The sequence below is a fragment of the Papilio polytes genome, unplaced genomic scaffold, assembly GCF_000836215.1.
Source record: "Papilio polytes unplaced genomic scaffold, Ppol_1.0 DF823177.1, whole genome shotgun sequence".
Taxonomy (NCBI): Eukaryota; Metazoa; Arthropoda; class Insecta; order Lepidoptera; family Papilionidae; genus Papilio; species Papilio polytes.
Genome location: NW_013526027.1, coordinates 1,075,565 through 1,362,618, shown reverse-complemented (window position 1 = coordinate 1,362,618; position 287,054 = coordinate 1,075,565). Strand labels below are relative to the sequence as shown.

The 287,054-nt window shown below is 32.9% G+C and overlaps 5 protein-coding genes across 6 annotated transcripts in view; 4 read left to right on the top strand and 1 right to left on the bottom strand.

Moving 5' to 3' along the window:
• Positions 1-30,780, bottom strand: part of LOC106105212 (MOXD1 homolog 1-like) — a 52,155-nt gene extending 21,375 nt beyond the window's left edge. Inside the window, exons 1-2 of one of the 2 annotated variants that reach the window (XM_013285484.1) lie at positions 30,536-30,780; positions 3,464-3,943 (exon numbers count right to left, since the gene is read on the bottom strand). In XM_013285484.1, the coding sequence (XP_013140938.1) occupies positions 3,464-3,901 (438 nt within the window). In that variant the 5' untranslated portion in view covers positions 3,902-3,943; positions 30,536-30,780. The remainder of the gene's footprint in view (positions 1-3,463; positions 3,944-30,535) is intronic. The other variant, XM_013285485.1, reaches the window with a different exon arrangement.
• A 14,649-nt stretch (positions 30,781-45,429) lies between these two features.
• On the top strand, positions 45,430-139,257 carry LOC106105067. The gene is made up of 39 exons (XM_013285291.1): positions 45,430-45,460; positions 118,182-118,219; positions 120,815-120,931; positions 121,686-121,816; positions 123,697-123,786; positions 124,074-124,238; positions 125,917-126,021; positions 126,296-126,361; positions 126,601-126,730; positions 127,076-127,259; positions 127,358-127,470; positions 127,604-127,743; positions 127,834-128,472; positions 128,545-128,739; positions 128,988-129,125; positions 129,252-129,419; positions 129,549-129,632; positions 129,707-129,857; positions 129,936-130,464; positions 130,545-130,846; positions 130,923-131,147; positions 131,216-131,306; positions 131,385-132,072; positions 132,154-132,371; positions 132,596-132,807; positions 132,961-133,146; positions 133,224-133,347; positions 133,520-133,657; positions 133,822-133,968; positions 134,246-134,250; positions 134,758-134,914; positions 134,988-135,113; positions 135,930-136,082; positions 136,304-136,380; positions 136,505-136,693; positions 136,780-136,965; positions 137,287-137,473; positions 138,749-138,884; positions 139,107-139,257. Exons 1-39 carry the CDS (start codon positions 45,439-45,441, stop codon positions 139,156-139,158), a joined length of 6,804 nt encoding a protein of 2,267 aa, XP_013140745.1. The 5' UTR covers positions 45,430-45,438; the 3' UTR covers positions 139,159-139,257.
• A 2,762-nt stretch (positions 139,258-142,019) lies between these two features.
• Positions 142,020-171,608, top strand: LOC106105174 (ras-responsive element-binding protein 1). The gene is made up of 3 exons (XM_013285425.1): positions 142,020-142,458; positions 148,974-149,871; positions 169,572-171,608. Exons 2-3 carry the CDS (start codon positions 148,991-148,993, stop codon positions 170,860-170,862), a joined length of 2,172 nt encoding a protein of 723 aa, XP_013140879.1. The 5' UTR covers positions 142,020-142,458; positions 148,974-148,990; the 3' UTR covers positions 170,863-171,608.
• Positions 171,609-215,505: 43,897 nt separating this feature from the next.
• On the top strand, positions 215,506-218,292 carry LOC106105176 (protein odd-skipped). Its single transcript, XM_013285428.1, has 3 exons — positions 215,506-215,868; positions 216,089-216,659; positions 217,281-218,292. The coding sequence occupies exons 1-3, from the start codon at positions 215,763-215,765 to the stop codon at positions 217,678-217,680; spliced, it is 1,077 nt and encodes a 358-aa protein (XP_013140882.1). The 5' UTR covers positions 215,506-215,762; the 3' UTR covers positions 217,681-218,292.
• Positions 218,293-267,996: 49,704 nt separating this feature from the next.
• On the top strand, positions 267,997-272,602 carry LOC106105175 (protein sister of odd and bowel). Its single transcript, XM_013285426.1, has 2 exons — positions 267,997-269,184; positions 271,692-272,602. The coding sequence occupies exons 1-2, from the start codon at positions 268,139-268,141 to the stop codon at positions 272,065-272,067; spliced, it is 1,422 nt and encodes a 473-aa protein (XP_013140880.1). The 5' UTR covers positions 267,997-268,138; the 3' UTR covers positions 272,068-272,602.
• The last annotated feature ends 14,452 nt before the right edge of the window (positions 272,603-287,054 follow it).

Genomic DNA, 287,054 nt, shown 5'->3' with positions numbered 1-287,054 from the left:
CACGCCTGTTTTCTGTGTGGTCGTGGTATTGCACCGGGCGAGCCGGCCCATTCGTGCGAAGATGTTAAAGCGGGCTCTACCACTGTTAAAACTTTAGGGTAGGCTCCGAGCCCCTCGGTAGGGGAAGTATAGTGAACTGGTGATGTTGATGATGATGAGCTTATGTGTTCTTCCAGACTATACTCTACATCTATGCCAAATTTCGTCTATATCTGTTAGCCGCTTTGGCTACAAACTCTAACAAACATCCATCCATCCATCTAAACTTTCGCATTTATAATATTAGTCAGAAGAAAGAAGTAAATTACCACAAACCGTTCGTATATGATATAGTACTATACAAATAACTAGATTAAACTGAGGACAAAGTTAGCGGCTATCAACACGAAAGACTAGCGCATAAATTGTTGTAACAGATCAGTATGCAAGAGGCGTTTTAGTAGTTTAGGAAACGAGATGCATTCAATAAACACCTACATCGCATATTCACACGATAAGGCCACTTGACGCCTGTCATATAACACTATAGGACTAAGGAAATTACCTAAGCAGTAGCCAGAAATACAGCCTTTGTAATACATTTATGTTCTACATTGTAATGTGTCTCTACACTTAGAAAAACATTCCACTTGTGCGTATCATGGAATTTGTAAACTAACGTTCAATTAAATTTATTTGCCCCTTTAATAAATTTAAACAAGTTATCTGAAGGCTTATAATCTTATTTAATAATTTCTTTACTTCATTATTGGGTTGATAAAACTTTTTATATCAAAAAGGTTTTCGAGATAAGATTAAGTAAATGACATATGATATTGATAGCATGAAGTAAAAACTTCAACCATTTATTACTTTAATATTTAAAAAAAAAATTGTCTAGAAAATATTGTATAATTTTAGCAGTAAGTACTTAGAAGTGACTTATTTTATATTCCTTTAATAGTGCTTTGTATTTCGTAGAAATTAAAATTTCCTAGAAGTTCAAGTGCACTCAAGAAAAAGACACGACATTGAGTAGTACCTTTGTGAGCTAAAAGTGCTAGCGCTAGGCTACACTCTACTTTTAGTTTACACTCAAAAACTGCAAAAAAAAATGTTAGAATTCAAACTTGTAACCCTTTTCTTGGTAGTGTATCTGTAGAGATACATTTTTTTTTCTAAACACTTTGGGTCACCAAGGTTAAGTGCTATGAATATTATATCGATATTCATATTAATAAAATTCTGCCAAGTTAAGGGGTAAACAAAAAAATACTTGGTTATTACACATTGAAGTGTATTTAATTGGGCTGATGGTGAATATATCTTTTTGTCGTTATCAAGTTGAGAATACTATCAGTAAATATATACAATTTAATATCGTTACATAAAAATCGCATTACCGATTGGAGAAATATATCGAGGAATGAAAATTTGGAGCGTATTCCGATATCTCGTTTAGATATCCCAAATAGAGTTTTCAAATTGGAAGCTAATCTCAATAATGTAATGTGGAATTTGTTATATACTTTATTATCCTTTCAATCGTATTACCAGCTACCAATTATAAGCTATGAAGTTTTTTTTACCAATATCGACGTAAGTAAATAATAAATGAGGTAAACATAGAATATTTTTTTTTTAATACAGAGCCTGAGCTAAGTAATTTTCCATGTGTAATTAATTATTTACGATGTGCGGTCTCACGACTCTAGTCAATGTTCCAAATAATCTTGATTTATCGGTAAGGATAAATGATAGATTTTGTACCAATTACTTAGACAATCATATGAAAAGGTATTATTATTTACGCTTATCGAGTTTGAATTGGTTCAAAAATGAAACAGATATCTGGACAAAAAGCTCTACCAATCTTACGGTTTAATTTAAAAGAAAAAACATTTTTAAAATGTTATAAAAGAAAATAATGCTTTGTCTACAACAAAAACACCTGAATAAAAACACGAACAGTTTTTTATCCTTTTAAGCGACAAAATGAGTAGGACATTCACCTCATGGTAAGTGCTCGTCCGCACTGTCCTATTTGACAATTTGAAATGCAAAATATCGTATAGCACTTAACGTATACCTTTGTTAACTGGTGTCTAAGTAACAATTTACGTACACTATTTTTAACACAATCTTTTTGTTCTATACCTTTCGATGTCAGTCAGGTTACGTTGTTATAGTATATTAAACTTGCATATTTTTCATATGGAATAGGGAGACAATGAGACAGCGGATCCCATGGAGCCCATGACATCTACAACAAAAGCTGCAGGTGCGTTGCCGAGCTTTTAAGAAGTACTACACTTTTATCCTGAAGTTTGAACTTAGGAAAGTTGTAAATGTAATGTATGCATTACAGTCATCAAAATCGATATTTTGTGCCTATTAACTCAAAATGTTCAAGTCCTTCCAACTTATCTTTTCATGTCACCCTATTTCAGGTCTTCAAACCGGTTGATAGCAAAAAGAACAACATTTATTCGCAAGCGCATTTTTTTAGAAAAATCCTATGTTTACAAAAAACGAGAATCTCTGCAACGAAGAAGCTGTTAGCGGCGGTCACGGTTCGATGCCTGGGACGTTGACATGCCCGTCGAAAACCGCAAGCCTATTGTTTATGGTGAAAACGTTTTTGCTTACAACATAGACGTTAACCTCCTACATATAGGTACTATATTCGTGTATCCTAAATTGAAAGAAGAATTGCAAGTGAATCGCAAATAGAGACCTTACGTAACAGTTGTTTGTACATAGCTACATGTATCATATTACACATGTTAGAATAACAGCGACATAATTTGATACTTTTTTTAAGTAATTAGGTTAAAAATATTGCAACATAATTCTTAAATGCCTTGTAACATATTAAAGCGTAGCGTTTTAAATTTTATTGATATGAAGCAAAAACGTTGAAAGCAATTAAATTCAAAAATATTATTTAATGAATTATCTCATTTATATACTAAGGACTAGCTAAATTATTTCATGACGAATAATTGAGGACGAAGTATATTCATATTGTATTAAATATTACATTTTTAATACAATATTCTCTTAACAAGAACTATTGATACAATAAATAAAAACTTGTAAAAGAATACAACCAAGACGACATAAATACGTTAAAGAAAGATAAAACAATGAACGGAATAATAAAGAAAATGAGTTGGCTGGGAATGGCTGGAAAAACAGCAATTTGAATTCCCAACAAGTGCAGAAAATTTAAATGCATTTTACGAAGGAGCTTGTGAATCTATTCTGAAGCAGAATTTACATCAAATATTTTTAAAGTATAAAACAGATATCACTATAAAATAAATTGATACCACCAATCGAAATCCATATAGAGTGAATGAATTTTAATGAAGTAAAATTGTGCGTATTAACAGACTATATTTTTGTTTACATAAAATGTCCTTGCAAACTGCGCCACATTAAACCGTGCGAAAAAACAGCAGGTGCCATAAAAACTCACCAAAATTTGAGCGTTGCCATTCCTGTCGTCCACCCAGGCGACCACCAAATCCGCCCCTCTCATATTACGCCCCTTGTTAAAGCCTAAGCCGACATAACCACGGGTTCTCGCTTCTAGACGGAACGTGATACTCGAATCTGAATTCACCCATCGTAGTACTGCGTCTCCGTTTTCATCGAGTCTCTCCGAATGCGCCCACGTCAAACTCGATTCGTACGATTTTGAATCGAAAACTTCTCGTCGTTGTCGCACTTTGTATTGATCTGTTATACGTCTCGTTTTCGCATTTTTTGTATCAAATTGCAGCAATTTTAGCGCTTGTGTGTTCTGCGTTGGGTTTGGCGGTAGCTCGTTGGATGGAATGATCTGCTTTAATCCGGCCAGTTTAGCGTCGCACAGTAAAAAAGCGCTTAACGCTAATAGGAGTCGGAGTTTCATTTTATGAAGCTCTGTCGTTTGTGATCATCACTTTAAAAATATCTGAAAGTAAAAAAATATTGTTTAATAAAATATAGATTGCTGTATTTTTATATTGGACTGTAAATTTTGAAATTAACACGAAAAAATGGTTGCTTAGGCTCCATAAAAGTTTTTGACATCTTAATGTATAAAAACCATTTTTGAGAAAAATGTTCAGGTTTTGATTTTTAAACCACCATTCACGTAACATTGATATTGGATCTCAGTCATAAGAAATTAAAATAAAATGCATATCATATTAGATATTGAGAATGCGACTCCTAAAAAAAAGTATAAATTAAAAACATTCTCATTTGTAAAAAGGTTAAAATTTTTAAATAACGTAAACAATCTTATTATTTTTTTATTAAACAAAAAGCGAGTATAAAATGTGCAAAATACATTTTTACATTCGGCTTAACATTAATAAAAAGGCAATGTCAACAAGTCGATTCAGAAAACATCGAAATATCAGGCGACAAAAAAAAGATAGAACTCTGAATATAAAATAATATAGCCCGTGGGACATCAAAGTGATGCCGTTTCCGGCCATAAAACCTGTAATATCCTCATAAAAAGGCGCTCAAGTTAATGCATAACGTTTAATAACCCTAGTTAATATAAAATCAACAATAATAGCAATCACTGTATTTGTCAACAACAACTCAAACTTAACAACTCGACTGACAATCGGGCAGAGAATTCGAATCGATTGATACCTCACTCATCAAAATTGGACTAGTTTGTACTTTTTACGCATGAAAAAATTTATCTCTGTTCTCAAAAAATAAAAAACCAAACCTCTAAGGTCGGGTAATACAAGCTACATATTAAATAACACAATTATTATTAAAACAAGCGTATGTAGCTGTAATAAGACGACCAGATTTATTCTATAGCAACGCTGATATCATAGTTATTTTGCATTTTAATGTCTTGTTGTTGTAATAAATTATCTGAGAATTTTGCATTTAATATTAGCGAGTGGCGCCTAGGCGACGAATGCCATTTGTTAAAAAAAAGATGAGATGCATGAGTAAGCGTAGATTATAAGGAAGTATACTTTTCAAATATCTCAGCAGCTCAAGGTCAACTGCGTGCTGCAGTGCCCTCTCCCCGCATCTTTTTACGACTGTTACACCAAAAATTACATTATGCGCAAGGACTTGTATGATGTTCTGAGCTACCATGATATTTGACAACTACTATACCAAAAAAGATGTCACAATATTGGGAAATCGATATGACAATTTCTACCCACTCTTTTGTGAATGGGTTTGTGTTTTTGTTTAACTTTTAGTCGCGTATTGTTTCCCACTCGCTAGTATAAAAAAGCAAATCATCAATAAAGTATGAAATTGAAGTACATTTTTATTTATTAGATCCACTCGATATTCAAATCATTCAGGAGTATCTTTGAAATGTAAACGTGAGAAACATCTTCATAAGCAAAAAGTTGAGAAACGCCATCTGTTCCCGCGGGCACTTCGTACTGGCGAAAATTTACGACTTGCTTTTGCGAATAAATCACTCGTAACGGACTTTACTAATGCAAGACTCTAAAATAATACCGGGATTATACGTAATAGAGTCGAATAAGCTTGAAGCTCAAATATGATGTGTGGATCGACCATGAAATCATGGATTTAAAAAGTAAATATTAAAGAACTTACTTTCCCATAAATTCGATCAATACATTTACTAGCATATCTTTTCTCTTTGTGTTATTAACAGACTTTCAAAATTAAAAATGTTATAGAAAATTCATAGGTATTTATTTTCTTCTGCCTTTGTTTTTTAACGTAAGATAAGTTACATTTTATTCTCTCTTCTGAACTGCTGACAAATAAGACGATAAGAAAATATCTAAATTAAAAATGTCAAACATTGTCGGTATCTGACAAACATAACATTAAAGTAAACAAATTACAAGCTAAACTAGAATTACCAAAACTTTATTATCACGTCATAAAAAAAGTAATATAAAAGTCGAGCATTTTATGTTTTTACGTACGGATATATTACAGAACCTCTTTGCGCGAGTAACATGTAATTTTCTCGGTTGCATTACGTTAAGTTACGTTAACTTGGAACGTGACTTACGACTACCTACATGTTACTATGTAGCAGCTTTTCAAGCGCTGCGGGGACTAAGTTATTTAGTACCTACTCGCAAGTTACGGAGTTACTCTTTCCTTAATTACATTGCTTTACTTTTTATGCTCTCATTAAGCAGTAATATTATTATAAAGGTTCGTTTTCACTTCGATCTTAGAATCTCCGTCATTTTATGAAATGAACCTTAGACCAAAACCTTTCTTAAAATATCTTTACCTACAGCTTTCACAAAATTCGTAGAAATTAATTTCGATTTTAGTAATCTACATTTTACTGTGGGATTGGAATAGTTACTTCTATTTCATTTTTAATTTCTGAGTCACATAAATTTTTCACCTTTTCAAATGGAATCTTAATGTGTCCAAGTCTGCTTTGAATTATAGCTTCCGCTTTTAACAAATTCAATCGGGTCATTGCACTATCGAAGGAATACGTTTTAAGGAATGTCTATTCGCCAGGACTTATAGAACAAAAAAGCGGCAAATTGCATTCTCACTGAGCAAAACAAGATGGTCAGCTCATTATCCACTTATTGGGAGGAAGTCGAAACCACTCCGTCCGGTCTCGTTATAAACAAACCAAAGAAATGTTTTCGACGTGTCAGCATCGCGTTCTTGTCTACTTATTGGGGAAAAATAAGCTGACAAGACAGCGCAAAAGCTACCAGCTTAATATTTTCTCTTTTCTTCAGGTTATTGGATTACTAGTAAATATTTAGAGATTAAAAATATGAATGTGTAATGTACACCGGGAGAGGTAGACTTAGAAAGAGATGGATGGATTGCGTGAAAGGTGACATGATCAAGAAGGGAGTAATAACTGAGATGCCGGATGACAGTTATTAGGAAGACGAAACCCCAGTGCGCAGACACTACGAGAGTAGGATAAGCTATGCAGAAGATGATGGTGAATAATTTTGTACTGAAAACGCACGTAATATTTTCGGATTTGAAATCTACCATCATAGAATAAAAACACATAAAATCTAATTTCGACGTGTGATTTTTTTTAAAACCGAAAAAAGGCGGAAACCTATGAGGTCTAATTCGACCACAAGACCGTTACATCGTAAGGCCAACGCCCTGTCGTTAAGCTATCACCGCTTCCGGAAACAATAACCACAGATAAGTGATTACTAATACGAGAAACCTGATTTGTCATTTATTTGTGCGGTTATGTTGAAAAAAATAATTCATTTTTTGCAACATAAGTTTTTAGTCATAGATGTTCCATCAGTTTCTTATTTTTATTCTAAAGAATGCAAAGATTTTATAAAACTTGTGATACAGTTTTAAGTGATTTTGTAGAGACAAAGGATAGCATTTCTGCCAAAATGACAGGCAAAGATTAAAATCATTTTGTCTAGATCCAAGATATGGAAGAATATGGATGATTGTGTCCAAGAAACCCTTAATTACACAGAAAATTAATTAAATCTGCCTGTGTAATCAGTTATGTTTGTTATTCGTAGCCCAACCCAATGCACACTTCCTTACAGATAAACAAAACACAAATTGGTGTGAAATTTGCATTCATTTGTCGTTAACACTCGAGTGCGTATCGTCTCGATCGCTTATTGATAGTGCAACGGAACCGGATATAACTACGTCTATATACGTCATGGAATCAATTTTGATGTTGCAGTAAATCAGTAACAATGTAACAAAATGATGCGATTTTCGGACTCCAGTGATAAGGTTTTTTTTTTAATATACAAATTGCCTTGACGTTACCAAATCGTCATAAATAACGATGGCAATAAAGATTATTTAAGGAACAATTTATGTTTAAAAACTGGAACATAACTTTTCCGTAGACCAGTTACGATTTAAAATATATTTAAGCAGTGTATTTTGCGAGCATATAATTAAGAAACCCAAATGTGAATAATTCGTGAGAGTTTTTAAATTGTTTTATATTATGCATGTAAATTCGAATTATTTAATTAACTGGAAGACGTTCTATGAGCGCAGCAAGTTTTTCAATAAACACGTAGCCACTGCGAGCGTTGGTGAAACTTCAAATCATGTTTTTACCGAGCCATCCAAAGCACTCGCCTCAAAACTAAATGAACGGTTGATGGACTTTACTGCGGAAATGTTTTTGCGCGTTTCCAAGTTTGCATTTAATTTAAATAACTACCTTATATATTTTAAACATCGAATTAAAAATATCTTAAAAAATAATATCTAATGTCCATGCAATGAAATCAACGATGCTAACATTTACAAAGAAAACATAAACAATATAGAAGTCCATATTTATACAGCAATATAACAGATAGCACAATATTTGAGTTGTCTGTAAAAATAAACAAGGAAGCTGAAACAATATTTATAAAAGCCTGGAAGGCATTTATGATATCCAAAAAGATCGTTGATTTAATGGATCGGCTATCCAGGGTCACAATTGAGTTTGGATCAGAAAAGATTTAGCGGGTTAAGGCCTACGAAGGGATAAATGCTTTATAGCTGAAACGACCCCACAGTTTCCTTAAACTTATTATTATAAACGGTTTTTTTTAAATATATAAAAAATGAATACTTCATATCAGTTAACAGCAAGTCCTGTTAGTGGTTTTCTTCATTTATATTTACCTTATATCTTCATCCCATCTAACATCTTAATAATATTATAAACTTAGTGGAAATTTAGTTAGCTTAGTTTTTAAAACTCTCACGTGAACGAAGTCGCAGGCAAAAGCTTTTATTAAATAAAAATAATGCCACCTATCAAACTTTTAATAGCGTCTCATAATGTATTCATGTTTAAAAGCAATCATTAAAGATACAAACGAAAGAATATTCTCACGGGGGCACGAATACGAGACTAAAATTTAATTGCTCCTGCAGATTTGATAATAGCCGATTGTAAATTCGTAACGGCGTTATAAATATCCATAACTAAATAAGGATGTAGCGAACGATTATTGACCGAAACGAATATTAAATATTAAAGAAGAAGCGTTGTTTTATCTCTATTTTCGTATATATACTGATTTAGTTTGATTAACACATTTTTTATTTAATTTATAACAAAACAGCTTTTTCACGTAAATATTCAAATAAATAAATAATCACAACTTGCAATAGGAGCGAAACAGTAACTATCACTATATCTCAGTGGCTTTTAGTAATTGAGCGCTAACCCTTACTTTTAGTGTAGGTTTTCAGGGGAACACTTGGCAACTCTTCTGTCGGGCAGTTCGAACATCACTTGTTTTATTCATAAATCTGTTGAATATTATCTAACTATTGAAATATTTATTAGGATCTAAGTTATTTTTCATTGTAAATTTTGGCGCCGAGGCAATAAAATATATTAATTTATGACTCAATTCGTTTTAATTTGAGATTTGTTAGAGAGCTTGAATTTGTTGAAAAACTGGAAGAGTGGCGCTTTAAAAAGCGTCTATTCACTAATTCTAATTTTATTATCACTACTTCATATAAATATATAAATATAATGTATCTTTATATGAACTAGTTCTAAATCAAAATAATACGATAGATTGTATAAATATAATTTAATTCTATCTAACTCAAACGGCGCATCACTTTTCAAATGTCTCAAGTCTAATAGCGGGTCACACCTATGACTAAACTATCGCACAACAGTTGTGCGATTGTCGATTGTTTTGCAGCCAATTCAACTGTTTAGTTGGACAACTAAAAATCAAGTAGTGCGCATACCCCCATATAAGTTCATCGGAGAGAAAGCGCGACTAAACAATTGTGCGACAGTTTAGTCAAAGGTGTCCACGCGCACTAAAAGTTAAGGAGTTCTAAATGTAACGGACACTATATTCACTGGGTAAGATTTAAATCTAACCGTGCTGTTCCCCGGATGAAATAATATACTGGTCATCCATCTATATCTGCTTTGAAAAGACTGAGAATAACACTTATTTTAGCCCACCTGATGTCACAATACATCGTGGTTTGATTTAACTTACTAAGGATCTCTAAAGTATCCAATAAACAGCAACCTTTGCGTTCGTTGGAAATTGCAGCTGCATTGCAATATTACAAACGAATGTGCCTCGATTCTAGGAAAATGTATAAATTCACTTTACTGTTAAGATTTTTCTTTTAAGTCGGCAAGTTTTAAATTGCTCCGGTTTCAAAACGATTAAGATTTCTACTGATTCTAGCGCTAACTTTAAACTTTTCGGAACAAAATATCCTTGAATAAGTTTCCCACGTTAATAAAAAAGTACATTAGACCAATTAATAAATATCGAGCAAGCAGTTCTACGCCTAATTGGAGATAATTTGATAAACAAGCGTACAGATGAACATAAGAATCGTGATCCATTCGTTTCCAAGTTCGACTCAAAAGAATTAGCGGCTGCAAGAGAAACTATTTCTAACACCAACACCTGCCGATGGTAAGGCAGATGTTCAACTAGTTCGTGGAATATTTATTCCAAGGACCATCGGTAATTAATTAAAAACAAAACAAGACATTACATTTACAACCGTAAGTAAAGAAAGAGAAAAATACTACATTTGAAAATTATTTAGCTATACTTAGTCAAATATGCGAAAGTTTGGATGAATGGATAGATGTTAGGTGTCTCTAGAACAGCTTAACGAATCCCGATGAATTTTCCACAAATGGAGAACATAAAGAACACATTCCACGGGAACAGAGTTGCGGGCAAAAGCTAGTAGGGAATAGTGACCATAACTAGTAAATATGAATTGAAATTTCCATGATGAAGTAAATACAGCTGGCTAAATGATTTAAATACTTCTTGTAAACTCGGTGCTTTTTACGTGTATGTTTACGCAAGATTACCGTGAGAAATCTCCGCAAACAATCAAAGGACAATAAACAATGAGTATGAAATTAATAAAGCTGACAACGTCTTGAGACAAAGGCGACCATTATCTGCCCACGCGGAAATAGATGACCCACATCGATCGCTTCCTAACAATGCTAGGCGTTTTTATCTCCTAAGAGCTGGCGATATTTATATCAAGGATGCTTCTTCTTTCAAAGCGATAACGTAATCCAACTAAACTTAAACCATTGTTCCAGTAGTGACATCGACAATACTTGAACGTTAAATAATATGTATTAATATTATTATTCTGAGAAATGTTATAATCCAATCATCTCCAAATAGCAAATCTTTTTTTTGTTGAAATTCGAAACGACTTCTTACATTTTTCGGCCTTCGTAGCATTGTAACGTCAGTTCTTAACTACGTTCATCATCATCATCTTTCTTATCCTAGTCCCGTAGGGTCGACACAATAGGTTTTTGTCCTCCAAATAACCCTATCATACGTCATCTCAGTCATCACTCCCTTTTTATCAATTCTTAATTACATTAAAGAACAAAATTCTAGTATATAGGGTTAACTATAGTAATAAAAACATGACTTCATCTAATAATCATTGTAAAATTCCGCAATCTGCAATATTCGCAGATGAAATTTTCTGAGTCACGGATAACGACCTATTCAAGATTATTTCGTAAGCAAGCGACGGGCGCGGTACTAACAGCCAGAAATGCCTAACATCTAAGTATAGGTAATAGCGCAAATATCATTATTTCTTCCTTGCAGAATAAAACTTAAAGACACACAAACAAAGACAAAATTATACAATAATAAATAATACTACATCCTCGTAAAATAACAACACTAAGATGGATGCTAAAATAAGCTTATGAAGACGAGACTTCTAATTTTGTTTTATCTTTTAATCTCCCTAAAATCAAAATTCGCAATATCTCATTTCAATTACGAGTTTTTTTATGGTATACACTTATAAGATAACCTCTAGTAGGAGAAGCCATCACAACCATAAAGCACCAAATTCTGCATGAATCAATCTATAATTAACGAAAATCAACAAAGACTCACATTTTTCGATATTTAATCCAACATCAATTTTAGTTGCTTAAACGAGGTCAAGCGATCTGGAAAATTAGAACTCGTTCAGAAACAGAATAAAAACAAAACTGAAACGCCGCAAAGCCGTTTCGGAACGTCAATTACTTAGCGGAAAAAAAATGTAAACGCATCCAACTTGGAACAGCACGTGCTTTCACGTGAATCATAGCGTTGTTGCTTTTTATCTTAATTTGTTGAAGGAATTTAAAAAACAGTTATCTCGGTACAACTCGATAAAGTTGGAAAGAAGATAACTCGATCGAACCAAGATTAATAATGAAAATCTCCGCTGTTTGAAAGCACCTGCTGCAATTGATTAAGGAATTCATGGTGGAAATATTTATGTTTCGACTAATAGAAACCGAAGAAAATAGATACTGAAGCATGAAAGGGAAACACTGTTACCATGTAATAATGGATGTTTGTTAGAGTTTGTAGCCTAAACGGCTCAACGGATTTCGATGAAATTTGGTACAGATGTAGAGGATAGTCTAGAAGAACTATTAGGCTAATCATCTTAATTTTTTTAATTACACGCGGACGGAGTCGCTTTCGAAAGCTAGTAATTTAATAATTTTAATAAGACTATGTATGTTGTGGGTAATATGTTAGTAATATATCTATAAAATCAATTATTTGTACTTTATATCTTTTGCTGTGTGCTTAACGTGTCAGCTTGTTGGCGGGATCAATGTCCTGCCACCTGCGCCGACGTCACATTCCAAATGCTTCTTGCAAATTCGTTATTTTGATCCATGAAATGGATCATTCATGGCTCTTTTTTGCTGTTTCAGAATTCCTATGGTGTTTATTCTTAAGGTATAGTTTCCATTAAATTTATAATTGGTTAAATAAAGCTTTCCATGCATTAAAATATTTGGTAGTACGGATCTAATACTTAACATGTATTTCAAATATTAATGAAAATAGAATAACCCTTTTTTTTATTATTCGCTAGGCATTCGCGTAACAAGTTCACAAGGTTGTCCCATGAATTATAAATTTCTAAAACAAACATTATAAAGTCAAGACACGTTTATTTATAAATCACTTTTGGAAATTGCTTTCACGCTTTGTGTTTGAAAATGAAAGGAAATATCATCTTGTGACAACCCTAAGCTTAAGGGAACGTGCGGTTGAACTCTCGAAGTAAAATTTGTATGTTTTAAAGGGTAATACGTCAAGTCGTTAATATACACTGGAAAATCTACGATAGCACAGTGCTTAATTCTGTACCTTAGATATTTAATCAGAATCCTAGTAATTGAAGACCCTTTATCATAAAAGTCCTCGCAATAGTCCTCAAAAAAGCCACGGTTTATGATTTAAGCTCTGATATTAAAAACGTGAGCACATGTGAAATTATACTTATTAATTTTAATGAGTTTCTAATATCAAAATTATAAAATTTTGAACAATGACTAATCATCGATTCAATATTAATGTTATTAACATAATGAATATAGCTGATTCATAGGTAATTAATTTAGGACGTCTTGTACCTTTCATTCGCTCACAAACAGCGTGCATTTGCATGAACTCCATTATGAAGCAATCATGTCTCAATTGTTGTAATTTGCCTGTGGATTTCTGCCGTGTCATTGCCTTTGTTCACTAATACATCTGTATTTGATTCTTTATCATTTTATAATAAACATGTATCGTTTAGTAACGATTACTAGCATATGTGAACCTACAATTAGGGTTTATTTGTAAATTTGTAATCAAAAGCTACTTAACAAAATAAAATCAGAGTTAATAAATTTGTTTTACGTTAGCTGACAAAGAAAACATACAATAACTATAGAATTACTGATGAAAAAAAAAATTACTAGAGAAGGTAAAACCAAAAACGTATATTTCTCAATTTTCTTACTAATTATGCTTCATCTGTGTATATTTACGAGTATAATAGACGAAAACAAAAGCAAGATAATAAATTTTAACAGCGACACAAAACTATTAAGGTGAGTCCACACAAAAACATTCGCAATAGCACGCTCAAGAGGAGTGTTACGAAAGGCTCCGCGGACCGTAAACATTCCACCGGCCGCTGAGCATGAGCCACGGCACGGGCAACACAAAAACGTCAACAAAACGTCAACGTAAAACTTCCCCGGCACAGATAATACAGTACTCTTCAAACTCCGCACAACCTTATAACTTTTTTATTAAAAAATAGCGAGAGCGCGCAAAGTTTCGTTACGTTCAACACTTCCAAGGACTATTTCCCTGAGGCATCTTTAATTTAATATATGCAAAATTATATCTTCAAAATTTATTGTATGTTTAGTTCTTAAATCTGATATCATATTAGTGTTGTTTTATTACTACTAACACAGCAGTCAGACTTCGACAAATTAGTGTCTTAAACACATATTAAAGAAAATTACTGTATTTTATACAACCCTTTGTTTTAAATTTCATTTAACATAAAATGGGGTAAATTCATAAACATACGACTTAAATAATAATGAACATTGGAAAGTTAATAAGTAAACACAAGGGAAATCGAAGTATAGTGTATCTTGTAGTGATTTAAGTTAGTTCCTACGTTTAGAGAATAGACAACTTGAACGGATATGAAACCTTGATTGCCATTATCGCAGTACCGGCGTTTGTCAGCCTTCTGGAAGACATTTATCAATTACCGTTGCAGTTTCCATACGTGTAGGCTGGTTTAGTTTTTATTTTGAAGTTGTTTTAAATAAGTACAAGTTGCATTGCTTGATATTAACGTGAAAAGGGAATTTTCTAGAAGTGGAATTACTAAGAATTGAAGTTATTAATTTCTTAATAAGATAAAATAAGCCATGGTAACCGCCAAAATAAAATAAATCAGTGCGTAGATTCAAGCACAATATGTTATCAAACCAACCGTATGGATAACTACAAAGCAACGGACAATAAAGATTTTGGTATAGAATAGAACTCTTAACTAAGAGCGGGCGCACACCTGTGACTAAACTATCGCATAACAGTTGCGCGATTGTCGATTGTTTCACAGCCAATTCAACTGTTTAGTTGCACAATCAAAATTCGAAAAGTTCCGCTCCTCCATATAAAGTCAGGAATCAAAGCACGACTAAACAGTTGTGCGATAGTTTAGTGTGTTCGCGCTCTAAACAACAAATCTATAACTGTACCCAACTGCACAAACGACAGCTGTTATGACTGACAGATGTTCGGTCGCATGCCACCACTTCCATTCTTCACGGAGAGCTAATGGCAACAGTCAGCCGTCCACAATTACAACGCAGTCACTTGTTTCCGATTCGGTGTGCTCGCTATCGTAAATCGTTTATCACCGAGGCAAATAATTCAAAGGGTTAACGCACCGCAGATAGACGTACGCCAGATTCCTTGGAATACTTTCGAAGTTCGATGACTGAATATCGATTCGTGCGTTATTTCAAAACGAAGAATAAAAATAGAGTTCGTATGTTTTACGCAGACGTTACCTTATTCACATCTAGTTACTTTAACAGAATCTCAGTCTGTAGCAGTAGGAAAAATACTAAAATGACTTCAATTTCTGCGACTAATAACTAAAAAAAATAGATTGTGTGAAAGTGGATATGCTGAAGAAGGGAGTGAATTCAGACATATGCTGACAGAGATAAATGAAACCATTGAAAATCCGTAAAGTCTACCTACCCATTATATGCAATTACTTTCGTATTATACTGGTAAAAATATAGTTCTATTTAAACAAAATAAATAACACAAAAGCACTCGGATAATAAATAAAGCTAAGAAATATTTCAAGGAAAGTAATTTATAACGAAATACTTTCCAACACCCAGCGGAAAAAGAAATCTTTTTAAAGAGCTAATTTGTGAATGTACGAAAATTATTTATTTTCTCTCGTTGAAAGTCGGATCGACTGTACTAAGAAGGGAAACGTTTTGGAATGTGAATATCTAACGAGATTTACAAAATTGACATGAATTTTTATTTTAGTCCTGGTTGAAAATAAACATTTTTTATTCCATTTTTTAAAAAGATAAATGGCAATATATTAGCATACAATGCAATATAATTTTTAAAAATTGCAATTGAACTATTAATTTCAATACAACGAGTTCTTGGCTAGGACCCTTAGAAACCAAACGGATGATAAAACAGAGAAACCAAAAACATGTCAGAATATGGAACAAAGTTTGTTAAAAGAATATAGTAGTGCTATAAAATTGACTCAGACTAAACAAAAATTAGAAGATAAAACAAAACTAAATTAACCAAACAAGTTAAACCCAGACAGACAGCAATAAACTCGACCCCGCCGCAAACATGAGTAATGTTACGCGCAAAAACCAGCTAAAATATTTCACAAGCAATGCATCATACTAAATCACAGTATCGAATATGTTTCATATATGATCCGATGCTCTGTGGTTTATTTTTATAAATCGACGACTAGTTTTTGTTCGACTCACGCGGTTCGATGTGGCCAGTGAGGTTTCACATCCTCTCTTTTTTGCTACACGCCGATCATTCGCTCCACATTATAAATGGATTCGTACATGAGATCTGAAGAATATGCTACTTCCTCTTTATATCATAAAGATAAAAGATATATTGCCAATTAAATTTTTATACTTTGTGGGTACAAGAACGCAAAGGAAAATATATCTGATGATCAAAGACTACAGTTAACTTTTAATAAACGGAAAGCTACAACTACGAGATGTTGTTGGCTTAAAAGACTATTAAATAATTCGCAAATATAGATATTTTCAGTATCACGGTGGATTTTTACTGGAAAAAATATTCATTTGTTATAGAGAATAATATTTCTGGTATTAATTTGTACATAATTCTGTTGAAAAACAAAGTACCCAATCTAAGTCAGAGAAAAAATTACAATTTATGTTAGATTTAAAATCTTCTTCTGTTTAATGAGTACAATTTATATCCGCATATTATTCAGAGCGTAGAAACTTCCCAAATTATTTTAATGATTATTTGCACGCAATATAAGAATTGATTAAGAGAAAAAACCGGACTGTCAGCTTTCTTAGCGGCCTCTGAGGACTGCATTCTATCAGGTAAGACGTTCACTTCTTTAATAAAATGCAACATAAAAAGCGATTTATTTCTTAGAAGAAATGTCGGTTCGAACATCGATCTGTGTAGCTTCGAAAGTAAAGGAAATGACTTTCGTTTATTTGTACATTTAGATAATTGGTTTTATAGAATTTATACGACTACGGGCTGTTGCCCGCGACTTCATCCGCGTGGTATTAGAAAACATACGAACTATATAAATAACAAAAAGCTACGTATCCTTTGGGAACCGGAAATTTCTCGGGGATGAAGCTTATCCCATGTATACTCCAGACTTTGTTTTACATCTGTGCCAAATTCAAATAAGATATGTTGAACCGTTGCAGAATGATCGAGCAAACATTAAAAAACTAAATTAATGAATCCCACGGGAACCGTAACTTATCCCGGGATAAAAAGTAGCCTATGTGTTCTTCCAGACTATGCTCTAAACTTGTGTCAAATTTAACGGAGATCCGTTCAGCCGTTTAGGCTACAAACGCTAACAAACATCCATCCATCCATCCATCTAAACTTTTGCATTTATAATATTAGTAAGAGTAAGATTAGTAAGAAGTAAGATAAGATTACGAGTATATTGTAAGTATGAATCGAGTATTTCGAATGACAAAATTAAATTGTAGAGCTACAAACGATGTTTTTGGTGCATGATATTGTATACTTCAAGTCTCTATAACTAGATAAGAAAATTACAAACTTATAACTAACCTCGAACTTTCAAAGTTGTTCCTTTGGGAGCTCAACCATATTACCTCGGTTACATTTTAGTTGATAGTCATAATACAGATTTATGCTTAAATTCTAAAAAAATCGCGAGGATACGTGCCTTGGTATTCTGGATCAAATTAAAAAGCTAGCGCTTGCTACAGGCTTGAATTGCAACATCAGGCAGAAGAGAAAAGTACTCTTATACCTAAAGTGACTTCTAAAATGCGTTTTACTAAATCTCAGTAAACAGAAGCAATTCAGTTTGACCTTCAAACAAGGTTTTCTCAGATTAGATCAAAATAATTTCTTAAGCCTAAGGTGCGAATTTGCAAGACCGAAACAAGCCCGTAATAATGACCAGCTCACTAATCAATTAACAAAAGGCACTTTTACGATGAAAACGTGAGAAGAATTCAACATCGACTAAGATATAATTGAAGCGTGTGAAGCGTAGAAATTGATTGTAAGACCTTCACAAGTATATACTAAGAATGTGTTTGTTCCGAAGATATCTAGGTGTAGTAGCGACTGATAGTTTCTTTGTCGCATTGATTTCTAAAGCGATAATAATGAGTCAATCTTTATGAGACATCTAGAAAACTCCTTTCATTGTACCTATGTTTAGTATTGTGAATAAAGTAACGTGAAATATTTAGTACAATTGCTACTAATTTTTTTCACAAGACAAGTGATAAATGTCTAATGATCTCTGTAGCTTCACAGTAGGTATAAATATTGTCGTATGTAAATTTTTAAGATTCACAGTAAATAAAGAGTTAATCGTAATTCAATTTTATCGAATTCGATTTGCAAATCTTTAGAGACTTGATAGGCGTGTATTAAATACATTTCCAAGGTTCTCACAAAAGCAGTATACGATTTTGTGTCCCAAAATAAATGAAAACCAACTTAACACAATTAAAGTGGATACGCGATTTAGCGATAAGTAAACTAACATCAAACTTACGCAATGGTATTAAAGATTATTATTTATTGTCCGTAGTCTTAAACCGTTGTAACATATCGTAAGGGAAATGCTCCATTCATTGTTAGTGCTCCCGTGATATTTATATTTCGTGTTATGCAAGATTCTATCTTATGTGTAGAGTGGAAGATTGAAAATGAAGAATTGTAAATTTCGGCAGTTAAGGTTATTAGCAGCTCGAAACGGGAACGGACGTTACAAAAAAGGGGCAAGACGGGAACACACCTGTCAGTAGTGTTGCCAGTTTTTGAAGAGGACGGGTGAATGGAGGTCGGGACAATGCCTTGTTTGAATTATGAATTTCGTATTTTTATTACGTTCCTTTTCGTAAATAAGAATGTTACCATCACCCAAGTTTAAATCAACTTTGTAAAAACGGCAATACTTGATATCATTACGTGTGATCACATATTAAGCTAGATTCTTTTTTACAACTTAAAAATCTACAACATTAAATTAATTAAATCACTGCAAAAAATTCCGTCTACTTTTTCTACACTTCTTTCTATCGCACCCATGAAACACCAAAAAAGGTAATCCACACACCCACTTAAGTGTATCGAAAAATAAACGATAACAAATGAAAGATAATAATAATATAGATCGTAAACTAGATTAGCGTCATCACATCATACCTCGTATATCGTTTGTGTATAAAATCAGCTCGTTACGTTACATCATAACCAGTCGAGGCGGATCAGTCAACAAACTGCGCCATTCATGCGCCCACGGCGTCGCACGCGCATTCCGTACAAACACGGGACTTTGTCGTACACTTCCATGAATTTGGATTTTGAGTTCGACAAGATTCGAAACCACGAGTGTATTCCTCGTGGTACACTTAGATTGATGAATCAATATCTTTTATTACAGTGTTTTGTTTCTGTTTAATTTCACATTGATGTCAGAATTAAAAAAAAGTTCCGTTTGTCGGATAAATACACAAGTTTGCGTGCATATTCATGATTAGGAATAAATCAAGAGAATTTATACTAATACAAATAATAATGTTATAAAATTATAAATGCGAAAGTTTAGATGGATGGATGGATGGATAGATGGATTTTTGTTAGAGTTTGTAGCCTAAACGGCTGAACGGATTTCGATGAAATTTGGTATAGATGTAGAAGATAGTCTGGAAGAATACATAGGCTATTTACTTTTTTTTAATACCACGCGGACGGAGTGGCAAGCGAAAACTAGTAATGTTATAAAAAATATTAAAAAAACTCAAAAACTAATGGATCGAATTCTTGCACCATTGCAAAAGCCATGTTATAAATAAGCTTACAAATGTAAAATCAGTAATCTATTTTAGCACAGCATTAAGATTCAAACGGCAATAAGCAGTCATAAAATTGGAGTGGCAGTGTACCTTTATTTCAAACGAAACACTATCCCAATCTTAATATTCACACAGACCTCTAAACCGATGCTACTCTATTTCGTATTCGTATGCTACGTAGGATTTGCATAAAGCTTACCTCAGTTGATGATGAGAGAATTCGTAATAAGTCCGCCCTCTGTTGCTAATATCGAGACTTGTATGGTAATGATAGAATAATCCAGACAGAGAATTAAATTCCCTTACCAGTTAGTATCAAATATCATATCCCATATTGTACGAATCTAAATAGGTACAAAATAAATGTCCTCTGTCTTAGAATTATTTAGACGTCTTCAGCTTAGTCATGCGGTCCTTTTTGAGTTCATCTTTTGCTATGTAGGTGGGAATTTCATATGAAAAACTTTTTGTTGCCAGCCAAACTGTGTTTTAACTATAGTGAATATTGCCAGTATGCAGAAAATATGAGAAACGCACTTATAAGCAATTAAAAACTTTTTCTGTTCGTTCTAGAATATTTAATAAAATTACTATAAAACAAAATCATCAAATATTTAACAAACAACCTGAATTAATTCTTTATGTTTCGTATCATATTTCGCAAGTTGAAAAATTTTGCCTAACCTAGTATTGACTTGTTATGTATGTGTTTTTGTTAAATTTTTATTTGGACGTTAGACGTTCTTTTTCCTTTAGAATAATACACAATAATCCTTTAATTTACGTACCTATTAAATACAGCTTTTGTCCTCTTCGTCCGTGCGGTTTTAAGGTTAAAGTGCTCTGGTACCAAATTTCGCATCTTTGGAAGCTTGGCACAGGATTTCTACAAAGATTTGATTCGTGATATTTTAGTATGTGTAACTTCAGTCTTTTAACTAAAATCTGGCGGAACAGAAACACGATTGAACAAACTTTTCAGGATAGATTTTAAAATTTGAAAATGTGCCTAATTATGTAAAAATGTTTTAGAGATACGTTGTAGCGCGCGTTCATTCATGAATCCCATTTAAAGCATTGGTTAGCACAACTTATAACTATAATATGATAAAATCAAAAACAAATTGTATCCAACTAAAGAACACTGCGCTTCGTTTTACCATTTCAATAAGAGACAAATGAAACAAAACTTAAACCCGTGGAGCCGTCCCGTCAGAAGTAGCGGAGGCTGTCATTAGACGAAATCCCAGCAATCACTTATCATCAAGATATGAGAAGCGCTTACAACGCCTTAGAGCACATCGCTCACTAGTTAAAAAGAATATTGAATATGCCAAAACCATTGGATCTGTTTAAATACAGATATTATTTATATTAAGTTGTTGTATAAAGGAAAAAAAAAACTTTGTGAACATAGTTAGAACAACATTTCTTTAATATATGACAGAATAGCTTTACCGCGACTCTAAACGGTATTTAAAAAACTTAATAAGGTATAGTGATCTGTCACTTCAGATTTGTTAAATTTCGTCAATATCCGTTGAACCGTTCTGGATATACCTACCTTCTAATAAACAGCAATCTAACTAAATTTTCGCATTAAGAATATTCTATAGTATTTTTTATTTGAAATAAAATATACAAATAACACCAATTCAAAATCATTTATTTTATTAGATTCGTAAACATAGAATCCTATAGAGTTATATAAAGCAGCTATCACGAAAGATCGACTAAATCCTTAATCCACACAACAAAATCTTTTACCTTCAGTTATTAAAGCTTATACAGTATGTTATAAATATTTCGTAAACCATTCCCTCAGTAATACGAATAATCGACACGCGAATACATTTCGGCAAAGCGGTGAACGGTAGCGTTTTGACAAAAAAATGTTCTTTTTATATTTGCTCCAAAACATATGTGAAGGATATCCGCTCTTGAGCCACAAGGGGTCATTATGTGAGAGCGAACCATGCTACACGGCAATGAAGAACCCTATTATAAAAATTACGGCAACAAATAATAATTTATTACGAAAAAAACCTATGCAAAATGTTACTGCTTTGCAATTTATGGATAAGATAGGAAAGGGTAATCCTTTTCTATAAAAATGCAATCATTGGTATCATCATCACCGGCTCTATACGTCCCCACTAAGGTGCTTGGAGTCTATGCTAAGTAAGGGGTGACTAGGCCAAGGGTAACATCGAATTGTACAAATAGATCATCCTAGTCTTTCCCAACTTGGGTCATTATAATGTAGATATTTTCAACAATAAACTCTACATAGTATAATGCTAACAACAAATAAAATTATCATAACAAAATACAAAATTAGTTCCACTTAAACATTTATTTGAATCGGTAGCCAGTCATAGAATTACGGCCGACCTGTTAATAAGATACTTCCTCCGAAAAAGATTAAAACCCGCACGAGAGAATGAATCGCTCGGATAATTTGAAACTGGATACACAATGGAACAAGTTCCGACGCTCGTAAACTTAATGCTTTCGGACTTATATTAACTTTTTAAAACGAAAAGAAATTACGCTCCTAACCAGAATTCGGTCGGATGCCGAATTATGTTACGATAGCTCTTTTTAATCTTCTTTCTCGACGGCTAACTATTAAATTATCCAGGAGTCTTTAAACTTTCTGTCTCAAGGACAATAGTTTTTCGGCCTTACCAAAAATATTGTAATATTTCTCGAGCATTTTCATACACAACCAACTAAACTTTTAGCAAATGAGAAAACTTAGACTGCGTTAGTATCTGTCTTAAACAACTTTTTAATTGTCATATTACTTTTTCTATACACAGTAATTACATGGCTAACCTTTGCACCGCCGGTGACGGTCTAATCGTCCCCTAGCAACCTTTTTCACCACTCATTAAACTTTTATTAAAATACTTGACGATTATAAACGAAGAAAACCGTTATTCAATAACAACACTGTCAGTGGTCTTTCGTCAACGGGTAATGTAACTAATTAAACAATCCATATGGCTTAATTGACGGGACAACCGACAAACAAACGATATGGGATCAGTCAAGTTCACGACACGTATGAACCAGTCACGACATGTCTCCTTTTGAAATCAGATGTTAATACACATGAATCATGCACATGTTCTCTTAAACGCATTTAATTGTAAGGATAGGGTTGACAAAAAAAAGTACTGGGAACCGTAAAACATTTTCGTGTGGCAGCCCTAGTGGCAATATACGTTCTAATCAACACATATTTATACCTCGATATTAATGTCGAAACAAAAAACAAATGTCGACTCCAACCGAGCGTAGTAGTCAAGCTTCAAAGGTTTCAGACAGCGTAGTTTTTAGGTTTCCCTCCTTCCGTTGGACTTTATGTATTTATGATTTACAATTGTATGTAATTTAATAAATACAAAATTAAGAAAAATCAACCAACTAATCTGTTTAATAATTTTATGCACTAAAGTATATTATGTATAGATTGTGTAAAAGAAGCAACGCTTAAGAAGGGAGTAAATTCAGATATGACGGCTGATAGAGATGTAGGGAAGAGTAATACCGTGCCGACCCTCAGGGAATAGGGCAGGTTGAAGATGATGACCAAATCTATTCTTTTAAAAAATTCGCTTTAAATATAACAACACACAGATACCCTTTGTTGTTATAAAACTTTTATATAACTCCGCTTGGATAAGACGCTATATTAAAACGAAGTTAATTTATTCCGGGTAGTTAATTCAGCAAAACAAATCTCCACAATGTTCTCGAACTCGGCAACGTTCCTTTTGTTAAGATTGCTTTATAAAATAAAATTAGCGGTCCAATTTTGTACCGTCGGTTGCGGAAATGTTACAAATTCTGTTATCTCATGTTGGATCGCGTACGATTTGAAAAGGCGGATGGTAACACTTCGAGACATTCATTACCCTATACGGATGCAAATATACCGCAAACGTTTTAATTTCGTGAGAAACACGGCGAAAAAATCATGAATAAATTACATTCCGACTTTTAATGGTCGACATACATACATATAAAGTCTCTTAACTTGTATTACTATGCGGCTTTACGTGAATTTAACACTAAATAAGTGTATTTTGACAATAACAGTATCTTACTATTTACAAATTGAGTGCTAAGTAATACAACTAAGTTTACGTAATAATATATAATTATTCCTAGACAAATAAATTTAAATCATAATTTGATATTACAGAAATAATATTCATATACAAATAATAACAAAAATTACAAGTAAATTCCCTAGAAACATAGAGCTGTAGAAATAAAAGTTGGCCGCCATTTTGCGAAACAATTCCCCTAAGAATTCTAAAGTCCCAGCCACTCATAAACAATGCAGAGACCTAGTTAAACTCTCGTTCTGATTCCTTTTAAACCGTCATATCCTTGTTACTTAGCACCTCGGCCTCTCCCACGGCGTTTATAAATATTCTCCCAACTAGGAGAGGAGCTATTTGAGCCTTTTTGTTTGAATGGCTTAAAAATGAAGCAATTAAAGTACAATGACCTTATTAAAATCTCCAGTCTCTAAACAACTCAAATCATACTAATATTATAAATGCATAAGTTTAGATGGATGGATGTTGCAGTTTGTAGCCTAAACTGCTGAACAGATTTCGATGAAATTTGGTACATATGTAGAGGATAGTCTGGAAGAAGACATAGGCATACTCACTTTTGTTTTTTTAATTTTACGCGGTCGGAGTTGCGGGCGAAAGCTAGTTTTATTCAATAAGTTTAACTTTTAACACAACCGGTTTATGAAATCAACTTCAAAGGACAACAAAATAAATCTTTTCTGCTAACTGCATTTCTTTTTTCTTGTAACAGGATACTAATTCATAAAACGTCTGATTCTAATGTACAAGATAAAATGACAGACGATGCAATTAAGTTCTTTTGATCATCGGAAGCTCGAGCCTTTGTATGCAATCGAGATTCATAACCGTCCACTTCTCATTGCGATTATTTATAATTAAGGCCGTTCGAACAAAGGCATGTAAAATAATAAATAAAACAGCAAATAACAGATTTATATTTAAACTTTGAAGAGAGCCACGTTTTACAACACCCACGAAAGTTTTAACAATCCAATCTGTCTTCAATTAGATTTGTTTTTGAATGATATTGTAGACTTTTATCTTATAAATTTTGGCATAGTTAATCTACTTACCAATCTGTACCTAAAATTATTATCAAAGGCAAATTATACGTATCATATAACCGGACAATTCAATTTCAAAGCTGAAAGCTAATTAAATTATTACTAATCTCATACAAGGTATATCGTGCCCCGTGTAAATCATAACCAACAAAGCAATTGCTGTGATTGATATAACCCGAGCGAGCGGGGTCGGTCAGCTCTTGAACCCGTCTCGTCCAACACGTCATCAGTCTGCATATGACGTAGTACTGGAATACTTTGACTGCTGACATAATGACCTAATTCTCAATTGTTTACCAGTAACTCAACGGTTTTTAAACAAACCGCGAAAGGTTTTTTTATAATATAAGGTGGCAAACGAGCAAGCGGCCACCTGAATTCACCGAAATGGAAATCGACCGCTGCCCAAAAACATCCGCAGTTGCAGATGCGTTGCCTACCCTTAATTGACGGAGGAGACGCACATAAAGAGGACATTTCCCCTTCCCATGCGTCTCCTCCACCGTCAAATTTACTTTTCCTTCCCATCCTTTCCTCTTAAGAAAGGGTGGATAGAGAAAGGGACTAAAATTAGGCCTCCGGCACCACACTCGTCTTATGAATATTCAGCTTACTTGTTAATTGACTATTTTTATATACCAATGTTTCTTTGGTAAAATAACTTTATAAAATCGCCATTATAATCGCTAGGTAGAAAAAGCAATTGTATATTTGAAGAAAATGTTTGGAGATTCTTTTGAGACGAGTCAATAAACCTTCAATATCTTCAGACAAAACGCTTCAATCTCAAGAGCACTTTTATGTGAGTAGTCTTTCTTCGATTTTTTTTTTCAAATAAAATATCGATTATGCAATGTCAAAAAACATATTATTAAATGTAAATTTATGGTAACAGTATATTTGTTGAATTTTCTTTTCTTTCATTGAAATAACTTGCACACTTATAAGTGTATTTATTGATTTGAACGAAATACCAAATTCAATAAAGTCAAAGTCGATCATAATGTGTGATTTTTACTCTCTTCGAATGACAAAATACATATTATTTAGAGCGTGCGCACACGGTTGATTCCTATTGATTATATGATGCGCGCACTACTCGATTTTTAGTTCTGCGACTAAACACAGGCTGCGAAACAGTCGACAATCGCACAATGCGATGATTTAGTCAAAGTTGTGCGCCCGCTCTTAGTGAGAGTACTCTATGCGCTTTTAAATTAAAAATAACAACAGAAAGTTGAACTAATCTCCGCACGGTAAAAGGAGGGTAATGTTTATCGCGTGTCTGTGAATCAATGAATTTGTTTCACTCTACATACTGAGTTACTTTATATTTAACGACGTAAAGTAAAACGAAAAATTAATGACAATGTCTATAGTAGATTAAGTTGATATACTATCCTATATTCAAGAATTTATTTCGCCAATTCTCGTACACTATAGGGCCTCTCGAACACTGCGTAAATTCATCAGATGCTATCTACTGCTAGTAACCATAAAACAAAATTGAATTGAGACAACACTATTCGTAATTCGTTCCGATCTGTTCTACAAACTTTATTTGTCACAATTGAGTACAACATAAGTAATCAATCAATAGTTGATAACGATTAAAATACCGAACTTTTTTCTCATTTATCAAATTTTGTCATATAAAAGTTGGCTGGACGCCAGTATAAGCTTATCTCATAATTTAGATGACGAACTACAACAATATTTCAATTAACGCACGTTCTTTAAGATTAAGAATGTGGATATTGTTAGTATGTGTCAGCAAAATCTAATTTAAATTACTTCATAAGTAATCAATAACCCTGTTAATGAATTACTATATAAAACAGTATTGAAATACACGCCATTTGACCCGGAAACATTTAAAGAATTCTCTACTGAGCGTACCATGTGTATTCTCGTAAATAGAAGAAACTAGCTGTTCCCAAGCGACTTCGTTTGCATAAAATTATGTAAATTTTGTTTTATTGTTTACATATGTCAAAATATCAATTGAAAATGTCAAAATGACATGACGATGGCAACCTTGCTGCTTTGATGTTGGCAGCAACTTATTGTGTCTTTCCCACATTAGGGTTTTTATCCAAAACATTTACCGACTCAGTTTATTGGCCTGAAAATATATAGCCTAAAGCGTGACGTATGTGTAGGGCTTTTCATTAAAAAATGAGTATTTCAAAAATATGCCCTAATTGCTGACATCTTAGGCAACAAAGAAGTGTGTGTTTACGCTTTATTATAATAGTATAGATTACTCACTTCGTAATTCTTGTTTCGACAATCGTAAATTTCACAGAACTCACAACTGTATGAGTGTATAACTAGGCATCTGAGTCACTCGCTCTGCTATTTAGGTATGCGATGAAAACTAAAAATACAGCGTTTAGATCGACGGGGGTCGAGGCCGAGCCCGCAATGACGGAGTCAACGGCACTGCTGTTAGTGTGGCCATGCCTTTATACATCGTCTTTCATTTGCATAACTATCAAATTTCCCGAATTAAGCTTTACCTATTTTAAGGAGATTTGTTCAAGTGAAAGGCAAAAGAAGGCGAATTCGCTGCAAAAGTTAGCTGTAAATAAATTACGTCAGACGTTAGACGCTTGAATGAAACTCATCTTTTCCATTATTTTCGACTTATAAAATTGTAACAAAAAAGATAAAAGAATTTGTCACGGCAACGACCAGGTACTTGAAGTTCGCAGGTAGCCGAATTTTATGAATGAAATATTCTTTTACGTTTCTTTTCATGCATATTCTAGAGACAATAATTTATGAACTTTTGGAGAGTACTGTTTTACAATGTTATTTATCTCATTGTAAATACATACTTGAGTAAAGCAATGTGGTTTTTGTAATCACGTGCTCTTCGGTCGTTGTCCGATCGCTACTTATTTTTAGACAAATTCTATTTCATTCAAAAATGTTTGGCCCATCACAAAATCTTATCCGAACAGATACAAAAAACTTAAGACTTAATAATGAATTACCTTTATTTGATTGATTTGTTTTTTGCAAAAGTGATATTAATTTCTTTAAACTTTCGTGAGACATTATTATAACTAACTAGCTGTTGCCCACGACTTCGCTCGCGTGAAGTTTAATAGTTCAAAACTTACGTTCGCCCCTTTTTTCAACCTATTATCTAAAGTATTAAGTTAGTAGTAATATACGTTATATTAGAAATCTACTGCGGAAAAATAGCAGTTAAACGAGTTATAAAAATGATATTTCTAAAAAAAAAATCTATTCTTTAAAAACAATAGTCTTTATATTTTCCGCAATGCGATAAAATTATTTATCTCGCAAAGTATAAATGTTTTGCCGGGTTCATAATTTGCTTTCAGACTGTTTTTTCCTTGATAGTAAGATATATTCACTTCAAGCATCTAACAACTGACAAGCTCGTTAACTTGTGATAATAGAATCACGTAAGGTTTTTGCACACTTCTATGACTCATATATTAATAATTGTATATAGGCATTTTAAGGTGGCGGCAGGCCAGTACCTCCCGCCAGAATGGCACGCTATTCCAATACTTCTAAATGACATTGACAGATGTCAAATAGGAACGGGAATATGCCAATAATCTAGTGTTGCGCCAATCCTCCAACGCAGTACTGATTTTTTTTCTTGAATTAGGTATGAACTGTATCCCGGAAAGAATGCAACAAGGTGTGGCCTTAAGTTACTGTAGTAGAGGTGAGTTCTGAGTTCTAAGCCTAATGCGTAGTCCTGGTGCAGAGATCCAGGACTCTTTATTCGCAGTTTAGGATGGCCAACGAAGTTGTTCTAGTAAGTTAAGTCTCATAGGGCCCTGTCTATTCCCCAGAAGGCAAGATATTTTATGAAGATCTCTCACCACCATACAAAAAATGGCTATGAAATAAGAAATGTAGAAATAAGCCACGTACGAACATCGAGTGTTTAACACATATCAACCCATCCAACGACAAAAGTTACATATCTTAATAGGTCCTTTCATAGGATTTCTATACAAACTCATGGTCACCATAGTCAGCAGGAAGTCAGTATTTAGCTTATCTGGAGGGCGCGACAAGTATCCGAGGCTTGTTTACCTGCTTATAACACTTTTGTTCGAACATAACCGCTATTATTTTCGACCTTCACACCATTGAGAATTGCACAAAACTTTTTGCATGTTTTTAAAGATATCTTCCTTAAACAAATAAACAGTTTGCCTTTTTGTCTGAGTTTTATACGTATTCCCATTTCATTATATCTTTACATTATTCTTTATTCTACTATTTTAAGTGGCAACACTTCTGTTAGTAACGAAGTGTTGACGAGTTTTAACGACGATGTTGATCTCAAAAAGCAGTTTGCTAGATTGCATGTTTCCCTTATTAAAAAAAAAAAAAACAAAAAGATTAACGTTAGTGCAGAGTTGAGATCAAATAATTTAAAATAACGTTTGCTATAAATAACCCTTTACTTAAATCTCAAGTATACAATAGCGTATTCACATAGCGTTTAAGATGCATCTATTCGTTTTAACTAGCTGATACTGTTACTTTAATTATGCGACCGAATGAAAAACACAGGTGCTGTTAGATTCGCAGGCGTAGCCGGCTGAATAATTATTGGTGCTTGTGAGAGCTCTATAGTCCAATTAAAGTGCATTCGACCATAATCTTCCGTAATAAAAAGTCGATATTGAATTCATAATTAAATAAGAGTAGGTAATTATTAATTAATGTGGAATATTTCCTACAATTAGATGAAGTTGGGTATCAACTGATTAGCAAATTTAAAGATTTAATCCATTCATCATTCATCTCTAATCTCTACCGTGAAGACTCACAGATTATATACGTAAAAAGTGTTGCCATTTTAATGATTAGCCTCAATCTGCGTTTTGTTTAGTAAAAAAATCTATTGTATTCTAAAATTACCCAATAGTATATTGTTAATTATTACGAACAATCAAATTAAAATTTCAATAAAAATGCACCATGTTAGTTTTTTTTATAAACGTATAAAACAAAAAATTCTGCTTTAAATCCACTTTTACTAAATAGATCTACTTTAACAGAAACTCAATATATGTCATATTCCAATGCAGACATTTTTTAAAACCTCTTATTTTATACATAACCTAAATAACAGTTGCAAAAGCACAAAATAATTCGTGCAATGTTTCCTTGTTTTTGGTTAATTTAACAAATTACTGAATAAAACACATTACAATTCAATGCGGGTATGGTATAAAATGAACATTTCTACATTATTACGAAGGTTTTGCAATTAGATGTTCAAAAAATAAATCAAAGCCAAAGTCTGGCCGGTGTACGAAAAAAAAAACAAACGAAATACTCACTCACAATCGCGAATTCCTTGCACAAGTTTTTTTCACTGAAATGTCACCATTCCTTGGGAATATTCATGAAATGTGTAATACAAAAATATAAAACGCTAACTTGTAATTATTGCACTAAACAATTTAATTCACTTGTTTATTTACGTGCGTAAATATGACAGTTCATTTAAGGTTATGTCGCACAGCGCATGCGCGTAAACACAATCACTTCTATGGCGGCCAGCGCTCAACTGAACTGACTCGCATAGACGGTGAACGAGTTTCGTAAGCCGGCGGTGAACGATTTTGAATACGGGGAAGGTAGGGGAAGGGATCGAATGGAGGAAACCATGGGTTGCATGTGTTTATAAGGACGGAATGTAATTGTTATTATACCAATGGGGGTAGATAATTATTTAAAATTTAATTATGATAATGGTATATTTTGTTACAATGACCTCTTCATTTGAAGTATGACATGCTTATTAGATTTGACTATAGTTTTTATCGACTTCTAGACTTCGAAACAAAACAGAAGGTTTCGGCCTAATCCATATTAGTACCTACGTAGTTTGGATTATGTGTTTTTAGTTGATCTAGATTATTTTTTTAGTCTTGATTAGATTTTGTTCTTTGAGCTTAAAATCATAGAGTAAAAACAAATTTAAAATAACTCGGCCCAATTCTATAAAATAAATATTCTCTTCCAGAGAAATAATGAAATTAACAACCCGTTTTACGTTTTACCGAGCAGACATCGCTTTATAAACGTTCCCCTAAAACCGAACACACAAAATTAAACTTACTCTATTCATGTTAAAGTTGTAAACCGCTTGTATTACAAGTTCGTGTCACTGGAAAGGTGTAGGGGTTGTCTTTTATTTTCAAACAGGATATCCTGGGCAGCAGGGCGCGCCGGTTTCCGAATGTACGCTTCATTACAGTGTCGGTGCTATAAAAAACTCAGCACGTGTGCAAGGCAAGTGGGGATGAAAAAACACCCAAAAGCTGATTCATCGCTAACAAGGCAATGAACATTGTAAGGTTTCTGTATCAATCACTTGAAAAAAGTTATACGAAGTGCTTAGACAGTCAGCTGTTTCCGAACAGCTGATGGTTTTTGTAATACATATGCTGACATTTAACAACGCCCTAAGGCTATTTCTCATACAAATCTACACTAAGTGGGCTCCTTTAACGTCTCTGAGTGTGGCAGTTAGAATGTCTTTTTAATATTGCATTCATAACATCCATTTACTCAAGAAATGCCCAGTAAGGTATAAAAACAATGTATTTAGTTCCTTAGCAAATGGCTCTCATCTTTAAGAGGGTAAACAAAGCGTTTCTACGCCGGTTTGAAAAGGTACTCGCAGAAAAAAGTGCTCGTGCCATCCACTTGAAACGTAATTATTGCTGCTATAATAGGATTTACGAGTTCGTTCGATTCTTTGTGTTGTATCGTCATTATTATACCATTGTTTTAACATTTACCCAAATACTTTGACTCGTATTAGAAGAGAAGAATTGCAGATTTGTTTATTGGCAAGTGTTATATGATCATTCATTGATATAGAATTTATCGAAACGAATTTTGCTTGTTGAAATAGTTATTATTATTACTAGGCAAGTTTTACCTTTACAAGAATGTCCTGCATACAGCATGCCACTATTATTGTTCATAGTTTTTTAATTTACTATTAACAGTACTGCTAAAATAAGACCTTTTCTATCTCTATTTCGCGATCTGGTTATTTCTGTTTAACAAAGTTTGACGTATACGACCTCTTTGGGAATTAGCAAAGGAATTTGTATTCCATTAGAGGTTGGGTTGTGTACTGGCAACTAAGACCGTACATTAAATGTGATAAAAATGTTAGATGAAAACTGAGTAATTTTATTTTTTAAATCCAGTCTCTATGTAGCATGTACCGTAAAATTATTAAGTAGCAAAGGCTTTTACGCGTGGGATAAAAACCGCTGAATATAAAAACAAAACAATTAAAGTAATAAAAAAGATACATTGGTGGATTTCATAGCCGCGAATTTTCTGTACGCGAAGACAAATGGCCGCTTTTTATCAACATTACCGACACCTACCGGTGAGCAAATAAACTTTCCAAGGCCGGACAAAGGCGTGACGTCATTGCGAATTATGGAAATAGGTTATAATTATAGGAATTTGAAGCAACAAGTATAACAATATAACCAAAGACAACGTTTGACCTAACAGATGTTCCTTAACGTATTAAAACACACCAATAAGTGTTTTTAAATTACATACATCGTAAACTGTACGAGTTGCAAAAAAGGCTGAAGGTTTCCGACTAATTTGCATTTGCAGATATCTATTACAATTAAAAAAAGAATTATAATTTACTTATTTCCAGGTATGGAATGATTAAAAACCCAAAAACATAATTTAACCGTTATCTACATTACTTTCAAAAGTAGGCAAAGGAATTAGTTCCATATTTTCCAGCAATAAGGCAAGGATTTTTATTCTGGATAGAGGATAACATTTACAACGTAATATTCTTTAAAGTCTATCGTGAATTCAAATAGAATGATAGAGCGAGTGCTTACTTCCTTTGAACTATATGTGCAGCACTTCGACTAAGTGAAACTTAATTCAAAATCGATAAATGCAATCTAAGCCGGTAGAGTCTATGCTGTAACCTACGCTTCTCAGAGTCCGTTAAGTTTCATGTGCACGTATTTCAGTTAAGTTCAGGTACTATTTCAACATGGACTTTGGTCTTAAGTTATGAGTATGTCATAGTGACGAGCGGCTTGCTGAATTTAATTCCCAAAGTAGATTAAAGATACGGTAACTTAACCTACATTGTGGGCCTGCGTATGTCAGAAATAATAAAATAAAAATCACGTAATATCAGAAACACCGTACTTCAATCTTCAGTGAAAATTGCACAACACTAATTAACCGCATTGCAAAGATTCGAGGTTGCCCGCTCCAAATCTCAAATAATACCAATTCAATACAATTTTGAAATGTTGCTAGTACTCAAAATTATTGTTTTATAGAGACTTTAATCGTTCAAAAATTAAAAATCATTTCGGGCCGATAATAAACATTGTGTATTACATAAGCCTATCCAAATTGTTAGGGTTAAAAGGACTATTTCTTTTATTATTATAATAGCGGATACTGTTATAAAATGAAAAACTATTACACACATACTATTTATAATAGAAAAATTTCACATCCAGACTTCTTGTTCCCATAACATTTCACGTCGCGTATAAAAATTGGTTTATTTTAAATCAGACCAAGATACTACATATAATAATAAAAAAAGTTAGCATTCGTTACCGAACATCTTAGCATTAATGTCTCTAGTAATTTTTACCTGGTCTTTTGCCGTCAGCTTTCGGCATCTTTCATTGAATGAATTCCTTTGAGGACGGGATGAACGAGATTCCTTAGAAATTGCAGATCTATTACACGCGGGACAGTTATGGACTAAGGGAAAACGTAAAAATGAACATTTTTACCGAAATTATTACGCTACTGTTTTTGGTACTCAATTTGTTTAATGATTTATTCATCTCTATCAAAGAATATATCGCGAAAATATTTATAAACGTAGTAAATCATTTGTTTTTAAATGTTTTTAAAACCATGATTTAAAATGCGAAAATTCTAGATCCCATACCGCGTGTTTATTTTTCATTTAATATACAAAAGTACATGTTTTTGCGCAATGAAACTGTATACTCGTATTATAAATAACCTTTTCATAGTGTAGTTGCAAAGTAATCATAATTTAAACACATGTTTGTTTTGGTACGCTATTTTAAGGTGTGTAGATTATAATAAGCGAAGCGTGTATTTAAATAAACAAACACGGATGGCTTATGATCAATTTTTAAATCTAAATGTTGCTATTTGTTCTTTTTTGCGACGCAACCTGCATATATCGGCGAAGAAATTCAGAAGATATGTGTGAAGTCAACCAACACGCATTGTGCCAGTGTGGTTGACTATGGCCTGGTCACATTTTATTGGAGTAGGCTCCTAGCCCCTCGGTAGAGGCGTGTAGTGAGCTGGTGATGTGTTCCTTTTATATTTCAAGAAGTAACTATAGAACAAAGTGGAAAACACTTTTGACTTAAATGAAACCAAATACGACATCTCTATTACGATGTTTGATATTGACAAAAATGTAATAAAAAATGCCACAGTAACAAGAGTCGCTTCTCCGATTTAATAAAACTACTTCCTAAGCAAACTCAGTGTTGGCGCAGGTATTTTAATAATAAATAAGTATGTACTGTGTTGGGCGCTTTTAATGGAATTCGTCAAACGAAAGACAAATACGAAAGTTAAGGACAAGCGAGAGCGTTGCATTAGGGCTTTATAATTAAATATTAACTAACTACTTCTTACCGCTTAAAAGTAAAGTTGTAGACAGAATTAAGAGGCTAGATATATATACAAATGTTAAAGAACTGTAGGTGATAGGTAAAAATAGTTAGATTTTGTGAAAAGAATTAGAGAGTTAAAAAGGAGAGACTTTTAAGATGACGGTTAGAAAGACGTAGTTCTGGTATCCTTATTATTGTAGAAACGTGAGAACAGAAACAAATTCTTTCTGGTAACATAAATTTATCATCTGTGTTTCCTAGACAATAACATTATCTTTTTTTATAATATAAGGTGGCAAACGAGCAAGCGGCCACCTAAATTAGTCAAGAAAGTGAAGAGATCGCTGCCCATATACATCCGTAATTGCAGATGCGTGATTGCAGATGCGTTGCCTACATTTAATCAACAAAGAAGTAGACGCACATAAAAAGGATATTTCCCCTTCCTATGCGTCTTCTCCACCGTCAAATCCACTTTCCCTTCCCATCGTTTTCTTATAAGAAAATGGTGGGAAAGGAAAGGGAATAAAATTAGGCCTCCGGCACGCACACTCATCAGGCGAAACGCGGAATTACTTCCACTTACGCCTGTCTTCTGTGTGATCGTGTTATTACACCGGGTGAGCCGGCCCAATAGTGCGAAGATATTAAAGCGGGCTCTACCACTGTTAAAAATTTAACTGTCTATGCCTTAATGTCCTTATATGTAGCTTCTACAACGCTAAATATAGATTTCACAATGATGTCAGATGTTTACTTGAGGGATTAGTAAATAGCTCACTATTATTACTCTTTGTGCTACACAACATTCAAACTTTCGATTAAACAAATAGATATAGCGTATTAGTAACATTCTGTTTGGGCGTTATTAGCGTATCGGCTTTTATTGTGTAAACCAAACAAACGGGTAAGATCTGACGAATTACTTAATACTCGTATGATTGCTTTATTTTTTTTATTTCATTCTGGAAATTTCTAGCATTAGCAAATTACACTGCCTAATGACTAAAATGGTCAAGAATCTTGATACATTTAAAGTTTTTCGCTACAGAAAACTCTACGTATTTTAACTATTTGAATTTAACTTCCGACAAACGGGCTAAATATATCGCAGTATTAAAAGGGCCTTGACTATCCTTTAATTTATGAAATGTCTTCGTAACGGAAGCCGCCCATTAGAAAGATTTAGGGCAGGAGAGATGTGGCCCATATCATGTACACCCGCATATGTGGCATTTATATCGCTTTCAAACTGCCATTCCAAAGACATACAGCATAAAACTTTACGATATACGAACGTATCTGAGACTTATCCATACCATTGTGAGCAATGAAAAGACAGTAAATAGTTTAATTGCTATTTTCTGTTGCAATATGAGAGCGTGCTCATATTTTACTAAATCGCAGAACTATTTAGCCGCGCTATGTATCCTATGAGCTCATTTGGAGGTGCGCACATTACTCGAATTTTAGTTCTGCAACTAAACAGTTGAATACGCTGCGAAACAATCGACGATCGCAGAACTGTTATGCGGTAGTTTAGTCATAGTGTTCTGAAATTATTTTTCCACATTTCTTCATAAAATAATTGCGTTACTTCGTAAACACTCACTTTACAAAGAAAAATAAAATCTGTATAATCAAATATAAGTAGTATGATGTTTTTTAAATCGGACTTTGTCTTGGCAAATTCTTCAGTAGTTAATTATTACTTTGTAGCGATAAGTAAACTTTCGATTGATGGATATCTAATATGAAATATTTGCTCATTTCGCAATGAAATTACTCGCGCGTCCATTCAGTGCATTGATCGTAAACAGTGCTTTGTTAAATTACATTTCTCACGACGCAAGACACAATGTCGCCACTGTAGGATGACCATTCTCTTTTTATTCTTCACCAATATAATACACATGAAAGATTGGTATTTTTGTATGTATCGGAATAACTCAAAAACTACTAGGCCTATTTTAAAAATTCCTTTACCATTAAAAAGCTACGTTATCAGTGAGTAAAATAGGCTACGTTTTTTTTTCTTTAAATCCACGCGGATGAAGTCGCGAGTAACAGCTAATATTTTAATTAAATCCACACTAAAATATGGTAAAGAAATGCTGGAATGCTAGTGAGATCGTCTTATGGAATGTAATACAGTGTATGGTAATATGTTAGGACTCTAACTATATATTAAAAACATCACTATATTTATCAAGTGTTTCTTACAAAAGCCCTGACATTTTGAGGAATGTCCATAAAAATACGTTAAGTGATAGTGTCCCTACGTAATCCACATCAGCGGACTGCGTGTAATCTGAGACGGGGACGGTGACAAATGTCTGCTCTGGCTCTCAGATCGCTAAGAATAAATGTTTGATTGTTTGAATTGAATTCTATGTTTACGATATATCTTGAAAATAGAAAAGTAATTCAAAATGGCTTCTGGCTTTGTGAAGTACGTGATTTTGGACTAATCCGTAGAATGATGTAAGTAATTTTAATGTAGTAACCACTTGTTAGAGCGGGCGCACACCTTTGACTAAACTATGCATAACTATACTGCGATTATCAATTGTTTCGCAATCCATTTAACCGTTTAGTTGCACAACTAAAAATCAAGTATTGTGCGCACCTCCCTATCTTTAATACCCTATTTTTAAAACATTCTATATAAATACAACTATCCAATCAATCTATTTTAAAAGTTACTTTAAATTACTTGCAGTTGAAATAAAACAAAAATATATACCGACGGTGCCAACATAAATAGAGCCCTACGAAATGGAATGAGTTCCGCGTTCCTTCCTACGTAACTTTTGTAGCGTCTATTTTAGGCATAGATCTATCTGATATACTTGTATGGAACATTTCTTGATTCCTTGGGATAATACTCGGTGAATTAAAACTTTATCTATACATATATAAAATTGGAATGTCTGTTTGCAATTAAAAAAAAATAATTCCAAATTACAGGTAGATGATGTATTTGCGTTGCTGATAACGAAAATATAATAGCAATTAACTTTTTTTTCGTCTTCGGGCCGCGTTTGTTCCGGGTAGTAGTTTATACGAATAAGCCACTGGCTGATAGAGGCTCAGATAGCTAAAAAATGACGTTACTCTCAGATAAGGGATTAAAATCTGATATTTCCATCATTTTACACGTTCGATTGTCATTAGACAATATATAATATGGTGGGATAGGCCCAAAATTAAATAGAAATGAAAGTCCATGTATAATATTTTCTACTAGCTGTTCCCTTGCGACTTCATCCGCATGAAATTATGAAAACTTCCTTAATGTTGGTAGCTTGTAGTTTATGGTCCCTTTTCTACATTAAGGTTTTTTTTCGCGTGTTTTTTAAAGCGTGACGTAAGTGTAGGGGTTTTTATTCAAAAAAGAATTATTTAAAAATATGCAATGTTTGCTGCCATCTTACGCCACAAAGAAGTGTGTGTTTACACCTTATTATATAAGTATAGATAACTGAACAAGTGTACTATTAATAAAGTTAAGATATAAGTAGACATAAAAAATGTTAGTAATACCTTTCTCGAAGTATTATAAATAACATGAAAGGAGACAGCTAACAATTGTGTTTCGTTACTTCAACTTCGTTTAACATCAACAGATAACGCTTTTCTTCTCTAAAATAGTTGTTTTCGAGGGTTTTTAGGAACACCCTCCCTTCGTTCGGGTCATATTTCATTGGGGTCTTTTCATTTCTTTCTGAAACTTCGCACAATTTCGTAAGATTGTGAGAAAATACGGGTGACATTTAAAATTGAAGTCTTTAATAAGCTTGTAAGTTAAAAACTAAATCAGAAATATTGATCTATGTAGTATATCAGATTTTTATCGTTAAAAAGGACGCATAGATTTAGTAATAAAAATACAGAATGTCACAGCGGTAGAGCCCGCTTTAACATCTTCGCACGAATTGACCGGCTCGTCTGCTGCAATACCACGACCACACAGAAAACAGGCGTGAAGTGGATGCAATTCCGCGTGTCGTGTGATGAGTGTGGTGCCGGAGGCCTAATTTTAGTGCCTTTCCCTTTCCATCCTTTTCTCTTAAGAAAAGTGGATTTGACGGTGGAGGAGACGCATAGGAAGCGGAAATGTCCTCTTTATGTGCGTCTCCTCCTCCGTCAATCGAGAGTAAGCAACGCATCTGCAATTGCGGATGTTTATGGGCAGCGGTCGCTTTCCATTTCGGTGGATTCAGGTGGCCGCTTGCTCGTTTGCCACCTTACATTATAAAAAAAAATACTTTAAAGTTTTGATAGTATCAGGAAATGACTCGTCATTCTTAGCGTGAATGTCTAAACAAGCCATTATTTAAAGTAACAATGCTCGGCGAATTCTAAAGCTATCGCAATAAAGATCTCCGCAAAAGATACTGCCACAAAGACATCCGGTGTCACGCTGAGCGAACTTCCCCAAATTATACTAAAACCGGTCGCTTTATACTAGATTCTTGTAACTGTATCATTACCTACAGGCTTTTTTATTAAAAAAAAGTTATAAAACGTTATGCATAGTATATAACTTTCATAAAATTTAAGTAGGAACATATCATGCATTCGTTAAAACACATGTTTACGCCTGGATCTTTCTACATAGCAATTTTACTGTAAAATATCTAAAAGGCGCTTTCCGTCACTAAAACATAATACAAAACAGTTATATTATGCGTGTTATTGTTGGATAGCTAACGAATCCGATTAATCTAACAGAAAATGTTTTCAATAAACAAATATTTTCATCATCATTTATTTTCAATTTATAAGAATTTAGAAAAAAAACATTGCTCATTTTCGGCAGGCGCTAACTGCAAACACTGGAAAAATGTTTACTGGAAAGTTCAAAGTCAATTTCCGAATTGATCTTGAAACTCCAACTTTACTAATAAAGTCTGCAAAACTTTTATACCTCTGACAGCTGCCAAAGTTAGAGAAATAACAGTGAAAGGAAAAAGAAATAGTTTGTTTATCTTGGTTTTGGTGTTTTATAGCTATGGCTCTAAGCCAGTAAAGGGTAAAGTATGAAGTTATGTGGTTAGAAGCAAAATTCACAGACATACTATATTTTTCGAAATGTTTATGATGATTCTTATCATTGCGCTAGACTTGGTTGCAAAATGTTTACTACCATCGATAAAAAGACAAAGAAGTGTAACAATAAAATGAAGAATGTAATAAAATCCTTACTTTAAGAGCTTCATGTGATGAATGAAGGATTTCTCAGTCTTCAGATGGCGACAACGAAGTTTGCCGCCGCGGACGCCAATTGAATACGAAAGAGGCGAAATAAACGAAAAAATCGATAGTTCAGTTTATGGAGTCGGACTATTTTTTAACATGCCTAGTTAAATATCTATACTAAAATAATTAAGCGTAAATATACACTTCTTTGTTGCCTAAGATGTCATCAATCACAGCATATTTTCGAATAACTCTTTCTTTAATAAAAAGCCCTACACTTACGTCACACATTAGGCTATATATTTTCATGCCTAAAACTTTGATTGCAAATATTTCGGATAAAATCCTGATGATGTGGGAAAGGGACCATAAACTACAAGCCAACATCAAGGAAGCAAGGTTGCCATGGTTTGATTAACATTTGCAATTAATAATTTGATAAATGTGAACAATGTTTTTTTTTTAATTTTATGCGGATGAAGTCACATGGGAAGAGCTAGTACTTCTATATAACTTAACAAACATATTTACTATATCTTAAGCAAGCTTTTTATGATATCTTGGTACATCACTCTGTAGAATTCAATCGCAAATAGTATAAGAGAGGTCGTAACATCTTGACATAATATTCCGAGTAGTAAAAAAAGGGAATCCGTATGATTAAAAAGTACCCAGTGATTTATATTTCTCAATACACGAGTATGATTCATTTTAACAAACAATTTTTATGCTTAGTAAATTGTGCGAAACGCTGGCTTTGGTTACGTACCTGTACGTGCCCATTTTTCAAAACGACTGTACATGAATATTGCGGTGAACTTTATTGCAGGCGCTTTGTTCAGGAAATTGTTTCGTTTAAAAATATTTATTAAACGTTACAATATACATTTTCACTTTTAAAAATACATAAGTATGAAGCTGCTAAGCTTAAGCTTCTCTTGTAAAAATTGTACAAAATTTTTCCTTTATTTTCTAGAATCACATTCGTTCAAATGTCACGGATGCATTATTTATTACCTCCCATATGTTGCAGGTTACTATGTGTGACGTCATCTTGTTACAACTTGTCTGCAGCGAAGTAGTTTTCCCGGACTTTGTGGCCGCAGCAATTTGTTTCATTCGCCTGCAGTTTTCTTTCTTTGTTGTAACCGTGGCAAATGTTCTTTTGTTAGTATTTACCAGTAGTTATTAATTTCTGGTTAAATTTTTTTAATGATTTCGATTGTTAGCACAATTTTTAACTTTTACAAAATGCTTCACTCCTGGATTTTACAAATAGCAAAAATATTTCCTATAATTTTTTACGAAACATATTATGTAGGCACAATATTATGCCAAAGAATGGCCAACCAGCGAAATTATTACATTGCCTTTGCAAAACCTTTGTTTTATAAATCTTTATATTCAATTAATCAACAATGAAATAGTTCAATGTTATTTAGCTATTGTACTCGTATTATACAAAACAAGAGTCGAATAAACGTAGACTGTCCTAGAACAGAGAGAACACGGGCACGGCATGGTCTTTGTCTCTATAAAGGTACTAATCGACTATTTCATTCATTTCTATTTACGGCACAACGTTTGATTTCTCTTATTTAAATTAGCTTTAGTTGATGTTGTTTTGATGACGTCCTCATTTGTATAATTTAGCTTGCATTTTTTTTTGAATTTAAATTGCAGTGGAACATGTCGACAGCTGTTAGTGATTTCTCTCATTCTGTTATTTAATTATATCGCTCTTTTAGGTCAGCTTTGACACTTGTTCATTGATATTTAAGTATAAAAATCAGGTCGTAAACTAAATGCCGTTTAAACATTAAGTTTTGTGCAAAACTGTAATAAATAGACACCAATCTTGTAAACAGTTTATCAGAATTTCATAATATTTAATAACTAAATAGAATCCTCTGAAGTCAATTAAAATTTCTGCGGCAGGTTAGCACTTAAAGTTATTTAAGTCTATTGATCGATTTTGCCACAATAAGACGCTGAGAGCTTGATGGATGAATACACTTCAAAGGGCATTGTTCAAAGCCTTGCGACATTTATAGCTTCGTACTGATCTTAATTAGAGATTAAATACATCCAAATTATATAGTTTGAGCTATAAATAGACGATTAAAGGGATAGTTATAGATTTCGGAAGGATGCTATTTTATTTAATGTCCAATCCGAGTCACGAGATATGCTCTTTTGGCTCGTTAGAGACTCACTACTCACTTTTGGGTATGAAATTTAGTAGAAAGATAGTTGGTTTAAAATATAGTAGTTACGAGTATGGTTTTTTTTTCTATATACAACTAACTCACGTCAAGCCAACATTAATTTAATGTCAATCACCGTGCTAGGGTATTTTAGGATTCAAACTTCATGGTTGCTCGAAATTTTGTTTGTGTGTGTTCAAAAAATGTTCAATACTATTTTAAAAGGCCATATAATACTGAGATGTGGCATACACTGACGACCGCTTTTCTCTTTGGCACATGGTATTCACCAGTTAAAATATTAATTTGTATCTCACTTCAAGCAGTCGAAAAGTTTGAATATTATAATACTACGCTCGTTAGCAGCGCGTCATTTCCAGGCTTCGTAATTTAGTTTGTAGAATTTTATAACACAACTAAATTAATCGATGAACTTTTAAATATCGATAGATTTTTTTAACAAGCACTATTTTTAACATGTCGTAATAGAAAAAAATCTATTACTTCTATGTTCTTATAATATTTTAATGTTAAGAGGAGTTCGTCCCTTATTGTGTTCAATAAATATTAACATACCTTACATTGTTATTACATGCCTATTTTAATGTTATTCAGAAGATAATAAGGAGGATAGAATAAAAAACTCTAAAACTACATGGCCCATTTTTAAAAATACTCTAACCAGTTAAAAACTATAAAAACACCGATAAAGTTACGAAGTAAGGATACATTTATTTCTAAATATTTTTTGATTAAAATAAAATTATTATCAGTGTCAATTATATATGTAAGATTTTCATAGATTCATAAAATCATCAACGTCTATTATTAATTAATAAGTCGGTGTAACTATGCCAGTTGTTAAATTATCAAGGCAAGAGAAACATAAGGTTAATTAGCTACCCAGTGAAGCGAATATGTCTTTACCCGGTGAGCTCTTTGTTATTCTAACTAGACTAATGCACTTAATTCTGGAGGAAATTTGCTCGTTCGTTCTGACTTATATTACCAGCTAGCTGTTCCCGGGTGGCTTCATCCGCGTGAAATTATAAAAACTTTATTTTATTGTTTACATCTGTCAAATTCTCAATTGCAAATATGAAATTTACCGTTACCATAATAACCTTGCTTCCTTAGCAGCTTGTAGGTTATGGTTTTTTTTTTCAATTTATTTGCCCCCAAAGTTTTATAGCGTGTAAAGATATAGCCTAAAGCGTGTCATAAGCGTAGGGCTTTTAATTAAAGTAAGAATTATGAAAAAATATGCTGTGATTGCTGACATCCTACGTCACGAAGTAGTGTTTACGCTTTATAATATTAGTATAGATTTAATTTCTATTTTATTAAAGAAAAGATATGTTTCTTATAATTATTAATACATTTTATATTTTAAAGGTTATAAATTGAATATCATGTTTCAGTATATGTTTAGTGCATTGTTCGAACTTAGATTAAATTTAGGCGAAGGTGCAAAAGCAAAATGCGTACTTACTCCGGTTTGTTAGATATCGTGTATCCGTTCTTTATGTGTTTGTTTTCCTTGTTTTCTATATCTTAATGTCATCCTAAATTTTATCAGATCTTTGCTGAGAACAAGACAAACGTTATTGTGGATGTTCAATTATTTGTTTTCGTTTGTCTTTTGTCATTTGACCTCCTTAAGTACAGTTTTAATATTTCTGGCCTAGTTTTTTTTATCGTAGACAAAAAATCTGTTTGCCTATTAATGAACAAAAATATTAAGTATTTTAATCGGTGTCCCATTAGTATAAACACGTAACTTAAAAAAAACTCTAGAATTTTCTATTGAATAACTCTAGTATGTACAGAATGGATATCTTTATTCCACGATGAAAACAAACTGCTGAATAAGCGAGGGATGTTCTCTACAATGTGATCATTTTTCATAAGTTTGCATCGAAGTTAAACGATCGGTGCAGGAAGATATTTTTCAAATCTAATCCAAACTTCACGTTACGCAAACGGAAAACTTTGCATAGATAGACATTTCCTATTTGCACTTTTACATTTATATTTTATCCTGTAAAATAGAAAATCAAATACTCTATCGCCTCTTAGAATACGTAGGAATTTCTTTTCCCAGTTAACTCGATAAACTAATGCCATTATTATTATGTAATATCCTTAAAAGCAACCACTTAAATATAATTTGTGCGACCAGACTGCAGGAGGGTAGTTTGTTATTTTAATGGCATCTATCGTGTTCGTAATTCAAAGCAGTTTGGTCGTTAGAGCCAAATGGCTTCCGTAATGAACTAGTCACAAACTTAACCCAAGCCCTAATGACCCTGCATCAAATCACGGAACTTGTTTATGTCTGTAGAAATTAAGCCTCAGCTGCGGGTTTTGCTCAATAAGGGATCTCAGCTTTTAACAGTAATTGCATTAACAAACTGTGGGTATTGACAAGTAACTTCTTGTATTTATTACTAGCTCACTATATTCGACTTTAGGGGTGACTAGGCCTTAGTCAACGACGCCGGTATAGTGCGTGTTGGTTGACTTCACACATATCTTTCAATTTTTGTGTTGCATCACGATCATTTACTTCACCCCAAGTACGTTGGGCAAATTATGTTATTGAGGTACATTGGTACATGGCAAAATTTGAACCTGGACCTGTAGAAGTCAAGTACTTAAACCACTAAGCCACCGAGGATCACATATTTTTAATAAATTTCACTAATCAGTTATCTCATCAGTTAGCTTTGGCTAAAAATATGCATAGCACACAATTACGCAATTAATTTGCTATTTTTGTTTTTGTTCAATGTATAGAGGACAGGGCAGATATTGCCCGGGAGCGTTGTCATGACAACGGGGGGCGCTAGCGGCGCGCGCCGCCTCCGAGCGCCAGACGTGACCCCGACTCGGCGGAGGACGCTGCGTCTCGTAGCATCATCTCCAACATTTGACGTGACAAAATAGACCTTGTGGCCAGTATGTGGATGTAATCTAAGGCTCCCGTTGCGCGAGGTGTGATTGAAAGTGTCCTAGTGTTGTGTGTAGGAGTGCAATCGTGCAATGTTGCAAGGAGGGGGCGATCTGTGACCGGGACACACTGCAAAGTGGAGGGGGAGAGAGGGCGCTCGCACGCTTGATATCATGCCTTTCGAATTGAGATCAGGTAAGCTTTTCAGCTCCGAATGACATCGCTCCAGGCGGCTTGTAGTTTGAAAGGAATCATGCCCTTACCCTATGTTTTTTTGTCCACTCTTAAATACTGAAAGATGCTGGAAAATGTTGAAAAAAAGGAAAGAACACAGAGTTATAAATTTTAATTAAAAAGTCCCGTTTTGATGCTCGTAAAATTTTTGTTCCAGCCGTGACCTAAATTTTATTTAATACCTAAGTTTTATTGTATGAATATTTATGAATACTATGTTCTTTTTGACGAGTTATTTATTGAATGATATATAAGTTCTTACGTAATTCATAACTTATCCGATGTTTACCCTTGTTCGTACTGGAATACTTTCCAGAGGTCCCACGGGTCACTGGAGGGTTTTCAACTAACGAGTTACATTCATTTGTCGTAACTTCGTAGTCTCCAATTTATTTGACTTTAACCGATTTGGAAATATGTTAATCAACTATGCAATACGGACAATCTCTGTTTAAATGATTACACGTGAAACCCCTTAACAAACACGTACTCGTAAGTATGCATGTTCATCAATATGTTTAAAACCTGGACCTGGATGGTACCTTAAAAATGACGTCACTATCAGATAGCGGTACAAAATCCATCACGTTCATTGCATTGTTATCAGACAATTTACAATTTTTGGGACGACAGCATACTTAGAAATGCAGCAAATGAAGTAAAACGAGTTTATAAGAGTTCAAAAATACGGTGTACAGAACGACACATCAGACGGTCAGAGATCATCAAAATTGAAGATATTCCGTAAATACTAACGCGTTACACCTAGATAATACGAACATAATGAATGAATGATAATTTCGTAATCCTGCATTTATTCTGTAGCAATAGTCTACGATTGTACAATCTCATATACCATTGTGGTTATCTGAATGACTTTGATCAATGTTCCCCGATCCCAAACATCTTTCCCCATTCGATCTTTTACTTTTACCGAGATTCTTACGTGATGTATTATTACAATGATTTCACTTTCTTTTTGACGCCATTTTACGACTGTACGAATTATTTCTCCACAGGACTGTACGTGCCAAATGCTAAGTCCTTAGTTTGTCTCGTTAATAATTCAAACACCTACTTGATCTGAAACTCGGTCCGTTCCGTTATCCCGTTCTGCCGACTCGTTACCCGTGAAAGGTGAGCGTCAAAGGGGACAGGATTTAATATTAATTTTGACTGATAGCCACTTATCCTTTATTTCTTTCTATTCAACCTCTTGATTATTATCAGCCAGTGACAGGATTTTAACACTTTGTGGTATTTCAAAAGAGTTTTTTATAAATGTTACCTTTTATTAAAAATATTTTATAAGAAGATTTACAAAACACAGTGAAGGTAACGGTGTTTCTGATTCGAATTTCGAATGAATTTCGTATCGTATCTCTTTTGTTTTCTAAGATTAAGTTAATTAACGGATATCTGATACTTTATTAAAACTAATTTCAATACAATTGAATTTCTAATGAAATTCTTTCTCCCCCCAGGTTTACCTATTAGGCCTTCATGAATATTTATAACGATTTTAGCATTTTACTTCGGAATCCTTTTAGCGATTCATTCAATTGTATTTCACTATTTCATGTTGAACGGAATAATAAGATAAATGTTTTGTAACGATAATTATTTACCCTGAAAAGTTTATGCATTGCTCAATTGTTATTCAGTTTCATTTTGAATTGAATGGTTCATTCGGTGTTACCTTTCTATTGAAACACCATAAATTAACTGGCTCTGTAAGACTGAAAGCTGTCGTAGGGATAAAACAACTATAGTCCGATAAATAATTTTTGGCATTTATCATCCATCAAGGATTCGTTGTACTTTAGTTTAACATCACCAGGCCAGATAAGTTTATATCACTATAAAAACTTTAACATAGTTCATGAGAATAAATGTGAAAGAAAAACAAAGATTGTTTATGCTGCGAAAGTGGATATCAGCGTTGAAAGGAACGCCCACGGCGAGCATTTATATCGATTAGATTGACGTCATAATGCAGAAGGGCTACATTAAAATTCCCTGAAGTCGGTCGACGATTTATGGTTATTGATAGAATCATATTGTCTATGAAAATGGTATTTACCTCATATTACCTAGAGATTCTTAGAATACTTGAAATACTTATACTTTAACTTTTATATAGTAACTAGCTTTCACCCGCGACTTCGTCCGCGTGGTATAGGAAAAAACAAAAGTGAGTAGCCTATGTGCTCTTCCAGGCTATCCTCTACATCCATGTCAAATTTCATCCAAATCCGTTAAGCCGTTTTGGCTACAAACTGTAACAAACATCCATCCATATAAACTTTCGCATTTCTAATATCAAAGTATGATTATGTTTCGAAGTGTGAATATTTAGATTTAAGAGATTAATTTAATTTCTAAATGGAAAAGTTTTTATTAATTCACCTAAATTTCTATAGCTCTAGTAAATTGTTCGACGAGGCTTAAAAGTTTGCTCTATTCAGAAGTATGTTTAAGAATAAAGTTTTAACATTTTGCTTTTAGTCTTGTAATGAAGCGTTTAGTTTTTAATTAAATTGGATTTTCAATTTACTAATATTTGCAATTGAAATTAAAATAAATTAATTAAATTTCTACTTAAAATAGTAAATAAGTATTCGTAACTGTTACAAATAAAAATCTATGACCGAAGTTTTTAAACTAATCTATGACAAAGGTCAATGACCTGAAATCCACCATCTTGAATTTTATCCAATCTTACGTTTTGTAAATTTACTTGCAGTTTGACTTAGATATACTCGTATTAAGTAAAGGCTAAATTTAACGTTAAAGTGTCTATTTGGTGAAATGATAATAAGAATTCTTCTTTTTTAAATTTTGAACTGTGATGAACGAGCAATGTTTGATGAAATATTTTTTAAAATACGAAATACAAGAGGTCTCATTTAAGTTGTGAATGAATCGTGCTTTAAAGTGACTAGACAAGGTCAAGTGTCTAATTTAAAATTCTATTAACTACAATAAAGTTGGTCGAGTGATGAAAATCTCAAACAGAAATTTTAATTGGTAGAAAGGTTTGTAACTCAAATTTAGCTTTTTAATTATTAATGGTTTCACGTAACTCTGTCCTTTTGGATTTAATTTATTTTACTTTGATAAGGTAGGTTTTGATAATGAAAAAGTTTATGCAGAACGTGTTGAAAATAGCCCTTGATCTTAACTTAAAATTTCTACGACTCTAACATTGTCGACGTTCTATTAAATTGATATGGAATTTCTTTTAGTAATCTCTATTCATATTTCCTATAAGGATGGCATCAATTTTAACTCAATTTCGTAAAAAGCTAATGACGCTATTAAAAAGTAGTTGCCTAATATTAACTCTTTGTTATAAAAAATAATGCACAATAGCATCTTTGCCTGTTTTCTTTAACAAATAAATGGTGTTAAAGGAGTTCGATTTGATCAAAAGTAAATTTCCTTTAACACTGACAGCACTTGAAGCAATATTGTCGGCGGCCGGTGCGGCTTATCTCGTTATTTATTAAGGCCGGTCGGCTTTTAGGCTGGGACCCCTTCATCACACCTCTCAGTTATCCACTGAAAGGTAAACTGTTACATCAATTTACCTTTCAGTTCCGAATCATTTATGTCGATACAAATTCTTAATAGCGAATTATTTAGATGACATAGTGTCATAGAGTAAGTATGATAATTAAGAAATTATTTAAGGTTAAGGATATCTTACTAACATTGAAAGAGCCACGGTGGCAAATACTATATATCCGACGTCTCTAACTGATGGTACCGAGTAGACAAAAGCAGGACGTGACGCAGTTAGCCTCACAGATTATAGAAATGCAGCAAGCTGGTTGGCATTATTGGTAGAGGGAGTCATCGGCAAACCTTCTGCCCACAATGGTATAAGGAAAGTGGTTGGAGGAATTTAGTAGCGATGCAGTTAAATTAATATCTATCATTGATTAAATTTACTACAAATTCTCGCCATATATTTGTGTATTTGCAAGCTCGAATGGCCATGGTATGTGTTTAATTAATTTGGAATGTATGTAGACACATAATGTGACGTAGAATGTTACGATAGCTGTTATTTTAAATAGTGTAGTCAATATAGTAGTTTCATTTTATGATTTAGGACCTGTCCCACCGCTGGCTGATAGAGGCTCAGATAGTTAAAGATGACGTCACCGTCAGATACGGTAACAAAATCCGGTATCTCCGTCAGATATTTTAAACGTTTGATTGTTATCAGACAATTTAAAATTTGGTGGGACAGGCCCTGACAATTAATTACTACAAAATACGAAGAAAATCACTGTAACGTCGGTCAACCCAATCAAGGTGTATGTACACGAAAAAAGTTTTTCTCTGTACGTCATACAATTCACGTGATGTGTGAATAATAAAATTACGTAAAGTGATTAGAACCGATTGGTTTCGAAACGGAGGGAGGTAATTCCAGTGACGTCATTTCCAATTTACACGTCGGTCTATAATCTAGCGGATCCCTGATGTATCAAGATTGTTGTAAACTGTCACTTACCCGCCTCAGTGACGTGAGATCCAATAAACGGCTTATCAATATTTTAAGGTTGTGGTATCGCTTGTGAAAGTAACCTAATCTTGAAGAAAATTACGGTAAAAGTCTATTGGGAGATTTCTTATTTTAAATAGAAAGTAACTATTCTTTTATTTACGACACATTTACTTTATTTAGATACGTTTTAAATAAACAAGACAAACATTTTTCTAGTGAAAGAATTTTTCAGAACAAGCATTTCCGAGGATTCCTTTGTGGAAATGCAAATTCACTGTTAGTAAATAAGAACACAAATTTAATACAAACATTTTCTTGATATTACGATTTTTCTAAGAAGAAATCTATACATATAATCAAATTGGAGTGTCTGTTTATTAATAAATATTTTTTTTTTGTCTCTCTGTTTGTCCGCAAGCTGCGTTTGTTCGTTCTTGTTTGTTTGACTATCACTAAAGGGTAGCTGACATAGACGGGCATGTTATAGACTACTTTTCCACGAAGTCGCGGTCAACAACTAGTATCAAATATTTGTAATAGGAAGACTCTCGGAGAAATAAACTTTATAGAGGATAGTTACTTTTCCTAATTAATGTCTATTTGTGGTTCATAGTTGGGTTGTTAAAGTTTTCAATGTTGTTGTTTTAGGCACAGACTATAATTGGTATTTTGATAACGAAATTTTAATAGTAAAGCATATCAGTTTTAAATATTAGTACTGTATTCTACTACATATATTATGAAAATACCAAACATTTTAATTAAACATTGAAATGAAAACAGAAATATGGAATGGATTTATTCGTATTTAAATGGTATTTAATCTATGTGGAATGTTTTTAAATATTATATTAAAAACAGAACGATTAATTTAAATCTTTTGAAATGTACACAGAGTATGTTAATACCTTTTATAGCATTGTAAAGTAAATGTGAACAATAAAGCGATGCGAAGCGAACACAATGTGGGTGTCTTTAAGAAGATAGAAATTTACATTTCGTAATTGAACGGGTAGTAAAGCGTCTGCACATAATAAGGACATAAGCTTGAAATTTAGCTGAATGTTATGGATTTTTTATATCCATAGTTCTGGTATAGATATTTGAATAGTATTATTAACTTATTGTAGAAGTTGGTATGGCTGCTTAAAGATTTTGGAGAAATCAGCAATTTAGTCAATGCTTGTGGACTCTTTTTATTCATGGGGGCATGTTGACCTTGTAGCGTTCTTCAGGAAAGCGTTAAGGGTTAAATAAGTAAGTAGTTATAACATCCTTAAAACAGTGGTCATAAATAGGAGAAAATGGTTCGTTCTCTCTGATTTTATAATTTAGTTTATGGCTTAAAAACTTTGGATCCTTTATGTATCGCTCGCTGCTTTATAAGGTTATAAGTCTGAAAAACGTTTAATTTGACAATTCTTTACTTGATTGTCAATTCTGTTCTACAGCAAAAGCCTGAAATCAAATTGTCTTATTGAATTTGTTGAACTGAGGGCTGCGATAACTGCGTTACGAGGGGGCGACAATTTCATTTGACTGTTTACATCCCGCTACGTTACATCTACATATTTTAAATGCAAATTCTTAGGAAAACAATGAAATTAACAATAAACTGATTTTTTTATACGCACTAACTCTTGTATTATTTGCAATATCTGTTACAGCGATTGTGATTGACTTAAGAACCTTTTAGAACATAGCATACTTTATACACAGTGTAGCATACTATTTAAGTGTGTTGTGTGTTTACATAAATAATATTTTGAAGTGTACTTACTTTATTTATAACTAGCTTTCGCCCGTGACTCCGTCCGCGTGAAATGAAAAAAAAACAAAAGTGAGTGTGCGTATTTGTCTTTCAGACAATCATCTACCACTATACAAAATTCCATCTAAATCCGTTAAGCCGTTTAGGCAACAAACTATAACAAACATCCATCCATCAATCCATCCATCTAAACTTTAACATTTATAACTTTAATATGATAGCTGTTTTTCTCACTTCTAAAAAACATAATAGGCAGGCATTGCCAGACATAAAAATATTATAACATACATTCAAAGTTTCTTAATGCTGTTAGGGTCGCGAGATATAAATTTACAAGACGTTAATCGCTTAGTCCTTGAAGTTGTACCATAAACTGTGGTTAGCTTTGTTTCTATTGTGTGGCATTGTATGTCTAGACTCTAGACGATACAATATCTGGCACATAGTATACATAATGTCAACCGAGTGTGAACTTTGACAGATTAAAATTAGACTAGACAAAAATTGTGATCGATTCATTTAGCATTCCCTAGAATGTGAACCGTAAAAGTGAAATCAATGAACTGCAAATCAATAAAATTATTTACGTGTGTGTTTTCTTAACTGAGGGACAACGCTTGCTGATTTCTTAGATGTTAATCAATTGTCATTGAAATTATTGTATATATTTGTTACAAAATTATATTGTAGTAACCTTATTTTATGTAGTCAGTGTTTATATGTAATTGAAGCTACTAGCGATATCTATAATTTTAGTTACATGATGCCATCATATCTGGGTTATTAATTTAAATAAATAAATTACTGGCGAGTTGAAAGTTTGTTTAAAAATATTTCAAGTACATTTTCCACTAGAATATTCTTGTATAATTCCATCGAAAACTTCTTCAGAATAATAAATATCTAAACTGGTAAGGGCACCTAAATATACATTGCTACTTTAAACCCTTTTCCCTGTCTGACCTTTCCTAAGTCTGTGGATAATACAAGTTTATCGATTCAGTACATTTATAACATAAAAGGTAAAAGGACAAGTGCATTACTCACGGGTCAGTTGTATCCAAAAATATTTAAAGACTAGCTGTTCATACGCGTGGATTTATAAAAGCCTTTTTTTTTGTTTACATTTGTCAAATTCTTAATTGTAAATGTCAAAATTACCGTAACCATAATAACATTGCGTCCTTAATGTTGGCAGCTTGTAGTTTATCGTCCCTTTCCCGCATTAGAGTTTTTCCCAATTTTTTTACACCCTAAGTTTAATAGCGTTAAAATATGTAGCCTAAAGCGTGTCGAAGTGTAGGGATTTTTATAAAAAAAAAAGTTGTTCAAAAATATGCTGTCATTGCTGCAATCCTATTCCACGACGTAGTGTGTTTATGCTCTATTATATTAGTATTACTTTTTACCTGTACATACTCTCATCCCTTCTGTCAGGAAAGCAACATAGGTACAATGGCAGTCTTTCCGTTATTACCTTTTTGGTTCTATTTTTAAAATTAATATCTTTCTTAGACCCTTTTACGCAGACTGATATACAAAATGGACGTATGCGGACGGTTTTGCGCGGGTTATCGCTGACTGGAAAAAGGGTCTTAAAATAAACTCCGTGCTAATCGATGTTGTATCAACGAAGCCGTTATTGTAAACTGGAACATTTTTAAATAGATCCTTCAATTAAGTTCAATTTATTCTGCTTTTTGTTAAACTTAATTGTCAAAAGGAATTCGAGCACTGAACAAATTGAATCAAACGGTTTACTTTTAGTTATACAAAAAGTTGATCTTCGTATTTCATTTGTTTTAGTAATATTGTACACATTTGAAAATACCAACCTGCTTTTGTTTTTCTTGGGTAAACATTCAAAAGTCTTTTATAGACTGATTTTGTCTTTTTTCTTTTGTTTATGTCAATCTGGCTGTTGTAACTGGCCATCAAGTATACGAGTAGCTTGTTTGTGTATTTATTCTTGTAGTAACAATTTATTTGAAGGAATCTGACTAACAGTATAGAATTTTATTTAACGATATCGCCAATTTTCAGTTCTTTTACGTTTAAAATGAATATTCATTTATTGTACTGGGAATATAACTAGAGAGGGACTAATAAGTAAATACAACCCCTGCGACTTCGTGTGAAATGTTAATTGAGCCATAAATTCCAACTTTAGTGCCGTCACTTTCTCTTCTTAATTAAAGCTCTAAAGGAGGAAAAGAAAATTATTTCCTTAAATGATTTTTTTTTACAATCGTAAATTAAACGAAGGTAAAACTTGATCAAAATTAGTTAAAACTAGATTCTGGAAGTTCAAATTAGAGTTACAAGCCATTTGATATAATGAACATTTCCAGAACTTCCTCTTACCACGTTTTGAAGGGGCAGTATTCTCGCCACTTACTTGAGCTAGCGTTGGAATACCGAGATGATCAAATCATGGACATCCTCAATACCAGAGGAAGTACAGATGCATTGCCAGCCTGTAAGGAAATAGTATGCTCGCTTCTTAAAGGACCCTAAGTCGTGCTAGATTTGGAATACCGAGGACAAACCAATCCACAACATGACTACGTGAGGCAGAAAGTTTCGCGAAACCCGCACGCCTGTCGATTACCATAGGATAGTGTGGGTATTTTACTAAAGAAGATACTAATTTTACAAGGATATCAATTTCATATTAACTTAATAACATTTTGACACGTCTTTTGGAAGCCTTGCGTAATTCAATTACGCGTATGCCAACCTATCGTCAACGACAAATTAGACCCATGAATAATGGCGCCTAACTTTCGTGCTCTTCTAATTGGCGAGTGCGGTGAGTTGCCTCAAATTGGCACAATTTCCTACCCGTACCGAATTACCGAATCGCATTAAACTACGTCTCTTTTACGACAGATGTGTAATATTAATATTTTCGCCTTATATTAAGATATAAGTAGCTTTAACAAACACATTGATTAATTAGAGTTTTAGTAATTCGTGCCTCTTCTTGGCTTTAAAAACAAAAGAAGTCTTTCGAAACAAAAGATATATAGTCTTACAATATTACCTCATACAAAAAACTGTCTAGACTTGTTCGATTATATTCAATTCCTTTTAAAAGGGCACGGGCAAAGGCAGACTATCCCGGTACAAATGTTTACAAACAAATTGACCAATACATACTTTATAAGAAGTCTAAAATTGAGTAAAGTTACTATACACATTTATAAAACGTCGGTGTATGAAGGCATTGAATATATAGGTATTAACATTTTCTATATTTCAGAAATATTTCTGTAGCCTAGAAATATCATCTAAATCTTCCTAAGCTGAATTTATTTAGAATTTTGCAACTCTCCACGTTGCACACTTTTGTCGACATTAAGTTGACTCATAGAATGATGCTTGCACTGCGCGTCCTAATTAAGGAATATGGAATTTCTTTCTTCTCATATTAAAATAGAAAAACCTAATAAAACCCTAAAAGTATTTTAATTTTAACATTTAAAGATTGTATTCCAAACCAACCTACAAGGACCAAGGGTACATCAATAATCAACGCGTAATTATAACTAGTTGCTATTAAAATTTAGAAGGAGGCATTTTCCAGAAAAGACATTAATTTGGAATTTAAACAACTTAAATTCTTAATCTTATATGGCTACAAATAACAGGATGTTTGATATTTCACAGAAAACAAAACAAATATTCAAGTGAAATAGAGTTAGGTTAAATCTATTTGGAATCGAGTGGAAAATAGAATTTTCCCCGAAGTAGTAAAAAGTTTGACATGATATTTTGCAATCGATAAAAAAGAGTAAAACCGAGTTGCCGCTGTCGAAGTACTTGAATCTCTTCGACGGTTTATAAAAAAGAACATACAACCGACAACGCATCTTCAGTACTCCTAGTTTTAAGAATTTTGTTAAAGTCGGTGACCTTAAGAGTCCCACTGCTCCTTTGAAATAAAAATAAATGTCATTACGATTACAGGATTGTTTAGTTTTATATAGTTTTAAACGATGCATTTCTGTTTATAATATTTAATTCATGTTTTAATTTGCCTAAATATTCAATCATTAGTGGAACAATTAACTTGAAAAGCAACGTAATGATCCTGAAATTTACTTTACACTCCATTTAAGTTTCAAGGTTATTTTGTTAGGTAATAGCTTCGTTAACTTTTGTGCCTACAAGGCATGTAAATTTTCGTTTATTTTTAGGTGTAAATATTACTCATAACTTATTTATATTCGTTTCTGTTTTGTGCAATAAAAATTGAAGTAACAGAAAAAGACAAAACATTAAAATTAAAAATAAATGTATACTTAATGCTCAATAATTACTATCATAATAAGCCATTTTTTAACTTAGTTCGTAGCTTAAGTTCAGACGTTGTAATTAGGCAGACGTCATTGGTTCGCTTAGAACTTAAAAGCCGTCAGACACAGAATCCAAAGTTTGTTATTAATTTTGTTAGACGCTGGTTTCACACGAAACTAACCTAACCATAACAGTTGAGGATGCAAAATCCCTACCTATTTCGGTAAATATTCAGTTAGAAAGCAAACATTTTCTTTAACTAAAATATCGCGCAATAGTAGTGCGATTGTCGATTGTTACGCAGTCAATTCAATTATTTAGTTGTACGACTAAAAATCGAGTAGTGTGCGTAACACCATATAAGCTCACAGGAATCAAAGCGTGACTAAACGGTTGTGCTACAATGATATGTTTTTTAACATGTTTCGGGAGCGGAAACCCACGCGGTATAATATAATCCAATGAAATATTACGTTTATTACATAAATCCCGTAAACTCGAATTGAGCAAAAGGTCTGTTGTTGCCAGATAGTACTCTAACTGTGCGCGGATTTGCATATGAATTTGCAGATTCGTAGATTATGTGAACCTGGAATAATACGGATTTTTCTACAATGGGTCAGCGTAAATATAAATTCGAGTTAATTCGTAGGTTCGGGATTTCATGTTTTATTATTTTCTAAATTGTGAAATTATATAGTAAAGAAACATTATATGTACTAACAGTTTTGGTAATAAAATAAAAAAAACTCAACATACGTAGTGTACGTTTAAATTATTTTCCTTTAATTTATATCGTTTAAAACTGCTTGCACAGGAGTTAAAAGTGCGTACTATTTGACCTGGAAAATATTGCACTCTATGAAAATGTTTTCTCTTTGTTTTGCGCGCATAATAATTTGTAAAGTATAATTGTGGAATTTACTTTAATAAACGGATTGTTTTTATGCATAAAAATGTTAACGTTAATTTAAAAAAATTATAGGAAAAGGGTTTTATTCCGTTTTCGAAGAGATTTGTAAATAATGAACAAGAATTTGATGAAATTTTTAGGACGCCAGAAATGGTTAGTGCCTCAAAAATGTACATATTAAAAAAAGGTTATCGGGTTTTTCCACTGACATTGTTTTAACTTTATCGTAAATAATATCATATTGTAACATAATTAAAATGTTTTTAAACCCTTCGAAGTAGAATGTAATTTAATTGAATAATTTTAATTAAATATCCCTTTTTCCAATCGCAGATCCTTTGTTAACTATTTCAAAGAGAACGGGCTGTACATTACAACAAATTAATTTACTCCATTATGGGCAAAGTAATTAATCAACTTTTTCATTCCCACAATTTTAACATTCGTTACATCTTTTATATTTATTTATTAAAAAGTCAATAACTGATTAATTTAAATTGTAGTTTGTTGAAATATTCTTTTGTTTTTTTTTGCAATATTAAAAACATAATGTTACTTGATATAATAACTTTACTAACCATTGTTTTTAACCGACGAAAATAACACACTGTTGTTTTCTTATTTTTAAAAGAAGAAAAACAAAAATGCTTTATAATAAGAGGCTTTCTATATTTTACAGTTGTGTCATCTGTAAAAGCTTACGGGAAAAGTGCATACCAACGTGATATGTTACGTGGCGAGTCGAGTGATACTTTGCTCGCTGGTTTTCTTATTACTGCGTACCGCTCGCGGTGTAACGTTTAACGTTGCAATGCGTAACGTCGGCCATTACGCCTTATTTTACAAAAGAAAACTGACTTGATTAGTTTTCGTTGCGAAACCTCAAGTCATCTGTGGGAATAGAAAACGTACCTAAATCCAACCTTTCAAGACAATTGTGCAGTGAAGCGTGAGATTGCGTGAAACGTTTGCTATAAAAGAAAATAGGTCACGACCTCATGAAATGCCTCCATCATAACTACATCTCATTTGGAAATTTCCGTGAATCTTATCTTTTGAATTCTCAATTCGATTTGTTGACCTCAGAATGTTCCAAGAGTTAGGTGAACCTAGCTTATTAGCCTGTAGACTAAAGCCCGCTACACACGCTCAGTTCTATAACAGTTTTATCTGAACAGTTGGATCATTCAGATTAATTTATAGCACATAAGTACGGTGAACAGTTCTCAGTTTTGTTATATTTATCTGAACCATCCAACTGTTCAGATAAAACTGAGCGTGTGTTGCTGGCTTTAGCGACTCGATTAGGATGACAAGGACTCCAATCTAAAATACGCCAGGGGAAGAAGCGGAAAAAACTGATTTTAGTGAGGTGCCACTTCATTTGTCTTCTTCCTGCGAATGTCATAGGAGTCAGTCGGTATTATTAGTATTACTTTACATAAGATATTAAACTTGACTGAAGCAATACGAAACGCGGTAACTAGTGCTAAGATAGTAACAACCTTTAGTCCGAAAGTCTAGAAATAAAAATAACACTGTTTATTGAAATGAAAATTTGTAATTGAATTCTTTAATCTAGTAAACTTTATTACGTCATTATTATTCACAGATCGTGAAGTTTTAGTTTGTTTTAATAAACAGCAAACTTAACGTTTAAGATTTCGCACAATCGATTCCAAGTTATCATAGTTTTTTTTTAGATGCATTTTTTATGTCTAATTTCTTTATTACAATTTTAATGTACTGTTTACTGACATTTAAATGTTTTTAATTTTTTATGAAGGGATGCAAAATTAATGGTCTATAAGGAACAAAAGAGAATTGCATAGCAATACGAAAACTGGCACTAATTCCACATCATTTCGAGGTAAATTGGGCCGGGGTCGAAAGAAACCATCCATACGACACCGTACCTTCCCTCTATTGCTCACGTGAAAAATGATATACAATTTATTTCATCTATGAAAACGATAGGTGGATTTTTCTGCAAGTCATATAAAAATATGAGTAATTGTTTTGTACAATAAAAATATTATCTTAATAAACTTAACAGAAAACTACGTTAATAATACATGAACGTTTTGAATATTCAAGACCTTTGAATTTATGTTCTCTAAAATGTAAATTTTAAGTTCACAGTCACTGCATATTTAAAAACCGCAATTTGTTAGTTACTAAAAAGAGTATAGCCATGCCGTCTGGTCATTGTTTTATACAATTTACTTATAGCTTTTGGAGGAAAATTATTCTTGCAGGCACTATGAAAAATTACGATTTCTTACTCCCCAAACAACTGATAGTCAAGCTATGAGTATTTGTAGATTGTAGTTTATTAATTAAAATTTTAATTTAATTTATAATTTTGTAATAACTACAATAATCTTAATGCTAGGGACATCTTGCACAATTACGAGACGTATGCGTTTAATTTCCAAGACGTAAATTACAGCGGGCTAAATCACCGCAACGTGAAAATGTTTCGTGTGGTACAAGTGATGATTTACTAGCGATTTATTAAAAGGTTTTTAATTTTTATGATTATTTTCCGGGAAGTATTTACTTACACCTAGACAGTCTTAGAATTTTCCTATCATACAGGGGTACTATTAGCAAAAGATGAAAAAATAAAACTGCCTGAATTGATCCGAAAAATCGTTACTTGAGACACCATTATATTAACAGAATTGTATGTCAGTTGTAAAAACAAACTTTTGGAACAATTAAATAGGATTATTTGAGCACTAAAATTATGCATTTTTTAACAATTTAACTTTAACTACCATCTTAACCTAATAAGTATGCAATTGTAAATTGATTGTTTTATTTTACTTAGTTCATTTCCGCTTACAACATTATTCTTGAACCTGCCTAAAAGCATTTCTCATTTACGGTGACCCATTGTATATTTGTACCCAGATCACTGCCCTACTTTTAGATACCACGAACATTTTATTTACGTCATTTTTATTAATTTACCTTTTTTAAAAAGAAGCTGTATGTATAATGTACTATTTAATTGTGCTTTTATGTTTTATAAAATTTACAACCTCCTTTGTAATGGCAGCACAATAAACAGTAAGTTGCTCGTAACAAAGGCACCTCTCCACTCATATACACTGATGTATAATGCATTGCTTCGGCAAAGTAACGAGTTCTCAACCGAGGACAGTCGCGCACGAATTCAATAAGATAGAGTAATAATATATTATTTTATTCATCAAAAAACATTGGTCTACTAACAAAAAAAGATAAGAAAATTAATCTTAGTTATAGCATTTATAATACTAATAAATGTGACGAATGGATGGATAATTGTTTCCACGTAAATCTAGAACGGCTATAAAGATATTCATGAAATTTGGTATAGGTCTTTACATAGTTTGAAAGTACGCATATGGTAACAACGTTTTTTTTTAATTCTCGATAGACAAGGTCGTGGGCGACAGCTATTATATAAAAAACTAAGTAAATATTATTAATTGATTTTAATTGAAGTGAATTCATTTCCCGCATTTTTCTTATAACATGTGGCATACATGTTAAATCTTGTAGTCGATACGTAGAAACAAATGAGGGGGCTCAGATGACAAGATTCCAATTTATACCGCAGTCAATATTCCAAAGCTAATGTACCGATATGTTGTAAACTGTCAGTTAAGCATTCAGTGACGTAAGAGGTTCCGTAATAACGTTATCGATATTATAACGACATGTTAGTCGATCGTGTGATGTTGAAGTTAATGTTAAAATAGATACTTCGTTAGTCAATGGCCTAAAACCAGTCTCCTAACAAACTAGTACTAAAGTATATGTAAGTAAATGTACCAGTAATTGACAGTTTAGTGTCATTTAAGTGCTTGTCTTGTTCACTTTTTTAACTAATCTAACACACACATAATAAAATATCCTATAAGTTGGTAGCAACGCATATTCAACCTTGAGATTTATTACGGACTAGCTTTGTCCGTTACTCCGTCTCCGTGGAACTAAAGAAATCAAAATTGAGTAGCCTATTTGTTCTTCTACACTATCCTCTACGTCTATGCCAAATTTCAGTCGTTTAGGCTACAAACTATGACAAACTTCTATCCATCCATCTAAACTTTCGCATTTATAATACAAGTAAGATATTTTTAAGGCGCTTTTTTTTTTATAACATAAGGTGGCAAACGAGCAAGCGGCCACCTGAAATCGCCAAAATGGCGAAGCGACCGCTGCCCATAGACATCTGCAATTGCAGATGCGTTGCCTACCCTTAATTGACGGAGGAGGAGACGCACATAAAGAGGACATTTCCCCTTCCTATGCGTCTCCTCCACCGTAAAATCTCACTCTCTCTCATCTCTTTTCCTCACCATCTTTTCCTCTCAAGAAAAGGGTGGAAAGGGAAAGGGACTAAAATTAGGCCTCCGGCACCACACTCATCAGACGAAACGCGGAATTGCTTCCACTTCACGCCTGTTTTCTGTGTGGTCGTGGTATTACACCGGGCGAACCGTCCCATTCGTGCGAAGATGTTAAAGCGGGCTCTACCACTGTTGCTTTTTTTGCGCTTGGTATATGTTAAATATTTCCCCATTGATTCATTGTAATTTTAGGTACAGTTGTGACGGGAAAACGTTAAGTAACATATACAATACATACAAATAACGGCCGAACGGGCGGACCGTTCCTAACTCGAACGCTTCCGCACCGGAAATATTTACCGACGAATGTGCCCAGTTGTTGCCCGGACATTTCGGTTGCCAGATCAAATTAAAGGCCTTCACGCCGATAATCCACAAACAATTCTCAAATTATTGAAGAATAAATCTTTTATCTTTAGAAATAGTGTGAAAGTGATAGATGTAGGTTTTTGATGTTCATAATATTTTTACCCTACATTCTTTCTGTAAGCGTAAGTTTACATTGCTTAAAGTGTAAGATCGAGAACGAAGACAATGAACTGAAATTGTAAAAGCCTAGAGTAATATTTTTATCATGCACGTTATAAAAATCAGGAGTAGTTAACAGTATTATAGACAGGATAAATAAACAAGAACGTAATAGCACTATTTCATATTACCGGACACATTTTAATAGCTGATAGCGCATCCCCGTGTTAACTATCTCACATAATAGTTGCTCTAATAGGTAGAGAGTACGCGGTAATGGTACTGCAATATAATGTTAAACTAAAACTATAACATAAACTTGCTCTATGTATTAAGGAGCTGTTGCTTGCGACTTCGTGTGTGGGAAATAAAAAAAAAACCTATGTTATTCACTGATAACATAGCTTTTTAATGGTGTAAGAATTTTTTAAATCGGCCCAGTAGTTTTTGTGTTATTTCAAAAAATATAAAAATACAAATCTTTTCTCTTTATAAAATTATAGTATTTAGGATTTCTTTTTAGGCGGCTTCTACCACTATCGTCGCTCCCCTGACATATTTCTCAGGGACCTGGGATGCGGGTGTTTTTTTTTTCAAAAAAGTTTACAATCGGTCTAAATCTAAAATTACATGTATCTTATTTCTATATTACAGTTTGTATCTCTTATTCTAGCCCAGTTTAAAATCAATAAATTAAAATAAAAACAAAGTTTACAATTAAAACTGACTAGTGTGTGATTAAAACTTACGTTACAGAAACCGTGTAACATACGCTCAGTTTTTTCTGAACAATTGAATGAAGGAATTGAACTGTTCAGTTAAAACTATTCATGTGTAGGTAAAACGTTAACTAAACGATTCAAATAGTACTTAAATTGTTGTCAATGCACAGCTTTAAATGAACAATTCGATTGATCACTTAAAAGTGTCAGTTGGAAACGTCAGTAGTTAGGTTTGGATGATTATTATTATATGTTTCCTTAGGTACGTTGTTACTATTAATTGAACTAATAGTAAGTTAAATTTGTCACTAGAAATAGTTCTATTTTAGGATTTAGCTAAAATAAAAGTGTAGGGTAATTTTTTTCTAGAGTAAAAAAGCGTTTAAGTTCTCTTATTCAAATGAATAAAGAAAAGGTCAGACGATAAGCTTTTATTGAGCACTTTACGCTTTGAGGTGTTAAGAATTTTATAACACTTGAATATCTTAAGTTTTATAAAAAGAATGTTAAAAACAAATGAAAACTGACATTTTTTTGTTGAAACTTTTATTTAGTTCTTTTTCACTTTTTGTAACCACGTTTTTGTAAAAAAATTTCGAAACATTTTTGTCAATATTTTAGCTGTGATATTTCCCGATGTTTTCGTATAAAACTAAATTTGTTCTAACTAGATTGTAAACACAAAGCAGAACTTTAAACTCTATTACGATTAATTACGACTCATGTAATAATAATATATTAACTATAATAATATCATCATTTTGTTTATCTATATCTATATACGTATAATAAAATTGGAGTGTCCGTTTATAAAAAAGAAAAATTCCAAATTTCGCAAAGATGATGTAGTTGCGTTGCTGATAACGAAATTCGAATTTTAAAAATTTTTGGCTTTTTGTCTGTCTGTCCGCAAACCGGGTTTATTCCGGGTAATCTTTAAAACGGCTGGGCAGATTTTGACCGGACTTTCACTGAAGGGCAGCTGATATAGACGGGCATATTACAGGCTTCAAATAGTGGTCCAAATTTACGCTAACGAAGTTTGCAAGCGACAGCTTGTTTCTTAATAAATAAACAGATAAACATTGACTTATTCAATTTCAAATATTCGACACAACGCCACTTGAAACTATAAATATGATAAAATCCTAACGAACAGAAAACCATAAAAATAAAATTGCGAATGTTTATCTCTACTTCATATATTTATTTCTATCACAGAGCTTCCTTCAATAGAATTTCTTCCAAGAACTTTATTCCAAGTAACAAAAATAGAACGCGAATGTATCGGATAAAGCATAGCCTTAGGATACAAACACAAGGCTTTGAGTCTTTCTTAGTTCTGCAAATTCTTGTTTCACGAACTCACATGAAAAGACTTTTGTAACATACAAAATTGAACGTGTAAAAACTATTAGAAATGTATTTTAAAGCTTTACAGATTTCATAGTCCATTATCATCAACCTATCCTTACCTTTAAGGAGGGTCGGCACAGTATGTACAGCATTTCCATACATCTCTATCAGCAGTCATGTCTAGTCCAGATTAATGTAATATTCAAGATCGTCCCTAATGGGGGGTTTGGAGCCTGTTTACTTCAGACCTGGGAGGTCCAATTAAATTCCGATTCTTATTATTCCCCAGAGTGTTATAAATGTGAAGTCGATCTTTACTAGGTAATTGTTTCTTTTTAATTAAATGCTACTTTTAAGAAGTATTAAGTTGAGCTAGTACTTCTTTTGTTTTATAAACATTTTCATAAACGTCTGCAAGCTAATTATGAAGTCTGACTTTCATAAAAACAAAATAGTCTTGAGACTTTTATGAAATATACTTTTAATTGAGTTTTATTAATACTTTGTGAGAGTCCCTTTTATTGACAAGATGTATAAAATATTTAATGTAATATTTAAAAGCAGATTTTTATAAACTTCTATGCACGTTATTATCGTAATATTTTAAGAGCTTTGACGTTTAAAATATTTAAGTTACTTAGAAATTTTAAGTAATACTTAAACTTATTTTCGATATTTTAATAAAATATTTTTAAGTCATTTTTCAAAAAAATATTCTCAATACATTATTCGAACAGATAATTTTATATAAACAAAAAAAAAAAAAGTTTTCAAACAAAAGCACCGTCATGAAATATTAACAAGCATATATTTTACATTGAAAACTTTGATGTTACGTACCAAACTTTTGATATTAACGATGTTAAAAGCTCGCTTTGGTTGAAAGTTTGTTAGGTACGCTATGCAACTTACTTCATACTTCAAGTATCAAGTTAAATCTTCATAGTTCATCGATCCTGATATAAAGGACATATTTTTAACCAGGCATATATTAATAAATAATGACATTATATTTTAATCAAGGTGGCAAACGAGCAAATGGCGACATGAATCCGCCGAAATGGCGAAGTAACCGCTGCCCATAAACACCCGCAATTGCATATGCGTTGCATACCCTTAATCGACGGAGAAGACACACAAAAAGAGAATATTTGCCCTTTCTATGCTCTTCTCTCTTCTCCACCGTCCGATCCACTTTTCCTTCCCAAAAAACTAGGTAAAGTCAAATTGAAATCGGGCCTCCGGCACCAGTTAATAGTGACAATTTTAAAAACGTATTTTGCCAGTCTCGGTCAGTGAAAACGCACTGTAAACGTAATTATTAAAATTATTTATCATTATTAAGTAAAAAGCGCGATAAATTTCATTTGAGAACAAAACAAACAGTTTCGTTGTAATAAATTTCATGGAAAGTTCCAGAAGAAATTCAAACCTCTTTGTATTACTTCGACCACTCTTGTAGACATAAAATCCTCCCTAATTACTTGCCTGGAGTGAGGGAGAATTAATTCGTTGCAAAGTACAGCTCACTTTGGAAATAGTTAACAAAGGGACGTTAACTAAGAAAGTAGTTCTTTGATTAAAATTGTTCAACCATGTTCAATTTTGAGTAGTTTTCAGTCTTTGTGGTATTTTGACTTTTGTTAAGATTATTCTAGCAACTAAATAATATGCTGATTAATATTTTTAGGGTCTGTCCCACCAAATTGTACATTGTTTGATAACAATGCAACGTTTAAAATATGTGATGGAGATGTCGGATTTTGTTCCCTCTGAGAGTAACGTCGTTTTTAGGCTATCTGAGCCTCTATCAGCAAGTGGTGGGACAGGCCTTTAGTATTCAAATAATCAATTTATTACCTTCAATATAGATAAATATTTCAACCTTACACTAAGAGATTTAAAAAAATAATGTAAAGGAAAATAAATACAATTGTGATCAAAGAGGCAAGATTTTTATATAGTCTGTTGAGATTACGAATTAATTAATACTGTTTCAGTACTTAAGATATCCAGTGACCTCAATACGGAATAAGGTCAACTAAATCGGCCGGAATGCTTTGAATTACGCAGATACCATCTGTACATTTGTACCAAATATCTATACTAAAATTATGAAGAGGAAAGATATGCATTTATTGAAATAACTCAAAAACTACTGGGCCTATTATAAAAAATATTTTACCATTGAAGAGCTACGTTATCGCTGAGTAACAGGGGATGTGTTTTTTATTATTTTTTCCGCATAGACTAGTCGAGGGCATCAGCTAGTCTATACTAGAATTATAAAGAGGAAAGATTTACATTTTTGTATGTATTTGATTCACGCAAAAACTACTGTGCCGATCTTAAAAATTCTTTCACCATCAGATAGGTAATATATGTGTGTAACATAGGCTATATTTTGTAATATAGTTGCAGATTGCATTGTTTTTTATTTTAATAATAGGGGCGTAAAGCTTCACAATATTTTTATCCTGTTGTTAATTGATCAATATAAATTTTACAAATGAAAACTGCTTAAAACATGTAGGTTTCAAAGAGTAAAAGACGTAGTTAATAATCTTTGTACACTTGTCATTAGAGCGTAGCACACCTCAAACTAAACTATGGTACAAATGTTTAATTTCGCTTTGATTCCTGATTGTATTAGTTGTGTTAGAGCATTACATATACTTGACATTGGCGACATCTCTAACGAAACGCCATTAACACAAAAAAAAGTTTAGTTTTAGATTCATATGAGCTTATATGGAGGTGTACACTACTCGATTTCTAGTTGTGTCACTAAACAGTTGAATTTGCTGCAAAACAATCGAAAATCGAATAACAGTTGTGCAATAGTTTGGTCAAAGATGTGCGCCCGCTGTTATAATTATTAACTAATGTATAACTTTAATATGCTATGATTAAGTCTATGATTACAGAGTTACAAAGGTAAAATTATTTAGGTTTTTTTGTTATGACTTCCATTGAATTCAATACACAATAATATGAACTAATAAGTTTTAGATAATATCACGTTTTTTTCGACTAAATCTATTAATGTCTTTACTGGACTTTGTTTTAATTTGACAATGTCGATTCAATTAAAAAAGTTGTCTTCGGATAAAGCTGGTTCCAATTAAGTGCAACTTAACATTGTTAGTCTGCATGAGATAAATGTTTAGGATTTGCAAAGCTCGCAAACTAAGCTTTTCTTTGAGTTCCCTATTTTTAAGACAAGGGACTAGTCACCGAGTCTTGTACAGTGTTTGTTATTTTTCATTCATCTCTCTTTCTGTCTACTTAAGTTACTCGTTTCAAACCTTTTTAATTTCTAAACTACTACTCTAAGCTCTATTAGCTTTTAACTGGTTAAAAAGTCTGTAAGGCTTGTGTAAAATGTACACATCTATAGTAATATTATAAAGAGGAAATATTTGTATTTTTGTATGTATTGAAATTACTCAACAACTAATAGGCCGATTTCAAAAATTCTTTTACCATTTAGAAGCTACGATATAAGTAAAATATCACGCGTACTAAATTATACAACATATATTCTGTTATAAGTTAATTTAAATTTTAACATGATATTGCAAGCAATTTTACTTACTATGTATTTATTTAAGCAAGATCGTGTTATTACTAACAAAGATTTAATTAAAACGTAATTGGAAATGTCAGGGCGACTAGGACTTTGCAATTTTGTATTCATCTCGAACGACCGGAGTTCTATTGATCTTGTTGTGGGATTGTGTTGTAGTTTGAACACTTCAAATATGTCTTAAACACCCTTATATTAATGTTAAACAAAAACATACATATTTTAAAAATAAACTAACTAAGGAACAGAAAAAAACATTTTGTAGTTCTTAAGAATAATGTTGAAAAATTAGTACGAACTGTATCTAATTTGAACAGCTATTAAAGTAGATGTTATGTAAATGGGTATAAGCAAAAGTACATAATATCCATAAGATCTGATCTCCTTTATGACTAAAGAGAAGTTCGTAATAAAAAAGATTTGGTATATTTGAGTGCGTCGATATAAACTTACAAGTAACATATAGATTCAATTTCCTCAACAATTTCTTGATATAACGCCTACACGACCTTAATTGTGGCCACTTTACTGGCTACACCTCAACTGTCAAGATTAAATGAGCTTAAGGCAGTTCAGAAAAGGATCCGTCAGTTAGCGATCCCCTTCCAAATTAACCTTCTCTCGACGATCGACAATTACATTTTGATGAATTTATAAAGGGATAATACCTTGATAACGCAAATTTTAAGTGAAATAATAACTCTGGTTTCCACCGCTATAACACTGGTATAAGAAAAGAATCATGTGAATGAGATTTTTGACATGATAATCTTACTTCTTACTAATCATATAAATGCGAAAGTTTGGATGGATGGATGTTTATAAGAGTTTGTTACTTAAACGACTGAATTGCTTTCGATAAAGCTTGGCATAGATGTGAAGGATAGTCGAACGAACACGCAGGGTACTTGTTTTCGTATTTTTTAAATTCTGCGGGAACGAAATCGTGGGCGAAAGGCAGTGTTTTATAAATCGACGAACGCCGGTTGCTTTCACGAAAAGGAATCGCCCAGTCTCAGGTTCCACCTGAGTGGAGCTTGCAAGCGAGAGCTCGGAACAAGCGGTAGAGAGGCACGATCGACAATATTCAGCTTGTGAAGTGATTACGTTAAATTATCGTTCATAAACCGACTTCTCATTTAACCAATTTTAGTACGGTTGTTTAATAACATGGAGAGATATAGTTAACATGGCCAGACGACAATTTGTAAAGAAATAGAAAAGAAAGCACTATTAATTTTGAAATGTAAACACAAGTCAAAAGTTTTTTCTGAGTCGAGTTAAATAGATAGAGGTTTCTTGAAGGTTGCGTATTTAACGTCTTTTCATATCATTGACCCGCGAATCAAATAGAAAAACGCGCCTGTTCGAGAGATAAATCTTGTGAGAAAATGAGAACGGTCGGTCGTTACAATAAATATATCCAACTTATTTAATATAATACCATATAAGGATTTAGTTAAAGTTATAAAATATTTTTATACGTTAGTAAAGGAATATTTAATTTATTATCTACTAACAAATGAACAGATGAACTTTTAAACAAGCATTACATCGCCAATAGCCTAATGTTACCAGAAATATAACATCTGAACAATCATCTAGTTAATAAAATTCAATATCTATTTTTAATTACCGGTTTAAATGATCGATTTTATTTTAATCATTTCTTATTCACTAACTTGACATTGTAATCCATTAACTTAATGGATAAGTAATAAAAACAAAGTTATAAGTATTGAGGAAATCCCCCTTAAGCTTTTCATCCCCTTAAAAGTCGCGGTTACTGAATTATTCGCTAAGCGCTAAGTAGCGTATTTAAAGAACCCGAGACTTTGCAACTTCTAAAAGTCATTCTTGTTTTTGTCGTCTGTGTTTTATCCAGTAGCCCAAATTTGCTTCGCGTTTGCTTTAAAGGCGGTTTCTGAAACGAAGAGTTTAACAATGTCGTCTAAACCCTATTATTTCATGAATTCTCTATGATCACAATTATGTAGTAGTTGTTTAAGTTTTGAGTCTTCTTGTCTGTTATTTTATTGGGTTACTAGCATGCCCGCGACTCCATCCGCATGGAATAAAAAAAAACAAAAGCAAATAGCCGATGCGTTCCTTCAGACTCTGTTCTACATCTATGCCAAATTTAATCAAACAAACATCCATCTATCTAAATTTTCGCATTTATAATATTAATATGATTATCTAAGTAAAGTACTTTTAAAACGTTTAATTGTTGTTATATTCTTATTGTACATATGTTTAAATAGTTATAGATCTAATAAAAAATGAAATTTGGACGCAATGAAATGTTTTACAATAAGAGAAAACACTTTACTATTCGAAAATGAAACTGAATTGAACGCAACAGCACTTAGAGTGCCTTTCATAAACATTTCCGAATTCATCTGGTGCTAGAACAAATTTACAGTTCACTTCGCTTAAAATGTTGGTAGAAATATTTCAATTTGGGTTTTATAGGTAGCTTTTGCCTGCGATTACGTTTCGAATTAAAAACTTAGTAGCCTATGTGGCCAGACTATGTTCTTCATTTTTTAAGTCATTAGAGACACCTTACGAACATCCATCCACCTAAACATTTTTAATGTTGTACATAAATAGTAAGAAGTAAGTTACTACATCAAAAGTAATTCATGAATTAATCACAATGAATCTGAATTTCTTTGGATAATAATATTATACGTCGGTATATATTACAACTGAAGTTTTACCTTCTTAATTAGAAATTTGTTCGATAACCATAAAGAGAAATATTAACCGTTAGATAAACATTCGAGTCATTAAGTATATAGCCAAAATACTTTCAATTTTTTTTGTTTTTTTTTTGTATTATAAGGTGGCAAATGAGCAAGCGGCCACCTGAATCTATCGAAATGAACGCTGCCCATAAACATTCGCAATCACAAATGCGTTATCTACCCTTAATTGACGGAGGAGGAGTCGCACATAAAGAGGACATTTCCGCTTCCTATGCGTCACCTCCACCGTCAAATCCACTTTTCTTTCCCATCCTTTCCTCTTAAGAAAAGAGTGGAAAGGGAAAGGGACTAAAATTAGATCTCCGGCACCACACTCATCAGACGAAACGCGGAATTGCTTCCACTTCACGCCTGTTTTCTGTGTGGTTAATTTAAATGGTTATGGAAGCTCTTGAGTTTTATTATTAAAGTTGGAATTTATAATTAGTTTACAAACTCACTCGAACGCCGAACTCTTGTTAAATATAAACAATAGCGTAGTTTGTTGCAGTTAGCGTATATGAGTTGGTAGTTTGGCTTCATTTGAACGTTACCAAATTGTAGCCGCAAAGGTACAAGTTAATTACAAAGGATAAGTATTATTACATTGTTAAACTTGCAGATATATGAATTAACACCTTTTAGGCTTTAACCATGAGTCAGAAAGATTAATTATATATATATATATATATTAATTAAAAGTTTTTAATAATAGAGCATAGAGCAAAATCAGATAGAAAGTTTACAATAACATTATTTTTATAGCTTTTCTATACATTTGTATGTTTATTTGCATTAAAAAGGTTCCGTATCAACTGAACCGATGTCACAAATAATTTCCCAATTATTAGGCTGCATTATCACTGAGTAGTGAAAACAAGTTATCTTACTAATATTATGATTGCATAAGTTTGGATGGATGGGTGTTTAGTGTTTGCGGCCTAAACGGATCTCAATGATATTAGGCATATATGAAGAGGATAGTCTGGAAAAACACATAGGTTTACTGCCTTTTGTTTTTTTTTAATTCTACGCGAACGACATCGCGGGAAAAAGTTAGTATATAACATTAGTAATAAGTTGAACGAAACAAAAACAATTGAAATTATGAAAAAAATCCAAAACATTTCCCTTCGGACCCAATTTGCTGCGTAAATAATTGTGAATAATTAACGCTATTCAGATGTTCAACACGATTGTATTGATTATCGTGAATAGGTAATGCAAACTAAATGCAACATTCGATAAAATATAGATCTATGCGTACATTTTAAATATTCTTTCCATCAATTTTAGCTGAATAAAACCTTTTCAGTGAGCGTGAAGTGATAAATAATGGGTGCAGCCCGAACCGTGACCACCGACTGATTTATGAAAATCGAAAGCTCCCGCGTTGATTAATATGTATGTGAATACTAAAGTGAAATACTTAAAAGTTTATATAACACTAGCTGTTGCTCGCGACTTCGCTCACGTGAAATTAAAATAATATTGAAAAATGCAGCCTAAGTTATTTACTGATAATGTAACTTATTAATGGTGAAAGAATTTTTGAAATCGGTCCAGTAGTTTTTGAGTTATTTCAATACATACAAAAATCCAAATTTCCTCTTTATAATATTTGTATAGACTAGCAATTCACCCCATCATCACCTAGGAGTTATACGTTTAGATGGATAAATGGATGTTTGTTATTATTTATTTTTAAAACTCCTTGATGAATTTCAATGAAATTTAACACAGATCTACGAGAAAACTGGAAAAACAAATAAGCCACTTGCTATGTTTTTATTCCTTGCGAATGGTGTTACGTGCAGTTTTTGCAAAAGTAACATAATTTTTACGCGAGTTTTCACTAAAAATTAACAATATAACAGAGATAATATAATTAAATACAACAAGTACCAGAGTACTTTATTATAGTAAATATACCAAATACCTCACCATATAACAAACACAAACAGTACGTTAGTGTACGTTGTCCGCACAATAGAACCTCCTTGCATATTCCCTGACGTATAATGCATCGCCAGAGTAACGAGTTGACAACAATGTGACGTCACTACGGATTTTGTGAGAATTTCCTGAGCTTAGAAATACTATTTAAATACTAAATATATGCAGTCAAATAAAATCACAATAAGTAATATAGAGTTTACATTTTTTTTTAATTTCACGCGGACGAAGTTGCGAGTAACAGCTAGTTCTGAGTATGTCCTAGTTATGGTCATAATCTAACTGCTACTTCTAAAGGCTTGTAGAGACAAAATACTAATTAAAAATAAAATGAAAAAAAAAGTCAGGCAATAATGGCTCCTCCTATTTAATAAATTCCTTAATACCTAGTCCAAGATCTAAGTCTGAACTTGAATTTGAGCTACGAATAATAATTATTCTCTATTTAATGGTGATTGGAAACAAAATTATTACAAAACGAAAATTATAATGTATTTTTAGATGATTAGTAGGCAATTTTCCAATAAAATTTTCACTCACTAAGCTACAAGGAAAATTATTATTTCGTAACAACGTTACTAAAACAGAATTTTCCCTTAATTGGAGCTTTAAGATTAATTAATTTGATTCAAGAAAATTTCCCCCTGTAACTTATGTAAATTAAGGGATTTGGTTTTGTATAACTAATTGAGAGAAATCCTTCCTAATTTAATTGTAAGTAGACAGCTTGAATTTTTACAGATTTTTTAAACATGAAAATAATTGTTCATAAAAAATTATAGCTTCAATGAAAAATATTACATTATCGATAGATAATTTAACAAAATACACGAACAGACCAACCCTCAATGGGCCAGAAAATTGACTAATGCCTTGACACCTCTTTGGAGGCTCTGACCTGTCGTTAAAGACATCACAAACCTAAAAAAGCCTAGAAAAAACCGTTTACCTTTTAAATGAGGTTTAGGCTACGCGCCATCTGTCTCTACCACTTCACATCCGGCGAAGCTGTTAAACCTTTTCAAGGCAAACAATGACAACACAGTAAAAAAAACGAAACGTTAAACTCTATACATAAAGAACTGTATACACGTTGGTGCTTGCACTCACTACGACAGTTAGAGCTACAGCGAGCAATAGTAAGTCAATGCAAATGTTCTGTCAAGGCATTAGTACTCGACAAACGTGTATAGCTGGCATATGTATTCACATTTAATTGTAAAAGAAGTCTCTTGAATTTGTTTCGCTGTTCATTTCAATTGAATCGTAACAACGGTCCTAGTTGTAACAAAACTTTGTAAAAGCTTACATAATACTATCAACCACTTTTCTCAAGTTCTTATCGCGGATACTTAAAGTTGTTAGGAAACTTCGAATCTTTGCGGCGGCGAAAATTAAATGTATTAATACGTTACGAGTTGGAGCTCACAAAATCTTACAAACAACTATGTATATACAATGTTACAAGGCCATTTAACTTGATATTGAAGTTCTATAATTGTTTAATTTAGTTGATTTATAGCCGGTTTCTACGTTTAACCATTCGTTAGTATTTGTGGTTCGATAACTTCATGAAATGCGTTTCCGATTTAATTAACTTGAGATTTACTCCGTTGACACGTAGGTAAACCTAACACTAATGAATGACTAAGTAGCCATCAAATTTAAGGAAACTTCAGGAAACCAGCATTAAAAAATGTTATGCTAACGGTTCAATTAATTGACATAAAATCCCCAGCGTCGTCGTTGGAGCGTCGGTGGCTCAGTGGTTTAAGCAATTGACTTGTAATCTACAGGTCTTGGGTTCGAATCCCGCCATGTACTAATGTGATTTTCGATTTTTCGAATTTTCATATGTACATAATTTACCCGACGTTCTTACCAACCAACCCGCACTTGGCCAGCGTGGTTGACTACGGCCTAGTCACCCTAACTTTAGGGTAGGCTCCGAGCCCCTCGGTGGGGACGTATAGAGAGCTGTTGATGATGATGATGATGATGAAAATCCCCAGATCCATAAAAATATTATTTAATTCATAAACAAAGTCATACACAGCAAATAGTTTAGTTTCTAATTTTTTACATTATTAGGACCACTAAACACGGACATCTCCTAGTCGGTGTGCTAGTACATTTATTAATGTTGCAATGACCACTTGGAATTCTCAGTCTACAGCTGCCCTTATTTGTCGAGGAAACAGGCTAGAGAAATCAAGTTGGAGTATGAAGTTGCTAATGGAGCTCTAATGCACCGTCGAAGTAAACCCGTTAAGGCAACTCCGACTTCGGAGCCAAAAACCAAAACTTACCAGATAATTTAAGCAGCCTTAATTACGTTGAGATCGCAAATGCGTTTATTTATTTGATTTTAACTAAAATAGTAAGACTTTAAATGGTATTAATGAAAGACTTCTAAAGGAATTGCTTTCCTAGTAATTATAAAGATGACCTAGTTATTTAGTTCTTTTCTTACGTTGCTTTCATTCAAGATATTATGAGGAATAATTTTAATATTGCCAAGTAGGTTTTTATTGCTTTTAAGTCACTTTTAAGCTTTTGTTCTATGGGAATTTATCGTGTACCTCTGTATGTGTGTAATTGAATACCTCCTTCTTTTGGGAAGTCCATAAAAAGGTAGAACAGCCAAATAATGCTATTATAAAACATTTTATTCACCCTTTTAATTAAATTTAGTTACAATAGTCAAATTGTTACTAAAATAAATTCGTGGAAGCATCAGAACGTAGCGACTAGCACGACCATGCTCTGAAATATACCGAAGTGAAACAAACTGCCTTTGACATATTTCACAAAGTTATTGAATTCGACCGAAAACCAATAACGAGGTATGCGAAATTATTCCCCAAACAATTAAGGTGAAATAGCTAAGCGCCGGTTAGGTAACCTTTTGTTTGTGAAATGGAACTTAGAATAAAAAAATATAATTATAAACTTCACAGTGAGTGGCACATAGTCATTAACTTAGTAGCCCCTTAGTATAGATTTAATCAGAAAAAAATCTTACTTCCTACTAATATTATAAATGCGAAAGTTTAGATTGATAGATGTTTGTTAGAAGGTATAAGGTATAAAGAAAAGTTCAACAGATTTGATCAAATTTAGCAATGTAGAATATAATCTAGAACTCTTAGGCTTCGAGGGGAAAAGCTAGACTTAAACACAACCTTAATACTCATATATTTGTAGAAACAATCTAATATAAAAATAATTCTACACCCTTTTAAAAAAATAAACGTTTAAACTGTGAAAAGAATTTTCAGAAGTAGTATAATTTATTTGTGTGTAGGCGAGTCGTAGTCTCGTTTGGAAAATTTCTTTAAAACGTAACCTAGATTGTGGGAATACTGAAAGCAACACAACATAACACGAGCTATTGTACCTAGGTGAGCGTTGACAGGCCCTAGCGGCAGTCGCGCGCAGTCGTACCTAACGAGCTGACGTCTCCGCGAAACTGTCATTGAATTTTTATTATGGAACAACTATGAATTAATTACTCATTTAATCATAATAATTATGTTTCTATTCTGATTTTAAAATATTTTATAGCATCATGTATTTAGTGATTTATTAAATAAACTTTGATGAAAAAATTTAAACTTCTGAAGTGAACTTACATTTTAATTTTGTGATGTTTTGAAAATAGAACGACGATAAATTAAAGGTAATTTCTTAGTTATATCCTTTCAATAATCTTTTTTTAAATTAACCGCGAATAAAAATTGTTTTGTTTTAATGCATGTAATTGTTTCATTTAATATAACTTTTTTTTAATTCAAGTTTTGAAACAAAACACAAATATAGCACCTGTTTAGTGTGTATTCTGATACTAATGAATACGTCACTCTACTAACAGTTATGTAGCGCGGTCGCTTTGGACGTAATTAATCTCTTGAGCACTTTCGTAGAACAGCAAAGCCGTAACTGACTCAATTTCATTGAAAAACCATTTGAAGATCAAAAATATTTTACTAATTGGAAGATTACCGTTTAATAAACCCCTTGTTTATTATAACATTTCTTTCTTTATTTTTATTTATTTTCGTTTCACTATTTTGTGTTTCTGATATTGTTTTCATATTCAAGTGAAATTTGTAATCTTTTTATCTGTAAAACATGACGAGAAAAATCTTTAGGTATTTAAAACGTGGTTTGTATTTAAGTAGTTTTTATGCCATAATATTTAATTCATTATTTCAAAAGTTTAACAAATGTACAGCTACGCCTGTGAATTGAAGTATTAAAGCGACTGTCAACATCAGCATGATAGAGATAAATTGAGGCAACGAGCTTAGCTGAGTATTCGGTATGTAGGAAAATGTCGAATCACTTCTATTAAGTCCCGCTGAGACGAGGTGGAGGCTTTTCTGTTTATCGTTGCGAGAAAAAAGTTTTCTTACGGTCATTTCCCCACTAATGAAATCATATAATTCGTAACAACTTGAACTTCTGCTGTTCATATTGTACTTGGTAAATTTAATTTATTATTATTTGTATGAAAAAAATCATAGTTTTGAAATGAAATATGACTGAAACTAAAAAAAATACGTCAATAAGAAGTGATCAGATGCGTTCGTTACTGAAAATCCAATGTCATCCAAGTCCTTAATTTCTCCATTTGCTAAAAATATGAGATCTCTTAGACTATATCAATAATAATATAGTCAAAGAGCTGTCTACTGATAAACTAGAATCTAATTTGTTTCTGATGAGGGTTATACGTTTCTAAAAATTGCCAGACACTCAGTTATTTAAGGAATTTTCTGTTACTAACAAGCCCGTGATATATTGCTATGAAAAAGGGTCCGACTTAGGTTGTACACTATCATAAATTGAAAATTGTTAGATCTGACCCTAAGCTGACGGGTTGGGTTATTTATTACAGTTTGTATGTGATCTTACTTTATATAATTAAATTTGTATGTGTAATATATATGTGGGTAATCGAATTTTATACATGACAACTGATACATACAACTGACGGTGTACCGTCAGTTGACGAATAATAAATCAGTCCAGTATCAACCGCCGTTTCAATAACACCCCTACGTTACATTGGCGACGAGGATGGGATTGAAATTTATTTCGTAGTTTTGATGTTCATCTAACATTATTTAATTTTACTTCTTGCTATAATTATAAATGCAAAAGTTTAGATGGATGGATGTTTGATATAGTTTGTTGCCTAAACGGCTGAACGTCTCTATGAAAATTGACGTAGAGGATAGTCTGGAAGAACACATGGGCTACTCACTTTTTCTTTTTTTTAATTCTTTGCGGACGGAGTCGCGGTCGAAATTTAATGTAAGAAATAACTGCATTCTAGTGTCATAAAACAACTGACGATTTCAAAGACCGATATAAAAAAAATCTTTCACGAATAGAATGGACTTGCACTAATGGGATTAATTGTTTTTTCCTTATCAAGTAAAGTACGAACAAATTGTTGTTTAACCTTTAATGAAAGGTATATTTGACTGTTATATGAACAATTTTCTTCATAAGCTAAAAGACTAAATTTTGTCTGGTGTTCTGACGAATATTTGAAACGTGACTGAGGCCACGTTTCGTGACTTTACAGTTAGTTACATCAAAAGTCTGGGTATGACTTAATTGACGAAGTACTGAAGTAATGGTTACGAGAGCTATTATTTAGGCATAAATTCAACTTGAAATATTTATTTATGTTACAAAAACCGTGTTTGCGGACAGATGCAAAACTAATAGTGAAACTTACAATAATTATCAGAAAAAGCGTTATTTAAAATAAAACGAAACCAGAATTTCTTTCGGAAGTACATACTTTACATTTAAAAAATACGTAATTGAATATTCCAAAGGAAAAATTTATTGTATGCCTTCGCCTTACTTATTCCTTACATAGTTACTATTGTCACGAGATTTTTAACGAGTTGCGGGATTCCGATATTGTTCTAACCAAAGGGGTTAAACTCGATGTAGCGGATGTTTGCTATCGTATTTTTCTCTTTATTGTCATATGCGAGAACGTTGCAACCGTGTAGTTAAATAAAAAATGGCTTTCAACAAATACTCCGCGAGAATAACTGTGTCTACATACGATCACTGAATTTTTAAACTAACTTTATTGTTAAAGTGTAAATGATCATATCGACTTTTTCATATACGTCATACAAATATAAATGAATTTTTAGATGGATGGATGAATGTTTGTTACAGTTTGTAGCCCAAACGGCAGTACGGATTTCAATGAAATTAGGTATAGATGTAGACAGTAGTCTGAAAAAACACATAGGATACTTAAATTTTTTTTTTAATTCCACGAGGACGGAGTCGTGGGCGAAAACTAGTATAAAGTATTTATATCAAGCAAGTTAAGTAAACTTAATCCACAATATATTTCTAAGCAAGTAGTCAAACTTCAGACCGAAACTAATTAACAATATCGCAAAATAAATATTGTTGCAACAACTCCAATTGATTTATATTGTTAGAAGTTTCATATTTATTACACTCTGAACGAAGATACTATTACACTCGGCGCCAATCAACTATGAAGATAATAACATAAAAAATAAACTAAGAATATTTTGTGCTAGAAAATATATATGACATTTTAACTAAAAACATACAACTGTGCAAATAATTATTATTATGAAACTTGCAATTCAAATTGAAGAGTTATAGGTCCCAGTTTAGAACCCTGTGGCACTCCTGATAAAATTGTCTTAAGATAATAAACTCCCTTCATGATAAAGTGCCAAATTATATTAAATTTTGTAAATTTAAATACACATGTCTTGGTTGTTTATAAAAATTAATTAGAATAGGTTGAACATAAAATTTTAACGATATTTTTAAGTATAGAAAGCAATACCGAGCGCTAAAGACCTTTGGAAAGATTTTATAAAACACACTTTCTGATATATCAATTATTACACAATGGGGCTTGTTTTTAAATATAACTAAGATAATGAAATTGTGTCAATCTCGTAGCATATGTGTGTAAATTATTAAGAAAATGAAACGTGACACGGGTGTCTCATAACACAAACGTAGGCAATATATTGTGACCTATATTCCATATTACGGGCAATATTCTGCGCAGTTTATGACTATGATATTTTTTTGGGAATTGTACTTAAATAAATCTTACTTCTTACTAATAAGTGCGTAAGTTTGGATGGATGTTTGTTAAAAGGTATCTACTAAACCACTGAATATGGCTACATGAATTTTCGCACAGAAGTAGAGCATAGTATGGAAGAACAATTAGGCTACTTAACATTTTTTTTTATTTTCGCGCGGACGGAGCCGTGTGCGACAGTTAGTAAATAACAAAATAAACATTGAATTACCCATTAAGTTTATTTACGCAATAAGTCTATTAGGGAGTCAAGATATAAATTATAGCAAGATATTTCGGAGGGGAAATTTTATAATGTAACTAGCTTTCGCCCGCGACTCCGTTCGCTTGAGATTAAAAACACAAAACTGAGTAGCCTATGTGTTCTTCCAGACAGAGTTTCGTCATCGGACGACACGACAGACCGCCAGGTACCATCCTCACCATGTTGATGGCTGGCATTCCACAACCGTGCGGTTTTCGCGGAACTTTCTGCCCCGCACAGCCGCGTTGTGGAACGGTCTGTCCTCGGCGGTATTTCCAAACCAATACGACTTAGGGTCCTTCAAGAAGCGAGCCTACAATTTCCTCAAAGGCCGGCAACGCATCTGTAGTTCCTCTGGTGTTGCGGATGTCCATGGGCGTCGTTGACCACCTTTGTGTTCCCGCCGCTCGTTTGCCCCCTTCTCTTATAAAAAAAAGAATCTTCTACAGTTATGCCAAATTTCATCAAAATCCGTTCAGCCGTTTAGGCTACAAAAATAAACAAACTTCCATCCAACCATCCATCCATCTAAATTTTCACATTTATAATAGTAAGATTAAATATTAAACAAAAAAAGTATTGTGTAATTAAATCACTTATTGTTCATGATAAATAACAAATTGTTTCCTTTTGTTTCAGGTACTGGTTCTGTCTTTTCTGGATTTTGTGTAGCATATTCAACATTTTTGTACACGCAGTATTTAGTATGGTATTGTATAATCAAATTGTTAAATTTTCTATCCTATAGCAAAATAACTTAAACACACCTTTAGAACAATAAACTTAAAACAAAATACACATTATACTTAATAAAAACGAATTAAACATTAACAATGATAATATGAGGTTAGTTCGTCTGAAACACAAATGTTATGTGCAAATATTCATTTTAATTATCATTACAATATGGACTTTATTTGGAACCGGCCTTTCTGTGCACACTACACGTAAAATACGACTCTGGCTAACTAAAATTATTTAATACAAAATACATCATTGTTTATTTCCCTTTGTTCTCTATACTTCATTAAATACGGTTAATTAACTGTTGGAATTCAAAAGGATAATGAAAATGATAATACGATAAGAAAGCTGTTTGAATTCTCCATTACTGAGTTCATTTACATTTGTATTGATGTTGTCTGAAGCTTTATTTACAGGATGTTTCTAACAAGACACAAAATTACTAATGTATTTAAAACTTTAAATAATTCATTGTGTAAATAAAATATGTAGTTACAAGGATAGTTTCTGTTCATTCCGATCATTTAAAAACACTATGGATATGATCTAGAATTTATATTGCAAAGCTATTTTTCTTACTACTTATGTAGCTATACTATTATTATAAAGAAATATTTGTATTTTTGTTTATGTTGAAATGGCTCAAAATCTACGCGGCCGATTTCAAAAATTCACCATTGGAAAGCTATGTTATTGCTAAGTAACATAGGCTATAATTTTTAATTTCCACGTGGATGAAGTCGGGAACAACAGCTAGTATGTTATGAACATGAAGTATGCATTATATCTTTTTTACTTTTTGCCTGACCTCATAACTCGATAGAACCCCTTCTTATACCAATATTCTTGTCAGACAAACAAGCTTCTTTTAGATAATGGAAAACAAACACATTACTTGAAAATTGATCCTAGGACGAGAAGAAAAAATCTTACGTAGATTATAAAAGGTAAATCTTGTTCATTTTATTATTAGTTAATACTTTTTCTATTAAGTTTTAGGAGTAGTTTTTGTTTGTAGAATTTAATGTTAGATTTGAAATATTTAAATGAAAAGGCATGACTAGCAGAATAGATGACTTGGATCCAATTTTAACATGATTAGGAAGCGTGGGTACACCCACTCACAAGAGCTGTAAAGGAATCCAAGAAATAACTTGGTTTATTCTTATTTCCAGAAACTGCATTACTTTACTTGGCCAGAGATTTTAAATAAATCAAATAAAAGTCTTGGATTACGGTGTTGTCTTTTTTCATCACGCGAAGATAAAGAAACGCAGCATTGATGGAGTTTTAAAAAGTCGTTAAAACACAAAGGGTCCATTTTCATTTTTAATTGGTGCCGTAGCTCAGTGAAAGTGAAAATTGAACCAATTTAAATACTTTAAAAAACTAGAACTCAGACTTGGTAAGTTGGAGTAAAGTGCTTCAATTTTAAGACGCCGTTATTTCTCGATTAATTCTTAATAAATATTTTAAGGAATAAAATAGAAGCTAATTCGTACATTTTTTTTGTAACATTTCACATACTTCGTGGGTAAATATTTGTTAGAAACTTTTCTATGTATTCAAAAAAGTCTTTTCGTATTATGTGTAATAACTAATTAAAAGCATTAAAACAGAATAACTAAGAACATCGGCAGTTTGAAGTATTAAAAGACAGAATTATTACAACAACGCAAACCGTAAACTGTGAACTTTTCGAAGATCATCCATAAAAAAGCTGTTACATATGTTCGCATTATAAACGAAAGTAGGTAAAGAAAAAAACCGTGAGTGTGTGGCCATTAAATCCGCGGTTTAATTAAAATTATTTTACTATACTAATTTTAATGTTTGTGTTAGATTGTTATCTCATCATAATATAAATCATATACATTTATTATAGGTACAAAAAACATAGTTTTCATTTAAATAATTCTCATAAATATTACATTGACAATTTAGATATTACACTTGACTTAAGCTAAATGAGATAAATAACACGCTTGTTCATACAAATATTTTTCTAAGATATAATAAAAATCGGATTAACCTCTTCATCGAATTAAATTCAGTCAAGCTTTATTTATGTTGATATTATGATAAGCTTAACATAAACGCTATTGGTATGGCCACAATTTAATCGCTCCCGTCTACGTTGTTGGATAATGGTAGGCTCTTTTGTTATTATCTTCTTTATTGTCAGCAAATAAATACTTATTCTTCTTCGTAAGCAGTGTTCAGCACATGGCTTATAAAATGTTTAGTAATGACTTTTGCAAGAAATTGTTTATCAAATGTTAACGCAAGGTATTTGTTAAAATCTTCTTTTGTCATTTGTCATTTTTCAATTTGTGACTACCGACTGTAAAACATACATATTGTAGACTCCGTTTTGAAAACTTTTCTACAAATCATGGCTCTTACTAGTTTTATGAATGCAAATGTTTAGATGGTTGTATTTTTGTTAGGGTTGTCTAATCCGCTGAACGGGTCTCGATGGAAGTCATAGATGTAGAGCAAAGTCTGGAAGAACACATACTCTACTTAGGTTTTTTTTAAATTTTACGCTGATGGAATCGCTAGCGAAGAACAGGGTTTTAATACCGATAGTAGTGTGGTCATACATAATCACGTATCTACCTAAACAGTGTCTAGTTTTTGTAGTAACACAGAATTTAAATGATATGGCAGTCGAGTTCAACGGTAAATCTAGCATTCAATAATATAAATGAGGAATAAACTCAGTGAACCCGATAAACTGGAATATAAGTTTTCCATTGTAACATTGAATCTTTGAAAGTTTCCTTCCAGTTAATCCTTTCAATAGAACTAATCAATTTGCAGTCCGCTGGAACTTTTCCTTTACATCGTAGGGAATTGCTCAACTTGCGTGAAGGAACTAATTGCTAGTGAGCATTTACTTCGCGTAGCAGTTGAATGAGTTTATATCAAATCAATGCTATTCAATCGTCTAATACTGTGACCCAAAAGGGTAACTAATGTAACCATCATTTTTTAAAACTATTAAAAACAAAAGAAAACGCGGTTAACGAATATGCTGTTGACATCGCCTTCTTTTGTTTTTATTTTAATAGTTAAATCTTCATGTTTATGGTTTTTTAATTTATTTTATTTCTCTATCCCATTAACATTTGATTTTACTTTGGGTGTAATGTTAAGCGAATCAAGCGACTCATAGCTCGCTAGTTTCCCTGTAACTCTACGTGCCGACAAATGAAAGCTCGTCATGTAACATGTTACATAAAAGAATGTTACAAACTATCAAACAACAGTTGTGCGATTGTCAATTATTTAACGGTTTAATTGCACCTAAAAATCGAGTAGTGTGCGCACCTCCACAAGCTCATAGGAATCAAAGCGCGACTAAACAGTTGTGCGATAGTTTAGTCAAAGGTGTGCACGCGCTCACACACTGCGTTACTTCGGTGAGTACAAAAGTAAAAACGCAGCTATTCCTTTCGTTGTTAGAAAATTATAGGTCACGTCTTCCAATTGAACATAATTCGCCGTTTCTAACGTATAGCTTCAATTTATACGTTATTGCAACTGTTATTGGAAGATAGTTTCTCGACGTTCGAATCGGAACTGTTACGGATATTTATAGTTCTCTTATGTTATTAAATATTGGACATTGTTGTAATAGATTTCAACTTATATTTGGAATCGTTTTCATGTTTACATTTCTTGCTAAGGAATTTAACGTAATTCTTTAAACAAGGTTTACTTTTTTATTTATGGAAAATATAACCAGCTTTCTTTTCCGTATTTTTTGTATTACCCTATTTCTAGAAATATATTTTCTTGTAAGTGACACTGAGTCTCTACATTGGAGCTGTGATTAGGAAAACAAAATGATCTCTGACAAATTCCGACAAGACATTGTTTGCAGCTGGTAATAATAACACGTAGCATAATTTCCAGTAGCTTATCGATTATCTTCATTCATATTTGCATTATTCTGTATTCTAGTATGTTCTTTCAGTTAGTACAAACTAAACAAACGTTTAACTAATGTAAAAGAAACATAAACAATTGAATCAGCTAAAATAAAAAAAAGACAAAATTGAACAAACATCTGAACATCAAAAATTAAAATAGGTGGAGCGTTTTGTAGGACTTAAAAATTTAAAAAAATGACAAAGGAGGATGTACGTATTTTGGAGAGAAAACAGGAATAGAACTGTACATAAACAAGCTATTAGATACATAAAAAACAAAGCTGATATATCGAAAGGGTAATCTAAAATCAATAACATGTTCCCAGTGTTAGTGATAGATTCAAGATGGATATTTCATCGGTGTTTCAAATATCTATTTCCTTTATAATTACGATCAATACTAGATTTATAGGTCTCTATTTAACGATAGAACGTATTCTAATAAACTACATAGTTCGATTCCTTCCTTTGTGCTATAATATTAAAGGAAGGAATTTCTCTTTGTACTTTTTATCATAAAGTTATACGAAGAATGGTTAAATTAAAGTGAAGTATTTTGCATGTAACATCGCAACATGAGAGAAGAAAGTACTTAACTATATTAAGCATTTTAAATTTAAGTTTAGTAGAAGACTAATGCAATTTCACATTCAATATTAAAATTTTTAAACTAATTGTAAAAGTGTGAATGGGTCATTTCAAGGATATTTTTATCGTAAATTTTGACGCTCTTTCTAGAAAGAAATATCCGGTTAAGATCCTAAAATTATCCTTTAAAATAACATAGCTTTTAATTTCAGTGAAAAAATGCCATTAAAAAGTTATTAATTCTTATAAAATTTTCCTTATTTAATTAAAGAAAAGTAAAAACAAATGAGGTTTAAAAAACATAATTGATGTTAAGCTAATCCTCTCATTTTACGTCACTGCACCTTAATGTCCGGAGAAGTTTTAAATTGCAAATTTAAAACATAGATTTTTCACGTAGTTTGGTCAGTTAAAAATAACAACAATGTAGCTCAGAAAAAATTAAATAACTAATCTATTTAATTACGAAAAGACTGTACCATATATATGTTTTTAAATATAATGTGGCAAACGAGCAAGCAGCCACCTGAATCCACCGAAATGGAAAGCGACCGCCGCCCATAAACATCCGCAATTGCAGATGCATTGCCTACCTGCCTGAGGAGACGCACATAAAGAGGACATTTCCCCTTCCTATGCGTCTCCTCCGCCGTCAAATTCACTTTTCCTTCCCATCCTTTCCTCTTAAAAAAGGGTGAAAAGGGAAAGAGACTAAAATTAGGCCTACGGCACCACATTCATCAGACGAAACGCGGAATTGCTTCCAGTTCACTAATAATAGTATATAATGTTTCAAATAATAATAATGAGACCGCGCGTTAATTGTGACGTCAACACTCAAATTAAAAAAAAAGTAGGTCAGTAATACAGATATTTTAAATTACAATAATGTTTATTTAAAATTTGAATCGAATATAAAAAAATAGTTTATATAAATATATTTTTAATTAACGGCCTCGTGTTGTCTGTACTAGCTATTATTGTCAGAGGTCATTGACCCGCACTATTCGAAATACATAACCTATGTATGTTCGTTATGGATAATTTAATATAACCTGTATATTTGGCTGTGCTATAAAGGAAACCGTGTGCAAAAGCTTGTTTGAGACTACAAATGAACGCGTTGGAATTTACGTTTAGAAGTTTTTAATTTATAATGAAAGCACTATGTCCGGCGAGCTTTTTGCAGCTTTATCCAAATGCACCGTCCATTTATAATTGAGTTTCAAAACTAAAATGGTCATACATTTTACTAAAAGATACAAAAGAGATAATCAAGAGCTTTTATGAATTAGTAAATCAACTAACCGTGTGTTTCCACTGCCGATATTTGCAAAAACTATTACCTTTCTATTTCAAAGAAAAGAATGTAAACCGCCTTTGTTTTTACCTTTTGTCAGTAAGAACCCACAACATTAAAGTCAGCTAATTCTTTGAGAGTTTTATAATTGATTAAAATTATTCTGAAATAATGTTATACGTTCTGAAACTGTAGCATTATAGTTAAATCACATTACTTATGTTTAGTTTAATTACTTGCAGTGCTGAGTAGCAGCATAGATTAACAAGACCTAAATTATTTCGCACCTCGTGCGCAAAACGGATTACCTAGCAAGCAGTGCGAATAATGTTTTACAATTCTACACGAGAAAACTCTTTATTACTTTGTACTACTTAAATTTATTAATGACCATTTTTATTATATACTAGCTGTTCCCGTACGGATTCAGAAGCATAAAATTATAAAAAACATTACTTTATTGTTTACATTTGTCAAATTCTTAATTGCAAATGTCAAAATTCAAATGAAAAAATGACAATGTCATCAATAAGGTTTTTCTTTTGGTACTGGATACCAATTACCGCGACAATCTTGCTTCCTTGATGTTTGCTGCTTGTATTTTATTCTCATTTATTTACTTCCTAAGTTTATTAACGTGAAAATGTATAGACTAAAACGTGTCATAAGTGTAGGGCTTTTTATTAAAGAAAAAAATATTCAAAAATATGTTATGATTGCTGAAATCCTACGCCACGAAGTAGTATGTGCGTTATATCAGTATAAGAGCGTCGGTGGCTCAGTGTTTTAAACACTTGACTTGTAATCTATAGGTCTTGGGTTCGAATTCTGCCATGTATCAATATGATTTTCAAATGAACATATTACAAGTCAAATCACAGAAATAACACCCTCTGTATATGAACGCCAAAGGCAATTGATATTTTAATAAAAAATATATTGAAACATGAAACATAACCCTAATATTGGCTGAGTAAAAAATATAAAACTAAATAATCCATACATTAAAGAATGAATCCTTTCTGTTCTTTTTAAAATTCGTATCTCTTTTGTTACATTTGTACAATAAACATGTTTCTTTGTTCACTTTGTGTAGAAGAATAAATGGGAGTCGTTCAGAAGCGAAACAAAGTTGATTGGTTAGAGTTTAAGGATTCTCATTTAAAATTCATACGCTACGCTTTGTTGTTACTACGATATATTGGTCTTATATTATTCATTTTCAATACAGTATACTGTAAATTTTATTTTATAAAACAAAAACGAAACGTAGATCAACTCCGTCCGCGTGGAATTAAAAAAAGTAAGTAGCCTATATCATACAGACTGTCTACTACATCTATGCCAAATTTCATCGAGATCCGTTCAGCAGTTTAGGTTACAAACTTTAACAAACATCCATTCATCCAAACTTTTGTATTTATAACATTAAGTAAGATACAAATCTTTGTAATAGTACTCTATTACTTTTTTAGTATATGAAAAATGTATTTATCTGTACAAAAAATAGCATAGCTTATAATAAAAGCTTAATAAAATTTTATTACAATGAAGCGAACAAAGGAAAAGTTCTTTTTTATATTTCGTAAAGGAGATAAATAAAAACTACTAAAGCAGAATAAAATATATATCAGGCTATTTACATTTTAGATGTGTATTCTGAACCCGTTTGTGTTATAAGATGTAGTTTCAAAGTGCTACTTTACTAACAAATAAAACTATAATGGAACAATCACGTTGGTAATTTAAGTTTTTTTTAATCATATAAATATTATGAAAGCGAAAGTTACGATGGATGGATGGATGTTTGTTAGCGTTTGTAGCCTAAACGGCTGAACGGATCTCCATGAAATTTGGCACAGGTTTAGAGCATAGTCCGGAAAAACACATAGGCTACTTTTTATCCCGGGAATAGTTACGGTTCCCGTGGGATTCATTAATTCAGTTTTTTAATGTTTACTCGATCATTCTGCAATGGATCAACATATGTTATTGAAATTTGGCACAGATATAAAACAAAGTCTGGAGTACACATGGGATAAGGTTCATTACCGAGAAATGTCCAGTTCCCGAGGGATACATAGCTTTTTGTTATTTACATAGTTCGTATGTTTTCTAACACCACGCAATCGAAGTCACGGGCGAATGCTAATCTATAATAAATGAAAGACTATAAATGTAACTGGCCATATAAAATTTACGGTTAAGCTTAAATCAGCTCTAGTTTGCAACTGTAAAGCCACGATATGTGCTACTGTTTGCTTGAGCGATAGCAGAGGGAAAGTGTAATTAACTCTCCCAGTGGAAACGTACCTACGCAGATAAATGTTTCACCAGCTTTTGTGTAACTAGCTTTAACAAGCCACTTTACTGCCTTTTCCTGCTAACATTGCCGCTAATTTTATTTAGTTAGTTACTTTTACGCTTTACATTAGTTTTTGCCTGCACATTTGTCCGCGCGACTAAAAAACCTTAGTCTACTTACTCTGTACTGATTTCATCGAGATTCTTTAAACTGTTTTATAAATTAGCAAATAATCCATCAAACTTTCGCGTTTAGGGCAGTTAATGTTTATGCGATGGTTACTAAATTCTCCAAAAAATATTGTTGGAAGAAATTGGAGAACATATTAAAAGCGAACGAAATATTTTAAATGCGCTTGATTTTATTAAAAAAACGAGATTATTTCTGTTTTAAAAACATGTCATGAGCTACTTGACCTGGAGTTATTTTATGAATTTTTTAAAAAATATAAGTCAAGCTCTCGTGAAATTAATTGTACAGAATTTTATTTGGGCCTGAATGTAAATTGTGAAAGAGATAAAAGAAATAAAAGGGAATATATAAATAAACTACTGAAACTGTTATTAAACAAAGTAATTTAGAAAAGAGGGATTTTCCATTGTTTTTTGTTTTTGTATCATCTCTGGGTAGTTAATTTTTTTCAAACTATTAGATTAAATACTTGACTATTTATTAAATAGTATGTTTTCTTTCATTAACAACATTTTGAATAGCAATAAGTAATTATCATTTGATCAAATTGAACGCAATTTCAACATTTGTAATTAGATCGGAAACATTAATACGCCGGCTGCATCGAAATTCATCAATATTCCCGGATCTCTCGCTATAACTTTGTGAAATTGGATAAATTTGGATGCATCGGATATATTTACGAATTTATAGGTATTACGACGTAATAACGCCAAACTGTTTGAAATTTATGTTACACTAGTTGTTCCCGTGCGGCTTCATCCGCATGAAGTTAAAAAAATATTTTTTACAATTGTCAAATTCTCAATTGCAAATTTCAAAATTGCTGGTACCATAATAACCTTGCTTCCTTAATGTTGGCAGCTTGTAGTATGGTTACTTTCCTTTAAAGAATGAATGCGTATTTATTGGGGCAGCGCGTACCATCTTTCGACCAAATCTTCACCCTGTCGGTGGGATCGTGGTCAAGCGCTAGCTAAAAAAAAACTTTAAAAAACCGGTGTTTTTTCCAAATTTTTTATCCCAGGACAAACTCTGCATTATTTTCCGCTTTGTTTCAAGTTTGCTTTTGGTGTAACAACTCTATGCTACAGTCTAAAGTATAAAAAAAATCCTTGAATATTAAAATTCGAAGCTCATTTCGACCATGTATTTGTTCAATAAACATGATACCAGTAATTCAAAATCGATAGGAAACTGCGTAGTATTCAGAGAGCACAATTCATATATCGACAGCTTGGAAATTATGTTCGTCATAGGCATTTAATCTCGAAACTGGAAACCATATCTAGTTTACAGTTGAAATGGTGAACTGCTTATTGGAATAATCTAATTTCAGTCAAATTTATATTTTGAAGTTATATATCCAAAAATAAGATAATGTTATCCAAACTATATTAATATGTCTCTTTTTGACGTAACAAAGTGCTGTATTAAGAATCTTATTTGCCTAAATATATTACCAACTTACAATAACGAGTATGGTGAACGTATGGGAATATCTCAGCTGCTCAACAACCTTGGCAGCGTTGTTATAGAGCGAATAGTAAAAAACTTTCAAAATGTTACATTATACTCGTAAACTAAGCGACCAACGGGTACGTTTAAACCCTTTTTTTTGTACTACTTTAAATACTTGTATTTTATTTTCGAATTAGCTTTTGTCCTATGAATTAAAAAAAAATCATCTCCTGTACATATCATGAAATTGGAGTCTCTGTTTGAAGTATTTAAAAAAAAAATCCAGATTTCGAGATGTGTTTGCGTTGCTGATAACAAAAATTTTATTTAAAAAAAAATTGACTGTTTGTCTGTGTATCTGTCTGTATGTCTGTCCGCAAGCCGCGTTTGTTTCGGTTAATTTCCGAAACGGCTGGGCCGATTTCGATCGGACTTTCACTGGAGGGTAGCTGACATGGATAGGCATCCTATAGACTACTTTTGTAATTCCGCGCTGTCATAATGGCGTAACTGTTGATCGAAATTTGGGCTAACGAAGTGTGCGGGTAACTGCTCGTAGTAACTATTTACTTTAAATACGAAATACGTAATCATACTAATATTACAAATGCGAAAGTTTGTATGGATGGATGGATGTTTGTTAGAATTTTTAGCCTAAAAGACTGAACGGATTTCAATAAAATTTGGTATTGATGTAGAGGATAGTCTTGTAGAACACATAGGCTACTCACTTTTGTTTTTTTAACTCCACGCGGACGAAGTCGCGGGTAACTGTATATTTAGATATTGTATATCAGCCGGTATATTCAAATCAATCATCTCGTATTCCACTTGATATGTATATGTATGCTTTTACATCATTCATGCTACGCCCAGACTGTAAGCTATTGTTCGAAATTGAACAATAGGATCCTATTTTGAATACAGTTTGGAACCATCTTGGTATTGGCTAAATGTATTGTATAGGTACCTAGTAGCGATATATCTTACTAATAACACAAATGCAAATGTATAGATGGATGTTTGTTAAACTTTGTAGTCTAAACTGCTGATAGGATTTAGATAAAATTTGATATAGATGTCTAGTATAGTCTAGAGCAACACATAGGATACTCCTTTTTCTTCTAGACCTAAGCGGAAGAAGTCGCGGGCAAAATCTAGTATAATATAAATGCTATACAAAAAATTACATTTTTAATTAATTAAAAATTCTTAACTTATTACTGAATTTTTGTTACAAATAATGTTTAAGCCTGTTACACACCTTCAGTTTCAACTGTACAGACGAACTGCGCATTTAAAATTGAAAGTCTATTGGTAAAAGAAAACTGTATAGTGTAACTGACAGTTAGTTTACCTACGTGCTAAAACCAACTACACACGTGCAGTTAAAACTGAAGATGTGTAACTGACTTTATATGCTCAAGAAAATAGCTTCTTTTCTCACCATGCATCTTAACCCGTTTCGTTTCTATTTAATTCGTGCTTCTCTTAACTTGAGTGTAAATTGAAGACATAAATTTCAGCTTAAGTAACTAAGTACGAAGTTTGTTAACTTTAACTTCCGTTTGTTAACGACTATTTTCGCCGGTTAACTCAAACAAGATCAATGTTGTAAACATTTTTAAAGTAAATTTCGACTTCTGAAACATTTTCGTTTAAATACAAATGCCACATACTGAAAATCCATTTTCAACGATATAGAAAACCATAATCCTAAAATCCATTTCCATTAGGCTTACCATTTCTACGAATTTGCTTTCAAAACAATCGGAACCACATTTTCCGATATATCCATAGATTTGAATATGTTATTTTGATGCATTTGGACAGCTTTGAATTGGGAAAATCTTTCTAAATTAAGTCCAAAGACAATAAATTGGCAGCGAATGAAATGTTTAAATATAACTAACTTGCACCCGACTTCTCCGCGAGAATTAAAAAAAAAAACTTAGTAAGTAGCCTATGTGTTCTTCCAGACTATACTCTACATCTATGCCATTCATGAAGTTCAGGAGTTTTGGAGATATCTTTTAACAAACTTCCATCTAAGAATTAAAACTTTTGCATTTAATATATTGGTAATTTAATGATCATGATTATTTCCATTGAATTCGACTATACATATGAATTTAGTGCAATCTTAAAAAATATCTAGTAATTACGCAAAGAAAAATAAAAAAGAAAAATATAGCAGTTACCAAGTAATGCGACCTATTTTTCCATACCCTACTTCTATTAAAAACGTATTTCCACGTTAAATTTTATAACGAATCGTGGAAATATTATTTATCTTGGTGATTTCAATTACTTTGCTATTTTTAACATGAAAAGTGAAACGTAAAATTCTTTTTTCGCTATATAGTTAAAAAAAAACAAATCGTGATTGAATTACATTTTATTACAACCCTCACTATGAAAATCTGTACAATTACGACAAAATTGCAAGGCCTCACTAGTAATAAAATTTTCTAAAACGTCTTAAACACGTTTTAGCTAAAACATACGTCTTTTCTACTGTGATTAGCACACTAAGCAGATATTTGCGTAATCACGGTTATTAAAACATTATTATGTGTACGCTAGTAAAATGCGGTCTTGGCCAATAAATAATGTAGTACTTATGCAGAACGTAGAGTGGAATATTTATGCTAAAACATATAACCACGTTGACGTCCATAATAGAGTTCGTCAGAGTTAAAACACTAGTTCTACTACATTTTAGGTAAACAAAATTATAGTTTAATTGATAATTTCTTCCTAACCCTCAAAACACTTTAATAACTTCGATAATATGAAACGTTTCCTCCATTTCCATTTTCAATATAGTGTGTTAACTTTTCGCCTTGTAAATTTTTAAATCGCTCCACAAAGAAACTGGATCAAATCATATTTTATGTCTCCCCAGTTCAGTTTAAAGAGTATATCTTTTATGTTAATATTTTATACACATACGTCTTGTCTTGAAGTCTTCAAGACTGAAGAATATTCAAGACTTTAATATTACAAAGTATGCAAGAGATATTAAAATTTCAATGTATTAAAATACTCTTGGAACTTTATATAAAGTTGTTTTGTATTTTATACTAGCTGTTCCCATGCGACTTCATCCGCATGTAATTATAAAAAATAATTTGATTGTTCACATTTGTCAAGTTACCAATTGCAAATGTCAAAATGACATGATGTCAAACCATGACAACCTTGCTTCCTTGATGTTGGCAACAACTTATGGTCTCTTTCCCACATTAGGGTTTTTACCCAAAATATTTACCCCTAAGTTTAACGGCGTGAAAATAGATAGCCAAAAGCGTAACGTAAGTGTAGGGCTTTTTATAAAAAAAAAAGAGTTATTCAAAAATATGCTGGGATTACTGACATCTTTGACAACAAAGAAGTGTGTGTTTACGCTTTATTATAATATATTAGTATAGATGTCTTCCTGCCGCATTATTATTTACAACTTATAAAAGGAAAATAACATTTGTGTGGAAATTTCAATTAGGAGTTATAAGATTTCAGAATTTGTTATACTTGTAGCTTAAAGGTAAAATTCTCCGAGAGACTTAACTTCTAAGTTAAGTTTAAAAGTCCGTTTAAACTTTATACGGATAACAGTTTATGTCAAAACCATAATCATACTTGTAATAAAGTATAGATCTTATTTATATCTTACTAATATTATAAATGCGAAAGTTTAGATGGATGGATGTTAGTTAGAGTTTGTAGCCTAAACTGCTGAACGGATCTTGACGAAATTTGGCAAAGATGTAGAGGATAGTCTGGAAGCACACAAAAGCTACTAATTTTTAATTTTTTTAATACGAAGCAGACGAAGTAGCGAGCGTAAGGTACTAAATTATAAAAATCAACACTAAGATACTGCTCAAGTAACACACTTAGGTATTAAAGTACGGAAGTAACTGATTTATTTGAATCTCTTTGGGTAGTATCGTCTTAAGAATATTTACGTCAAGCATTCGCATATCTTGACGTCTAACTGGCATTTCAAAGCGTCTTTTGTTGCTGTTCCAGTCTAATGGTGTGTACATAAACATGAGAACGTCTTCAGAACATGAGATTTACATTGCAGTCAGGAACTAACGAGAAATAACGTCATATCTATACGTGCTAAAATGAAATAAATTTCAAAAGTATATTTCAAAGGTATTTTTTTAAATAGAAGAACGCTTGAGGTATAAGAAATTTGAAAGTAAATAAATAGTCGTAGTAACTAGTGGTAGATTGTAAAGTTAAAATCGTTATGAACAAAAAAAAAATTGGTAGTTCTTCCTACACTTTGCAGTGGTATATTCCAATTTGATATAATGTCCCTAAAAGAGATGCTTTATCCGAAATAAACTATGCTGTGTGTCAAAGATTAACCGAACATCAAAGCGCTATCATGTTTCAATCAGATAAAATTCCATTACTTTTATATTTTCAATATAATGTATAAATTAACGAAACAAATTAATTTAAAAGTTTTAAAAAACAACGTGATGGAAGAAATATGGAGCATGGGCGTATTTTAACTAATATGGACCACTAGGAAGTATAAAAATTCCTCAAAAGCACACAAACATTGACACACTTTATACGATAAATAGAAATTGCTTTTTTACGTAATTGAAAACAAACACTTCACTCAATCTTTACAAAAAGTCACGTTCTTTTCATAAAGGAAGATACTTTATAAGTAATGTTAGTTTATTTTGTGAATTTATTTAACACAAGCTATTTCTCGCGACTTTGTCCCCGTGAAATTAAAAAATAAAAAAAGGTAAAGCCTGTGTTTCTCACAGATAAATTAACTTTTTATTGGTTAAAGAATTTTTTAAATCGGCCCAGTAGTTTTTGAGTTATTTCAATACATACAAAAATACAAATCTTTCCTCTTTATAATATTAGCGTAGATTAACCCATATAAGATAATTCTTAGATTTCACATGAATTTTGATACATTAACGCTATCTTTACAAATTTGTTAGAGTTTAACGCTTTAACGGCAAAATGGAATTCGTTGAAATTTGGCATAGATTAAGAGCGTAGTCTGGTAGAATACACGGCCTACTTACTTTAAATTTTTACGCGTACGAAGTCTCTTGCAAAAGCTAGTTTTTTATAAATAATTAATGGATTATATATGGCATGTTTAATACGGTCAAAATGGCCGTAATGATATGGCTAACCACAACGTATTTACGTTGGCCGCTCATAATACTGATCGTATTATGAGTGCTGACCTAAATTAGTAAAATATAAGTTAATAATTTATATTAATTCAGTAGGGGATCATAAAATTAAATGTTAGTTAGGTAAGTGTTAGAAAAGACCTGACAGACAACTTTATTATTGGACTTCGTGTTTTGTTTCATCATCATCATCATCTCCTTATCCTACTCCCGTAGGGTCGGCGCAACAGGTTTTTGTCCTCCACATAACTCTATCATACGTCATCTCAGTCATCACTCCCTTTTTGATCATGTCACCTTTTACACAATCCATCCATCTCTTTCTAGGTCTACCTCTACAGATGTACCCTTCCACACTCATAACTAACGTTCTCCTTGTAACATGCGATTCATCCCTCCTCATAACATGCCCATACCATGCTAACCTTTTACTCCTTACTTTCTCTACTACGGGGGCTACTCTCAAGTTTGGATTTGTTTGATCTCACAAAATTTACATAAAAACCTTAACAATTTTGGTTTTAAAATTAACTTGACAACGGTTTCAAGATTGCGTTGCGGAAACCACAAAGGCCTCCCCTAAAGCTTGCCACTCCTTTCTGTAGTAAGTCTTTCTCCTCCATGTAACTCCAGCTTTTTTCCTAATTTCATCTTCCCATGAACGACGCTGTCTTTACATCTTTTATTTTCTCTTGGACACCAATCTGTTATATGTCTAGCCTATTGTTCATTTTTGAATGAAAAAATAATTTTGCTGGTTAGGATAATTTTAAGTAAATCTACTCAGATTTAGTTGTCGAGCTATAAAATGTAGTATTTTGTCTTATAAAATTATTAGAAAAAAATCATAGCAATAGGAAAAAATAACAAAATATCAAGGATGTAATTTTTTTCTCCTTGATATTTTAAAAATATTACCGACGCAAGCTCAAGAATTTTCATAATTTTGCAAGTAACAGAATATTGAATATATTTTTCCTCATTCTTTTCTCTTATCGAAGCGTACTCTTGTTTGTTTTAAATTAAAATGTTCATCGTCTTATAGAAAAATGAAACATCATTTACATTCAATAACATTATTAAATCAAAATTGCAATTCCCTTTTCTAATCTAATATTATTTTTTTTTAAATTACTGTCAGTGAGTTTTAATTTTTTATATCAACTACATCTGCTTATAAGAAAGTTACTAAACCTATAAGAACCCTTTTGGTAACGATGTCGGTGGCAGATAAATTAATATGCAATTTCAAAGTTGATACATGTTACCATTGCTCTGATATTTTTAATAGATGTGGGGGATTAATTTGTTCAATAAAATATAAAATAATCATTATATCAATCATATTAATATTATAAATATGAAGGTTTAGATAGATGAAGGGATGGATGGATGTTTGTAAGAGTTTGTAGCCTAAACTGTTGAACGGATCTCAATGGTATTTGGCATAGATGTAGAGGATAGTCTGGAAGAACATATAAACTACTGGGTTTTGGTTTTTTTTTAATACCACGCGGACGAAGTTGTGGGCGAAAGCTAGTAGAAAATATTAATAGGATATATACTAAAAGAAATATCTCACATCAGTTCCAATGAAATTATAAAGCAACCGTTTCAAACTTGTGTAAACTCATTTATCTTAAAGTTTGGGCAGCAAACGAGGTAATTCTTTATCCAAGTTTGTTCGTAGTGAGAGTTTAAAATGTTTGTAGCACGAGGTCGTGCTCGTAAGCGAGAGGGGATTTTTCTTATTTCCTTTATGATTTCAAACACTCATTTTTTATTAGAAATGTTTTTCTAATAATCCTGATAATAATGTAAACTTTCAACGGTTCCTAAGTAACAAGTCGGAAAGCGTAATATTTAATTTTCTGACTATACGGTGGCTTATTACAACTGGGAAACGCCTCTACGAACGCCTGAAGTAAGCTTTTACCGCGTGCTACGACCTGCTACAATGTGCTACGTCACATTCACAAGTGGTACTTACAGGCATAGAACTTTAGAGTTTCCTGTTACATTTCCGTGAAATGTAATTTTATTTCTATGCGCTGTATTTAGATTTAAATTTCATATCAATGGTTTTACTTTGATGAAAATTTAAACGGAAATATTTCTTATGTAAATATACACCTAACTATATTTGAAATACATTTTTGTTTATTTATTAAATAAATTTCTGTTCCTGTTTTGTTATTAATAAGGGTCATGTAATTAATAAAATGAATGTTCTTTGAAAACCGCATTAATCACCAAACAAAGGGGTTTACGCGTGTATGGATATCAAATTCCCTGACTAACACTATGTTCTAAACACAAAGGATCTCTGTTCTCTAATCCTAAGTTAAGGACAATACCATTACCCTTCATAAAAGACATTGAATTTAGGAATTTACTTTTAGATACAAGGAATCTTTGAGTCGCCCACAATCACGATGTCGTCGACCAGAATTATTTATCGAACATAACTTTGTAAAAGTCATTAGTTTGCAACCTTAATCAATCTAAATTCTTGGAATTCGGAGAGCAACCTCAATTCGTTAGACTTACAAATTATTATTTTATATAGAACTAGATTTTGTCCTCGGCTCAGTCCGAGTGTAATTAAAAAAACAAAAAGAAACTAGAAGTGTTCCAGGCTATGCTCTAAAGCTGTTCCAAATTTAATCGAGATCCGTTCAGCTGTTTAGGCGACAAACTCTAACAAAGATCCATCTAAACTTTCGCAGTTATATTATTGAGATTGATAAAATATTTATTATTTCTAAAAATATTTGTCTTTTTAATTTCTTTCACTAATTATTTATTTTGGTATAAAGTTAATTTTAATCTGAATTTGATTTTGATCTGAAATTTTATGTCTAAAGGTAACAATTTTTTTTTGTATTATTCTTGTAAGGATAACAAATCTAAAAATATATCTATACACAAATAATATTATTAATTTAATCAGACGTAAGGGAAAGCTTTTATTTAGATAAAAAAAGGTTATGTTAACGAACAAGTGATAAAAAGGTTAACTTATGGAGCAAGCAAGCGTCACTCGCAGCGCCTAATGTGACCCACTTTCTACGCCCTACTCACAACTCACAGTTTGTAGAATTGTATAGAAACGAGCGGTTATTATTTTTTATTGCTATTGAATAGTTTGACTTTAGAATAAACAAAAAAAGCTACGGGTTTTACCATATTACATTGACTAATTACATGTATTATATTGCAAATAAATTATGTGCACATTTATTGAATATTGTGAAATGTAAAATATTTGAGCGTAGGCGTTGCGTAGGCGTCTTGTTGTAATTCAAATACCGTTGATACTGGATAGATTTAATCCATGTATTTATTTATAGGAGCTATTTATCATTACGATAAAATCTACTATACACATTAAAAACTTTTTTTTAGATACTAGCTTTCGCCCGCGACTCCGTCCGCGTGATATTAAAAAAAATGAGTAGCCCGTGTGTTCTTCAAGACTTCTACGTCTATGCCAAATTTCGTTCAATTCCGTTCAGCCGTTTAGACTAACAAACATTTACACATCCATCTAAACTTTTCCATTTATAATATTAGTAAGATTATGGGTTTAAAAATACATGTAAAAATAGGTAGAAGTACGAAGTTATAAAATTAAAATTAATCAAGTGTGAAATGTTGTATTACCGAAATAAACAAGGTGCAAAATTAAATTTACTGAAAGTTAATGGAATGCAAAATCAACCCTCGCGTTGCTGACCATAAATTTCAGTGTGGGCGAGGTTTCCGGCTCGTGGAATAAATTATATTTCTATTAACATCACACTTTACTTTTTCTTATAGAAACTTTTAATTGCTTTCCTATTCACATACATTAATTGGGCTTTATCAACAAAACTCTTTATTTTAGCCTGTTATATATTTTATTATAACGAATTACAAAGGTAATGTTTCCGCGCTTATGTAATTAATTACATTGAGTTCGTTTGTTTACGAGCAATACTAATGAGTATTGCTTATTGCGCCAACGCAGTAAGTAAGTATTACTTATAAGTGTGGACAAAGGTAGAGGTAGACGTAGAAAGAGATGTATGAATTTCGTGAAAGATGAAATGACTAAGAAGGGAGTCGTGACTGACATGATGGATGATAGAGTTATTTTTAAGACGGACCCGGTGCGTCGACCCTACGGAAGTAAGATAACTTAAGGGGGGGGGGGATTATGAAGTGATAGTTTTTTGTCTATTGTATTGTAATCGTCTGTACTATCACATCATTTCAGAGAGTGTTACAGCGGTAAAATCAGTCGGAGTTATTAAATTTCTTGAACATTACTTACATTTTTCTTACAAGTAAACAAAAATGTACTCAAACAAACTATCTTACTTAATTAAGAAACGACCCCATCTACTAACTGTCAGGCAAGCTCAAGTTATTAAGTTGCCGGAAATAATCTCACGAATAATTAAACTTAGTGCGGACACCGGATGGCTGAAGATGGCTTCGCTTATCTATGTAAAGATAGTAAGAAGTAGAATTTATTTGTGGGTAAGAAATCATACAACCTGATTCAACAATACTGGGGATTGTTGTTTATTTTTGAGATTTGTTTAAATATTAAATAAACTAAGATTTCCCCTATATGGCAAAAAAAAATGTATAAAGAGGAAAGATTTGTATTTTGTATATATTGAAATTACTCAAAAATTACTGTGCCGATTTCAAAAATTCCTGCACCATTAAAAGCTACGATATCAGTGAGTAACATAGGCCATTTTTTTAGTATTTGCTAATTTTATGCGGCCGAAGTTGCGAGCAACACCTAGTATTTATTAAAGATCATATGTATCATGAGGAATTTAGATATATTTTAACATAGGAACAGAAAATAAAAGTACTTTACTCTCAATAAAATATTCAACCAGATTCCCTATAAAATACTCCTCGGTTTAATTAAGAAATAAATTAATTAGTAAGGAAGTAGACGTAAGTGAAACTTAATTAAATGAAGGAAGCCGAGTGATTGCAAAAATAAGAGTCGAAAAAGAAACATTGTTTTCTATCGTTTATTTAGATAAAAAAATCCTGTAACTTTTTCGGACGGGTGAAAAGTTTAAAACTCGGACTGGGTTTTTTGTTATATTTTGTATCGAAAATATTTTACAGATAACATATAATAACATTTAACTGTGTCTATGATTCGTGTGAATAAGAATACATCACCTGTATTGATAAGATCCTTTTGTTAGAAACAACAAAAGGATCAACAGCCTGGCGGTAACGTGAGGGATATGAAAGCATATCGCAAATGCTACTCAAGATGATTGACGGGAAGATGTTGGTGGAAAAATAGAAACGCGTGTGTTAGTATCGATAAAATGTTTTTGTAATGTATCAAAGAATATATATTTCAAAACTATTAGGTTATGATAAATGGTAAATACAAAACGCGACCACAACATTAGTCGTTCTAAATTCTTATGTCAAAATGTAATTATATTGGAGTTCGCGTTAGTAAATTTATATGACAACTGAATGATAAGTTGTCTTTCTAGGTATATATGAATATGCAATATTTTAAAAGTAGCCAATTGCGTAATGGATTAAAACATGTCGATTTATTCGTGACAATGAAGCGAAAGCCCAGGAGCTTTTATATTTCACGTTCATTGAATTTTGTAGCCGTCGTTAAAGATTTACGGTTACGTAAACTTTTTCAGCGCTTTTTTCGTGCACAACAAAGCTTTTTTTCAATTTGTTCATGTTTTATTTGCATGTAGATTTATTTCTATTTTTATTACCGAAAAATTCAGATCACGGTTTTTTGATCAAAAAGCTTTTCAAACGAATACATCACGAGAGGCGATAGGATAGATATCTAAATTCAAGTATTATTGAAAAAAAAATGCGTAGAAATGTTTGATGAATATCGTCCGGTGGGTTTACATTTCTTTACTGTTTTCTTAATGGTAAATATTTACTAACGTATTGCTTTTATTTGTAAAACGTTAAAAAAATGAAACTATTTCCGAACTTCCGTAAGGCACTATCGCACTTTATATTTGAAGTAAAAAAGTTCTCAGAAATGTATCATAAATGATACGTGATTATAAATTGCCAATGCACGCACTTGCTATAATCGAGTGAGCAATCGATTGCAATCACGATCGCAAACGTTATACACCGTTCTACAAAGTTGAGGTTGCGTAGAATTAGATCGACAGAATTTGTTTCAAAGCATATTTGCGAATTTTGTTTTATTACTACAGCATTTTCCTCAAGCCCGCTACTTTAGGTTTTAATGAACAGTCTAACTCTTCAGTGAAAACTGACGTGAGTAGGCAACATTTTAACTGTCAGTTAAACTGCGGTTAGTTCAATCCGACATTCTTACAGTGCAGGAAAAGTCTAGTCACGCCAAACTTGAGGTAGGCTACGAGCCGCTTAGTGTGAGCATAAGTGCTTATGACATGCTTATGACACAAATAAAAATATTTTACTCGTAATCAATCTGTTCGACCAAGAGCACGGAATATTTCTAGACATTGTTTCATGAATTTTCACTTAGCTCTATTCATAATGCAGAACAATGAGACCCATTGTGAAGACGTCACAGTTAAAATGTAAGTCACAAGAAAGATAAAATGGATTTATCCAGTGTTTGTGGTATTTAAGAACACCCACACTAAGACAATATCATCGTTCCTTTATTTTCTTTGATAAAAAGGAGATAAACAAAAATTTATTTTTGCATTGTCACGTACGGGTACTGAAAAATGTAAACATACGGAACGTGCACTTTCCAAATTGTATTTGTACACGCGACATTTCGTAAATGTATAAATGTGCAAATATTGTACGTCGGTATGAAATACTCGAGCGTGTACAAATATTGTCGAATATTAATTTCAATATAATGAAAAAAATTATGTTTGTCTTTTTTATCCAAACACATTTCGTTGTCAATCTAAATATCATTTTAGTAAAATAATTCGAACATAATCGTTTTAAAAGTTAATTAAAAACAACGTTCAATTAAAGAGGATAAACAATTGAAATTGTAAAACTTTTAAAAAAATAATTTCAATGTAAAATTGAAATTTTTCAATGTGAAAATGTTTTTCCACTTTCAAGTTAGTAATTAACTTTTAACTCGAGACGTTCAGCCGTGAAAAAATAATTCTTTTAGAGGTTAATTAAAATGATTGCAATTTTCCTGTTTGAATATCGAAACTCATAAAACAAAGTATTTCATTTATAGTAATGGCAGGGAAAAGTAAGAGATGTTACTCGATGTCCTTAATTTTCATAACACATCTGCAATTGCGGATGTTTATGGGCAAAGATTTCTTTGCTGTTTCCAACAGTTCAGGTGGCCGCTTGCACCTTTGTCACATTATAATAATAAAATACGAGCTTAAGTTTGCACTACACTTAGTCCATAAGAGAATAAAGATGTTTTATGTATGAAAGTTTTGCAATTGTGGACGCATATTAATCTGCGTAAAATCACAATGACAATGGTGATCCAACCCTAAGCGAGTGAAATAAGGCCGTAGACAAAGATAATATTTTACGTCATAGTTTATTAGTTCCTATTTCCACTGAGTTAGCCTGAGACCTGTCGCGATCAACCCTTATTTATATGGTAAAGCGTGTTCTTTTTCAACTTATTTAACTACGTGGCTAAAGTCGTGCGGTTAGTCTCTGAATGTAAATAGCCACTCAAACTGAAGTGCCTAGATCGTGTTCGCACTAATATCTAAGTCAAATAGAAATTTGGCAGTTTTAAATACATTTATTTTTGTTATTTTGACTGGAAAGATAAACACAAACTCTTGGAGTATCAACTTATCGTATTATTTAACTGTTCGGAACTCATTTAATACCTAATTAAACAGCCACGCCAAAACATTCAACGCTTCGTATTTTGTTTGCAAATCATGTCCAATTATAAGTTGTAAACTTCATTGCGAATACGGAATACGCAGAATTTATAAATTCAGCAAAACCCTTTTAATTAAATGATAAACAATGAAAGGAATTTAGTCAATGTTTACTCATTTTTATATAACTACGCTTCGAAATATTGCTGTTTTTGCGTGATGAATTAGAGACTAAGGTTGTTACTCACTGCCTGGAGTAATTCCAGCTTATTTGATATTATATATCTTATTTGTTATCATAAACAAACAATTGTAATTTTGCGATTCATTGTACAGAAACATATTAACGTATTATTTGTTTTAATACAGAATGCAGGCAATTTCCAGGACAAAAGTTTTACGGTCAAACAATTTCTCTTAACAAGGGACTAAATAACTCGTTCAAAACAACTGAAATTCTGCTTTCAAATCATGCCCTGTAATTATCACGTTGTAAAGTTTGTCTAAACAAAGTAATGCTGAATTCCCAATTTCAACAAAACCTTTTTGTTTAATTTTAAATAAATAAATCGATGCTTTTATATTTTCCTTTCGTCACTATACCAGTTGAGGTTATTATGAAAATTTTGCAGGATATTCTGATGAAAAAAATAAATTTAAATTCCAATGCAATATTTTACTCACATATGTTGTGATATTACTTGTTAAATTCAGTACTTTATTTAGATTTATAACAGCTTATAGCTGCTTTATATTAAGCTGAAAAGCTGTATAGCTTTACGGTAGTGCTTAAATAAACATAATAAGCTATTCGAATTCGATCTAGAAATCAAAAGACAGTGTAGGAATTAACTTTCTTCTGCTTACGGAACGGGATAAGGAATTAATCTTGGAAATTCAATTACTTGAGATGACTTTTTTTCTTAATCCATTTTATTAGCTTCGGTAGCTGTCTCGTCAGAAATTGATTTTATTACATCAAATGTACTCGAGTTTTTACTGGTCTTTCGTTTCATTTATTAAATTGATTTACTGTAACTATAAATAATATTGTCTGAGTATTTTTGTTGCTTATTTATCAATAGAAAAAATTAAAGACCGTAAAATAGCACGCATAAAACTTAATGCGGTTAAATGCATAATCTATGTTAAAATGTCAAAGAGTAAAAATCTATCTAGACGTGCAAAAAGAATACAAATCAGTGTCAGATGAAAACAAAAGAACGTATAACTTCTGTATAATTTCTACTTATAGAACGTTATTATTGAAAATTAATTTATGGAAAATCAATTTACTTTCGGCCAAAATGTAATAAGTCTTGGTGTAAGAGAATAGGGTGCAAATTCCCTTGTCACAATTTAATTGTTCGCCATAAATACCTTTAGGCTTAGCTTCGCACACACATTTTATGATCGCTGCAACATTAGAGGTTGTCGCGATATTAATTAAAATTTCCATCAACCGAAGCCTTAACGAAGCTTGAAGCTTTGATACAAAACAAATATTTTACGTTGGTTCCAATAGCGTTCTTATAAACATGAATAAATAGAAGTGCATAAAATTTTTATGGCTTTACTAGCTGTTCCCACGCGGCTTCATCCGCATGAAATTATGAAAATTTTATTAACATGTTGATAGCAAATGCCAAAATTACATGACATGACATGACATGACAAACCTTGGCAATCTTGCTTCCTTGATGTTGGCAGCTCTCTCTCACATTAGGGTTTTTATCCAAAATATTTACCCCCTAAGTTTAATGGCGTGAGAATATATAGCCTAAAGCATGACGTAAGTGTAGGGCTATTTATTAAAGGAAATATTCATAAATATAATGTAATTGCTGACATCCTAGGCAACAAAGAAGTGTGTGTTTACTCTTTATTATTAGTATAGATTAACTTGTTATACGTAGAACTAAATGTCGCTATAATAAAATAAAGGATTACTTAAACGGACGCTCACGATCAATATTCTATTAAAATCTCCACTAATAGTCTCCGTTAGTGACCACTGAAGGACTCTGGGTGCGACAGATACTGCTTTCCCGAAATACATAATCATAAAATAACTTTTTAATTTTTTTTAAGTCAGGATCATTTTTAAAAGCACCAACATTACCGTAGATTTATAATCCCTATTGAATAAAGAAATTGGCTCATTTTTTGCGACATTACAAGTCATAAATTTCTTTTTAGTATAAGGGGATTAAGGTTTGATAAGATAATTTTTATGGACGAAGAACAGCCGAAAATAATTTTATAGAAAATATTTATTATAATAAATCAACACTGAGGATTTCCCTTAGTAATTAGCATGGCCCTGAGTAGAGTAGTAATTAGTGTGATTCATCTCAAGATTTATCATAAAAATACTTTTTAAATTTATTTCAAGCTACGTGGTAACTATTTTTCTAGCTATGTTTCTGCGGGAAGTGAGTAAATAGAATGGAGGTAAATTATGAAAAGCCGGCAAACTAGCTTTTTCACTCGGAAAAAGCCTTTGAAATATTACTAGCCAGATAAGCTGAGAGCCTTGAAATAATAAATGTGGAGCTAGGTGCGAACACTTACATAGCTAAAAGAGTAAATACACAATAATGTTTATCTTATAAAATATTAAAGTCTTCTCACAATATTTTTTTAAATTGGATACTATCACTTGTTGAATAAAAGAAATGCGCTTGAATGATCCTGGTATTCTGTTTGCTGGTTTACTCTATGACACTCCTGGAAGAAAAAAGTCGATTGAGTCAGTAATTGTCAAAATTGTTCTAACCATTTAGACTGCAAAATCCTTTATAAATTCCTCATAAGTACGTGCAATAAATTGAATCAAAAAAGTACATCATTAGATTTAATTTCTTGATATTATATTAATAAAAGGTACCATAGTTATGAAGACAGAGGGCGCTGTGGTTGAAATGTGAATAAACAAAAGCATTGAGCCTCAGGCATTCATGGAAGCGCATAATTACATTATTCCAAGCGGTCTTTGCGTTGGCAAGTTGCCAGAAAGTAAGACTGTTTCGTATGCCATTACAAGAGCGCTGTCTGGATACAGTTATAGACAGAACATTAATACGGGATACAGAAATATGGAGAAAGCTTAATTTTAACAGGAAGATAATGCTCTTAGGGAGTACGGAAGTTCATACAATTTTCCATCTATATTAATATCTTACATCCGAAAGTTTACGCGTATGTCATTAAAAACACAGATTGTGAAATTTCTCCCTTAAGATTTTTTCACATAAAAATATTAAAATCCATTAAATCAGAAATTTTATGTTCAAGTAAGAAAAACTATTGTTTAAAAGTTTTTAACAAAAAGGCATAAAAGTCTTTTCCATAACTATTCAAGTTTCTTCCTAGAAAAATACGCGAAGTTACAGTTTCTTATTTAAAAATCAGATTTCATCTTTGAAACATTTTGTACTTTTTCCAGCAACAACCTTAATATTACTGTAAAACAATTTCTTAAAGTACTAAAATACGTAATTAGGCAAAGTTATTTCTTGGTTAAAACAATTACTAAATACAACAATAAATTAAATTAAATAAAACTATAAAAACAAGGCTTTAAACGTATGCAAACTAATTTATCTTAAAGTTGGGGCAAACGAGATAATACTTTATCCGTGTTCACCCGTTGCCGGAGTTTTAAAATGCTTAGCGATGCAGCGCTGCCGTAAACTGGATTTAAATTTCATTTCTTCTGTGATTTATAGCGTTATGCAAATGTACCGCTGTCACAGCTGTTATTCAACTGTTTGTCACTGTGATAAGATTTAATTACCCTTTAATTTAACCTAATAATTACTATATGATTTTAAATTATAAATATAAATTATAAATGTTGATAAAAATTTAATTCGGTTGGTGATATTTTTAGGATATCAGTGGGAAAAACAGTATTATGCTTCTTACAAAGTATGTTAATTTTATACTAATGTAGTTATGTATGTTCGTTTAGTCGGGCTCTAGTGTTCTAAGTATTTTCTTTTGTTTTTTATATGTTGATGGTTATTCGAATTACACTGTCCCATAGATACTAAATAGTATGATTTTAAAACAGTTAAAATCGTTGTTTTTACGTAGCTTTTAAATGAAATATGTTTTAGTCTCACACAACGCACTAACTAACCGAGAACATACTAATCACCCTTGCATTCAGAACATTTTGCAAAGAGTAATTTGTTTATGTTGCCAATGGAGCTAATTTTAAAGGAAATTTTCAGCTAAATAGTTTAGTTTCTTATCAAATTAGTTTTTACTAATACAAAATAAATATTTGCATTTAATGAAGCAATTAAAATTACAAACTACTTACTTCCTTACCATTATGAAGCTACATTATCTTTGAGTAACATAGGCTTATTACTAGATTTTTTTATTTCCGCAGACAGTCTCGAGCAAAAGCTTTTTTTTGTGACTGAATGACGACTGTTTGCCTTGAGGTGGCCGATCGCAGATGGCACTTATCCTAAACCTCATTATGTATTATAAAAAAAAGCTAGTGTATTATACTTAGTAGAAAAATGTATACCGTAATTAGGTTTACGAAACCATTTATTAAAATAGTAAGAACTTATTTTCGTAGTTAAAAAAGTTTTAGATATTCCACCAAAGATAACAGATATAGTATACAGCATAGTAGTAAATTTCGTTAAGTAACGCAGTGGTTTAAAATTCGGCTTGTAAGCTAAAATTTATTAATATTTTTAGAACAGCTTAATATATTCGAGAACGCTCAAGACATAAGGACTCTTATATCAAGGATTTTCATCTTAAACTTAGTGTTAGAGAATTTGTAATATAATTTTTGTCATCAAATAAAACCACTACAGCGATTTAATTAATATAAAAAAGTTACTCAGGCTTAAAAAGTTAAATTTGTTTACAAGTTGTGGTGTCAAGTTCAGGGCGAACGCTTATTGTTTTAATCAATCTAACCGTAATTGAAAAAGTTTGATAGAAGAGGGAATATAAAAAAAGATTTAGATCTTTCTGATTATTTATATTTGAGACATTAAATTATTCAAAGTTGGTTGAACGTTTTATACAAATCATTTTTCTTTTTAATTTTTTGTTAACGCCAATAATCTGACATTAAGAATTACAGTAAAAAAATGCATTTATTTTTTATCGGTCTGGCAGCTACATAAAAAAATCATTCTACCGACATCGCAAACTTCACTATCCATCTGTGTCATAGTTCAATTATGAAATTGGTTGTTTTACAATATATGAAGAAACTGTTTACAAATCATTACCTTTTCATGAATCAGGTTGTAACAACATACATTTTTCTTTGTTAAGACAGTGAAAATAATATTTATCTCTCTTCGACTGATCACATTAAGCGAAGTTTTAATTTTAGTTAATCAATAATAATTGGTATTTTAAAAACCTTCATGAATTAGTTGAAAATGGTATCTAATTAAAAAGAAAACTGTCAAGAAAAAACATACAATATTATAATTTGTTACGTTGTTTTTTACTTGTTGTAAATGGTCCTGCATTGACAAATTCACAAGCGATTGGTAACATTTGCTCTCTAAATCTACCCACGTATTTCTTACTTTTTGTCATTGCATCACTTATCTGCGAAAAGTGTCTGTACCGCGTTGAACGCGTGGCGAAATCTGTCATACCATCTTTGACGAATTTAACATGCAGCGACAATTCGAATAAAGTTTTCTTCTGTTCAAGTGAAGTTTCGAAGAAAATTCGAAGTGCATAATTTCACGGAGTCTTACAACCGTACCCAGGTGAGTATTTTTTTTTACTATTCCATTAATTAATAAACATGCAATACAATTTATTAAATTTTCATAAAACGTATTTTTTTTAACAATATGCAAATATTACATAAAAATTACTCTAAAAGAAATATTTCATGTTACATGCTTTTGAAATGTTAAAATTTGTCTATCTTATAATCTCAACGGAAAAATAGTTAAAACGTGATTATCAAATAAGTTAACCTTTACGTTTTACACAAAAAAAAATTCTAAAATTAAAGTTTAATAATGATTGTAATGGAAGGCAGAGGGCGCCACATTGAATTTTTTGTACAGTCTTAGGCTTTAATAGAATTGACATTTATCTACTTTTTACATTTGTTTACTCACTTTTGTTACAAAATTTGTTTTTCACATTCCAGGATTTTGTTCATGTTTGAACCTTTGACTTAAAGACACGTGCAAGAAGTCGTACAATAGAAAAAGTGACGGATAGATTATCAAGATAAAGTAAACAGATCAAGTGTTAATTTACTCTTACGGTAAGAAAAATAACATCTTTATAATATTACGTAACTGACAACCAGTTAACTTGACTTATGAAGGTCCAATAAAAACGATATTCTTAGTAATAAAGTTCTTTTTTAAGTATTCAAACGAAGTCCCAATAAAATCTACTGAGCTGTACGTGAGATTTAATCTAAACCTAACACGGCGCTCATATAAATATTTACGATATGATAACGCGCCCGATATTGAGGAACATTATATAGGCTTTTTCATTTTCACGAAGCGAGAATAAAGATTCGTGAATCTGACGAATATGAGACGGAATCGTCGCAAATAAAGCCTGTAGGCAATACTTAAAGTGAAAGTAGAAATGAAGGCAGTTTACATTTAGCACCCCATTTTATAATCCTGGAATATAGTATCGACCTTGAAGTGCATCACATAAAGTTTTTTTTTTTATTTATTCTCTAGATCTGAGACAGCAATAACATTAAAAAAGGACATTCAATTTTAGTAATTATTTAATCTACAATACTTGAAACATATTAATAAAACAATTTTATCGATTGAAATAATGAACCTGTGATATTATCTGACCGAGTTCAAAAATGAAAATAACCCTTTTTATAATAATAGCCTGGATTATAGAAAGATACACGTGTTAGGGAATAGATCATGTTCCTATTATAACCTTTACGAGGTCATGACATTTATAGTGCAACATCATGGAAAAATATTTAAGCCGTATTTTATTAGAAGAATGTTTGCCATAAACAGGGTGACAAGGATAGATCTCTACAGGGGATAGGTTAATTATAAATGTGTATTAAATAAAATGTATATGTGTTCTAATTGAAATGAAAGCAAGTACCACTGATAAAATTAAAATTTAAACGACCATTGTTTGTTTCAGGTGTGTTTTATTTAATAACTTCACCAGTGTCATTTTGTAAATTTACATTATGGCAGATACCGACAGCGTCCCTGGTCTATTTGAATTATTAAAACAAGATCAACAAAACTATGAAGAACGAAAACTAGAGCTGGAGAAATTTAAAGAAATAAAACAAGAGGAAGAAAAATCTCAAGAACATAATCAACTGCCGCTAAGTAAAGAAATAAAACAAGAGCAGCTGCAACCAGAAGAAAAAAAAGATGTTCAGCAACAACCAGAAAAGAAACAAGAGGAAACCCAAGAAACAAAACAAATCCAACAGATAGATCAGAAACCTCATTCAGTATTGTATAAAGCTACCAAACAGGTCGTTGCTGAAAAAGTTTCTGGCACCGTCAAATGGTTTAATGTAAAGAGTGGATATGGTTTCATTAACAGAGATGATACAAAGGAAGATGTATTTGTGCATCAAACAGCGATAGTTAGGAACAATCCGCGTAAGGCTGTGCGCTCCGTGGGTGATGGTGAAAGTGTGGAGTTTGCAATGGTTGTTGGTGAGAAAGGTTTTGAAGCGGCAGGAGTGACTGGACCAGGTGGTGGGCCAGTGAAGGGCTCGCCGTACCCAGCCGATAAACGTCGCGGTTTCCCTCGAAGAGGCGGACGTGGCGGTGACTGTATTCCACGTAGGGGTATAGGGCGTCACGGGCCAATTCTCTATAATGGTGGCATGCATGGGGACGAAGCACATGTACCACAGCAACAAAGGAACTTTTTTCGACGCAACTTTCGTGCCAGTAGGGGAGGTGGCAACAGTCCCACGAACAGAGGCAGATACCGACGCATGCCCCCGCGCGGATTCCGAACTGGCGTGCCTCAGTTAGATATCGTGGCAGAAAGCCAGGCATAAATTTTATAAGGATAGATTGGCAGATTTTTGTACGTATTGTTACTGGTTGTACTCATTTTGATTTTTATTTTAGTTTTAAAATTATATTTCTACAGAATAATTAGGTTAATAAACCTAGTATTTTTCTTAGAAATTAGATTCTCACAGCACACACGGTGCAGTTGTTTTGAGATGTAAGTTAACCTAATTTTTGTTAGCTAAGGTTTTATATTTAGCATATTATTAATTTTGATTACAGCTCGGAGTGCTTATTAAAAAATACGCCTCTAACTTCACCTAGTTTCTTGATGAGATATTATAAAAGTTTACGCGACTTACTTTCCATTAGCGAGTCTCATTTAGAACGACTTCCCGACACTTTTCCTCGCCTCATTGTCGTTTCATTTGGGTTAAAGTTCATTTAAGCGAAAAATGTACGGCAGGCTTATTATATTTTACATTCCAAGCAAATTTTTAGATTACTAATGGAATTATCTCAGTGGAATTATGTAAAAATGTACAGACACGAAACTACATAAAATTTTAGAAGACTAAATTTGTTATTAAACCTATTTTTCCAGTTATTGGAAAACTTGAGGTTTATAATTCAACTTATGTACGAAAGTTGATGATTGTCTCTGAAATTCTATGTCAAGAAATTTTATGGTTACAGAAAAGTAATACATGAGATCAAGTTTTTACATATAACTGCTAACTAAATGTTTAAGACTTGATTTACATATAGAGAGTTTAGACGCTTTTATATTTTTAAGTATTTCAAAAATGTACACTTTCATGAGCTGAATTAAGCCTTTTGAAATGTCACTGGTTGGTTTTTGTATTTTTTTTAAACGCGTGTATTTTACACATTCCTGAAAACTGAAATAAATGCTTTGTGTACCAAACCCATCTTTTATTTGTGGAAACATTTCATTGTTCGTGATTTTGAATAGAAACAAATAGGAACTCGTTTCCAATCCCCCAAAACTGGGAAACAAACAAAGTTGATTGATGGCGGGTTGTGAAAAAGGATTCGAATTTTAATGTTTACTCCATGGCATGTGAGGCATAAAAATTAAGTAAATTTATTGATAAATTATTAACTGAAAATCGCAATTAATTTCCAATTTCAAAAACATTATTAAAACAATGTTGGGAATTATCTCAACTCATACTGTGTTATGAATAAAATATGTTTACTTTAAACCTCTTCATTAACTTTAAACTTGAATTGTTTTGAGTTTTTTCTTCATTAGATAGTCTACGGACTTGGTAACTGCTAAGGTATCAACTAACAATTTAATTCTGACAAAAAGTTTCAACTAGCTTCTATCCATTAACATCTTTCTCTTTTCAAAAAGAGTAAATGAAACATACGAGTATGTTGAATCGATAGCGGTAACGCGGAGTAACACTTTAATTACAGCTCTTATGAAATAAAACAAGGGAAATTGACATAAACATTGTTTCCAGATGAACTGAACTGTATCAAATCTCATGAATAATGAATCATTTGAATATTTTATCATATAAATGAACATATTTATGTTAATTTTAACAATGTTTCAACGATTGAATAATCAAAGATATTTATTTTGCTTTTGCGTTATACTTAAGATCTGTCTCTTGAAGGCTGTTACCCAAAATTGTTTTCAAAATTACTATTTAGTAAAATACTACCTTAATAGGATTTTATAGTCACATAATCATAATCGAAAAACTACTAAACAACGGTTATTCATTTGTTATCCAGATTGTTAAGCCTGCCACACACGTTTAGTTTTAATACTACAATTATGTAGCTGAAGCTATGCAGTTAAAACTAAACGTGTGTAACCGGTTTTATAAAAAATAATGATGAAAATGTAAAAATATTTACTTTTAAAAAGGTGCTTTTACCTGTCTCGTCTTAGTTTTTCGAAACATATTGTATCACAATTTGACATTTGTAGGAAACAAAATAATCTGTTTTCAAGACAATCTTCCATAAAATTCTAGATGACACCTTAAACTCACTGGAGGATTGTAGAAATTACTTTTTTAACATCATTTACTCTCAAAGTGTCGGTGATGTCGTTTTTATGATGATTAAAGTGCTACGACATTGCCTTTTAGTGTACTTATTCTTAATAATGATTGCGTAATTACTTTGAATAATGATTGTTGAGAAAAACTAGTAAAACGTACTATTTATTTATTACTAACTTTCGCCCGCGACTCCGTCCGCGTGGAATTAAATGATCAAAACTAACTATCCCCTATATCTATACCAAATTTCGTAGAGATCCGTTCTGTCGTTTAGTCTACAAACTCTAACAAACATCCATATAAACCTTCGCATTTATAATATTAGTATGAGTATGATTTAGTGGTTTTCACCTACGACATATAAAAAAATACACATGGAAAAAAAACAAAAACATATCAATGACTTCCATACGTCCATCCATACTACGAATTAATAAAGTGAGTAAGATTTTAGGACATCAAATATTGACTGGTTTTAGATGCCACGGCCCGGTTGGGCAAAGGAGAACACCGCGGGGTTTAGTGGGTAGTCCGGTCGAAATGTAGGCCGGGAGTCACACACGAAACTATATGTATTTAGCACTGCACCACCGTGCTGCGGAGGCAGCAGGGATGGTGCAGTGCTAAATACATTCACCGCGACAAAAAAAAAAAAAAACGTTGACTGGTTTTCAGTGGGTTCGTGTTAATATGTCGTTAAAATTTTATAATTAGTAGACATGAATATTACCTTATGATTTACTTTACACTGGAGCTCGTTAATTTAGTAGCTAATGGCGGCTTAAGTGTGGAGAAGAGAAGTTCCGTCAAAGGTTAATTAATTTCGTTTAGTTCATTAAATTTCTGTATTTATTTTCTGGAAAATATATTAAATATTTGCTTTTCACATTTAAACTGTATATTAAAATCAAAAGCTTTGATATAATAGTATTTACGTAATTTGTAATATCAAGATAAATAGCCGTGTTTGTTGAGAAAACGTTAGAAAAACTAACAGTAACGTAACAGATTTCAAAGTGAAAATGTTTATGAAAAATTCTTTGCCTTGTTACCTTACGCCTGTACAAATAAGGCAAGGATTACCTCAATTGGAAATTTGTAATTTTTACATACATTAAAAAAGTAAGCAGCCTACGTCTTCTTTTAGACTGTTTTAAATCGATACGTTAAGCAGTATTCTACAAACTCTAACGAACATCCTTACAAGCTTCGCAATTATAATATTAGTGATATTGAAAATAGTATACGAAGATAGAAACAGTATAGTGACAGTATGGAGTCTATTAAATTGCTAGAACGTTCCATGTCGACTTGTAATATCCGGAGCGAGGACTCATTTTGTCTAGCTAGTGTCGATATCGACATTTGAAATGCTTTTGTGAAGTGCCTGTTTGCAATTGTGTCGATGTTTATTGTTTGAGTGATGTGTTTTGAAATGGAAATTATTAATTTGCTAGTACATTTAATTAAAGGATTAAAGAATTTAATCATTTATTAAGTAGTTTTTTGAATCACGGTAAATTATTTTCTTAGGATGAAATTTGATACTCCAAATGGAGTAGAAATATTTGACAGACTTATATTCGAATAGTAAATTTCAAGGAAATAAATTGTACATTATTTTTGAAATAATGGTTCGACTCAGTGAACTGTAAAGCTCAGAAATACATCGAGTATAACTTTATTGTGCTATTCATTAAATGGAACGTGATGTCTCAACAACGAAACTTTTCTGTATTTTCGCAATGATCAAATGGAAAAGATATTTCAGCAACGTTGCAAAATTTTATAAAGTAAAATGTATTTTCTTTTATCTTGAAAATACATCAAGAATTTAACTCTATTCAACAAAATAAATTTCTCAATACTTGAAGTCAACTTGAAACTGCTGAATAAACATTACCAACGCTACCAATTATAACAGTCGGCTCAAAAATGCCTCAAAAAGGCACAAAATACAACAGTTAATGACCTATCCATTTATACAGGTTAATGTTTATCACAAAACTCCATCTACAGTAATGGCATCTAAGATATCAATAAGTAAAATTAAATCAGTTTTAAACTGAAATTTCACATATAACTTTAAGTTAAACCTATTTGGAACATCGACGGTATATCTAGTTATATGCTAACTTAGTCTGTAAACTTTCATAGACCGGATATTACATGTTAGAAGACATCTCAGAAGCAACTAAAATGTCACTCGGACCGGTTCCAGGAAAATAGAAAGCAGGAAAGAGGAGGGTTAACTCCTACGTCAACGTCAATGTCATGATAAAAAAATAATGTATTACAAATTTTACTGAACTTAAGTAATAATAACATTAATAATATTGTATACCAACTGACGATTGATTCTCCGTCCTTAGTTGCCATGTATACTTCCAGACTATGTTTTATACCTATATCAAATTTCATCTAGATCCATGCAGGAGTTAAGTTATGTAGGTCATGTATAACAAACGTTCATCCATCTATCTAAGCTTTCGAATTGATAATCTTACTAGTAAAATAAATGTTAAGACGAATGATTGATAAGAAGATTGTGCCCTAAACCGCCGAATAGATTTCGATGAAATTTGGCACAGATGTAGAGGATAGTCTGGAAGAACACATAGGCTACTTGCTAAGTTTTTTTTAATTCCGCGGGGACTGAAGTAGGCGATAGTTAGTATTAAATAAATAATAAATAAGACAGTTGTAGTAATTTTACTCACACTAAAATAACATTATAAATAAGCATGATTTTATTGGCGATATTTATTCAAGCGTATACGATAATACGTCTAAAGTTAGACATTCAGATTATGCTCAGCCATTTGAGCGTAAATCCAAATTCACGACGTAAATATAGATTTGTGACAGCTGCTGTGAAATGGAGTTATATTTTCATACTGTATTGATTCACAATACCATTCGATTTGATACGCAAATTGAAAACTATAAGCGGTTTATGCTTCTTTATCCCGTATATTTTAGAAGAGTGACGAGAAACGTTTTAACTTAAAAATATCGGTTCAAAAAGCGTCATTAAAACGATAACAGTCTAACATTATTTATCGCTAGTTTTCGCCCGCGACTCCGTCCGCGCAGAATTGAAAAAACAAATGCAAGTAGCCTATTTGTTCTTCCAGACTATCCTTTACATCTATGCCAAATTTTATTGAAATCTGTTCAACCGTTTAGGCCGTTGTATTTATAATATTAGTAGTATAAAGTATGATGAATAAACTTTTGAAAAAAACAATTACTTAAGTTCCCTACAGGTATAGGTGGTCCAAGTTACTTGATTAAAACCGAAGTGGTAGTCACCTTGTTTACTTACGAAGTTCGGGCTTACAACTTGGTCAAAGTTCTTTAACTTTGAAGCTTAGTGTGATGACAAGATGTAGTAGAATATTAACTAAGATTTATAAATGTCTGTGATATTTAACACAACTTTATGACTAAAAGTAGTAACTAAAATTAGTAGTTGCTTGTTAAAACATAATTACAGAGGCCTAAGCACTTATACAAATTGAAAGCTATAAACGGAATTATTGTTTGACCCAAAACATTTTATGAGCTTTAAAATAGTACATAGACTGGGCTTGTTTAATTTTCAACCACCCGGGCTAGTCGTAAACTATACTATACTAAATTACATTCTAAACCATGATAACATTCTAATCTTTATTAATTAATCGCTTAAATTTTATCAAACATTCATATTAAAAAACTAATCACAAAATATTCAATGTCACTATAATGTTCGTAAGATACGGGTTTCTTACCACGATTGAATTGTTTTAGCCCGTGAACATGGCGCATGCAACTGTGCCGAAATATCGGGAGCTAAAACAATTCGATCGTGTAAGAAACCCGTATCTTACGAACATTATATTTGCAAAAACCACGACAGTTTAAAGTTATATATTCAATGTCACTGTTTGGATTATGCTTTACTTCTATGTTAAATATAATCATCATTCAGCCGTTAAGGCGGTCACCAAACATCCATCCATGTATATAAGTCCACAATATTAGTAAGACTAATTCTCTAATTAATGTAGCTTTACAGGTAAATGACTTATCATGTACAACGCTTATTACTCTAAATACCTACAACTCGTCTATTCATCAAATATAATCCACAACAGCAACAATAGATGTAATCAAATCCATTGAGATAATGAAAGCTACCAATATGCTAAAGCCTTTGTTAATATTACAATGAATACTGTAATATTAATCTAACATCTGCAATATAAACAAAGGGGATAAATGCCTGTTTCCACTTAGTGAGTAGTCGCGCGATTTTCCCCCGGCTGTTATTTTTAACACCAGTCCAGGACGCGCCAGTGCAAACTGCAGTGCAAACATTTCCATTAAGTAGCAATTGAATTTAAAAACTTTTCTTGTTTTTAAAAAAAAACAATCTATCTCAGTGTTGTTCGGATAAATACTCGGTATGCCGGAGTAACGGCAACACTAGATCACTGCCATGCAAGTCCCATCCCTATGACATCTGTCAATATCAATCAGAAGTTTTAAGGACTAGATCACGACTTTAAATTTATTAAAAAAAAAATTACTTATAAAAAAAATATGGCCAATAATCTACTCATTGAAACTTAGCTTTCTAATGGTGAAAGAATTTTTGAAATCGGCTCATTAGTTTTTGAGTCATTCCCATGCATAGAAAAATTCAAATGTTTCGTCTTTAAAATATTGGTATAGATAGACGCGCCATTCTGGCGAGAATTAGACTGAGTGCCAAAGTTCATTACGTTGTTACAATTATATTATTGTATAAATATACAAACAAGAATTCTAACCTTAATACCTCTGTAGTCTTCAGGAAAATTACTTACCTTTTATTTATTACTTCCAGGTGGCGCGAGCGGGTTAGGGGTGTCAGTTTCCACACAGGTAACTTTTTATTACATTCTAAGTGTATATTAAAATTTATAAGACATAGTAATAAGACTGAGTAGGGCAGGAACTTGGGATAAGCATTATTAAAAAAAAGACTATCAAGGTCTGGTCTGAAGATCCCATCACTAGTGAGTAATATGAGTAGTAAATCCTAATCTCGCACTCTAAAAGCGGGCGAACACTTTTGACAAAACTATCGCAAAACAGTTGTTCAATTTTCGATTGTTTCACAGCCAGTTCGACTGTTTATTTGCATAACTAAAAATTGAGAAGTGTGCGCACCTCCATATTCATAGGAATCAAAGCGCGACTAAACAGTTGTTCGATAGTTTAGTCAAAGGTGTACGCCCGCTCTTACTATAATATTTATCAAGTAGTGTAGTAAATGAAGCGTTAATGTGTTGCTCTTTCTATCCAATTAACAACACAAACCATTGGATTAAGATTGAATACGCCATTAGTACTGATCAATTTGTTGTTTGGGTGTATTTCTTGTCGGTTACAAGTGAAGAAAATAGTGAAATATTACTTCCTTTTGTTCTTATAATGAATACGACTATAAAGTGAACATTAGTTACAACTAGATTTATCTATGTCTTTAAATTACATTTTGTCTAGATTTAGAGCATAAAAGTGTCAAAGACTAATGGACTAATGCTATTTGTAACAAAAAAATTTATAAAATATGATTTAATATTTGACTTTGGCACTTTTAAAAGTCTGTAAGAAAGCATTTTCAGAAAAAACACCTTAATAGAGGGCAAAGAAAAGATAAAAGCCTTTAAGTGGTTCAGTCAAATGGCAGCAGTTGTGAATTCAAGCAGCGCCTCGCCTGCCCGTTTAATAACACGATCCCATTTTAATGAAATACCCTCTCAAATATAAAGAACTGTAGGAGAAATTCTAAGTCCCAGGTGTTGCCGTTTAAACACTTTTTCCATTAAGTAACTGGTCGCGTCTGTCTTCACCCGACTGATATTTATACAAGCAATGACCATTTCTGCTGGAGAAATCGAGGCTAAATAGGAATCACGCGGCTAATCGCTTAGTGGAAAAATGTATAGGGTAAAGTAAGAAAAGGTTACTATAATGTTTATTTTAAGTGCTGTTCTTGACTTTCTGAACTGAAGGTTTTCTATAATGATTGAAATTAATTTTCAGCGTTTTTATTGAATTTGCGAAATGTTTAACACAAGTATTGGTTTTAGTTATCAAGTTCTTTTTTTTCTTTATAAGTGATACCAGGTTTGTTTACTTTTATGTAATGTTAGCTACATTATGTTGAAAAACAAATAGTCTTTGGATAGTGGACCTGGTACCCTATTACAACTAAAAGCGTTGTCATGTTTGCGTCTTAAATCTCAAGAGATCCAACAAAAGACAATTTGAACTACCTCGAATAGTGGGCAAAGCCATTAATTTTATTTAAACATGAGATATTATTTACCATAGTATTTTGTGGTATTTTAAGATATTTCGCTACATGACAATAAACAAAAGGCATTAATCGTCGAGCTTTTTTCGAAATTTAAAAAAGTATAGCAGTTTCGTGTTACCATTTTAAAAGCAAAATTATTAGTAAACAGTAATTCTCAAATGCAAATGACAAAATTACCATTGCCATAATAATAATAACCTTGCTTCCTTATTGTTGACAGCTTGTAATTTATGGTTCCTTTCCTGAGTTTTTTTCCAATTTATTTACCCCCTAAGTTAAGTAACGTGAAAATATATAACCAAAAGCGTATCATAAGCGTAGGGTATTTTATTAAATAAAGAATTATTTTAAAATATGCTGTGATCGCTGACGTCTTACGCCCCAAAATAGTATGAGTTTACGCTTTATTATGTTAGTATAGATAGTATAGTTTCTAAAAAGTTGAAGTCTAAAGCTAAAGTTAACAAACGATTAAATATAACAGCTAATAAAGAAGGATGGGAGAAAGTAAATTTACTTGTCCCAGTAATATTATTGCTTTTTATCTTGATTAAAATGGATACAATAGTACGATATCAATTATGTCATCGCAAGTCCCAAGAGAAAAGTCCATTAGAATTTTTATTACTTTGTTTCGTGGACTTTAGAGGACTCGGATTATTAAATGGAAAAGTCTTCTCTTGTAGTTTTGTACTTAAATAAATCCATTATTTTTAATTTATACAATGTATTACGATACTTTATTTGGTATAAATCTAATAAATAAATAAAAATCTTATAATAATCTATATTGTGAAGCGTAAGCGCAACTACGTTACTAATAAATGTAACCCAATAAAATAATAATGTCATAACATTAAAGGAGTTGTAAAAAAGTAGGCCTTTTTTGAAAACGGCGATGTCTAGAATTCAGTTTTTTATGTTTTAATTATCTTAACAATTTTATCTACCAATAAATTTGGTACGAATTCAGTTAATTTACAAAACCACCTCCCATACAAAAAATAGATAAATCCTTTTTGACTGTTTATTATCTGAAATATTAAGTTAATATGCAAGTGTAAACACTTGTGTACATGTGTGTGCACCTTTGTACTTATACACTTGTGTACAGAAGTGTACAGTTGTGTACAAGTGTATCTGTGTACCAGGCGGACATAGCTCACTCAGCGAAGGGCTACGAGTCGGAGGATGAAAACGCGGGCAGGAAGCGGCAGCGGGCCAGCGACGACCGCCCGCCAAGCAAGACAACCATGTACTCCAAACAGGTGCGTTTACACTTCTTACGTAATGATTGTGTTACTTCATGTAATCCTGGTATAATGTTCGAGGAAGTTATCTACCGATTTATTGAAATTTACATTAGAGACACACTTTGCATTTACGTAAAAATTTGTCATACTGTTGTACACAGCTATGCATGCATGTCTGTACATAAATGCATACTACACTTCTCGGCACGGCATTTCCTAAATAAGAAAGTGGCTCGAAAGACGTAGATGCATTTAAAAATGCCATTTACGCTATAAATTGTTCAAAATTACGCAGAAGCTATTATACCGAAAGCATTAAAAACAGAATAAACAAAAAAGTACTCCATCATTACTGTAGGAAGAATTTTTCTTCTCAATTTTGTTAACTGTAGCCGATAGCACCGCTTGATGGATGACGTCGACTAAATCCATCCAAGCCTCGTGAAATGAGGTGAGAATTGGATGTCACATCTGATTTTACTGTACATATATAGAAATTTAGGGAAATTTTACCTAAACCAGTAGGCATATTAGCATTTTTTAAAGTGGCAACAATTCAATTAAGATGAAGAACTGAAGATGATAGTCATTCTCGTCTGGTAAAAGTCTTTTATTTTCTTTGTATATGTAAAATTATCGAACCAAACACTTTGTATTCTAAGGATTTAGTAGAAGATTAAGGATTACAACCTTTAAAATCGCTGAGTAAGACCAGATGAAGGTGATTATTTAAAATTTCTGGTATTAACTTATTTTCGCTGGTCTCCAGGAGTTCCGGGAGCAGTACTGCATCAACAACAAACAACTGGATCTGCTGGAACTGGAGAAATCAAAGAAGGACCGATTCCTCGGCTGCCTCTCGCAGTACCACATCGAGAGTCCATGCTCACGAGCCAATAGGTTTGTACCAAATTTACTTCTTAAAGCTCCAGTCTATACTAATACTGTAAAGAGGAAAGATTTGAGTTTTTGTATGTATTTAAATCACATAAAAACTATTTAGGCGATTTAAAAAATCCTTTCACCATTAGAATAGTAGTTTATTTGTTAGTACAACAATAAAAATATAGCCTATGTTACTAATAGTTACTATTTCCACGCGGATGAAGTCGCTGACAACGGCTAGTTTAGTATAAAATAGCATGCATGAGTCCATGATCTTTGAAATCATCATATTTTTAGGGAAGAACAAAATGGCTCGATCGCCCTCTAAAACGATAGATCATTTTTCCCTTGCTGCATTTTTTTTACTTCTGTTCTATAAATATGAGTAGATTGAGACAATTGCAATCGTGAATAATCATAAATTTGGCGTATAAATCTTTATGCTAGTATAATGTGTTATAAAATATTCAAGACACGTAAGAGAATCGTAACATTGCAGGCGCGTTTTTATTATTTTGGGCACATTAAATAAAAAAGGTTGCGTTGTTAACTTAATTCTGTTTTTCTTTTTGTTTTCCTTATCTTTTCATTCTTTATTAGGAGTGAAAGGGGATTTTTATTTTTAAAAAGATATGCCAATCCCATAGTGCTACTCTTTGTAATTAGGAAACCAGCTTGCATAACAATACGGTCATCAGTCGGTAATAGGTTCAGCCAGTATTGAGATAATAATGCCAACATTACATATTTTTAATTACTTATTTCTACAGCAATAAACTCTTAAATTGTTTAAACTTTCGTGTCGGTGCCGTCACCGGAAAAATAGACGAGTAATAGTAAAATAATTAGTAACATTAAATTCTGTTTAACGTATCTTTAAGATAACCTCCAGGTTCTGTTCCAACATTCCCTATAGAATTTGTTAGCATATACTCCATAAAGTTTTAATCTTCTCTATGTACCTGTTCCTATGATGAACAAGGTAAGTCCCTTAGCACATATCAATGTCCCGTTCATGCATAATATACGAGTTACGAAGTCAAGCCTCGACAATGTTTATACGAACGACTCAGAAATTGTTGCTCCCAAAGGATAGATAGCAATCCCTTTTTGACGTTCCTACAATATTTAACTTTATAGGAAATATTTCACAAAATGTATTCTCTGAAGGATTTTACGTAAAATACCCGTAAATTTTATGTTGTATGTTGCGAAGTCCGTTGGGTATAACTCTTTATTTTATAAATATAAATGTTCGGGATTGATTTTTTTAAATAAAAATTTATGAATAAACTACCGCGACTACATCCGCGTCTTTTTTTTAAAGAAAAGGTATGTGGCCTATGAGTTCTTCCTGCCTATCATCTATATTTATACCAAGTTTAATCAAGATTCGTTTAACTTTTTTGCCTACAAACTCTAATAAACGTCTATCTATCGCTCAAAATTTTATGTTAGTACGATTATCATCATCATAAACGGAGACAACAGATAAAAAAATAACACCATTATTAATAGGTAATATCACTGAATTATATTCACGTGGCATCCTTTCCCCATTCTTTTATATTGACTCAATAATATTCTAAAGGCGAGGTATAATAAAATGCTCAATTTGTTACACCTACCCTCCCTAAAAGGTTCACGTTTTATTGGTTAACTTGAAGCAATGGTGGAATACAAAATATTTATATCGTCGCGATCCTTTAAGAAGTTAATCTACTAACTAACATCCATCCATCTAAACTTTCGCATTTATAATATTAGTAAGATGTAAGAAGTGTTAGATATTCCCACAAATGACTTCCTAAGATATAGACTAAATATAAATATAGCTAACAGAAGTGAGATATTTTAAGATCATGTGTTAATTCATTTATTAACTAATTTTCCAGAGCATCATTTCTATCCGTGTGTGTCCGTCGTAGAGTGCCCTCGGATGAGAATCTCAACACCGATTATGCACCCATACAGCGGTATCCCAGGTACATGCTTTTAAATTATTATTTTTTATTGAATTAGGAAATAAAAAAGGTTAAAACTTAATATCACGCTACGTGAAGTGACCGCAAAGTAAGCCCATTCATAACTAAAAGGAATTTCCGAAAAGCGTCTAGTAACAATACATTTTAATCGTAATAACAATCGAAATTGTTATCGCTAGATTCCGGAAATACTCAAAAACAATATTGCCGTCTTATCATTCTCTTGCAAAACATATAACAATGTGCATTCATGTATCACAGAGTGGAGACGGGATACTTTGTTATAGGTTTGGGCAGCCATCTCCCGCACCGGCCGAGCTGTGCGCACACGACTCGGATCTTGAGTGCTCATACTTCCGGCGGCGGCCACGCTCCGTGTGCAGCCAGCCTGACCCCAAACGCTACACCTGGATGCCAGAGGATGAAGACTTCACCCGTATGGAGTGGCCACAGTATGTAAATCATTATTATAATTAAGGTCGTTCGCGTAATGACTGATTCAATCATGGCTCTAATTGCCTTTGACAGACTTACAATTAAGTGTAGGTACAAATCATTGCAAGATTAGTATGACATTTAGTAGTTAAGCTCAGGGACGTATTTATAAAAGCGGGCGCACACCTTTGAGTAAACTATCGCACAACTGTTGTGCGATTGTCGATTGTCGATTGTTTCGCAGCCAATTCAATAGTATGCGTGATGTGAATTTGGAATATAGAAGTCAAAGCTAGACTAAACAGTTGTACCATAGTTTAATTTCAGGTGTGCGGCCGCTCTTACAGAAATAAATAATAGGAAATTTGATAAAGGTTTGATATATTTCAAGTTCAAAATCGTGTAAGAAATTGTAGTAAGTTAGTAAGTTACCAAAGCCAACGCTAAGTTGGATCAGATAAAAAGGCTAGAATATTAAAAGGTTCTTTAACACATTCAATAAAAACGTTCCAATGTAAGGAATCAGTATGAAAATACAAGCTTATTTGTGACACGCGTCGCGTACGTAAATATTCCCTCTGGCATCTTTCGAATTATTTGGTTACCGTGATAGGAATAAACGATGTGGCATTGATTTATTTTCAATTATTCTATTACGATACATTGATAAAGAGTTACGTGTAGGAAGAAAATTTAAGATAAACTTTTTACATTATAACTAATTATAATGTAATAGTTTACCTTTCACAATTGTCTATCTTTATGATACGATTTGCGATTTAATTCAGTTTTTACTAAAAAAATGTGAGTCTGTTTCGTTTATTTTTCATCTGAATCTATACATATGATAAAATTGGAATGTCTGTTTGTAATTCAAAAGAAAAATTCCGAGAAGATGCTGATAATGAGGTATTTGCGTTGCTGATAACGAAAATCGAATTTATAGAACTTTTGTCTGTCTGTCCGCTAGCCGCGTTTGTTCCAGATAATCTCCGAAACAAATTGGCCGATTTCGACTGGACTTCCAAAGAAGGATAGCTGACATAGACTGACATATTATAGGCTCCTTTTTATCTTAATATCGCGTGGACGAGGTCGCGGGCAACAGCTAGTATTGAATAAAAACTTAAATGCTTATAAATAATTTAAATTAACGCTTAGTATTACCTTAACTTTTGTACTTTTGTATGTATAGTTATGAATAAGTTAAACGTTACTAAGTTCTTAAGTTATTCAAGCTCAAATACAACTTGACTGGTTTGAACTACGTGTGCGAAGTAATAAATATTACAGTGGATGGTAGTCTTATACTAAATAATAAGTTAGCTAAGTAAATTGAAAGTAATATTCAAAATGGAAAAGTTACCTCTCGTAGATATTTGTCTTTTTAAAGAAATTATTATTATTACTTTGTAATTTATTAAGTTAACTAATATGTTATTTGTCATTTTACGTTACTTAATAATCTGAAGATAAAAGATTTGTATTTTTGTATATAACGAATAGAGTCAAAAACTACTACTTTCCGATTTCAAAAATCATTTTGTTATCAATGTTACATTATAAACTAACATAGGATAGATTTTATTTTATTCCACACGGATGAAGTCTTGAGCAAAAGGAAAGTGGATATTAAAAACAAATGAATACTATGTATGATATAGTTATATTAAATTTCTGTATTTTTTTTTGCAGATCGGTAATAGAAGATAACGCGGGTTGGCCGCAAAATTATAATGTCGACCAAATCGCGTCAGTAAGCCGAGGGGGTTCTTTACCAAGACCCCCTACAATTGTACCGTAAGTCGAATATTAATTCAACTTAAAAACATATCATACTGAAAAAATAACCCTTTTAGAGATCAAGCAAAAAATCCAAACATACCTTCACTTGTGATTTATACGAAAGATCAACAACACATAGCTATTATCACGCGTTCCCACTGGCAAAACATTCGCATTGAAACATGTCATAGAAGAAGAGAAAGTATATAACCATAGTGTTTTTCATGTAATTATTTGTGCAATGTAAACACATCCTTAGTTATAAGTAACAACATGGTGTGGTTTCCAGTTGCCCCGCGCACACCCCCATACCGCCTCCGCCTCCACCGCCACCCCTCACTATACCTCCGCACAGGTAAGGACTACTTTAATCTTTATAGGCCCATTTTTCACTAAACGATTATACACTCGACTGTTTTCATATGTCAGTTCTGCTATTCGTTTGGTCACTGAGTAAGGGATAAGTCTATGCCCACGGTTTTGTTTACAATCAAAATAGTAGAAATGGGGTCTTAGTTTTAGCAGGTGTAAGCAATTCGAATATAGATTGAAACGTAGAAAGTTCTTGATACTAAAATAACAATATTTTTTTAGAACAAAGCACGTATCCTTCGCCCGGTCCCACACTCTGACTACGTTCGATGACTCCGTGATGCCTGCAGCTATCGGTGGGGGGCGCTACAGACGCGACTGCGAGCGTCTTATTGATGGCAGGACTGTAAAGGTAATCTGTACTAACTTTTGATGTATTGAAATATCTCCAAAACTTCTGGGCATGTTTCAAAAAATCTTTTATCATTTTATCATTGTTATTTTAATATAATGCGGGCGAAGTCGCGAGCATCAGCTAGTCTATACAAATATTATTAAGAGGAAGTATTTTATTTTTTGTATGAATTAAAATGACTCAAAACCTACGGGGTCAATTTTAAAAATTCTTTCACTGTTAGAAAGGAAATTTATCTGTGAGTAACGTAGGCAACATTTTATATTTTTTTTTATTACAAGAGGTCAAAGTCATATAACTTTAAAGTCATTTTTTATTACTAATCACAAATTTGTTTTCCAGCCGGAATCCAAGCCGTATGCAGCTTTACCAGTAATATTCCAGCCGTTCGCACCGTACCCGCAATACATAGCAGCTCAAAACGCGCCGACGTTACACTACCCGCCTCCTATGGGCCCAATGCCAACGCATCCTATTATACCACCGCAACGACCTCAACAAGAACAGCCTAAAGTTGTTGTATTAGGTTAGTACAAAACATAAAGTACATAATCGTTCGAGATAACAGTAACGTAATAACATGTTTGGCTAGTTATCTATGGTAATCACATTTATATTTTGCAGATTCGATAAAAAAGGGAGTCATGCGAACGCAAGCTACTCAAACTGAAGTCTGCCTAGGAAGAAAGCCGCTGCCACCGAATTACCTATCATTAAGTCCTAGGACTATCAAAAGGGTAGGTTCTTTTTTGTTTACGTGAAAGTAATTTTAATTTTATGATCTTTCACTTACTTACTTACTACGACTTATTGTAATTCCAAATTAATATATTTTATTTACCTAGCAATCTCAAGTTATTATTATTACAGGTTAAAATGGTGGCAGCGGGCGTTCAAACTAATGGCTACGCGGTAGGTGTAAGAAGACTTACTAAATCATTTTCTGAAGTCGGCGGTGATCGGTTATTAGGACGTGAGACAGAGAACGAAGTCAATGCTACGCTTGAAAGGTACCATTCGTAATGTTTAATAACGCTTTAAACTTTTAGTATATTAGGTGGCTTAATAGATTTATTACCATTACTCGTAATTCTTTCCAGCTTTATAAACCACGATCATGAAAAACTTCACAGAACTCAGTCTGAAGAACCACCGAGGTCACCAAGGTCACCTACTTCAGCGATGCCACCTTCACCGCTTTTGCAAAGAGGAGATTCTGATGACGTAACTTCCTCATCCATTAAATCTGTAGCTTCTTCACAAGTAGATAAATCATCGGAGTTAAGTACTCTTCAACGACAAGCACAAGAATATTTCCAACAAAACTTTCAATTTATTCATGAAAGCGATCGTGATGATACCATCGATGACGATATGGATAATATCGAGAAAAGCATGGCTCTTAATCGTCGTAATTTAGAATATTTACAGCAAGAAATTGCTAAACAAACAAGAGCGGAACGTTCTTTAAAATCAATTCTGTCTAAAAGTACAAGTGATGCATCACAGAAAACACAAAATACTTCTCATCCATTGTCGAAAACTTCAACGTTTCAATCAGAACCTTCTACTGAAACTTCCGCTACTACGACAGATGACAGCGAAAAGAACGAAAAGGAAATAATAATAGACTTTGAACCACGACCCGATGATGAAGCGATACCCTTTACAACTTTACGCAGGAAGAACAAAAGGATGTTACAGAAAACGATGTCTGAAGGCGAAATCTTACTAGACGTGTAAGTTATAACATATTCATAAATTTATGTATAGATAAAAATGCACAATCTTCTTATTGACTATTATTTTAGAAGAAAAAATGAAATTAGTTCCAGTAGTGAAGGCATCAAGGACGCACCAATAATCATGTCTACTAGCCAAGAAAATATGACCAGAGAGGATCGCGAAAGGGATGCTATGTACAAACAATACATCGGCCAAAACTATAACCAAACTCCGATCAAAGACGAGGGTATTTTCGCTTTCGAACCAGATGGTTCCTTCAGGTAAAAGTAACTGTATACAAAGACCTTCATTTTTAATATTATAATATTTAATTAGCTAATTTGAAGCATGTAGTACTGAGAAAATGCACTTTCACGAACTTCTCCGCAGACCGACACAGCGATTTGCAAGATTTTCACTTATTTATGTTTGATTATACCGTTTACGTAATATCTTCTAGTTACAATGCAATAATTAAGAATGCAAATGCTTCACTTCATCCATTCTCATGCATAAATTCTCTTCATAGTTCTTCTGACGGGAATGCACCTTACGAAGATTTTCATGAAAAATATATTAGTTACAAGCATGAACCATTTAGAATTCGAAGCGTTAGTTTTGAGGAGCAAACAGACACAATCATCAGAGATGAAATGCCTTCACTCAGGTATGCACGGCTACTATACATTTTAAGAAATAAGTTAAATCATAGTTTAATTAGAACCGTAAGTACCAAATAATATAAGCGTAATATAAAAACGTTACTGTTATTTACATTTATAAACTGTTTTAGCACGGCGAAATCTAGTCCCGGGTCACCAGATCCAGTTCATATTGACAATGAACTAGAACAAAAAACCAAACGAGCTGTTATTACAAACAAGGTTACAACAATCCTAGCACCGTTAGAATCGACATCACCGTGCGCTTCGAACGAGTCACTTACAATTGACCATAGCAGGTAATAATTTTGTCTTTTCTTATTTTTTCTTTCTTGATTTACGAAATAACTTTAGACGTAATTGAAGATAGAACTATAAGTTCTGATAATTCATTTTTCAAATCTTACAAGAAGTTGTATCAATCGCAGGGACCATTCAGATGGAATGTGGAATGAATCTCAAACGACCGTATTACAAGTGGACTCCGGTACAGATAACGGGACCGTGATTAGGTTTGTGAATTCATTGATTTAACTCTCTTAAAGTGATATTACTACGAGTTATTTTACGAAACGTTCAATTTTAGTTCCTCGGATCTAAGCTCTTTGGCTGCATCGCCGGGTGCTCTGGCATTATTAACTCCGACGTCAAGGAGAAAACAACTATTATTATTACAACATCAACAACGATCGTCGCTGGATACCGACGCTTTAGATGAAGAATTCGATGCTTCACAGGTAAAAATTGTTAGTAGTTCTATTATTATCTACTGTTAAAATTATTTATATTAATATATAAATAACTTAATTTATCAGAGTCAGTCACCTACATCTCCAAGAACGAAGTTAGATGCATCCAGTATTAACTCTACGCAACAAATGAGGGTATCATTATCACCGCCAGCGGTTGTTCCCAATATTACTTTGCCTATTACAAAACAACCAATGCTATCTAAAACTCCTTCACCAACGGGACACCCTAAACCGAGTCATACTCCAGCAATTGCCATTACCCATCCTAGTCTTGATCTATCAGATGTTTCGTTTAAAAGGACACCGAGCTTTATTAACAAAAAGAGGGAAAGAGCTTTAAGTCCTTCGCGACGAAGGGATCTTCAAAAAAAATCTCAGCAAAAAGAACCAAATGGCTCAATACCAAAACAAATTATAGAATCACCCTCTGAACCAATATTAACAAAGACTGGAAGTAGTGAAACGAGCTTAGCTAGAACAGATTCAGGTAAGCTTAATACAGATGTATCAGAAAGCACAACGACCACGGAAGATTATGTTACCGCGAATTCTGATAGTTCAAAGAAAAGCAACAGCAAAAACCAAAACAGTAGTAAGTATATATTAAAAATGGATTATTTAGATATTTTGCGTGGAGTAAATTCTTGTATTTACTTATTTTCATTTTTGTAGATCCTGAAAATAACAAAGCTCAAGAAGGTTCTTCTTTTGAAAGTGCATCTAGTCTGTATTCTTCTACAAAAACTGATAATGTAGCCGAAGATTTAATTGTTCCTAGTTTTTCACCACCACTGCAAATAAATGATGACTTCATAGTTCCCGATCTATCATCGCCTCCGTTGACTTTGACTGATAAGATGTCTAAACCTAGTGTAGAAAGATTTGAAGTCAAAGCTGATATTAATCATTCGGCCCCACCTATTAGGAGAGAAAAGACTGAAATAAATAAATCTAAAGAAGAGTTATCAAAAGCTGTGAGTACAAATAACATTCTAGTTAAGTAATTAGATGCAGACTTTAATGTATGAATATAAAATTGTTCGTTTTTAGAGCACAACTACTCGTGGTACAGTTAGTGGTAAAAGTAGTTCTAGTGGTAGCTATAGCATAGGAGGGTCAAATCCAAATGTTACTGAAAGTGTCGAAAGCAAAATTGCAAGTGAAAAAATTAAGAAAATTCAGGAAAACGTCAATGAAACAAAAGAAGTAGTAAAACCAAAGGAAGAGCATAAAAACCAACAAGATCAAAGAGAACAACTTGTACCAAAAATGACGGTAAAGTCTTGATTACAAATATTTTATAAACTTAAGTACATTTTTTATTTGTGAAATTATTTTTGCAGGGTTCTTTATCGGATGATGAACGTAGTGCGCATTATTCTTCGTCGGGTTATTATGAAAGTCCAGTAGAAGATGAAGATGATGGTGGATTAAGTAGCTAATTTTATATTAATTCGTCTTTGTAAAACAAAACTAAATTGAATAATATTGAAATACATTTTTAATTTTCAGCTTACAAGCATTCGCAGAAATATAGATCAAATAGTCGACAGAAATCGTGGTTAGCCGAAGAGAAAAAAAGAAAAAAGAGAGCATTCACTTTGGAGTTTTCCAAATCTTGTGATGACTCAATATCAACTTCGCAGGATGACTGGGGCAGAAAGGATAAAGACCCTGAGTTCAATTCTCGCTCTGAAAGAAACGCACATAAACCGCCTATCAATAAATCCCCCTTAGATGAAAAGGTGCCAGAGTTCAGAAAGAAAAAAACACAATTCGTAGAGAAAAATAAAAGCTTACAGTCATCTCCCAAGGAACCTATTGACATTGATAAGGGTATCAAGGATAAAACAGTTAAAGAGCGGGAGACCGAAAGTAGGCGGCCTATGGAAAGGGAAAGGTATGTCAAAAGGACGAAACTTAAAGCTAAAAGTCCAACTCAAAACAAAAACATTGATGGAATTCATGGACACAGACCACAACATTATGATAGAAGAGAAGGACTAGGGTCTAACATGAAGCTTCATCTTAATATCCCAACTTCTGATGACTCGAGCGAGCAATACAGGAAAGATGGAATTGGCAATGGAAATATATCACCTCGCAAACACAGACGTTTGCGCGATAGCCCAAGAAGAAAGAATGGACCTAATTCAATATTAGCAAAATCTCCTACGTCTGGAAATAATCATAGTTACAGGTAAAATTTATTAGTACTTTTAAGTTTTGCATATTCATTTCTCTTCAATATGTATTTTATAACTTGTACTATGTAACACAGGCCCAGGAGAAAAAGTGGCTCAAATGAAAGCATATCACTTCCTGGTAGTTTACCCAGAAGAAAACAATCTATTCCAACATTACCTTGCATGAGTTCTTTGGAAGCTGAGGATATAGAAACTACTCGTACTCTTGCGACTGCTGGATCAAGACTGACGCCATTGCGTTACGTTAAAAGCCCAACGACATCGCCTCGTCATCACCGAAAACAAGACAAAGGTATTCATTTTGTAAACAAATATTAAGGGTTTTTATTATAATGAGGTTAGAGTAGAGTGAAGAGATAACCCTACAAAAAATAAGATATCAGTAAGTAAAAAAATAAATACATCTTCTGCAAATTATGAAAATGTTTCTTCATTCAGCCGTCATTTCAATTACATACTTTTTTTTTATTTATCTAATTCGTCTTATTGTTTTTCAAAATTAAGTATCTATTACAGAAGGTAAATTTGCAAAAGCGGCTTCTGCAGAATCACTCCGATCCGTTTCTCCAGGGTCAGATTCAGTTTTTTATTCAGAACAGACGGAGCACAGTGTTGTGGCTGCTGATGGTGAAGCTAAAGCGCATTGCTTGCATTGTGGCAAAGAGGTCCATATTGTTACTGCCACACATGATCACGACAGTCGAGCGTCCAGAACTTCTCATACTGACGTAAGTTATGATGTAACTAAACTATTTAATGAGCAGGCAATACAATTAATGAAAGTTAGACAAAATGTTGGACGTAGTTGTAGCCATCCCTTCTCGGTTATGATTACTTTTTATTTGTCTAATCATTTTATAAAGTACTTTTACGCGTTTTAGGAATCATATGCTGATGCCACTCCTGATATAGTACCAGCACCAGCTGGCTTTGCTGACTCTCCGTCATGCGTGCCATCAAAGAAACCCGCAAGTGGAGCCAGGCTGTACAAAAAACTTGACAAGAGATATCGATCTGAAGATAAATCCAGACATCATTATAGACATAGACAAGACGTGCGCGCAAAGGTTTGTTATTCTATCACCATTTGATACTTTTAATCTTAAATCATTTTTATTTACCCGTTACTTGTCATTCTGTACAGTCTGAAGAACGAGGTAAGGAAGAATACGCGTGTAGCGAAAAACCTCAAGATACAAGGATCGCTCGCTCGGCTGGGAACAGCCTTGACAAACTCGGCGGATCTAATGCCAGTGCAGATCCAGATGGTACGTGTTTCAACTATTTAAAAATAATATTAAATAAAAAAATCTACTTCCATTCACTACAACAATGATTATATTTATTAATGTTTTTATTATAATGTGTAATGTTCTCTTATCGGCTTAAAACTTACTGGGTTTTGTGCTAGTTAATACTAATTTCGTAAATCAACAACAGAGCATGAAGAATGTTCAGGCAGCTCTGAGGGTGCCGAGACTAGTCGCGAGGAGAAAGGTGTCTACGCAGCACCATGGTGGTGTGGCAACTGGATTATGTTATCGGAAAACGACGATCATTGGACTAGGATACCACCAGGTAAGACAGACAAATCAAATTGAGAGATCTAAAGTAGAAATGAAAATAAAGGCCCCACTGCTGATGAAAATTATAACGAATGGAGCCATTACCAAAATGCGTCACAAAAAGTTACTCGACTAGAATAGTCTGATGGAATTATAAACTAAAATTAAATGTTACAGACTTAATAGATACTGCGGATTCAAGTCACGAAGACCCCACGGAGTCAGAAGTGGAGTTTAACAAGAGATATGTGGCGCTCACCCACAGGCTTGTCCACAGGCGAGCGTGCATTGAACTCAACAGGAGGCAGGCGGACAATTCATTCGGTAAGAACATCATTTTAATATTGATATTGGACATTTCCCGAGTTTGTAGACTAAGGAGGCAACTAGTTACGGGAATTATATGAGGTGATTATTGACGAAAATGAATATCCACAATACCCAAGTTAAATGCGTTACCAGCTTTGAAAGTATGTCAAATATCAATGAAATTTATCTTATGCTTTTGAGCTTGGTGTTGACCGTCATCGTTCAATTTCGTATGAATGAAGTGCTTTAATTGTTTTAAGAATACTATAGTTTTATTCTGACATCAATCCAGGTAAGGTAACATATAGGATGGTACAAAAATATTTCGCTAATGTGTATTTAGGTAAGAGTTGCGTCACAATTAGCGTAACGCGCGAGCTGTACGTGTTACATCGGAACTGTGACGTTTGCCGCTATTTTCGGCACTTACACCGCTTAAATAGCAACGTCTATTATTTTAGTACTGTCCCCTAAATTCTTTCGATTTATAAGTATTCGAGTTTCTTTCACGATTACTCATTTTATGATGTAAGACAGGTTGACTAGCTACTAACAATTCTTACTGAAAATATAATAGATACGAAGTTAATAATAATTGACATTGGAGTTTTTTCAAATTTTCAACGATAAGAGTGAATCACCTTTATCAGAATTAGATACGGTTAAAAAATGTATAGGTGAGTAAATCTGGTCTTCGTTACTGACCGAACTCAAGCGAACTAAATTTAATTCTATAAGCTCTCGAACGTCAACACTCAGTCGAAGCTAACTCGCGACTGCGGCCAGACGGTGTTCGTACATTAGGCGTCTGTAATTTCTTTATTTTCTATTGATTTGACATCGGGAAAATTGTGGGATGACGTCATCCTGGTAACAGTGCATGCGCGTAAAGACCAAGTGAAGAATCAAGGTCAAGATCCTTTACATTTTTGGTTACTTTTCAAGAACATGGGGCATAAATGTAAGTACAGATACTATGCTTATCAATGTATAGTGATATTTGTTTTTCTTTTAACCTTGGTCGATTTTTTTAGTTAGAGACATGTTGGCTAGTTCAAGTGGCAATTTGCGACAGAAATTGGAAGAGATTTTTAAGCTGATGCTAGTATTGTGGTGTCGACAAACGCAGATCAACAGACTTGTAGCGGCGGAGACTTGCGGTAAAACTGAAATGTTTTTTAAATTAACTCACGTGGTAAAACAACTAACATCACTTAACTGCTTTAATATTTATTAAAATAATGTTCTATCTTCTTGTTTTACAGTGCATTTACAAATGATTGTAAAGCAGCTACTAATAAAAATATTTCAATTGGTCTTAATTATTGTTAATTTTTAGAAACATCGTATCAGCTCATTTAAGTCCTAAGCATGCCTCGACCTTAACTCTGGGATGATTAGGCTCCACATTCACCAAGTGCTGCTTTACTTGCTGACTTGACTGATCTGCAGGTTTCCTAACCATGTTTTCTTTTACGAATTTAACAATGGCAATATAATTATCTTATTAGTATAATTACAATGAATGGATACAATGTTTATACCGATGATTTGGGCATAGGGCCAAAACATTTGGCGAAAGTCAATATGACAGAAATTCTGTTATATCCGTTCGGCATTCGTTATCCGTTGTATTCGTGTCATGGTCATTCGTATTCTTGATTTCTACTACCGGCTGCTACTTGAATTGGATCAAATAAAAAATATTAGGTCATCTTCGTAAGTCCGTATTCCAAAAATATACGCTTCTAAGATAGGATGATCGAATTGTCTATTTTTGAAGTGTTTACTTTTTCTAGATTTTTATATCTACTCGATTTTTCAGTTCTGTGGTGAATTTAAAGACTTTATTGCTTTTTATTGAATCAATTTACGTTGAGTACGTTTCAATGATTACAAAAAAATTGAAAGCAATTATATGATATTCTGACTAATTTATTTCAACTACTGATTGTTTGTTTGTCTCTTTATTATAGAAAGCGACAAAACTGTGGTAGTCAGACGTGGAAATGAAGAATTTGGGTTCCGGATCCACGGCAGCAAGCCCGTGGTGGTGTCGGCCATCGAGCCTGACACACCCGCTGAGACTTCAGGGTTGGAAGTCGGGGATATTGTCATCGCAGTTAATGGTAGATTAGTTTTTTTTTTATAAATGATGAGATTGAAATGATGAGTATGTGTTTGAAAATTTTTAGTCATACTAAGATGTAAAGTTAGGGCTTTAGCTTATTTTATTTATTTGTATCTAATTAAAGTAGACACATACTTTCAAGACACGTTTCCGACTTTCATTTGTTTTATAAACAAATTAAAATTGCGACAAATCGGATATATATTTTTTTGTTTACAGGTATTAATGTTTTGGACAAGACACATTCCGAAGTAGTGAAAATTGCTCACTCCGGTTCAGAAATTTTGGAGCTAGAGGTAAGCACTTCATTCATTGATTTCGAAGAAGTGTACTCTCGTTCCAGACGTACCAAATCGAATTACAGACAATTGGTGTAGCAATGCCAATTATAGTTGTTTAAGTTCGATTTTATTTTTCCAGGTGGCGAGGACATGCGATGTGGTCGCTTCACTGGCACACGAGGGCGGCGCAGCACTATACTCGGGTTACCTGTGGCGCGCAGCGCCGCGGCCACATCAACCTCATCAACCGCCACTGCCACCGCGATGGACCCGCCGTTGGTTCGTGCTGAAGCGAGACAACTGCTTGTATTATTACAAAACTGACTCAGTAAGTTACCAAAAGTATCCTCAATCTCTCAGTTCCAGTATCTCAATTTAAATCGCATGTCATAAAACAAAATTTGACACTTACAGAGCATCCATCCAGTAGGAGCGTTAATGTTGGTTAACTACCAGTTGACCGAGGAAGACGTAGGCCGACCGTTTGGATTCCGCTTGCAGCGCGGTGGCGGCGCGCGACTGCAACTAGCCGCTGATACCGCCGAGGCTTCTGCTAGATGGCGCGCGGTGCTCGCGCACGCCATTGACGCTAGCAATCAGGTAATTCATTCCCGTTGTAATAATTCATACCACCGCTAGATGGCGTTATTCTTAAAATTTTTGACTATCTGTTTAAAAAAAATTACCATATTGATGAACCATATTTATACAGAGTAAAACAGTACCCACCTTCATTCAATTAATTTCATTGAGCTTTTATTTGAATACGATTATTTAAATTACAGCGCTCATGCATATAAAACAATTTTAAACATAATCTTTTCATGTAGGTCGAATTAATTTCCAGTGTAAATAACCTTTCACATACAGATTTATGCATCTTTTAACGAGAATAATTACTGATGCATTTAACATTTTCAGCGTGATGGATGGCTAGAGGTGACTATGAGGAACATGAAGCTTCCTCCATCATCAATTCTACGTCCAGATTGTTTCGGTTACCTCATGAAGCTCGGCTCTAAATGGAAATCATGGGCAAAACGATACTGCGTGTTGAAAGACGCTTGCCTATACTTCTACAACGACGGGAACAGTAAAAGTGCTTTCGGTTAGTTAATTTTATTTAATTTAACTATTTCTAATAACCCAAGAAGAACACGTTTTATGTGTCATAGTAGGTGTGTACTTACTAGAGACATTGGAAACACAAAACTTAGTACTTGTTAATCTTTTTATTTCTTACTAGCTTTCGCCCGCGACTCCGTCCTCGTCAAATTAATTGACAACGTAGCTTATTAATGGTGAATGTTTGGCCGAGTAGTTTTTGAGTTACTTCATTACAATCAAACAAACAAAGTTTTTCTCTTTGCAATATTTGTATAGATACAGATTATATACATTGTTTAATCTTGTTTAATCAAACAAATAGTCTTATTACGGAGTTAATTAAATATTAAATCCCCCTTTCTACATAAAAGATCGTGCTCCGTTTGTGAGAAAACAGATTATCCTCCCTATGCATGTCCAGTACTGTAGATAGGTAGGGGCTTATCCTTTGAACAGTCACTGTAAGTTCGGAATCAGTTAATCCGTTTGACACCTTTGGCGTTGCAGTTTTAAATGCCTACCTGTATTTTTACTTTAAGTTATAAGCTTGTTTAAACTGTCTTTGTGGAGTTTATTATAATTTCAATATTAAATACACAACAAATAGTTAATAACACAAGTAAAATTACAAACAATATTCAGAATTACTGTAGTCTATGAGTTTATTTCTAAGATATTGAATGAACAAGCTATCACCCGCGACTGCATGGATTAAAAAAGAAATAGCCAGAAATACCAGACTATATTTTACATCTCTGCCAGTTTCAGCGTGATCCCTTTAATTGTTACGGAGTTAGATAATTTCAAACATCCATTTCATCAATCTATTTTGTATTAATGTTAGTATTGTGTGAAGAGCTTCGACCAACACCTCAAGAAGCTCTCGCTAGACAGTTGGATTAAGGGCCCGATTCAAAAGGCGGTTATTTTTGAAACCGCACGCATAGTGAGAAGGTTCCTTGTCTCTGCAGCGCTGACCACTGGTTGCTTGAGTCATCAGATTCCGCAGCCGGTGGTGCTCTATTTTTTATATAATATATTTTATTTTTATATAAATCTTGTAAAATGTATTATATAGAGAATAAGAAATAAAGATATATGGGCATTAGTAATATAATATTAGAAAACATTTCGATATAATCAAAATTGTGTGTCGCACCTGTAGGCATTGAATTATCAAAATTTGTATCAGATTCATTTTACTACATCTACACTAAGGGAGACTAAATGAGTGTGTTACTTTAAATTATTTGTCAAATTATGTTTATATTTCCAGGTATGGCGTGTCTACACGGGTACAGAGTTCAGAGTTGTGCCACGGGCGGTAAGAAGTATGCCTTCGAGGTGATGCCCACTGAGACAAAACAGCGACACTTCTACTTCCATACGGAGTCGGAGATGGATAGGAAAAGGTGAGTTGAATACATTTCTTCTGTAACAAAAAACAAAATTAAAAACCACATTGATGGTGCATAATCCGATATAGATTTTCCCTTGTTTCTGGTAAACTCAAAAATTATTGAATCGATTCTTTTTTGTTTTTCTTTTGGCAAGTCGTAGAAAAATGTGCCATTTAACTTACGCAATGTATCTTAATTTTTAATGAAGTTAATATTTTTGTTTGATTATTCCAGATGGATGGCTGCTTTGGAGTATTCAATAGATCGATGGATGAAGGCCGGTTGACGCACTATGATTTCCGGAGACTCATTCGATATTGTATAATTGATGTTTTAAATACAGTAGTAATTGTTTTAAAATTATAATTCCTTATTTCCTTACGTAACCGACCAAAATTATAAAATATATTAAAAATAAATAAAATCAAAAATATTTACAAAAATAAAATTTATCTTCATCATCGAATACCAGTAGTTATTTTAAATTAAACGTGAAACCATAAAATTGTATTAGATTTAGTTTATTTATTGAGATAGTTGCTTAATTTTATTACTTTTAAGGTATCAATAAACTTAAACAATGAAAACGTTGATACCCGTCCCAATTACTATAACAAAGTCAACATGAAACAGATTTAAAAATAAGAGCATATAAAAATATATACATCAAGATTTTTAGATATTGCCCAGTCTAACAAAAAACTACTACTGTTTATCACAATTTATTCAGAATATCAGAAAGAGATAATATTTTTAGCTTGAGTACAGTAGTGCGAAGTCATGTAATATGTTAGAGCTCACCGCGTCTACGAGAGACCTGGTTAACGCCAAGGGTTAAGTGATGTCATTTATATTACGCTGTACGAAATCGTATTATTTTAACCAGAAGTTAAACTAAGATTAGATAAATCGTAACGGTGCATCGAATAGGAACATTGTTTTTAAAAGCATAGCTTTGAATGATGTTCGAAAGTAATATTATGAGTGTTTAAAAATTATATGACTATTTTAGAAGTGACTGAAAGTAACGAGACTTTATGAAGTTTTAAATATTGACGGATAAAAAGTTTACGAAGACTTTGTCAGTTTATGATCGAAATAGGAACGACGAATCATGCAATTTAATGATTTTTAGGTTATAAATAACTATCAATCCAATGTAATGAATCATTAAATTGAATTTCTCGTTATGTTCATTAAAATTCGTATAGTTTAAAAATTACTGACATATGTCAGAATAGAGATCGACGAAAAACGAGTGACGTTAGTTGGTCACGAAAAAAATAAAAACAAAACCAATTGTTTTCTTCAAACATGTTTCGGGTAAGGTCCCAAATGAATAAAAAATAGTCATTGAAGTAAAGAAATCTTCTATCAATGTAATATAATATAGATTGTAGTTAGGATTCTGACGAATCATAGATTATAATATATTGTGACGTAAAAAACAATCATGCTACATTTAATTGTTGTTAACAATATTCCTAAAAAAAAATTAGTGCAGAATACGTAGAGGCAGGTAAAACAGGTACAGTCGCGTACACTTGGACATAAATATTTTCTTTAGAATTGTTAGTGTACGCGATTGTACTAACATACTTGTGTGCCAAAACTTATGTTAATGGAGTCGGAAACTACATCTTAGATAGAAATCTTTACAAAAAAGATAACAAAACAGAACAGTTTAAAATGATTATCATTAGAATATAATATTTAATTTTATTAAAAATATTAAATCGTATGTTAATTTAATAAATGTATAATATTCATATTTTATCGATGTTGTAAAATCATTTCTATTCAAAAATTTTATCTCACAACGTGAATTAATTTCTTAAATAAATCCTATTTTAAAATGTGTTTGAAATTATTGGTATATTAAAATTAATATCAAATTATTAAGTAGATTTGTAAGAAGCTAAATCTTTATAAAACCTTTAGAATGTGGTCCATATTAGGTGACTTAAAAATTATGCATTAAAATATTAAATAATAGAGCAAGTAAACAAAGATAAATTTGATGTATAGGTAATTGTGTAAAAGCTCAAATATATTTTAAAAAAAATCAATAAAGACTTAAACTAAAACAGACTCAGTTTTGTGCTTTTAGACATTAGTTATTTCTTAGTGTGTGTTAATATCTACGTATAAACTTAGACAATTTTGTTTAAAAATTATCGCCAATATATTGCACATTATATTATTCATTCTATCATATTATATATTAAATATAAAATAGATATTGTGATGTGTTCAGTAAATAAGAATTCTGAAAATCTATTTGCGGAATTTTAATCTCATATAGAAAATATATTTACTTGATTTGTTAACTGAATGTCCCTTTGCCAAAATGATATCAAAAATTATTTATTGTACATAGTTAAATACATTACTTTCTACGAAAAGATTTATTTATATTTCTTTGTTAATATGTGATGTTTGTAGATGAAAGCTTTTAAGAACTGCATGTTATGTCAGATTCAAATAATCATTTTAGATTCGTAGTTGACGTGTATGTATGTGGATTTATGTCCCCAATGGGACTTTTTTTTATTATAATTTATGTGACTGTAATAATAGACTTCGTTGTAATAAAGGACAAATTAAAATAATGGCATTTTTATTTATAATCAGTTCTTATAAAGCCCGATATAGGTACACCTTGATTGGTCACCAAAAATCTTGTCTCTCTCAATTTTAACCACCCTTTTCAAGGAATTTTTTTTCATACCTATTACCTAATATTGCTTTTTACTTTAAATATATGACTAAATACTTTCGGAGTTTTAGGTAATCCATCCACCACGACGACAGAGTCACAGACAACTAACAGATGATTGTTTAGACTTCATTCAGGATTAGTTAAAAAAAATATTAGGAAGAAGTAAACATTTGAAGAAAAATTTTTGATCAATTAGCGACTCGGGACGAAATTCATGATGGCCAATCTAAACAGTTGAGGGCGGCGTCAATTTACACGACTTATAAGCTACTAACACGAAAAATAAACAATCCAACGATATCCTTCCCTTTTTTATTGCTTCCAAAGTAAAAACAGTATGGAAGGCTTCGGCGGAGCGGCGGCTGTCGGCGGGGCGGCGCGGGGCGGGGGCAGCGGGGGCGCTACTGCCTCCGACGAGGTAGGCGCAGTAGTACGCGCGCTTCTCTCCCACCAAGCACTCGCCGCATGCGCACGCGCAGCCTAAAACGCAAAGCACCATTACAGTGATAAAAAACATTTGGTATCAGTGGATTTCAGTGTATGCTCGAACACAGTGGATATGTGCCTTTGCCTTCTAGTGCCACGGTGTACAGGAAATAATCTGATAACTTTTTTCTTTTTAACCACAGTGTCTATTAACTGTTTATGGCCTGTACAGTGCGTCTATTGTTGTGTGCGCCTCCACTAATCTCCTATTCACCTGTTCGTGCCACTAGCTGCGGTTGGACTGTGAAATGTGACAAAAAATTGCAAAGAGCCTGCCATTTTACGGTTCGGACCCTCGGTTTGTAAACTCTGTGGATTAACTACCTGACTACTGGAGTGCTGACGCGACCGACGATCGATCGGACAACCCGTCGCCTTGTGAGTCCCGTTTTTTTATACGGAATAAGTAATATAATACAGCGGATGTGGAATAAATTGGGTAGACAGGGTGCGCTTGACTTTGCTACCTGTTTTATTACATAGTCATATGTCTGATCGATGCGTGTAATTATCATGCATACGGCGATTGTTTTGTTTTTATCCCTTTTTTTAATGGTAATACCACCGGAGTTGAGAATAATAGCCCCAAGTAACGGTCCGTGGTTTGCTCGATTGTTGTTTTACAATTGTATTTAAAACGTTTTGTGCCACCGTGTTTCACTAAGATTATAATTATCGTTTCCATTGTGTGTGTGGAAAATTATTTCTGCCTTTATGTTTATTACAATATAAGCTTTTTTTGTATGAAATGGTAATTTTAATGTTGACTAGACAATACAGCTAATGCAGTACCCAAATGTCGATAGGTCTTGTAACTTATTTGACTCTTGTAACTTAACTGACCGCTACTTAGATGAAATTACATCAGTTTGATACTGTTCTGACTTATCTGGTCACTTAAGATTTAAATAGTGATGTTCCATTTATATTTTTATCGTATTTAAATTAACTTTAAAAACAAATTAGACTACTGAATAGAATATCGATTCGCTTAGAGAATTTATAACGTTTGTAATTTATGGATCCAAGATTACCATTCATAGATTGAAATAACTAGAATGTTTTGTGTTTCTTAGGTAACCATAGCGACAGACTACAAGTTTGTTGCCACTAACAATTGACTTGGAGATAATATTAAGAATAAGATTATTAATGACACTTAATGCATCATTTTTGAAACCTATTTTAACAATGTACCTATATGCTTACACCAGACTTGGTGCGTATAAGCACAGATAATACAAGAAATCACGCTGTAATGTGACGTCACAATTGTTTGCTATTCACGGTAATTAACGATTTATACAAAAGTTTATTTAACGTCCGCTCTATAACTTGCTGTAAACTCTTCAACTTTGATCCTGAAATATTAATAGAGTTTAAAATACCGGCTCATTTTATTTTTTTGTCTTTATTCGAACTATTAGTTTAATATTAACTGACCGAACGTTAGTAAAAGGTAAGTAGTGTTTGTTATGTAATCTTATCTTAGAAATAATCTCTATACTTCCGTATTAAGGTCGAATATTGAAATGTAATATATTAACCTATCCATAAGTATGGTTATAAGAAATTCTTTATCGAAAACTACACGAGAATTAAATTATATGCTTCTGATAACACTTATTGACGTTTACAAAAATATTTAAATTGAATTGTCTTGCGTTTACGTCAATGATGAATACAATTTTGGTAACGTTTCCATTGCTATCTCGGACTTTACGTATAGATAGAGACAGCAATATATTTTGGATAGGGCCGGGCGTGATTTGTACGTCACATTTTTACCTTGAGGAAAGGGGTAGTAGAACGTGAAATCTGTGGAGCCCCTTTGTGTGGAGCGCCCTGGGCCGGTGTCCAATCACGCCATATCTTAAACCGGTACTGATATTGTACGTGTTTCGGTAGTGAAAAACCAAGTTACATTTTATGATAATGTTCTATAATGCATGTATTTTTGCAGAGTATACTTCGACTCATGTAATTAATAACTAACCAAGCTTTAAATAAGGACCTCAATTACCTTGTTTGATGAAAGAGCTTTATGCAATCATTCCATTTATTTGTTTAAATCTTGTAATTGAAATTGCATTTTTATTATTGACTGTTTTAAAGCTACGCATCATGAAGATGCGTAGATATTAATTGTATGAAAACCGTTAGGTGTTTTAATTTTAAAACAATAGTTTAATTAAATAGTATTTAGATTATATTCGTACATAACTATCAGTTCACAGCCATGTTCGCTTTGCGGTATATCGCAACATTTACGATACATTATCCGCTCGTGTCATAGCGGCGGTCACATCAAATAAAAAATACTCATTATCAAAAACCTCGTCCCTTTGATAGTGTTTTATCAAGTATCTTTTAACATTTTATAAGGAAAATTTAACATAATGTCGCAGACTGACTTATATATGTCTATGAATTCTAACCGATTTGTATAGCGTTGTTTACTACATCATTAAAGTGCGCACAGCTGAAAGTAAACTATGGTACAATTGTTTAGTCTCATTTTGATTTCTATGAGCTTATATGAAAGTGTGCACATAACTCGATTTTTAGCTGCGTAACTGAACAGTTGAATATGTTTGAAACAATTGACAATCGCACAACAGTTGTGTGACAGTTTAGTTTCAAGTATGCGCACGCATTCACTGCTAAGCTTGCGTCTGATTGTAGTAAATCTATACTAAGCTTCTTAGTTCCAAAATTCTCTAAATGTTTTAGTCACTTCTGTGCATGCGTACACTGTATTAAACTTTCATTAGTCACACCTTAGAATAAGAAGTGAGGTCCTATCACGAAAAATTTCAAAAGTAATCGTAACTTCATCTATAAAATCTGTTTAAGATTTATACATCCCTGGCGTTTGGTACACCTTCAAAGATGCATTTTGACCAGAATCCTGGAGTCTCCTTATAATATTAAATTCGACATAGAGTTAAAAACCATATCAGTACAGTAGAAGCGACCTTTTCATCTAGCGTGTGGTAGTTAATCAACCATCGACAGATAAGATGCTATCTAATCTGACAACCAACAACACTTATCGGAACAATTGCAACCTTCCAAGACGCCGAAAACAAGTTCCAGGTAAAACAGCCCACGAACGTTAGCGCAATTATAAATTAATTTAGCATTTGTACATTTGATATTGAAACTTGTATTTACAGTTATTGTAACGATAAACAGTAATTACTTAATTGCTGCTAACGAAAACACTAACATATTTGTAGATAATATATCATTCGTTACAAAAAAGTGTTAATTTATCATTCTATTATTAATTTTGTGGAAATTGATGACACACAAGCTAAACACTAACTGCGCGCACTCCTTTGAAAACTATTGTACTACTGTTTTATCTAGCTTTGATTCCTATGAGATTATATGGATATGCGCTCACTACTCGATTTTTAATCGTGGCTGCAAAACAATCGACAATCGCACAACAGTAATGCGAAATTAATTTAAAAGCAATAGTGGCGAAAGAAAGGGAGTTAGTAATTTATAAGAAAAGAGGGCAAATAAACGTCAGGAACGCGAAGTAATCATCAAAGTACACGGACATTAGAACACTAGAAGAATTGTCGAGGACGCCTCTTGAAACACCATAGCTTATATATGTACTTATTTACATTAATATATGCTATAACTTTTATGGCGGTAAATATAAAGGCATTATCAATATTGATCATGTAAATATTTGAACCATAATGAAATATTCAGTGCGAGTCATGAATGAAATAAATTCTTAGTTTGTTCTAACATGGATCTCGATCCATAAATTATAATAAATTTTCATTTATATTTAGAATAGTAACTAACTGAGAATATTAACGCCATATTGTTAGTCATACATAATTTTTTATAGACAATGACCTTAATTTTTTTAATAAAATTTAATGGAAAATCACTTTAAATGAACGGCTTCATGTAATAATTACTATGCGATACTAAACTCAGTACTGCAAGAGAAATTACAATAGGTTAAAAATATTTTAGCGTTATAAATACAAATTATTTCTATCTCTAGCAGTTAATTCAAGTGACACTATCTCGTCCACATCGTGCGGAGAAGTTAATGTGGAGTCATTTAAAACGCTCTCGTTCAAGTCCTACACAAAATGTAAATACCAAAAAGACACGAAACACATTTCTTTTTAAACATTTACGTTATTGAAATGACCGGGTATTACAACCCAGAGTCCATTACTAACTGCACCGCCCGCATACATATTCATATCTCTGAGTTACCAAACCAAAAAGTACAGATAAAGTAGTCCTACAGCTTCGGAGCAAGAAAGATGGTAGAAACTCGATCAGGCGCGACATTAGTCCGAGAGAGACGGATGAAGAAAGTGGTGTGGTGCGAGCGGGACGGGCGATCGGGAGGCTTTTACGGTAGAGCTGGCAGCTTGTAGTGAAATGTGGGGCCGACGCTCGCCTTCTTTTTCGATCTCGCTTCAATAAATTGATTTTAAGATTAATCTTTTTATATCGACTTTGTAACCAACGGTCGAAGGTTTTCGCTTTTTTATTATTTTTAGAAACCTATTTATAGTGTAAAGTTCAATAGTATTTTTTCATATCTACGAGTATATTTATATATCTAAATTTAATGGTGCTTCCGTAATGTACTTACACTTGAATTATAGAAAAACTTAATAAATTCAAGTTATTAATGATTTTGAGCACAAATGTATTAAATTTATAAGGTTGAAGAATTCATCTTAATATTATACAAAAATAAATTTTCGACCCATACATCCGTTATTTAAGAGCGTCGGTGGCTCAGTGGTTTGAACACTTGACTTGTAATCTACAGGTCTTGGGTTCGAATCCCGCCATGTACCAATGTGATTTTCGATTTTTCGAATTTTCATATGTACATAATTTACCCGACGTTCTTACGGTGAAGGAAAACATCGTGATGCAACCTGCACATATCGGCGAAGAAATTCAAAGATATGTGTGAAGTCAACCAACCCGCACTTGGCCAGCGTGGTTGACTATGGCCTAGTCACCCCATATTAGGGTAGGCTCCGAGCCCCTCGGTGGGGACGTATAGTGAGCTGGTGATGATGATGATGATCCGTTATTTCATAGTTTTAATAAACTCTGACTACCGCGCAAGAGATAGTCGTAATATTTTTTATGCTTAGCAACCGTAAACAATTCTAGTCTTCCAACTGCCTTATTCTTGTATCTTCAAAGATATAAATTCATAATAGTCGACGACACACAGGAAACCTTGTGAAAACATTCGCTGCGTACAAGACGGTAAAATAGTCGCTCGTTTTTATTGTTACCCTTTCAGATGTGAACGTTCAGAGCAATCGTAAAACCTTTAATGTTTCTAGTGACTTTATAACTGTTGAATAAACAGGAGCATTGTTGTTGCAATCAAAATAGAGCGGTGGCAACTGCACGACGAAATTAACGTATTGAAACACGTACATTTAAATGATCGAATTATTGTATTTAAAAACAATATAAGTACATTGGAGATACGGATTATTTACAAAACTTTAAATATAAACATACTATAGTTGGATATTAACGACAAACTCATTCATAAAGTTATAAAACCGCTACTCTCAAAGGCCAGATGAATTGGTATGACCATAAATCTGAGCCATCTTGTAAATGTCTGGACGGTTTGTACTGTGTCAGATTTCAACATTCGATAACTACTTGCTAATAATATGTAAACGCATACATTTTAAATGGTCGTATTCAAAAGTTTGTTAATTAAAATAATCGGCCAGCGATATTAGACGTTCATAATTAATAATCAGCGAAGGTATTCAGACTAAAAGAAGAATAAATAACGTTCGTATAAGCGGTCTATAGCAACATATCAAATATGGACATTAATATCGGTTTCGAATTCGAATCTGGTAATTAATTAACATTTTCTGATATCACCAGAAGCTAAGAGCCTGCATATTCGGTATAAACTGTTGAATGATGCATGAGATAAGCGTTTTAAAATTGAATAGAAATCCTGCGCTTTTAATACAGATTAAAGGAAAATGTCTACCATTATCAGGGACTGTCGAATAAGATGTTATAATTGAAAATAGACAGAGTAAAGCAAGTTCAGATACAGATAGTCATAAAGTTTATTTCAACCGAGGACCTGAAGTCTGTACAACACTTGTGAAGGAGAGAATCTTATTAAAGATGTGGCGATTGGTTCAAACACATCTTAGGATAACTTTTTATTTTACGTAATTTAATTATTTCATCAATCAATTGCAATAAAAACACGAAGGTTAAATCTATAAGGTGTTCTCGTTCAGTCGAAATGTCAATGCGCTCTGTGAGAACTAAATGGCTGTTTTATGGTAATGAGCGACTTGCGACGGTAACAATATAGAGCTACCTAATTAACTATGTCTCTCGTTCCATAAATTAACATCCGCACCACCTGCCTACATTATCCTCTAAAATAATCAAGCAAATACTACTTGAAATGTGATATGTAGCTGTCTATTTTTGTTGTTGGTCTGTGGACTGGACATTACTTCTGACTTAGCTTTTATATTGGACTATGCAATTTTAGGTTTTTGGTTTAGGTTATTTATGGCTTTGTTTTTGTATTTTGAATTACTTATAATAATTAATTTCTTACATTCTAGACTGTGATGTGGCAACGAAATATCGCTGTCCAATAGTGAAAGCTTTAAAGATAAAAATCGATAATTGACTTAAGTAAACCGCTTTTTCTTTTCGGAAAGAATTATTTAAGCAAAACGAGATGCAAGCGAAGATATCGATACTTTTAAAAATAACGTCAAAATTTTCATGCTCTACATCCTGAGCAGATTTATCGATTGTTATTAAAGATTTTAGTATTCAATTACTTTTTTCTTTTTCAGATGATTTATCGTGCGCAATGTCGGACAACGGTGGACCGGTTGTATCGCGGGCGTCCACTCCTCGCCCCGCCGGTGACAGTCCAGTCACGGCCCCACTACGTTCTAGACATGACCAGTTTATCGCAAGCTCAGCCGAAAGGAATCAACAACGGCCGCCATCCAGCGGTAGGAATCAGAGCGGCAGCTACGACGCATCCATACCCTACCACCGTCAGATAACGACTGGTTCGCTCTTAGCTGCATCTCACCGCGAAACTTCAGCCTTCGTTCCAGTCGTACCCACTAGAGCAATGCATCCTGTAATCTATCCTAATGAAATGCATCCAGCGCTAATGCCTTCGGAAATAATCGAGCGGGAACGAATGCTCGACAGAGATAGATCGGAGCCTGCAAAAGGTTCACCAGATCGGAATTCTGCCAACTTCACAAAGAGGAACTCTTTCGACCTGATGGCTATGATGGTAGAGAAACGTAAAGAAGTAGCATTACGTGAGGCTGCAGCAGCGATGCTGTTGCCCCATCACAGAACGCCTTCGATAGATGGAATGATATCAGATAGTTCGTCGCAACCGCCTATATACGGACCACCCGGTGCTTTCCTGGGGGCGCCGGGGCCTTCACCAACAGCCGCAAATACTTTTACATTCCCCGGGGCAGGGCTGTTCCCGCCTGGAGCAGGACCACACCAAATGCATCCGCATATAGATAGACGGTTGCTGAGAGCGCCAGGCAGAGCATCAAGACCGAAGAAACAGTTCATTTGCAAATTCTGTAACCGACAATTCACCAAATCCTACAATCTTCTTATCCATGAGAGAACTCACACTGACGAGCGACCTTATTCATGTGACATCTGTGGCAAGGCATTCCGAAGACAAGATCACTTACGAGACCACAGGTAAGACAACTAACATTACATTTAATTAAAACTTCTTTGCACTCGTTGAAAAAATATCTAAACTCAATTGTAAAATTACCATTTACAATGAGCAAAAACAGAACTCACAAATCTAAAATATGTTAGCAGTTTATCTAATCTTATAATCTCGATCATTATAAAAAAAAAACTATTTTCTTGAGAACAGCGCCATCTACATAAAGCTAAAAGAAACTCAAGTGTTGCTTTGAGAGTTTCTTTTCTTTAGCTTTATACTTAGTAATTACTGTTGAGTTTTTTAATGAAGAGAAAAATGTACATATTTAATCCTAACCCTTCATCCTTCACTACCAGAGCGTGACTCATGTTTGTATTTTATAATTCTGTTAAGTCTGGCGATAAGTAGTGTCTTTATATGCAAGCGGCAGTCGGTGTAACTCAAGTTGCAGATGTGCAGCCGACCGTGGCCGCATCCGGCTTCTACTCGGAAACAGAATATTTATAACATTTCTTGATCGTAGTTCTTCTTGGAAATTATACAGTTTAATAGACGATTTAAACAAACCTGTACGAGTCTATGTTAATGAGCATTGGAATTTTAGCGTCAACCGCTAATTAGATATCGATTACAGATAGCAAATTTACGACATAATTTGCTTAAAAGATTGTTTTTATGACAAAAATGTCAACCGATAATCTTAAACTTTTAAAAATATTAGCTTTTCCACCGCTTTTCATAATAATGATGATTTTATGTTAACTACTTACGTAAATCTTCAAAAACAGATTACGTTTTGGGGATCTCTCCATCATATATTTTCTAATTTAATTCTTCATAAGCAAATCTTCGATAGCGTATTTAATCCGATTTAAGGGATCGTATGTTCGAAATGTAATAAGCGAAGGCTCGTACCGCGATCCGGGTCGATGGCATTCAGAGCGATTCAGATCATTTTATTGCACACTATAAAAAAGTCAAGAGCTCTACGTTGTAAGAGGCTTCTGTTATAACGAATGTTAAAATGTAATTTTATTTTTAACTAGCTTTCGCCCGCGACTCCGTCCGCGTGAAATAAAAAAAAAAGCTGAGTAGCCCATGTGTTCTTCCAGAGTATCTTCTACGTATATACTAAATTTCAATGAAACCTGTTCAACCGTTTAGGGGACCAACTCTTACAAACATCCATCCATTCATCCATCTAAACTTTCGCATTATATAATTATTAGTATGATAACCATATATATCATAATATTAGTATGATAGTGAAATTTCCTTCATGTGTACCAACGTGCATGTAGTTTTGATGTTAAAAAAATTTCACTTTAGAACTTTGATAAATAAAAGAACATAAATAAAAGTGTTCTGTTTTTAGGAATGATTGAAAACCGGCACTTCGGTGTACACCGAGCACATGACGAATGAATTCCTTTTCATTTTTTGAATAAACTGCTTTCTTTCATTCTTTCATTGCTTAATATATTTAATGAGGTAAATTTTCGGTCATCATCATCACAAAACGCCATGGCGTAGATGTATTTGATTATTGAGGAACATAAGTTTAAGAATCCTACCAACATTGATAGAGATTCGATCGTGGGAACCTTCAAGTCATAAAATATAAAAATAGCTTTTTACAATTTTTATAGCTGGCAATTTACTCGCTATCTAAAATAAACGTAAATTAAAACACTTTACCAGTTTTTTTGAAACTTCAATATGCGCAGACGTCTGCAACTTTAATGAAAATTGACAATAAAAACGTAGACTATTGCATATATTTTTATTTATAACTACTTGTCCTTAAAACAGGACCAATTTTATAGTTAAAACCAATTAATAAACAGCACACACGCTTATGAAGGAAGGAATCATTTGATATACCAAACAATAGCATACAATTATGAATTAAATTACATTATGTAATTTGTTTAATTTGTAATAACTGTTTATTTAAATATATTTTCATATTAACTAATTAGGTAAGAATCCCGTTTTTTACGAACGTTACATCTTTAAATGCTTAACTTATTATCGTAACATACTTCTATCTTTAAAATACAGTAGCTGAAACTTGCGACTTTGTTCACGTGGAATAAAAAAATAGTTTAAAAGTATAGCTTAACTATGTTACTCAGTGATGAATTAAATTTCAATAACTTACACAAATACAAATCTTTCATCTTTATAATATAAGTATATTCCCATGCTATATATGTTTTTGTTGTTCATCTAATTATCGACGGCTTTACCCATGGAACGCAGCCTTAGTGATTTTTGATGAGTCTCGAAATTCGACTGAGTTATTCGTCTCGCATTAAGTTGCGTTGCGTTTTTTATAACGCGGTCCGTAATTAGTTTAGAAACCGATGACTCATCTGTTTCTATTGGTTGTCTCGGTAATGGAAGAAATAGGAACGTACGGTCAGCAGATTTGATTCATATAAAGTTTTGACTGTCACAATATTAAAAAGAATACATTCATATTGAAATTCTTACATAAATACATAATTAAATTGCACTATTACTTAATTAATATGTCGCATTAATAAGTACAATAATCTTGTATTACGATTTAACATTTTGGTTTTTTTCTGACGCTACCCTAGATTTAGAAGAAACTCTTTGAAGTATACTATGAATTGGTCACAAACTTTTTTGTACGTTTACTCGTTCCAAAGTGCTTATAACATTTGTAAGTATTCTGCTGTATGATCATCGTCAGTTTTAAAAAACTTATCCAGATTTGACCAACATACAGCATATTCAAACAAAGAAATTCTCATATCAGTTTTCAAGAACTGAACATCCATACGACATGAACAAATAATAACAAAATTACGATGCGTAGTCGCAATGTTTTCGTCGCGGTCGTAATCACGTTATGATTGCCTTAATAATCGAGATGCAAAGCATAATGGCAGGTTAATATACCCTGCTATAATTAATATCCTCGCAAAGAACTGACGCCTTTGACCCGCCAAGGACAGACAAGCTGCACGCTGATTTCACGATTCGTCGAAAAATTTGATATTCCATCACGACTTGATTATATCCGTAGCAACAATACTGTGTTATTAATTATTTTAATATGCCATTAGACACGCTTTAATAAAAACATATTCACAACTAAGTACAAGACATTAAAAAGTTGGCTGCTGTAAGTTTTAATCTTTCCTTTCCAATAATCAATGCGATTACAAACAACGTACATATCTAGGTAAAGTTTGGAAGAAAATTAATTTCAGCTGTCTACAAATATATAGGTAGCTTTTATAATATTGTTGTTCAACAGATGTTTAGATTAGTACTAGCATTATAGGGAGGAAAAATTTGTATTTTTGTATGTATTGAAATGAGTCAAAAACTGGGCCGGTTTCAAAAATTATTTCACCGTTAAAAAGCTACGTTACATTTTTTTATTTCACGTAGACAACAGCTAGTAAATAATACTACAATATTTGATGCTAAGATTGCAATAAGTCACTTGAGTACGCGTTAACAATTTAATGTTCTTAAAACGTATACGTTAAAAATCATACATAACTAAAGATTATTTTCATAAAAGATGGGAAACTATTAAATACTTTACTATACGAGCAACGTTCTCACCATAAACCTGTACTAGAGTTCTGAGGTATAAAAATATGCCGCCATAAGGGTGAGGCAAATTGATATAGGTAATAACGATACAAAAAAATGTATACTGTGAACTATACCTATAATTATTCAAAGTTTATTATATAGTAGAAAATATTGTGATGTTTGCGTTAATTGTTATTTATATTATTAAAATAAATTGTACAATTTAGAATCCTTTAACTGCAGACAAACGAACGGGATAGTTTTTCATTTACTGATTCCTTCCTTAAGGTTTTAATTCAAATCCATTACGTTAAAAATTAAAAAGCTTAGTTTCAAAGCTGACAAATTTCTTTGACTTTCAATTTGTCTTTTTTTCTTTATTTGTTCATGAGTTATTATCGTATCGGAGTTTGCATTATCTCAAGGCTCATATGCAATTATGATTGGTCCGAGCCCACATATAATGGGGACCGGGCAAACCTCCATGCGATCGCTCAAGGGGCTGCAGCAAAAAGGGATATCAAATTAATACTGAATCCATAATAAATCAAAAGGGGCAGGTGGTCGAAGTGAATTTCGCCTACGGATATCTTTAGAATCGATCGTGTTTGGATCTTTGCGTGATTCTATGCTTATTTCGATTAAATATTTAAATTATGTATCTGGAATTTTAAATATTTCGATCTTAATATAATTTTTTCATTCTTTCAAAAGATATAATCAGTTATATATAATAACGACACAAATAAATCTAATACTTTATTACTAGACAATCCTATTATATCATATTCTATTGATTTTTTTTTAAATCCACAGCTATTTAATAACTTGTTCTTGCTCCAACAAAACGGTAATTGTTACTTCCTTTACTATTACAAGTGTTTTAACTATTTGGAACTATCGCAGCTGTTCATTAAAAAAGAACCATCACTCCAACAGCCATAGAACTGGTTTTAACTTACGTATAACGTCCATTTGAAATAATCGTGACCGTGGTTGAAGAATAATTAGACAGAAACGTTGTGCGCGCTCCGATCGCTGATTTCACAGTTTCTTATTGGATTTTGAAAGTTCTGTCTGATAGAGTTGCAGCTCTTGTTGCAGCAATTTTAGTATACGGAGAACATTTTTATATAAATAGTCAGTTCACCTGCAACGAAGAATTGAGGACTGTCGTTTATTTATTAAGAGATACGTCAGTAAATTGCCGGAGGGAACTTGATATCGAAACAACAATCTTCGGTGGCGGAATCTGTTTTTACAGAGAAACTCGAACGGACCAGATTCGTATGCATATGAATTGCAAACTCGAATGTTAAACTTAAATATAATGCATATATATAATCGAGAACACCGAAAATATTTAGAGCGGACATTAATTGGTCTATACTTGAATAATTCAGATGCCATTATTTCGAAATCGATAAGGACGATGTGGAATTATTTAAATTATACTTTTGAGTTTGGCGTGTCTGGTTGCAGAATACTTTTTTGTCTTTAAATTCCAACCAATTATGATTGCGTGATTTGAATCTTTAGATATTCTGATTCCAAATTCGGTCGGTCAAAATAAAAAACTGTTATGGAAATTTGGAATTCTGAAAATTCAAAATGTAAAAAAAATCATTGTAACTAAAAAAAACTTGTTTATAATTATTGAAATGACGCACAGAAGGCTCAATTTAGTAACAATAAAGTTTTTGTTAAACATTAAAATATTATTTTGAAATTGGATTATCAAAGCTAAGTAACCATACTTTATTAAGCTGTTGCTTAAACAGTTATATTAACTTAAATATTTCTTTATTCCATTCCACAAATAATACCTATCTAATGTATCAAAACAGTTATCAAAACCACTTCGTTATTAATTTGTGTAATTCCAAAAAGAATTTCTCCTAAATTGTTCCTTATACAATTTTAAATATCAGTATAAGGGTTTTAATTTTCAATTAACATTCTACCGATATAATCGCGTCCATTAATCATGCTTTAGTAATGGCAACAGAGAGAGCAGCGTTGGATCGTAAGACCTGTCTCATATCTTCACTACTTATACCTGGGCTTGATAATGTCACATCAATGTGAGACCTTTTATTCAATTTAATTTTAATCTCTGTACCGTATAGAATATCGAATAATTTATTCTATATCATTGAATTTAATTTAACCTTATGGCTTATGAAGATTATTATAATTAGAGTTTTAATATTCAACGAATACGCAGAAGATTCTTACATATTTATTGAACTAGCTTTCGCTCCGTCCGTGTGGAATTAAAATATAGCAAGTAACCTATGTGTACCACCTAACAACCCTCTACGTCTATGCCAACTTTCATCGAGATCCGAGCAGTTTAGGCTACAAACTATAACAAACATCCATCCATCTAAACTTTCGCATTTATAATATTAGTAAGATTACTTTTTTACATTAAATTGTAGTTGGATTTCTGATGATTAACTTTTTTTAATCTGTATTTCTAATCTGAGATTTTTGACTGATAGCCATAGATGATAACAACAAATCCACTAAATCACCAAATGTCCATTCGGTACAACCTGAATGTATAAATACATTGTGGTTTCAGACAGTGGTATTTTATGTTGCCCTGGTACTTCGATTAAAATCTAAAGCAATTTCAACTTTATGCCAATGAGATAAAACGTAAAATAAATCGTGTCCACATAAATCTCTTAACGCAAGCGTGGGTTGACAAGACATAAGCTTATCGGTGCTTTAGTTATATTCTGCTACTTAGCATAGTTTTTTTAAAAGCCATTAAGCTTGTAGTAGCAGTATGCAGCTGAGTTTTATGATACATTGAAATAAAGCTGGTCCATGATAGAAGACATTCTAAGTTTTGTCTTTCACTGTGTTTAAATAATTTACCTGTACGTAAGTACACTGATGTTACATCCATGAGAGCTTACATTTAATAATTTCTCAAATCTTACTTCACAACAATTTTAAGCATTCAAGTTGAGCATGCGAGCACTCGCGAGAGCTTCGATCAAACATTTCCGAGTAGTTTTGAGGAGTCTCTGAGCAAACAGTGACCGGTCTTATACAAACACGTGGCCGCCGGTACCTACTCGACGGCCTCTAAACCTCCAGCCCGTAACCAAACAGTATTTACATTGAATCCTCCACTTGAATACGAATAAAATAATCTTCAAACATTTTAAAAACTTAAAATCTTTTTTGTCTAAACTTTATCAAACAATGGACTGTGAAAAAAATGAAAAACGAGTTTCTAAAGTATCCGAAACCTTAGATACTATTGTCATTTGTAAATGAGAGTTGGAAAGGCATCCCGACGGAGACTGTTCGTCATTAATCATATGACGACGTGAGTAGTTAGATAAAATCCATGGAACGTTAGGACTGTTATACGGGGACGTGCGCACAGCTTTCTTATCTCTTAGACATACAATATTTTGTTTACTTGTGAAAACTTATATGAATAACTGTTAGTTTTTTTTTTTAAATAAACATAGAATGCGAGATTAACTCGAGAGAACACTAGCGTTTCTAATATAATTACGATTCTGCTGAGGTAAAAATGTACTCGATTATGTTATTCTGGATTTTTATTATAAGGCATACCTTATAGTACGTAAGTAAGCTAGAATTAGCCTTAAGTATATAATATTTAACAATTTAGCTTAAAGAAAAAAGTGATAAACAAGTGATTTTACTTTATTTTATCTAAAAAGAGTCCTAAAAAGAAGAGAATGAGAGTTTTATAATAGAGTATATTCTTTGTATACTTTTTTCTTCAACGAACATATTTTCATGTAATTAAAAACATCGAAAAGGTAAAGCCATTATAGTTGATGTTATCAAAGGTCTTGGATGGTCGTCTACGTTTGAGATACTGCGTTTAACCGGTTATCCTTGGTAACTTTAACCTCTGGCCTGTAATTTCTTTCCCATATCGAAGTAACCACGTGTGTTGAATATTTCGTCTTGTAATCTTACATTTTATTTTTTAAATACTCAAAATATTAAAGACATGATTAAAATATTCCGTATATACCTTTCTCATGGTTTATTGTCATCTTAATCCCTTGATATTTTTTTTCGGAAAAAACCAAGTTCGTAGACAAAAGACAGTTTTGAAAGAAAATAATCGTGTTATTTATTGCCAACGCTCCAAAGAGGCGATATCTAATCTTTTCTAAGCACGTTTAGGCTCATTTTATGAGAGATTAAGAACTGATCGTTTTTTAAAACGTTTCGATTTTTAAATAGCAAAAAATAGACGTGAATTTAGATTTCAAATTAAAGGTTTAAGAGAGTCTTATGTTATTATTAACCCAATGTTTAGGCATATTTTTATTCCAAAAGAGTTAAATGAAAACTAACTATTTTTTTTTCATAGTTAAAACTTAAAATCATCTAATACGGCTCGTAACTATATACAACATACAAAAGTGGACACCTTTAACAAAACTATCGGACAACTGTTGTACTATTGACGATTGTCGATTGTTTCTCAAGCAAATCAACAGTTCAGTTACACAACTAAAAATTGAGTAGTGACCTTCATATAAGCTCATAGGAATCAAAGCGAGATTAGTTGTGCGATAATTTAGTTTCAGGTGTGCGCACGCCTTTATGATTCGAAACGGAAAGTTTATTTTAATATGATACTCCATTTGATTGCTAGCCTTATGTCACGTTTAAAAATAAATTGGTTATCAATTAATACATTTTATGTGATTTCACTATTTCCTTTAATGTCATTGAACCGACATTTATATACATATTTATATACATTAGTCAATTAAGATGCGTATCTGCATTGGTAATATGTTAATTAAATTCGGACCAGGATTCATAAATGTCCGTTTAATTATACGATAAGCGAAACGAGTAAAGCCACATGAAAGCCGAATAAAAACATACCTGTGGTTAAATTACTCTCAATTACTAACGATACTTAAATCCGATTTACGATGAAACCGAAATTAACAAACGCCTTTTACCCCGTTGGCCTAATTGTTAGTATGGTGGCTCATAAATCATATACTGAGCACAAAATTGTAGCAAGGATTCAGTCTAATTGGATCTGTACATAACTTGGACCTATCGATGTACATTGATTAATAGCATCTGGAGACCTCGATATAATTGCCAGCTGAGATCGTCATGAATCAACTGCCAGAGTTATAAATCTGATAAGTGGAACTCGTTTCGAACGTACACCACTTCCTAAACTACTTCGACCCGATGCTTTTCTTACTGTTTTATTTCTCGGTATCTAAGTCGTTTATTTTTAAATTGCTTCGAATACATTCTCTATACTCCATTAGTTTGATTCTTTTTAAAATTTATATTAATTAATGTATAGTTATTAGAAACTGTAAAATGTAATATCCTGAAAGAATATTATTATTTGCATTCAACAACATATCTAAATTAGTATTTCTATAGGTACATATATAAAGATGCAATATTTTCCAACAGTCTGCGTCTTCGTTTAAACAACTGTTACAAATGAATCGATTAATAAAATATAATCTATAATATTTAGCAACAAAAACTGTACACGTATTGAATTACGAAACCAAACGAATTAAAAAAAAAACTGTATCAGATTGTATTTCAAAACTATCCAACCATGCTCATGTTCGGTATCAACTATCCGATTTTTTCAACAAAAAGTGGCGCCATCATTTATTTTTTGTAGTAAATTTTGTTAAATACACAAATGACATAAAAAATAATCATTTTATAGCTACATTATGTCACAACAATTAAGACCAGTGTCTATGTTATGATGCTATAAAAAATATAGCAGGAAATGTGTTTAATGAGCTACTAGATTTAAATAACGAAAGGTGTAATAAAGATGGTAGATTGTCGCAGCTGTTTTAATTCGGTATATTAGCTTTGTTTTATTCGTATTTAACGTTATGACATTGATATTAGAAGACCGAAAATGTGAAATAAATAAAATAGCCGTACACAGTTGATAAATACCGACTTTATCTGTGCACATACCCTCTCATTTAACGTGGAAGATGGTTCAAGTAAAAAGAGGTTAAAAATAACACGTGTAAAGTATGAGAAGAGTTACATGTAGAACACAAAACTAGTAGACTACACACGAAGCAGACAGTCAGGTGCAGACCTAAGACATAAAATACTTTAAACCAAAAACGCTGGACTTGAAAAACATCTTAATGTAGGCAATCTTAGATGGGTGTTTAGTAGAAACTTGGCAGTACACAAGGTACAGCACCTGACATGTGGTGCCAGCCCACAGCTGAGTCAAGTCTGCAGCGCGATGAATGTTTGCGTCAGTCAGAGGTGAAATTGAGTGTGAAGCGGCAGCGGCCAGCCGTCGCTCCCATTACGTCGGTCGCGCTGCGCCCAGCACCAAACCGGCTGAGGACGCGCTATTGTATGTAGCTGCCAAGACATGACATGAAAAGAATAATAAAACCATTATTTCTTTTTCAATGATTCTACAAGTGTCTCTGTAATCCAATTTAATAACCAATAAAGCAGCGCATCTGCGTTAACTTCAAGATTGCTTTAAAAACTTACTAAGGTTTTACCAGACTCCTGTTTCTCACTTTTATTTAAATCTTAAAATGACGTTATCTTCAACAAATTATTTTAAGTGAAAAAACTTATTTCAGATTATCTGACGCTATACCAAAATCATACATTAGGTTTTTTTTCATTAAAACAGAACGGGTTAGAATAACTTGGCAGCTACATACCACAGCGCGTCACGGACCAACCTCCTCGCTCCGCTCCATTAGTATTTTCCATTTATTTTTTGTCCACGTACCTGTCCGAGTTTGGGGATTTGACTTTTTTTATCAAAGCCGCGCGACGAATACAAAATTTCTTTGATATACAAAGAAAAATAAATCATGCTACGTTGAACTATGCTAAGAAGCATTTGTTATTTCTCGATAAACTTTAAACAGATATGCTAGTTAAGGAACTGCGTAAATGTATGAAATTTACGCGAAGCTATTAAAAGTAAGTCGTATAAGGCGGTAAGTTATTTACTTGAAAAGCTACGCAACAAGATTGCAAGCTCTTCTTGTGCTGCTCGGAACATTAATGACTCATTGTAATACGACTATCAATTCACTACTTAACAATCTATTAAAGTCCGCGTAGGCTTCGATCATGAATTTATTGCCTCGAGCATTTGAATTTTATATAGTGAAATTTATAATTGAAGGGTTGATTGAGACCAACGTTTTATTTTTTTTCTTTGCAGAAAAAAGGTCCAAGTAAAGAAAAAAAATGATCTATTTAATATTTTTTTGATGTTAGAAAAATTATGTAATTTTTTAAAACTTTCTAGTTGGCCAGTTTCTTTTAAAACAAACTAGCGATTTTATTTTTAGCAATAAGTCGCAAGAAAAAAGAAGAATAATTATTCATAACATGTTGTAAAAAAAATCCGCCACTTAAACTTCCCACGATAAACCGCTACCAACTTGTGTCATTACCAAAACAAAAAAGAACGAAAGTATCCCAGCTAACTGACAAGTCATTCTGTTAAAAGCCGGCGAGCAAAAAAAATAGTATTATGAGAATGCTAATACTCGGGTCGTTGCGAAAATGTTCGCGCGAATGCTATGCCTCATTTACATTATGTCATACTGCCTTGTAATCGTTCAGCTACTATCCATGCAACAAAGTATCTTTGGTTAAGCTTAACATGTTATTGAGTGTTTCTTATTTAAGTCTGAGGTATACCTTTCCTACTTTGTCGTACCTTCAATATTAATTAGCTTTTACTCGCGACTTAGTCTACGTGAAATTAGAAAATAATAAATATACAGCCTTTGTTACTCACTGATAATTTTTAATGCTGAAAGAATTTTTGAAATCGGTTTTGTAGTTTTTGAGTTATTTCAATACATTCAAAAATGCTAATTTTTCACCTTTATAGTATTTGTATAAATATAGATTGGCATTTACTGTTTTTTTTTCATCTTTTATTTTGTGTTATAATATCGGGATGATTTTTTTTAGAAGATGGCACGTTCCTATAACTGCGTAAAATAATTAAAGACAAGTTATTTTTGAAGTGAAATAAACAATCGCCAGAAACCTAATGCTGTGATGTATCGAAAAGAAAAAAATATTTTATTATACAAGTATTTCGATTGAAAACTCCGTTAATTATATACTCGTATATCAAACAGCCGGTTACAGTTAATGATCGTTAACTTACTATAAAGATAAAGTTATCTCATAAACTTTTACGTTTCAAGTCAATAGACATGAAAAGAAAAGGTGTATTTTATTAGATCTACTAGCTATCGCCCGCGACTCCGTCGGCGTGGTATCAAAAAAAAGCAAAAGTCTATGTGTTTCAGTGACAGACCATCCCCTGCATCTATACCAAATTTTATCGAAATCCATTCAGCCGTTTGGGTTACAAACTCTAACAAACATCCATCCTTGCATCCATCCATCTAAACTTTCGCATTTATAATATTAGTATGATATGATTACGGCCGAATACTGAAACAAATTTTAAACACTTCGTTTCGTAAAACAGAATGAGAGGTATATGTTTGTTTTTCTAATTGTGTTGAGAGGTGTAACCGAAAAGAAACAAACATTCTTTGCAATTAATTTTCAAAGAAGTTCAAATAACATATTTATGTTAAACATGGGAATGTTTGGTTGGGTAGATGTTGGTTGCTATGTTCTTGTATGTCATAGTTAAAGATGTAGAACATAGTCTGGAAGAACACATAGGCTACTCACTACGTATTTTTTAATTGCGGATATAGTCACGGGGAAAAGCTAGTTTTTTATATAGTTGAAGCATGTCATTACTACTCTTTCGTAGAGTGACAATAAATTGTGTTAAAGGTAACCGAGTTGCTTGTAACTTGATAAAAGGTTGCGTGGGCTTGGACGGTATTATGCAGCAGCTGGTAAGCATGTCGCGCAAGCCTTAAAACTTTATATCATAATCCGGATGGCTCATACGAATAGAAGCAAGATCATTTTCCTCTTATCTCATTAGCCGTTTTACGATCAATTTATTTCTAACCAGTTTGTATCATGCACCATAAATATATAATTAAATATTTAATTACTAACGAAGATTTTTGAGTTGTGTTGATGTTTTCAATCTTATTTTTGTATTTGAAGATTTTAATAATTAAATTACAGAAAAAAAAGTATTAAATAACGCCATCTCTTGGAATTTACACGAAACAGTTCTGGTACTTTTAAAATGATTACATTAAGTTGCAAACAGAAGTAAAATAACAAGCTATTAAGATTATATTCTAATGTATGCTGAATGCCCTAAAATAGTACGTTATAAGAGTCAGCTAGTTTATTATACAAATCGCAGGTTTATGTAAATAAATACTATTTATAAGCGGTTTGATTTACTCGAGTGTCGCCGTGCGCCTTGTAACCGTTTTACAAAATAAATTTATGTATTATCTTTAGCTACCGTTTTGCATTTGTGTGGGTTTTCTAAACGATTTCTGTTTCCTTATGTGTGAGACAGGCGTTATTTTTGTTACGGTAAAATTGTTAAATATACTAGAAACTACTTTAACTAGATAAATATAAATTTTCAATATTAAATAAGTTAATATCAATTACGTTAAGTTAGAATTAAAAAAACTAATATTTTTTGAAGGTAGAAAATATCTTATTGGGCTTCGTTGAAAACATATAACATACTTTAGGATGAAATATTTTTAATTCTCTAAAAAAATGATTCTAAAACCTGAATAAATAACAATACATATCTACGTGTGTACTCAAGTAATATTTCTACACGATATATCTCCTTCGATAGATGGATAATATTAAAATCTATAACACATCATTTATCTTCGTGAGAAAATTTTTAAGTAGTTATAAAAAAACTGCGAAAACATTTGTATCCGTCGCTTTACTATCATGGCAATAACTAAAGTTCGGTATCATTAATCTAGGCGATAGAAGGCTTAGATGTAGAGATGAGTTGGGCAGTGCGGGGCTACGGGTTGCGGCGCGCGGGGGGGATCGGCCACTGACCCGCCGCGGCATTCCGACGCGCCGCGGACCTGCTCTCTTTACTTTTAAATAGAAAATATATAAAACCTCCATCGATGGATTCGAAAAAGTTTATAGTACAATGAATTTAAAAAAAAGTGTGACGTTCTTTTTTCGAAATATCAAATCAAATCGGAATTAGTTAGGAAAAGAAATTAGAATTTGAATAGATAGATAAGCATTCAATAATAATAGGAACAACGTTTTAATCTTGTTATTGTAAATACATTATTGGGTTTTTAAAAATAAAATTAAAAAATTAGTTACTAGCAAAAAAATAATTATACTTTATTACTTACTTTAAGCATTTAATAAACAGGGAAATGACATAAAAATACAACACATTAAGTTATCTGCGTTCTAAAACTAAATAGCCTATTAAAACAAGATTAAAATACTCGTATTTATAGCGGCATGAATTTATACATTTAGCATTGGTGTATTTTATCACTGTCTGACAGTTCTGAGAAGTTATTACATCTGTCGGTAACGAAAACCAGTCGATAGGCAATCTAGAGCCCACGATTCAATTGAAAAAAGAAATGATATCTTGCTCGGATCGATTGAATACCTTCGTACACTTTCATATTGATACATCCACTACATTCTTGACTAGCTGTTGCTCGCGACTTCGTCCGCGTTAAATAAAAATATATTTAAACATACCGCTCATGTTACTTACCAATAACGTAGCTTTTTAATGGTGAAAGAATTTTTAAAATCGGTCCAAAAGTTTCTAAGTTATTTCAATACGTCAAAAAATACAAATTTTTCCTTTCTATAATATTGGTATATGAGAATAGATATATGTTTTTTTTATTGAAACAAATAGAACCAAATATATTTTATAGTAAGTGCAAAGAATAATGGTTAAAAAGTTCCAAATATAACAAGCGGACGAAAAAAACGTTTAAATGTACATATATGGATAAAACCAACCAAGAGTGCGTTAATTTTAGCGACGTAAAATTAACTAAAAAGTAAAAAACAAGTCCCAAAAACGTCAAGAAGGAATTTGACTTCATTTTTGGAACACTGTCATAACAATCTGTTTGCAAAAATCGAGGACGGTGCTCGGGAACCTGTTCTCGCGCAGACTATGTTCGGTACGTTTTCTCAATGAATTCGCGTTCTCAAAAATAATAACGACGATGTTTTTTAACCGCTTAGTTGACTGACCGAAAGTTTTTGTACAATCACACCGTGCAAATCCGCTCGACGGTTATTAAAGATTGAAATACACAGTTTTTATATTCGTACTGTCAAATATGAGTCACTTCCACGTTTCCATCTCGAATTCTAAGTGTAAATTCCACTTATTATGCGGTATACGTAATTGAAAATTTTAATGTAAGCCATTAACGCTCGAACTCCTCTCCGTAATTTCGGGGTCCACTTTTTTATCTTCGTTCTTTACCTTGATGGGATTCTAAGCGTCTGTCCATCGCGATGCCTATCTCGAAGCATAATATGAAAGGACAGACGTTACTTATATTTTATTTAACGTCAGAATTGATCGAACCGGTGCGATAAGACGGCTGGCGGGGAAAGATTTGTTTATGTCATTAATTATGAATATTCTTTACGATTATCTCGAATTTAAATGTAGGAGAATTAAAAAAACGCCTCTTGTATCTTGACCAAACTCCATCATTATTAATAAACTAGATACCAATGTAACTTTTTTATTTGACGTCGTCAGTTGAGATTACTATAAACATCAAGGTTCGCTCATCTTTATTGTCATAGTTTATATCGTTCTTCTTATACATTTGGCAGAATTAAAAAAAAAACAAACAGTTATTGACAGCATGGATAAAAATCCTACGTTCTTATTCTGTCTTTATAATGAAGATGTCCAACTGTTAGGGAACAACAGTGCATATACTGGTAAAATTTCGAGAGGATGTTATGTTTAGTCAGAATTTTTATTGTCTAGGCCGGTTCGGTGCGAGCGTTTTCAAAGTAAGTCGGTAATTGCCTTGTTAATTTGAATACGTTACCGGTCGCTTTGATCTCTGTAGTCGTCGGACCGGTGCGGAATCCGTCATCCGACTTTAATCGTGCATAGCCACGGATCTCTTGATTCAATTCAAAATTGAGATATCGCCTTCATTAGATATTTCTAATTTATTGGAAGTAATTTGATGGTTGTCTAGCTTTTTTTTTTAATTGGATCGCTTTTTCTGCATCTGTTAATTAAATGAAACAGGATTCAAGTCTCGAGAACAGGTGATTTAGTCACGGTTGATTTGCAAATAACGGTTTTGCTAAAAATTCTCAGTATATTATTTTAGAAACGATCGTAAACGCTTAATTTTCGATATCTAATCAATATTTTACAATATGCTGTATTTTAGTCAAGGCATGAATTATTCATTTGGTCTTTGTTTTAATTGGCAACATAAAGGTGTCATTGGTTACTGGACAATTTACAAGGATACAAAGCAATCTCATTTTGACAGCATTTTTATTGCATGACATGTTTACAATTATTGGTGTAACAAAATAAAAAAAAAATGTGAATATAGCAAAATAAAGTAAGTTTGTAACAAAAGAAAGCTCATACACAAGCTCGTATAAACGTGTATTTCTAAATAACGAAGGCTCTATTTTGCGCCGTTTTTATCTTTATTATCTGCTAGCTTTCGCCCGCGACTCCGTCCGTGTGGAATTAAAAAAAAAAACTAATTAGCCTATGTGTTCTTCCAGACTATCCTCTACATCCATACTAAATTTCATCGAAATCCTAATGTAGGCTACAAACTCTAACAAACATACATCCATGTAAATTTTCGCATTTACAATATTAGTATGATTCTAATTTAGCGGCAAGGTGCTGGTTACTATCCATGATAATAATATAAACAAGAAAGTATTAATATTGAATGTGGATGGCAAGAAGAAGTATGAATGTATTGTTTGAAAGAGGATAAGGGTGTGAATTCAGATATGACGACTAATAAATGTAGCCAATCAAGGTAGCTGCTAAATGATTACGAATTATGTTCTAGTGATAATTCATAGAGTAAAGTTCTTCACATAGGTGAAACGTAGTAACACCAAGAGAATATCCATGCTTGCGCCACGAGTTAACAAGTCTTGCTTTGTCAACACGTAACCGGTCCTCGGCCGATTCAATATTTGCACTGCCCGCTGTCCGTGTCCCTGTCTTGTACCCCCATTCATGGATTCAATCCGACTTTCCATTTACTGTGTATTACATAGTATTAGTGGTAAAACCTTGATTTAACTAAAAACCTAACAAGGAACAATTTAACCAGCGCTAGGCTAATTGCAAAATCTACATATGATTGTAAGAATTTATCTCATCACTAGTTATAGTGGCAGTGGCCATGCTCAGTGACGTTTGATGGTTGTTTAACAGTTCTTAAGTGACAATTGTTGATACTAAATCTTCCCTATTGAACTGGAAATTACCTGTAAACGCCCTATTATTAAGGATTCTTCAAGCAAAGTCATCTCTATCAACAAAATTAATACATTTTACAGTTTCTTGAAGTTCAAGAATACAATTTTTACGTAATTTAACTTAATGACATCGTATGTTGATCGTGATAATGAAATATTTCGGAATCCGCGCCGCTGCAAAGGTATTTTGTGAGAACTTGATACGAGATTACATCGAAATCTTGATGAAACTTTAAACCAACGACTAGTTTGAGCGGTTAAGATGCATTTACACATGTTAAAATACCAAGCGAATACAACCTGTACTATAAATACATTGTAAAAAAAGTTTTTAAATATATAAATAAAGTATGTTAACTCTAAGACCAAAGAAATAATAGATAATATTTTTGATCACACTAACCTGTATTATCACCATTAAATTTATATCTATACTAATATTATAAAGAGGAAAGATTTATATTTTTGTATGTATTGAAATAATTTAAAAACTACTGGGCCAATTTTAAAAATTCTTTCACCGTCAGAAAGGTATTTTATCTGTGAGTAACATAGACTATATTATTTAAACTTACGCGGCCTAAGTCGCGAGCTACAGCTAGTTATAAATATTGTTAATTATTATTTTGCTGGTAATTTTAATAAGTGACAAGAAAACCTTTGCAATTTGGCATAATTATAATCGCAAGTAACTGTCACTTCAGAAGTATACAGGGAGAAAAAAATGTGTGTAGCATTAAAATAGTCTATGCCGTATCTTTGCAATTGGAGCGTATCCTAGCTTGAGTGTAAAGTTGTCACTAGAAAGGGGTCATTACACTTTTTTGTTTATCTTGCCATAGAGTAATGATATATTATTTACGCGTCGCATTCTCTGCATGACAACGAGCCAGTCTGTAGTGATTACCATTAAATATACGCCGACGCCACGCCGCTGCTGTCCGATGGTCAATTTGGTTTTTTCATACGCTTCTAAGAAATGTTTAAGGTTAGGTTTGAAATATTAGTATTTTCCCCCTCTCGAGTCGATTCACTTTAATTTAATTTCTTATTGAGTGGAGATGCAGCAGAGTTTTGTTAAATTACTAACATTTCATGTACCATATTACCTAGGCTCTGCATTTGTGCTTATTAATATGGTTTACGATAATAGACGAAACTCGGGTATCGGAAATCTGTACTCTTAACTATTAGACTATTGACAGTCATTGTTTTTGAACGATTATATCAGTGTGAACTTACTGTTAAAATGTTATTTTTAGGGTTGTTCGTAAGCATTATCGGTTGCATTTTCATTTTTAATAATGTAATTAATTTTAGGATTTACAACTTCCGATATTTTTCTAAATTGTCCAGATATTTGCATTTTTAATTGGGTAGGTATTTACCTCCAATAATCCGCAATTTTATACTAAATCGTGATAAGTAACTTCAATGCAAATGATAATTTATAAGGAAATCATTTATTAATTACTTCCGATGTTTATCTACGGATCCTTGTATATTTCCTGTATTAGTATTGTTGTAAATTTCCAGGTACAAGTTCAATTTGCGTGATGATAATTGTATAATTACGTACAATCTTAAAATTTTCGACAACAGATCGCGGTGTAAAATCTGCAACATATTTATATGCGGTAATTATCACTATATTGTTGGCTTGTATTCTTTATACCTAGATTGACGTCACATTCCTTTTCAATCCCAATATTATCCATCAATACAAAATCCCAGATGCGAGAAATAGTTGTTGTTAAAAAAAGTAATTTAAAAAAGTCAAAGTATCAGAACAATGATTAAAGTTTATCTCGAAACTAAAACTGTTTTAATACGTTGGCCTGGCCAATCGAATACCGCCGTTAATAATATTAATCGAAGCGATTGCCCACAAAATGCTTTTAAGTTGATTCGATTCGGCCGCGTTGGCAATACTATACAAAAACCAATTTATTCAGACCTCCATTACCGGCTAACGTGTATAATTTTTACACTTAATGGGAAGAAGTATATAAAGTTTTAACGGTCTGAAAGAACTGGTTGTAAAGACGCGTCAGTATCGCCTTGAGACTAGAGTCTCGTATTACCCGGATCACGTTCAAGGTGCGCTCGGCTAAAGTGGTGGTCAGCGACGCTTGAACGTATCGTATGTTGCTTAGTATCGATACATTGGAAATATTTTATTCATGTTCATGTTTCGGAAGGACCACCAAGTATTTTTGCAATACTTACATACTTCATATGTACCATTATGTACCAAGCAAAATCCTTACATACATTAATGTATTTGAGAATTTTATTATAAATAAATGCATTAAATATTAGATACTACATTAAAAAAAATAATCATATTCATGATTCTTAGAATTTTAATTGAACAATAAAAAATGTGCTTAATTTTAATTAAAGTGTTAATCGAAAGACATTCTTATAATTACAAAAAGCATCTATAAATTCAATTTGAATAAATGTTTCTTTACGTCCGAACACCGTCCATTCGATAAATATAGAGATCTCTTCAACTTGTATTGGACTCCGCCCCTAAGACATTAATTGTTGGTTACATGCAATAGAATAAATAATAAAAAAAACACGGAATAAATTACAGTCAATCCATACGTAATAAGATTGTGTTTCTTTGTTACAGGTACATTCACTCGAAAGAAAAACCATTCAAATGTACAGAATGCGGAAAAGGTTTTTGCCAATCCCGTACTTTGGCCGTCCACAAGATACTTCATATGGAAGAATCTCCACATAAATGTCCAGTATGCAGCCGAAGCTTTAATCAACGATCAAATCTGAAAACACATTTACTTACACACACAGATCACAAACCTTATGAATGTAATTCATGCGGGAAAGTATTCAGAAGAAATTGTGACTTACGTCGACACGCTCTGACTCATGCCGTAGGGGATGTACCTCCAGGTGACGTTTTAGATGTTGGCGAGGAGGACATTGGTCGACCAGGATCACCGATCGAACCGGGATATGATGACGAAGATCCCGAATTATCGTCACCAGAACACTCACCAGTTAGAAGAGCACGATCATCATCAATTGAGAGTGTTGGACGAGAACAAAGTGAAGAGAGGCCAAGACGGCCATCACCTTCCCCAGTGGAACGTACCCATTGTCATCATAATGAACCGAGAGACAGGGCAAGCCCCTACACAATGCGTCCACAATACATGGAGAAGCATAAGTTATCTACATCAGACTTATATGAAAAGAGAAGATACACTTCTGAAGAAATCATAGAAAAAGAGATGCGTTACACAGATATACCGGAACCGCAAGTAAGACATCCTCAATTGCAGATTCGAAGAGATTTACATCAAGTGCAGCCGCCAGATCCTTCGAAAATTGGACACATTACAAGTCCACCAATGGATCCAGGGCCTTCTGGAATGTATTTGAGTTCGTTCAGAAAAAGAACGCATCCCCCTGATATCGGAGATAACATAAGAACCTGTGCATCAGTTTATCGAAGTCGATCTCCTGAACCTACAAATCTTACAATGCCCCGTCCGCAGATTGGCAATGGCGATGTCGTAGTGGCAATGCCTCCAACAATTATGGGCATACAAACGTACCATAAATTCGGTCTTCCTATGCCCCCACCACATCCTCAAATACCATACGGATCTGTACCGCATACAGTATTAGGGCCTCAACAAACTGTCGCTCAAGATTTGATAGTGAAACATGCCCCGCCCAAAGACACTGTACCTAGCACATCGACAAGTGTCACTAATTGCAAAGAACTGCCGCCATCGCTGCCGAAAGAGTCTGAAGAAACATGCTCAAGTGCAATCGCCAATGGTATCAAGAACATAGTGGGAATACAACCGCCAACAAATCCGAAGCCAGGAACGAGTAATTCGAGTGGTCCGAAAAAAGGTTTTAGTATAGAAGATATAATGAGACGTTAATTTTGTGAAAGTTATCTTTTCAACTTATGTTACTAGAAGGATTTTGTAAATAAATTATTACTTTGTATTAGTTGTAAGTTATTTTAAGTTTGAAAGTATTACTAGGTCAAGTTACTACGTAAAACATTACTAGAGTTACGTTTGTCCGTAAGAGCTGTAAGGATTTGGTTTTCGTGAAGATCTCATAAGGTTTGTTTGTGCAGTGTTTTGTTTACCTCCAAATTTTAAAAGTTAGTTATCAAAATTTTAGGCCATACATAATTTTATTGCGTGTGTTTATTTTTAATATGCATTGTATTTAGGAAATAGTATTGTTTAGGCTGCTTTATGTTGTCCTGAAAAATATATGCAGATCAAAAGTATGAATATGACTGGTTCAAATGTGTTATTTATTGTTTAGTTACTTTGTAATTATGGTATGACTAAGTTAAGTTTTAATCTTGTAAGTTCGTATAAGAGTATTTCTTTTGTTATAAGTACTACGACTGGTGTATGATTAAAAGCTTTTATAAATGTGATGTTATTAAGAAATTTAATATCAGATATAACTATATTAAAGTGTTGTTTACATTCGCCATTTTTAAGTAAAATTAATGAAGAACACTTGGCATTAAAATAGGAAACATCATGTTTTTGACTTCATAGTCAAAGTTAGACTTAGTTAAGTAATTGCTCAGTATGTCATGTTTAAGATACAACTTTGAATTTATTTACTATTTGTAAATTCGTATTTTTATACTAATAAATTATATCAAGTAATGTTTGTTTAATTTCAAAACCTTGTGATGATCACGACAAATTATTTTGCCATCATGGTCTATTAAAAAAACTGGAGTTAGCTAGCATTTGCTAACTACAGTTTTTTAATAGCAAAAAAAAATTAATATTTTGTATAAATAAATGTAGACAAATAGTCTTTTTGGTAGTAATTATCTTCATTGCACTACTACAAAATGTAATTTCTTATATAGCAACAGCAGCTAGTTACTCGTACTATTTAACTACAAATTATCTCATTCGTGTAAAAGAAATTTTCTTTAATGTTGTCTCATCCAATAGTAACCTTAAATAGGAGATCCATAAACATGTACATAAACTAGGACTGAATAAAATAATAAATAAATGATTGGCTCCTATCTATTTAACATAAGAAAAAGTGGATAAAAGGTCACAAGAGAACTTCTAAAAATTACATTGCGCCAGCAAAGTATTGTTTCTGATTCACGATAATTCCAAGTATCTGTCTAATATCATTATATAGTGACAAATGTGCAGGGGATAGACATAAATATTGATCGTATTATAGCAAATTTAAGCCAGTATCTGGCTTTTTGTTTAAAAAATGAGGATTTGTACAAATTTATGATTATCCGTTTTGCATTTCCATATATTTTGCTATCGACGCACCTAAACTTTATAGAGATATTTTAACACCGCCAGTAGAAATTATGATTTAAATATATTGATTTGTACAAGATTTATGATTATCCGTTTTGCATTTCCATATATTTTGCTATCGACGCACCTAAACTTTATAGAGATATTTTAACACCGCCAGTAGAAATTATGATTTAATTTTTTTCTTGTTTTATGTATCTCTTGTCTACATACTTATATTTTGAAGGCGTCTCGTTTTAAATATGTTTCAAAGGAATACTTACGCGGAATATAAAAGATTAACCGACCACGATCCTCACGTAAGTACTTCAGCTAAAGAAGCAACCGTGTTTATAAGCAAAAAGGTGTTTTAACGACCGAAACTTTATGAGGGGACGCACGAAGTCCCTCTGAGTCGCACCGACTGCTACTTGGGAGTTTATGCAAATCGACCACCGCCCAATGAGAAATAACAATAAAAACGTTTTTACGATCGAATGTCGGTCCTCCGATATTATAATTCCAAGTGAGGTGAAAGTACGGGATGTTAACACTGATCATACCGTACGGGCGTAGTCGTGGTTAATTGTTGGGAGCATCCAATATATGGCTAATAACTACACGCTGCTTTATAATAATAAATAAAACTGAAACAAATTCTCTGGATAATCTGTCGCTCTCACTCTCTATCTGTATAATAAGAGTTTTAGTAAATAATAACAGCCTTACAAATAAACGCGGTATCAAGTTGAACTTAGGAAAATATTGAGTATAAGCAAATGTTAGTACAAGTTTTACTTATACTCAGTTTATTCCTAAGTTAACTTTATCCTTTATTTGTAAGGTTGTAAGGCTTTTACTGATTCAAATTATTGTTTTCGTCTTCGTTAGGACGAGAGGAAGTTCCTGGATGCGGTTCTTAAAAAGAGAATAGTAGGTATTGAGGTAGGCCTAGGCTTAAACCAGCTTGATTCATATACACTAATATGTACACAGTTTTCTTTGTTCCCGATACTTTCGCCATAAATCTTTAACGTCTGTTTCAAAATTAGGAACAGTACCTAGTCATACTGAGAAAACAATACCTCTGTGGTTTCGATACTTCTAAGGACTCATTGCCAGTTCTTGCAGTAACTCGACGTGTCATCATTGACCCGTACCCGGATCCGGGCAGTTCTATATAATCATAAATCTAGCCCACGTGCGCTGAATCCGAAATATAACGAGCATAGCTTTGCATAAAGCAATCCTCAGCGCGGGAAATCCGTACGGGTAATCTAAACCACCGCGTTATACGTGATCAGAAAGTTTAGGTTATATGGTAACTGTTATATACGTGTATATTGTTATCTTTTCGAAACAATTGCGGTTTAGTTAATCATCTTCTTGCCCTATTTCCTACGGATCTCCTCAATGTGTACTCTTCCTTCTATCAATCTTTCCTTCTTACGTATTGGACTTTCACACAATCTATTCTTACCTTCTTCGATATTCTACCTTTGTAGCTATCCATATTAATTGGGGTTTAGTTAAATACTTATTTTTTTATTATCATGGCCCTTTTTACAATTAATAAAATGAGGAATCTATTCATATTAAATAACCTGACTTTTTTTTAATCTACAATTACAACCGAATACACATTTGCTGCAGCTGCTGATAATGTTCTTTTTTTTAATACTTTTTTAACTTATTCCATAAAAAAGAGCCCTAGATGGCAAAACTGAATTAAGTAAGTAACTAACTAAAATTAAGTTGAATTTTATATTGTGAAACTTTTTCTATGTTGCAATTGCCTCTTTTGTTGTCACGTATAAACTGTTGGTTTCAATATATTGTGTCCTGATTACGTTCTTTACTTATGACCAATATTTCAAAGAAATGCTCACTAACCCTTTCAAATTGAGTAATGTTTGAAACTTAGGTAAAACCAACGTTAGTTTCTTCATATTGTGAATGCTTTTTTATTACTTGTCCTCATAACTCCGTCCAAATGGAATAAAAGAAAAGTAAGTAGCCTATGTGTTCTACCAGACTATTCTTTACATTTATGCAAAATTTCATCGATATTTGTTCAGCAGTTTAGGATACATACTCCAACGAACATCCATCCATTTAACTTTTTGTAATTATAAGAGTAGTAAGAGAAGACAATTGATCGATTTCAAAGTTTTACATAAAAAGTAGTCAACAATGTCAGTATATATGATGCTGGCTCAAAACATTACCACTTTAGGTATTTAAAAAAACAATTCAAAATTTTCTTAACATTAAAAGCTGATCAAAACAAAACAAAGAACGCACGATAATAATGGTAATTGTCTCCACGCTTTATTTTACGAGGTCCATAAATGTTACATACGCTATCTTTTTTCCAGATCTTTGTTTCTCGAACGTGTCTTTTTCCGCAAAAAAAAAAAAAACATTTCGCGCCAAACGTCAGACGCAAGCGGTGTGATCATCAATCGACCGCACCAATGCCACCGGATCGTCTGTAATTAGTTTTTTTTACATCTATCAACTTTTTGTCTGGACAGGTTTACGTTCGTTATAAAATTGATCGACGATCGATATTCAAAACAAATTAAAATCGTTGTTTTATAAAGACTTCTGCGTAGGATGGTTTCGTATTGTAATTATTTTTTTTTTACGATAAAACTGACAAATCTTGGGTAATAAGCTAAAATTTCATTTGTCGCATACATCTTTATAATACTTTTGCTAAGACAATATTTATAGAAACTTTTCACGTATAAAATTAAGAGTATATAGCCTAAACTACTAAACGTATCTCGATTACATTTAGCATCGATATAGAGGTCTGGAAGAACAAATAGGCATACTTTTGACCGAATCCCAAAAGAAGGAGGTACTCAATTCGTCTGTATGTTTTTTTTATGTGTGTTACGGCATAACTCCGCCGCTAGTGGACCGCTTTTGATATTTTTTTTATCCGAAAGGTAGTACTTGCAGGTGGGTCTCATTTTTTTGTTTGATTTTTGAAGTCAAAGACTACGACGTAGTTAAATAGTTTAGCTCAAAATCGCGCGACGATTTTTGGGGTTCTTTTGGGTTTCTTTGCTTACGTAGCCTAAAATATAAGACTTACATAAAAATGGTGTATGGAAGAATTGTAGCCCTTTTAATTTGCTAAATAAAAGTCCGCGACTGCATATATCTATCTATTAAGATTGTTGCACAAAACCACTTTTTTCATAAAAAAATATATAATTTATAACACGGCTAAACTCACGTGACAACATACATAGTATAATGTCTCACGACAGTTTTAATAAGTTTACTTTTGTTTTGTTTTACATCCACGTGGACGAACTCGCGGGCGAAAGCTAGTAACAAATACTTGTGAAACTTGTTAACAAGCTTTTACTGTTATTCCTCGTTTATTTCCTAGTCTGAAAAATAAACAGCTCCATCGGTAGATCCAACGTTTCAATTTATTATGTACATTTCACTATCGATACATTATGTATTAATTTTATAAGTAGATGCTTCAAACGTTAAGCAATTTTAAACTGTAATACAAATGAATAGGGATTATTTTACAATACCGTTTGTTAGGAATGTCTGCTCACAGTCTACTGTGCTTGTAAAGTTAATGAACGTAGGCTTTAGAAATACAATTGCGATGTGATTAAGATCTCAAGCGTCGGTCAGTGCACAAATAGCTATTTCTGAAATACTAAATAACTGTTTTATGCACGCCTATGAACAAGGAAACTGAATATGTTATCTATAATCCAAAGGTTGAACTCAATTAAGTGGTTCGTATTAACATAACTTCATTACTGCTCTAAATTGTACGGTATTATTTATGAAAATGAGAATTTCTTAATCAACATTTTTCTTTTTATTTTAAACTATATAAATATTACAATAAATACGTACAAGAACCACTTCTAATGAAGCAACAGAAAAATACAATAAATAAATGCAAAAATTTCCAATTATTTCGCATTACATTAATATAAGAAGTATTGTACAAGTAAAAACGAGTATGAAGCTATAATAAAAAGAAAAGTTGTTACCAACAATACAAAATCATACCATATTACAGAAGTAAACTTCCATCTCCCATGTTAAAGCAAAGCAAAGCAAAAACGATTCTCTTTATTATACAAATCTATATATCCAACAGTAGGTAACAGATGAATCATAAAATAGATACGAAAATAACTTTGTTTATCTGTAACATAGCTATAAAGTTGATGGTAACCGCTATTATAGCTGCAAGAAGTATCGATGTTTTGGTATCGGGCGATCTCAAACTGGTCGCATGGCGTGGCCGTTTGCAACTGGACTAGATCGCGTCTCGCCGTATAGAGTTACTACTTATAACTACGAAACTGAGACCTACCACGATACACCACCCACTTAGGGTTTCACTTCCATATTCTAAGTCTAGATGCACTCTTGTTACACTACTGTAACTACAAACTTGAGACAACTGAATTGTGCGAAGTTAAACGATTACAGCAACTTTCTTCTGTCGCTCTTTTTTATAGTTAAAATGTTTCCTGGCCAATTGTGAAAACAATTATAGAACTACCACTAAGGTAAAGGTTAAAATTATCTTGTTACGAATAGACAAGTCTTAATATATTTGTATCTCCAAAGAATGTATTCGAAAATATCCTGTTAAATGATAATACGATTTACGGAGTCCGAAGTTAAAGTGGTGGAATTGCGCTGTAGGTACACATTACCTGAACAGCGCTGGTCAGTGGATCGTTTGTATGTGTATTTATATTTTGCACATTTTAGGGTTGCCAGTCGCATAAATTTTAATATAAGAAAAATCACTATTTTAAAGAAAGGGAAAACTTGGAAATCTATTATTTAAATTACAAATCTATTAAAAGGTAAATTCCGAAGTGACACGTATCTGTAAAAATATTTCAAACAAGTTAGTACAACGAAAAAAAATCAATTTAAACATATACCGTCTTTACATAATCACTCTTCACAAAAAATCACGTAACTCAAGACGTTAGCAACATTATCTCTCAAGATTCCTTCCTTATATCTTTAACCTCATTAACTCGAACATGGTTTTTTAAATAATGGAATCCACAGAGTTTCCCAATCTTCTGCATTAATATTACATTTTTCAAACACGAGTACATCAAAAGTTTTGATTAATGTCGTCCAAAGATTAAGTAGACACGTGATTTACTAACGAAGTGTCAATATTTGAACCTTAACGTTTTTGACATCAATCAATGGCACTTTGCGAATTGAATATGTAGTCATTTTAGAGATAAGGGTACCATGAACTCCGGAATAGTTACCACATATCTTAGCAACACGATGCATTTATCTAAATAAATTACCTCAACTTAACCGTGATTTCATCAGTCACATCTGTATAAAAAAATGTTAATCTCTCTTTTTTAAAAGGGAAAGGATGGGAATCTTATTGTTATTCTAACGAAAACTCACTGTCAATGATCTTCACTGACTTCTCAGTCAATGATGTGGGGACGCCTAAATCGCCTAGTACCTAAGAGAAACGTTCTAGTATACCTACTAAAAATATTAGCCCTATATTTTTCCACAAGTTGAAGTGTTTTATATTTATTGTAATAACTCAAAAACTACTGAGTCGATTTAAAAAAATCGTTCACCGTTAAAAAGGTATGTTATCGCTGAGTAACTTAGGCTATATTTTTATATTTCACGTGGACGATCGCAAGCAATAGCTAATTCAATAATAAGTTACGCTTATTTTAATATTGTGGAATATTTATTAAATTGTTCCACATGTGAAACGTTATAATGACTTTGCTCAAAGTATAAAGATATGAATCTTATAATACTAAGGTATTATAAATGTGGCTTGTCTATTAAGTTAAACATATTATGGAATAAATTGCAACAGCTGTATTGTTAACGCGTTTATATCTAGCAATAACTAAGGCTAGTTGAGTAAAATATAAGGAGAGAAACAAAAAAGTTAGCAGGCTATTGTTTTGTTATGCATTCAATATTATTTCACCCAATTATAAAACTAGTCAGAGACGAGCAGCCTCAAGTTTTCGATACCGACCGCTTCAAGTTCGTATTCGCCAATCGGCAGTTGATGTTCCCCATACACGATCATTTATAGCCATCTTTTAAAATCCTGCTAGGCATACGCCGACTGCTTTAGAGTAACAGAAACAAGCAGTCGACTATCAACGAATAAAGGACAAAAGAACCGATAAACATATTCCAATGTTGTATTTAATTTGCACAAAAATAAAAATAAATCAAGTGTTTGCCAACCCTATCTGCAGCATCAGCTTTCGGATACATTCAGCCGCCTAATTAAAACGGTGCAGGGGACCCTTTTATCGGTTCCGAAGATACGGTTAGTGGTCTGCGACACGCGAACTCTCGGTCATTTTCGGCTTCGTTCGGCGCCGCCTGGCACAATTCGATCCAATGGAACGTGAAAGGCCGATTGATGCAATTTTTAAATTTGGAAGCGGATTTCGCCAAGAGCTCATAGACGCCTTCTCGTGAGATAAGCGCAGGTTGCGAAAGTTATAGTAATTTAATTCTTATAAATGTTACGAGTGATTCAGTTAAGGAAGTGTGAAATTGATTCGTCAAATGACGTAACAGGAATGGTAAATGTAAGAGATTTATGTAACAGTAGGTTTTCACTGATGGAACAACTGAATAAAAACGAGATAACGAGATGATGACAATACATTTTTGTACTTATGTTTTGGCAATGTAAACGAATAATCAAGAATCACAGCTAATACAAATGCATATATAATCCCTGTATACTAATTCACGTAAATAACATATATAGATTTTTAAAATACTTTTGTTTACCTCTCGTACTTGCTGAAAGAAGTAGTTTGAGATTACGGCCTTTCACTTTTACATAAATATCTGCCCACATAAAGCTCTGTGCTTTTATCGACAAGTTAAAACATGTATAATTTATTAAACCACGGTTTTAATTTCTATATTTCTTTAAGAATTAGTATGTAATTTATTAACATCGTGAAACTAGATAAGGACATGATTTTTTTTTTATTTATCCAATGTTTTTTTTAAATTATTTTAAGTGTAACTAGATTCATAACTATTACGTTTGCTATTACGACAATGGGAAACTGGTAACTAATGCAAGCCACACATATCAGGTTTGAATAACGGGTGTGACCAAACCAGTGATGGTCTACCAACGTGTGCGGCCGGCATAAGAACACAACAGATTTCTACTAATCCACATTTTATTGCCTCAGACTGTGAGTAAAATGTTAAAAATAATACGATCAATAAAACTTATTCGATCCTGCCGTTAAAAAGGTAAATCACCTTAAAGATAATTAAATAAATTTATTGCAATATCAGCCGGTGCGTGTCATTACGATCGATAAAACATAAAATTGCATTAACTGCTTGAAATTTTAATAAAGTTTTACGATTTGTACGAAGTACATCACTAAATAATATAGTACGGATGTTAAATATTGGTACGTGAAGAGGTCAATTCTTTTACAATACTAGCTGTTGCCTTCGACTTCGTCCAATATTAATATAAAAGTAACCTATAATATGCCTGGCAATTTCAGCTAACCTTTAATGAAAGTCCGGTCGAAATCTCGCCCAGACGTTTCGAACATTATTCGAAACAAACGCGGCTTCTTTGGATATTACAAACAGACACTCCAATTTTATAGAAGAGGTAGTGATATCTACGGTAATAATAACAACAAGAAAAACCGACTTACTATACTCCTGTACCTTAGACTAAAAGTATATTTTCGATCTTTCTACTAAATTAAATTTGTTTCAATTCCCTTTACTTTATTAGATAAATCAAAAATACTCACAAAAAATGTTGAAACTGTAAAATGTAAATTAACTAAATTTTTACATCCAGTACCAACTTGAAGTTATCTAGCACATAAGCTTATCTGCCATCGCGTATACAACATTGATTAATTCGCTAAAAATTCAAACGGACGTGTCTTTTCGGATTTATCTATAAAATTAATGAAAGATTGCCATACTGCGGCGGCGAGGCACGCACGAAAACCGTAGGTAGTAATATTTGATCGTAATAACACCGCGGTGCTTGATATGGGATATGTTATAAGCATAGCTAAAAGAATATTAACTATTGGCAGAAAATGTTACTTAAATTTATCTTTACGTTCTTAACGATATCTTACTAAAAATACTACAGAAGAGAACAAATGAAAATGATTATGATTGATATTGTCTTTTTTAACATAGCACATGTAAATTTTGGTGTCCTTATTTATTGTTGTTGTTTCTTCTGGAACTATATTTCGTTAACAAAAGAGCATAGACAGCAAAAATGTAATGCAATATATTTAGAAATTAATAAATTATATATATATATTTAGGAATTAATAAAAAGTTAGTAGCTCGTGTTCTTTCAGGCTATCCTCTACATCTCTGCCAAATTTCATCGAGATCCGTTCAGCACTTTAGGCTACAAACTCTAACACACATCTATCCATCCAAACTTTCACATTTGTAATATTAGTAACATACGAGTAGTAAGTAGATTAACACAAACCACTATTTATATCTAGAATTCTAAATTTATGGCGCAATGATAAAAATATGTCAATCATAGTAGCGAGAACCATTTCCTTACAAGCCCACTGCACTGAACGCAGTCTAAGTATCCATTTCCACTCGGCGGTAAGCCGCGCGACTGACACCCCGCGACAGATGCTCGAGAGACTCCATACAAAAACACCCGCGCATGGCTAACGTCGCGCTACCACTCGCTAAGTGGAAATTACATTTAAGCTGTGATGGTAGGCTACGGTTGGGAACCAGTTTCGTTCCCTTTATAGTGCAGACCGCCTGCGCTGCAGCTTGCGTACGGTGACCACGTATTTTTTAATACATTTTTGACCATCTGACAAAAAGGATAACGTCTTTAGTGTTTATTTCATGTTATTTCTATGTCCGTTTTTACATTTATGACCTATTTCCTGCTTAACCGATTTTATAGATCTAAAAGTGAATTTGTATTTTTCTCAAAAGTGTCTAAATAGTACGTACTTCAGTAAATAGCAATATTTCGCATATGTATGCAAAATGTACACTAACGTTACTCATAATCTCTTTCTTCTTTCTCCAAAATGAGTTTTCTGAACATAAACAACAGTTAACAGTGTCAAAGATCATATCTCACGATCTTGTGAATGATTGTCACCCTAACTCCATTATATACACGTACTGCCTGTTGTAATGAAACGAAACAGGCTATTTTCTCGGGCTAGGTTTAATAGCGTATCTTGGAGGCCTTTAATTATAAAAGTAATATAAATTAACGCAATATGAAATAATATAAAATCTCTTTAAACCCGCTATAAAATGTAGAAAAGCGTAGGTGTATAGTACTTTGTTTACACTAATATTATAAAGAGGAAAAAATCGTACTTTTAGATTTTTGTATGTTCTGAAATAACTCATAGTCTACTGGACCGTTTCCATAAATTCTTGCACCATTAAAAAACTATGTGGTTACTAAGTAACATAGGCTATTTATTTTTTAATTTCAAACTGATCAAGTCGCAAGCAACAGCTAGATTTCAAATATTTTGTTCAGGATTAAACAGTACAAAACAATAAGATCAAATAAAAGTCAGACTAATGTTAAACGTAATTGACTTTTAGTAAAATATACTAAAACAGTTTGTTTCAGTCAACACTATCGATAATTTTTTTTCACTATAAATCCACTTACAGTTTTATACCAAGTAAGAACTATTATTTAAAAAGGACTGTACTTACACATCCTGCATTGAATGGAATACACTAGCTTTCGCCTGCGATTCCGTTCGCGTGGTATTAAAAAAAACATGTATCCAATGATTACTTCCAGACTATCCTCTACATCCACGCCAAATTTTATCGATATCCGTTCAGCAGTTTAGGCTACAAACTCTAACAAACACCGATCTATATAAACTTTCACATGTATAATATTAGTATGATGATTTTCGAACATATGAACTATTTAGTCAGTATACTATTAAAAAAAAACTTGATCTATCTAAAAGTATGAATACCACTCTATAATGTAATTAAATATTTAAAACTACCAGTATTCATTTTTTATATCATATCTATACTTCTATACTAATATTATAAAGCGGAAAAAATTGTGTTTCTGCATTTTTGTATGTACTGAAATAACTTAAAAACTGGACCGATTTTAAAAATTCTTCCACTGTTAGAAAGGTAATTTATCTGTGAGTAACAAAGGCTACATTATTTAATTTCACGCGGCTAAAGTCACGAGCTACAACTAGTTACAAATACTAAGATAAATCTCGTAAATCGTTATTTTAGTAAGGAGTTATTTTAGTAGGGTTAAGTCATATACTAAAATTATGTTCATAAAGTAAGTGATTGTAAATAGTTCTCATTAAAATTAAAAAGGAATAGTGCACGAGTATTTATATGATAAATCGGATCATAATTCGTAGGATTTGTATGTCTAAATAGCCTTCGCATCAGAACTCTCATGTTATTCTGTCTCTTTTACACCTCTGTATCGGGGCCTATAGCTGTCCTTATTCACAAACAATGCCGTATCGCCTACCATAAAAAGAATAAGTTATGATAGTGATTGTATTATATTGTTATTAAATTTTATCGACAATAACATTAATTAATTTTGTTACCAATAATTTTATTCAGAGGTAGTTTAATTAGATTGCATGGAAAATATATCTACTTACATTGAACATATTCCAAATTATTGTAAAGTTTCGCATTTCTGGAATTACTAAATAACAAATGAGTTAGGCTAGCAATAACATTAAGATATTAAAAAAAAATATAGATGGTTAACAGAGGTAGATTGCTAGTTCATTAAAATGGTCCTCTTTATTGGCGTTATTTTTCTTTATCATGCAAAAAAAATGTGCATGTCTAAATGTCAAGCTCCGTTTAAAAACTTTCACTTAAAACAGCTACTTTCTCGATATCGACAAAATGTAATAAACAACACTGGCCCGCTACCGCCACAAAAAATATTTTATGGTGCACGGGGCAGCCTAAAAAAACAAACGCCCGGTAAGTCACTCGCGTCGCGTGACGGCCAGTGAGAGGAAAGTTATTATTTTTTTTGTCACAGCCACGGGTTTGTTGCTAGTCTACATTGTACTGTTGGCTCCTAAGCTTATTAATTATCTTTTAGCTCTTGGCTTCGTCCTCATTAGCTTTTTAAAACTTACAGCTTAAATAAGTGCAAAGACTGAATGTTACAGATTACACTGGGATGGTGTAACTTCCTATGGTCCTAGGCTCCTGGATTTCACTATCGTATCTGCTCCCTTAGACAAAGTAACTTTCGATTAGCGATATCGCTAGTAGAATCGACAAAATGTGTCAAAACGTATAGGGATGAATACATGACAATCACGTGACTTATCGAATGTTGTTGTTAGTTCCATATTTGACTTTTCAATCAGCGATAGCGAGAATCGAATATTACTTTGTCTAAGGGGGCTATACTCTTTATATTTCGAATGTGACACACATAACATACGATAATCAGTTGATCAAGTATCGGTTTTAACAGCACTAACGCCCAGGGCGAGATTTATAGGCCCCCTTTTGGGCCACCATTACTTTACAAGATAAACTTTAATGCAACTTCTAATGGCTCAAAGTTGTTTGCAATTTAAAGCAACATAATTACATTTTTGTGTTTCGTCTAAGGACATCTTAAAACATATAGTCATCAAGGATTCGTATTTTTTGTCCACCAACAACCGTACTTCATTATTTAAATATTCTTATCTTAAATATATCTAACTCTTTAAAAAGTATCATAGACAATCAAATCATTCCATCTAGTCGTATCTTCTGCCATCTTGAACGGGTCAAAGATTATAGAGCATGCGCGGCCGTCCCCCGTGGAGAGCCACGCCCTGTCACCCTGGGGGGTGGTATCAGAGGGGTAGACAAGGGCTGAGCGCTAGGGGTGAGTGGGAGCGTACAAGGGATGAGATATAAATATGCTGTGAAAAATTGTTCGTTACATAAGCGGGCAAATTTCAGTGTCTAGATACATTTCACTAACCGAAAAACATGTTATGGCTATTTTTAACAAGATAAATAACAACTTGATTTACTAAACAGCGTACACTCACGATTATGATGCTTTGACTTACCTATGATACACTTAATTGAATCAAGTGTTTCATTTTCATCTATTTTCTTAACATCTATTCTTTTTGGGAATGGTCCCTTAAAGGCCGGTAGCGCATCTGCAGTTACCTTGGCGTTGCGGATGTTTGTAGGCGTCGGGTCAATTAATAATAGGCGATTTTCTGCTCGTTCGCCTCTTCCTATATAAAACATGCTAAATAAATCATTATCTCTTGGCGCCATACGAAGGATCAGCATTAGTACCTATTACTTTTTTGTACATCTCTATCTGCCAAATCTATAAACAAAAGAATTATAAAAAATCTAAATACTTTTACAATCTCTGAAGGTGTAACAATCATACAAAATAGTGACATCTGTGATAATAAAATTAAATCGAATTGTCGAAATGAGTTCACATGTATTTATCTAATAAACACGAGCTAACACTGGGTAGGTAATATAGATGAATTGTTTGCGCCGACAGTGATTTGCGAGGGAACGCTACTTAATCAGATTCATTAGCGACCGGCCCTTGTTCCGCAAACAAACGATATATTATATTTACAATCGTATCGAACGAGCCGAATTTCACCTCGAATCGATATAGAGATTGTATCGTTCGGTAAGTTTTTATTGCGTTAATTCCTGGACTTGTTGTTGAATCTACTATCTTTATAAGATGCTCTCTACTTAATAAGATGCTAGCTGTTGCTCGGGACTTTGCCCGCGTAAAATAAAAAAAAATAGCTTATGTTACTCACAGATAAGGCAGCTTTTCAATGGAGAAAGAATTTTTGAAATCGGTCCAGTTATTTTTGAGTTACTTCATACATGAAATCCAAAAAAACAAATCTATCCTCTTTATAGCATTAGTATACGAGTACATTAGTAGACAATAGAAGAAATGTCATAGAATTCCAGAAATACGTCATAGAAAACAAACCAAGGCCAACTTGCCACTTCTTAGATACCTCATTTGTTGATTGTTGAAACCTTAATTCAATTATTATCAGGCGCGGAATGAATTCTAATCTTTTTATTATTGAAATAAATGGACTATAATAATAAAAAATAATTATTATTGTTATGGTCCTAATAATCATTAAAATAATAATTAACAGACAAATTTGAGATCAAAAGTGCTCTATTTCGTGCTTTATTCGGACGACTTTTGGAAGGTGTTATAATTTATTATTCCTGATAAAATTAAAAAGAATTCTTGTCGCAAAGTCTTTATTACTAACTTTATAACCATTATACAACAAATTTCCATACATTTACAGTGTTATAGGAAGAAAATTTAAGAATTCAAAAGCATCAGTTTGTCAAGAAATGTAAACAAGATTATTAAAAAAGAAGTCAGAACCAGAACTAGCAAAATACAATGTTTTAAGTAAACTAGACAAGGTATAAAAAGTTATGTTTAGAGGTGAAAATCCTCATTAAAACGATATCTGTGTAGCCGCCGACTTGACCGCTTGCCGCCGCCGACAACGGTTAAAACAAGTACAAGATGTCGCATTGCGTTACTGATCGACGTCGTTGTCAAGAACTGTGCCACTTTTGCGACATTGCGCTCTTTATTACTATAACAATCATAAACAAGAAAGTATTAAGAATTTGGCTACAAAGGTAGAGGAAGACCGAAGAAAGTATGGATTGTATGAAAGAAAACATATTTAACAATAAATTCAGATATCATAGCAGCACATATTGTACCCTCTGTATGGACAAGGGCAAGTTAATGATTACAATTACTGTTTTAATTTGTTACTTCTTACTAATGTTATAAATGCGAAAGTTTAGATGGATGAACATTTGTGTCTCCAAGAGGGTTTAACGGATCTCACTGAAAGGCACAAATGTAGAACATAGTCAAAAATACGTAGGCTACTAACTTTTTTTTTATAACGCTCGGACGGAATCTCAGGCGACAGTTAGTATTTTCACAAATAAGAGTATTGTTTTTTTTTGAGGTCTAGATGAATACATGTAATTTTGAAATCTGATTTGTATAAGTCCTTGTTAAGAATTAGTTACTCTGTCATCAGATGACCTTTTATAAAGAAAATAGACTAACGAATAAGCAAATATAGCTAAATGCAAAATTAAATCACTTCAAATTGTGTGAATGTGTTGAGATTGTCGAATTTAATAGATTCTAATACAAATTTTATTACTCCTTAGACTGCTTTTAAAGTTATGTTATAACTCTAAGATGGTAATAAACATGTTTTAAATCAAACTGTCTATCTTACTAATATTATAAATGCGAAAGTTTAAATGGATGGATGGATGTTTGTTAGAGTTTGTAGCCTAAACGGCTGAATGGATCTTGATGAAATTCGGCATAGATGTACAGGATAGTCTGGAAGAACACATAGACTACTCATTTTCATTCTTTTAAGTTCCACGCGAACGGAATCGCAAGCGAAATATAGTATGAACATTAATATTTTAAATAGAGTGGTCAGAGATAGTGACGCGTTGAATAATAATAATCAAACGACAGTCGTCAAATTGTTTCTTTTTATAGGCCAGTGATATTACAAACTGACGATATAAAAGCCAACTAACCAACGTTATTCATCTAAGTATACACTAATATACGAGGTTTTATCAGTAGGGAGGGTGCGCCTGTCGAAATGTGTCCGCAATTTACGACGCAGCACCCTTAATGAAAGCCGGACGCCGCCGGGGCGCAAACACATAAACCCCGACGTCAAATTAGACGGATAATTCGGGCAACACTGACGATCTATTGGCAACTAACGATCCGTTTCACGCGTGCCCAATAAAGCGGCCATTATGATTAACTTGTTTGAGAGCTGTCGGACGAAGTTTCGCTCGATTTGTTTGATTAACTTGTAAACTTTGTTACTTGTACTGTTAGTTTAGTAATATAAATTAATAAAGACACTTACAATGTTACACAAATTCACTTCATTACGATGAAAATGTGATATAGTCTTCATATATCAAGTCCGTGCCTAAAAGAGATCCGTGGTCTTTGACTACCCCCTTGCATTTAAGAGTTTTAATTGCTTCGCTGTAGTATGCGTATTATTTTTTATGTGATGTACCTTGGGCGAAATTATTATATCATGAACACATTGATACAAAAATGCAATTTAACCTGAATCCTAAAACAAGCATTACTTTAATATCTTTAACCCCTTACTAAACGAAAATTTATTCAAGCGACATCTATCGTAATACACGACAAATGTAAAAAAGCTTGATTAGATCGATAATCGATTTTTGAAGTAAAAACAATTCTAGCCGCTAGATGTCGCTTAACCTAAAAAGAGCAATAATGATTATTATTATTTTCTATAGTGGGAAAACATCATTAGATTCATTTTAATTATTTAAAAAACAATACATGAAAAGCAGATTCATCTTTCATATCGAAATTGTTTGACGAAGATTTGACAAACTAAAAATCGAAATAATGTATCTTTCTGACAGAAGATGGCACTGTCTTTGAATTTCTTTAAATATGACAAACCTTTTTTGTTAATTGATCGTAAAAAAAGTCCAGATAAGTTGGGAACATTTTTAAATATGTGAAACAAATGAATACAGCATAGATAAACGTGATGTTAAATAAAACAAAGGTTTTTCATCGCTTATTAAATTACTAAAGGCGCCAACTGTATAGAATAAATGCCACAGTGTCTCATATACGAAAGTTTTAAACAAAACTTATACATGTTTTTTGTATACTATGTGTATTCTTTCAACAAGTAATTTTAACTGTTACATTTCATCCCATGTAACTTTGATAGGCAAAATTTCAATCTCGTCGTTGCTCCACAAAAGTTTGTAAATTTGCATGCAGAAGCGCCACTTCAAAGGTAATTGTTAAAATATTATTTTAAGGGTACCAGATCAGACAACAACATTCAGTCAACATTCAACTTTTGCACAACGATATAAGGTATAAAGTTATGAAGGAACTTCTTGAGGTTAAAGGCTTCTTAACTGACGCGCAAAAATAAGTATTTTTGCCAAGTGGATAAGGTATAGTTTGCTATAAACGTAATGTAGATGTTACCTTTTCGTTATAAGAGTAGTAGATCAGTTTATCTCAAAAGCGGGGGTGCCGGAGGGTGGTTTAACTTGATTTTGTACCGGTGAATGAGTTTTTGGTAGCCGCCAGCAATGCTTTGACTATACGGAGAGTACTCTATTTACTTCCTATATTATATACTACTACAGATAAAAAATCTGTACTAGTATATACCTAATTTAGTATTTTGTTGTCTAGATTCTAATATTTAAAGAGGAAAATTTATTTTTTGCGTTTTTGTACGTATTGATATAACTCCACAACTACTTGGGTGATTTTAAAAATTCTTTCACCATTAAAAAGCTACGTTATCAGTTAGTAACATAGTCTATGTTTTTCTTTTGTTTTATTATTTAACGAGACGAAGTCGTAGTTAATACAGCGTGCTTACGTAGTAATCTATCAGTAATATTGGCATATTTTAACTAACAATTAGTAATCGGTGTGAATTTAACTAATCAACTGCTCTAAAATTGACAAATGAATCGCGTCGGGTGGCGATACTTTTGCGATAGTATTCAGCGATAAGTCGGCAACGTGTTGTGCATCTGTTCAGTGACGTGACGCCGCCGGCAGGCGCGTGTCACGTTGATCTTTATCACGCTGTCCTGCTGATTCCATTTGTAAATTGATTTTTTAACAATTCATTTGATAAATAATAAACCAAGGAGGTACCAGGACACCATAAAGGAGTTGGGTTTGAACTCGACATCCGAAATTATCTGGCTACTTTAAAATTACTACTACTTACTAGTATTTTAATGCGAAAGTTTAGATGTATGGATGGATGTTTGTTAAAGTGTGTAGCCTAAACTTTTAACTGATCTGGACGTAATTTGTCATCGATGTAGCGGATAGTCTGGAAGGTCATAGTCATCAAAGTCATAGGCTACTAACTTTTCGAACGGAGTCTTGGGCGAAAGTTAGTAAATAATAAAAAAATTGTTGCGGTTGTTATCTTGTTACGAAGATGGATTTGACCCGAATGTTTAGTACTAGGAGAGCATAAACGGTACTCAGTAATGGGAACTGCGATCGTACATCCGTCGGCAAACAGCAAGACGGCAGTTCAATCAACCGTGAGATAGCTTCAAGTGTCAAGTCGTCGCTGCCAGTGTACTGATATTCGACCGCTCAAGTAGTCGCTGTCAAAATGGTCAAATAACTATGTAAATATTGATAGGAGATTACATTCCCACGCGTGATGTTGCACGATACAGCCCAATGAATACAGTTTATACCAAGTCAATGCCTAAACTTAAACACATAGATACTACATGTACTCGTAGAAATAGGAGGCGACCTTCACACTACAGTTAAACCGCCCAGTACCAGCTTTAGGGTAAGACGCGGTTGGAGTTGGAAATTTTTACTAAGAACTGTCGCCCGCAAACTTCGTTAGCGCAAGTTTGGACCATCCGCTACGCCCTTTGACATCGCGGTATTAAAAAAAATAGCCTATAATATGCCAATCCATGTCAGCTACCCTCCAGTGAAAGCGTCGAAATCGGCCCAGCCGTTTCGGAGATTACCCGGAATAAACGCGGCTTTCGGACTTACAGACAAAAAAACTGCGATATTCGTTATCAGCAACGCAAGACGGACGTTAGTTATGAATGTGGAGGGGTACATCGGTAGACCTAGAAAGAGATGGATGGATTGCGTGAAAGGTGACATGATCAAGAAGGGAGTGATGACTGAGATGACGGATGATAAAGTGCTTTGGAGGACAAAAACCCGGTGCGCCGATCCTACGGGAGTAGGATAAGGAAGGGAGATGATGATGTTATCAGCAACGCAAATAGGTACATCATCTTGCCGATATCTGGAATTTTTCTTATGACATTACAGACACTTCAATTTTATTACATGTACCCATAGATAAACACTAAGGTGTTTTAATTTCCTTTAAATTGATGTTTGATTAAATCTAAAATCAAAATAGTAATTAATTACATGACTTATTAGTCATCTTATAATTAGTTAAAACATTCGATTTCATAGATTAATCTAATTGATAAAGTTCCATGAAACATTTTATAGTCGCATAAAACTATTGTTTTTAGAATCGAAAGTGACGAAGAGTATGAAATCATTAGAATGATTAATAAGTTAAAAAAAAACGGAACTATGAACAATGAGGAAAATAAGTTTCTGAATAATCCTCAGCAGCCAGTAAGCAATGATAATGCACTTAAAAAAATGATATGAATCGAACGATAAAAAATGATTCACGCAATTGGTAGGAAACTTACATGATTTATTCATTACATTTATCATTGAGTTATTTTTTGTACCAGCCTTGTTATTATACTTTATAAGAACTACTTTATAAGAAATTATTAAGATTGATTATGGCGACACATTTAAAAGAAGGCTGAAGAAAGTATGGATGGATTTTTGGAAAGAGGTTATGCGTCAGAAGGTAGTGTCCTCAGATATGACGGCTGATAGACATGTATGGAAGAGCAACACGTACTGTGTTGACCCTCCGCAGGGACAAAGACAGGTAGATAATATCATAAAATTAACATCTTAATATAGTCTAACTAACCAAGAACACTTCAATAGACTTCTTTTTTAATTTTTATTCCTGATCAGGCTATACAATGCGTTTCAACCATTAGAGTGCATGAACCGTCATATTCTTATATCATAGATTTTAAATCCAAAAATAAAATAATGTTTTTTTTTTAATCCAAACACAAAACATAAAAATCATTTTAAAAAGTCAAACGGACATGACCAACCATTATTACAAAGTGTCAGTCCACTTGACTGATAACGATAAAGTGATGATTCGGTTCCCAGGATGTGAGGAATCAACGGTAGCTAACGCATATTTACATTAACGTCACGATACGGACGTGAAAATAGTTATTCAAATAGAGACAGTTACTTATATTACAAACTTCAAATTCACACAAAATCATACCTACATCCTTTCTTCTCACCAAAAAGACGAACAAAGATTGACAATCTTCATTTATTAAAGTAAAGGATTGAATTAATTTCGTCAAGGTTTCGATATAGTACCAAGAAAATTGTGAACAGGCTAATGACAAACAAATGTGCAATAGACGATAATATCTAGATAAGATTGAAAGTTGACATCATCAAATGCCAGTCAAACACAAAACTGGCCACCTGATGTCAAAGCAACGTGCCCGTTACTATAGACAGCAGCTAGTTACAAGGAGCTGCAGCAGCGACCCCTAGTGGGTCTTGGCCTTCAACATAAGAGAACGTCACCATTGCTGCGCCATCTCCTATCAGTCATCTGCTTGAAGATGTCTGGCCTAGCTACATTGGATAGAAGAGAGGATATATATAAAAAAGAATATTCACCCCATGATTTCCTTATATCTATGTGTAACGTAACAAGGTTTATTATAACGATAGCTTTCGCCCGCGACTCCATCCGCGTGGAATTAAAAAACAACAAAACTGAGTAGCCTATGTGTTCTTCCAGATTATCCGCTACATCTGTACCAAATTTCATTAAGATCCTTTCAGCCGTTTAGGGTACAAACTCTAACAAACATCCATCCATCTAAACTTTCGCATGTATAATATTAGTAAGATTTCAGCATAATTGGCTGAGCCGTTCTAAAGATACGTAGTAACAAACATTCATCTAAACTTTCGCATTTATAACATCAGTAAGAAGTAAGAAGTAAGATAATCTTATATTGAAGTCAAGTCGACCGTTATCATTCTCTAATCGCAAATTCCGAAATGAGGATTCCCCAGAAATATTTTCTCACAGAGCTGTGAGTGAATAAACATCGCGGATATCTTTCCAAAGTTAAACAACCTCTTATCACTGGGAGATTGCTTACTTCGCGATTATTTCTCACGGAAGTCATACATTTTAATATAAAAGCTACTTACAAGTTCGTCTAAAGCATAAAAATAAAGAATTTGAAACTGTCACCTTTGTACCGGACGATTTAAGAAACAAATGATGGATAGAAATGGGTCCTATCACCTAGCAATTATGAACATTTAAAAAATATTTGTTTCGGTTTTCTTTTGTTTTTTAATAAACACAACGAGGCGTGGTCAGGTTTAATCAGTCAGCTTATACACGAAGATGTAATTTTGATGGTAACAGATCATTTTGCATGATGTATCTTATCTACAAATATTTCTATGACTAATGTCCTTGGTTTTAACGGTACAATAAAAAGACAACATTGTCAAAGCATATAGTCTATTGTTCTGAGATTTTTTCTCCCATCATGGCGTGCTCCGTCCACGCGCCGATGTCATAAAACAATTTAAATTACACAATACAATAATAAATAATACAAAAATATTGTTAATTCTTTACGGATAATAACAGTGAGATGTTTTCGGAAGGTCTAAGAACTAATGGTCCGCTCGATGCAAGAAATGTTTAGTATTTCGGTGTTTATTGCGACTGGACTTTTTTGTTTGCGCAATAAATTCTAAGGAGGGACTTGCTTACTGGGGACCTTATAAAATAAGGACTTTTGTCCTTGTATCCACTATTTAATAGTATATTTAGGTAAAATAATATTGGACATTTAGAGACGCCATTTAACTACTATGTTATGCGATTGTCAACTGTTTCGTAGTCAATTCAACTGTTTAGTTGCATAACTAATAATCGATTAGTGCACACTAAGTAAGCACGTCCACATAAGCGGATAGGAATAAAAACGAGACTAAACAGTTGTGCAATAGTTTAGTTTCAGGGGTGGGAAAAAGTTTTTCAAATTACAACATGTATTGTGACGTAATCAGAGGTACGTAACTTACGTCTAGTAAGATTGGACTAAGACTATGTCGGTGTAGGAACTGTGATTCCAAACAGTTTTCATCTAAATGTTAAGCTTCCCAAGTCTTTAATAAATTATGACTTAATCACTTAGTTATTTATATCTAAATATATCTGGTTCTCAAATTTGTAAGTTACACGAGCTGGATTGACAATTATGGCGCGTGCAAATTGTAAATTCAGGTAAAAATTGGTTTCACTTTTAAAAATTAGCTACAGACAATATAATGTATAATGAATCTTAAAAACATTGTGAACTTAGCAAACAATAAAATGAAATTCGCAAAACAGCATTAAACAACCGAGAGTTGTTAAAAAATGGTCGACACCTTACAAGCTTCTTGGTACGAGGAAAAAAATATTGTTTAATTTGTGGCACGTGGCTTGAGGAAGATCTTATTAAAATATACATTTATATCCTTATACTCAAACTAACAAAGAATTTATAATTATGATCAACTTGCTTTAGCCCGCGACTCCAGCTACGTGGAATTAAAAAATACAAATGCCTATGTGTTCTTCCAAACTATCCTCTATATCTATTTCAAATTTCATCGATATCCGTTCAGCAGTTTAGGCTACAAACACTAACATACATTCATCCATCTAAACAGTCCCATTTATAATATTGGATTGATGATTTTATGTCAGAAACTGAACATTTTAGTTACATTAATATTTTAATAACTAAATTTAAAAGGCCGATCTAGTGCCATTTTTATCTATAATATAACATAGTTAAAGCGACTAGAAACCTACACCTCGATGCTTAAAGTTATTGAAATCATTTTAATGCGTGAAAATAGTGTGTTAACGTAAAAAAGAAAACAACGGTACAACCATGAAGACAAATCAGTACTTAGAATTACTTTGACAAACCGAAATCAGCAGGATACGTAAACAATACTTATAAACAAAGTTAACACGCGTTAAATGCACGAAATCAACGTTTGTGTGATACAGTATGACCATTAACAGGGAATTTTAAAGCGCGTGACACTATACCGTCAATATTACCTTCTCGGTCCGTTTTCTAAGAGAGTGAGTGAGATAGAAATACTGTAACATCGACAGGATTCACCATAACGGAGACCCATTAACTCGAACAATGTCAACAAATGTAGACAAAGGCTCGCTCATGTCCATCTGATTGTTTGCTAAGGAAAACCATTAAAAATTATTGACCGTCAAATAGCAACATTGATTTTGTCACACCCTATACTCGGAATCGGTGTGTATTGCAAAAAAAACAAATGTTATAAACGATTCTTCGAACTAAAAACTGTTTTAATCAATTTTAGGCAATAATGCACGGTCACACAAAGCCAATACAGTAGAAAGTCATAGATTATCTAAACTTCTCGGTGCCAGATAGCGTTCACACTGTACCAGTTGACTACATTCAGGCCAAGTGTGAACCGTGCATTATAATAATAAAAAATCAAGTGCAGTACCTCAGGTTCGCGAATCAAGCTCGTTATAAATGCCGAAGAAGACTAACCGGAGGAATTACACAATACTCGGTATCGACATCGAAAAACGCTTGAACAGTCGTGAATTTTAATCAGAGTAATATAATGTGTTACAAATGTTTTAGTGTCAAAATGACAATTACTCATAACATCACCTGCATACGAATTATCTGAAGCATTCTGTTCAATAACTCACCGAATCATTAGATTTTGTCGTGAAACCTTAAATAAAAATGTGTCAATCATAAATAAAACGCCTCGACTTAAGATCCTACAGCAACCCTTCTGTATCGCGACTCGAATCGATTCCAAATCGATTTTACAACAAAGTCCTGACTAAAATAATAATCGTAAAAGTTTTTGCTTAAGAAATTCAAAAAATTTACAGCTCGATTTACTTTAAACACGTTTTGTCACAACCTACCCTTAATTTTTTCAGCGACTGTAATAAAATTTTTCTCCTTCAGTCGTGTTACGATATATCAAACCTTAATAGTATAGCAATAAGAGCTAATATGTTGTTATTGGACAGTAAAAACAATTTTGTAAACAGTATAAAGTGTTCCCATGATTGACATTTTACGACGACTTGGTACTAAAATCTAAATTTATAACGACGATAATTCGCGGAACGGTGGTACACGTAAACCCTTTTCCGTCGACATACAACTGGTTACTTCGTTAATTTGAGCCAGAAAAGCCAGGTGAATGACAACGATGTCAATCTATAAAAAATTAAGAAAAATAAATAACTATTTAAAAAAACTAAAATATTTTCATTTTAACTACTAAACATTTTCCACAATTTCAACAAGGCGAAAATGTCTTAATTCATTAGTAAGGGGAAAATGATTTTGGTAAAGATTCTTAAGATACGTATTTCCATAGTGAATTTTAGAAAAATAGAAATCACGTAAAAAGTAAATCCATTATTCGTACAAAACCTAAGAATTACGAACATTAATTAACATTTTATCTGTGAAATCCCCATTTAACTCCATATAAAAATAGTGTTAAAAATTATAGTTCATAGAAAAAAGTGTCACAAAACTAAAAGCAAAGTAAAAAATACTATTACTATTACAAACTTATAGACCTCCGCATGTCAGAACAAAAATACATTTTAAAGTAGCCCAACAAGCTAATCATGACGTTGTAAGGACTACTTAAAATACTTGAAAAACGCGAACCACATGTCAAGAGGCATCTTAGAGCGTCTGCCTTATCGTACACAACTTACAGCAAGAGATAACATCGTAGATACTTACACGTTACAAGAGGCTTACCCCTATTTATTTAACAGTTCACATCTTTAAGCAAATAAAGTGCTTTAGGTTTAACTCGACTACCAAATGAAAGCATAAAAAGGACATTATTTTAATAAAAAATTATAATAAACAATATTTTTTCTCTCTCGCTTTAATTACATTAAATATGACAATATGTTAATTCTGATATATCACCAAGATAGTTTACATTTAAGACTATATGCACTCAATAATACTAAAGGATTCCAAGATACGTATAGTGAACTTTGTCTAAAATACGCTTCAAAAAAGCGCTGTTTTTGCTTGATGTATTTCGGGTACCACTTCATAGTGTCAGGGGTACTCTAACTTCGATAAGGGAGTGAAAATGTTCACAGGGAAGGTGTTCAGTTTTTAGTGTTAACGTTTATTTTTGACGCTAAAGCTGAGAGGATCCTTAATCTTTGTGTTGAAAAGTTTAGAATCTTACAAATGTTTCACAGAACCAAACCTTTATGTGTGTATTTTTAATAAATATAGCAAAAAATCGTGCAAAATTTTGAAGATAATTAAAATAAATTCGAATCAAATATTTAAAAATGTCAGTATTTCCATACTTTTTTAAATTCCGATCTAACTAAGCTTTTTAAAGTGGAGTTTCAATCATCTCGTAAAGATTTTGCTTTTATATTAATTCAGTGGGTTCCTTTCTTGAGAAGTAAAAAAAAACATACAGACGAATTGAGTACCTCCATCTTTTGGGAAGTCGGTCAAAAAGTTATTTTATTCAATTCAAACATTTACCTCACCGTTGCAATATTATTTTCATATTGTTAATCAATCTATTTGCTATTGGCACTTGTTTTGATCGTATTCCATCACAATACAGTTTATTTGTATTATGGTAGCATTAAAGCATTATAATGTATCTGCATAGAATCGTCTGATAATGTCACTCAAACGCGATAAATTGTAGCCCAGCATACTTAATATACTCCTAACATTGCATATGGACGTTTGCTTCTGTCTATCATCTATATCTATACTATTATAATCTATATACTCTTTTTCTATATTAGCTCTAAGGTTTTGTGCATTAAATGTTTATGTAGTTTTTTTTGTGGCAACAAAAATTCTATTTATTATTTATCATTATTAATATAATAAAGCGTACGCACACTACTTCACGGCGTAGGATGTTAACGATCACAACATATTTTTAAATAACTTTTTTTTAATAAGAAGCCCTACAAGACTCGCTTTAGGCTATATATTAAACTTAGGGGTTAAACATATTGGAAAAAAATTTGGGAAATGTTCTATAAACTAAGCAAGGTGATTATGGTAACGGTAATTTTAACATTTGCAATTAGGAATTTGACAAATGTAAACAATAAAATAAAGTTTTTATAATTGCAAAGTCGCATGGGAACAACTCGTTTTATAAATAAACGAGAAGTATAGAGTAATTTAGACCGACAAAATCTCACAACTTGCCCGGTTAGAATAAGCGAAATTGTAATAGGCCTCCTAATCAATAACAAAAAGTGCCAAAATTTCCTTTTCTAACTAGTTTTTACATGTATTCTGACAAAACAAACAGCGATATCTCGATACACCAAGCCGGATAATTCATAGCATTGTTTAAGATTTATAAATCTTGCATAGCAACTATATTAAGCAGTAAATCCGATAGTCTGGTCAGCTAGAACATTACGTAGGCGTATTTCCCATATTAGTGAGATGTGACGTAACACATGCAGGCAGCGACTGCTGATAAGGAAGCCAGATGCGAACTGTATCGACTGCCATCCACCCACTGATCGTGTTACAAGTATTAACCAAAATCACTTCATGTTAATTATGATTTCCTGGTACTTGTTTATCGATAGCATTCCGTTACGACAGTATATCGATAATGATGTCAAATTAGTAATGAATTTAGGCGATAATACCTTCTTTTTTTTAATTATAGCTTTATACTAATTTTATGCGAAAGATTACATATATGTATGAATGCTTGTGTTACATATCTTTAAAACGAATTTACCGATCTTAGTGATATTTGACAAAGGTATAGAACGGTCTGGAAGAACACATAGGCTACCTACGAAATTTTATTTCAGCGAGGACGAGATCGGGGGCGATAGCTAGTAGTTCTAATAAAACACGGCTCACCATATGCTGCGAAAATGCAATGCGTACTGATAAATCAGTTTGATATCGTACTATGTAATATATCTAATTATTATTTAACTAACATTGCTTCTTGTATAATTGTTATAGAAAACTATTGTCAAAGTTAATTTAAAAATACATTAATAATAACTGTTGTGCATTGACAATCGTTAAAGCTACCTATAGTAATTAAGTACAGTTATAATAAATAATTATTGTTTAAATAAAATTTAATTGAATTTAATTGATTTAAATGTTGCATGAATGTAGTATTTAAATGACAAAGTCGTATGATTTGCGGTTAGTATACAGTTTTTGAGAGATTCGGTAATTTGTTATGCAACCAACCTACTTTTATCTTTTTTTTTTACTACATTAAAAACTTAAACCGAGTTGTTCTGGAATAGCAATCATACACATACATAAAGAAGGATATGTTTTAATAATTGGTATGTAAGGTGTAATGAGGTTTTAATAATTTTCTTTCTTTAAACTGTATTTTAACCTTCCAGAAACTTCTACTTTGTTACATGAATACATTTAAAATTGACTAATAGTAGCAATTTTGCGTATTCGGCTCAAAAATAAGTTTTTGTACCATCTCCCATGTCCCAATTCTGATCGTCACCTAATCCTACGGCTAATTTTACGAACGATTTGCTCTCGGGATGATCCCTTACATTTCGTTGAATTCCGTCGGCATTTTACGTGGATACCAATCGATAGTGACAAACGCGATGTCGACTCCCGTTTGTATCGAGTTTCGAATTTCAAACTGTCGCATGTGGTTGTCATATTTTTTCTTTTAATGACATGCGTGTGTTCGATTTTTGAATTTGACATTAGACAAATATATTACTGGCTACTGTTACACATCAAATATAGTTAAGTTTAAAAAACGACTTCTTATTATGTCTGTGATTTAAAAAAATAATGTAAATTTTATAGGCTATATAAACCTAAAGTAATTATAAGTTCAAATATGGTCTAGTTCAATAATATTAAATCAATATTTCCATTTCTAAATATTCTTAAATTTTTGGTTTTATATTTACATAAAAAAATAGGTATTCACATTTCAATACCGTCACCGTTTCAAATCACCACCAACGAAAGTAAACAATAATTACCATTGCCAGTGTTTGCGTCTATTATAAACATGTCAGCGCATAAAGAATTGAAAATGGGCCCGTTCACGCGTATCAGTCTTCATATTGTCGCACGCCAACATCCCGCTAGGCAACAGTTAGAGACCCATTGGGTCGATAATTACATTGGTGAACAATATTTTTCTATACATTCATTGTAATTGTCAAAATAACGAAGGCACGCTTATATCCACGCGCCATTGTTTGCACGTCTCTACGTTGTATTTGACACCGCATTATGTCAAAATTTCGGTTTCGTTATTCTCAGAAAATAGGTCCGTTCGTAACATTTGTAACTTGTTTCGGCCCGTTACCGCGTTTCGTCTCGCGTTGTCGACAGTTACATGTTTTTTTTAATAATTTATGAGGGCTAATAAATATTTTGAAATTGGAACACTTTATTGGAACTGACTTCCTTGGTAGTGATAACTGTTGTTACTTTAAACTAAAACGTTTGTTTCTTTTTGTTCGTTTTATTTGTGCTATTAATATTTTCGCTTTCGTAGGTCATATTTTTAATGTTGCAGTTTTTAAGAATCGTTCGTTTTACTTTCAGTGATGTGAACAACTAACTTTTTTTATCATTAATTCCTATTTTGGGGAAAGACATTGTGATATCTAAATTACGTAATGAATTCGATACAAATTATTACAATTAAAATGTATTAACAATAACTCTACGATGATGATTGGATAAAATCAATGTGACTAAGTACATAGTTGATAAAAACCTAAGTTACTTATCTTTGATAGTGAGTACCGGAAGTGTGTTTATAATTTAATAGACATTAATTTATAGTAATGGAAATTGTTTAGTAACAATTTTTATTACAATACCTTTATGAATATTTTTTTATAACATAAGGTGGCAAACGAGCAAGCGGCCACCTGAAACCGCCAAAATGGCGAAGCGACCGCTGCCCATAGACATCCGCAATTGCAGATGCGTTGCCTACCCTTATACGACGGAGGAGGAGACGCACATAAAGAGGGTATTTCCCCTTCCTATGCATCTCCTCCACCGTCAAATCCACTTCCTCTTCCCAACCTCTCCTTATAAGAAAAGGGTGGTAAAGAGAAAGGGACTTAAATTAGGCCTCCAGCACCACACTCACATCAGACGAAACACGGAATTGCTTCCATTTCACGTCTGTCTTCTGTGTGGCCGTGGTATTACACCGGGCGTGCCGGCCCATTCGTGCTAAGATGTTAAAGCGGGCACTACCACTGTTATCAATTATTTCTTATACATGACAATTTTAAATGTGTTGCAATAAATTGTGTAAAACTAAAAATTATTCCAACAACAAAAGAAATATGTAATAAAACATTTTGTTTGTTACTAAGTTTAGTATCCAGAGAAAGTAAGATATTGGAAATTTCACGTATAAAAGCATTAAGTCAATACAAAATGTTCTATTTAAGTGGAAAGAGTCCAGTGAAAGTAAACAAACTCTTTACTTGATACAATAACCGTTTCTAATTTAATATAATACACAACGGGATTTCACTTTTACATCCTAATTACCCTTTCTCAGACAATTCCTTGACTGCTGTTAGAATAGTATTTATGGCCACATTTCGCGCAAAGGACACAATGTTTTCTATAGAGTGTACGGTTCGTCCCAAATAAATGCAATCCTTTCTTCACAGTCATTTAGCGGTCCTTTTAAACCGTTGTTTGAAGACCGTTCGATGGCCAGTTACGTTCAGCTAAAGGGTAAATAAAAGGGTTTCAAGAGAATTCTTTTGATAATTTAACAACTATTTTGTACCTTACACTTCAATGTTAGAGTCTAGTATCGTTTGGTTTTGTTTTCGATGTATTTTAGATAACCTTGGATATTTTAATTACTCAATGTAATGTTGCAAACAGTTACACGCCTCTATGCGAAATTAGATGTCGTAATATTTATTGCATTTTTTCATGTTCGCAGTTTTTAGCGACTTTTTGCCGAATGGGTTAACCGTTATTTTATTCCCTTCATTTTGTTTCGTCTTTTTAAATTTAAAATGAAAGCCTTCGTAATGTGTTTTGCCAGCAAAAGGATTGCGAAAAGGGTTGGAAGACAATTGTAATTTTCTATTGCTTGCAAATTGTTATTTATGACTTCATTTATTACTTACAGAAATAAAATAACTTATTCTATCTATCAGAATTCTACGAAAATCATCCACTAAGTTTATATTATATCCAACGAAAAAGAAATACAAAAGGTACTAGGATTTCCCCATATATAAGACTTTCTATTTATGTCATGACCAGCTTTCGCCAAGGACTCCTTCCGCGTCGAAATAAAAAAAATGAGTTGCCTAAGTGTTCTTCCAGACCAGACTAGGCTCTACATCTATGACCAATTTCAACGTGATCCTTTCAACCGTTTAGGCTGCAAACGCTAACAAACTTCCATGTATCCATCGAAACTTTCTCATTTACAATATCAGTAAGATTGTAAGAAAGCATACTAGATGAAGAGAATACTATTATGGTTGTCAAAATACTGAATGTAAAATTGTAGCTCAGTATTAATTCGGTTTTTAACTTCTGCTAATACAACATTTTTCAATAGGCTTTTGGTTGACTTAGTACCTACTCAGTTTCTGAAATTTTATAGTAAAATTATTGTTCGTACGAATTGAATAAAAAAAACAGGCATTTACTACCATTTTCCAAAATGGTCTCATATCTTAACTTACATTTCTTGTAGCTTCTTTTACACTAATTATTAGCAAACATTTCACTTTATTGTAGTAAACGGTATTTCTTGTTTTCTAACAAAAAATAGCAATATCGACCTTTCCTTATTTTACAACACCGTTATAACTTCAGGCTTTCTCTATTGTAATAATGTGAAACTGTAACTGTCGGTGTTTGAAAGCAATTTAACTGGAGTAACGGAAAGAAAGTAGCCGGTTATAAAACTATTGAAACGGTTGCGCCATAAAGCTTCCTAATATTGCCCTAATAGACCCCTCTGTATAACGGGTGTTCCTTGATTTGAACACAGAACTGTAAACGAATGGCTTACAGAATTTCAGAAGTAAGACAATTTAACGGCTGTTTCTAATACATTTTATTCTTATAAAAGCTATAAAACGCGAAATACATTTTAAATAAATCAATATAACAAATAGAAACATACAAAAAATCGGTTTTAATTTATTAAATATCTGCTTTATATTGTCTACTCTTGTTTTATAATAAAAGTTATGTCAAGAAAAATATGTAAAACGGTATTATTTTAATTTCATTAACGTGCTATATGTATTAATAATTAAACTAGCTTTCGCCCACGACTCTACCCACCTGGAATTACAAAAAAAAAAAAACAAAAGTTAAGTAGCCTATGTGACTTCCATACTGTGCTTTACATCTATTCAATTTTTTCGAGATCCGTTCAGCATTTTAGGCTACAAACTCTAACAAACATCCATCTAACTAAAGTTTCACATTTATAATATAAGTGCGATTAATATGATTAAGGGTATAGTAAAGGGATTTCTTAAAAATTAATAATAACTATAAGTAATACACTTCATGTAATAATTTATACATGTTAGAGAATCGAAGCCTTATGTGACATGGACATTTTTTTTAAATGGGCGGCTCTGTGCCGCGCTCTCATACCCCTAACATTTGGATCAGGGACCTTGCTTACTTTCCTATAATCTACTTAATATATTTGTTAAAACTTAAACTAAATTTACAATATTGTACTTTAACTTTTTACAAAATTTCCTATTTCTATCTTGTCTTATTTCTAAATATCACTTTTTGCGCTACATATTTACAAAATTTTATAAACTCATGGACATGTTATTCGACGAGACGATGGGGACATAAAAAGAAAGTGTTGAGAACGAATGTGGATGGCGACAAAGGAAGAGGAAAACCGAATAAAATATTACGAAAGATATATATACGAAAGAGGATTCTTTCACACAATCCATCCATATTTTATTCGGTAAACTCTTCTCAATCCAATCCTTTCTTAAACATGGATATGTTCCAATCCTTTCTTAAACATATCCATGTTTAAGAAAGGATTGGATTGAGATATGACGGCTGATAGAGATGTGAAGAGCAGCACATAAGGAATAAGGCAAGTTGATGATGAAAGAATCATAGATTTGGCGCTAGGGGTAAATTGTTCAAAATATTGCAATACAATACAAGTAATTTAATAGAAAGCAAATAATAAAAAATGCTTTTAGGAGTACAAAGTACAATTTAAAACAATGCAAAATTTAGGTAAAGGTCTTTATAACAAATTTCTATTCGAGTTAAAAAGCAAACCTTTTGCGCAATAAAAATTTCACCAACGTCCAAGTTTTGCCAGGTCGTAAAAATATTTCAACATATACGCAATTTTTAGTTTGCAAAAGCGTCAAAAAACGATATTTTTCGGTGCATTTCTATCCTTTGAGTTTGCCGCTAATTGCAGCTATATTACAATGCTTTACAATTCGGAAGTTTACAACCCATTACAATGCAATGCAACAGTAGGAAACGAATTACTTTATTGTAGGGGAAAATAGATGTTTACGATAGTGTATTGTTTCCTGTCGTTCAGTATTCCGTCTTTGAAATTGTTCCAAGGATGCCGAGGCCGATTTTTTATATTCAGTTGCACGTACTAAGCTTTTGTTTTAGTTGGCGTATACTTAGAGTAGTAGATAATACATCTTATTCTTAATATTGTGTCTGCCAAGTCTATTAGATCAAGTAGGTAACATACCAAATTAACAAGAATAGAACGAAGACAATTTGAGGAAAATAACAGTGCCAAAAAATCGACTTAATTAAAGAAATAAAGTCAAGTTACTGGATCTTACTTTTTAATGAAATTATGATACGATAGTTTGGGTGGATGGATGTTACATATATAAATGTCAAATATAATAAATCTTAAATTTATTATAGCTTTTAATGTCTACATGTTGCAGTACAAACAAGGGAGTGATATAAACATATCATAAAACACTACTTTATTCAGCAGGAGTTAAGGTTTCAAGTTGAAAAAATTTATCGTACATAAATAAATTCCATATAGTATTGTATAATTGTAACGAATTAGTTTCTTAACTTAGGACTCTTTTTTTAGTTCAAAGAGAAAATCGAACGATCTCAACATGAAAATTTATAAAAATGATTGAAGATTGGACATTTTTACTTGAATTTTACCTTTAAATGTATATTAACTGGCTCAAATAAACCATAGTAATTTTGCATAGGTACTCAAGTAACAGGTAACCTTGTGCGATATGACCTTTCTACGAACTGCGCCTCCGCTTTTGTTTATATTTTTTGCACAATTTGTTTATACAACGATAACAAATCTTTGAAACGCCGACTGTTTAGAATATTGGATTATAGGTATTTGCTGATAGAAAATGTCTTTGTGCAAATTCCGTTAGACACCTTCATAGTATGAACCAAAGTCGCTACCCGCTGTCCATATAGGCTTAGTTAGATCTTTAAAATTACGCAATGGAATTTAATGCAGTTTATTTAATAGATAGAGTGATTTAAGGAAAGGTTTATTTGGAAATTACTTGTATAATATTAAAGGTTTTTATTGATAATTTTAGAGGTTTATAATGTGATGTAAAAAGCACATTTTCATATCAGCATTGAACCCATACGAATCCGCGGCTAGTCGCTAGTTCGATTTAAGCTTAGCTTACATATAAGGTTTAACAGATCAAAGACTTGCATACTTGTATCTTATATTTATCACAGTTTTTCTTATATTTGTTCATGTCGATTTTCAATCCTGATCAGTATCTGTTACTTTTGGATAAAATTTAGAACCAAATCAATATTGAGGTAAAATCTCTCGATGTATCTTGTCTCAAACGCATCATTTGTAAATACACGGTTTTTAATTATCGATTAAAATCGATTTCATTTATATAGGAATCGATAACACTCGAAATTAACAATAGAATTATCCGCCCCATGCACTTATATGTACAGCTTTAGAATTGACACTATTACAAAGGTCTATAACAAAATGGTAGTGTCAGGAAATAAAACTGTTATAAAAAAATAATCCCAATACGATGTGCGTATTTGAGTAGCGGGATTTAGAGAACTCAAGATGCGTAAAATTGCGTCACATTTAATCTATAGTAACCGAATGACAATGATTTCAAAACGAGAGGCGTCGTTCCTAAGCTTAGGGTAATCATTCGTTAAGGAATTGTTATTTGCTCTTGTAGTTTCAAATGCGCAATCAATACTATTTGCCCTATATGTAAGTATTTCTGTGGTTTTATTAAGACCACCCGGCAATCGTCGGTTACTTTTATTTGGACTTTTTTTAGTAAAGTTTAAATTAAATTAATAAATAAAAAGTCTCTGGTTCTTCTAGCAGGTTATAAGTATCTTCGTGACAGAGTCATATTTTAAATTGGTGTACATCAGCTGGGATTTTAAGTCAAGCCAAAAAGGAGATATCTATATTAATTTAAATATAAGGGGGTGTGCACACGATTAAATTATTTTAAATTATTACACACTTAAGATGCGTTCAAACGAGGAAAGCTACTTTACTGTTTGTATTGTCACTTTATGTCTTAGAAAACAAAACGTAACCGCTTATTTTCACAGGTCCCCGTCTCAAAATAAACTCTAAGATAATCTTTGATGCGAAAAAACCCTCTGCTTGGGTGGTCTCGAGTGGCGTTAGGATGTGCCAAATTTTACATTGTGTACTTAAACCTATGGTCACAATGTAAAATGGATTGTATTTCTTAAACGATAAAATTCAAATTTGCGTTTAAATTATTCATTTGTTATTAGACACACAAGACAAATATTTGATTTCGACTTATTTTTATGAATGAATGTTAGAAATCCCAAAATGGTTGTAAGGTTTCAAAATTATGAAGTAAAGGATAATAGTGTACATGCGCTGACTTATTACCAGAAATAAAAACATAGCCCACTGAACTAACTCAGTCAGTTTATAAACTGACTAGTGTATAATTTACCCAATGCACACGTCACTATATTTTATACCTAAATCAAAGATGGCCTCAGCAACCAACAAATTTCTTTTCAATAAAAGTAAAGTCTTTCAAATTAGTACACGAGTATAGTAAAAAACTTACGTCAGCGTCACTGTTATATAAATAGTTATGTACTCAGCGGCTTACAATAAAAAAATAAATTATTGATCTTTGCAATCACAATGACGTGCGTGCTAACTTCCGAACGAAAGAAGACATTAAATAATGTGTACTTAAGCTGGGTGTACACGATTTCTGGCATTTCATTGATAGACATACCGACTTCAAAAATGGAAATAAAGTTCACTTATTAAAATCACCTTCCAGCAGTCTTTGGTTTATGTTTAATTTGCTTTTTAAACTGATGTAAATTATTGTGAAATATCAAATTACTTGTTAAAACCTTGTCTGTGAGTACTAAGTCCATAGTTTCTAGGTAATATCACAAAAATAAAAGACCTGTTAGTTAAAAAACGCAAAAGTATTGAAATTATCTTTAAAACTTACTAAACTACCAAACTGGAACAAATGATACACAATTAAGAAAAGAAAGCTGGAGTACCTAGGTCACATAATGAGAAATGCCCAATGCGATCAAGTACAGCTCATCGTACAAGGCAAGATTCGTGGAAAGCAAAGTGTAGATCGAAGAAGAACGTCCTGGCTCAAAAACCTACGCTAGTGGTTTGGAAAGAACACCCGTTCAGTTTTCAGAGTCGCGGTATCAAGAACGCAAGTCGCCATAATGCTCGCCGAACTTCGAAAGAAGATGGCACTTAAGAGATTTAAGAAGAAGAAGATTAAAACATCGCTTTTGAGAATAAGAACGTAGCAGGGAACATGAATTGTCAAAGAGGGATGGCAATGAAACGGTTTTCAAAACTAGGATTATTCTGAACTAACCTTTACCGCAATGCGTGTGATAGCGCAAGTGAAAAGCACTTCTGGCTATAACACGTTGATTGCGTCCCAGGTTCCATTACATTACAACATTGACACATTAGCCGCCGCTATTCATTCTAATGAAGGCGCAAGTCACAAGAGAATTGTACGCACGAAATTGTATAAAAATTCTGTTGAAATCAATGTAAATTGTTCTTAGAAAATTGTTTTTTGTAATTTTTTTATCATGTGTTTTAATTTGATTCATAATACTTTTGTTTTTTTATTCTCGTCATATTTTTGATAACTGCTTTTTATTGACTGACTGAAAAATGAAGTTTAATCGAGCTCGTTATAAAAACTTGTTAGTATTAGCGTTTTAACTAATGTATCCATTTATAATTATATTTTTAATTTCTTAATTTTTAACAGGAAATCCAATAATGATAACTAGTATGTGACTTAAGATGAGGTTCCACTGCTAATAACCGGTTAAATAAAATAGTAATTATTATATCATTGCCCACATACTCTTTTAAAAAATAAGATACTGATATATTATACAGATGTAAAACTTTAAACATTTTGATATCTATTTTGGTATGACAAATCGCTATCAGCGTTTATCTTGTACCGCCGCGGACATTACCGCTGGATTTCCATAATTTGCGTCCACTCACCGCGGTCGATACCGTGCCTTTGATAATGACTGTCACAATAGACCTGTCAACGCTGCTATTTTTATTGCTGTCTTTATTCGATAACATCATGAAGGATACAGTAATTGGCACACATAGATATGAGTTGGGAATTCTTGTGTTAAAGTTGTGACGTTTTTCTGTTAATCTATCTTACATCGTCATTTTTATACTAATCTTATCGAAGCATTAGTTATATTTTAAAAAAAAAAACAAACACAACAAAGAAATTTAGTTGAAAATTTGGATTAAATAATCTTAAGGGTTTTTTGTCTTAATTCTTGAATTTCCTTGATAATTAAGACAACCATTTTTGTATTCTCTAGTACCAAAAGTGAATACTAAAAACGTTTCTTAGCCGCCATGTTATTTTTAGATTTTTTTTTAATGTATACAGCATAATATAAACATACACGAGGTTCAGTTAAGTGTAAACACAACAATAAAACCTTCATTCTAACCATTACTGGCCGTTATCAGGTCGCGATAAAAAAATAAATCACTAAGATTAATAACAATTACACGTTATCATGTGCGCATTAAAATTTTCTTGTTTCACAAGGGCTTTTATAGAATAACTGACAAATGTTCGAGAGGAAATTCCATAGATTTTTATAATAGATAAGCACACTTCGTTGTTTTGTAAATAAATTACTAACATTAATTTTATACGTAAGCGAGTCACAATGACGAAATATTTTTTTTTCGGTTTTAATTTTTTTTTCTTAAACTTCATTTGGAAAAAATACAAAATTTTCCTGTTTCACAAACTTGCTTTCCATAATAACGAATCTGTTCGCAGGAATGTTTTCTAATTTTTGTGAGATAAAGCCCTTTAAAAATACTCCTAACTAACCCTTAATCCGACTATAGTTTCAGTCGTTTATCCAACAAATTTGTATATATAGAGTTCCTCATTCCATTACCATGCAAACAAAGCATGACACCGCACGTCACATCCTTGTTAGAAAATCTTATTTCTTTTTAATCTGTCTTCCTGGTGTTCTTAGCGTGATATTGAAGCCAAACGGGCGTCGCCTTAGATTAGTCGATTATCGATACGAATCGACTTAACACTATCAATCGGGCGGATCAAAGGTTTTGCAATAAAAATATATTGGTCTCATACCAGCTACCGTTACAGTTGTCGGCGCTTTTGATCCACTCTTATCGACTGTCGGCACTCTTTGATCCGATATCGGATACTTTGAACTCTTATCTATGACTACCTGTGCATTGTTCCGTCTAACACGCTCGTAATGGACAGTGTGCTCTGATAAGTAACAGTCGATATTGCACTACCAATGTTTGCGGAAACATTTTTATATATTCCTAGAATTATATTTTAAGTAGGACAGAATCCGAAAAGATTCGTATCAAAAATCAGGAATAACATGCAACTCCAGTCGCAATCGCATTGCACTTACGCTATTATTCAGTGTATTTAATTCTAATTTTCGCCGTGAGTCCGTTCACGGGGAACATAAAAAAAACAAAAGTGAATAGCCTATTTGCTCCTCCATAGGATCCTCTATCTCTACGTCAAATTTCATCAAGATCCGTTCAGCTGACGGTTTTAAAAAAAAAAGTACGGTTAACACGAGTCAACTGATATATTAACAAATGATGCTATTGGATTCGTTGTAGATTATATATTACTTACTTTAACATCGTACAAAGATATTTAGAGGCTATCTTCTATGAAAAAAACGCCACTAAGTAAACAAAGAATTATCTAATCCGGTAAAGGTTACGAAGTAACTAATAGTAATTTTACTGATGTAACATTTAGTAGTTCTAAGTAAATTCCGCATTAAAAAATCAAATTCGTGTTTAAACAACTTCATTTATTCGTGGAAAGGTCAGACTATGCTTACAAAGGTTAAGTTACCTGTTATCAGTTAAACAACGAAGCAATTAAGGATATGAGTTTCAAAGTTAAACTCGATCCCTTTGTTTATGCCAACCTTTTGTTCTGGATAAGGTACCTAATAAGTCCAAGTCGGCGTCGTAAACAGTGGCAAGTAATATGCCTTGATGCTATTATATCTACTGTAAGTATGTTTACAGTCCGAGGAAGGTTTTGTTACAATTGTTTTTATTAGAATTTGTCGGCTCGTTTTAAATGTAGGAAATTACAACAGGCAAGTCGTATTGTGAGTAACCTGTCGTAACACTTCCTGTGGAATCGTGAGTTTTGGTTCGTTTGGTGTGTTACTTAAGTTATCGGTAAAGTAAATACATTTCCGTGAGCTAGGTTTCTGTAAACCGTTAATTATTCTTTAACCAGACATACCTACTAAGTTAAGTTTACTGGGATATGTTCAATTATAATAGTAGAGTAGTCAAAGAGAGTAATGCTGAGTTTCTGCTTCCATTTATTTCATCATTACCTAGTAATTTATTGGTGTTAGGTTGATCCATGTTTCAAAGGTATAAAACTCAAGTTACGTACTTCGGAAACTAATTTCATTTAGTTGTCAAACCAAAGACTAACGAAAGGATAAATTTAGTTGGAAAATCAGCTATTTGAGGTCCAAAAAGATGGACTGAGATTAAAAAGTTAATAAACATTCCATATGTTCTCATATAAGCTACGATTTGGCACCGGTGTTAGGGTAGGGCACGGTTGTGTGATCGCCCAGGGCGCTGAACAGAAGAGGGCGTTGTACAAATCTCGCCCAGGGCGTTATACCGCTATAACTTTCTGCTAGAAGTGAATAAGTCGTCAGTTTTCATACAATACGTTAATTTTACGTAACTTTGACAGGAAACGTATGACTCTACTTAGAGTGATATCTCACTCATATTGCTCTAATTAGTGTTAATCTTTCTTATTATCTCAGAGCAAATGAAGAAGTTTATTGAAGGTATTATAAAAAAATTTGTTTGCGCTCCGTTTCGTTGCTACGTCATTTGTTAAATAGTCAATTTAGCTCATCTAGTCGTCCGGAGATATTATGCTTTATAATGTATTCTGATACGGTCTTAGAAAGGTTTTAGATTTAAATATTTTTGGTCCGTATTTTAAAGTAATTGTTATTAAAATACTATTATTCATACCTTTGATGCTTCAGTATGAAGGTTCATTTAAATAACGTGATTGTTAGGTTATTTCACCCTTCATTGCTTAAAGCGAACAAAGCTTTGTCCCTCGCAATTTTAAGTTCATTACAATCTCATATAAATGCTTTATAATTGACTTTTACAGATAAAAAATATTTTAAAAGCAGATCAAACAATGCAAAAAGTATTAATTCATATTTTAGTATAAATTATTTGAATAGACTTATGAATCTATATGATCCCATATTGTTTAAATCAAGACATAATAATATAGGGACTATTAATGGGTACACCAATACAGTCCCTATATTATTAAATAATATATAATTGATATAGTATCCATATCACCTATACACAGTAAAGATAAAACCATATGGATTTCCTTCATCACTCGTCAATGTATAGGAATTCACAAGGATTCAGTCACAAAAACAAAAGAAAAACGAAACGCCATCGAAAAAACCCAAGCAATTACACTTTAAAATAATCCAAGAACGTATTTCCCTGTTCATTAAACAGTTGTCTAAGAGTGGTTATAAACATTTTGAGCTCTACAAGGCTTAGATTAAAACATTATCACATATCGAGGGGCAATAAAGTAAATTGTCTAGACAACTTCATCATTTTTATTGTTTTAAAACAGTTTCTTGCGGGTATTAAACGGGCTATTTGCTTCTAAGTGATCCGTGTAGAGTAATGTAAACATAAATGACTTTGACACAGAAGTCGTGTGTAAATATCATTTTATGTTTAGGTAGGATTAACGTGACAAAGTTTAATATATTTTAGTTTGGTTTCGGATAAAATATGAGCCTCCGTAAAATAAGTATGCCAGTATTTTTGTGCGAAGTGATGGATGTATTATTCTCGAATCGGTAAGTCATATTAAATTACGTAAATGTTACTTTTATATGTTTTTATTACAAATTATATTTTGTCTTGAAGTTCAACATTCATTAAAAAAGTACATTTTTATTTTAACATTAACAGCTATTCCCATGTCTTCATCCGCATAAAAATTATAAAAATCTCGTTTTATTGTTCACATTTGTCAAATTATCAATTGCGAATGTCAAAATGACATGATGTCAAACCATGGCAACCTTGCTTCCTTGATGTTGGTAATAAGTTATGGTCTCTTTCCCACATACACTATGAGACACTGTGTTTACGCTTTATTATAATAGTATAGATTTTCCAAAAACGTTTTTTAAAGCAAGTTGATTCTATGTACGAATATTTGACATAGATCATTTAAAATATAAGTTTTGGAATTGAATTCTAAGTAATGTATTAAGTTTTAAAGACTTTAGGTGGTTCTATATTCTAGAATAACGTTCCAAATAATTTTATCGACTTGATTCAATAACCAATAGCACTTTTAATTATCTTTCCCTTTAATTTCGCCGACAATAGCACCGCCGAGTGTAGCTATTAACTGTTTATAAAATAAATCATACAACGAGATGCTCATGCAATTGAAGTAACGCGTAAACTCGAGCTTTGTAAGTGAACTCTATAACATATTATCTTACCAATATTATAAACTAGCTTTCGCCCGAAACTCCGACCGCGTGAAATTAAAAAAAAAAAAACAAAAGAAAATAGCCTTTATGTTCTTCCAGCTTATGTTCTACATCTATGCCAATTTCATCCAGATTCGTTCATCCGTTAAGGCTACAAACTCTAACAAACATCCATCCATCTATCCATCCATCCAAACTTTCACATTTACATATATTAGTATGATGCAAATGTTTAGATGGGTGAATGGATGTTTGTTAGAGTTTGTAGCTTAAACGGTTTAACGGATTTTGATGAAATTTGGCACAGATGTAGAGGATAGTCTGGAAGAACACATAGGCTACTTACCTTTTTTATTAAATCCACGCGAACGGAGTCGCAGGCGAAAGCTAATTATTTAATAATTCTAATTCAAACATACGGGTATATGGTATGGTATATAAATAAAACAATCGAGGATTTTTTTTAAATATTTAATACCACAATGTAGAGTTAGTTTCTGGACAACTCACTATAAGAAAGAATACAATTCAAAATGGAAGACAAGTTATTTCTTTTTACAGACTGTTTCATCACTTTTTACCCAGTTTAATTACTGTTACTAATTAAAAGTGTATTCTATACTTGAAAAAGTTATACTTTACAAGTAAAGAGCAAATTAAACTGCATCTCATACGTCCACAGTAGTCTATACTTGTATACTTGTGACTATAATGTATCTTTTCTTAACAATTACTATAAATTCAATTGTACAATCAGCTGCATAAACATGTATTCATTTTCTAAAACTTGTATACGACAACGGTTTTAAAAACACGCAGTACATATTCGTCCGTAGACTTCCAACCAAGAAAAGATGATTATTGATGATCTCGTGCATTTACATTTTTGAAATCGAAAACGTACACAAGCTACAGTTTTGGAAATCAAAACATTTTTAAGGATCTGACTGTACATGAATAAATAGCGAGAAACCGAAGCTGCGGGCTAAGTAATTTGTTATTATTAGTATCGTTCTTAATACCGGTTAAAACATTCTATCGATCAATGAATTAAGCAGAATAAAGTCTTCATTGACGCTTAGATTTATTCAAACAATAGCACAACTTTCAACAAGTTAACTGTTAACTTAACAAGGTGTCTAGTGGCACAGCCGGCGATCTTTACTAAAACAATAATGTAACAAACGATTTAACATTTTAAGGTCCCTAACCACTGGTAAGTAGAGAACATATTCGCGATGCAATATGTTAGGATGTTGTGTTCGCCAGTGTTTGCGTCGGCGCCTTTGATGTCGGTACAAAGGGCGCCGACACGCGCCTGACCGCGCTCACCTGACCGATGTTTGCGCGCTACACGACACACCACACGCGTCACACAATGTGTTTGTACAATTGCCATCAATGACCATTGTGATGTTTCAATGCTAGTATTTTATTTAATTTCGTTAAACTAAAATTAGTCATTATTCCATTAGTTTTTTTGGGCATAATTCACTGTTACATAAAATTACTTTAGGATGGGCATTTGTCTGCCAGTATAAATAACTAGAAGACTTAGTTCCTCTAGTAGTCTGTAATGTTAAATGCTAACTAATTTTGGAAACAAAAGCTTTCATTATTCTTAATATGTGCATATATGTAATAAGGGATTAATTTGCTTTCCATTTTATTTTTTTGTTCATTTTTGCTTGTCTGTCAAAAAGGACAATAAGTTTATGTATGTTGGTTTATATTTATTTAAAATCTGTTGTGACGGCTCTGAGCATAAACGATGGAACCGATTTTGAAAGAAGTGACATTCGATTCGACTTCTATCCCGAATAGGACGGTACAAAACACGAATAGACTTACAAATAGTGAATGTCAGAAGTTATTTTTTTTTAAACAAAGCTATATATAATAATATAACGTATATATTTATTCGAACATTTGTTAAACAACTGCGTTTTCCCTTTCAAGATCACGTAGGTAGTGTTATAAAGTATGTATTAAGTTTTTGTTATTTTATAATTTGTCACTTAGTTGTATGGATGTGAACAATAATGTGCTTTTATAAAAGTTTGGATTACCAAACTTTTTTAGAATTATCTAGTTTAATATTTGAAGTTCAAACTAATTGAATGAATACGACAAACCTTACATCATAATTTTTAAACTTAAATATTTGTACTTAGCTTTGAAGACTTGCCGATATTTTTTATATGTCTCTGCACTTACTACAGTATACAATGTTTTCGCGAGAACGATTCTGCGAATTTTGCAAGTGTTTGACAAAAGAATTTACGTATTTTATTGACCTCTATTGTGATCATTACCTTTAAACTTATCCAATTGTTTAGGTTAAGAACAAAAGAATGCGTAGACAAGTAAAAGAAATGTAAAAGCTTAGTGAAACTAACGAATTTTGTTTGTTAAAGTAAAACATTTTTGTTCATTCTTTCCGTGAAAAATGTACATAGTAAGAAAATAGGCCAGAATTCATAATTATTGAAAGCTGATCCAGAGATGCTTATCTAACTAATTATGCAGTTGATTTAAAAAATGTTAAAAATAGGTACAAATGTAAAATTAATTACTTAATTTACTTTAATTTTCGGATTTATGAAAAAAACAAAAACCAGTTTATTTTAACATAAAGCTATACTTGGTTAGTTAGACACATCTATCACGCGCTTGTAGTCAAATTACAAAGAGAGCCCGAACAAAGGCATTAAATCCAGTATAAAGACTTGCCTACGAGACGCAATTACTGAAGCAATCTGCTCACCTAATAGCTTCACTGGGGGACGCTCTGTCACCAAAAATTTGCATGGCATTAACTGAACACAATATCAAAGCGAGACAACACTTAAGTTACCACTTAGACAGGGTTCCAATGGTAAGCCGAGCTTCGAAATCATAGAACCTTGTTGCAGTTAGCAGTGGGGTGGTTAAGTCGATTCGCGATTGTTACAGATCGATACTGAAGGCCGAGCCGCGTATGCCCCGCCCAATGGGCGGCGCCCGGCCTCTTCGGGAGCCGACACAAGCGCCGACCGGCGCGGCACCTTTGATGTCCTCCCTCCGCGCCACGCGCCTGCGCGGGCCCCGATAGCGAACGCACACAGGCTCATAACGCTCCGCGCGCTCACCTCGACCGGTTGTCAGTTCACAAACCGGTTTAGCAGTGACGACAGGCACAGTGTTGATATACCAAAGTGCAGAGTTCGGTGTTGTTGTGTGCAGTTCCGATGGATTGTTCCGTTCTGGATATGGAAGACAAACCTTACAGTGTTGACAGTTCTGACGATATTAATATCGAAGAAGAAGAAGAGGAGCATATTGAAGAAAATCACAGTAAGTAGAAGGAATATTTAATTATTGTGTTTGTTTTGCATGAATTATAAAAAAAAATGTTTTTTTTTTATTTAAATAAAATTCTACATCAGATGGATTAATTTATAGTACGATTTCTTTATTCCAATGCTTTATGATATTAGTTTTTTTTTTTTATTTTCAACTTTTTCCAGTGATCTACATATGTTGCGTTATGCTTATGTTGTACTATTGCTTACAGGCTATCCGGCTGATTTCCCGCTAGAGGCGCTGGTGAAGCTGGAGCGGCCGTCGCCGCCGCTGCCGACGCCGCCGCGCACGCCTACCGACGATACGCCACCCGCAGTCGTCATATCGCGTCACCAGCCCGCCTGGCCACCGGCCTACGGTGCCTACCCGCGCCCCGCGACAACTATGCAGACCCCATACCCATATGACAAGGCTCCGCAGAGCTATACCCATCCTATGTCAGCGTATATGCAAGCTCAAGTCGCAACCCTACCTCCCACAGCCCCTTACCACGCTATGCTGGTCAACCAATGGATCAGAAACGCTGCCCTGTACCATCATACGCTTAGATACCCAGGGGCAATGGCGCATAGATTACCAGGCAGGAATCCTCCCCCGATGAGAGCGCCCGGCGTGCCCGGCGCAAGGCCCAAGAAACAGTTTATCTGCAAATATTGCAATCGGCAGTTTACCAAATCCTACAATCTGCTGATTCATGAGAGGACCCATACGGACGAGAGACCTTATTCGTGCGACATCTGCGGGAAAGCTTTCAGAAGACAGGACCATTTACGAGACCATAGGTGAGTTGAAGTGACAACATTTAATTATCCTTATGTTTAATCATAGATGAGTTTACATTTTTAGTTAGTTATTTATTGTGTTTACACACTGATTAGTCTTCATTTTTAATACAAAGTGACCACATTCGTTCCGATTAAGAAGATTTCGGATTTACAGAATCATTTTATTAATTGCTAAAAAGTTAGGTAATAACATGAGATTTGCACATTTAATTTACAAGCATTAAACTCTCTATTACCGACGGCGATAAAGTCTTGTTTCGCTAAGGTTTTGTTAGAAAGAGTACAAAAAAAAACAAAAGTGTAAAAGTTTTTGTGAGGTCGCGTCGGCGCAGCGCACGCGCATCGACCGGTTCCGTTGGTTACGATCGCCGTATCTATCTCGCTCCGTCGTCGAACAAATTACACCTTATATTTCTTCGCTTTTACGAGACAAACTCATTTTTTTTCCTTTCAAATTATATCCACTGCCTAATGCGCTTAATGTGGAAATGCCTTAATTTCATTCGGAACACGTATAATAACTTCAAATCCATTAAAGTCGTCTTATTTGGTTTCTTTAACTTTGTTTATAAAACATTTCGACACACGATATTTATTTTTATTTTTTTATCTTTCCAGATATATTCATTCGAAAGAGAAGCCATTCAAGTGCACGGAATGTGGAAAAGGTTTCTGCCAATCGAGGACATTGGCGGTACACAAGATTTTACACATGGAAGAGTCTCCCCACAAATGTCCAGTTTGCAGCAAAAGTTTCAACCAAAGATCTAACTTGAAGACACATCTGCTAACACACAGTGATGCGAATAAACATCATCTAGAGCACCTCGAGGGTTGTCAAGAAGTTTCATCAACAAGTCAAGTAGCAGAAAGTCCACTTCTCGACCTTTCACACAAACCAGCGTCACCTCCAGTACAAGTTTACCAACCACAACCTTCGCAAGCTAATTTACAATCACCAACAGAGCCTCCCAAAAGACCGTTAGGTTTTTCAATAGAAGATATTATGAAACGTTAAATGTTAGATAATAAGGCTTTGTAGAAAGTGAACTTGTCATTCATCATGTTGAACTGGTTTAAAGCTCGATGTAAGGACGTCAACGAACTTGCGATTCGTCCAGTTTCACAAGTGTCCATCGAATTTACATCGACGCAAACAGCAATGAATTAGAGGCATTATTACTGTATGTTAGTATATTATAGCCAAAGAATTCCACTACTGTACTAAATATCTTTACTCTAAGGTAAAATATTTCTTTAATTTTTTGTTTGTAACTGTCATTTCTAAACTAAACTCCATTTAGTTATAACTTGATCTTATTTCAACTATAAAGACTGAAATTATTGTTTATTGTTGTTATGTTTCTTAGAGATTTATTTATTGTGATAGTATCTCAAATAGGCCTAAGTTACGGTTAACTATAGTTACCAAAAAGTATTACCTAAGTTTTAAGTTCCATTCCAAAATTCCTGGCTATGACAGCGATCTATAATTAGGAGAATTTTGACGTACCTTTTAAATTTAAGTTAGTGTTAAGTAAAAAATGTAAAATTAAGATTTCAAGTTTATATACCAGTACCGTCTGTACATTAGGCTTATGCTAATATAATTTGAATCTTAATTTAACTATTGTATATATGTAAAATACTTAAATAATTATTGTAAACAAGGAGGCTAAATATAAAAGAAATAACATAAAGAAAATATTGAAATTTATCTTTTGTTTTATTTTGAAAATTGATTTCAAATAAACGGCAATTTTATTTTAATCATTAATTAACTGTCGTCAAACTCTTGTATTAATTTGATGATACGTAATTAATATTAATTAAATTATGTTAATTTAATAACGCCTACTAATTAATAGTAATAATGAATAATTTATTAGAAAGAATTTTATTTGAAAATTGATTCACGAAAGTGGATTATTATGTTAATTATTTAACTATTATAGTATCAATTACCGTGAAATTTAAGACTTTTTTAAATGATTCTGACTTCGGAAAGTATCCGTTGATCATTTCATAATAAATTACGCTATATTATACGGATTTCAAAGAAAAAAAAATCGCAAACATTATGTTACATTATGAATTATTTCTCTAATAGTAAGTTACATTAAGTCCTAACCTAACCTTACCTGAATACCTGACCTATTTGTTAATATCTTGCCGTACTGAATATATCCGACGGAATCGTATAAAAATGTAGATTGCAAATGCCTTTCGGATAAAATCCAGTTTTTTTTCTTACGGACTATAAACATCATTGTCTATACAATTTAAAAGCCTTGAATATTTACTTAAGCTAAATGAACAAATTTTAGATACAACTATATACTACGGTATTAAAAATGTGTTATTAAATAAGGTTTTAAGCACGACGACAAGCAAAATATCAAAGCCCGAGAAGCATTAAATATATCTGGGACAAATAAGTCTAAGAAATTAAGGCTTAAATTAATGTCAATTAAACGGGATTTACTAAATTAAATGTATTCGTAGCGTGTTCATTCCTCCATTAGAGAGTGGCGTGACGTCACAGATCGTGCGATACTGCCATTATTATAATGATAGAACGGAAATTAATTATAATTGTAGGTTACGTTTTGATTGAAAAGTTTCGGAGAAGATTCGAAATTCTGTCTTAAATCATATTCAAACTAAACTGTTATAATTCGTGGTCGACATTTTTTAAGTTTTAAATTAAATTAAATATAAGTAATCAAGTTAAAATATCATTTCCATGCATAGCATATGCATGTCATGGGTATAAATAAATATATTAATGTACATTACATTTTTATTAATAACGTCGCATTTAAAAGTACAGTAATTAAAATAAATGAATACATCACGGGATTTAAAAAAAAAAATTACACCCAAAACAATTGTCCTTAAATCCATTCAGCGCCATCTAGTGACAAATGGCTGCACTAGAAAATGTCCTTAGTAAAAACAGGATGTCGCTACAGGTCTTACGATGAGTTAAATATGCCAATAGATGTGCCCACTGTTAGTTTGCTTGACTTGTCTGGGTTTACAATTAGGAAGGAAATTTTTACATTCACAAAAACTAAATCTTTGTTTGAAACGGAGGTCTGTTTTTAATCGTTTTTACAATATGGCGATCGTGATAAAATGTTTTCAATCAAACTATCTTGCATTTATAACGTAACATATAAATTAAATTAGTGCGCCGTTAACATTTAGATTGGTGTCTTGTTACGTAAACCTTATAAAAGTCACGTCTTCTGGGTTGAATTGCAATTTTAATTCGTAAAGAATAAAATAATTTCTTAGTATCAAAATACAAAAGGAAGAATACTATCGAAGGCATATAAGCTCTAAAGTCTTGATAATTGGAATAAATAATTAGGCTATATTAAAAAAAAATGGGAGCGTCAGTGGCTCAGTGGATTAAGCACTTGACTTGTAATCTACAGTTCTTGGCTTCGAACCCGTCATGTATCAATGTTATTTTCGATTTTTTCTAATTTTCATATGTACTACATTACCTGACGTTCTTACGGTGAAAAAATCATCGTGATGCAACCTGCACATATCGGCGAAGAAATTCAAAGATATGTGTGAAGTCAACCAACCCGCAGTGGGCCAGCGTGGTTGACTATGTCCTAGTCACCCTGACTTAAGATAGGCTCCGAGTCCCTCGGTGGGGACGTATGGTGAGCTGGTCATGATTAAAACGCATTTGCCACAAATGTTTACAATTTTGAAAAAAGAATAACGAATTACAAATGTCGTTAATATAAAAACGAGTTGTTATTCTCATGAATTCCGAACTTCGCAAGTTGTAATAAAAGAATAATCCTTAGGTATCCTTTAAAATAATTAGAAATTAATACGTATTATTTGTGTAATACTATAATTGACATGGATAGCTCTTACCACTAAATCGTTGCAACTAATAGCGCTATTATTCACAATCTGATACCGACCTTAAGTGGTACGCAACTCTTTGACAGATGGTACAATTTGATGTTGCCAAACGTTGGTATTCCGCAATTTGCCAGTCAATCGAAATTGCAACGGATCCCTCACGATTGAGGTCTAATCGCCAACGAAATGGTACAAAATGCCGAAATCTCCCGTGACTATTCCGACTGATTCCAATAAACGTTCAACGCTTTTCCTTCTTTTGTTCCAATTAAAAGCAATTCCCCAGTGGATTAAAGTTAAATATGGAAGATTCCTGGGTACCTCTGAAGCGATTTAGTCTGTCATGCGGCTGCGATGTTTATTGACGTTTTGATTTATTGTTCTAAATAGTTGATTCATTGTTTATAATACGACCAAAATGAATTTATTACCCGATGCAATAAGTAGTGCCATGGTTATTGCCCAAAGTTCTAAACCGAGTTTTATTTAATTTTTAAAGGATATAGTGTCCGGATCGCTTAATGTACATGCGAATCGACAAGGGAACCACAGATGCGTTACCGGTATTTAAGGGAGCAGTACGCTCTTACCCCAAATCGTAACTGTACTGACAACGGAGTATAATACACCGCGCCTGTGTGAATTAAAAAGTTACACCAAAACCTTTTCATTATGGAATTCCAAGCGTTGAAATGGTAACGAAGAAATTTGGCACTCTATTAATTCCTTCGATGGGGGAACTCGCTTGTGTTTTGTTTTTGAATGTTAAGATTTCTAATACAAAAACAATAGACTGCTTTACAATTAGAACATTGTAAATGAGATGAAATGTTTTTCAGCTCTGGTTAAGAATAATGTGACTTAAGGGTGAGTTGCATCAAATCGCTGGTTATCGTAAAAGTTATAATAGGGTTACAAGTGCAAAAACATATTCTCACAGAGGTTTTATGTGTTTTTCGTTTTTACAATGGAAACATTTGAACCTGAATGTCACTAAAGTGTCAAGTTGGTGTCAAGAATGATATTTACGTAAATTAAAATGTTTGGAAATTCATATTTCGCCGATTACATTTATGTATCATACGCATGGTATTTTGTAGTGACATAAACTTTTTGCCCACGGAGATGGTGAAAATGGTACTATTGAGAAAATAAACTAGTTTGGCTCATTATTGAAACTGTATTTACTTTACTACTCAAATATGTAGTGCCAAAAATGAAGCAATAAAATTATACAAATATAAATGCATCTTATTTATTTTCCATATCATAAATTGTCCTGTCAATGCATATTATAAATTGTCCTTTTATGGAGGACATTTTTTTAAATAAGAGAAAAGGGACAAGCGCTGTTGCTATGGCCATAGACACTCGGAAATTTGTCCAAACTGAATGTTTGGACAAATTTCGAGTTCCATCTTGGAAATCCATTATTTCCGAGCACGCAAGACTTTATTCTTCTGGATTACGTATAGGATAATAGTAGAGATTTTCTTTTTCCATTACTTTTTCCATTATTTGTACTTTTGAAGATAAGAGCTTGTGACAGTTGACACTACCGAACTGACACTAACCGTAACGCTAACTATAACCGCCCAAAATCGGGCGGTTATGATTAGTGTCAAATATGACGTCACTTTGACCAGCGCAAAACTGGTGTAGCGAATATCATGAACATCCGCAGATGTAATCATCGGGAATGTGCTGGTTAAGGTTTATAGTTAGTTAATGTAACTCACCCTTAATAAATTTTAAGGTTATTCCAAATATTACAGTTACAGATAATTTTAACTTTAACGGTAACCGGCGATATGGTGCAACTCACCCTAAAAATTTCAGATCTCTGAGAGGTCGCGTTATTTGACCCAGTTTACGAGTTCAAAATGTTAAACTACTCTATGATAATAAAAATAAATGTAACTTAATGAAGATTGCATTCGCCCTCTGGCTAAATGTAACGTAACGATCACCTGAAGTAGCGCAACAACTTTGGGGCATTATTTGGAGATTTATTATAATTTGGACGGCATAATTGAGTGTAATATCAATGTTTCTTTGAGGAAGATTTATGTTCCACCTTTTCTGTAACGTACAGTTTTTGTAGGTTGATTTTATAATACGTTTAATAGCTAAGAGTTATAGGTTACTGTTGATTTGATTTGAGGTAAGGATTTGTTCGTACTTTTATATTCAGATATTTTTAAATAATACATTTGTAATTATTTGTAAAATAGTGAGATAGCAAAAAGCTTATGTCAAAGTGACAAAAGCATCAATTTTAAATCTTAGTTTATATGGATATAATCTATACTAATATAATAAAGCGTAAACACACACTACTTTCTTTTGAATAAATATTTCTTTAATTAAAAGCCTTACACTTACGACACGCTATAGTCTACATGATTTCATGCTATTGAAGTTAGGGGGTTAATATTTTAGAAGGAAACCTTCATGTGTTAAAGGGACCATAAACTACAAGCTGTCAACATTAAAGAAGCTTGGAAACCGTAGTTTTGACATTTGCAATTGAGAGTTTGACAAATGTAAACAATAGAATAAAGTTTCTATAATTTTACGCGGATGAAGTGGCACGGGAACAGCTAGTTCAATTATAAATGCTATATTCACATTAAATAATTCTTAGTGAGTCGACATTTATTTTGATTATCAGAGCATAGTTTTGCATCACATTAAAAACCATAAAAAACCTCTTCCAGTTTTGATTCGATCAGAGTTAATAAAGAGATCCTTAAAAATCAATATTTCATCGACCAATTCCCCGCGGCACGCGCCACCTCGCGGCGAACACGCAACACTGATTGGCAGCTGTCAATCAACAAGTATCAGAAAATATAATAGGTTCCATTTCGGCCAATTAGATATTTGTAACCGCACCCACTGGGGCGATGAAAACTTTTGACTTGTCAGTTGATATAGAAAATAGTAATTTGATGTGACGAATGACGGAGTAAAATGTTCCATTATATTAATTTTTTTTTACTTTAAGGCATGGTTGCAGCAAATCAATAACGAGAGAAGTATTTTAAAAAGCAGACAAAACAAAATACAACTTAGCTTTAAATTTATTATTTACGTTTGATACATTGAAGAAAAAGTAATGTATTAGGTAACTCTAAAGAGGACTTTTTAATCATAAAATACAAGCTTTTAAAAATAAAAACTAATATATTTTGGAGCAAAAAAGTCGTTGAAATCTTTTATATGAAAATGTAAAACTAACATTATGCATTCGAAAACAATCGATAAAAAAAGTCTAGTTCAAGTTTCCATATTTCTAACACAAGTTAACGTTTACTGTTACATCTGTGTGCTTCATGTCAAACATATCAAACAGATTGACACGTAGGAGGGTAGACGAAAATCGCCGTAAAACCAATGAAATCAAGCAACAAGTAATACTGTATTTTGTGTAAATAAATATAGAGTTGATTTTATTTTCCTGGCTTTCTACTGAATTTTGAATATAAAATCTTATAAAAAATTGAGGTTATAAAAGGGGTGTTTAATTTGTAGTGTGGGTATTTATCTATTAAAATTAACCGAATAGAGAAGCAATTATAAAACTCAAACTGCATGCCTTTTAATTATAACGCATAGGAATTATCTTTTGGATAACATTTGACAACTAACAATTACGTTAAACTATTCATTTCTGTAGATAAAAATTATACATAAAATATAATTGAATATCTATAAAGAAGAGCTTTTAAATAAACGGAACATAAGCTATTGAAAAGCTATAGATAAATATACCAGTGACAGTTTTCATCAATAGATGTCGTTAGTAGTAAATTAACTGCTTGCAAACTTTATACAAATTAGTTAAAAAAATCGATATTAATTTACAAACATCAGAAAACTATTACATCATTTTCTTTGACTAATTTTAAGACAATCTTAAACCGCAAAACCTTCTGAGTAAAATCAGGTAAACCAAAAATACGGTTTCTCAAAGACATATAATTATAGATCAAACGCGGCCAGTGATGTTTAGACCAGTTATTAAACGCAACATTTTAAAGCCAAATGTGCTTATAATAGTTCGTATTTACTAAAATAGAACTTTGTTATTTTGTTGTGATTAGAAAAAAATCAGAAGTAATTATTGTTTATTAGGATTTTGTGTAAAGGACGATTTAATTTCACTAATGTGTGGTTAACATTTGTAATAGTAATAATTGAGATCGAGATATTTGTTGTCATTTATGTCATAAATAAATAACACGGAAAACTTGTTTTTTTCATTTAATGATTCAAATTTAACGTGATTTTTTTTGTAATTTGCCTGAACTTCAGATGATGTAAGAAATTAAATTAATGTTTGACACCCAAATAAATGATTTTAGTCACCTTATCCTAATAAAAGCAGAAAAAACAGGATCTTGTTAAGACTAAGGACTATTGTATATTTAACTGAAGACGGGTCTACATTTCAAACTTCTATATTCTTTGTTCGCTAGGAATCTTGTCACATTATTTAACTGTACGAATTGGTCTCTTTCGTCTATCAATAGATACTTTAATTAAAATACGTGATATGTTAATATATTTGTTTAATAATTATTGCTTTTATTTTAAAAGTAACAGACTTTCATTATCATTATCACCAGCCCACTGAGGAGCTCGGAGCCTACCTTATGTTAGGGTGATTAGGCCTTATTCAAACGCTGGCCCAGTGCGGGTTGACTTCACACATGTCTTTGAATTTCTTTGCCAATATGTGCATCACGATGTTTTCCTTAACGTAATAGACTACCTGTTATAAATTGCACATCGCTCAATATACAGATGTGTCAAAATAAAAAGGAAACCGTGAAGAAACTACCGATGAGAAATAACAAATTCATTGGCGCCACTCCGCGCGGCTCCTTGACCACCGCAACCGCAAACTAATCAAACACACCCGATTATTATACCATCATTTTTCGGAATGACTCCAAAGGATAGACAATGAAAACCAGTAAAAGTTTGACTTAAGAAGACATAGAAAGGACATTAAAAATATAAATATATTTGTTGTCAAGTAACTTTTTCGTTTGTTTTTTACCTCCAGCATTTTAATTTTATTTATGGTAATAATTTCATACAAAATATTCTACCCTACGATAGCGGAGTGGAAACTGAACAGCGATTTTTCCTTTAAATTGACAAACTTTACTTGCATAAACACTTTGAGTTTTATTTTCATCAAAGATATTCACAAAATACAAATTAAAGTACCGAATAATACATCATCATTGTCAGCCGCAGATCGTCCGCTGCTGAACGTAGGCGTCCATCGATACATAAACTAAATAAATAATTAAAAATACAAATATGTAGACTCTGTAAAGTTTTAAGTACACACCAAAGTATAAGTAGTTTAAATCAGACATGTCAAAAATTACAGCGTCCTTTATTTGCTGCGATCATTCGAAAAGCAAACCCACAATTATTACGAGAACAGACGTTAGTTTTTGCGGCAATTAATGAATGGAAGCATCGATGGTCACGGTTGCAATTTTGTTACGTTCATTGTATTTTACGATAGTATTAAATTTGAGTCAGAACTATTTGAAACGTATAATTAAGTTGCTGTTATAATAAAATTAATCTTGTTATTGTTTTCAGGAGTAAAACAATGTTTCTTTTATAACAATGTAACTTTTATTTTCGTTTTAAATATAAATTAATCAATTATCTTTAAAAACACGCCTTAATAAAAAGTGTAATCAAAATACGAATTTTCATTTGGCGTTGTAACGGATTTGTTGTCGTAAATCTTATTTAAAATTATAAACGGGAAAGTGTGGATGGATGGATGTTTGTTAGAATTTGTAGCCTAAACTACTGAACGGATATTGTTTAAATTTGACACAGATGTAGATAGTCTGAAAGAACACATAAGCTACTTACTTTCGTCAAGTTCACGCGAAGTCGCGGTCGAAAGCTGGTCTATAAATACATGTACAACAAAATCTTCTTTAAAAGATTCATTTCAAGCAATTAAATTGTTAGTTAAAAAGAGTTTTCTCAAACCACTTGAATATTTAAATATTACAGAAGGTACAAAGTAATAAATATTAAATTTATCATATACGTCCTGACATTATCAAGACATCTTTATTTCCATCATTAATGACGTCCAAGCAACGCTTGTTTCACATTAAATTTTATCATCCACGAAATTTACTATAAAACGGTAGTTAAGGCCACCTATGAAAGCAATCTGGTTAATTAATCTTAGTCGTTCTTCAACATATGATATCTACAATATTTAGATCTCAAGATTGACGTGAACTAATCCCAAAATCGTGAGGTCACTTTAGTTACGTTTTTATTTACAAAACTCTTGCAAAGTGTGTGGAATCACTACATAGTGCATACTATTATAAGAGGAAAGATTTGTATTTATTCAAATAATTCAAACACTGTTGGACCGATTTCAAAAATTCTTTAACCAATAAATAGCTACGTTATCTCTGATTAATACAAGCTAAATTAATTTTTTGAACGGTTTTACCCTGCATCCATATTTCTAACAAAATTAAGTAAGTAAAAGAGGTCAATGAAAATAAAACTATAAAGAAAAATGAAAGATCGATCCTAGAAGACGTGGTCGACCCAAAAAAGACTTCGACCCTCAAAAATCACCTGCAACAGTAACACCCAAACATTAGCCCGGGGTCCTTCACGACTGGCCCCGAGCCAAGTTGCTTATTAGGGACGTACCACGCACCTGTGTGAATATTTTCATAATCCTCCTAATTAGAGGTTTGCAGATATTCCCAAAGAACGCCGAAAGCAAAACGGTTGTACCTTACTGTGGATGTAATAAATTGTTCGACATTTGACCCCGCACACTGGCTTTTTTTATTGAGAATCTGCCCTGCGGCTAACTTGATCCGAAGCAGGAACGATTTGGAAAGTTTACAGAGTATTACAGATTATTAGAATAAATATATTTTAAATGATTTTTTACGTTGTTGGTGAAAGTTATACCATGAGTAAAATGTTTGGAGTGGTAAGCAATATTGCTTAAAACTACGCTAGAGAAGAAAAGCTAACTGCAAAATTAAAAGGTGATAAAATACATTATCTATTTAAGTCTGCTTAATGCTTAATGAGAATAAATGAGATGTAACATAATATTGTAATGTTTTTTTTTTTAGATGAATTCTAGTGGAAAATAAGAAAAAAAACTAATATTTCCTAGCTAATAAAACGTCCTTAAGAGTCATGGATATTTCGATTCGCAATTTTGAAAGTGTTGGAGTGAATCAAATTTAAAACGAAATCAGATTTGATCCCACATAAATCTAGACGCGGTGAGGTAACCTACTCTGTGCTCACACTAATGTCGGATGAATTTATCGCGGTGATCGTCAACCGTGGCCGCAGGGCTGCCCGCCTCCGGACCAAGTTCCCACGTGCTCCGAATGCTTGGATTGCGTGCCGTAAACACAACCTCATCAGCAACTTAATCCATAACAAAACTACCAAACACACAGTATCACAATACAGATGAATGTTATTCATTTAATCTGTGGCTTTGATGTTTTTTCATCTTACCTTGTTTGAAAGTAGATGCTTGCTGCTTCAGTAGATCTACTGTTTTCTGCAGGCTCTTGGTTCTCACCTTGGTCTTGGGTTTCGGTCGTGGGAATTGACCCAAGAAGATCTTAGATTTAATGATAAAGAAAATAATTTTAAAAGATATTATAATGCCTTAGTCATAGACTATTACGAGCAAAGTTTATAATTTGTTTTTATTGAGAATGCGATATTTTAAGAATTAAAAAACGTGAAAAAGGTTGTGGAATAAAACCGTTTAAGAGAGAGAGAGATTGTATCTCAATAGAAGATTTAAGTACTGAATGTATATGTTTGTAGAAATTTATATGAAAACGATGTGAAAGAAAAAACAAAAACTTACTAATGGTATAAATGTGAAATTTTAGATGGATGGATATTAGAGTTTTTTGACTAAACGACTGAATGGATCCCTATAGAATTGGGCATAGATGTAGTGGATAGTCTGGAAGAATACGTAGGCTAGTTTTGTTTTTTTTTTTTAATTTCCACAATGATGAAGGTGTGAGCGAAAGCTAGTGATTTTATATTTAACTTTAAATTGTCGTTGTTTTTACAAATAAAATGTTTCTTTTTCACATTATTTTCTACTGTGCTGAAGTATTGAAAGCTAAAACAATCCAATCACGGTAAGTAACTCGTATTTTACGAACATTATAGTGATTTTATAAATTCGTAACGTGACATAGGTGTAAAGATCTATGTGTAAAGTAACGTGGTGTATGAGTCATTATTAATATCTGAATTCCTTTGCAGGATCGGTAACATAATGGAAGCTGGTATAATAACAGCATTCATGATAATGACTATACTATAAGATGAAAGTGATTACAAGCGTTTACACGCATTTACCGAATTATTTGGTAATCGATCAGGTACGCGCCGATATTTGTGATAATATCCAAGGAATTCTTGTACGTCTGTCGACAAAGGGGCCGGTAATAGCGGTCGTGATATTGGAACGATTTCGGAATTTTTTAAACGTAAATATACGATATTAAGTTTTAACATTTTAATGAACTCCTTTATTGTATCAAACTTTATATGAACTCCGCTGTAGTAAATGTAAATAAAATATTGCGAGTTTAGAAGATGTAACGATTTTGGTGTCTTTGGACTACTGCGGTATTGGACGTCTCGGCTAAAGCATTAATAAACGTGGATTTCAATTCGCTTAATTTATTTCTAGTAGTAGTGTTGTAGGTATTAATTTTAAATAAACTTGATCCAGTGTTTGCGGCTCAGTAGGCCTACCAATTAAGGTCAATTTTCGGCTAGTACAAAAGGCCGGGGTTGTCCCAAACATCATTGGTTGGTAATTAAAACAAATAGGATCAAAAAGGTCCCGCCCGAGGCGCCAGGGGGCGGCGTGCGCGCTCGCCTCGCCGTCGCCATGGCCCGACAACCCCCTCATTATAAACATAATCTAATTATTGAATTCGTACAATGTTGTGTTTACATTTTTTTTTTCTAATTTCCTCCACTATACTTAAGAATCGACGCGTAAGCGCTAAATGGCACGTTTAGGGTAATATATCATATGAAAGCGAGTCACTGTTGCGCCGACGGCTTTTTTCTCACGCTTTAATGTAAGATTTGAGACGTTTTGTCATTAAATTAGTGAGAGACGCCGGGAGAAGGAATGTAGTCGATCTCGATGGCTCCTATAATTTTAAAGTTAAATAGCCATATTGGTTATATTACATTTTATGATCGTTTCGTCGATTTTAACTGCCACCGAACCTATGTCCGCCTCTTATCAAGATTAAAATGCAGTCGTTGCTACGGTGATCGGTTTTACAGATTGTTAAATAATTTAAACTATCTCTACTGAATTACAAATTGGACTTTTGACACGTTTTTATTAACTTGACCTGCAGTTACTATTTATTTATTTTCATTATACGATTTATTACAATTGATTCTTCGTTAATTGTAATAAACTGTGACAGTTGTACACTTAATTATTTCTTTACAGTTTCAGATTTGATGATAAATTGAATACAACGCCATCTAGTTATAAAGTGCAAAACTATAATTTGTAATTAATGTTTTGAATATTTTTTATTTACAATTTAAGTTACACAGTAATAATTAAAATATATCCACGTATATTGAAAGTTAAAGCAATCAAGTTATTGACAAGTCATTTAAAATCTAAAGCGTCCCAGCTTCATAGCTTGAGGCTTATACCGTCTATCTCCAGTCCACCGCATCGTGTGAACGCAATCCATCATGTTCTGTAACGAAGTTCATGCTAAACTTGTGAAGTTACCGTCATTTTATAATTTACGACCGTTTGGAAACCGTTCCGTGGAAACCAGATCTTAATTAAATGTTCGCAACATGTACTATGAAAACATTGCACAAGAAAACTGGCTTATCGTATTTACTTTTACTTTCTTAACCCTATCTTTTCTTGACCACGCTTTATATGTAGATTGTTTTGTCTTTCTTCTAAAGGATTGTGGCGATATAGCTCAGAAGCCGTGGTCAGATTTCCTTCTTTAAAGCTTTAAGGAAATCAGATCCTGGTCGTGAATTTTTTTATATTACAAGGTGGCAAACAAGCAAGCGGCCACCTGAATCTGCATAATCGGGAATCGACCGCTGCTTATAGACATCCTCAATTGCAGATGCGTTGCCTACTCGGCGGAGGAGGAGATGCACATAAAGAGGATATTTCCCTTTCCTATGCATCTCCTACGTAGAATCCACTTTTCCTTCGCATCCTTTCCTCCTAAGAAAATGGTGGGAAGGAAAAGGAACTAGAATAGGGACACTGCCCCTTTATCAGTCTACATTTATTGTCTAGAACTCACATACCATTCCCATCTATACTACGGTAATCACACATTTAAAGAACCATTTATTTGGTTGCTACATTTATAGCGGTTTCAAAATATACTAATCGCTATGTAATTCGAACCAAAACTCATCGAAGCTGACTATTTAAAGTTGTCCGAACTGATTAAGAGTCACCATTACTTTTCACGACTATAGCTGGCTAATGGATATTAAGTTTTATTACATACGACATTAATTCAATGGTACATTTACGTTAGTAAACATATTGCTATCTCTTTCTCTGTATTTAACGTAAGTGAGACAATAATGTTACCATTATTGTCCAACAAGGCACTGCTTTGGCGGTCAGTTCCATCAGAAAGTATACAAAACTTGAACGGGGATAAAAAAAGCATAAGGGAAAAAATCACGATACCTACACGAAAATGAACTTGTAACACTTTTAAGATATTCAAAGGAGAGCGCTAGTGAGTCATAACCACAAATTCTTTTCAGAGATAGAATTTTTTTAAAAATAGATATAACTAAATATAAACCGTTAGCATCGAGATAAAAAAGAGACTAGCCTATGTGTTCTTCCAGACTATCGTCTACGTCCGTCTCAAATTTCACCGAGATCAGTTCAGTCTTTTACGCTACAAACTCTATTAAATATCCATCCATCTAATCTTTCGCATTTTTAACATTATTAAGAAGTAAAATAATGGAAGGAGCAAGATATTCGCGTCCTTAAGCATTTCTGAAATAAACCGTCAAGCGGACAGTAACGACGGCGCAGCAATGCGCAATGAATCAACTCACGCGAGTATAAATATACGGCACCAAAACGTAATTGGCCCGTAAATATTCCGGCAAATGAGCATTAATGAGCCCGACTCAGCCTTGTCTTCATTCCTTATTCGAAATTATAATTTATGACAGTATTCTTAATGGGATTTCTATCAGTAGGAACGATTGTTTGCTTTATAATTTGTGTTAACAGTCATTTCCACTAATGATAGTACTAATACTGTGAACTGGAATTTCTGGTAAATTTTGACCATAAAAATAAAAGCATGGACAGTCTTAATTTTCTACCAGCATGTTTAATGAACCTTGCGAGTAAAATTTTGTTTGTTGTAGTTCCTGAAATGATATCCAAGAAAATTGGCGTGGCGATCTACGAATCGTCCGATGTTTTTTTCTATGTATCTTTTTCCTAGTTTTTTAATTCTCTATTAGAGGATATATCAAAATAACTACAATTCTATTCTCATAACATTTTTTAGCTTATTTATTTTGCTATGTTTAACATTATCACTTCTGTAAAAGTATTAACAATCTTTAGCTTTGAATAACGTATCAAGTTGCGTGAACACAATAATGGGTAATATAGTGGGGGCAACCTTTACCTACGTAAATCTAGATCGGCTAGATACCGCGGGCTCCCGTCACAGAGCGCTGGCTTACCATGGGAAGTGAACCACATTTCAAAGGTAAGAAACGCCCACTAACAATCAGATAGTAAGGTTTGAACGAGCTTTAATATTTAACAATTTCCCTGAGAATTACAATATGTATTAGGAGTTCTAAGAAATGATAAGCAATAGAACAGTTCTATCCTGATAGATCAGAAAGATAAGCGTAAGGTGACTACTGTTCCGGAAATAATTGGGCAGTAAAAAACTAAATCAAATGTCAACTGCGTATTGCTGCGAAATAAAGGATGGTCGGATATAGAGAAGGCTATTGTAAAAAGGTCCTGTTGAAAAGGTTTAACGTATAACATGTTCAAAATAAAAGACTCGTGTGTTCTCTTGAGCTGGTCATTGGGTTTACACAATTTCGAATAGTGGTATATCAAAAGCATTAGCAAATGAAACGCTTAGAAATTCAATGCGACCTATGACTGTCATTATGTGTCATATGGGCGAGCGTGATTGCTGTCATGTGGTCACGTGCTTCGCCGACTTGTAATTTGTGCGGACGACGTGACGTGGCGTAGGGTTCTCGTGTCGGGACCTGAAACGTTTTTACGTCGTTTGGATGCAACCGTACTTCTTACTGTATTCTTTGCGGCATCTTTTGATGTAGGTATTTATAGCTATGACATATGTTTTTCTAATTCCAATAATAGCCACACACACTCTTAAGATTATGGCGACCATTCGATTCTTGGTACAACCATCGCCGCAGATTGAAATGTGAAATGTAAGCATACATCATATAGTTTGCATATGATCAAATTATTTCTAAACACCGAAAAAAATAGATAATAAATTTACAGAGTTGGCAAAAATCAAAGTATTTTATGATATACCACAAAGTGGCCAATTCAAATAGCAGTAGGTATAGAATTTACATTTAGTACCATACCCATGTTGTGACTATCTACTGGAAGTCATCGCAGTACATGCGGGTGGAAAAGTGCATAATCAGTGTTACATAAGGCCGATCTGATAGCGTGGTGCCGGGGCGTGACGCCAGAGGGCGGGCGGCCTGCTCTAAATTCAAATCGCCAGTTACAGCTCACGCATATAGTTGCTTACACATAAAATTTTACATTTCTAATTTATTTACCGTTATTTTCATTTATTCTATGATTATTAATTATTACATCTAAGTATGAATTTTTTTATGACACGCAAACATTAATAAATAATTTGTAAACAGGAAAAGATTCATATTGCTGATATTTTTTCTTATTGTTTTGGTGTCCCATTCCGGCGGAATCATGCCGATATTAATTTCCGGGAAGTGCGATGTAATATTTTAATCTGGATAATCTGGCCAGGTTGAGCACAACGGCAAAGACCACCTGTCAGTTTAAGAAGGGTAAAATTTAATGAAATTTATGTAAAATGTTATGCTTTTATTCTACAAATATTATGACATCTCTAATAAAACCAAACATGTATTTGGCTAAGAACTAAATTGTAACTAAAAAGTACGTTTTAACCCTTCTGTGAAATTAAAAAAAAACTTAACACAACACAACCAGAGCCAGCTAGCACAAACATTCCTAAACTAAATATTTCAATATTCCATGTCGTTCATATCTAAACATAAATCACTAAACAAAAAACATATTTAGTGTACACCTGCGATCGCGTGTCTTCAACCGATTATCATCGGCTACTCTCGTTCGAGCTTAAGGATATCTCAATCGAAGGTATCAATAATTAATCAATCATAAATCAATAAAAAAAAAAATAATTGATTGCCATAATAAACGTCATTAGTCAATGGAGGCAGTGCTTAAATCAATGTACTTATATCGCGTGTTACGAACGCTACCGTGTTCGCACGCAAACTTACCAACAGTAACAGTGGAATTTCATTGTCGCACGGGTGCCTAATTTTAATCTTTGTCTATAATCACCCTTTTTGAACAAGAACAAATTAAAGAGGAGAGATGGCTTTGGCGGGTGGACCCATAGGTAGAGGAAATATCCTATTTCTGTACGTGCTTCTGTTACTTAAAGGTTGGCAGCGCTTGTTCCTTTGGCGCCTTATGTTATTAAAATACTTTTCTCCATTTAAGTAGCAAAAGGTTACTATGAGGAGGGAAGAATTGCAAGTGACATAACTTTAAAAATAAATACAGAGAGGTACGTCAATAGGGGTAGAAGAGTCTAGGAAGAAGATGGATTGTGTGAATATGATAAAGAGAGTCACAACTATAAGGACGGAAGATACATCAATCTGTGAAAAAGCTAGTACGCTGACTTCATATAAGTGGGATAAGGATAGAAGATGATTGTAGTCCCTTTTGCCCAAAAATTTAAAACGGTATTAAATCGTTTGTCTACAAATATGTCGACAATGTGAGCCAACACTAAGTAAAGCCCACAGGCTATTTAAAAATAACACTTCAAAGATATTAGCTGTGGCGTATGAAACAGTGGTCGCTAAATATTTATTCAATTTATATGATAAAAGGAGACATGTGTACTTTACGAGAAATTAAAATTATCTTTGATCACGCGATGTAAGTGTAGTTAATTTGAATAAAAATGTAAATTGATTTAATACTACATGCGTCGTATGAAAGACATAACTAGTTTAATATTGTGAACCAAGACTGAATTGTGTTCAATTTTTTTAATGTTTATTAAGCTAGCGATGACCACGATCCCATCTAAAGACATTGATGCAGTCGAAAGATGGTATACGCTACAGCTTAATAGGTAGCTGTTTCTTTTGCCGAAATAATAAAAGGTTATGGTTACTATCATACTTCATTATTATAAATGCGAAAGTTCAGATGGATGGATGTTTGTTAGAGTTTGTAGCCTAAACTGCTGAACGGATTTCAATGAAATTTAGTAAGGATGTAGAGGATAATCTGGAAGAACACATAGGCTACTTGCTTTTGTTTATTTTTTGATTCGGTCGGATTTGCGGGCAAAAGCTCATAATATATTAATAAATAAATCTATTGAAATGTGTTCGTTTAGGAAAGAAGAATTTCCCGTACTGACTGTTTACATTATATGGTTTCATTACGATTTTTGCAAAAAATAATAAACGCAAAAAGTGTCTAAGCATTTCAACAACCTTTTCCGTATATAATGTTGTATCAATGCATATAATTTTGTCCATTTATAATCGGCTCCAAGCTACCAACAAGCGTTTTTCTCACAAGCGTACCCTGAGAACTTCAATCAGAAGAGCTATTTTAATGGTCGCGATTATCTTACAATCAATATCATTTTTCCTCCGCAGTGTACTGTCATTAGGTCAGCCTGTAGTTTATTTTATTGCTACTCTTGTTGCTTTTTTCTATGTTATCACTTAACTATGTGAAGTGAATATTTTCCACAGAAACTCCAGGCACTATTAGATTACGAACTTTTAGAAGTTGAGTGAAAAAACAATTGGACAATCCAAGTGTCAATTGAATTGAAGGGTAAAAAGATACATGAAATTTTTGAATTAAAACACGGCTATCTAAGTAAGTAGCGTTAAAAATAAACTTGTACTTATAGTAATTCTTACAAATTACATTTGATCCTTCGCAATATTGTGAGGAAAGAAAAATATGCATCACCGGCAATTGATCGAAAGAAAATTTATCTCATTAAAATAATAATAAAATCCAATTATCACACTTTAGGAAATACGTCATTAACGTTTATTCTAAAAGGGATAAATTATGTTGTTAAAGTTCATTTAAAACATCACAGACGATAGTGATTGGCGTGGGAACTAAACTTACAAGTACAAAAAGTAACGATTTTGGCCAAGCGCATTCCTGTCGCAATGCATCGCCTTTGGAGCCACGCGTTTATCTTACTAAAGAATTATACAGAGCTGTTAATATATTAACGTTACGTTATTTACAATTTTAATAATCACTTATGCATCTATCGTAATATAAAATTTTCTTAACTATTTTTCTGAAAAACAAAATCTTATTAGTTCATATTTTTTTGACAATAAAGTCATACCTACCATAAATAAATGAAACGTTTTTAACAATCATGTTTTCATTATACAGTTTACTAAAAGCACGTTTCTGGAGTTAAATTAACGTTTTCTAAGCGATTTATTTTACTAGGTTTTTCGGTAAACTATACGTTTGAGTAAAAATTTAACTCTGTAACTCAAATTTGTACACAATAAAATTAAGTACACTTTAATTAACTACTTTTACCGATAAATATTTAAGTTATTTATATTTAATTATTCACTTATAAATGTTTTATTTCTAACATCGATATTCAAAAATGCTACATTGAATGTTATTTTTTTTTAATTTAAATTTAAATGTGGTTGTATTAACCACTCTATATGATTATCGTACAAAAATAATCGATTCTTTTTTGTTTCGACCGCAGTGAGCACGCGCTTTGTGGGTGTATTTTTTCACGTTTCTCCGCGATTAGAGTTCCGAACTCCCATAGCACGGCTTTATTGTTCCGACAACCAAATACCGGTAACATATGATTATATACGTATTAGGACCGAATTTAATATCGACTTCATTTTAAGATAATATTTTAATATTTACTCACCGTTGAAATCATTATTGCAATATTCTTGACAGTTTAATTGCAAAAAAAAATTAAACAAGTTGTAGAAATAATTAGTCTATTTTAAAAGCGTTTGTCGAATCGCAATTTAATTGTCTATTTACATACGCAAAATGTTTTACACGTAAAGTAGATTACATCTATACTAATATTATAACGAGGAAAGATTTGTATTTTTGTATATATTGAAATAACTAAAAAGCTACTGTGCTAATTAAAAAAAATAACATTAAAGGGCTAAGTGACTAACATAAGCTATGTTTTTTATTATTTTTTTTTAATTTTACGCGGGCGAAGTCGTGAGCAACATGTAGTTCCTAATAAACTCACAGTACCTATTCTTCACGTAAGAATAAATCAGCATATAAGATTGTATATTGTTTGAATATCACAAACGATGTAATGATCGCTCAGATTCGTTTAAATTTTTGTGTTAACTTGTCTCGGTACATTCAGGCGAGTATGTAAAAGTTGTGCAAATGTACATTTCAGACCTCCGCCATGAACATGTGTAACATACATTCTCAGACCGACTTCAGTATGATTCGAGCTTTTAAAATGTTAAGGCGACGCATACCACGCATGAAAAATATATATAAAGAAATAAAAAAAAAACATAATTACAAAAAAGAGGTTAAAAATCGGTTTATTACATTTTCATCAATTTTTATAAAGATTTTTATTTTGGACTAGATAGATTTTTCCTTTAACAAAAAAAAACTCTTTTGAAAAATTGGATTGTTAGAAAATTAAAAGCGATGTTTTTATTAACTATATTTATTACTAACTAAGAAGTTGAAACATGTTGAAGTATGGTGTCCAATTTCAGTTATAGATGTTCTCTCATTTCTCATTGTTGCTTCTTTTTTAATTTCGAACGCAATCCAGTTAGCCAGTTGTTCAGTCTATCACATTCCTATTTAAATGACAAGTGTCACGGACAACTTTTGTATGGTCGTTTTCTTAAATATGTTTAAATTACAAGCTACAGTTTGAAGTACTTCGCCTTAAGTGACCCGACGCGACCTAGTGCCCTTGCGCATCGCACTCGGGCCCTGATTGGAATTTATCGCCCTCCTGCCCTGTAACTTTGCGCGCCGTGGTTACACCTTTTCCTTTTTTACACCATGTGGTAAGCAATAATTTGAAGTCGGTACTTTAGGTATGCTGTAAAGGTCAAACGAATTAAGATATTAATTCTTAGTTAATTGTGGCATTTAAGTCTTTTTCTCTTGACCCAATTCTATTTGGTTATAGAAATAGTTCAAAAATTAATTTGCTAACGGTACAAACTTAGTTTAAAAACTGAAATGATTCAAACAAATTCGATTAACTGCATTCATATGTGATCATACGTAATTGTAAAAAACTTCAATTTCTGTAGCAGTTTCAAACATAAATATAATTTGCCATCTATTAAAATATTAATATAATGTTTTAAATGGCCGAAGAGCGGATAAACTCTGCTTTTCTCTACTTCATATAAAAAATACATGTCAATACATTAGTTTCTTCTTCAATATCATTATCAGACTTTATCTGCCCACTGCTGGTATTATGGTATAGTTTGAAATCTACATTTGTATTGACATGTCGACTTATATTAGTTAGAATTTATTGTTAAAAGCTTTCAGTCGTTAATCTAATAACAACGGGTAAAGACACAAATCGAATGAGCCCATCACAATAACGGCACAGTCCGCAGTACAATAAATTATAAATTGTCAGCGCCATATACGTCGGGATGGACCATATTTCGGTGTGAACCGGCGGCAAATAAGTCAAGGGTCGTAGCGGAGTCAAGCGATCGACAAACTGCGCCATTGTAAAGCTATTACAAAGCTCGACGTTACACTCGCAAAGAGAGGTAACTGTATTTTTCTATATTGTTCACATTTATTAAAGTTTGCGTAACTATTATTTCTAATAATATCTTGAAGAAATATGCATGACTATAAATATTATATTAATGGCATTAGAATTACTGAAAAGCAGTAAAAAGCAGTGTTATAAGACAGGTCGTGAAGCTATTTATATGATCATAATTTGTGAAATATACGAAAAAAATCACTCAATGCATTACTATTATTATGGAATGGGATAGTTACTTACTAGTTTTTAAATCTTCTGACAGGGGGCGTTAGTTATACATTAAAATTCTAATCAAATAAACTATTTATTACGATAAGTAACACCTCTAGAAATACATTTAAATTACTGTGCAAAAACCTTAATGTAAAAAAAAAGGTTTCTTTGTAAAATATACCTACCACGAAATTGTATACATATTTGGAATAGTATAGGACTCTCTACGCTTCGATTTTTATGTAACTTCAAACTTTTCAGTATAGATTAGTCTAATTTACGATAATTACAGATGCTTTGGCTGAGAACAAGACATTTTTAAAAATGATTTAAATTTAAAAAGGCTTTAAAATGATGGAAACCACTATCATACATCCTACTTAATGAAATGTATTAGATTGTTTAAGAATGAAACAAATTCGTCATTAAATCAATATCTATAAATGTTTGAATTGACATCGAAAACTAACAAACTGATGCTGGTAATTTTTAATCAATTAAAAGTAAAACGCTACCGTATTTTTATAATGAACATAAAGTTGGTTAAAAAGGTTCTAACAATGTTTTTTTGAGTGATTTCTGTCTTCTTGTATTAAAAGCTATGATTTATTTCAAATTCGTGTAATTTTAAAATATTGTTTAATCTTTGAAAATTCCATTAGCGTAGTTGTGCGCATAGCCCGAGGCGGCTCTCGTCGGGCGCGTCGACAGCTCGTTGCGTTTCGCCGCGAGCGCATATTTGTGAACGCCATCTAGTGATCTAGTTAGACGCGAGTTACGATGAAGCAAAGCTTTGAACATCTTCAGGTTATACGCACGTCAGACTTTATTGCGCGTGAGAACTAATTCTATTTCAAAGCTATTGCATAAGCCATACAAGGTTTATTTGTAAAATGTTGAAACAAGACTAGAACACAATAAAAACTGGCTATAGAATGTACCTATTCTCAAAACAAAAGTGTCTTTATTAATTGAATTATTTTAGAATGTAAAACAGTAAAGTTCGATCCAGATCTCCAATGACAAAGCTTTTATAGAAAACGGGTATAAAATTCGTACCAAAACCTATCTGTACCTACACATCCCGTGAAAGTTGTACTGATTCATTATAATATGTAAAACACCGAATCTGAACGTGTTATCAGTGTTGCAAGCACCTTCATTGTTTTCCCCGGCTCGATCTTATTTGCATACAGCCGTCCATCTGCATCGGGACGCATTGATCGATCCGGCATCGAGATTACATCGGTGTTGCCCTCTCATTCGTTTTATTTTCCCTTCCGCTGTTCATTCAGTGATGCATTGAAATTTTACACCGTGAATAAATAAACGTTTCGTCGATGTAGGTCCGAATGAAATAAGGTTAATTCTACGAGTATTTAAATCGATAAATAAGCGCAATTTAAAATCTACAAAACCAAAGAATAGTTTTGAATTTATAAGAAAATAAATCTAAATCGAAAATTAATACCTCAATATTAAGATACTTTCGTGGTGATGTATTTTTTTTAGTAGTAGAATTTTTCTTCTTAAAAATATAGAAATGAAGCGGTAAGATAAAACGTTTGATTGACAATAGATCTGTTATTTCTATGAAACTTTAAATATGTACTTCTAGCTGGTACACGGTATTAAACTAACTAGATTAAATGTATATAATATTTCATAAGTAGCACGTTTTTCATACATGGTAAGATTTGATAATATAAATCGAATAGTAAAGGGACAATCGGATAGTAAGGGTTTTAAGATATTAAATTGTATTAACCTTCCTTGCAGCTTTACGTAAACGAAACTCTTTACACCGTTTATTTCAATATGTTTAAAAATCCTTCCATTTATTAGTGATACTAAATTTAATAAAATCCGGTACGTCACCGTGTTAGGAACATCACTAGTCCGCGCAGGCTTGCGTGACCTCTGCCCTTCGCCCGCACGCCGCCCTCCCCCCGCGCCGCCCCCGCACTCCCCGCGCCGCCCGCCACACATGCCTCGCCCGGGGCGATCCCGCCCCGTGCCTTTTTAGTATCAAGGAAAAAAGAATCGATACCGAACAAAATCTTTTACTTAGAGCATTATGATAGTGCGATTTGCTGGAGTTATTTTTAAAAGTGAGCAATTGGTTTTTTTTTCGACTGATACAACTTCTTTATTATGCAATATTCTTTTTTTTATAACATAAGATGGCAAACGAGCAAGCGGCCACCTGAAACCGCCAAAATGGCGAAGCAACTGCTGCCCATAGACATCCGCAATTGCAGATGCGTTGCCTACCCTTATACGACGGAGAAGGAGACGCACATAAAGATGATATTTCCCCTTCCTATCCATCTCCTCCACCGTCAAATCCACTTCCTCTTCCCAACCTCTCCTTATAAGAAAAGGGTGGTAAAGAGAAAGGGACTTAAATTCATAGACAGACAGAATTTTGGTTGTCTGGGATAATCTAATTTTTGTTAAGACATACACGCGTTGTAAAGTAACTACAGTTCTGTGGAATTCTATCTTTAACAGTTAGTAACTAATCTAGGCAAGCGTTGTGAAAAGGTTAAAAAAATTAAGTAACAAAATGAGACGAAAAAAACAAGTTAAAACATCTGCGCTCTCCAAAAGCTTACGATTTGTAAATAAAAAGCGTAGAAGACAGTCTGAAAAGGGTGTAATTAATAAACAATAGATCCACCTCGACAGTGTACACGAAAAAGAAAAAACTCAGAGATGAAGCACGCGATGCCCAAAAAACATGTGTTCATCATTAAGTCTCGGCGAGCATAACTCACATTCCATACATTATTCTTTGAAAGGTATTCAAACAACAATGCCAGATAAAAGTCGGCTTGACTCAATTAAATCTTAATTCGTACAAAGCAGTCGATTAATGAAATTATGTCGGCATTTACTCGAACTAACCATTCGACGGACACAATGGACATCTAAATAGTAACAATCGAGTCAAAGGATCGTTGAGATCACGCCGCAACAAAAGGCCTAACTAACTCAGCTCGCTTTACGGTGACTATTAAAATTTAATGACATGATTTATTCCGAAAAAATAAAAACTCACGAGAAAAGGGTACGATGTTACGATCCATTTTTCATAAAACGCAGTTGGTAGCAAATGGTCAAATAAAAAATGTTTAACCGGACCGACACTTTATGAAAAACGCACTCCGACTGTGAGCGGCTTTGTCATCGCTCGGGGAATTTATTCATGCTTACCTGTTGAGCCCCAGCCGTGAATAAAATATTAACAATATTCCATTTTTCTGGATTCATATTGCATAAGGCGCAACGGCGACACGAAAGTTCGGACGTGATGTTTTCAACAGATATAATTTTAAATTAAATAACGAAAAGAATAGCTCTAAATTCAACTAAACAACAAAAACTTTAGTCTACTAATAAATATAATTTATTACATGCGTAAAATAAAAATCCTATTCAAACATCCTAATGAGTTGTTTGTAAATCAAATATCCTTGACTTTTTGTACCTCGCTGAGTATACGATATAAATAATTTTAATTTAAATAAAATTGAAGTCCAAATTAATTCTATTGATTGGTCTATTGTATTAGCCGACTCTGAAAACAAATGACAATGTCAGCCCGATCTAAACAAAAGACTGTAGTCAAGGTTTTTATATGTTTCAATTGATTAACGTTTACTATTGGCTGTTTATTAAATTTTTTGCTAATTCAAATTTTTAAACTAGGAATTCCATCATATGACCGAAATACGAATTGATAATGCCTTTGAGAAAATATATTTTTACAGTCAAAGTTAATTAAAAATAACATTAGTTTAAAAATACTGCTTGGTAAATATTTTCAGTACTATAAATTTTACTTCAAAAAAAAAAAAATTTTCGAAAACTAAAAGAAACGAAACATTACTAAATCGATCGGTACTTTCGCGCCCCTTTACGGAAAATAATATTTGGTCATTCACTTGGTGGTAGCCATCTCATTTATAATATTTTATAGAAATCAACAAAACACGGTCGAAAACATTACCGTGACCCATACAAAGCGCTGTGCCCCGATTGCTTACGGCATTTTTATTGAGAATTAGTTATGATTGGTGTGACTGTGATGTTTTCAAATCTTTTTATTGTATTTTAGTTTACGTAAGGGATTACATTCGAAGTATTATGGTGATATAATACCATTGTTAACGCATAATGTTTACAATGTAGTTGTTAAATATTGTTACAGTATTTTGTTTAGTAAGACATTATATCTGTTTTATTATGATTTAATTTTTGAATAAAGAATAGTTAGATCAGATTGTTACAAAATATTATCGTAGACAACATTGAATAATTATGAGCTGATAAGCTCATGACATATTTTTTCTTTTTTTCTTTTTGTTCATTGTATATATTGTAATTATGTGTATTTAATTTTACACGATTTAAATAAATAAAATAAATATTTCATTATTTTTAAAAAGAATTGATTTGTACTTATTTACTTTTACTAATATTATAAATACGAAAGTTTAGATGGATAGATGTTTGTTAGAGTTTGCAGCCTCAATTACTGAACAGATTTCGATGAAATATAGCATAGATGTAGAGCGAAGTCTAGAAGAATAAAATAGGCTACTAACTTTTTTTTAATTACACGCGGACTAAATCGCGAGTGAAAGCTAGTGAGTCATATTATCTACTTCGATTACAAGCGTTCTATAAAAAATACTTTTGGATATCCTAGTTGTACTAAGCAGAGTAATATTGAAACGATATCTAGTTTAAGCTTATAAATAATTGTTGTAAATGAATTATTTAAGTACTAGCTGTTGCTCTCGACTTCATCCGCGGGGATTTAAAAAAATGTACTCAGTGTTTACATAACTTTTTAAGAATGCAAGAATTTTTGAAATAAACTAATACAAAAATATAAGTTCTTTCCCCTTATAATATTAGTATAGTTTTAAATTTTTAAATATAAGAATGACCAATTATTTTCTCGTTTGTAATTAATTTTTTCTCCGTCCATAAATCGGTAATGTTCCACCATACACGTATTGTAACGGGACATTTAGATTGTAACGAACTCTACGGCTCTAGGAACATGATCTTTGATAATACTTTAACAGATAATTTATGTTTGAAAACATACCCGTAAATAAATGCGCGTGGGCAGTCGATACTTTGAAAGACAATACTAAAAATTTTATTAAAATACCATTACATTTTTTATGATGTAATAACAGTAGGAGGAATGTGCTTATTAGGTTTGGAGAAAGAGTTTTTATTACTTTTTGATAGAATAAAACAAGCTCATAAAATGACGTCACAGATGAAAAACATAACTTATAAATTGTTTAATTTCTGACAAATTTAAAACTAACTGCAGTAGCTATGGGCTATAACGTAAGTATGTTTATAGTATCGGAAAATCTGAATGTTTTAAAATACTATCAGTAGAAACCCAGAGCTCTGCTTAGAGCTTTAGAAGCTCATGCAAAAAGCTTTCGACACATGGGTTCAAGACTAGATGAGAAATTAGAAATTTTAAAAACTTCTTTCAATATGTACGTAATTTGCAACTGAATATATTTTTCTATTACAAAGAATGCCTGAATTGTCTAAACGACGTGAAAGGCAGAAAAAGACTTTAACATAAAACACGATTTATCAATAACAGTTCGTGTAATTATTTAACAAAAAATAGAAGGTAGATTCAGAATTCACCAGACAATGAGTCGCCATCAAAGCATAAAGCGCTACACAAAAACGTGGGTAGAATCAAAAACTAAGCAATCAGATCTTGGAAACTACCTTCGCGACTTCGCGGTGGAAATTTGTTAAAATCACCATGACTTATACTATTTTATCTACACCCACATGTCACCATTCTATTGTAAGGAGCCGAAATAGTAGCGAATATGACATTGACAAAGGGTGTTGGGATAAACTCTTACGTCTAACAAAAGTTTTTTTTTCTCGAGTGGACGTAAAAAAATTAAACGTCGAATTCATACGATTTATGAAATGGGAGCACCTGTCTCTAATTACCACCTTTTGGCGGCGATACCTTTTGTGATGCCAAAAAACGTGAGCATTATAAGATCCTTTCAAGAAGGCATGAGATGATGCATAAATAAAATTTATATAACAATGATAGAAAAGTTACTGACCATTTATTTAATGAGGTTCTATTTCACCTCTTTCTTTGCATTAACTTTTTATTCATATAAAGTTTTAATCTTATTATGTTGAGTCTAGTCAGAATAAAAAAGTCACAGAAGGTAATAGACCCTCCCCTTTATCGCCAAAGAAAATGCCTTTAGACCTATTCTTACTATTTACTTTTAATTTGCTTATATTTACAAGAAATCTATCTCGACAAGAATTAAGATTCTAATGCCATGTCTATTGCATGTAAGTGTACTTTAATACTAAGCATTTCGAACTCTATATTGTGATGCTAATGTACCAGGTCGTGGATCTTACGACATAATAATATCTTCCGCTATTTTTTACACGCTTCATGTTTACAATGTACAATTACCATCTACTCAAATTCGTATAAAGGCGTTCCGATCAAACGTTCCTCCTAATGAACTACCAAAGCATAAAGTTCCAAAAATGATTCGTAACATCTGTCGACACGCGGTCGAGGGTCACCTGCCCGTACAAACCGAGACAGTAATGTTATGTATCTTTATTCAATCATAGTTACGCCTCGTGTTCAAATCAATCATCAATTTGAATACATTCCCTGATAGCGTATCGGCGTCCATCTTTAACTAGTGACTTAATAAAAAAAAGTATAACGATGCACGTGGCCATGTTTTGATCGAAGGATATATGGTAATAAAATGAACTCAGGGTCAGATTGTTTAATTGAATAAAAACTTCTTAGTTACTTAAATAAATAGTATATCAAAGGGTAATCATCTGAACCTGTCTTTTACATATAATAATAGTGAATAAAAAAACATTAACACTTACCATAGGTCAGTAACTACAGTCTTCATTAACAGCATTAATAGCAGGAATAGACTTCAATGGTTCCCAGTGCCATATACAGCTTCAGTGACAAATTTTCTCCACTAGATGGCGTTGTCCTTTAATTTAAGGTAAATAATAAACGTTACTAAAATCTACAGTCACTACAAAACTATAAGCAATTTCATTACTATGACATTTTAAGTATCGGGAATTCAAAATAGTATATAGCTAGTTTAAAACAAGTATAAAGTTGATACAAGAAAACATGATTGTACGCACATATTCCATAGTATTAACGAACCATAAACCTTCAATAAAAGTCACCGTGAACAATCTCCAAGCAAACAGAGAGCGACCAATGACGTCATTTATAGGCGTACAGCACGCACCGACCCGACAAAGCGTAAAGGCAATTACCTCTAATAAAGAGCACGCTTGTCAATTATTTCTGTTTGATTTTTTAAAGCAATAATAGCGTAGAATTCGTTTCGATAAGCATAAGGTTGCGTCTACAATATTTAATTTTAATCTTAGCATAATATTTATATATTTTTAGAGAAATCTACTCGTGATATAACATATTTTCTGGTTTTAATTACTAACTAAATTGTTCGTGACAGTAATTATTAAAACTAATAAAACATAAATCAAATATCATACTATGTAAATTGAAGTTGAAAATTCGGATGTCGATTTTATAATTAGAGTTAACAAGATAAATATTTTAACAAATATGGCTTTCATTAACATAATTAAAAAACTCTTTCTGTCATTAGTAATGCATTAAATAATAAACATAAAGTATGAAATCTATCGCTTCACTAATTCCATGTTAACAAGTTAAACGATATTTAATTAGTTTTACCCGTGTCGTTCTGTTAATAGGGAAAACACCCACATTTGCTCGTAGTTTCCGATTTCTAACCATATCTGACCATAGTATTTTAGAATAATATGGTAAAGTATTCCATTCCCGTAAATAACTAGAAGTTTAGTTTTGTTTGGAATGAGCCTAGCTGCCCCGTATCCGAATGTGTTAACGGTCCAAACACACCATAAATAGAACCTCAGCAACGAAACAGCAGGGCACTAATTAAAGATAAACAACTGAGTAAATTCTACCACTGTCCAGGGTAATTGCTTCGCATAGTTTACGATATACAATTTTGAATTTTAAATTCGTAGTTACACAGTATGCGGCCGACTTGAACGCATTCATTTGTTTTAATATTGTAAATTAAATGTCACAATAGCATTGTGTTTTTTATTTAAAATCACGATTTTTAATGCATAATTTCGTCGCATGTGATCGAATGCACATTTTGAATGTTGCTTTCTACATAAAAGAATAAGGCAGGTGTGTTTAGAAAAAAAAACTAATCATCCCATCAGAACCAAAATCATGTCATACTAAAGGTTATTAAAATTTTATATACCTACAAAAAAGTTATATTTTTTGGTCCTTACTTAATCAAACAAACTTAATGAAACATAATTTCATTGGCTGTCCGCATTGAGTCTTTTAATTTAAAGTTAATTATTAAAAAAAAAAAAAACAGATCATGCCATTCGGTCTTATTAAAGCGGCTGCTGGCAATGCTGGAGATGTAACATATTGAGCTTCCAATTAAGGGTTTACTCCCTGCTGGGACCACGTCTACCGTGGGCACCAAGAACACGATTTGACCTGGTTCACTAAGTCAAAAATTGTCAATGAAAAACAACTCATATGTGACACGTAATAGGATTCTAAAGAGTAATAGAGTATGGCACATTTACAAGCAAGGTGAATTTGAAATCTTTCAATGATAAACATAATTAGGCTTAAATGAAGAAGGCATAGATAACCAACGAATTTATTCTTTCTATCTGTACAGTCAGCTGCATAAATATTTACAAAAAACAGACTTGTAATCATTCGGTTTTAAAATTATGCATACATGTATCATCTCATGAGCTCCCAACGAATGGTTAAAGAATATGAGCAAAATTGTTGAAACTAAATCCATAAGCGTCTATAGATTTGCAATGTACCAAACATTGCTGTGTTGTGCTGTGCTGACTGTACCATTAATCTAGAAGTAATGATTTTACGAACTGAAACATAGTTTAGTTTCTATTTCTGGTAACAATTACAGGAATTAAAAAATGATTTCAAACCATACCTCTGTTATTTGTTCAAACAGTTTCACTTAAAAATAACTACACTCCGAAAGTGTTCCCACAATCGGTTCTGTGTCAAAATTTCGCCTTCCCATCCAAAACGTTTCAGTATACATCAAGCGTTTGACAGTTGATGTTAATTAATAGTAAACATAAAATACAATGTGTATTATCTTTATATGAGGGCAATCACAGAAGTCACGAGTGAAGCGAACATAGCCTAGAGCTTACTTTGATGGATAGAATTGACTATGCTTGAGCTTTCCACAGGGTATGTTAAAATAGACATAGCTGAATTTATACATTGATCGATGATGCTTGGAGTTTAAATTCAAATATTCTGACAGTTTACGCAGTTTATCCTAATAATACAACTAGCTTTTGCGCGCGACTTCACCCGCGTGAAATTAAAAAAAAAAGTATAGGCTTTGTTACTCGCAGATAAATTACCTTTCTAATGGCGAAATAATTTTTAAAATATGCCCAGTACTTTTTGCGTGAATGAAATACATACAAAAATACAAAAGTAAAAATCTTTCTTCTTTATAATATTAGTATAGATATAGATTTATAGAAGGATTTACTAAATACAATACGATTATATTTATTTAAGGTTATCTTTTCATTTACTTTAACTGCATTACCCTAGTTATGCAAAATCCTTTTCTTATTCGGGATAACAAGAGCCCTTTATTATTCATTTTAAGTGTACTGTCTGTTACATATTAAGATCTACATTTTGCGAATAGATTCTCTCTGAGTTTCATTACACTGTACAAAATTCATTCATTAGTTTCGACCATTTGTAACATCAATTAATTTCTTTGTTTCAATGTGTCAGTTGTAAATTGAGAAGCAAACACTAGTTACGAAGCTGTTGGCTCCTCATCGGCCGAGACAAACAATGTGTTTGAGAAACGACCTGTCAGCTGATATGACGCGTAATGAACTCTGTAATAGTGCGGTTGTAAAGAGGTTAACTTTATACCTATACGTATGTTTAGTGCGCGTTTAAATTTATGTTAATAATTTTAAGATTAACTTCCCTTGTGTGGGTTCGAAAGTGATTACGCGGTTAGTTACTTATTATTTCCCTTAAATGAAAATAGATTTTCGTTAATGGTACAAGCGAATGTTATACTGCAAGATTTTTATCAGTTAAGTAACTTTTTGATAATCTTGACTGTTCTTAATGACTTCATGACTGTTGTGTCTAAACTTCAAGTTGCTGTAATGATTGCCAACTTTTGTTACGAGACGGCACCAAAAGAAGAAGACTGTTCTTAAAAGTTAAATTTTAAGGTTCCTACAACAATAGATTTGTGCACATCTGTAATAAACTGATTTTACAAAACTGCACAGAAATTTAAGAAGAATATTTGATGCCACAGGCACGATATTATTTAAATCTCAAAAGACTCATTAAATAAACACAGATACGTTTTTTCAAGACGACAATGGGCTATATTTACTGCAAGCGTAACGTCTCGAAGTTAATGTACATACATAAGTGTCAAAGCAGCGAGTAAATCACCAGCGATCGTAACAACGAGTAATGATTTATATCAAGCAATTAAAAACCGATGTTATTAGGGGTCATTTAATTTAAAAAACGAATTTGCAAGCGAGATATTAATATTCATCGACGAATAAAAGGGACAGAACGAGATCGAATCGATTCGCTCCGCCGCATCGTTTTGGTAACCATAAAGTATTTTTGACATTTTTTTTAAAGGAACCATTCGCTCTGTTAGAATTACGACGTTGGTGTCCGGTAAATCACCGGAGCTTGAGGTTTGGCGCATTACTCGAGGTTTTAGTGAAAATGATCGCACGTGTTTGAATGGAGTCATAAAGTCTTGAGAGTCTCGGCCCTTGGGGTCTCACGGACACGATTTACGAAGCATTGTCCTATTGATTTTCCTAAACTTCTGTGTAAACAAACGCTTAACTCGATGTCAATATTCCTCTAGACAAATAAATAAACAAAACTTCCAAAGTAAACTAAAGCTATGGTGGGACGTTTACGATTATTTACCACATGTAATTTATTAGTTGTCCACCAAAGATGTCACTTGAGCGAAATATGCAAACATATTATCACTTAAAAAATTGTCAATACGTGTGAAGTTTGTTTCATATTGTTTTGGAATAGGAGTACATAAACAACATCAGACGACACCATTCCCGTAGTCCAATTGCAGTACTATTACTCTCAAAATCGTCAAATCATTTTTTAGATCTAATCGTGTTTGAGGAAGAATTTTCAACAAGTCAATATATATAACCTTACTCCCTAGAACTACACAAATTAATCACTCACCTAAGCATATTCAATGGACAGGGGAAGAAGAACAAATTGTTTACATTTCAAACATAGAAGCAGACAGGGCGGCATAAAAAAACGATATCATTAACCACGAAAAATAATTATATTTTATAACATCTCCGCCTATTTTTGGCTACCAAATCCACTCCCGTTTTGAATTCCATTAAAACTTAATTAACTTTTCGGGGAGTTATAAATTTTAAATGAGCTTTTACACCGTAAAAAGCTTCTTCGATTTGTTTTTGCTATTCTAAACGTCACTTGAACAGATGATAAATGTATTTTTTGGCCGATGGAAATTGCATTTAGCTGAACGCCGACAAAAGGCACCGTCACGGTCGTTATTGCCAAACGGCGAACGTTTACTGCGAATCCAAACTAATTTAATCTCAATCTATTTGTTTTCCTATACATATATTTCATGTTCATGTTATCGATATCACTTATATTAATTATGAGTAACACAAAGTGATAGATGAGATTCCTATAAGCAAATCAGATCTACCTTCATTTAACCAATGTTACAAGTGTCACTTGTCAGTGTTAAATCTAATTTACCCAAAAAGAAATATAGTATTTTTTATAAATAAAAATATTTATGGTCTCACGCCTTTTTAATTCAATAAGCTAACGTATTTAACAAAAATTATCAATGTGTTTAACACAAGATAGGACGGAAACGGAACAAGGCTGCGCAAAACAGCTGACGTTTTTCCCAAGAGGTAAACGAACGACTTAAAAAAATGCTAAACAGATGGGATTCGTACCTTCTAGTCTATCACTAGTAGCCGTATACTTCTAGTATCTTTGAATTTAAATCGTACCTTACCTTTATGTACAATATCATTTCATAGACAACGCAACTTTTTCAACAATAATGTTTTTAAAAAGCTATAAAGATGGATTTTTTTGTCTATACCCAAATTTTATCAACCAAATAAAACTATTATTGATTGCACAATGAACATCAACGAAGAAAACAAGCTATCTTATTTAGGCTATCGTATAAATAGCTTCGCGTTTAGAGTAGGGGCTGTAAGAATTCGAATGACGCGGGCACAGCCTGCGGGGACGAGCTCCGCCGCGCCATATTTCACGGTGTCGGCCGAATGGTTTCGGGAACACCCGCTGTGCTTCTGAATTAAGTAAAAGCCTTCAAGCTCTTGTTTCTTGATACCTCTAGTTGGTGAATAGGGCGCGATCACACGAAGTTCCACACATTCACAACATCTCAAAGATCACAAAGCTGCTGCACTTTTTTCAAATGATTTTTAAAGATTAGTAGACTAAAACGCAGTTACGAAATCTGTAGCTAAATTGTAGGCACGTCACATCCCCACGGTAATGATGACATTATCACGAAATACCAAAATCTTATCTACACTTAAACAGTTAAGATTATCTTCATTTTACTATCTGATCTCATCATCTACACTCAGATGATAATCTAAGACAACTTTCAAAACATACAAAAATAAATAGATAAAAAGACAAGCTTAGATATCGTGAAGCAAGATATCTTATGGTTCTAATAAGAATTTTTTTAATGCAAAAGGAACGGACAATTTAATTAAAACTCAAATGTAGTCACAGCCTAAGCAGCCTTAATAGATGTCTCGGTCCAATTTAACATTTGACGTGTTTTTAATTTAGCGTCCGCGCCCGCGGCTGCCGTCGCCGCGCCGGGCACCTAAATAACGTGCATACATTACGGGAATCACAAGCCACTCATTACCGCCCCATTTGAATATTCAAACTATGTGTATAGTGAACACGTTTGTTGTCCTCACCTGCTTATGTTCTATTCAAAAAGTATGCTTACATCATTGTTTTGTTACCAAATTGTTTGTGGTGATCGCATGAGAAATGACTGTTTGATTCATAGTTAAAATGGTGACGAACGAGCCAGAGAAATCCTGGTTTTGCTTGTAAAAAAACGCTACCCAGACATTTTAGCGCGGTCTTTGAATAATAAGCTTGTATGGAGGTGTGCACACTACTAGATTTTTAGTTGTGCAACTAAATAGTTGAATTGGCTGCAAAACAACCGACGTGCGATAGTTTAGTCAAAGGTGTGTGGACGCTCATAATAAGTTAAAAGGTTGTCGATACATTGCTTACTATGAATGAACAGGGGAGGAGACATAGAAAAAAATATTCCATTCCTGTACAATCCCCCGTCAACAATATAGCTGAGTCCACCAATTTGTAAAAAGATGGGTAAAGTATATCTTTAAACAATAATAAAATTTACACTTTGTTTAAAATTCATCGTGTTTTTTTTAGTAATGTCACTTTCGTAAAACGTGCGTGACTTTTACATTGACCGTTGGAGACGAGTCCGCGGGGTCAACGGAGGTCAAACGCTCAACTTTGACCGGACGCCCACAAGTTTTACATTCTAGCACTTTTACTTTAAATTCTTGTTATAAATTCTCATAAATTGTACGATTCAATTTATTACATTAACGCCTGATAATAATTTTATACCACGTTAAGTGATTTGATAAGTTTTTGTAAGACCGAATTTGCGATGATTATTGTTAAATGTTTTAGTCAACTAATAACACTAAGGGTTAACTAATTTTCAAACAGAAATATACTGTTTAGTTTCTATTATTTAAGTATAATATAGTATAAAATAGCTTTCGCCCTCGACTCCGTTCGTCTGGAAGTAGAAAAAACAAAAGTGAGTAAACCTATGTGTTCTTCCAGACTATACGTCTACGCCAAATTTCATCGAGATCCCTTCAGCTGTTTAGACTACAAACTCTTACAAACATCCATCCATCCATCCATCCATCCATCTAAACATTCACATTTATAATATTAGTAAAGTTGTTAGTAAGAAGTAAGATTGTTATCACTAATAACTTTAGATAACTTTTTATAGATTTAATTACTCTCAAGAAACAATTGCAATTTAAATTGAGTGTTCCATTATTTTAATGAATTATTGTTAATCACCAGAAACCCAAGAAACGGTATTTAAATAAATCGTAAGTAGCTAATGTACATTGCATAATATTACATAACGAATATTCAAATTACACTCGAATATAATCCCCTACCATTGGTTGCTAACTAGAAAAACCTGAATATTTACGACGTGTTAGCGTCAACATGTTTTTGTCTAATCAAATACTCAAATTAATATATTATCCTTTTTATTGCTAAAAGGAATGTTATAATTAATTAAAGTGATTTGAAGGTGATGTATTTTTTTTTAAAAGCGATATACGAGTCATTCATTCTCTCTGTAACCTAAAAATTAAAGTTAGGTTAGATTAGACCTAGATATTTCTGTATAGGTAACATAATTCTTTCCGTTTTTAAGTAATCACAAATTACACACTTTTAAGTCGAAGTTAAAGTGCAAACTAGACTTGATTAACACTTCATTATACCGTTTTCAGTTCGAACAATAACTTAATATTGCTACTAACAACAAGCTCGTAAATTAAACGTAAATCAGCGTTTAAATCATACATTTGCCAAACAAACAAGATCGCACAAAAGACTAAAATAAACAGTAAACTAAAGACGACTGTATTCAAAAGCGAATTTAAATTCCACGTCCTTTGTCAGGCAAACAAAAAATGTCGCGACATAAAAAACAACGACCTTCTATTTCGCAATGGCTCATCAGATTTTTATATATTTATCACCACCCTTTTAAGTTGAAATCGCACCAATACATTTCTTGTCTGTGCCTAAAACAAACAATTTGTAATCCTGAATTATGTGCTGCTGAATGCATACATTTAAAAGATATGAATCTATAAAATAAAGAGATGTGCAACTTCATTTGCTGCTGTTAAAATGTTATCGATGTTTTATCGATTAAAATTAACATATTTATTTACTTAAAAAGACCACATTATATTAGCATATTAATTACATCGATAATTTCTATTATAAAAGTATTAGACATGTCTTTAATATGTTTATTGTTTATTAATAATTAAGACATGGAAGAATATCGATAGTATGCACAACACTATTATTAAGTCATCGACTTGGTTATAAGAACATCGATGTGTCGCGCTGCACGTACCTTTCCAGAACAGCGTGACTATTTGTCACTTGTACTTGACTCCCGTACGAGCTCGCCGTGAACATGCTGATTCTCATCACTGCTCGAATATTTACAGTAATAAGGAGAACATCTCTGTATTCAAATTGCGACTTTATTCCTAGTCACCTATAGTATAAATTAAAATGTTTGAAAAGTGGAATACGATCCAATTGATTTGCTTGTCGCATTCGCTAAAATTGTTTCCATAGCCCACGTTGTACTACCACTGCTATCAAGTTGACAGAAATTGTTTGAATTCTCAAGCATTTGGATTATTATCTAACTCTACGTGATTTGGAATAGTTTAAATATGTAGGTTCCTACCAAAACTTTACTTTAATTAAGTTATTTTGCCCAAACAAGTCCATCTATATTAGACTAAAAAAATTTTTGCTTAAATAATAGTCTGGAAGGATGGATGGGTAATTGTTACTTTTATTTTTTTAGTCTGCGCGAACGGAGTCGCAGGCAAATGCTAGTCATACTATCATACTAATATTATAAATGCGAAAGTTTGGATGGATGAATGATTGGATTTGATAGAGTTTGTAATCTAAATGTTTTAAAGAATCTCGATAAAATTTGGCATAGATGTAGCGGAGTCTGGAAGAACACATAAGCAACTTACTTGTGTCTTATATAATTCCACGCGAACGGAGTCGCAGGTAAAAGCTAGTAACATATAAAATTGATTTACAAACTTATTAGATGGACGTAAATAATTATTAATATACTTGGAAATATTTGATCAGTTAATTTAAAATGTAAATACATCTAATGATCTTAAACAAAGCTATTTAATAATGAGATATACGACATCAAAACTGAACTAAATGAAGTCATAACAAAAACTTATTGCTTGATGAATAAACATTTTTCATATTCAAATGTTCTGTATTCTCTGAGAGTAAAAGATTGGTACAAATCGTTCATAATGAAATGCATAGAATTCTGTAGCCTGAGTTTCAATTGGTATAATAAAAAATCGGTATTTAAATTCAAATTTGTTCCAACTATGAACAGTTTATTGTTCTTTGATGGCACGATTTTATTTGATAGTTACTTTATTTTCAAGTTAAAAGTTTGTTTGCTTACACAAGTTTATTTAAAAAGTACCGAATTATAAAAATAACATTCTAGCTAGTTGTTGAAATAATTATCTCAACTCTTATTCGTCTAGCATAATCTAATACTAGCGCTATTATGTTCTTCAAACATACTTTACTAATATTTTTACTGCAAAAGTTTGGATGGATAGACGTCTGTTATGTATCATCGAAACATTTTAAAGTATCTCAACAAAATTTAGCCTACATGTAGAATTCAGGAAGAACACAGGTATGTAAAGCTTTTTTTTTAAATTTCGTGCACACAGATTCGGCAGCAAAAGCTAGTAATCCATAAAAATATCATCAAGTAATTAAATTAACAAACCAATTAGAGATAGAAATTTTATTTTAAAGTTAGAAGATTACAATCACGCAATATACCAGAATTATAACCAGTTAGAAATGAAATAATCGCCTTTGTTCTATCCAATATGGCTCGAATCCGCGTAGGTGTAGAAAAGACGGCATCTAATGAAATGAACAGTCCGTATCGAACGACTCTCGATATAATTGTTTAAATTTATCTTCACGATGTTTATAACCTCGTGTAAGAATCTCGCATAATGATCAAGCGAGATTCCTACACCACGCCCGCGTAGGACACGAATTTAAAAACATCGATATAGGCATCGTAAAGCGCGAATCGAGTTCCGGCTATAATCGAATTAAACTTAATTATAGAAGAGCATGAATAATATGAATGGAGTTGTAGTGAATTGAGCATCATAAATAACGAACAGTCAAATCTCGAATTAAGTTGAGCACCGCAAGCTGTTCCACCATTACTCTTCATAAGGCATCGTACTCGTCTAATGATTCCCAAAACTCCGACTACCGAACTAATAAACATCGATCAAAGGCTATAGCATTAATAAAACGAATCAATCACTGTATTGTCTATAACGAATTCGATTTTATGCAAACAGGAGAAACAAGAAGACGGGTATTAAAAATTAAAGGGAATAACGTTTGACGTGTACCTACTGTGCAATATAAGAAGGAATCGATTAGTCATTATTTGATTTAGTTCGGCGAGCGCTGGGCCCCCGCGGCGCGGCGGCGGGGGGCGGCCACGAGCGCCTGCCCGCAGCCGCACTCGCCTCATCAGCGGAACCTTCGACACTTTATATATGGTACTTATGGAAATGGATGAGAATCCATATTGAACCTTACTACAGATAATTAAAATTTTTCAAATGTTAAATGTTATCCCTCATCAATACTACTTGCCGAAATACCAACTAGAGTAATACAGGATGATTTGTTATACCTCTTTGAATATTTTTCATTTCACTGTTTCAACTTGGAACATTTTTTACCACTTAATAAAATGAACTACTTAACACGACCAATAATAGCACAAAGCGATTCTCGATTCGATTTTTATAGAAACGTAAAAGGTTAAAGATAAATTATGTCCAAATATTCACGTCGAAATCATATATTCATTTCATCCGATCTTCGAAGGCTCGCAAACCATGAAATACACAATGAACTGACAGGTATTATAAAGGTGCCAATAGAAGCCAATTCTAAGCAACAAAACTGCTTGCACACTTGTACAGAAGTAATAAAACATCGAGGGGGGTTAATTATGAATAAGCAACTCGGGATATAACAAATAAAAAACACAAGTAATTTGAACTCAATGCAACATAATTTACCAACTTTACATGCTCATTTGTGATTAGCCGGCGCGAAAGGGCAAATCCTGCATTAAGATAGGTAATGAGGTTAAATTCTAAATACAATGACATAAAGGCTCCAGTAATTCAAACGCTCAGAGCAAAATATTCCCTATGCAACACTGTTACAGCCCATACTGGTGGTGAAACATCAGAACTTGCTGACGAGAGTGCGGTAGAAAATTATTTACAAAAAGGTGGAGCACTTAACAACATATAACATAATGTAGACTTTATATGGACAGTAATAAAGTTTATAATGTAACCGATATTCTTAATGAAAGGAAGAAAGAAGTTAACGATGGATTGTGTGGTAAGTCGGCACCCTGCTGCCGCGGCCCCCGACCGCGTCTATCACGGACAAGACATCGATTAGTGATCGAGTGAATTCAATTGCTTGGCGAGACATGACTCGATACCGTCGACGAATCGAGAGACGAGACGGATCGGATCGGGCGAGATTTGTATTGTTCGATTTTTGAAAAATTTGCATTTTAAGAACGTCACGTCAACGACAACGCTGAGTCATTTGACAAATGAAAAGGCATTGATCGTGTCCCTGATATCGAAATGCGTTGAACGTAAGCCCTCTTATTGTAATACTAGCTGTTACCGTGCGGCTTTGTCCGCATTAATTCCCATAACACTGAGTACCAATTTCGTAATATTTATGAAAAATTTACTAACCAATCACTAAACTGTAGCTGTGCAAAATACTTTCCCCTGTAGAATCGCTACCCCTGTACTTCCCCTGTGCAAAAAATATATTTGAAATGTTAAAATTTAAATAGCAAAGTGACAACAAATATCTTTGCCTTTTAAGCTTAAAGAAAACAACACTGCTTCTGTGATGCTGTTGGCTTGTAGTTTTTGTCTCTTTCCCACATGACATTTTCCAATTCATTTCAATTGGGAAAAAAGTCAATAATCCTAAGTGTAATAGTGTGAAAATATACAGCCTAAAGCGTGTCGTAAGTGTATTGATTTTAAAAACAAAAGGAATGTTATTCAAAAATATGCTGCGATTGCTGACATCCTACATATCTTATTAGTGTGTGTTTACGCTTTATTATATTAGTAGATGGATAAATCTTTGAATTTAAAATCTAAAGTAACAACAATCCGACTTCATTCTAGGGTTTTAATAACACGATGTGTTTAATTAAACCTGGCACAAATTATAATAAACCTGCACATAAAAACCTAACCTAACTTTTTTGGGAAGTATGGTCGTGATATGTGAAGGTTCTTCTTGTATCCAAGACGACGATCGCGACTTGCATATATGCTGTTATCGACTTCTGTCCATAACAGTATATATACGAGGGTATATATTCACATTCTGTACACAGTAGGACTCCTACTGTTAATGCAATAAAGGAATTTGAATAACGTCATTAATAACATGCAATGCTTTCCGCTCCTACACCGGTGCCTTTAACATTGTGCAGATATTTTAACGTATACTTATTTGTAGGTTATATTTTATTTTAAAGGTTTCTCAAGACTGATATAATTGTTACCATAGTTTCATTTGAGAAATAGTAATTAGCGAATTTTATATCATGCAGAGAAATAAATTATAAATTACCGATTCCGTCCGCGTAAAATTAAAAAGAAACAACTACATCTTCCAGACTATGCTATATGTACATCCGCGCATCGAGATCCGTTCGGAGGTTTAGGTTATAAACTCTAACAAACATACATCCCCATCGATTCAAACTTTCAGATTTACAATATTAGTATGAAAAGTATGATTAAAACCATTGTGCGAAATAATAGGCATTGAAATGTTTTTTTTTTTTAAATATAAATCAACAAAGAATATTACATTTAACCTCAGCATCTAAAAATATTTTTATTTAAATAAAAATTAGAAGGCACTTCGAATTATGACTGGCTGGTTATAGTTATTTACGCAGTGCCAACATAAAAAACTTACCAATTATTTAGTTCGTCGTTGTAATCCGTTTTGATCCTATTTATAATCTGTGGAGACTTCGTGAACTATTAATCGTGTGAGTGGACGTCGATATGTTTTGATCAATCCAAGCGTGCTAATCGAATTAATTAAGACAAGCGACATTGTGAGGACTGGCAGCAGAGCGCATCTTCTTGATAAACAAATCGAATTCGGTTTATCTCAAACCGGCCACTTCAGGTATGTTTTTAATTTAGTTTTAGTTTTGTTAAACCAATAACAGTTTTTGTTGAACTAACCTCAAATTAAAATTAATTATAAAGTCGTGTTACGTAATTCAGCTTATTATACAGAAAACTAGTTTTGGCCCGCGATTCCGTCCACGTGGAATTAAAGAAATAACAAAGGATATAGCCTTTGTGTTTTTATGCTGAATTTCATCGAGTACCATTCAGCTGTTTAGGCGGCAGTCAACCATCTTTTCTTTATTTTCGCATTTATAATATTAGTTTATTATTATTGTCGCTGTCGCTTATTGTTTACTTTTAATTCTTAAAAATGTTTTCAATTGCAAAAGTTGCTATGTAGTCAGATTGTTGCTCGTTTTGTAACAAATCGCCGAGTCCGCGGCGATCTCTGTTTACACGCGGAACGAAGCCGCTCTTAATTGCACAACAAAAACTTACAAATAAGACATTGTGCTAAGTAATTAGATTAGCGCGCGCAACAATTTATCTGATGCCGGTACAAAGTTACCCGTTGGGAACTCTTATAGAGTTCTTAATGCCCCCATATTAATCTTACGTCTTTAAATACGTGGGTAGAGTTTAATTCGTCGTAATTATAACAATTTTGTTGGTGTAGTTGTAATTACAGACTCTTTAAAGTTATTATATTACATTAATATTATTCCAAATACGGAATGTCTTACAAATTAGACGTTTAAATATTTATCACTTTATTACTGAAGCACTGTACGTATAATGGATATTCAGAAACTAAGGCTAGCTGAATCTTGCATTTTTTTCCAGTCTCTTGTTTAGTGTACTCGGATAAAACCTAAGAATAGACCTAGATCAACAAGAACGTTAAATAAAGGAATAATCAGGTATTTTAGTATAACTATAGTTTGCAAAATGTAAAGTTTTACATTACCGAATTGACAATGAAAATAAGACTTTAATACCATCTGATAAGTTTGAAATTTGATTGTTCTAGCACATTAAGAGTTACGATTTACTCTGTACTTGGATTGTTTTATGATCACCTCCCGGTCACGTCACTAAACATTGTTATCGTAAACAATAAATTACTAATTAAATCACTAAATGTCAAATCATTTTTGATAATGCTCATACACATAAATCGCGAGACGGAGATAGTGATGACTATAAATTGGATCTTGTGATGGTCATTACATCATTTGTATCATAACTGACGTTATCGATATATCGATAAAAGAAATATTATATCGACTGATTTTGTTAAATCGGCTATTAAAAGATATGAATTCGGTAATGCAACTCAATGTGACATTAAATAAGGTGGTGGTCAAAGAAGAATCATATTTCAAGGGAAGTGATAATAGTTGATAAAAACATTTACAAAATCTAATTAACTGAACAAAATATTGTCTAGGAGAGAGAGAGAGAGAGAGAGAGAGAGAGAGAGAAGTAAAATTGTTTCTCTATTTATATTAAAGAAAAAAAGACCATCGGTAATGTCCGAAGCGCTCACCTAAAAATTCATATATGATAGTCAAAAGTTAATATTGTGTTCAATAGCTAAGTTTTCAATCTTTATCTTTAAAAATAGTTAAAGCATTGCGTTTCTCTTACCAACACTATTCTTACTTTTCATTTTATAATTAATACGTACCACATAAATAACCAAACCTTTGTTCACACATTTATTTCAAACGTTTTATAATATCTCATATAACGCCGTTAACTTGTTACCATTACCAGCCGTGTCATAAATACATCGACATCGACGCCCCAGCGTGTCACAGCCCATCACTATTTCGAAATCGTGTGTGGTATAAAACAAACAAAACTCCTCAAAGGTTTTATTTACCCAAATGCGGTTGTAAAACATAAAAAATCGTTTTCCACCAAACTTTAATTGCCGGCAGTGAAATAATTAAATGTGACAATCGTAAAACATTGAAGTCCTATAAAACATTATAGCTGTGTCTTGTCGAGACCTCAAGCCACATACAATCGGTTAAATTCCTTCTGGATTGTTCACTGGCACAATTAAATACGCCCTTGTCGTTTACACAATTATAATGAAAGTGAAAGCCTTCCCTAATAAAACCACAAACTTGACAATTTAAAATACAAAACAATTACAGCTTCACCATATAACCATTTAAAGCAGTGGTCGTCACAATTTTAATAATTGTTTCAATATTCGACTTTTAGGGCCTGTCTCACCAAATTGTAAATTGTCTGATAACAATCAGACGTGTAAAATATGTAATGGAAATATCGGTTTTTGTCCCCTTATCTGTTAGACGTAATTTTTAAGCTATCTGAGCCTCTATCAGCCAGTGGTGGGACAGGCCCTAAATATAATATTATTCTGAAATACACACCGACTTAAACAAAGCTTTTTAATTGCTGTCACAAGTACTACTTTACTAATTTACGAATCTATAAAATGTATCTTATGTTACTTATTTTATAAGATATTTTTACGACCCTATCTAATTACACTATCTATTACAAATTAATTTATAACACAATAAAATTAAGTATAAATTTAACATTCTACATTTCTACCATACCGAAATAGAATACGAAGGAAGCCAGCATAAAAGTATAGGTACAGTCGCGGAAAATTGCGGTGTTGCACTTTAGAAAAAAATCCCTTATTTAATAGAGACAATGATGATAATAGAAAGAAACTAGTTTTGTATCGCTGACTTTTTTTTCGTACAGATATTTAAAAGCTGCGTTTTATTCTCGTTTCAAAGTGTTCAAACGATTGCTTTTTCGGTAGAACACCGCCAGTTTCCTCGATTGTACATATCTATGAAAATTTTACTAAATTCGTGCAATGTTTTGAAGAGTTAAAGCAATATGTAGGTAATATACCTAGTAACCTTTATCACATCAAAAATAACATTAAAATTTGTTGTAAAATTTGTCCTGTAAGAAAAGAATTCACAGAAATAAGAGTAATTTCAGGTTTAATTATAGAGTTACATAATATTTCATACAAACATGTAAGAAAAGTGAACGCAAATAACATCGATTAGTTATTTGCATGTAGCGAGTCTAATATGCGAGAACCGGTTTAGTGCAATAAAGCCCGCCGTGGGTCGGAGGTCACAAGGTTCGATTCCAAACCCGTACCTTACAACTGAATGCTTTGGAAGTAGAACTTACTGAATCATTTAAAAAGTACAATTTAGATAATTGGTTTACAGGTATAAAAGAGTCAATATTACATACTTACACTAATGTAATTTCACTACATACTTTCCTAATGTATTTTTTTGTAATTTACTGGCTTTCGTCCGAGACTCCGTTCGCGTGGAATTAAAAAAGAAAACAAAAGTAAGTACCCTATGTATTCTTCCAGAATATCCTGTACATCTATACCAAATTTCCTAGAAATCCGTTAAGCAGTTTAGGCGACAAACTCTAACAAAGATCCATCTAAACTTTCGCATTTATAATATTAGTATGATGTGTTTTTTTGCAACTTTGTTAAACACAAATTTCCTTTTATAGTAACTTTCTTGTATACTTTTGAGTAAATTCTTCATTTGATTATAATTTGTTTTGTACAATATAGAGATTGTGCACTGTGATATACTTTACAACATAATGTATACTGAAGCAAAAGGACTTCCTATCTCAAGTACCAATCGGATATTTAAATTTTAACATCAGAAAAAACTTGTATCATCTATTGTTACACTAATAAATTTTTCATTTTCAATAGATGTACCTAGAACTTATATCGTCAAATTTTAATTAACAAATCCATCTTTCTTTGAAACGTGCATCGTTATCTCTTGAGGTGTGTAAGCAAGTAAAAATGCAGAGATACACGCTCGAGACTTAATTCCGATATCGGCTATCTATTAACAAGATACCTAGAATCACCATCTCATTCAGGACTCGCGGACAAGACCATCTTACACTAAGATATACAGACTATTATCAGGTATAAGGTCTTATTCAATGTTAGGTGTTATCGTTGAGTCGTGGCATAGATTATAGAATGAATGTAGAGGTGCGGCAGTGATTGTTGAGGTGTGCACTGTCGAATTATTCTTAAAGCTACTTTGGAGTCTAAGTCTGGAGGAGATTACCAGAATTTAGAGTTTTTTGAATTTACGCTAGTTAAATTCTTCAATTTGTTCAATATACTTTTAAATGTAGAATAATAAAAATAAGGATGCAAATTGAAGTATTGGTTTCATTAATTATTTGTTAAGCCAAAATAACGCGTGCTGGACGTGGGCGAGAAAATTCTATATAGAGTTGAAAGAAATTTCTTGTTATATCGTAACCTTATTGTATCGTCCAGCTAATAAATCTGTTTGTTTAAATACGCGATGTTTGATTTTATTTTTAAAAGTGCTTATCAAAATGTCTAGACTGATGACATCACATTGAGAAGACATAGATCGTAACAATAATAAATAAAAATTCTTTTAATACTATAAATTTATGTGTTATCTAACTTTTCATTTTACTCCATATAAAAATAAAAGAACAAACCAAAAAAGATATTAACAACAACCAGTTTTTAAAATTCATTTATCACCTTGAACCCCTACTGTTACAAAGATGTTTATAGTTTTAAATTGAATTAAGAATATGTATAAAAAGCAGCTAATGATAATGATTGACTTGAAAATTATAAAATGCTATCACTGTGTGATATATTTTCTTGTCACATACGACTACTAAAGTAGTCGTGTTACAATATTATTTGTCACCGGCAAATAGTGTTCCATTCGTTTTAATGCCTAGGCAAATGGTGAAAAACCTGAAAATTTTATAACAAACAAGTTCATTAACAAACTATCCAATTCATTAACGAATAATTTATATGAATTTTAAAAGAGAGTGTTTAATTGCTTTGATTTGTCTAGGCAAATTATAAACAGGCGAAGTGCACGTTTTTCCCGTGACATATGTAGAAATATAAGGTCGTGGGGTTGTCGTGTATCGATTTGGTAACTGTCAGATCGACTAATGAATATTCTAATTCGATCAGATAACGCTCGCAATTTCAATTACGCACTACTTACTGTTGAAACTGATAAATCGATCTTATACAATTGTCAAAGTAGCTTGTGAAACTACCAACTGATTTCATCATAACACTGAATAGTGGTGGTCTTAGAGCGGTCGCACACTTGAAACTAAACTATCACACAACTGTTTAAGGAATATGTAATAGGAATAATAATATGGAAGTGGGCACACTACTCAATTTTTAGTTGTGCAACTAAACAACTGAATTGACTGCGAAACAATCGACAACCGATAACTTTAGTCAAAAGTGTGCGCACGCTCGTAGCTAAAATATAAAATAAAAAATAGAACAATTATTTATTAGAAATATAATTTTGTAAATAAATTAAGTATGCGTTTACAACAACATAATACGCGAAAGTAACTTTGACCACCCATTAAGTTTTGGAATATTTATTTTATGTTAAAAAAGTAAACTTTAAAAAGATAACTTAGGAATAAATTATGCATTCATGATACTATAATAAAATAAACGGTACAACAGTTACTGTCGAATCGAAAGCCAAAAATACTTTACAAAATTACTCAAGCATCAATCAAAAATAACTTAAAAACAAGAAACGGTAATAAGAGACGAGCTTAAACTAAAATGCTCAATAATTTACAACGTACATAAAAACTCATCTCAACGACCGTAGGGCAATTAACCGTTCCTACTAAAACCAACGGAAACCAAACAGCGTGTTTGGCAAGTTAGTAAATCACGCGATAGCGAGGAGAAAGCTCAAACCAACGACTGCTTAATTCTATCACGCGTTCCCAGTTAAGGTTCTAATCCTGTTGAAACCAAAGGTGCTGAGAACAAGGAATTTAAAGATAATGTCTATTTATTTTTAAAGTTCAGATTGAATATAATTTATTCTCGATCCTTTAATTCTATCGTCGTAAACACCGCGCTGTGTACAATCACATTTGTTTAAATAAACTCAATGGAACTGGCTTGCAATGCTATTTATTTTTTATGGATTTGTTTTGAAAAATTTTACTATTAAAATTGAGTTTTTGATGTCTTTGCTTACTGCCTGCGCAGAGGCAAAATTTACATATTGATTTGGTTCGAGATCTGCTTAAAAAAAAACCATGAGTTGTTTGTCTTTAACACTACATTATTTAACGGCTTTGTTTTTAAACAAAGAAGTCACAAACTCAAAAATATATAAATCAAAAGCAATGCCCACGTAAAAGTTTTTCTGCACAAGCATAGCTTTAGTTGGTTATAGATAAATTAATTTTATATGTGGCGCTGGGAGTCGTGCGCGCCCGGTGCCCCCGGGCGCTGCGCCGTGAGAACGGACTCGTGCTGCAGCCGCTAATGCCGGTGAATTAGCTCGCCTGTCCACTAAACAACTTCAACCGACCTCTATAGAGCACAATTTCGTCTAAACCATCTTAAATGAAGAAATAAAATATAAAATGTCCAGACATTTAAGTCACTTGAGGTAAACCGTTGCCAGAGATTAGAAGGTCAACAAGGCAAGAACTACAAAAACCATCTACTTACTTATTATGTATGTTCTCATGTCTCTTATAACTGGTATAGTTTTAACGAAGACCAATGTGAAGGATGAATCGCATGTTACAAGGTGAACGTTAGTTATGAGTGTGGAAGGGTACACCGGTAGAGGAAGTCCTAGAAAAAGATGGATGTACTGCGTGAAAGGTGACATGATCAAAAAGGAGTGATGACTGCAATGACGTATGATAGAGTTATTTAGAGGACAAACACCTGTTTTGCCGACCCTACGGGAGTAGGATAAGGAGGATGATGAAGACCAATGTGAGATTCATAGTAAAAGAAAGCTGAGCATTGCAATTTTTGTTTCTTGTGTTTGTAGGCTACAAGTATTATCAAATACTTCAGGCATATAGTGTGATTTAGCTTTTCCGCTTGGACCTCAAATTATAAACTCTTACCTACTCTTAGTTGCTAGTTAACCAGTACCGTCTTTTGTTTTATCGTTACCTCGTTGGGATATTTGTGTACTGATTTCTTTACTGCACAAAATAAGTATGTAAGACTATCGGACCTTTTACTAAGACGTTCGCATCTCCGGTCCATTTTCCTGTTTCCCATGTCAATTGTTGCAATTTTCACGCTCTATTGGAGCATGGGGCATTGTCTCTGGTCGGCAGCCGTGACTGCAGTGCGAGAAATTACAGAAACTAGACGCTTTATCTCCGATTTACGCTCTTTATCATAATTGAGGAAATTGTATAAAACTGAATGTTTAATATTGAATTTCTGGACAAATTTTCAACTGCAAACAAATGCTTTAGCATCCCAAATGTTAGATTAGTAAGGAAAACCTTTGAGTTAATTAACAAGATTGTTGAATACAAAAAACATGTGTCGAATTATTAAACGATGTTTACTTTGTAAATGCTCAAAGAACAAACGTAAGCAAATATTATTATGTGCTCATCCGTTTAATTTTAACCCGACAAAAGTAATAAACACATGTGTACAGAGGATTCTGTTCTTTTTGTGCGTATTTCTTTGTTAATTCTGAATACACTTATAATGATATGTAGAAGTAACTTGAAAGAAAAGATAATATAAATTTGATTTATTTGCTACTTTGCAAATAGTGCTTAGCAATAAAAATAGTGAGCAATAGAAACCTATTTTAGATCTTAGTTTGTAACTTTTGTATATGTTAATGTACTACTTAAATCAGATGTAAATATGCCTGATAAACAGCAACCCATGTTTGTCCATAATTTTAACTAATATAAGATACTTATGATATGACGTAATATTGGCATCAAACAAGTTTACAAAATGAGTTAAGCTTTTATTATACACCTTGACTATAAAACCACCTGCAACAAAAATGATGTCTTTAAAAAGCTTTGTCCGCAGTGTATAAACACGAAGGGGACATTTGCAAAGCTCACAGTTTTGGTTTATGTCCACTTTTTGTCTTGACTTTTATCTCATTTTTATGACTGTATTACCACAGGATAATTAATATTTTTAATTATCTTATGTGTGTACGTACTTAAGAAAAGATTCCTAACTTTTATCCCTAACTTTTAATATGAATAATTTTACAAATAAAAACAAATATTACATACACAGCACAGGCTCTTTCTGACCCACTAACAAAACGAGTCGACCGATAGCTGTGAACATTGTTTTCCCATAGCCCAACAAATCCATTCAGAATCTCATTACACTCGTAAGGGTTACAACAAATCTGGAACATCGTTCTCATGGACGTGTCTGTCGTTAAGGCGGCGTGAGGTGACCATTACTAAGTACAAAGAGTTGCCTAAAATAGAGAGCTTTTGTGAGGCGGGCAGAGCGCGGGGAGGTGCGGGGAGGCGCGGGGCGGGGCGGGGGCGCGGCGCCGCCGCCGGCTCAGTCGCGCCGCGCCGCACGACCACCTCGCACGCTACACGCCCGCGCTTCGCTCGGCGCACAGCGCACGCGCACGCGACGCACCAGCCCCGCACCTCCCCGCGCCTCTAGCGCACCACGTGTACACACAAGTGCTCATATGACATTCAACGCTTAGTTCATTCTACAATATGCAAGAGCAAAGCTCCTCGCGATCCAAGACCACACTAAACTCGCTGGAGAGCGCTATCATCAAGCTGAAGAATAATCTGCAGATTCAAGACAACAAGCCCTCCCCGGATATGAGTGGATTGACTGTCGAACCCTCGTCGATCGACGATACTAAAGGAATAACAAGTAAGGCTAGCAGTTTATCTCCTTCGAATATAAACTTATCAATAGCGTCTGCAGCGCTCCTACAAGAAAATATGTTGCAACGGTCATTGCAAGGAGTCGTTTTATCGCTGCAAAATGCAATGATGAATTCTCTGCAGCAAGCGGCCTTGCTGCCGTCTAACTCTGCAGCTGCAGCTGCACTTAATCTCCAAGCACTAGAATCTTATTTAACACTGCAGCGTTTAACTTCTGTATCGACCGTTGGAAATTCAAATCAATCAAACGTCACCGAGAATAATTCAACTTCAAAACAAGACATCTTAAGAATAGCAACCGCGAGCGCAAAGATAACAGAAGTCGATGTATCAGAAAATACTAGAGAATTTTCACCTAAAACACCTGAAGAATACCCGTTATCTGATGCTATTGCTGCTGAGGATGTTGATTTATCAGAAGAAGTCGAGGAGGACCTAGCTTTATTGGACAATGAGGATGAATTCACTTTAGAGCAACATCTAGAATCTACATCAAAAGGTTATGGATATAGTTCACAAAATTTAGATAACGGATACCCTAGTTTGCTAATGAACGCGATGTACCAGCAACAAATGAATGGCAGTCCGACCCAACCACCATTATCTCCACAGCCTTCTAACTCCTCCAGTTCAAAATCAACAAACAGTTCAACATCTTCAACGGGAAGCAGTATTTCAAATAAACAGAAGACAACAGGAAGCGGCCCTAGGACAAAGAAACAATTTATCTGCAAGTTTTGCAATCGACAGTTCACAAAATCATACAACTTACTAATACATGAACGAACGCACACGGACGAGAGACCTTACTCATGTGACATTTGCGGCAAAGCTTTCCGACGGCAAGATCATCTCAGGGACCACAGGTAATGAAACTTTTTATTACAATTTTATTATTAACATTTATTCCAGTATCTTCTATCTTATCTTTTAATAGGTTATAATATCAATACTTCTTTTATTTTAAGTTAACTTTTACGTAAGTTTTTAGTTACAATTCCTATTTACTTTGAACTTTAAAGTTCAAAATAGTTGCCGCGACCGGGAATATTCAATACGTAGTTTTCGTTATTTCCGGTTAAGTAGTACATACATTTTTGTTATGAAGTAATATTTTTTGTCATACATAAAGTTAATATGTAACGTTTTATTATTACAATGTATTTTTATTCTATTGAATTGCTTTACTATACTCGTATTTGTAGATAATAGAATTGACGCGAGAAGTCAATTTATGTTTCCATTCCACTTATCAAAGCTTGAACACCGAATGTTGCAACAACAAGGCTTTTAAAATAGTAACTAACGCCAATATCTCTGAAGTAAAGATAAATTTAGTTTATAGATGTTTTCAAGTATTAAATTATTTGACATTTGATACTTTTGTTAGATTTCATTTTTATCAGAAAGATGGAAACAATTTTATATAATGGAATAAATAATACACCACATTTATGTAGAAATAAATGGTAACAATAGTAGGATTCAGTTTCGACTGCTAAAAGCAAAAAGTTATGAAGCATTGAGTTATGAAGGTGAAGAAAAATATTTAAAACAAAAAGGGTTAAGTATCGCTCGAGCAGATGTTATCAGCGGCTCGTCCGTCACGCTCGTAAATTATTTCACAAAACCACCGCTAATCTCTGACCCGATGTTTTAATTTAATCTTGTTTTATCCTTTTACTTTCCGTCTTCGGATTCTCAATAAATCCGCGCGCATATCTCTTTAATCTTAAAATATCTCTTTCAATAAAAAAACACGACCAATACAACTCTAATTCAGCCCTAAAACAACACAAATTCCAAACGTTGTTTGTCGATAAATAATGCCATTACATTTATTGTATGTAAGGCTTACAACAACATTTAATCTGCGTTAATCTATTTCTCTACTTATCTGTACGAGGTCCGAACCAAAAAAATGGTAAAGGTGTTGAATTTTTAACACCTGTCCCCTCCAAGATTTCCTTTCGAATTGTCGTATCTCAACGGCAATAAAATAAATTTGGTGTAGACGCCGGAGGGTTAACCCGGGCCGGGCCGGGCCTGTCGATGTTCAATCGATGTCCGTTGACACGATACATTATAATGGACCGAGGCGAGACTCCGATGGGCCATAACAAAGCACGTGGTGATCCTGACGTGAGGATTAATATGGACTACAAAAAAAACTAATAAAACCGTAGTAAATATTCTTCGCATACAAAATTAGGGTTCGGTTCTCGAACTTCAATTGTTTTTTTTTTATATTTGAAATCGAATTAATTTATTGCTTGTTTTGAAATCATTGTTATTATAATCATATAGCGTTACTGGATGATGTTATTTTCTTATTAATAATGCATACAAAAGGAATAATAAAACATGATGTTTAAAATAGTCTGTTTTTGGTTGATAAATGATTGGTATTTTGCATATGTTACGTGCAATCTAACATTTTTTTAAATTTCAATCACTCTTATTTATGAACACTGATCAAATTTCAAATTTATCTGGATTTTATTTTATCTACAACAACACCGAAACCTAAATTAATAATTTGTTTATGATATGCATTAGCTTTTCTTGTTAGTATTTCACTTAAAGATTCTCTCAATTTGTACAAATTGTCCGCCGCCTGTACTAAAAGGCGTTAGTTTGTTTACAAAGTTTCTGATATAAATTAACATTGTATCTTATTTTCTCAATAATATTTCGGGATAAGTTTATATTAAGTCGTTGTCTGTAACATTTCTGTGATGATCTCATCTCTATGTTTCTAACGCCATAGCTTTAATATCGGAATCCTGTTCCATTCATTACCGCTCTTTATCGTCACAAACTAATCTCGATTATTACTCGTATAATGTTACATCGAACATGTAATCCTTACCGTGGAATTCCATTGTATTGAAACATATTGCTGTGACGCTTTTCTTTAAGGGAATGAGAAGGACGATAATATGTTTTATAAGTCAGTGGAAACCTACAGATATAGATGGCTTCGGGTGTGTTTGTTTAGGCTATTTAGATTTATTGACTTGGTAACAAGAATGCTTGTTCCTAGCCAGTATTATTGATTACAGTTATAGCGTGTTAATTATAGGCTGTTCATTATGAATTCATTGCCTTATGATTTGTTTCGAATATCAATTTTATTGAATTCAAAATAATTGACTTGTATTAATATTAAAATCATCGATACCTTTGGAATTTTTATATGCATTTTCTTCATTATCATATTGGTTTACTTTGTTACTGATACATTTTAGGGTGTTCAGGCTTAATTTTAATTTAATTTTGTGACTGCCTTTTTTGTACCATATTATTTTTAACATTGGTAATTGTTATTTATTTGAATTATTCGAAGCTAATATATTTATTTTCATTCCAGATATATTCACTCCAAGGAAAAGCCGTTCAAATGCATGGAATGTGGCAAAGGTTTCTGTCAATCGAGAACTCTTGCTGTTCATAAAATCCTACATATGGAAGAATCTCCACATAAATGCCCAGTTTGCAGCAGAAGTTTCAATCAACGGTCGAATCTCAAGACGCATTTATTAACACACACTGATATCAAACCTTACAATTGTTCTTCTTGCGGGAAAGTGTTTCGAAGGAATTGTGATTTAAGACGACACAGTTTGACGCACAATCTTGTTGGAATATCGTCAGTTAATACTTCACCCAGTGGTTCTAATGGAAAGAGTCCAATATTGAATCCTAACTTCCCAATCGATAGTTTAGATACTGAAGATGAAAATTAATGTAATGAAATTGTATCGAAATTGATTATATTATCAAGACTGAATTACTATTTTATAGAAGTGCCTTCTCTATACATATTAACAATTTTGTTTATAAACTTTATACCTTTGTGAAGTTTTATACAAACTTTAATTTAAATTTTTCGGAGGAACAACACTAAGGGAATACTTAAGTAAGCAGTACGACTGTCAGTAGGGCATTTTTTTTTTTGTTTACTGTACAAATAAAAAAATTGTTTACTATTATTTTTGTACTTCTGTAAACTTTTGTCATATAGATTGGTTAAGGTACCTTTCATTAAAAGCGAAATTATTTGGAATCATTTATTTTTAAATAGGTACTAGATATATTTATGTTTATTTCTTAAAATCTTGTAAATTATCTGATCTCATATTGTAAATGTATGTAAAAATTTAAGATTACGTGCCTTAGTCATCGTGTAAAATTCATCCGTCCATAGATATAAGAATATTAATAATAATGATGTAAGAGCAGGCGAACACCTTTGACTAAACTATCGCATAACTGTTGTGCGATTGTCGATAGCTGTTGCCCATTCAACTGTTTAGTTGTACAGCTAACAATCGAGTAGTGTGTGCATATAAGCTCATAGGAATATACACAGTTGTGCGACAGTTTAGTTTCAGGTGTGCGTATGCTCTATGATTTATAATTAGTTATAAAGTGACAGTTTTTATTTAATTGTTTTTAGAACCGACTGAAGTGTTTTTGTACAATATAAGAAGTATGAGAATGATGTAATTAAATTCATAATATTGATTCTTGTTTTCTTTACCTTTTTACACTTCGATATAAACTTTAACAATCGTATCTAGTGATCTAAAAGATACCCAAAATGACGTTGAATAATTTTATTTGCCATTCGTTAAGTAATTATGTAAGAGGGGAAGTGAGAGGGAATTGGTTAATGTCGTTAATCTGGTGGGGAAGGGGTATAAAACCCATTGTTATAGAATTAGGCAAAATGTATTAAAAATATGAAAAATTTTCAGCATTTACCTTTTTGTAAAAACGCCATAGAGTTGTTGTAAAAACATTTTTTTTAAAGTGTTTCGAGAAAATTAATGTATTCTTACACTAGCTATCCCCGTACGGCTCCATCCGCATTAAATTATAAAAACTCTATTTTATTGCTTACATTTGTCAAATTTTTCATTGCAAATGTCAAACATCAAATACCCAAATGGCAACTTAGGGCTTTGACATTGGATATCAATTACCTTACCATGGTAAATTTGTTTCCTTGATGTTGGCAGATTGTAGTTTATGGTGCCTTTCGCCCATGTAGGATTTTTTACAATTTATTTACCCCTAAGTTTAATAACGTTTTTTTTCTTGCTTCGTTTTCATCGTAGCTCGATATCACGATCTAAGGGCAGTAAAGTAAAGTTTAAATAACGTTACTACAAACTTGATTCATAAAAAACGTTCCAATCAATGTTTTTGCCATATTGCCAATTCGCCATTATAAAAATCGCTTTTCACTGGAGAAGGTAATTTAAAAAAGCTTTCTACTATATATGTATTTGAAAAAATATAATACATTAAAACTGTATGAACAGATTATATAAAATTTTTTGGAAGACCACAAACGATGTATTGAAGTCTTTCTTTTTTTGTTTAATTAAAGGTAAAGGATACTAAAAAAGAAATGACACTACCAACAAAAGATCTATCCGCCTAAAGAGCTTGAAATATCGATTCAATTCAACAGAGATCGTATAGTACCAAATCAAAGACTTCCACATCAATAAAAGGACCTCCATTGTCATACTCCCTTACAAAAGACTCTTAAGAGTGTATCAAAACGACATAAAGCTTAATTCTTTTTCTAACACAAAACCCGTTCACAAAAGCCCACATGGATATTAAGAGGTTTTTTTTTCTCTTAGATTTCGAAAATTGATGACGTGTTAAAAAGGTAACAAATTGAGTCCGTCGTTTTGGGGGCCGATGTCGTCTCTAAACACAACCGTCATATTTTTAAATATTCGCATTCGAAATTCGAATTTAACAGCGTGATTCGTTACGGATTTGGCGGGTTTTTGTGGTTTTTTGATTGCGTTATTTTTTATGGTTAGACAGTTGGGGCACACGCTTGATTGCTTTCAAGTCACGGATGCGATCGATACTTTTTATACTTATCAAGATTTTAACAGAAATATGTGTATTAGGTGTTTATCGATTATCTCGCTTGTTTCAAATCTACGTCTTATACAACACTACTACTGCCTACTGCTGTTTTGTTTAGAATACATAAATACTTATTTAAAAAGTAAAGCGGCGCCCATTGAATAAAATGATTGAAACCCATATGTTTTTCTTAAGTCATAATAACACTAAAATTAACAGTTACAGCCCTTTGGTGGGTACAAGAATATAGACATTTTCTTAGCGAGTATATCAGAAAATCTTTCGAGCTAAACCAATATTAAAATTACCAAATAAATTTGACTGGTCTTAATCGACGTTCTTTAAACACGGCGACAATAATGGCACTGTATATCTTACAAAGCCCTTAAAGACTCGTATTATTCACAAATTACATAGCAATCACCCCAATCGGAAATCCCGCTGGGATAAACAAAGTGTACCTTTTGCAGTTACCTTTTTTTATCTTTTCACTTGCACCACATTGTGTGACACCGATATTACCGACGATTGTCACAAAGGATTATGTTTGCCATCACCAGTGTTTGAAAAATATTTGTTTTCTCTTAAGTGTACATCATTCGAATTCGCTTACTAGTGATGTGCTGAAGATGAAAAACTTGGTATCGACGTTGTTTACAATTTTTGGTCAAAGTAATATGATCATTTTTTTTTTAGTCTTTCAAAATATAATAATCATAGTCTACTTAGTTCATATTAATTTAACTTTTACGATCAAAGTTAAGACAATAGAGAATAGCTCTTATACGATTTGATTTTTTTTAGCACATTCTGAATATTTTGGATACCACTTAAAACTATAGATAATCGAATCAAATAATTTTCTTAAAATCAACTCGTCGTTAAAATCGACTCGTCAAAATATTGTGAATATTTATAATAAAAAAATTGACTCAAAAACTTAACGACGTAAACGTAAAACATATGTTATTAATTGTAAAAAGGTTATAATTTCGCACAGTATGATGTCACTTTTTGTTACCTGATTTCGATACAAGACCATATGTCACAGCACTAGTAGGGCGCTTTTATTCGCAACGACCACACACAGAACAACGCGATTTTTTTTTTTACTTCTCGCTCGTGAAATTGTATAAGGTGTTTTGACAATGCGCTCCGAACGTGCGTTCGCGAGGTCTCGAGTGTTAAGCACGGTTTCACTCGACTTATTTGTCTTTATGTGTCGATAGCTTTTCAACGAGACTTTCAATGCCTTTATTATAAAAGTAACCTTTGATATTAAATGTGTAGTAAGAACACATTTGCGTGATGGAATTAGAAATACGATCTATAGAACTAACAAGAGCATAAATGGTCTGTAACATTGCTTAATCTATGGACAGTACATGCAGTTTGTCTATGGTTGTTATGATCCTTAGGCTCTAGATTTGTAGACGTATAAAAGAACCCAAACTTATCTGTCTATGGTTTCACTGATTTTATTAACTGTCACCCGCAACTGTGCGAGTGTTGATAAGGCATTAATGTATCTCTGTTCCAAATTTCATCCCGATCAGAGCAGTGCTAGAGTTACCAGGTAACAAATACCTATACATTCAAACTTAGTATGCTATCATAAAATAGAATTGAGTGTTAGTTTGCTTCCTTCTTAGTCTCTAAGTGCGTGTATTTCATTCATATTTAATGTCATATGATATGTTTATCAAATGGATTTCGATGCGAGCACTCGGCATTCAACTTGCGAGCACTAGTGGCGCGTTATCAGCAATGCGCGAATTAACTGCGACAATTGTGATTGTGAATGCCGTTTGCATATGCTAAATGCAACTGTCATAGATTAAATATAAAACAGACTGGCATTGTATATTTTAAATATTGTAGTTTCTTTTGCTGCTTCTTCTCGTATAAACTTTATTCTTTCTGAAGATATTTTCAAAGGTTCAATTGTAAAGGTTGATGACAATATTTAGGTCATTTTCATTTAAGAGGTAGTATTTAATGTATAAAATACAGTTAAGGCCTTACAGCGAGATAGATTTTAGTATGTAGGCAACATAACTTTGACAGATTACAAATTACAATTACAAATTACATATTCAATATGTATAGCTTTCCATAACACTATTTTATATCTTTAACTAGCTGTTCCCGTGCGGCTTCATCTGCATGAAATTATGAAAACTTTTTTTTTACATTTACCAAATTATCAATAGCAAATATCAAAATGACATGACATGACATGACAAACCTTAGCAATCTTTCTTTCTCGATGTTGGCAGCAACTTATGGTCTCTTTCCCGCATTAGGGTTCATATCCAAAATATTTACCCCCTAAGTTTAATGGCGTGAAAATATATAGCCTTAAGCATGACGTAAGTGTATGGGTTTTCATTAAGAAAAGAATTATTCAAAAATATGGTGTAATTGCTGACATCTTAGGCAACAAAGAAGTATGTGTTTACGCTTTATTATAATAGTATAGATTATCACTATTTGCTGTAGCCGTACAATAATTGAATGATGTACAATAAATTTAGTTGACAATTTGTCAGTCAACATATGGTTTTTTTTTTAAACATTTGTCGCATCTGCGTCTAGACATCTTTGTCCGTTGCCCACGCGCTATCGTGTCTCGCGGACAGTTACGGCGTCGCGATAGCCCGCTAGATATCGGCTGCGGCCGCACACGATGCGTACACAGCCTCTAAACACTGTGTCCTTTGCCATTGCGCCGATAACACCTGACAAATTACCTCTTACCATTTTAATGTCCGCCGTTTCTAACACACCTCGCTAACTGTTACTTAATCTTTGACGCGTTACTTCATTATTTGACCGCTTTTATTGGCTATAAACAGCGAGTGTCAATGTAATAGATGTGTTTGAAGGCTTATAGTTAAAGACCACCAAAGGTACTCGATTAAATATAAGGCTGTACTATAACAAATTGTTTTAAACCAGCTAGTCTAGATACTTACTTGACCATCTTGTAAATAATAATCATCTTAAGGGAATTTTCTTTAATTACGTTCGGTGATATCTTAATTCTTTTATCTATATTTAAGTTATAAATAAATGCGTTCTAATGGTAAGACTCTTTATTAAGTTTTTAATGCCATTAATAAGCTATACCCAGGTAATATTATGAGTAATTCAACGAAGGCACAGTTTATCTGTCATACTCAAACATGTTGTCTAAGTTGTACCAATACGGGGTACGACTATACGCCGCGCTAGTGCGCGTGACCTGTTCTCAGTTGATAAAATTTGCACGGGCTTGAATCGTGACCGGCGTCGCGTCCGAAATCGCGAGGTCAACCGCCACCACATCTGCTAACCGACGTCTATAGAAATATGCCACACGAACGTTACGATGTCGCAGCAACAAAATAGGAATTAATAGAATATCACGGTACGTCAAATAGACATTGCTGCAACGAACACAGTGTAACATAATTCAGTATTTTTATGGTATTATCTTTAACTCTATGACTTAGACTGTCAGTGATGATGTGCTTCACAAGTTCATTTTCCGTTACCGCGTGTTAATCCGTGTGGCATCTCTCTTACAGTATTTTGAGGGAAATACGCGGATTTCACATATAACTGACATTGAGTTTTGACGACTACCAGTAATTAAATTTTCGATTATAAGCCGATCTCCTACATATTAAAGCGTTGTAGTGAATTATTATAGACTTAGGTTATCTTTTCGTGACGTAGTTTTGTTTTTTAATTTGTTAGGCTATAGTTTTTAATTATTATAAATGCACAATATTTTCTCACAGATAGTCACGATTATTTGTCTATATTTTAAGTTTGAGGCATCCTTTTTTGGCGAACGTCTAACTAAATCCGATTAAAAGTTGATCGTGTTCTCAGAACTGATCTAAGCTGATTTTGCCGCTTCATACGGAGTTAGTTTGTATTTCGTACCTTGAATAAACCGTTTATATATGTTACTAAAATAAGGCAGTCGTTGCGGAAGAAATAATAAGACCGTAACAGTTTTTCTTACGAAATAATTTTATTAAACTTTGTTAGTTTATTTTGGCAATAAAAAAGATTAGTGAAATTTAGTACATACATTTATAATGTCAAACATTCTAAATTAAAAAAATTCAAACCGTTTGATTTTTACAGAAAAAAATAATAATTAAAATATTCAGTCAAAGTATCAAGCACACAGTATACACTAATACGAATATGATAATTTGACGTAAAGCAATAAAAAGTTAACATTAAGTTAGTATGAAGTTTTATGATTATTATAATATAAACATGTTGAATAAAGTGGCAATTATCTCATTAGAAATAATAACATGTACGGGAGCGGCGTGCGATGCGATAATGTGTTCTATTTAACAACCATGTTTTAATGGATTAAAGTGACTGCGTATAAATTAATTTTAATCAAAATTTTAACATCTAACTTATGACAACTGATATATTCACATACTGTCGAAAAGACGTTAAGTTCTCTTGTCTTTCGAGAGTACATTTAGTATTAGAATATGTCCTGAATGCCTTACCCCTTAGTGACCACTTAACTATCCTGAGTGACTTATGCTGGGTTTCTAAAGTTTCCACTCATTTTGGTTGCTCTGTATTTAAACGAAGTAAAACTCATGTTACGTAGTTCAGAAATATTTCATGAATTTATCGAACCAAAAACGAATGGTTAAACGTAGCTGGGAAACCGGTCATAAGTGTGTAAGTACAGTCGGGGTATCTGACAGTGTTCGATCCTAAATGCTACAGTTGTTTGAACGTTTTGCACGCATTGAAACAACAACAACAATACCCAATAGGAAAGCTTTAAAATGTGTCTGTACAAAAAAAATGACGATCAGTTAGCTAATTGCTTATTATTATTTCAGTTTATATCTGCTTGCTAATTGGTTATTTGTAAAAGGCGGAGTTTTCCAAGCTAATTGTTTTCAAAGTGAAACACTGCGGATTTCCCTGACTCTACATTCAGTATAGCCGTCGGGTTTAAATTATCAATTCAAGGTTTTAATTAAATACATTAATTGTGTACTAAAAATATTTTAATTCTTCGTATGTATTTGTAATTACAATTAGAAATAAATATGTAGTCAAAATTTTTATTTAATTTCACTATTATAACTGAAATGGCATTGAAAAAAAAAAGTTTTCAGCATTACGTTTTATTTGAATTAAAAGTTTTACGGATTTCCTAAAACATGTCTATTTTAATGTACTGAATTTAATTTATTATAATAAATATGAAACATGCCAAATAAATTTAGTTAACATATGCAGTATTGGTTTCGCTTTCGTTTTGTTTACTTTTAATTTTTATTACCTTTATTAGGATTTTGACTAAAAATCTTAACTACCAGAGAAGTTTACAAAATTAGATATACCAGACATTTTTAAGTAATTACTTCAAAATATGAGATACGCTTGTATCACAAACAGTCGAATATGACTCTATTATCTGGCAATACAATGCTAAGACCATGGTATGGGCGGGAGGCGGGTCTTAAGCAAACTCCGCCCATTCCCTCCCAACTCTCTCTGTTATTGGCGGAGCTTAACCTGCGCGTGCGCCGAGATTTTACACCGGAAGTTAAGCCGATCAGTCTTAAATGCACTTTTATACGTGGAACATGTTATAACTTAATTAAAGTAAAGAGGATAATACTTAATTAAAAGCTCTGTATGTTGGTTTGTGATTTTTACAAAGCAAACGTAGCTATAAGAAACATTTGTTGTAAAAAAAACATTAATTAATTGGTTTAACTTATTGTCGACATTCAATGCCTTACATCGATAGGATATTAAAATCTCTAAGAAACCTGATACCCTATTTCTGTCAATACTCTATGACTTTTATGAGCATAATTGCTGAATATTTTACTTTTTTATTTTATTTAAAAAGAGAAGAATACTTCAGTCATTTACATCAGCAATTAATTTTTACAAATCCAAACTTACCACAATATACCACATCGTATTAAAACCACATTATTTAACCATTTTGTTACAGACGTAAATTACCATTCGCCTTATAACCTGTAACTAACGTAAATCTGATTCCTTTGCGGCCACATTCTTGTCTATTTAAGGTATTTTATCATTGCATTATAATATTCAAATACTATATCCAGTTATTTGCAATGATAGATTTATTCGACACCAGCGCCTGTCGGAGACATTACGAAAATTGGAAACGTTAAGATTGAACAAGGCGATTCGTCTTAATCTAAAATCCATTGCCGTTTTGTAGTGGATTTTGCAATTCTGTTTATACAAATCGCACCTTCCTACACGATAGTGATCGGAGTTTGTTCGTAAGACTTTATTGATGTGAAACTCCGCTAATACCGTGTAAGACATTTTATTGGATTAAATAATCATATTTGAATTCATTCTATTAACATTTACGCATACTATTTTGTGTCTTTGAAATGAAAATAAGCTCAATACGAGTATACAAAGACGCTTTCCATAGTTAGCAATAAGTTATCTATGATCTTTCTTAAAATTGCATAGAAGAATCATACTTGTTACTGCGGATCTCCTGAACGACTCAACGGATCTCTCTTAAATGTGACATCAATGTATAATATAATCTGGAAGGACAAAGAGGCTAGTAATAATTTTTTTATTCTGCCCAGATGGAATCACGAGCTAGTAGAAATAATAAAACTTTATAAGTAGTAATTTTTATCATAATTAGATAATTGTGTTATTACTTTATTTAATGTCTTTTATATTTTAATATGTTATTATTTAATATGCTTTTAAAAAGTTTAATTAAAAAAAAACAGTATAATCTTTATCTACAACAAGCATTTAGCGAGAGCAAACAGCCTCATTGCGATGTAAAAAAACTTGAGCCTGATCAACAACTAAACGCACTCAGGTAACATGGCCTACTACATACATGTTGCCTTAATACATGCAGACGAAAACAACTGAAATAAGTCTATTGAAAACCTTAAATGTCTTTTTTATAATTAAAAACATAGCCTAATTTCTCTCTGATAACGTAGCTTTTTAATAGTGAAGGAATTTTTGAAATCGGCCTAGTAGCTTTTCAGTTATTTCAATACATACAAAAATCCAAAAATACTAATCTTTCCTCTTTATAATATTAGTTTACATTAGCGAATCTAACCGCGTGGACATAAAAAAAAACAAAAGTGAGTAGCCTATGTCTTCTTCCAGACTGTTCTAAATCTATACCGAATGTCATCAAAGTCCATTCAGCCGTTTAGGCTACAAACTCTGACAAACATCTATCCATCCAACCATTTATCTAAACATTCACGTTATAACGTTTATAACATTAGTATGATTTAACATTAACAATCTTAAAGTATAGATACAAAATTTCAGAGCTATTAAAATTAAAATTCGGAGAAATAGAGAGATAAAAACATTATTTCGAAAGCATTTCTAAAAGATTCCTTTAAGAAGTATATTAAAATCAGTAACAAAAAGTGCTCTACATGACCTCTTGTTGAATTCCTCCATTACACCATAGTGTACTGCTTTAAATAAGATTAATTGTAGTTATTTAACCAAAATATAAAAACACATTAATGCACGTCATGACTATTTGTCTTTCTTATTAACAATATTTTTTACAAAAGCATCGAAGTCAACAACCTTTTTACAGTTTGATTATATACTCAAAATGCGTCGGCTTCTCATTACATGGTCGCTATTGTATTAGTTATTATTAGGTGTTGACCAGCGTTCTTTAAAATTAAACGTTTAAATCTCGATATTTTAACATTCGAAGTCGTTCATTTATTTCCAGAATCTTTCACAGGAATGAAGTGAATTGGATACACTTCGGTGTGATATAGGGCCAGGACAGCACGCGCTTAGCGCACTGAAAGGCATCCATCTAGCAAATATTGACACCACTCCGACGCCCATTGTGTCGGCACCACCTAAAGGTTATCTTATCAACTGTTTGAACTACAAACAGAGCATCGTATTTGGTGACAGGCGCTCGCGTGTCTGTCGGTTTGTCTCTCACTCCAATGTCAAATAATACCTTATCTTCTTCATGCCGGTAATCGTATTGGTTATGTGGATTAGGGCCGCTTTTCTTGCGAAGTTTCCGGCCCTTTTATATTGTACAATGGTAAAGGCGGCAAAAAGTATATTACGCTCGAGTGTTTAAGTATTTTACCTTCTCTTTTTACTCATGGTTTCCGCTTAACACTTGTTTATTTATCCTTTCTGTTTAAACTTGGGTAAAACCTAGATACGTAATGAATCCATGAAGAAAAGAATATAGGCAGCTAAGAGCAAAGAGTTCACCTCATACATGCATTATGTAAGTTTTTTTTTTATAATATAAGGTGGCCAACGAGCAAGCAGCCACCTGAATCCACCGAAATGGAAAGCGACCGCTGCCCATAAACATCCGCAATTGCAGATGTTTTGCCAACCCTCAACTGACGGAGGAGGAGACGCACATAAACAGGATATTTTATTTTCCCTTCCTATGCGTCTTCCTCACCGTCAACTCCACTTTTCCTTCTCATCCTTTCCTATTAAGAAAATAGTGGAAAGGGAAAAGGACTAAAATTAGGCCTCCAGCACCACACTCATCAGACGAAACGCGGAATTGCTTCCACTTCACGCCTGTTTTCTGTGTGGTCGTGGTATTACACCGGGTGAGCCGGCCCATTCGTGCGAAGATGTTAAAGCGGGCTCTACCACTGTTAGAGCCTAATGCAAAAGAAAAAAAAGTAAATAAAAAACAATTCTCGACATCTTAAGGCTTGATTTTCAAAGTCTAACAGATATCCAGAAACTGTTATTTATCATTGACGCAGAAGTTATAGGCAGCGACAGACCTTTTATCGTAGATACAAAAAACACACTGCTTTAAATAGCATAGAAGCAATCCATTTATAATTGCTAGGATGCAAAAAATGTTCGAAGCGTAATATAACTTTAACTGCATAAACCTTTTAACAGCCTCTGCAAAAACAGCTGGTTATCCACATTAATTGGTCAACTCATTTAAACCGTATTTAGTTGTCTTATTATCCTGAAAAGGTTCAAGTAGTCAGGTTTTATCGTTTTATAACACCCAATAGCATCCGAAGTGCCTTCTTAATTAAGATCTTTATTTATAAAGAATTAGACCACCGTCCATCCTCACTAATTAACATATATACCGACAAAATAGGGACATAATTAAAATGTTCTAATTTTATTGGACTACCTTCATCTCTGTTTACTGCCCCTTATAAGCGCTGTAAAGATACTAGAGGTATAATTTGAAAAGCTCTGCGTGAAGATATTTATAATGAACGCTTGTTATGTACGTTTTTGTTTAATTAATTTCATTTGAAAATTGCAGCATAAAAACACTGGTGGAAAGTATTTAAATTTTGCATTTTTAAAAATAAAATAATGAGAGTAAAAATGCAAGATTATTATTCTTAAAAACACTAAATTAATTCCCCGAAAAAATGACATCAAATTAACATTGAAATATGGAATTTGCGGTTGCCAAGAAAGGGTACCTTTTTATGATAAATGGTGGCATAATTACAACCACCGACGCCGAATAAATATTTCCTTAAAAAACCTTTTATAAATAATATCAATTATTGTCACTATATTTTAAAATACATATCAACACAGTGGAAAACATAATTTTTATAAAAAAGAGTTACGTTTAAATTTCAGACATAAAGCTAGCCTACTTTCTTTCAGAACAGATTATAAATGCGAATAAGCGTTTGATGAAAGTACAGTTAAATAAAATGAACATTTTTATAAGAGAAGAGGGTAAACGAGTGGCGGGAACATAGAGGTGGTCAACGATGTCAATGGACATCCGCAACTCCAAAGGAACAATAGAAGTGTTGTCGGCCTTTGAGGAAATTGTACACTCGCTTCTTGAAGGACCCTAAGTTGTACTAGTTTGGAAATTTGGGAACATAGGAACTATATAGTTTTACTTTGTTATTAATTTATTTAAAACTAGCTTATGCATGCAACTTCGTCCGCGCATAGTTATAAAAATTCTAGTAAAAAATGTAGTCTATGTCAACCGGGGTTAATGTTACCTGTGAAAGAATTGTGTAAATCGTTTCAGTAGTTTCCTAGTCTATTTAATGCAAACAATCAAATCTTTCCTCTTTTTAATATTAATATGGATAAAAGAGAGAACTTTTATACAGAGATGTCTATCTGAATAAAATAACCTGGTAAAAAGATTTTCAAAAATTACTCCATTAAGACTTCCTGTCACAATTCAGCTTATGTTAATATTATTTTAAAAATGCATCAGGAAATAAAATATTCGCGATGTTCAAAAAAAACCTTTTATAAATATAAAAAGCGTCATTATAATGCATTTGAAAGGATGTCAATTGAAACGATACGCGTGAGTTTACTTTACATTTTTTTATCTTAATCGTTTTGACAACGCGAGCTCTTACAGCGTTCTTTACACAAAAGTTCCTGTCCCGTTCAGAATGCATTTCAAGAAAAGAATAAACACTTATTGAATTACAATTTCAATCTTATGAAGACTATTATAGCATACTAGTTTTCGCCCGCGACTACGTCTGCGTGGATATAAAACAACAAAAGTGAGTAGCCTATGTATACTTCCAGATTATTCTCTACGTCTATGCCAAATTTCATCGAGATCCATTCAGCCGTTTAGGCTACAAACTCTAACAAACATCCATCCATCTATAATGTTAAGAAAGAATATTAGTAAGATTAACTCTCCTAGAAAGAGATCGATGGCTTGTGTGACAGGTGATTAAAAAGGTGGTGATGACTGAGATGACGTATGATAGAGTTATGTGGACAATAACCTATTACGCCGACCTTACGGAAGTAGGATAAGGAGGAAGATGATGAGGAACTATTATGGCAGAGAGAAATAATAAAAGATTTATTAATATGATGAAGATGCTTAATAATTACTTTATTTAAAGACGAAATAAATGCTTTCTTGAATGTGTTATCAAGTGTAAAAGACTAAAGAAATCAGTGAAATAATTTCAAAAAGTGCAAATAATAATCCAACTAAGTGTTCTCGCTCGTCCTTACTACACAGATAATAGTGCCAATAAAAATCAAACCGTACTGTTATAACCTCTTTAGATGTCTGTAATGAAATAATTTGCAACACTTTATTACACTTAAATGAATATCAAGTTATCGACTTAGCGGGTGGTAATCGTGTAATGAGCGGCCTTTTAACGCAATCAATTTAGCTGCAACGTGCACGCGAAACTCGACCTTATTTCTAAGAGTTAAATGTCACTTGTAATGAAGTTTGTCAAGAAATTAAGCCGTTTATCTTGGAATGACGGTTGCGCGAGAAAACTAATTTGTTATTAATTAATAAGTCTTTTGTAATTTATTAAGACGAATCGCTTTGAAACTGAATAAGTGTTTTTTCTTAGATTTATAATAACGCGTGTGTTCAATAAATTATTACACCTACACATACATTAAAAACAGTCAAATAAATGTTATACAAAAGTGTGTTAAAATTTCCTACTAATTTTAAAATTGAAAAGGATTAACTCGACCGAGTAATGTTCCCATACGATCACTTATTTTGTTGTCTTGCAACACTTTCGAAGTGCGTGTAAAAAATGTCGTAACCACACTTCATCACACAATTAATTCCGTCAAAGAAAGAGTATCGATGGTCGTCCATTATGGTACCTATTGTTACCATTCGCCTCACAATACTTTACTTATGGCGCGTTTAGGACATGAAAAAATAAATGGCTAACGTTTGTGACACACTGCTCTGAACTTCGTTACACTAATGCACGCACATGGAAAATAAATATCAACATGTTGTTAAGCTATTTGTGACGGTCAAAGACAAGCTAAGCTGTTGCTTCACATATACCCATGGGAATGTATGTTAAACGCATTGCACCATCTATGTATTTATTTATGTAAAAGAATGAACCTTTGTTCAGTAAGTGAACGTCTAAATAATTTTCATAATTCTTTAAGAATTATGGAAATTATTTTTTAAAGAATTTTAATTTTCAAAACACATACAATCGGTACATTCAATCTAATCAATATATCAGCATTCAATCAGCAAATAAATTAATAATAAAATTCAATGAAACTTTCTACTTCAGTGCAAAGCTTAATGTGTTAGAAGAACTCAGCGGCCGTGTGTAGCAAAAGTTGTTTCGGACCATAACAAATTCGTCAGATCAACGCGGCGAGCTTGACGGCCAGTTATGGATTCCGATGTGTGAATATTATGTTGCGTACTTATTGTTATTAACACGGCTCGGAGAGCACGGAACGTACTTTGTTGTTTCGATATTTTGTAATACGTTTGTTTTACCGTGAGTGTTAGGACACAACGGAGATAGCGCTATCATTTTGTACATGTAATTTTGCAATGGATATATACACGGTTATGTGTCGCCAGATATTTTCAAATAGCCTTAACTTAGTTTATGTATTTACATCTTTACAATAAAAACTAGGATTGAAATACAATACATTTAATCGAAGTTTAAAAATTAGATTAAAGTTATATACAGATAACTAATTAATTATTTCAACAAAAACATGGAACAAAAAACATTAAGTTATGACTCTGAGAACGACCTTAAATGTGTCATAACAAACATAGTTTTATTGTAATAAGATGGAAATGAACGATCAGTACTTTATGTGGTCTATCAGACTCAGTTATATTCAGTAACCAAATTTCGAATATCATTCGAACCGATTCTAATACGTCGCAATCAAATAAAGATGGCGCCCAAAGTCAATCGTACTTTACCGTACGTATTTGCCGAAATAAAAGACG

Bases quoted from the DNA above. Each gene is read 5' to 3' on its own strand.
- LOC106105175 (XM_013285426.1), top strand. From the start codon at position 268,139: ATGCAAGAGCAAAGCTCCTCGCGATCCAAGACCACACTAAACTCGCTG. The intron at 269,185-271,691 runs GTAATGAAACTT...TTTTCATTCCAG, and splicing joins GATCATCTCAGGGACCACAG to ATATATTCACTCCAAGGAAA.
- LOC106105067 (XM_013285291.1), top strand. From the start codon at position 45,439: ATGCCTTTCGAATTGAGATCAG. The intron at 127,260-127,357 runs GTTAGTACAAAA...TATATTTTGCAG, and splicing joins GCCTAAAGTTGTTGTATTAG to ATTCGATAAAAAAGGGAGTC. The intron at 128,740-128,987 runs GTAAAAGTAACT...TTCTCTTCATAG, and splicing joins GAACCAGATGGTTCCTTCAG to TTCTTCTGACGGGAATGCAC.
- LOC106105174 (XM_013285425.1), top strand. From the start codon at position 148,991: ATGTCGGACAACGGTGGACCGGTTGTATCGCGGGCGTCCACTCCTCGC. The intron at 149,872-169,571 runs GTAAGACAACTA...TCTTTGTTACAG, and splicing joins GATCACTTACGAGACCACAG to GTACATTCACTCGAAAGAAA.
- LOC106105176 (XM_013285428.1), top strand. From the start codon at position 215,763: ATGGATTGTTCCGTTCTGGATATGGAAGACAAACCTTACAGTGTTGAC. The intron at 215,869-216,088 runs GTAAGTAGAAGG...TATTGCTTACAG, and splicing joins GCATATTGAAGAAAATCACA to GCTATCCGGCTGATTTCCCG. The intron at 216,660-217,280 runs GTGAGTTGAAGT...TTATCTTTCCAG, and splicing joins GACCATTTACGAGACCATAG to ATATATTCATTCGAAAGAGA.